Raw genomic sequence first — 288,358 nt, forward strand, 5'->3', positions numbered from 1 at the left:
AAAGTGCAATATTTAAGCGTGTTCCCTGTCGAAGACGTGTCACTCACTTTGAAAATCAACAACACGTCATTTAACCAGCAGTCTTCAAACCACTTTTACATTTTTTATGTTCTTATAATCCTGAAAAACACTCTTTCTATTAACTTTTACAATCTTTCTACTCAGTGTCACTGCTGTGCTGAGAATGGACCACCAGCCAAATAATATCTGGACAACATCAGTTCTGTGGTCAGAAACTGACCATTGATGAATGGAGTAGAGGGCTGATAAACTGTACAGAAACAGATGAACTACAGTCTGTAACTGAACACCTACATAGTGGAGATATGAGACAGGTGTTTCTGATAAATTGGCCAGTGAGTGGAAGTAGAAGGTGTTTCCTATAAAGTGGCCAGTGAGTGGAAGCACAAGGTGGTTGTTTCTAATAAAGTGGCCAGTAGTGGAGATACAAGGTCAGTATTTCTAATAAAGTGGCCAGTGAGTGGACAAACAAGGTGAGTGTTTCTAATAAAGTGGCCAGTAGTGGAAGTAGAAGGTCAGTGTTTCTAATAAAGTGACCAGTGAGTGGAAGCACAAGGTCAGTTTTTCCTATAAAGTGGCCAGTGAGTGGATGTATAAGGTCAATGTTTCTAATAAAGTGACCAGTAAATGGAAGTACAAGGTAGGTGTTTCTGATAAAGTGGCCAGTGAGTGGAAGTATAAGGTAGGTATTTCTAATAAAGTGGCCAGTGAGTGGAAGTAGAAGGTCAGTGTTTCTAATAAAGTGTCTAGTGAGTGGATGTACAAGGTGAGTGTTTCTAATAAAGTGGCCAGAGAGTGGACATACAAGGTCAGTGTTTCTAATAAAGTGGCCAGAGAGTGGACGTACAAGGTCAGTGTTTCTAATAAAGTGGCCAGTAAGTGTGTCAACTGATAATTTAAAGTCAAAACAAAACAAAAAAGTGAAGTGAGCAAAAAGTACGCTCAGCGACCCTGTGTGACCTTAAAAACAGTGAGTTAACCACTGATAAGAGGGGAAAAGGACTGCACGATGTGACCCCACAACAGAAAATAAACACTAAAGAAAACAGATCAAGGCCTATGAACTGATTTCTCCATCACAAAACGTCTCTCAAGGGCCTGTGGTGTAGAACTCTTCAGGTTTCCTATTTATTATGACTAATGTATTCCTTTGACTGGGGCTTTCATTCTAATTGTGCGGGATTTTAAAGGCGCTGGCCCAATTTTGCCTTTCTTTTTTGCTCCAACATGAAGAAGTCCTGCTCAGGTAATTCAGTGGGGGTGTCTCCTTTGGCTCGGGCCTGGAGATTTCTTTTTTTGTCAATTCCAACTCTGAATTCTGAATGAATGCCTCGTCTCAGTCAGCATGTTCGTCTGTCCGATTATATTCCGGCGGAGAATTACTTCATACAAACCAAATTTCTGCTCTGAAAGGAGCCCCAGGTTTTTTTTCCCATCATAAAGTAGGAGAGAGAGAAGGGACGAGTAATTCCCTCGCTCGGAATCTGCCACTTCATCAAACGCACTCATGTCTGTCCTGTGCCATAAGCCATTACCAAGAGCTATTCAAGGACTATAGAAGTCCTTCAGGACCAGTACTGCGGCCTGCATTGGCCTGCTGGAGAGAAGGGCACTTCTACGCTCATCTCGTATGAGAAAACAACTTGTTGAGGAAGCTGTAGCTATGTGGCGGTTGTTGGTGGACGGGGGTCAATGCCGAGACAAACGTAAAGGATGTTTAGTGAAATGACTAGTGTTAACAAGCTGGATGAGTCTGAGTGGCCAAAAGAGGTTAAAACATGATGCATTTGCAACATTCCCGCTTCTGCTTTCCAAAGCAGGCGGGCTGGAGCCGTGAGCCACATGAGCAGGACTGATGTGATGTGCTGAAAAGCCCTGTTTTGTATGTGCGCTTTTCTCTTCCAGGGATGAATTCCAATTCAGTGCCATGTATGCACACAGCTCCTGCGGCTAAAGTGGCCCTGGAGAGAGATGCTTTTACCTCACGGCCTCGGAGCCGCCGAACAATGACATGCTACGGTGAAATTATGTTTTAATTTGTGCCAGTGCCATCGTCTGGAACAGCCCTGTGCATGCGTGACCCCTGCGGCTGCACAGCTGGAAGCAAACGCCTGCCTTTGTGAACCAGAACCACAATAAAAACAGATGTGTCCTTCATTCTCCCGCCAACACACAATTATTCTCATATGCTTATAAAAATATATATCCTGACCAGTGCAATTCTGAGCCTCATGCAGGCTTGGTATTAGTATTTACCAAAGAATACTTGAATAACTTGTGCAAAACACATCTGATATTTGCATTATTCAGTGTGTGAGATGTAATCAGAGAGATTCAGAGTGGTTTGGTGTGAAATGGTTCAGATCTCTTTACAGTGGTGGTGATAGGAACCAGGGGTCGCCATGACTACAACACAAATATAGACATTTTATTTACTATCCAGAACCACCAGTGGACCTACACGAGTCTTCTGAGTTTATATGGAATGTTGATGATGGAAAATAGTGGAAAATCTGAAATGATAAGTTTTCTTTGGGGACTATTTTGCCTCATAACACCCTGCATATAATGTATCCCTCCACCCACCATGAAAGGATTTTAAGATTAAAACCTTCACAAAACTATCATAAAACAGTGTCTCAGTCATCAGGCAGTGAATTCATAACCATTTCATGTAGTAACTTTCTGTGAGGGAGCTTTTAGAGGTGGACGTCTGATTCCTATCACCACCACTGTGAACAATTCTGACTCAGCAAGTTTCTCTAGAGCCGAGTGTTTCACACCAAACCACTCTGTTTACATCTGAACCATTTAATTATGCAGAGGTTTCCAAGAATTGGTGGAATTCCTCTTTAAATTACTATCAGAACTTAAAATTTAAGGCATTTTTTCACTTTAAATTAAAATGACAAATCTGTGAAATGTTTTTAATGCACCAGGCACATTAGAACAGATCTTGTGACTTACATAAGATTAATTATACATCCAGCTTCATAATCAGGTTTAAATAAAAGGAAAAAGACAAAAGAAACTGTATTTAAGTGGTCTTAGTACTACATGGTAACACAGTAAGCCTGTAAGTTTTTTCTAAGTGTAATGTTTCAGGATGTGAAACGGTGTTGCACTGCCCTCTACTGGACAATATTGCTGTTACCATTTTAATGGGCCTTTCTCCTCTTTGTTTCCTGTTTGATTTGAGGTTCATAGTTGCTGAAAAAAGCAACTATGTTCTGAACTTCATGTCGTGTTTTTCAGACAACCTGTAAAAAACAATCATTTATGCTCTTTAAATTATTATGAAAATCAAACTTGTCATTGAATATTGGCCATTGGTTTGTACTGACTGCCACATATCAATCACCAATGTTCCACAACTGGATATACCGGTTAACCAACACACATCACAGGTGTTTCTAAAGACATTTCAGGTATTATCTGACCTTGTTCTATTGCCAAATTTACTAAGCCAGAGAAACACAATCATGCAGCTGACTCACGAGCTGCATTACTGTATAAATAAACAAAATTTCTCACAGATTAAGCCTCGTCTTAGACCAGGGGTGTCAAATTCACCAGTAAAAGGGCCATTTTACAAAATCTCATCAAAAAGTTTTTTTGTCATTTTTAATTAATGTTGTGCTGTAACCTGAACTGACCACTGTTTATCCAAAATACACAAAAACTTGGGCAGTAAAATATAGGCACTTACAATAGACCTTGAAATATTACATGAATGCTTTAAATATCCAAAATTTAAACGTCCCCAGGAGCTCAGTCTTTTAAACCTACCTGATTGAACTAGACACCCGACATCCTTTCTTTACTGCAAGTTCATTAATACTTGGGCTCAGTTTCTGAGCTGCTGAGCTGACGTTAAATGTTTATGTTGGTTAAACTGCAGCTGTAATGCATTTGGTGACGACTGGGTAGAATTGTGTAGAATTGAGGCGTAACCGCTGTCCCATTGATTGTTGTTGGGGTAGGAGAGTCAGAGGACACATTATGTTGCAGTGCATGCTGGGGACTGTAGTGTAGCACATTGTGAAATGGGTTAATATCAATAGAAAATTAAAATACTTTTGCGGGCCGGATAGGATTGTGATCTGATCCGGCCTACGGGCCTTGTGTCTGACACATGGGTCTTAGACTAAACTGCAGCACTAATGCTGAATCACTATTGGAACTTCCTTCTAGTCTAGTCTTAGGCTTAATCTGGGTCTGGGAAACTGGCCTAGTGTTTAAACTGAGCTGTAGCTCCTTTGAGAAACTAGTTAAAGCTCAATGACGAGTTTTATAGTCCACGTTATCAGTTAAAGTGAACTTACCTCTAAATACGCTCCAGCTGCACAACTACAGCAAGTACTGAAATCATATCCAGTGACTGCTCTCTGTTGTAAACTCAATACTCATTCACTCAGTACTCAGAATGCCATTAATTTAATTTCTGTGCAGCTGCACAGTGAACATGAATTTACCCACTGGCACACAGCTAGACCAGTCAGAAGATCTGTTCTTTAGTGTTTATGGCAAAGCTGATATTATTACAAGACTGCTGCACTAACATTCACCATCAAATTTAAAGGGCCCATATCATGAAAAACCAAAATTACCTTGATTTGAGTTTGAAATAAAATGTAAACACTGTTTCAAATCCCCAGTCCTTAAGGTCAATATATGGAATCTAAACTACAAAAGCAGCCTGTGACGTCACAAAAACACATGCATATCTCAATCTGTTGAGCCTACAGCAGTTTGGCCCCGCCTACATGCGCTTAAGTTATAAAGAGTGTTGCAGCATAGACTGCTTTTTGAATGAGGCACAGCCAATGAGAACAGGGCTCATTTACATTTATCAGCCTTAAAGGCACAGTAACAAAAAAACAGCCTGTTTAATTGTAAGGGATGCAGATAGGCTGGAAAACGGCCATGTAAAATGAATAAGGGCTATTTTTGGTACATCAAACACCACTAACGCTTTGGTTGGAGCTTAGAAGAAAAATGTAAGACATGAGCTCTTTAAGTCATTTTAACAGGGCTGGGCAATATGACAAAGATATATAACATATCGCTGCTGTCGGAACAAAACCTCGCATCTCCATTTTTATCATTTTTCAGTTTTTGACATAATTTGTTCCTGTTGCTCTTTACACTGTTTGTAAATTGCATGATGAATGAACCAAAATGACTTGAAAGAGAGTCTGGTTCCATTGACTTACATTAAAAGTAAAGTAGGTTTTTTCCTTCTCCTGTAAAGTTACCATTTTGGAGATAGGAGGTTTTGATACAACAGCAGTGATAAAATATATAATACTTGAAGATGTTCACAATGCACCACACACATCACGGCTTTTAGCTTCTCTGAGGCCTGATGAGGAAAAAAAGGCCCAGCAGTGCCAAACTTCAAATAAAAACTATGAATACAATGATTTATCATTTATTCTTTATTTTACTGCACGGAATTACTAATTCTGCTCTCTGTGTAATGAAACCTGCAGATGGATCAGCGTTTAAACGCTGATCATCTCCACAATATGCTCAGAAAACCATACCGTGATGTAATAAATCAGATAAATATCATCATACTGCCCAGCACTACGTTTTAAGGACCTGCAGGAACTATTAAATTATATTTTTGGCCTCTTTATGATCACTTGACCAAGTGAAAACAAACACAATGAGACTTCTTAATTAGCTTGAACTGAAAAGGCATAAACTTCAGTTTATTAGGATATGCACATAGTCTGAATATTCTGCATTCCAAAAACAGGCCAGTCGCACAGAGGACGCGTGTCAGTTAAAAAATCAGCAGACATATCTAATCTACCATGAGAAAGCTACAATCAGTACATTTTCAGAGCCGGTGTAAACGCAAAGCAATTATTCATCTGCACAGTTTACAACTAATTAGAAAAACAGCTGTGCAGAGGACAGAAAAAAACAAAAATCAATGTACGAAAAATAAAAACGTACTGATTGTAGCTTTAAACCTCAAAGTTCTCCCTTTATCTTTCAGTTTAAAGACACAAAGATCTGACCTGAAACCTTCTGAACCAGAAATACAAGGTTTGATGGTATGAATAAACAATAGCAGTCACTGTATAACCACAAGGAAGCATCTCTGAGCACAAGGAAGAGAAAATAAAAGGAGTGAGAAATGTTAATATAATATCGTGGTATGCGGTTATCAGGTTTCAGCCAAGGACTCACCAATTTTCATTCATTTCATTTCTTCAAATACTGAATACAGTCTTCAGTTCATTTCTTCTTCCTCTCTTTCTCAAACTCAGCGATCTGGTTGAAAATGTCTTGTAAACTAGTAGGTAGGTCCTTTTTGTGGTCTCCCACTGAGGCCCTGCTTCCATCTCCACTGCTCAGTCTGCGCTCGTTCCCTTCACTTCTCCTACGGTCAGTATTATCGGCTCTGTCCCTGCGGTCATATCCGCTGACCTCTGACCTCCCCTGGCCCCTGGCCTGTGTGGATTCGTCCCTCGGGGGCCGGTCAGATTTGCGGGAGTGCTCCGAATAAGCCGAGGAAGAAGAATCCTTCCTGCTTCTGGAGAAGTCGTGAGAACTCTCCTTACGGCTGCTGCGGCTGTCGTCGGATTTGTGGCGATGTTTGTGGCCGTTCACTCCGGGACCATCGTGCTGACCTCTGGCCTTGCTGCTCTGCGGACTGTGGCCAAACGGATCGTCGTCACACCTACCTCTGCTTTCGCCGTGAGACTTCCTCCTGTCTTCAGTTCCAGCTTCCTCAGCGAGGAGCTTGGCTAGGGCTTGTTTCTGGTCCATGAAGGAGGCCGAGGTGTTGGCGGGAAGCGGATACTCCTCCTCTTCTTCAGGCGTTCGGTTATCTCGAGACGAAATTCTCCGTTTGCGTTTCTTACTGCCGTGCGAGGAGCGCCGTCGCTTGTGCTTCCGTTTTTTGGACTTTTTACGGCTGGATGAGGGCGAGGAGCTCTCGCTGGAGGACTCGGAGCTGGAGGACGTTACAGAGGAGGAGTCCGACCTCCTCCTTTTCTTCTTCATTCTGGATCGAAGCAAAGTGCACACACTGAATCTGAACAAGCATCTTATGTTCCTCACAAACACTGTCAGCAATGTTTAACCCTTTAAACTCCAGACTTGTTAGTTATTAATAATAAATTATTTATTATCTACTATGAAACTAATATAAGGTATGTATGGCTACAACTAGTGATTATTTCTATAATCTGTTATCTACCATTAGCTGATTAATCAAACAACTGCACTTTCCTCAAAGTGAAAGAAGTTTCAAAACTTCCACATAATTTAATTATTGAGAACAAAGTCATTCAGAGTGGTTTGGTGTGAAATGGTTGATTGTAGAAACTCGGATTTCTTTACAGTGGTGGTGATAGGAACCAGGGGTCTTGTGTTATGCCCATATTAGGAACTCTGTGTCTAAGCTTGATTGAGCAGAATGAATGGGGTTTACATAAAATCGCCTCTGTCGCCCCCTGTGTTGAATAAAAATGTTCAGAACCCGATACGTTTTGTCTTGTGTACATTTTTCCCCTGAACACCACTGGATCCTCTGAATTACGAGGTCGTTAAAAAGCCTCAATACTCATATTGCTACATGTAAGCTAAAGCTACTGTGCATCAATTTGATGGCGGGCTGTGGTGGTGTTCTGATGAGTTGTGCTACATTAGCGAAATGTTCTACCATAGCACATATTTACAGATATACCCATAAATAAACCTCTAGGTGGGATATTTTGTTAGTCTAAAACTCCTTATCAAAATTACTACCCATGTTAAAACTAAGAAGCTGAATTTAGCCTCTTTTTTGACAGCAGCTTATTTGAATGTTCCCGTTTCACTTTAACAGGTGCTGCAGTTGTGATTAGCTGCAACAAACACAGGCAAACAGGGCCTGCTGGTTCTGTGAAACAGCAAAAGTAAGTTTGTTACTCAGCTGTTAAGCAGAAATAGAGAAACCTGCTCATATGATGCCTTTCAGCTCTCCATGAAGCTTCTTTTTCGCCGGCCACTTGTTCGAATTTTCCTGTTCCACCTTAAATGGCGCAGCAGTTCATAGTGTAACACTGATTGTTTTTTTACATTTAAATATGATGGTAAAATTCATTAACGTTTCATGTAATATCTTTCTGTGAGGGAGCTTTTAGAGGTGGACGTCTGGTTCCTATCAGCACCACTGAACAATTCTGACTCTGTAAGTTTCTCTAGAACAGAGCGTTTCACACCAAACCACTCTGAACCACTCTGTTTATATCTTAACCCTTTAATAATGCAGAAATTATGAAAAAGCGGTGGAATTCCCCTTTAATGCTGCAACATAACTCCCTCTATGCTTCCTGTAGTGGACTGCAGAATGACTGTGTGGAACATATAAACATTACAGAGCACTTTTAAAAGTAAGCTTTTTTCCATAATCAAGATTAATGACTAATCAACCTTGGTGGCTAATTGCTGCTGTTGAAGGTGTTGAGTCATGAGGGTGAGGACAGGAGGCCTGGACTTGTGAGAGGTCCTTAGAGTTTAAGGGATTAAAGACTAAAAATGCACATTGATTTCAAACCTGCACCCCTCAGAGTTTTTAGCTTTCACAGCAATAAATATAAAATATAATAAAATAAAAAAGATGAGTGCTGAGCCTGTCTTCTGTGTGTGTGTGCTCGTGCATCATTACCTTTTCTCTTCTTTTAAGATCTTACGCAACTTTTCTGCGCTCGTCTCCGCAGTCTGTTGCTTTTCCTTCTCCCTAGAAGCCTCCTCAGCTTTCAGTTTAAGAGTTTTCTTTATAAGCGGTCGATTGGCACAGTGAAAATCAAAACCATGTGAGCACAGAGATCAATCGGGCATGCAGGGACCCATCGGGGACAACAAACAAAGATTTTGCAAAGATTTTGCATAGCAATACCATCATAGAATACCATTGATACGAACAAAGAAGCCATTTCAGAAGATCAGTGGCCGTTCCAAGCATCAAGACAGGACATCAAGAATGTAAGGAAGCATTTTGCAATTTAACAATGGATGTAAAAGAAAGACAGTTACCAGTTAGTTCAAGCAGTGGAATACAAACCAGAGGAGTTTCAGTCCAAATGGGGTTTTCCAGAGATGGTGTTTATGCCCACCAGGCGCAATTAGGAAGGATTCAAGGTCCCACAGCAATCAGGGTTCAATGTCCCACATCAAAGAGACACATAAATAACAGAAATATTTCATCAGTATAACAAGATACAAACGCGCAGCCTGTCCACAGCCTGAAAATTAAAAAAGGCAGCAGGATACAAGTTTCTTGCCACAATGCATCAATGCATCTGTCTCTGAAGGTAACAATTTCGCCATGTTCTAATCAATTATACGCTACCGTTCAAAAGTTTGGAATCCGTTGTGCTATTAATGAATATTATTAAATAGTGCCTTATACAGTGAAACGTTACAGACGCCAAAACATAAACCAATATTGTTGCACATACATACATAAAATGATTCTAATATGCTGCTAATATTCTAGACCAGGGGTCGGCAACATGCAGCTCTTTTACTGTCCTGTTACAGTAAAATAAAGCTCTGCTGATCGTTCAACACAGTTTAACAATAAATGGTCTTAAACTCTGGAGTTAATGTAGAACTGCTAATTCACCCTTTAACCTAGAAGAGCAGCACAGACTGCTGGTCACCATAGCAACACAGACAACAAACTCACCTAGCTAGTATCTAACGAAACGGCAAAGAGAAAGATTTAAGATGAACATCGATAATTTGGAGACGAATGGACTTATTAGCATTTATAATCACTCCAGCTGGTTTCCTGATATGTTTAATCTGCAACGAGAAACTGAAACACTAAAAGAAGTGTTGAAGTCAGTTTCTCATTTGCCAGCTTCTTGTTCGAATTTTCCCGTTCCACCTTAAATGGTGCAGCAGTTACCTTCTTTTTAAGGTGGAAAATTCAAACAAGAAGCTGGTGAATGAGAAGCTCATAAAAAGTCAAATGTTGAGACATTTTACAAGAAACTATTGTACAGAAAAAGTTTCCAGCCAGAGATGTGAGAAAAGCATCTATAGCTGAGTTAAAGTTTAAAGCAGGGCAAAGTTAGTCTGCGTTTTCGTTTATATTTTTTAGTCTATACTAGCACATCAGCACATACTAACACATATTGACAGCCAAGACAGTAAAATGGACATAAAACGTTGTGGCTCCCAAGGTGGTTTGATTTTTACTGGCTCTTCTTAACAATTGGGTTGCCAACCGCTGTTCTAGAAGTTTAAAATAATTTGTAGGAAGCTGTGAAAATCAATTTGATGATAAACAGAGTCATGGATAATTTCCACAGTAATAAAAGCTTTATAGCATTGAGAATGAACTTTATATTATATCAGCATACCTTCAATTTCAAAAGTGGCAACCAAATCTTATTTCTTCAAGCAGCTATTCGCAAAAATTTTGTGAAGAGAAATTACTGTACACTCGTATGTAAACGTTAACACATCCTCTACAGAGAACACACTTTTGCGCATTTTAATGCACAATTATGGTTTATTTACTGAATTTAACACATTGGAGAAACGATTCAAATATAAAGCGTGGACTGTGCAAAAGTTACGACATTTTTTTTCATCATTCAGCAAATAAATACCATTTGCTAACCGGTTCATAACTTCTTGTTCCTAAAGTATTTTAAATTGTAAAGAAACTGAGTTTTATGTTACTGAAAACAGTGATTCCAAACTGTTGAACAATACTGTACATCAGTGCACAATAATTAGACAGAACTATAACAAAAACAACAGTAATCACATTTTCAGCTTAAAAAAACATATTTTTTGATGGTTTTGAATATAAAGAATAAAAAAAGCTCAATGTATTATTTTTATTGTATGTATTCCACTACTGTGCAAATACCTCCTTAAATTGGTTAACTGTGAAATTTGAGATTCATGACGCAATTAATTATTTCCTAAAGAACTGAAATCTAATCGTTCCCCTACTGGACGCAGTGCCTGGACATTTTTCAGCTCACCTGGATGCGCATCTGAAGCTTCTGCAGTGCTTCATCTGCCTCCTGAAATGTGTCGTCCAAGGCTATTGCTCTCTTATAAAGCCCTTCTGCTGTGACCAGCTTCTCCTCCTCCTCCAGCCTGATGAGGCAAAACACAACAGACATCACCGCCTGCAGTTAAACTATAGTTTATTAATCAACTAATCTAATTATTCTACCTTATGATAACTGTGTGGATCATATGAACATTATGGAGCTTTTTAAATGAAACAGTAGAAGCCATATCGCCCCCTACGCTTCCTGTAGTGTATTACAGTCTGTCAGAATGACTATGTGGATCATATGAACATTATAGAGCTTTTTAAATGAAACAGTAGAAGCCATATCGCCCCCTACGCTTCCTGTAGTGTATTACAGTCTGTCAGAGTGACTGTGTGGATCATATGAACATTACAGAGCTTTTTAAATGAAACAGTAGAAGCCATATCGCCCCCTACTCTTCCTGTAGTGTATTACAGTCTGTCAGAGTGACTGTGTGGATCAGATGAACATTATAGAGGCTTTATAAACGAAATAGTAGAAGCCATATCGCCCCTACACTTGTAGTGCATCATAAAAAGCATTATAGAGCGCTTTGTCAAAGTAAACAACACATTAACACACTGACAAAAAAAATCTAATCAATATCTTTGACCTTGTCAACTAAACATTTACTCATTCATCACATCAGACATGATGTAGATGGATTTTATTCCGGCAGAATGAGCCATCTGCATTGTTAAGATGATTGTTCTTAGTCCTTTTGTGTGTGATAAATGCAGGAAATATTACTGTTCTTGGATGACTTACTGGCCACCTCGTTCCACAAGGGTTTGGCAGAGATACTTCTTTGCATTCCTGTGTGTTGGGCAGCTCTCCAAGGCAAGCTCAAAGTCATCTATAGCCTTCATCAAGCTGCCTTTAGTTGCATACCTGCAGCAAAATCATTCTTTAGGCCAAAGCATTCATAAAGCCAGGTTAACTCCAAGCAATTAATTTCTCAGGTGGTCGAAACTCACAGAGCTCCGCGTGCGACGAGTGCTTCGACATTGTTGGTGTCGATCTCTAAGGCTTTGTTATATTCATTCATCGCTTCTACGTGCCGTCCAGATTTGAAGTGATCCACGCCAGCTTTCACACTGAAAGAGACAAACACAAGACGTTTGTTTTGATGTCATACGATCACAAATATTCTCAGGTCATTTTAGAGTGTTTGACAATTTTTTCTGCACAAACCATTTCAGAGCCCAGGATGCAGACTGCTTTTTCCGGATGGCAGTCGCAAAATCATCCTCCATAAAAAGTTTACTGTGTAAGAACAATAATTAGATTTAAAATTATTCAAGTATTAAAATGAAAGTAACTCTCTAACTTCAACAACTCAATTTGATTAGAATTATTATTGATTATGATTATAATTATTTAGGACACAGTTCAATGTGTCATGACATCTCAAATTTCACCACAATTCAATATGACTGATAATGAGCCATTTTTTAAAATGCTTCCAGTCAAAACAGCCATCAAGTACATGTTATCCATTTTTCAGGAGATATTTCTGAGGAGATATGCGATAATTCACTTAGTCAAAGAAAAATAAGAGAAAAAAACAAAACTGGAGTTAAAGCTACAGAGAAATGGGACTCCAAAACAACCACACGCACCTGGTAGACACCCAAACTGAGAAATGGAAACAGACAAATCAAACAAAGAAGCTGAACAACGGACTGACCACCCCAGAGTCCAGACCACAACATCACCAAATGTGTTTGATTACTTCAGAAAATGATCAACCAGCTTCTAAGACTGAACTTTGGAGGTGTGTCTGCAGTAGCGGTGCAACAATTATTCAATTTATTCGACTAAAAGTGTTGAATAGTGTGTAAAAATAGCGCATATACCATTAGAAGTGCACTCATTAGTGTAGTATGTGAAGTGCAGAAGTGTGTGGTTTGGGATGCGAGCTAGTCAGATAATATTAAAGCTAAATGCCGTCCTACTTCATGTTCTGAGCTGAACCGTAACATTTCGAAATGCAGGTTCTCTGGTATCGTTAATGGAGTTGGAACAGAGAAGCAAGTAACTATTATTCACAGCGACCCTGTTCACTTTCCAGATAATGTTTACACTTTTAAACACTGCATCGTCCTGTGATTGTAGAATTTAGTTTCAGCAGAGTGTAAACAAACAGCACTGTTTAAATTCAGATTGATTTTTTTTTTACTTGATTAAAGGAAAACTGACTTAGTTGTGTTATATTTTATCGCTGCTATTTTGCACATCCTTGGTTATAAATTTTGACAGGAAAAATAGGTTGGAGTTTTATTTATTTATCTTCTGTATTAGCAGGAAAGTTGACACTGTACGTCATCAGAATAGATGCAAATTAACATAAATGCAGTAAAAAGTAAAAAAAATATTTTTGATAACAAGTAGCTGTTATCAAAGCTGATAAAGTATGGTTCTATATTTCTCCTGGACGCCTCGAGCCATCGAACAAATTTACTAAACCTTATCAAAAGCACTCTGGATTTAACCTAATGAAGTATTGATTAGACACCAGGTATTGGGTGATAACTACAAGAAGAGGTTTGGAAAAAGCTAAACAAACACACTGACATACATAAAGTCACTGACTGTATTATCATCAATTAGATTTATTCTAATGTTTGTGGTTTAGTGAGCAAATGAACGTTTACTGACCAGACAAAGATTTAAAAATATAATTTTCTCATGTGCCTAAAATGTTTGGAGGTGGTTGCTAAGCAGTTGCTATGGCGTCCTATGTGGTTGCTAAGCAGTTGCTAGGCGGCTGCTAAGGAGTTGAAAGCAGTCGCTAGGCGGTTGCTATGGTGTTCTAGGTGGTTGCTAAGCAGTTGCTATGGTGTTCTAGGTGGTTACTAAGCAGTTGCTAGGCAGTTGCTATGGTGTTCTAGGTGGTTGCTGAGCAGTTGCTATGGTGTCCTAGGTGGTTGCTGAGCAGTTGCTAGGCAGTTGCTATAGTCTTCTGGGTGGTAGCTGAGCAGTTGCTAGGTGCCTAAAACCTTTGGAGAGTACTGCATGCTTTCCTCATGCTGAAAAATGAATAAGTTTTTAATAAATGCAATTTAATAAATAAATTTAATAAATTAAATAAATGAAAGGTGGTCTCTGACTTTTGCCCAGTGCCGTATTTTACTGAATATTATTATAATCAAGTCAACATCTCTACTGACAGCAAACACGTTAGGGACTGTACCTCTGTAATCCTCTCATTAACGAAGGAGACCGTGTGTCATTAATTCCCAGCTTTCCGAGCAGAACGTCCACGTTGGCTGGGTTGGAGAAGCCCGGTGAGCTGTCCAGTAGCCTCTCATACGCATCACTGCTGCCACTGCCCACTTTTTCTCCACGACTGAATCAGGGAAAACAATAAAAAACACTCACAGAATAAAGTTTCATTTACAGAAATATGTTTTTTGTGTGATCAGAGTTTACAACACTCAGCGAGGTTCACTTTGATATAACTTAAGTAGGTAATTGAGGTTACAACTGTACAAAACTGCTGTAGTGTAATTATACATGACTCATTGTGCCGAACAGCCAATCGCCTCTTACTTTCCATCAGCACTTCATTTGATTCAGGTTATTTAAATAAGCAACTGATTTTTTATTTCAGATTTAAAATCGCCAGTTTGGCCCATTAAAGAACCAACATTGTTATTTATATTGTGACTTTTGCTAACAAAGTTATGCAGATGTTAGGCGGTTGCTACGGTGTCCTAGGAGGTTGCTAAGCAGTTGTTACGCAGTTGCTATGGTGTCCTAGGTGGTTGCAAAGCAGTTGCTAGATGGTTGCTATGGTGTTCTAGGTGGTTGCTAAGCAGTTGCTAGATGGTTGCTATGGTGTTCTAGGTGGTTGCTAAGCAACTGCTATGGTGTCTCAGGTGGCTGCTAAGCAGTTGCTATGGCACTCCAGGTGGTTGCTAAGCAGTTGCTAGGCCATTGCTAAGCAGTTGCTAAGCAGTTGCTTTGGTGTTGTAGGTGGTTGCTGAGTAGTTGCTAGGTTGTTGCTATGGTGTTCTAGGTGGTTGCTAAGCAGTTGCTATGGTGTTCTAGATGGTTGCTAAGCAGTTGCTAGATGGTTGCTATGGTGTTCTAGGTGGTTGCTAAGCAGTTGCTATGGTGTTCTAGGTGGTGGCTAAGCAATTGCTAGGCGGTTGCTATTGTATCCTAGGTGGTTGCTAAGCAGTTGCTGGGCAGTTGCTATGGTGTTCTAGGTGGTTGCTAAGCTGTTCTCTGCTAGTGTGTTTCATGTGTTCATTTGCCCACACAGTGTGAGCTGCAGGTATTATAAACAAAAAATAATCCATTATTTAATTAATTAAATTGCCAATGTGTCAGAAAAGAAATCAGAAACATCCATAAAAAATCTGTGAACTTCTAATTTTTAGAAAGGAAAACAGAGTAAAACATGTCAGAGATGGGTTTTATAAAAATGACCTCTTTTTAAATATGAATGATGTATCTTACATGTAGTGAAGCGGTAGATCCTCTTTGCTTATTACACCCAGTTTGATGCGGTCCAGGTTTGGAGCCAGTGAGGAGGAATACAGCGAGATGGTCAGCTTCTCGTGATAACGGTCTATGTCCTTCACACCGGCTACGCCAAAGGAAATATGTGAGAGATTAGCAGGGTGACCTCAAAAACCTCCAGATTTTTAGTAGTTTGTTTACAAATACACAGGGGTTTGAAACATGCTGAAAAGTGTCTTAAGGACACAGAACTTCTAAATCCAGGGTTGATGCAAAATTTTTAATATCAAATTCAACATTTATAAATATTGACAACATAGCAAAAATAATACCATTTCTGGTTAAATATAGAATTTGCAATACCTCTAATCAAATCCCCAATCTGGTAATAAGACAAAGGATCATCGTGGTTTCCAGTTGATGGTACATCTCGTATGGGACACAGACCCTGAGGGGGTGGGGGTGGGGGGTGAAAACCATAATTAGGGTTGTCACTATCAGTTACATTAGTCCAAAAAGTAATGTACCAACTGATGATCGAGAAACCAAAGTTAAAAAAGAAAAGCATGCATAGATTTTAAATGACTTCAAAATACTTTTTACTGAAAAGATAAACAAGGATATAATGAATGAATAAATTAATAATTCATTTAATGAATAAATAAATATGTCACTAGTGTCACTTACATTCGGTATTACTTTCACTTACATTCACTTATGTGAACAAATCAATGCTCATTTAATTTAATCAGGGATTTTTTAAATCAAGTAATCAAGCTTGAGCAAGTAATCTTGACAGCCCTACTTCCAATCCTAAATGCCACCCCAAAAATTCCATACCGTGATCTCCAGGTCCTCAATGTCCCTCTCAAAGTCTCCAGCAGTGCAGAGAAGATTCACAAAGAAGCCAAAGTCTCGGATCGACGTTATCCTCCCTATAACTAAATCCCCTCGTTCCACGTCTCTGTAGAAAAGTTCTCTCCTCTCTTCATAAGAAACTTCCATGAACTGCTCCAGTGGCGGCATGATGGCGTACGGTTCTGCAACACAACATCAATTATTACACTGCATATATAACAGGATTGTAAGTGAGTGGAAGTAGAAGATGGGTGTTTCCAATAAAGTTCGCAAGCTCAAGGTAGGTATTTCTAATAAAGTGGCCAGTGAGTGCAAGCAAAATGTAGGTGTTTCCAATAAAGAGGCCAGCGAGTGGAAGCTCAAGGTTGGTGTTTATAATAAAGTGGCCAGTGAGTGGAACCACAAGGCAGGTGTTTCTAATAAAGTGGCCCGTGAGTGGAAGCACAAGGTAGGTGTTTCTAATAAAGTGGCGGTGAGTGGAAGCACAAGGTAGGTGTTTCTTATAAAGTGGCCAGTGAGTGGAACCACAAGGCAGGTGTTTCTAATAAAGTGGCCAGTGAGTGGAAGCACAAGGTAGGTGTTTCTGATAAAGTGGCCAGTGAGTGGAACCACAAGGCAGGTGTTTCTAATAAAGTGGCCAGTGAGTGGAAGCACAAGGCAGGTGTTTCTAATAAAGTGGCCAGTGAGTGGACACACAAGGTTGGTGTTTCTAATAAAGTGGCCAGTGAGTGGAAGCACAAGGCAGGTGTTTCTAATAAAGTGGCCAGTGAGTGGAAGCACAAGGTAGGTGTTTCTAATAAAGTGGCCAGTGAGTGGAAGCACAAGCTGTTTAAGAAGTTCTTAAACAGCTTTGGTCAAGTATGTGAACTATGTGTAAGGAACCTCTTAAGTCTTCTTGCCACTCCTCCTCCACCGGTGTAGTGGACTTCCATGAAGGAGCAAACAGAAGATCAGCCTTTCTGGCAATGAACTGCTCCACAACTGGACTGTCATCATCCTTATCCCTGCATTAAGATACATAACATAGATTAAAAGCAATCAGTAGAAATCTAGATTCACCAGAAGAGGCCCAAAACTCTTTCAAGACAGAACATCATCATATAGATGCATCTACAGAAACTGGATAAAAAGGGTACATGTAAAACGTAAACATGGTGATTACAGAGAAAAATCTGAGATGTCATGCAATAACATTGTCACTACCTATGTGAAAAGGAATATTTTTTATTATTTAAGTGGAATATTTTGATAGATGAGCATACCCTGCTACATTAAATGCCAACTAGCTACAGCTTGCTTTCTCAATATAAAGATATGACTGTGGGTCACATGATTCCTTGGACAAGGACCATTTAGCCATTTAGGAACGAGGAGCAGGGTGTTAGCTGTTGTCTCTATTTTCAAAGAGCAAATAAAAAATAAAAAATTTCCATAAGTTGTTTGTTAGGATGCATTTTCAACACAAAATGAGATCTATTATGACTATTGTACTACTAATGATGCTACTATATTCTAGTGACCTGTCTGAATAGGTGGTCAGGAGTGTGCAGCACCCTCTCGATCTGAGACATACAGTCATATGCCAAAGTTTGGGCAGCCCGGTCAAATTTCTAAGTGAAAATAAGTGAACACATTCTCTAGAGAGAACACCAGTCTGCATTTTATAATGCACATTTACTGTTTATTTGTTAAATTTAACATGTAGGAAAAAAAATGTGGTCTGTACAAAAGTTATGGCACATTTTACATTTTATTAGTAAATAAATAGACACTGCGTACTAAAATTTGCTGAAAAAAATATTATATTTACGTGTTCCCTGTAGAGAATGGTAAATTATTTCCACTTTAATGCCTTTAATGCTCTGCCTGCCATCTCAGTGGAGTGCCCGATGCATTCTGAACGTTATCTAATACTGTTGTCCAGTTTAGGTTTGTCAGAAGCTGCTAATTTACAGAATTGTAATTTATTTTTTGAAGATCTTGATAAATTTGAGAGTGTGCGTTCACACACACACACTAGATCAAGTACTGACAAATAAACAGTAATAAAATTATTGTTTACTTTTTGTCTACATGTTGTATGTTAGGAACTGTTAAGCGGTTGGATAGAAAGTGCTACTATGCAAACGAGGTAGGATTAATTAACAAAGAAAAGTCACATAGAAACAGCAGCATTGGTTTAAGCAGTGATGTCAGCCTCTTTGCAAGAAGACCAGGACATTTTTAATATCACTACCACTTCTTGGAGAAGAGAACTTTCACCCTTGTTTTCCATTATATTAAAAAGATTCATGTTCCATAAGAACCACTGAAAACCGAACTCCTACCTTTGGTTCACCGATTTGGCGAGATCCACTACAACGTGTTTAAAGTCAGGATTTTCGCTTTGCTCACATTTTAAAAGAGAAAACAGACTTGGTCCATGATACAACACGGACTGCCTGAGTAAATCTCTATCCATGGTCAGTAACTGGCTCCCCTCGCTCTGCTATGGACATACCACCCTGAGAAAAAAAAGAAAACACTCACATTATACAACAACGCAACCTTTAAATATTAACCATGAAAAGTGTCTCTCCAGCATTTTTACAGATTATTAAATGTTGCTGCGATAAAAACATGAATAAGCAACAAAGATGAATTACGATCTAGAGTTCTAATAAATCTGACGTCTGCATATAACGCACAACCATGATTTTGATTCACATAGTGTTGACTGAAAGACCACAAATTAGACATCAGAAGGTATTTAACATATTTCAAGATGTTTTAGTTTTGTTTTGTTTTTTTGGGGGGGGGTGGGGGGGGCAAAAACCATTAAATTATAAATAATATGCTGCAATTATTTATTTACAATAACTTCTTGAGACATTATATGCATGACTTTTCAAATATGAGGCATTCTGGATTTTAATTTTATTTAACTAACTTTAAAATGACTGTTTTACAAACATCTTCAGCTCTGTTCATCATTCTGGACACACTGGAAAAGGTGTTCTACTTTTAAAGCTTACTACTCATCAAAAAAATTAAAAATTATACATTTCTCTCTACGATGTTAATTTATTGAAAACGGTGATTGAAATCTGTAGATAGATAGACAAATGTGTAAATTTATAAATAAATAAATAAATAATAAATAAATTACATATAATATGCTGCAATTATTTATTTACAGTAACTTCCTGAGACATTACATGCATGACTTTTCAAATGTGAGGCATTCTGGGTTTTAATTTTATTTAAGTGACTTTAAAATGACTATTTTAAAGCTTACTAATTAAGAATTTTAAAAATTATACATTTTTCTGCAGGATGTTTCTTTAATTTATTGAAAACAGTGATTGAAATCAGTAGATAGATATGTAAGTTAGACAAGTAAATATATTAAAGTTATAAGCCATATCAACAGTCAGACTATAAATAAAAGACTTACCAAATCCAGCTCATAGTAAGCTGTACAATAGCATGAGGTTGGCTTCCTATTCGAATTTTTCCGTTCCACCTTAAACGCTGCAGCAGTTACGTTACGCTACGCTACATTATGAGGCGCCAGTACGTAACTGCTGTGCCATTTAAGGTGGAACGGAAAAATTAGGACAAGAGGCGAATAGGAAACTGACCAGCTTCGTCAGCTGTGGCGCCCTTAGCTAAACTGGCATAAAGAGATTAATAACTCTGGGTAATGAGCTCTAATATGTGCTCGGTTATGCTTTTTAATAACCCAATGTTTTCTGACCATTATAAACGCGTAACAGACACTAATATTACCCGACAGGCTGAGCTAAAATTGAAGCAAACTCGATGTGTTTTTCTCCTGACTAGCACTGCAGCACAAACACACATGAGCTAACCGTTCAAACACAACATCTAAACTCCGAATAAATCACAGGAAAATCTCAGGAAAATACAAACCGTCACATGTTTCATTTGTAGTTTTTTTTCAGCATCGCAACCTGAAATTTACTGCCTTTATCGCGAAATAGCCGCTGGATACGTGTTCACATGTCAGACGTGAAGCTAAGTTGCTAAGTTCTTCTGCTGTCTTTTCAGAATAAAAGTCCCAAGCGAGGCTTCTGGGGAGCGCTATTTTAGTCTACATGCCTGTGTCTCCACACAGATAAACATCTTACACTGAATTATAAGGTGCTGGGGAACTTGTTGGGGGGAATTCTATGGAAGCCCGTTTCCGCCACTGGAGAAAATATATAGCGATTTAGTAAGTCATAATAATGAGAAAGTTTTGACTTAGTATCTCGTAATTAAAACATAGCATCTCATAATTATGACTTTCCTTCTCATAATTATCACTTAGCATCTCATAATTATGACTTACCTTCTAATAATTATGACTTAGCATTTCATAATTGTAACTTAGTATTTCAGAATTGACTTACTTTCTCATAATTATGACTTAGTATCTCAAAATGGACTTACTTTCTCATAATTATAACTTAGTATCTCATAACTGACTTTCTCATAATTATGACTTAGCATATCACAATGGGCCCTTTTCACAAAGAGTCACAATTACTTCCGGTTTAAGCATTAGCAGGGTAAAACTAATGCTCCATACAACTACTGCAGAAGTGATTACAAAACTCGTGACTTAGTATTTCATAATTATGACTTAGCATCTCATGATTATGACTTACTTTCTCAGAAAATTTTCTATCATTATGAGATGGTAGGTAATTATTATGACTTTTTAAGTCATACTTATGAGATACGAAGTTATAATTATGGAAAATGCTCATGCTCATATATATATATATATTTATATATATATATATGTATATATATATAAAAATACACCAGAGCAAAAATAGCTCTTGTAAAAATTAAAAATGAACTGTGATGATTTTGGAACATAAAACAGCACAAAATGTAATTAGTTGACAAGAAAAAAAATAGAATATAGGCTCTTTAAGACTGATATATGTAAATGAGCTCTGTTCTGATTGGCTGACTTGTATTGTGCCTGATTCCAAAAGTAGTCTGAGCTGAAACGTGCATAAATGGGCGGGGCTAAACTGCTTTAGGCTGAGATACATGTGAATGTTTTGGTTTTTGTGATGTCACAAAAACAAAAATTCAAAAGAGGCTGTTTTTGCAGTTTAGTATCCATATATGGACTTTATGAACCTGGTAGTGAACAGTATGTTTAGAAACTTCAACAAAATTTTAAATTTTATTTCAAAATAGTGAGGAAAAGTCTGTTTTCCATGATATGAGTCCTTTAAAAGTGCAATTTCAATAACAAACAATTCGTCCTTCAGCTCTAGCAGAATGACAATCGGCCGCTGAACTTCCGCGCCTTTGATAAACATTTACTGGAATTAAAGATTGAGAATTCTTTTGTAAAAACATGAGGGCATCGTTATCACTGTCATACTTACCATATTTTTCAATTTTTTTTCCACAGAAAGAACCAGCATAAAAGAAAAGGAAAGTAAAAAGCTCTGCAAGTCTTCCATAGTTATAGAACTGCATTAAAACAAACAAAGAAGCAAAGAAATAAAAGATTACACTCAATTCAATATTTAAAATTCTTTGCTATAACAAATTCTCACTTTGACTGTCATTAATTTAGCTCTGATAAGAGCCGCAATCCATGAAAAAGATGATGCAGAACTGCATTGACCACAACTTAAAACCATTTTCAAGTGTGCAAACATTGGAGGCATAACTAAATAAATAAATAAATAAATAAATCACTGCTGTCGGAAGAAAACCTATCATCTCCAAAATGGTAGCTTTACAGGAGAAGGAAAAAACCTGCTTTACTTTTAATGTAAGTCAATGGAACCAGACCTTTTTTACAAGTCATTTTGGGCCGTTTATTTTAGTCCATTCGTCATGAAAAATTTACATACAATGTAAAGGAAAACAAGTATTTTCAAATTATGTCAAAAACTCAAAAATGGAGATTTGAGGTTTTCTTCCGACAACAGTGAAATGCTTGTGCAATGCTTGAATGTAAACAGTACGTTTCTTTCAGTTCATTTACTTCCTTGCAGAGTTCATGAACTGTTTGGTATGAATTCCGTTTAATCAGAGGAAATCTGATGCTGCCTGATGAAGAAATACACGCCACAGAACAGAGATCAATGTCGAAGATTTCTTGTAAACGCAGGTAGATAATAATCTCATCAACATTTTGCTGCTGCTCGCAAGCTACTGGTTATGGGACAAGAAATTTTATTTCTTCATCAGAAATCACAAAACAACAGAACCAACAGAATTTGGTTAAAGGGGAACTCCATCATTTTTTCAAAATTTCTGCGTTAAATGGTTAAGCTGTAATCAGAGTGGTTCAGAGTGGTTTGGTGTGAAACGCTCTGTTCTAGAGAAACTTACTAAGTCAGAACTGTTCACAGTGGTGGTGATAGGAACCAGACGTCCACCTCTAAAAGCTCCCGCACAGGAAGTTACTACATGAAATAGTTATGAATAGTGTTTCATGTTTGAGACATTGTTTTATGAGAGTTTTGAGATTAGATTAGAATTAGAATTCAGCCTAAGCTGTATATTTTTTATCCATTTATGATGGAGGGATACATGCAGGGCATTTTCCACTACATTCTATATAATCTCAGAAGACTCGTGTAGGTTCACTGGTGGTTTTGGATAATAAATAAAATGGCTATATTTGTGTCGTAGGCTGCAGAGTGGAGGTGAAATGTAATGATAAATCAGTAAACGAATTAATTACTTAATTAAGATAATTCACAGGCCTAATGCACAGGTCCTCATTTGACTTCTTTAAATAAGTAAACACACTTAACAGTGGAATAAACAGCAGTTAGCTCACAGTTAATGAATAATTAAGGTATGAAATAATGGACAGTTAACACAGTACTCAGTTACTAATTGCTAAGTACTTAAAAACTAATGCATAATGAATACTGAAATAATACATTGATAATGGGCTCTTACTGACTTATTAACGTGTCGTCCTACTGAAAAAATCATCTAATGCATTTTTCTATGATTGTCTTTTTTTGCATTTTTCTACATTACATCAGAACGCAATATGATTAATGTAATACACAATACACTACATTACAGAGTAAAGCAGTGAATATAATACAAAATACATTACACTACAACACAGTACGGTTAATGTAACGCATAATAAATGAAATTGAAACACAACACACCTAATGTAATACACAATACATTACATTAGAACACAATGCAGTTAATGTAACACATAATAAATGATATTACAACACGATACGGTCAGTGTAATACAGAATAAATGAAACTGAAACACATTGCACGCAATGCAATACAAAATACATTACTTCGTAACACAATACAATTAAAGCGATACACAGTACATTACATTACAATACAAGGAATGTAACATAACTGTGTAATGTAATACACAATAAATGAAATTACAACACAATACGGTTAATGTAACACACAATACAATACATCGCAACAGAAAATGGTTCATGTAACACAATAAATGAAATTACAATAGGTTTGATGTAATACACAATATGATTAGTGTTCTGTTAACATACTACTAAAGGTTTAAACAATAAGATAAATTGAAAGATTTAAACTTAAAATTTTATAGTAAGAATTCTGAGATAATAAACAAACAAATCCACCTCTTTTCTTTACCGTACAGGTGACATACTGGAATAGCATATTTTACATATTTAAGCTGAAGGCTGGCAATCCCATAAGAACCAGTTTTTCCTCTGATGAGAAGTGGGCGGAGCCTGGAGCATTTCAGCCTGCAGAGCTGTCAATCTGCCCTCATTATTTCCGCATGAACTCAATTCCATATCAGCAAGTCGCTCTTGCTGATGAAGCTTCAGCTCCTGAAAGCTCCAGTTTTACGCTGTTGATCCTCAGCTGAGTCAGATCTGCTGATCTGATGACAAATTAGAATAAAATGCTTCTCTTTCTTCTGCTTCTGGGATGTTTAGTGACAGTTAAAGGTCAAAATCCAACTACAGAAGGTAAGACTGCATCTTTATTCCATAGAGTTTAAGATGGCATTGATGCTAATGTCGGTTTGGGACAATAAATTAAGGTGAAAAGACTATAATTAAGTATGTGATTAAGTATGATAGTTAAATTATGATGCAAAAAACAGCTGTTGGAAATATCCAATAGACAACTGTGCTACTTATCTGACAATATTATCTGAAAATATCTGAGTGTTCACATTTGTGTTGGTAAATATGGTAAGTGGTTTTATTTTACTTGTTTTATTCATGCCTTCTTTAGTCGTTCTCTGTCTTATTGCCCTTAATGACAGTATTAGGAGAGCGATTTCCAGTTGTTAAGATACAGTAAAAGCAAAAAACAGTTCCTTATTTTTGTATAAACGTCTAATGTGGAAATTCTGACAGTCATCATGAGCGTCACATGCTGGTAGTGTTGAATGTTTAAACATGGGCTTCCAATCACGCACTTATATGATGGCATCAACAAATGCAGACAGACTGAATAAATTATGTAACAGGAGAGGACACTTTCTTCATTTTGTCACATGGTCACACAAATGGTAACTTTACAGGAAAAGCAAAAAACCTACTTAATGTAAGTTAATTTAAAAACATTTATCCCAAGTACATTTGGACCATTTCTATTTGTCTATTCACTGAAACATTTTGACACAAGCTGGTGTTTTCAAATAATGTTAAAAAGCAAAAGCGTGCAATGTTTTGCCCTGACAGGAATGATTTAGATAAGCAGATTAGATGCTGGATTGAGGCGCAAAAAATTTTTCATTGAAATCATTAAGATGTAAACTGAGTCATTCAGAGTGGTTTGGTGTGAAACGCTCTGTTCTAGAGAAACTTACTGAGTCAGAATTGTTCACAGTGGTGGTGATAGGAACCAGACGTCCACCTCTAAAAGCTCCCTCACAGAAATTTACTACATTAAATGGTTATGAATTCACCGCCTGATGTCTGAGACACTGTTTTACGGTAGTTATTTGCCTCAATAAAAGTTTTAAAAAATGCAAAAACAGCTCTTACCAGGTTAAAGCAAGATATTTTTAAAAATTCATTAATGGCGGAGATGTGCATGGAGGACATCACATAATAAGGCAAAGTGGTCCCCAGAGAGCTTATTCTTTCAGATTTATCAGGATTTTATCATCAACATTGCAGTCAGGTTGTTTGATCTTAAGTCTACTCTCCCACCAAAATTTAGCCCAAGATTTATCTTGTTTGTTCTCAGACATTCTCATTATGAGAGCACATCTGGCGTCGGCATCATGAGACTACAAGATGAAGCAGATTAGTTTGGATTGATTGGTTAATTACGCAAATGTTAGCCATGAAAAATCACAATAAAAGTTTCAAAAATTGTAAAAAAGGCTTTAATCAGGTTAAAGCACTACTGAGACTGGACTGGTTTTAGAGTGGGAGGCTGAGTAAAGTAACATTAGATAAAATCTCAGTGATCTTGGTCTCATCTGAATGTGCCGCGCCATTGTTACAGATTGCGGACTCTAATGACAGTAAAGACTCTGGCACCTTTTACCTTCTACAAAATGAGTTGAACAATAAAAGCAATTCAACAGGCCAGTAAAAATGGAAAAGGAGTTTCTTAAGTGTGGAGGCTCAAAGAAGCGATTACTTGTGTTCTCTGTGGCTAAAATAAAGCCAGTCTGTACTGTCCTACTTCAAGTATTCAAGTTAGAATATTAATACATAAGAATTACAGAACAAAGTTTGGATTATGCTTTGAGGTTTGTCTCCTGGCTGTGAATTCCCAAGCTAATGCTAATGCTAATGATAGCAAGACAGATAAAAACAGCTAAGTTAAATGTTTTGAGGTGTTTTCTGCTCTTTTCTGTAGTAAAGACAGGATGTAAACTGAGCAGCCGCGTCCATCCCTGTTTTATACTGATATTTCTTATCTTGTGCAAATCGGTCATAAACACCCAGATAGCGAGCATATATCGGTCAGCTGGGTTGATAATGTCGGCACCCCACTGACTGTTTGCCACTGCAGGTCCTCCCTCGGACCACCCAGATTACTGTCCTGCATACAAGCTCTAACTAGATTTTAATCTCCTCAAATAGATTTTAAATGCACAGAGACTTTTATTTTAGAAAATAAACTAAAACAAATATGACAAAAAACTAAGAAGAAAAATAATGACTAGGCCTAAAATAAAATTATTTTATAGAAATGTTGTTGCTGACACTGTACTAGATTAAAATGAACAAATTAACTAATACATTAAAATAAATAAATTGAAATGTAAACTAATTAAACAAATGTACAAAGTATAACTAAAGAAAGGAAGTAAATTAGACTGTGAGTGGAAAATGAGTGATGATAAGTGAAATTTTGTCTAATACTCTGCTTAACCACTGGTGGGCCACCCTGAAAATGCTGAGTAAAACGCCAGTGGACCACCAGCTTTTCCATCAGCGGGCCAACATTGGCCGCCTGTCCTCTTGCTATCAGGGACATTACAGACGTCCTGTGGTAAACTGGCGTTACCCACCTACACATGGAAAACTAATCCTGTCTGAATAGGGCTTAAATCAAAAACATCTTGTTTGTTTCACCACCTAAATCTACTCTTGACTTGTTTCATTACCTAAATCTACTCTGGACTTATTTCACCACCTAAATCTGCTCTGGACTTATTTCACCACCTAAATCTACTCTGGACTTGTTTCATTACCTAAATCTACTCTGGACTTATTTCATTACCTAAATCTACTCTGGACTTATTTCATTACCTAAATCTACTCTTGACTTATTTCACCACCTAAATCTACTCTGGACTTGTTTCATTACCTAAATCTACTCTGGACTTATTTCATTACCTAAATCTACTCTGGACTCATTTCATTACCTAAATCTACTCTGGACTCATTTCATTACCTAAATCTACTTTGCACTCATTTCACCACCTAAATCTACTCTGGACTTATTTCATTACCTAAATCTGGTGTAACTAGCAGGTTGTCATTTCTGTTAAAATATCTCAAAATAACAACTTATAAATTGCTCATCCTCTCTATTAGCTGCACTGCTGTTAACTGATCTTAGAATTTTCTGTGATTTTGCTGTTTTGGTGATTTTAAGGCCTCGTGTCCACAGTGTAGGATACGTGGCTCAGAGCAATGCTAGTTTTGCAGTAGCATACCTAGCAACCCACACAGAAACAAATCTCAGGTGTCAGAGTGTCAGATGAGTTCATGAAGTCTCAAGGAAACAATCTGGCAATAATTTGGTGGTGATAAACTGCAACCACAGCATCACCATTTTATTAGCGTGCAACAGAATTAGCATGCTAGCACTTTTTTTCTTACTTTGAATGTCAGGAACCTGCTCATATTTCTGTCTATTTGTAAATTCTACACTCTTAAAAAAGATTGTTCTTCAAAACCTTCAAAAGAAGGTTCTTCAAGAGTTCTTCAGTATAGACAATGGTTCTATACAGTGTGCAAAATACCCCGTGTATTTGGGGGGTCCCATGTTAGCTGGTTACTCAAGCGTTAGCAACCTACTAACTTACTCACCATAGCTGCGCAGATGCCAGCTTTAATGACAGCAAAATCTTTGTTCTTCTTCTGTAAAGTCTCTGTTCTAGTGTGGTTCTGCGCTCTTCCTCACATTAACTGAGATCTTCCTCGTCTCCTCTTCTGTCTTCAGTGTGAGAAATGAGGAACAGTCACTCTTCACTCCAAACTCTTGTTAGTTAGTTAAGAACACCAAAGACAGAAGCTGATTGTGGGTGAAGCAGACAAACAATCAGCTTCACTGAATCTGGATTTGAGTGTCTGTTTTTCTCTAACAGACAGCAAAACGTCATAAGAAGTTAATTTTCAGGGAGCCCCAGAATTTTGATTTTGAGACATTGTAGAGGGTCCAATAGGTTAATTAAGGGGTCCCAGATCCCCCAGGACCCCTTGTATTTCGCACCTTGGTTCTGCATAAAACCATGAACATTCAAAGAGCCATTTGCATTTTTAAATGGTTCTCTGCATGGTGAAATGGTTCTTCAGATTGATGGAGAATGTGTTGTATATGGAATATATAGAACCTTTTTGAAAATGTCAAGCTTGTAACAATAGAAGAACCCTTTTTGGTGCTATATAGAACCCTTTACAAAAAGGTTCTATATAGAATCAGGTAAGCATGCAAATTCTTCTTGAAGTGTTCATGGTTCTAAATAGAACCATTTAAAGAACTCTTGAAGAACCATCTTTTGAAGGGTGTAGTCTACAAGAAAAAAATGTATTATGCAATGCTATCTGGAGCAATTGAGCCTTCATTGTTGACCTATTTAGAGATGACCTGATGGAACTGAGCTTCTTGTTTAACATGAAGAAGCTGTTCAGAGCTTCAGGTGTGACCGGTTGACTGAGTGTTCAAGTGTATTTGTGATTCACTTGTTGCTTTTGTTTGTTGTTATTCTTTACATTCAAGAGTATAATTTCTATTTATGTAGTTTAACATTTTGAGAAAATATACAATATAAAATGTGCCATAACTTTTGTACAGACCAAATTTTGTGTTTTATTTTTCCCCAACATGTTAAACTTAGCAAATAAACAGTTATTGTGCATTTTAATGTGCACCTATTTACACTTAGAAAAACAACAAAACATGGAATTTAACCAGGGGCACCGAAATGTTTGCATATGACTGTATATGTATTTAGTTAAAACAAAACCCCAGGACATTTCCTCGCGGCCAAATTGTGATATTAACAGGGCAAGTGATCATTTATTGAGGTCAGGTTGAGTTACTGTGCAGTCAAGTTCAAGTTCAATGTTTGTTGCAACAATTATCTATACATGCTTAAAAAAGATGATTCTTCAAGGGTTCTTGAGTAAAGGGAGTGGTTCTGTTTAGAACCATGAAACACTTCATGCTTAAATGGTTCTTTGTATGGTGAAATTGTTGTATGGTGAATGTGTTGTATATGGTTTTATATAGAACCAAAAAGAGTTCTGTTATTGTTACCATGTTAAGCTCGTAACAGTTCAAAAACTCTTTTTGGTCATATATTGAATCCTTTTTAAAAAGGTTCTGTATAGAACCATATTCAATTCACTCTCCATCAATCTGAACCATTTCACCATGCAAAGAACCATTTAAGTATGAAATGGTTCTATATACAGCTCTGGGGGAAAAGCTGTTACACTCTCAGAAAGGCAGTAAACTGTCACTGGGTCAGTGCCCCCTCTTGTCACTGGGGTGGTCCCCTCAAGGCTCCATCTCAGTACCTTTAGTCAGGGAACATAACTGAACCATAATCCATTGAAATGATATGTTCTAAGCTGTACTGACTCCACACACCCCGTCTCATCTCCAGGCTTTTATTTTACTGTTCTGTTTAAAACATTCGGTTATGAAAAGGTACAAATACGAACTTTTCACCTGGAAAAACTTATTTAAGGTTCACAATCAGACCTTAAAACCACTGTTGAACCCTGATGAATGAAAAATGTACCTGAACAGAACCTTTATTTCTAACAGTGTAGCATGTCTGGCTGTGCTGGTTTTGATGGCACTGAATGAGAGGGATAAGCTGTTATTTTGCTGGTGCACTTCATCACCCTGCAGTTGTAGATGTCCTGAAGAATTGGCAGATACATCTGAACTCATTTTGTGAATGGTTTTGGTTTTTTCAGAGTTCCAGGTGTTTTTGCATTGTTTAATACTTTAGTTTACTCTGACTGGTGCTTGGGAAGCAGTGCTGCTCGGACAGGTTAGGTTGTTGGGAGTCGGTTAGGTGGTCAGTCTCTGTAAGTGTAGTGCTTATAACACTTGTATTGCATGACGTTAAACCCACCACTTGCCTTTTTCAGTTATATTTCAAGGCTTTTGGATTTCAGCCTAAGAGAAACGTCACCTACACACGGCTAAACATTTCTGCACAGATTTTTAAAATTCCTGCATAATATCTGTGTGTGAGATGTAAACAGAGTGATTCAGAGTGGTTTGGTGTGAAATGGTTCAGATGTCTTTACAGTGGTGGTGATAGGAACCAGGGGTCGCCATGACTACAACACAAATATAGACATTTTATTTACTAACCAGAACCACCAGTGAACCTACACGAGTCTTCTGAGTTTATATGGAATGTTGATGATGGAAAATAGTGGAAAATCTAAAATAATAAGTCTTCTTTTGTGACTATTTTGCCTCACAGCACCCTGCATGTATCATTCCACCATGAATGGATAAAAAAAAAACATTTTAGCCCCAAATCTTCAAAAAACTATCATAAAACAGCGTCTCAGTCATCAGGCAGTGAATTCATAACCATTTCATATAGTAACTTTCTGTGAGGGAGCTTTTAGAGGTGGACGTCTGGTTCCTATCACCACCACTGTGAACTATTCTGACTCTGTAAGTTTCTCTAGAACAGAGCGTTTCACACCAAACCACTCTGAATGACTCTGTTTACATCTCAACCACTTAACTATGTGGAGGTAAATTGTGGCGTAATTTATCATGACAAAGATAAATATCACTATAATGCCCACCCTTAATTGGTTAACATTATTTTTCCCTCCTGCCCACTGGTGCACGGTGATGTAATCAAAAACAATCATTAATTAATCATGCAGAAATTTTGAATGATGGGTGGAATTCCTCCTCCTGTTTAGTGCGCAGTGAGGAAGACGAGATTGGGAGCGCGACTTCAAAGGATGGCTAGGCTTTCTGGGGTCCATTCAAGAGTAATTGCAAAATCCTCTACTATAAACAAAAACAAAAACAGAACAACCAAACAACAAATGAAACGGTAAATGGTAAACCTAAACAAGAATGTCCCAAAAAACAATTAAAAACAGCAATATTACAATAACATCTATTTAAGGTTCATCAAATTATGTTTAAATGGCTTTTTGAAAGAAAATCTACTTATGATCAGTTTGATGTTAATAGGGATCATATTCCAACCCGTCTTATAGAGAACAGTTCTCTTCATACAACTTGATCATGGACTTGGCACCAACAACTGACCAGTACTCACTTGACGTGTGTTATGCCCATGAACAAAGCCTCCACAGTTAGCCATTAAAATCATTTATGCATTTCAAGCAAAGAACAATGAAGAGCTAATCTGACTGCTCTGTTCTGTTCTATGATGTTACTTTAGATGTTTCCCAGTAGCCTTTGACCAAACCACTGGGCAGTATCCCAGATGTGACAAAATAAGTGACCGAGCTATAGTGAAGAACACTTCCTAGAGACTGCAGAGCCAAATGTGATCGATTTGATCAGACCAAGATAATAAATGATCTAATTTGACACCCAGTAATTTGGTCTTAAGTAGGGTTAAATGTTCTTAAGCATGTCTGAGGAAGTTGCGCTGCTATTATCTTCAGATAGATTCACACAAACTCATACGTGTGATTAATAGATAAAACCTGAGGGCTTCTCAGCTGTACCAGCCCTGAAAAGAGTCTTTTTTCCAAAACAGCTGAGTTCCTCCACACAGGTGACGTCCTTGGGTTCCTCTGTTCTTGTTGTTCTAAAAACATATGGGCAGTGTTGGTGATGAAGTGATGATGGCAAGAGAAACTATGATTCATCCCTCAGTTAGAGAGAGTGTAGTGGGCAGCAGAGGGGGACTTTATACTGCCTTGGTAATCCTGTTATTAAGCCTTATCAAGATTCAGCAGGTTTATCTAAATGGATAATTTTCCACTCTACTGATATACATTTAGTTAAATAAAACTTGGTAGATTTGGTGTCAGTTTACTGCCTCTTCACAAACTCTGTTTTCAAGCTGGCCGATATGAGGTGAAAAAAGACTAGCGTAGTATCGTTAGCTGAGAGAACAGAGAGAGACTCATGAATCTCTGACATGAAATACGACACCATTCCTTAAAGCAGTTCAGCGTAAATTCTTCAGAAACCCTGATGACTTTAGTCTGTTTCTCTGCCATTGTTCTGTCATTGTGTTGAAGCTGTTGCTCAGTGATTGTGATTGGGGAGCAGAAATAACAGTCACTTATTTCCGCTTGCTGTAAATGCCAACACAGCTGCTGCTGTTTAAAGTTTCTGTTATCTCCTTGCCAAGCAGACTTACCTCGACACTGAATATGGCCCGCTGTGACTGGGTCTGGCTAGTTTGTGCATTCCAACCTGTCACCACAGCTTTGAAAAACCCGTTAGGGCACCTTCAAGTTTACACTACAATCAGGAATTCGCAGAACAGGCTTTAACAGAGAGTAATTTCCCATTATGTGTTTCAGCTGATACAGTCTTGTTGTTTACTTATCCGCAAGCCTGTTTTTCTCCAGCAGTTGTGGTAGCCACTCATAATAGAAAGGTGATATAATGAGTGAAGTCGAAAATGTAATAAATTTAAATTTGGTACCCTGACATTAGAATAAATATTAGAGATTAAACATTTGGGACACACCAGCCAGCGGATTTCAACATCATTCAATCTGGAAAGGACAAAAACTGCACCTTCAATCCAGAGAAGTTCAAGAGAAAAACATGGCTAACTGTGAATGTAGCTAAAAACACTTCTGCTTTCCTCACCAGCTCTTGCTATGATATCACTTGAATTCATTCATGGAATGGTGAACTTTGAGAGAAAAGTTTTAAACAAGTTTGCTCAGATGAAAGATCGTCCTGCATCTTTTCTTTCTGAGCAGTCAGAGCAACATCACTGGTGAGTCATTATTACAGGGCATGTTATTCCTAAAGCCCTGAAAGCGTGTTTCCCTGCTCTGAAATGTTGTTTGGATGTGTAGTTGCAGACCACAGTGATCGTTACTGCTTGATAATGTTGGATTTGTAATGCGATGCTGTATAACCAGGTTTTGTGAGATCTAATATCATTATCATATCACTCATATTATCCTGCACCACGTTACATTAATTTGTGAATTGTGGGTTTGGATCAGGTTTATGTGTAGTTTCATTGACGAGTCGCTGCTGCCCCTACGGTTCATTGTGCCCCACCAGGTTTTCTGTGTCGGAGACGACACTGATCTCCAGTTATTTCATCCCTGAACTTCAAAAGAAAATGTGTTTCTTTGCTCTTTTTAATACTGTGTGAAAGCCTACTCAGAAGAAGTATGCAGGTTTTCTGATGATTATTCTAACAGATGTCAACTAACTGTAAATATAATTCTTTACATTTAAATATAATTATTTATGCAAAGCCCTGTGATGGACTGGCGACCTGTCCAGGGTGTATCCTGGCTTCCGCCCAATGACCGCTGGGTTCAAGATGTAACCCAATGTGCAACTGGAATGCAATTTTTCAAATAAAACAAAAAGAACAGCTTAATGTTTCTACATTCATGAGTCAGCCTGTATTGAAGTGCATAACTAAAATGAATAGTGTCAGTCATACAATGAATATGCATGGCAATTCATTCCCATACAGTGGCACATTAGTGTGCATTAATGGGCCCATATGATGGAAAATTGAATTTCTTTCTGAATTTCTGAAATTTTTAAAACTCGAATTCTTTGTTCTTGTAAGGTCATGAAAACCCACACATTTTCCTAATATATTCACTTTTTCAGCCTACAGCAGTTTAGCTAAGCACACTGGAGTGCTTCAGCTCAGACTTCTATTTAAATGATACACAATACAGGGTAGCCAATCAGAGCAGAGGTCATTTGCATATGTCAGTTTTAAAGGCACAGTAACAAAAGCAGCCTGTTTAATTCTAAGAAATAAAGATAAGTGGGAAGATTAACTTGTTAAAATGAATTGTCACTGTTTTGGTACAGGCATTGAATTGTGATGCTAATTAACGAAATCTCATCATTCTGATTAATTAAATTGTCTGTTTGTTTTTGATTCAACTCCAGCCAGCGATATGACAGCATGGACACCAACAGAGCAAACCGCACCTCCAACACCTACAGGTGTCACTGATACAATCAATAACTAAAGAACAATTATCAATAACTACAGAAAGAGAATCATTAACTATAGAACCATTATCAATAACTACAGACGGACAATCAATAAATACAGAACAACTATCAATAACTACAGAAAGAGAATCAATAACTATAGAACCATTATCAATAACTACAGAAAAACAATCAATAACTACAGAACCATTAAGAATAATGGTCAATAACTACAGACACACAATCAATAACTACAGAAACATTATCAATAGTTCTCAATAACTATAGATATACAATCAGTAACTACTGAACCATTATCACTTACTATAAAATATTTATCAATAACTACAGAAACATTAATAATAACTGCAGATATCATATCAATATCTAGCTAACTGTAATTAAACCACACAGTCATTATCTGTAAATACAGACACAATAATTACAGATTTGTTATTGGAAATCACAGATATTTCATCAATAATTATGAAATTCTCCAGTAACTACAGGTGCCACATTAATATCAAGTGTTATGATCAATAACTACAGATTAATCAGTAGCTGCAGTGTCCTCAGTAACTTCAGAAATGCCATCTATAACTACCAAATCATTATCAATAATTACTGAGTTGTCATCATCAACAATAAGTGTGGATCTATCATCAATAATTACAGATTCAACATCTACAGCTGAAACATCTACAGATCCATCTTCAACAACTGCAGCTACACCATCAGTGACTACAGACACATCATCAATATCCACAGAGACTCCATCAATAACTGCAGGTATGTCATCTATTATTACTGGGTCTTTATCTATTACTACAGCTACACCTTCAGCAAGTGCTATTTCACCAATGGCTGTGGATTATTCAATAACGCATTTATCATTAATTACTACTAATTATTGATCAATAATTACAGAATCCCGTACAGCTGAAACACTTAAAGATCGATCATCAGAAACTACAGCTACACCAACAATAACTACTGATTCATCATCAGAAAATACAGATACATCTAAAATTACTACCGATAAGCCATTCACGTGTACAGAATGATTGTTAATAACTACTGAACTGTCATCACCTGCTATAGGCACAGTTTCACCACTGGCAAATTCACTTACAGATCTGTTATTGTCTACAGCTTCAACGACAACAGATGCTGCAGTGCAAACCACTGTACATCCAGCAACCACCTCTCCAACAGTGCCACTTGCAACAACTGACACCACAACCATACCTTCAACATCAGTCACCCCGACAGTAATAACAACAGATACAACAACCATCCCTCCAACATCAACTGAACCGACAGGAACAACTGACACCACAACTCCACCTTCAACATCAGTCACCCCCACAGTACCAACAACCGATACCACAACCAGCCCTCCAACATCAACTGAACCGACAGGAACAACTGACACCACAACTCCACCTTCAACATCAGTCACCTCAACAGTCATAACAACAGATACCACAACCATCCCTCCAACATCAACTGAACCGACAGGAACAACTGACACAGATACAACAACTCCACCTTCAACATCAGTCACCCAGACAGTCATAACAACCGACACCACAAACACCGCTCCAACTTCAACTGATCCAACAGGAACAACTGACACCACAACTCCACCTTCAACACCAGTCACATCAACAGTCATAACAACCAATACCACAACCATCCCTCCAACATCAACTGAACCGACAGGAACAACTGACACAGATACAACAACTCCACTTTCAACATCAGTCACCCCGACAGTAATAACAACCGTTACCACAAACACCGCTCCAACATCAACTGAACCGACAGGAACAACTGACACCACAACTCTACCCTCAACATCAGTCACCTCGACAGTAATAACAACCGATACCACAAACACCGCTCCAACATCAACTGAACCAACAGGAACAACTGACACCACAACTCCACCTTCAACATCAGTCTCCCCGACAGTAATAACAACAGATACCACAACCAGTCCTCCAACATCAACTGAACCGACAGGAACAACTGACACCACAACTCCACCTTCAACACCAGTCACCTCAACAGTAATAACAACCGTTACCACAAACACCCCTCCAACATCAGTCGAACCGACAGGAACAACTGACACCACAACTCCACTTTCAACATCAGTCACCTCAACAGTCATAACAACCGATACCACAACCATCCCTCCAACATCAACTGAACCGACAGGAACAACTGACACCACAACTCTACCTTCAACATCAGTCACCCCGACAGTAATAACAACCGTTACCACAAACACCCCTCCAACATCAACCGAACCGACAGGAACAACTGACACCACAACTCCACTTTCAACATCAGTCACCTCAACAGTCATAACAACCAATACCACAACCATCCCTCCAACATCAACTGAACCGACAGGAACAACTGACACAGATACAACAACTCCACCTTCAACACCAGTCACCTCAACAGTCATAACAACCGATACCACAACCATCCCTCCAACATCAACTGAACCGACAGGAACAACTGACACCACAACTCCACCTTCAACACCAGTCACCTCAACAGTCATAACAACCGATACCACAACCATCCCTCCAACATCAACTGAACCAACAGGAACAACTGACACCACAACTCTACCTTCAACATCAGTCACCCCGACAGTAATAACAACCGTTACCACAAACACCCCTCCAACATCAACCGAACCGACAGGAACAACTGACACCACAACTCCACTTTCAACATCAGTCACCTCAACAGTCATAACAACCAATACCACAACCATCCCTCCAACATCAACTGAACCGACAGGAACAACTGACACCACAACTCTACCTTCAACATCAGTCACCCCCGACAGTATAACAACTGTTACCACAAACACCCCTCCAACATCAACCGAACCGACAGGAACAACTGACACCACAACTCCACTTTCAACATCAGTCACCTCAACAGTCATAACAACCAATACCACAACCATCCCTCCAACATCAACTGAACCGACAGGAACAACTGACACAGATACAACAACTCCACCTTCAACATCAGTCACCCCGACAGTGATAACAACCGATACCACAAACACCCCTCCAACATCAACTGAACCGACAGGAACAACTGACACCACAACTCCACCTTCAACACCAGTCACCTCAACAGTCATAACAACCAATACCACAACCATCCCTCCAACATCAACTGAACTGACAGGAACAACTGACACCACAACTCCACCTTCAACATCAGTCACCTCAACAGTCATAACAACAGATACCACAACCATCCCTCCAACATCAACTGAACCGACAGTAACAACTGACACAGATACAACAACTCCACCTTCAACATCAGTCACCCTGACAGTAATAAAAACCGACACCACAAACACCCCTCCAACATCAACTGATCCAACAGGAACAACTGACACCACAACTCCACCTTCAACACCAGTCACCTCAACAGTCATAACAACAGATACCACAACCATCCCTCCAACATCAACTGAACCGACAGGAACAACTGACACAGATACAACAACTCCACTTTCAACATCAGTCACCCCGACAGTAATAACAACCGTTACCACAAACACCCCTCCAACATCAACTGAACCGACAGGAACAACTGACACCACAATTTCACCTTCAACATCAGTCACCTCAACAGTCATAACAACAGATACAACAACCATCCCTCCAACATCAACTGAACCGACAGGAACAACTGACACCACAACTCCACCTTCAACATTAGTCGCCTCAACAGTCATAACAACCGATACCACAACCATCCATCCAACATCAACTGAACCGACAGGAACAAATGACACCACAACTCTACCCTCAACATCAGTCACCTCGACAGTCATAACAACCGATACCACAAACACCGCTCCAACATCAACTGAACCGACAGGAACAACTGACACCACAACTCCACCTTCAACATCAGTCACCCCGACAGTAATAACAACAGATACCACAACCAGTCCTCCAACATCAACTGAACCGACAGGAACAACTGACACCACAACTCCACCTTCAACACCAGTCACCTCAACAGTCATAACAACCGGTACAACAACCATCCCTCCAACATCAACTGAACCGACAGGAACAACTGACGCCACAACTCCACCTTCAACATCAGTCACCTCGACAGTCATAACAACCGATACCACAACCATCCCTCCAACATCAACTGAACCGACAGAAACAACTGACACCACAACTCTACCTTCAACATCAGTCACCCCGACAGTAATAACAACCGTTACCACAACCATCCCTCCAACATCAACTGAACCAACAGGAACAACTGACACAGATACAGCAACTCCACCTTCAACACCAGTCACCTCAACAGTCATAACAACCGATACCACAACCATCCCTCCAACATCAACTGAACCGACAGGAACAACTGACACCACAACTCTACCTTCAACATCAGTCACCCCGACAGTAATAACAACCGTTACCACAAACACCCCTCCAACATCAACCGAACCGACAGGAACAACTGACACCACAACTCCACTTTCAACATCAGTCACCTCAACAGTCATAACAACCAATACCACAACCATCCCTCCAACATCAACTGAACCGACAGGAACAACTGACACCACAAGTCTACCTTCAACATCAGTCACCCCGACAGTAATAACAACCGTTACCACAAACACCCCTCCAACATCAACCGAACCGACAGGAACAACTGACACCACAACTCCACCTTCAACATCAGTCACCTCGACAGTCATAACAACCGATACCACAAACACCCCTCCAACATCAACTGAACTGACAGGAACAACTGACACCACAACTCCACCTTCAACATCAGTCACCTCAACAGTCATAACAACCGATACCACAACCATCCCTCCAACATCAACTGAACCGACAGGAACAACTGACACAGATACAACAACTCCACCTTCAACATCAGTCACCCCGACAGTAATAACAACCGATACCACAAACACCCCTCCAACATCAACTGAACCGACAGGAACAACTGACACCACAACTCCACCTTCAACACCAGTCACCTCAACAGTCATAACAACCGATACCACAACCATCCCTCCAACATCAACTGAACCAACAGGAACAACTGACACCACAACTCCACCTTCAACATCAGTCACCTCGACAGTCATAACAACCGATACCACAACCATCCCTCCAACATCAACTGAACCGACAGGAACAACTGACACCACAACTCCACCTTCAACACCAGTCACCTCGACAGTAATAACAACCGATACCACAAACACCCCTCCAACATCAACTGAACCGACAGGAACAACTGACACCACAACTCTACCCTCAACATCAGTCACCTCGACAGTCATAACAACCAATACCACAACCATCCCTCCAACATCAACTGAACCGACAGGAACAACTGACACCACAACTCCACCTTCAACACCAGTCACCTCAACAGTAATAACAACCGATACCACAAACACCCCTCCAACATCAACTGAACCGACAGGAACAACTGACACAGATACAACAACTCCACCTTCAACATTAGTCACTCCGACAGTAATAACAACTGTTACCACAAACACCCCTCCAACATCAACTGAACCGACAGGAACAACTGACACCACAACTCCACCTTCAACACCAGTCACCTCAACAGTCATAACAACCAATACCACAACCAGCCCTCCAACATCAACTGAACTGACAGGAACAACTGACACCACAACTCCACCTTCAACATCAGTCACCTCAACAGTCATAACAACCGATACCACAACCATCCCTCCAACATCAACTGAACCGACAGGAACAACTGACACAGATACAACAACTCCACCTTCAACATCAGTCACCCCGACAGTAATAACAACCGATACCACAAACACCCCTCCAACATCAACTGAACCGACAGGAACAACTGACACCACAACTCCACCTTCAACACCAGTCACCTCAACAGTCAAAACAACCGATACCACAAACACCCCTCCAACATCAACTGAACCGACAGGAACAACTGACACCACAACTCTACCCTCAACATCAGTCACCTCGACAGTCATAACAACAGATACAACAACCATCCCTCCAACATCAACTGAACCGACAGGAACAACTGACACCACAACTCCACCTTCAACATCAGTCACCTCGACAGTCATAACAACAGATACAACAACCATCCCTCCAACATCAACTGAACCGACAGGAACAACTGACACCACAACTCCACCTTCAACATCAGTCACCTCGACAGTCATAACAACAGATACAACAACCATCCCTCCAACATCAACTGAACCGACAGGAACAACTGACACCACAACTACACCTTCAACATCAGACACCCCGACAGTAATAACAACAGATACAAGTACTACATCTTCAACATCATCGACAACTACAGTTACGTCTCCATCCACATTGATATCAACAGCTCAACCGCCATCAACAGTGGTTCAACCATCAACACCTGCAGCTCAGCTGGTGTCAACTTCTCTGCCTACAAGTATTGTTTGTCTTATCTTGTCTGTTTCATAGAGGCATTCAGTAAATGATCCCAAGCCTTTGTACATTGTACATTTTGTCTTTACTAACTTGATATCTGTGTGCTTCGATTCTCCAGACTTTACAGCAGTTGCAGCGGCAAGAGTTAAGATGAGATCATTTACTGAACTGAGCAATGATGCAATCATAGTCTTCATAGAAGAGGTAAGGCCATGTTTTTAGGATGCACCTTCTTAGATACTGCATCTATATGTGTTTGTGATAAACATTACATGCGTAGACTTACAGGCAAAATATAAAAGTATGAAGCAACACATACAACCCCATTTCTAAAAAGTTCAGACACTGCAAAATATGAATGAAAACAGAATGAAATGGCATTTAGACCCCATATTTAACGGAAAATAGTGCAAAGACAGCCTATCAAATGCTAAAACTGAGAAATGTTATTGTTATTGGGACAGTGAAAACAAAAGACTGGTGAGGTTGTGTAATGCTAAAAAAACATGTGGTGGAACATCTCACAACTAATTAAGTTAATTGGCAGCAGGTCAGTAACATGACTGGGTATAAAAAGAGCATTCCAGAGAGGCTGAGTCTTTCAAAAGTAAAGATGGGGAAGAGTTCACCACTCTGTCAAAGACTGCACAGGCAAATTTTATCATCGACACTACAAAATATCATTAAAAGATTCAGAGAATCCTAAGAAATCTCTGTATGTAAGGGACAAGGCCGAAAACCAATACTGACTGGCCGTGATCTTCCCCTACCTCAGGCAGCACTGCATTAAAAACAGACATAATTCTGTAGTAGAAATCACTGCATGGGCTCAGAAACACTTCTGAAAACCACTGTCTGTGAAAACAGTTCATCACTGCATCCACAAATGCCGGTTAAAACTCTATCATGCAACGAAGAAACCATATATAGCCAGGATCCAGAAACACCGCTGCCTTCTCTGGGCCAGAACTCAAGATGGACTAAGGTAAAATGGAAAAGTGTCCTGAGGTCTGACAAATCTATATTTTAAATTCTTTTTGGAAATCATAGACACTAAGTCCTCTGGGCTAAAGACCATCTGGCTTGTTATCAGTGCACAGTTCAAAAGCCAGTATTCATGATGGTATAGAGAGTATTAGTGCACATAGCATGAGTGACTTGCACATTTGTGAAGGCACCATTAATGCTGAATGATATATACATGTTTTGGAGCAACATATGCTGCCACAGATTGCCTACCTGCAATCCAGACCTGTCACCCACTGAAAACATTTGGCACATTATCAAACAAAGTATACGACAACGGAGACCCCAAACTGTTGAGCAGCTGAAATTCTATATCAAGGAAAAACGGGAAAACATTTCACATTTAGAATTACCGCAATTATTCTCCTTTGTTCCCAAACACGTAGAGAATGTCGTCAAAAGAAGAGGTGATGTAACACGGCGGTAAACATGCCCCTGTCCCAACTTTTTTTGAAACATGTTGCTGGCATCAAATTCAAAATTGGCATATATTTTTCAAAAAACAACAAACAGTCAATTTCATTAGCTGGAATGTATTCCCAATGAAATATATGGTCTAAATGATTTAGACATTGTTGCATTCTGTTTTTATTTACATTTTGCACAGCGTCCCAACTTTTCTGGAAACGAGGTTGTATCTGCTTATCACCTGTGTATGAACAGAAATTGTTTTTATTTCGTTTTTCATGTTTTGCATCTGTAAAGAAAGAAAATAAGCCCTGCACATAATAGCCACCTTTGTTTTTTCATTGCAGTTTTCCAGACAGATTCAGGCTCGGATTAATGGAACCATTAAGATTACTGTGAAGAAGATAACGAAAGTGACACCCTGACGATCATCTTTGTGGCAACCCCAGTGTCCAACAGTGCTCATCTGCACATATAACAGAGAAAAGCGTGAAAAATAGGTACCATCATTGCACTAAGGGTGGTGTTTGAGACTGATTTTGGAGAATGCCATCTAGTTCATCAGTCATAAGTGAGCAGAAAGAGAGGTCTATTCTTTGCTGTCTGTTTCCTTGAACTCGATTACAATCAAACAGGACGGTTTACCAAGAAAGCTGTAAGAGAGGAGTTCAACTCCCAGTGCAAGTACACATAGCCGTGTGGAAGTGCATCATTCCAACAAAGGTTTGACCCAAATCTGTACACTTTCAGAAATAAAGGTACTAAACTATCTCTGGGTCAGTTCCCCTCTTGTCACTGGGGTGGAACCCTCAAGGGTCCATCTCAGTACCTTTAGTCAGGGAACATAACTGAACCATAATCCACTGAAATGATATGTTCTAAGCTGTACTGACTCCACACACCCCGTCTCGTCTCCAGGCTTTTATTTTACTGTTCTGTTTAAAACATTCGGTTATGAAAAGGTACAAATACGAACTTTTCACCTGGAAACACTTATTTAAGGTTCACAATCAGACCTTAAAACCACTGTCGGAGCTTCGAGGGGACATTTACACTGTTTGTACCTTGATGAACGAAGAAAATACCTTTATTTCTAACAGGTACCATGTACTGAAGAAAATTTCTTGTGCAATGTATGTCTGATGAATGGCTTCAATATATTTTATTTCGATTTAAATTCTACAAGAGGTTCCTCAGATCCAGCTTTCCTTCTCAAACACTAGATTCAGTTTACCAAGGGATTAATAATGAGCCCCGGTAACTATGAAAATATACACTGGAATGTACAAGTACCTCAGATCATAATTTTAAATTTGATTTAATTTAATTTCATTTTACTTTTTGTTGGGAACTGGTGTACACGTGTGCAATCTTGCTGAAAGTTTCTGCTTGTCTCAGACAGAGAATCTTAGGCAAATAAATAAAATATTAAAAACCTCAGCTGCTGAGTTCTATAGTGTCCTGTCATGTCTGAATATGTAACTTGGAGAGATGTAAATGATCGTAACTTAAGAATGTTTGTAACATGAGAATGATTTTTTACCATTTTAAAAGTAAAATGTCTGTTGTGGTGATGATCAAACAGATTTTGGTACCACTTTAAAACGAGACTACCTTTAAGAAGGGTTTATAAATTGTTTCTAAATAGTTTGTCAATGGTCATAAACACTGAATTAATCATTAACAAGCAGTTATTACACATTAATAAAAAGGGGAAAAGTGAGCTATTATATCTGATGAATATGAATATGTGATTAAGCTAACAGATTTAATGCTAACTGATGAAAAACAAAGTAAGATTAGTAAACAATCAATCAGAATATGAGGTTTGACAGTGTAAATGAATGTGAGTCCACTGGTAGGCACACAACAGGCCACTGTGCCCTTTTTATTTGTGTATTGTAAATGCTTATTAATTATTGTGAGGTTGTTAAGACCTTATTTACTATTTATAAGGATGGTCTTATTTTAAAGCGATACCCAAATATCTACTAAAATCTTACTTTATGCTCTATGATATTTGTGTAAGGTGTAAACAATAGTACTGTAATAGTGACTGACAGTGACTGTAACAATGTAGAATGTCATTAAATGAAATCACAGAAAATCAGCTTCTTGTTTTGGTTTATTTTGTTATTTTACATACATTTAGTATGAAGTTGTTGCCACTAAGTTACATTCTGTGCAGTGCACCACATAGAACATACACAAGGGTATTAATAGTGAGTTTGCCCCCCTTTGCTGCAGTAACAGCCTCTACTCTTCTGGGAAGGCTTTACACTAAATGTTGAACATTGCTGTGAGGATTCGTTTGAGCATTAGTGAGGTCAGGTACTGATGTTGGATGGTCAGTTCTGGATCACTACAACTCATCCCAAAGGTATTGGATGGAGCTCCAGCACTCCAGAGAAGGCAGTTCCACTGCTCCACAGCCCAATGCTGGGGGGCTTTACAGAATACTGCAAAAGTCAGAGACCACCCTTCATTTATTTCACATCCAGTCTAAATGGCCTTTAAGCACAACTTATTCACTTTTTAAGCAGAACATTACACAGAAGCCTCGGCAGCTAAATTTATCAGCTGTGTGAGTCAGTGAGTCACTCTTTACCTCTATTCCAGCTTCCATTCTTTTCAAGAGACTCACTTTCAGTTCCTCAAAGAATCTGCAGACACACCTCCAAAGTTCAGTCTTAGAAGCTGGTTGATCATTTTCTGAAGTAATCAAACATATTCAGTGGTGTTGAGGTCTGGACTCTGGGGTGGTCAGTCCATCATTCAGCTTCTTTGTTTGATGTGTCCGTCTCCTTTTCTCTGTGAGGTTCTTCTTGATCAGCTACACATCCTTTCAGACCCACAGCGCTGAGTCGTCTTCTCACAGTGGAAGGATGGACAGAAACACCTGTGGATGTTTTCAGATCTGAAGCAGCTTGATTTTCTCCTCTCTCTCAGAGATGAAAGCTTTAAGTGCTGTTTATCTGATGGGGGCAGTTTGGGGGGTCTACCAGCTCTTCCAGGTGGTTGTTAGAAGCCACATTTTCTCTGTAGCTTTTAATCAGTTTTTGAACTCTTGCTTTTCACTTACTTTTCTTTGACTTTATTCCTCATTATGCAAGCAGATTATTTTTTATCTAATCTCAGAAATATCTCCTTTAAGGTGGGTTGCACCAACAAGGATTAATCTTAAACTTAGATTAAATCAAGGTTTATCTATGAATCATGTTGCACCAAACTTTAAACCTAGTTTTAAAATAATCAGGATTACATTTAAGCCATCATTATCCCTCCAACATGAATAGATAAAAATTAGGTCAGAATCTTCTAAAAACTATCATAAAACAGTGTCTCAGTCATCAGGCAGTGAATTCATAACCATTTCATGTAGTAACTTTCTGTGAGGGAGCTTTTAGAGGTGGACGTCTGGTTCCTATCACCACCACTGTGAACAATTCTGACTCGGTAAGTTTCTCTAGAACGGAGCGTTTCACACCAAACCACTCTGAAGGAATTATGCAGAAAGAAATCCAGCTCTTTTTAAAGCTTGGTAGTTTTCTAAGGAATCAGTCTTGGTCAACACTCAAGATTTCAATATCAGTATCAGAAAAGAACAAGTGCCTCGGTGCCATCAATAACACTGGATTGACTGTTTGTGCTTTTCCTGAAATTTCAGCACCGCACTTTTTAGATATATTGTGCACCATATTATTTCTAAATGCATGTTTTTCATGTAGTTTTTAAATGTTGCTCTAGATTTTATGTGTTGTTTGTGCCTACAATACATCACCATCTGTATTTCTCACAAATGTTACACTTACTCATGAAGGTCATCACTTTACTTGAGATCCAAAGACTGTGTTCCATACAAGGCAGCACAGTGGAGGTGACATGTAACGTTAAATCAGTAGATTAATAAATTAATTAATTAAGACAATTCACAGTTTTGTTTTTGCGATTTTTTATTTTTCTGCATTTTCTACATTACATTACAACCCAATATGGTCAATGTAATACACAATACACTACATCACAACACAATGCACAACAAAAAAGCAGTACACAGTATGTTACATTACAGCACAACACAAGTAATATAATACAAAATATGATTATTGTTCTGTTAACATACTATTATAAGTTCAAAATATAAAATAAAAAGATTTATAGTAAGAATTCTGAGCTAATAAACAGACATGATGCCAATGCTAAGCATTAACTGTTTAATTACTTTGACGTAAACCAATGCCTAATTTTATATAAGAGGTCAGTTTATTAGTATGTAAAACTACACCAATAAGCATATACGGTTAACCACTATTTGCTCAAAGTACCTAAAAACTTGAGATCTCAATCATTTTTCTCACCTTCGTACTGAAGCGTTTTACACTTTTCACAGTCCAGACACACTGATGAGGTTTTTTAAGCCAGCATTTGGCTCCAGTCTTGCCTCACACTTGGAATGACTTCGCTTACAAATCCCTCTAAGCAGAGATTCCCCCCCCCCTCACAGGGGGAAACGGCGACCGCTGGGGTAAAAACATAACAGGGTGTGAGCAGGAAGACCAGAGGCTCTGAGTGAGTGAATGGGAGTAAACAGGAGAAACGCCTGAGTCTTAATATTCAACATGTTTTTTATCACATGTCCATTTTTCTAATTAGCCACGATGTGTCTAATATGAAAAAATAAAGGTTCCGAGACGAGTAACAACAAGATGGAGTTGGAGTTACGGTATATTTACGGTATTGTGCCAGCATCTCTGAAGACTCGATATGACCAACAAAAGATTACATTTTGTGGAAAAGTATGTGGTAAATGACTGGTACATACCTCTTTCTTAGACATTGTCCCATCAAAAATACTTCAGTGACTATCTGAACAAAGCATGAATCTCAAAGATTTAACTTGCCAAAGCCAAAGTGGGCTTACTCAGGTCAAATCGGCTTTACTGATGGCAGTTTCATTGTTTTACACCAGACAAATGAGCTGAAGCAGGACAAAGTAGCACACATTTAACTAACTGGCAAGCAAGCAAACATCTAAACTGTCCTTTTTCCCATTAATTTAGTTTAATCCCTTAAATTCTCAGGCTTATTACATACTAAGGCTTATTATTCAGTAACTACAGGGACTTCAATGCAAACTGGCAGAGCTATTGGTTCTATGGTTATAGAAGTTTGTAATAAAACTTTAGGCCTGTCAGCGGGCCCTGGACATTTAAGGGGTTATTTTCAAAATCTTCAGATGATAAATGTCAATATTAAGTTTAGATACAGCCGCAGTACAAACACTCTGTTGCAGTGCAAGTAAATGAAGGACTAAACAGCTGTAGTTTATAAGCATCAGTGTTTCAGAGAATAATAGAGAGAGATCAGTAATTATTTATTCCAAACTAACTTTTGTGAAGTTTGCAAAGGTTGTAAATGGTGCTGCCATTGCTGGAGAGGACTGTCGTAACTCTTGGAAGAGCCTTGATGACATCAAGGACTAATGTGATTAGCCTACAACTTACAAGGTCTGATTTGATTGGCCAAGCCAGCCATTGCACTTTTCCCCCCAGTGCCAAACAGCAGAGGATTGCCATCTCCTCTTATACTAGAGAATCTGCTCGAAGCCTTGCAAAGTCTATCTTGCTCGATTGTCAGTGATAGACAGACGCTGCTCTTCCAGAACTAAGCATAAACCAATGAAAACATAAAAGCTAGTTCTGGATTCACTGTAAGAGTCCTTCAAGAAATAAACCCAGAAAATAACGCTGGGTTACAGGAACCCAAATAAACATGTACCCTATTTTCTGAACTCACGACAATACTTTTTTCTGGTGTAAAATGTGACATGATAATAAATGTGTCCTTTTTTACTGTACATGTTACTTACAGGCATAGCATATTTTACATATTTAAGCTGAAGGTTTTAATTCCATTACAGGAACTTTTTCTGATGCACACACAGCAGAGCAGCAGCTTCTCTGGCTCCCAGTTATGGAGTAAAGTTTAGTGTAAGTCTGTAGACAACGCAACTAATGCAACAAGGAACATTCCAACCGAACTTTTGTACATTCATATCTCACCAGCCTCACTTTCAATGCTCAGCAGACTACAAGTCCTGGGGGCACAATGCCTTGCAACAGTGGACTACAACTTGAGTGGACCTTGCAACTTGAGCAGGCCAGTTATTCTGACACTCTTTCTGATCAGTGCTGGCTCCCTGGATAACAAATCTGATCAAACTGAGACTAAGCGTTTATCTGGAGGTTAAGAACTGTTGTCTTTTTCTCCTGATGGACACCTGGCTGAATAGCAGCTTGCTGGACTTGGTTTTTCAACCTGACGGGTTGCTTCTCTTCTGAGCACTTCTGAACCGACCTGCTCATTGAAGCAGTAGAACACTAAACAATAAACTGCTGGCCGCATTATTTGCTACAGGAGTTAACAGCGGTGTTTATCATCGCTGTTTACGTAACCCAAGTGTGAATGCTCTCAATGTGCTGAGAGCTTCACGATAACATCTGTTCACTTTGAAACAAGCACCCGGACGCACTCTACGTGATTGCAGGTGACTTCAGTCACGCTAACCTGACAGGCATTTTACACCACCACATCACCACTGGAACGCATTAGAGCGTGTGTACACAAACAGACGGGAACATACAGCGCCATCCCCCGCCCCCACCTCAGTCTCATCAACTACATCTCCATCATGCTCGTCCCTGCCTACCACTCTTTGCTAAAGTCCAGTAAACCAACAACAAAGACCATCGCTATGTGGCCCAGTGATGCCCCGTTCATGCTCCAGGACTGTTTTGAATGTGCTGACTGGGAGTTCTTTAGAGAAGCACTGGAGAGGTGGACCTGAAGGAGTATGCATCTGTAATCAGCTCCATCCAAGTGTGTGGATGACATTACCACCACCAGAACAATCACCATTCACCCCAACCAGAAACCCTGAGGTCCGTTCTCTGCTGAAACCCGCAACTGGTGTCAGGTCTGGTGACGCATCTGCACTCAGAGCAGCAAGGAGAAACCTCACTGCGGGTATAAAGAGGGTCAAAGCTACCTTTTCTTAGAAAACCCAGAGCCATTTCTCCACCAACATCGCCCAAGCATGTGAAGAGCCATCAAGAGCATCACAGACTACACCCGAATAGACACAGAATGCCCGAGGGACTGTCTCTTCCTAATGTCCTTAATACCTTTTTCCCATTTTGAGAATCCCAACATCTCTACTGGCTCCAGGCTCACTCCCCACCCACCAGGTGAGCTGCCCCTCCGAGTCAAGTCAAGTCAAAGTTTGTTTATATAGCACTTTTTACAACAGGTATTGTCGCAAAGTAGCTTTATGGAAAAATCTGGGTCTAAACGCACATGAGCGTCGCCAATGGCGACAGTGGCAAGGAAATACTCCCTAAGGGCAAAAGGAAGAAACCTTGAGAGGAACCAAGACTCAAAAGGGGAACCCATCCTCCTCTGGTTGACACTGAAGAGCAAACAATAACAGCAAAGAATAAGGTTTGACCATCAGTTAAGATACGGAAAAGGGGAAAAGTAAGAGAAGCAATGCCTATGATCAAATTCGAGTCTGTGCATGCAGCAGAATCATCAGGAGGGTCAGTGGTATGCAGGAGAGGTTTGCACAACATTGCACAGTGTTGTAGAGCGACTGCAGTAAATGTGAGGAGGTCTCTGCACAGTCACCTCCCCGCAAGGCTCCAGGCCTGGACAACATCCCAGGCTGGGTCTCTAGGGACTGTGCATACTAGGCATACTCAGATGTGCTGACGGACACCTCACAGGCGATTGTCCCAACATGCCTTAAGACTACTAGTATTATTCCTGTCTCAAAGAGCTGAACAGTGTCATACCTGAATGACCATTGTGCAGTAGCACTCACCCCCATTAATCGTGAAGTGCTTCATCCACCTGTGACCATCCACCAGCCAACAATCCAGCTCCAAAATCACCCAAACCCACTCACTAATATTATATTACATCTCTGCTTTTAGCCTTCATATTATAAACAAGTGTCAAAAATAGTGACATGATTCAAACACCAGAACACTTAGAGGAACCTGCCATCACTAGCCAGAGTGAGAGAAACCAACTCTAACATCCCACAACCCAGAAATACAACACAAACACACAGCCAGATCACTGTCAGACCTGCCATTAGCTCTCTGCGTTAGCCTTCAACAAAAGGGTTAACAAATAGGCTCCAGACTGTCCGAATCCACAGCGTCTCATCCTCCCCTATTATCATCAATACCGGCTCCACCAGGGATGCATCCTGAGCCCCCTACAATACACATTGCTGACCTATGACTGCTCGGCCAAGCATCTGAGCAATCACATTGTGTGGTTTGCAGTGGTGGGACTCATCACTCACAGCAATGAGTCCAGAGTACAGGCAGGAAGTGGAAAGACTGGAGCAAAGTAAACAACATCTCCATCAATGTAAAGATGATTGTGGACTTTAGGAGGACTCACAGCACTCCCCCTCCCCTCCATATCAGGGGAGCAGCTCTTGAGGTGGTCTCCTGCTTGAAATACTTGGGGGTACACATATTTGATAACCTCACCTGTAACATCAACACATCCAGCATAGTGAAGAAGGCCCACCAACACATCTCAGTCCTCGTCCACCAACACATCTCAGACTCACACTGCAGCCAGTAGTAAAGACTGCACAGAGGATCATTAGCAGCAGCCTGTCCTGCATGATGAGAGACTCTACCCACCCTGCTAAAGGACTCCCCTTTAGGAAGGAGGCTACATAGCATTAAGGCCAGAACTAACAGGTAGAGGAACAGCTTCTCCCTGGAGGCTGTGAAACCAACAAATTCTGCCTCTCACTGAAGAATTGCTGCCGTTATTATTATTGCTGTAATTTGAATCTGATGATTTGCACTTTAACCCTTGTGTGGTGTTGATGTTTTTGTTGTAGTGCTCTGGTGGACCCACTGTATTAATGTTTTTTTACAACCCCATTTCCAAAAAAAGTTGGGAAGCTGTGCAGAATGTAAATAAAAGCAGAATGCAATGATATGCAAATCATGGAAACCATATTTTAAAGGAAAATAGTAAAAAGACAACATATTAAATGTTCAAACTTAGAAATTTTATTGTTTTTTGAAAAATATATGTCGATGTTGAATTTAATGCCAACAACACATTCCAAAAAAGTTGGGACAGGGGCCTGTTTACCACTGTGTTTCATCACCTCTTCTTTTAACAACACACTGTAAGTGTTTGGGAACTGAGGAGACACTTCTGTAGTTTTGAAAGTGAAATGTTTTCCTGTTCTTGTTTGATATAGGATTTCGGCTGCTCATCAGTTCAGGGTCTCCTTTGTCATATTTTTCATTTAATAATACACCAAATGCCTTCAGTGGTGACAGGTCTGGACTGCAGGCAGGCCAGGTTAGCACCTGGACTCTTTTAATGTGGAGCAAAGTTGTTGTTATACATGCAGAATGTGGTTTGACATCGTCTTGCTGAAATAATCAAGACCTTCCCTGAAAAAGACGCCGTCTGGATGGCAGCATATGTTGCCAAAACATGTATATATCATTCAGCATTAATGGTGCCTTCACAGATGTGAACGTCACCCATTCCATGTGCACTAATGCCCCCCTACACCATCATGAATACTGGCTTTTGAGCTGTGCACTGATAACAAGCTGAGTGGTCTTTAGCCTGGAGGACACAGTGTCCATGATTTCCAAAAAGAATTTCAAATATGTTGATTCGTCGGACCACAGGACACTTTTCCACTTCCCCTCAGTCCATTTTAAATGAGCTCAGGCCCAGAGAAGGTGGCAGCATTTCTGGATCCTGTTCATATGTGGTTTCTTCTTTCCCCAAGTTCTTTGCTATTTTATGTTGCGAAACGTTATTCTTCAATTGTTGCACTATTTGATCGTGCAGTCTTTCACAGAGTGGTGAACCCTCCTCATCTTTACTTCTGAAAGACTCCGCCTCTCTGAGATGCTTTTTTTAAACCCAATTATGTTACTGACCTGTTGCCAATCAACCACCAGGTTTTTTTAACATTACACAACTTTATCAGCCCTTTGTTGCCCCGTCCAAACTTTTTTGGAACTTGTTGTTGGCATCAAATTCAAAATTGGCATATATTTTTCAAAAAAACAATAAAATTTCTCAGTTTAAACATTTTATGAGGAGAACAGAGTGAAGGGACACAGCACCTCCACACTTTTATTCCCCACGGGAATAGTGTGAAGGCACTGAAAATGGGTTATTTCATATGTTCTTCGCAGAAAATGAGCAGGACAAGGAATTTGGGGTTGAAATAAAAATAAATTGCATTATTCTTTTCTCTTGGTAAACACTGAAAATGGGTCCCACAGACCCCAACACACAGGGTTAAGACTGAAAAATACAATGTTTAAAGCACAACTGCTGCCTTCAATGGCCAATGCTCTATTACTGTAGAACGTGCTGTTATTATTACTGTTTCATCAACTCACTGCTGCAATTTTGGGCCTACTTGGCCACTTTGTTTACATTTAGATTCTCATAGTCTTATTTTTATCCACTCCCTGCTCACTTTACACACATTTGCTTACCTATTTTATTTGAATGGTGTTTATTGTGTGTTTTGTTTTTATTATTGCTGCTGGGACCTGAGCACCTCATTTCATTCGCTTTCATGTACAGCATGTTTAGAATCACTAGAAAGGAATCTGAATCTGATGAGAAGTGGGTGGAGTCTGGCGCAGTTCAACAGCAGAGCTGTCCATTTGTCCACTCTCATTATCTCTACTCCATATCAGCAAGTCACTCTCAGTGATAAAACTTCAGCTCCTGAAAACTCCAGTTTTAGGCGGTTTATCCTCAGCTGAGTCAGATCTGCTGATCTCCTGATCATTTAGAACAAAATGCTTCACTTTCTTCTGCTTCTGGGATGTTTAGTGACACTTAAAGGTCAAAGTGCAACTGCAGGAGGTAAGATTGTATTTTTATTCCATAGACTTTTAGATAGCACTGATGCTAATGTAGGTTTGGGACATTTAATTAAGATGAAAAGACTATAATTAAGTATGTGATTAAGTACAACAGGTGAATTATGATAAAAACCCAACAGCTGTTGGAAATATCCAATAGCGATACTGATCTGACAGTATTATCTGGAAGTGTTCACATTTGTGTTGTGATTGGTTTTGTTTTATTTTATTTTATTCATCCTTTTTTTGTCGTTCTCTGTCTTATTGCCCTCAATGGCAGTATTAGGAGAGTGATATCTAATTGTTAAGTTACTGTAAAAGCAAAAACTTCCTTATTTTTGAATAAAGGTCAAATGAGGAAATTCTGACACTCAAAGTCCTTGGAATTGGTTTCATTTTTCCTTTATAGACAGTAATCATGAGGGTCACATGCTGGTAGTGTTGAACATACAAACATGGGCTTCCAATCACGCACTTAAATGATGGCACCAACAAATGCAGACAGACAGGATAAATTAAATAACAGGAGAGGACACTTTCTTCATTTTGTCACTGTAGAGAACAAAAGCTTATATTTCCAAAAAGGTAACTTTACAGGAAAAACAAAATCACACTTAACCTTTAATGTAAGTTAATGTAAATTAATTTTATTTCGACACTATAAGAAAAGACACATGTAGGTTCACTGGTCATTTTGGATAGTAAATAAAATGACTATAGTTGCATTATATCTTTAATAGACATTACCAGCCCTGGCTCCTATCACCACTCCTCACCACGTCACATCAAATGTCTATTAATTGCTATATTTACATCTCGATGATTAAACTACGCAGAAATTTAAAAAAAATAGGTGGAACTATGTGTGCGATGTTTATCCTCAAGCTTGATTGGAGGTTTTTGGTGGGTCTTCTCAGCCATGCTTACAAACGTTATGTTTATTCAATGTATTGTACAAATATTAACCACCAAAAATCATAATAAAAGATTTTAAAAATGAGTAAAACGCCTTTATCAGGCATAAACATCTTACTTAATTCAGCACAACTGGCTACATCAAACTTGATGTACCTAGCCAGTACTCTTTTCTGCTAAAATAACTGCTAATGACTATACAATGCTCTCCGTTAGCTTCACTGTTGCTTTAGTTATTTATACCTTTTTTAGTAATTTTGTTGTTTTCATTAATCTAATGTGAGCTCCAGTGTCTCCAGAATATATGTAAGCCCTTATAATCATAGTATTTGTAGTGTATGTACCTCAGAGCAATGCTAGTTTGACAATAGCACAACTAGCAACCCGCACAGAAACAAACCTCAGATGTCACTCGGTGTCAGATAACAGCGCAGCATTAGCATGTGCTTTTATTTATGAGAAGTAAACAGAATTAGCATGCTAGCACTTTTTCTTACTGTTCTCAGAAATCTGCTGATATTTCTCTTCTTGGCCTTTTTAGCCTGAAAGAAAAAGTTATTTTTACTCTTAAACACAAAGAAGAAACCGTATATTAACAGGACCCAGAAACGCCACCGCCTTCTCTGGGCCTGAGCTCATTTAAAATAGACTGAGATGAAGTGGAAAAGTGTCCTGTGGTCCGACTAATCAACATTTGAAATTCCTTTATTTTAGAAGAAGGAAATGGTTGGTTATCCAGCTTTTGATATTTTTAACACATTCTTCAAGATTGTTTAGATTCAGAGCCTCATTTTGTTTAGCAGATATGTAGATCTGCCTGTCGTCCGCATAGCAGTGAAAACTAACGCCAAACCTGCAAATTATGTTACCAAGAGGTTGCATGTACAGAGAGAAAATCAGCGGCCCGAGCACGGATCCTTGAGGGACACCATGTTTTACTAGCGTGCGATCAGAGTGTTTATTGTTAACACTGACAAATTGATACCGGTCATAAGATCGGAACCAGGACAAAGCCTGTCCTTTGATGCCAATCAGGTTTTCCAGCCTATCAGGGAGGATCTTGTGGTCAATAGCATAGAAAATTCGAACAAGAATCTGCAAATAGGAAGGTGGTGAAAATCAGTTGAGTAATAAGGAAGTTGTGGCTGATTAAATCCTGAGACTCTTGATCTCTCAATACAGGTGAATTTGATCACAAGCGGATCTTGGCCGCTCCAACATGCCAGACGCACAGACATATTGCCTCGCATAGAGAACAACATGCAATGCGGCATCTAGGTATGTAAATCTATGGTCGAGAGACACATGCAGGACGGAGAGTCACTCACATAGTACCTGATGATGTATGTCTCCATACGTATCCTCACTCCTTCTTATCACAGTTAAAGTCATTAAATACATTTACATTTACAGCATTTAGCAGGCGCTCTTATCCAGAGCGACTTACAAAAAGTGCTTTGTCTATCCAGAGAAAGTAAATAAACAGTAAATAAACAAGTAAATAAACAGTAATTGTGTATTAGAAGTGTGTTCTCTATAAAGAATGTTAAGTGAGTTAAGTGATCCTTTTTAGTCCCACAACGGGGAAATTTCACCTCCACATTTTAACCCATCCGTGCAATAAAACACCACATACACACTCGTGAACACACACACTAGGGGGCAGTGAGCACACTTGCCCCGAGCAGTGGCCAGCCCTATCTTTGGAGCAGTTGGGGGTTAGATGCCTTGCTCAAGGGCACTTCAGTCACGTACTGTCGGCTCATGGGGTCAAACTGGCGACCTTCTGGTCACAGGACTGGTTTCCTAACCTCCAGCCAATGACTGCCCCCAAAAAATGTGTTAACTTGTTCACACTTGTACGTGTGTAATTTGAGTCAGGGCCTGCAACTGTATTCACAGTAATATATACTGAAATCTGTGGTGTGCCGACTAAATCAGACAGCAAGTGTGAGTAATAAATGAGATCTGAGGGCTTCTCAGCTGTACCAGCCCTGAAAAGAGGAGTTCCTCCACACACGTGACGTCCTTGGGTTCCTCTGCTCTTGTTGTTCTTAAAACATACGGGCAGTGTTGGTGATGAGGTGGTGATGGCAGGAGAAACTGTGATTCATCCCTCAGTTAGAGCAAGCGTAGTGGGCAGCAGAGAGGGACATTATACTGCCCTTGTAATCCTGTTATTAAGTCTGTAGTCCATCTGTTTCTTTGTACCTTGTCACCCTGTTCTTCAGTGGTCAGGACCCCCACAGAGCAGGTACTATTTGGGTGGTGGATCATTCTCAGCACTGCAGTGACACTGATGTGGTGGTGGCAGGTCCATTTAATCTGTTTGAGGCCATCTGTTTTTGATAGTCCAAAAGGTGAGCAAAGACTGACAAATGCTCCATCATCATGTTATCATTAGTGCTTAGTGATTTTAGTTGGGGAGCAGAGTTAGCATGGACTTATTTCCGGTTGCAGTAACTGCCTCTGTAGCTGTTGATACTTAAAGTTCCTGTTATCTCCTCCCTGTGCATGTTTAGCTCAACACTGAATGTGGCCTGCTGTCAATGTGGGTCTGACTAGCATGTGCTTCCTCGTCTGACCCACTGTCAGCACGGCTTTGCGAAACCTGTCAGGACACTTTCGAGTTCAGGCCACACTCAGGAATTTCCAGAACAGACTGTAATTTCCTACTGTATATTTTAGCTGATATGATGTAAGTTCAGTAGCTACAGACTCTTTAGGAATTACTACAGATTTATGAAAAACCCCAGATATAACAAATTACAGATACCTGCAGATTCAACAATAACTACAGTTTTTTTAATAACTCCAGAAATGGCATCTATAACTCCTTATCATCAGTAACTACTGATTTATCATTAGAAAGGAGTCATCAACAGAAATGACAGAAATACCAACAATACCTACAGAATGAGTATCAATCACTACAGATACACCACAGATATGTCATTAATAACTACAGAATCACCAACAATAACTATTTATTCCTCATGAGAAAATATATACATTACTAATAACTACAGATCCACAATCATTGCCAAACTGTTATCAATAACTACAAATACATCAACAAACAGTACACATTCATCATCAATACCTATAGACTGTTTATCAGTAACTACAGATTTATTAATAACTCCATAAACACCATCAACATCTACAGAGTTGTCATCAACAACTGCAGAAATGGCTTATATAACAATAGAGTTGTTATCTAGAACTACAGACACAATAGGTACATATTCATCATCAGATATGACAGAGATATGATAATTAGGAATTCTCCAAAAACTATAGATACATCAATAACTACAGGTGCAACATCAATATGAACAATATCAATATTGGTTGCCATTGATACTTACAGAATCATCAATAGCTGCAGATTCAGTTCAATCAAGAACTTCAGATTTGTGATCTATAACTACCTTGTCACTATCAATAACTACTGAGTTATCATCATCAACAATAAGTTCAGATCTATTACCAGCAACTACAGATTCCTCATCAATAATTACATTCATACGTAACCATACAGTGGCATGCAAAAGTCTGGGCCCCCCTGGTCAAAATGTCTCTTACTGTGAACAGCAGGATGGGGGAACAAGTGAGTAAAAGATACCTGAACCAGAAAAGAACCTGACTTCCAAAAGGCAAAAAGTCAAGAATGACACATTGCTTTAATGTGTCAATTACTTTTTTATTTCCATCTTTTACAGTTTAAAAATAATAATAAAGGAAAAAGGTTAGTCAGTACTTAGTAACCCCCCCTTTTGTCAATTATCACAGCTTGTAAACGTTTTTTGTAGCCAAATAAAAGTCTTTTAATTGTTCTTTGAGGTTTTTTTTTTGCGCCCATTCTTCCCTGCAAACGGTTTTAAATTCTCTGAGATTTTTGTGCCATCTTGCATGCTCTGCTATTTTTAAGGTATATCCACAGATTTTCAATGAGGTTTAGGTCGAGGGATGCGATGGCCATGGCAAAACCTTCAGCTTTAGCCTTTTGGGATAGTCTGTCGTGGATTTTGTTATGTGTTTAGGATCATTGTCCTGTTGTAGAAGCCATCTTCTTTTCATCTTCAGCTTTTTTATATATGGTGTGATGTTTCCAAAATGCATCAGGCTTGTTTAGATCTTCTTTTCCAAACATCTGATGTTCAATTTTGTGGTGAGAATGCAGGAAAAGCTTTCTCCTAATGACTCTTGTATGAAGGTTATGGTTGTGCAGGTGTCACTGCACAGTAGATCACTGCACCACCACTTCAGAGTTCAAGGGGTTCAATCCTACAAGCAGCTCTCTTGGAAAGTTTTCTCGGTCTTCCAGACCTCATCTTGACTTCCACCATTCCTGTTAGCTGTGATTTCTTAATTACATTACAAACTGAGGAAAGGGTGTCACCATATCATCTATAACTACTAAGTCTTAATCAGTAAATACAGATACACCTTCAATTCATACAATTTAATAAATTATTAATGATTATTCATCAATGCAATCAGATTCCAGTATATATGAAATATCTGCTGAAACACCTGCAGATCCATCGGCAAAAGAACCATCAATAACTACAAGTACATCATCAAAATATACTGAGATGACATCACCTGAACCATTACAAACATCAACCACTACCAGCGTCACAGCCACTCTTCTTACAGCAGCAACTAAACAACCACAAGCAGCAACCACTTCCTCAGCCAAACTTCTGACAGCAACAGCTGAACCACCACAAACAGCAACCACTGCCTCAGCCATCCTTCCAACAGTAACAGCTGAATCGCCACATGCAGCAACCAGCATCACAACCACTCCTCCAATGACAGCAACTAAACCACCACAAACAGCAACCACTGCCTCAGCCACCCTTCCGACAGCAACAGCCGAGCCACCACAAACAGCAACCACTGCCTTAGCCACCCTTCTGACAGCAATAGCTGAACGGCCACAAACAGCAACTAAACCACCACATGCAACAACCACTGCCTCAGCCACCCTTTCAACAGCAGCAACTAATCCATGGCACACAACCGCTGCCTCAGCCATGCTTTCAAAAGCAGCAACTAAACCATGGCACACAACCGCTGCCTCAGCCACCCTTTCAAAAGCAGCATCTAAACCACGACACACAACCGCTGCCTCAGCCACCCTTTCAAAAGCAGCATCTAAACCACGACACACAACCGCTGCCTCAGCCACCCTTTCAAAAGCAGCATCTAAACCACGACACACAACCGCTGCCTCAGACACCCTTTCAAAAGTAGCATCTAAACCACGACACACAACTGCTGCCTCAGCCATCCTTTCAACAACAGCAACTAAACCAACACAGTCAGCAACCACTGCCTCAGCCACCCTTCTGACAGCAACAGTTGAACTGCCACAAACAACAACTGCCAACACAGCCACCCTTCCAACAGCAGCAACTAAACCACCATACACAACAGCCACCCTTCCAATAGCAACAGTTGAACCTCCACAAACAGCAACCACTGCCTCAGCTACCCTTCCAACAGCAGCAACTAAACCACCACACACAACAACCACTGCCTCAGGCACTCTTCCAGTAGCAACAGTTGAACCTCCACAAACAGCAACCACCAACACAGCCACCTTTCCAACAGCAGCAACTAAAACACCACACACAACAACCACTGCCTCAGGCACTCTTCCTATAGCAACAGTTGAACCTCCACAAACAGCAACCACTGCCTCAGCTACCCCTCCAACAGCAGCAACTAAACCACCACACACAACAACCACTGCCTCAGGCACCCTTCCAACAGCAACAGTTGAACCTCCACAAACAGCAACCACTGCCTCAGCTACCCCTCCAACAGCAGCAACTAAACCACCACACACAACATCCACTGCCTCAGGCACCCTTCCAACAGCAACAGTTGAACCTCCACAAACAGCAACTGCTGCCTCAGCTACCCCTCTAACAGCAGCAATTGAACCACCACACACAAAATCCATTGCCTCAGGCACCCTTCCAACAGCAGCAGTTGAACTGCCACAAACAGCAACCACCAACACAGCCACACTTCTAACAGCAACCACTACCTCAGGCACCCTTCTGACAGCAACCGTTGAACCTCCACACACAGCAACTGCTGCCTCAGCCACTGTTTCAACTGCAGCAACTAAACCACCACACACAACAACCACTGCCTCAGGCACCCTTCCGACAGCAACAGTTGAACCTCCACAAACAGCAAACACCAACATAGCCACCTTTCCAACAGCAACCACTACCTCGGGCACCTTTCTGACAGCAACAGTTGAACCTCCACACACAGCAACTGCTGCCTCAGCCACTGTTTCAACTGCAGCAACTAAACCACCACACACAACAACCACTGCCTCAGGCACTCTTCCAATAGCAACAGTTGAACCTCCACAAACAGCAAACACCAACACAGCCACGCTTCCAACAGCAGCAACTAAAACACTACACACAACATCCACTGCCTCAGGCACCCTTCCAACAGCAACAGTTGAACTTCCACAAACAGCAACTGCTGCCTCAGCTACCCCTCCAACAGCAGCAACTGAACCACCACACACAAAATCCATTGCCTCAGGCACCCTTCCAACAGCAGCAGTTGAACTGCCACAAACAGCAAACACCAACACAGCCACACTTCCAACAGCAGCAACTAAACCACCACAAACAACAGCCACCCTTCCAACAGCAACAGTTGAACATCCACACACGGCAACTGCTGCCTCAGCTACCCTTTCAACTGCAGCAACTAAACCACCACACACAACAACCAGTGCCTCAGGCACCCTTCCGACAGCAACAGTTGAACCTCCACAAACAGCAACCACCAACACAGCCACCTTTCCAACAGCAACCACTACCTCAGGCACCCTTCGGACAGCAACAGTTGAACTTCCACAAACAGCAACTGCTGCCTCAGCCATGCTTTCAACTGCAGCAACTAAACCACCACACACAACAACCACTGCCACAGGCACCCTTCCGACAGAAACAGTTGAACCTCCACAAACAGCAACCACCAACACAGCCACCTTTCCAACAGCAACCACTACCTCAGGCACCCTTCTGACAGCAACAGTTGAACCTCCACACACAGCAACTGCTGCTTCAGCCACACTTCCAACAGCAGCAGCTAAACCACCACAAACAACAGCCACCCTTCCAACAGCAACAGTTGAACCTCCACAAACAGCAAACACCAACATAGCCACCTTTCCAACAGCAACCACTACCTCAGGCACCCTTCTGACAGCAACAGTTGAACCTCCACACACAGCAACTGCTGCCTCAGCCACACTTCCAACAGCAGCAGCTAAACCACCACAAACAACAGCCACCCTTCCAACAGCAACAGTTGAACCTCCACAAACAGCAACCACCAATACAGTAAACTTTCCAACAGCAACCACTACCTCAGGCGCCCTTCTGACAGCAACCGTTGAACCTCCACACACAGCAACTGCTGCCTCAGCCACCTTTTCAACTGCAGCAATTAAACTACCACAAACAACAGCCACCCTTCCGACAGCAACAGTTGAACCTCCACAAACAGCAAACACCAACATAGCCACACTTCCAACAGCAACCACTACCTCAGGCACCCTTCTGACAGCAACCGTTGAATCTCCACACACAGCAACTGCTGCCTCAGCCACCCTTTCAACTGCAGCAACTAAACCACCACACACAACAACCACTGCCACAGGCACCCTTCCGTCAGCAACAGTTGAACCTCCACAAACAGCAAACACCAACATAGCCACCTTTCCAACAGCAACCACTACCTCGGGCACCTTTCTGACAGCAACAGTTGAACCTCCACAAACAGCAACCGCTGCCTCAGCTACCCCTCCAACAGCAGCAACTAAACCACCACACACAGCAACCACTGCCTCAGGCACTCTTCCAATAGCAACAGTTGAACCTCCACAAACAGCAACCACTGCCTCAGCTACCCCTCCAACAGCAGCAACTAAACCACCACACACAACAACCACTGCCTCAGGCACTCTTCCAATAGCAACAGTTGAACCTCCACAAACAGCAAACACCAACACAGCCACGCTTCCAACAGCAGCAACTAAACCACCACACACAACATCCACTGCCTCAGGCACCCTTCCAACAGCAACAGTTGAACCTCTACAAACAGCAACTGCTGCCTCAGCTACCCCTCCAACAGCAGCAACTGAACCACCACACACAAAATCCATTGCCTCAGGCACCCTTCCAACAGCAGCAGTTGAACTGCCACAAACAGCAACCACCAACACAGCCACACTTCCAACAGCAGCAACTAAACCACCACACACAACAGCCACCCTTCCAACAGCAACAGTTGAACATCCACACACGGCAACTGCTGCCTCAGCTACCCTTTCAACAGCAGCAACTAAACCACCACACACAACAACCACTGCCACAGGCACCCTTCCGACAGCAACAGTTGAACCTCCACAAACAGCAACCACCAACACAGCCACGCTTCCAACAGCAACCACTACCTCAGGCACCCTTCTGACAGCAACAGTTGAACCTCCACACACGGCAACTGCTGCCTCAGCCACACTTTCAACTGCAGCAACTAAACCACCACACACAACAACCACTGCCACAGGCACCCTTCCGACAGCAACAGTTGAACCTCCACAAACAGCAAACACCAACATAGCCACCTTTCCAACAGCAACCACTACCTCAGGCACCCTTCTGACAGCAACAGTTGAACCTCCACACACAGCAACTGCTGCCTCAGCCACACTTCCAACAGCAGCAGCTAAACCACCACAAACAACAGCCACCCTTCCAACAGCAACAGCTGAACCTCCACAAACAGCAACCACCAATACAGTAAACTTTCCAACAGCAACCACTACCTCAGGCACCCTTCTGACAGCAACAGTTGAACCTCCACACACAGCAACTGCTGCCTCAGCCACCTTTTCAACAGCAGCAATTAAACTACCACAAACAACAGCCACCCTTCCAACAGAAACAGTTGAACCTCCACAAACAGCAACCACCAACACAGCCACCTTTCCAACAGCAACCACTACCTCAGGCACCCTTCTGACAGCAACAATTGAACCTCCACACACAGCAACTGCTGCCTCAGCCACCCTTTCAATAGCAGCAACTAAACCACCACACACAACAACCACTGCCTCAGGCACCCTTCCGGCAGCAACAGTTGAACCTCCACAAACAGCAAACACCAACACAGACACCATTCCAACAGCAACCACTACCTCAGGCACCCTTCTGACAGCAACCGTTGAACCACCACACACAACAACCACTGCCTCAACCGTCGACACAGCCACCCTTCCAACAGCAGTAACTAAACCACCACAAACAGCAACCACTGCCTCAGCCACCCTTCTGACAGCAACAGCTAAACCACCACAAACAGCATTAACAGCCACCCTTCCTATAGCAACAGCTGAACTACCACAAACAACTGCCACCACATCCACCATTCTGACAACAGTTGAACCACTGCAAAAAACAACCACAACCACAACTACCTCACCAACAACAACCACATCTCCAACAACCACTTCTCCAAAAACCACAACCACTTCTCCAACAACTCCCACAACCACTTCTCCAACATCTACAGCTCAGCTGCTTACAACACCTGCAGCTCAACTGACGCCAACTTCACTGCCAAGAAGTACTGCTTATCTTGTCTATTACCTAGAACCATTCAATTAATCATGTTCTCTATTCCAAGCCTTTTTAAACTGTGCATTTGTGTCTTAAACAATTTGATGTCTATATGTTTTGATTCTCTAGACTCTACAGCAGTTGCAGCAGCAATGTTTAAGATGAGATCATTCACTGAACTGAGCAATGATGCAATCATAACCTTCATAGACGAGGTAAGGTCACGTTTTTTTGAATGCACCTTCCTAGAAAGTGCAATTATACACTCACAAAGCACTTTATTAGGAACACTATACAAATACTAGTTAGGACCTCCTTTTGCTCTCAAAACAGCCTCAGTTCTTTGTAGCATGGATTCCACAAGATATTGGAAACATTTCTTTGTGGCTCATGTTGATATGATTGCATCATGCAATCCCTGCAGATTCTCCTGGTGCATTTTTATGCTGGAATCTCCTTTTTTTAACCACATCCCAGTTTGAGATTTTGTGACATTTTGCATTATCATAGTGGAAGTAGACATTAGAAGATGCTAAATTGTTGCCATGAAAGAATGCACATGGTCAGCCACAATGCCCAAATAAGATGTGGCATTCAAGCAATGATTGATTGGTATTAGTGGGCTAAAGTGTGCCAAGAAAACATTCCCCACACCATTACACCACCTCCACCAGCCTGAACTGTTGACACAAGGAGGATTGGGTCCATAGACTCATTCTGTTGGTACAAAATCCTGATCCTACCATCTGTGTACCTCAGCAGAAATCAAGAATCATCAGACCAGGCTATGATTTTACAGTCTTTAACTGTCCAGCTTTGGTGAGCCTGTTCCCACTGTAACCTTAGATTTCTGTTCGTGGCTGACAGGAGTTGAACCCAACATGGTCTTCTGCTGTTGTAGCCCATCCGCCTCAAGGTTTAATGTGTTGTGTATTCTAAACTGCTTTTCTGCTCAAAAGATTTGTACAGAATGGTTAACTCAGGTACTGTAGACTTCCTGTCAGCTTGAGTCAGACTGGCAATTCTCCATTGACTTCTGTCATCAGCAAGGCATCTCTGTCCTCAGAAGTCCTGCTGACTGGATGTTTTCTCTTTATTGCACCATTCTGAAACTCTAGAGACTGTTGCGCATGAAAATACCAGGAAATCAGCAGTCATAGAAATACTTAAACCAGCCCATCTGGCACCAAGATTCATGCCATGGCCAAAATCACTGAGATCACATTTTGCCCATTCTGATGGTTTATGTTATAACATTGAAGACATTTAGGTTGGTTGCAAGTGCAAAATGGCTTTATTTGGGGCAGTCCAATTCTCGTTGTCACAACAGGTCAGAACACAGACAGGTATCAGAGCCAGATCTATATATTTGAAGACCAGAAAGCCAAAGCAAGGTCAAAATTTAGGCTCAGAATTTAGAGACCTCACAAAAACTAAACCAAAGAAAGAGAGTTATGAAAGGCAGTAATGAGTCCTGGAATCACATTAAGGTGTGAGTGGGCAGAGCCAGGGAGAGTGCAAGTGTAGTGTCCCGAGAAGGGGGAGACAACATGACACAATCCCACCCCCTTAAGATGTGGCTCTCAAAGGGTGGGCCCAAACCATGACGAGCCACGGCCACAACCAAAAGAAAGTACAGAGGGTAGGGCGGCTCATCAACCAGGTCAACAGAGAGGACAGGGGTGGGACTAGCAATGTGTGCCAGTTGAGTGTGACACTGGGAACCCAGCTGTGGAGCCAACCATTGGCCTGGCACAGAAGGAGCAGCTCTGGGGGCTGGCACAGGAGTAGCAGTCCTAAAGGGCAGCTGGAGCCAGAGCGGTCTAGGGAGCAGGAATATGAGTGGCCTGTCAGGAGCTAGAGCCATCAGGTGTGCAGGAACAGATGTTGTAGCCCTAGGTGGCATGATGAGGGCAGGTGTCGACAGGCCAGTGCTCTCCATAGCACTTGTCAGAGCCTTGAGGGCAGGAATTGACGAGCCAGTGCTCTTCATAGCACTGGGAGGAGGCATGGAACCCTGTGCTGTCTCACTAGCATTCTCTAGAGATCTAACTAGTGCTGTGGAACTCAGCGCTGGCTTGCACATACTTTCCAGAGATCTAGGTGGCGCTGTGGGATCCTTCTCTGTCATTAAGGATACAATGGGGTCCCCATTGACTAATGACAGCAACAGTACTAGACCACTTTAGCCTCCTCAGACTGCAATGACTCATTAAAGTGGGCTACCCATAGAAAAAGTTGGTGGTGTGGAGGCTGGTTGGTGGTCAGGAGTTTGAAGACACTTACTGCAGAGGCATGTAGTTCAGTTGCAAGTGTGAAATGGCTTTCTTTGAGTCCAATTCTCATAGTTACAACAGGCCGGGGTCAAAAAACAGGTAAGCATCATAAAAGGCAGATCCATATTCAAAAAACCAAATCTGAGTGGGCGGAGCCATGAAGAGTCTCCCCTGATGAAAGAGACAATATGACAGATATGAGCAATACCTGAAGCCGCTGGCCCATATCTGCATGATTTTATGCACTGCCCTGCAGCCACATGATTGGCTGATTAGATAATTGCATAAATGAGCAGATGTACAGGAGTTCCTAGTAAAGCACTCAGTAAGTGAATAATTATATGATGAAACATTATATCAGTAGTCATACAGGGAAAATACAACACTATATAACAGCATATAACTGCTTATAACCATTGCTGGATATGAATTCCCACAAAAGGCACTGTATTTTTCCATTTTGACCTGTGAACATTTACCTGCACATAAAATGGGTTAATAGCTACCTTTTTTATTCCAGTTTGCCAGACAGATTCAGGCCCGGGTTAACGAAACCGTTAAGATGACTGTGAAGAAGATAACGAGAGTGACACCCTGAGGATCTTTTGTGGCTCATCTGCATGTATAACTGAGAAAAGCTTGAATAATTAATGATAAGGCACCACAATTGCACTATGGAAGGGGCTTGGGGCTGATTTTGGGTTTCTGAGAACACCAGCAGCTTCTTTGTTTGATGTGTCCGTCTCCTTTTCTCAGTGAGGTTCTTCTTGACAGCTACACATCCTTTCAGACCCAGAGCGCTGAGTCGTCTTCTCACAGTGGAAGGATGGACAGAAACACCTGTGGATGTTTTCAGATCTGAAGCAGCTTGATTTTCTCCTTTCTCTCAGAGATGAAAGCTTTAAGTGCTGTTTATCTGATGGGGGCAGTTTTGGGTGTCTACCAGGTCTTCCAGGTGGTTGTTAGGAGTCTCATTTTCTCTGTAGCTTTTAATCATTTTTTGAGCTCCAGTTTTGGAAACTCCTGTTTTCTCTTTTATTTATTTGATTTTTCTTTTACTTTCCTTAAGCAAATGGATTATCTTATATCGTATCTCCTCAGAAATGTCTCCTTTAGTCCTGTTACAAACTCTTTGAAGGGAAACAGAATGTCAGTGACTTATTTTGGAGCAGATTTTGTTGGGTCGACACAGCTGTAACTTGCTGGTGTTAAGATTGGAAGGAAGTAGGAGCGCAGGATATGAGCCCTTCAAAGAGTGGACAAATGAAATAATAATAGATTTGACATTATATTTATTGTGTTGGAGGTTTTTGTATTTTCTGTTAAATATATTTTCTTCTTTTTTATAACATTCAAAGGGTCTCTAACCTTACACTCTCAGAAATAAAGGTAGTAAACTGTCACTGGGGTGGTTCCCTCAAGGCTTCATCTCAGAACCTTTAGTCAGGGAACATAACTGAACCATAATCCACTGAAATGATATGTTCTAAGCTGTACTGACTCCACACACCCCGTCTCGTCTCCAGGCTTTTATTTTACTGTTCTGTTTAAAACATTCGGTTATGAAAAGGTACAAATACGAACTTTTCACCTGGGAAAACTTATTTAAGGTTCACAATCAGACCTTAAAACCACTGTTGTACCTTTGAGGGAACATTTACACTGTTTGTACCTTGATGAACGAAAAATGTACCTGAACAGAACCTTTATTTCTAACAGTGTACTGTTAGTATTGAGCCATTTGAAACTGACTCACTAAGTGTCAGGAGATGGCGCTGTCACCCTTTATGTAGGTATTTATCTCCATTGCATACCCACTATTATATATAAGCACTTATTTCACAAAAAACATAATTCATACATATATCAACTTATACATCTATAGATTTAATCTAATCTAATAGAAATCTCTATTTTTGCACTACTCAGAATATTCACCACCATCTGTTGTCATTCCTGATTGGGGCTTTTATGCTTTATGCAGCTTTTTTCTGCTTCACCTAATATCAACATAACAGAAGGAACATTGATGGACGTTTATTTCTTAATGTAAGAAATAAAATCTTATTCATACTCCAAAGGAAACCTGAGTGAGAATCATTGCGTACTTAAAAATGGGAGGAAACCAGATCAGAATAAACCGCTGTGTGTTTAAAGGTCAAGGGTACGTTTGTTCAGGCTGCGGTCAGTTTATCATTAGCTTCGTGCTCTTCTGCACTTATATTAGGAGTGATAAGCAGGAGCTTTTTAAAGGACAGACTCCAAATGATATTTGACATTTCAACTTTTTAGAAGGACTAAATTTTACAGATTGTAAAAACAAAAACAGAGAACATGAATTAAAGCAAATTAATGGTCACTTAATGCAACAAAATGTGTGCTTTTATTGCTTCACAAACCTATAACACATTTAAGCACACTTTATTTTCATTTTTTTTAATGCTCAACTTGCTATAACTCCTCTGTTAACTTTATTTCTTCTACTTTTAAGTACAATTTACTGCTAGTACTTTAATATTTAAGCAGATTTTCAGCTGCTAGACTTTGACTTTGACCAAATTATAACAAATGAATACTTTGGTGATTTTTAACTTTTTTTTTAGCACAATTTAATATACCATTTATATGCTTAACTAGCTGGAATTCCACTTTTAACATATAATACCTCTGCTAAAAAGGACTATTAGGAACTATTAGGATTAAAACCTGATGGTTTTGCTTTCTAATGGGAATTGGCTTAATGGTTTTCAACTAGAACGCCTTTAGAATCCATTTGGAAACCATCAAATGCATTTAGAATCAGCCGGTGGTCCCCTGATAAACCATTAGGATCTTTAACATTGTGATACCAACCCATCAAAAAGCCAAAACACGTTACAAAACCATCCGGAACCAACAGAAACACTTAATGGTTTTATGGGTTTATTAGCAAGGAGGCCTACCACATCAGAATACGTGTACCAGATAGAGCGTTCGCGTATTTCTGCTGCTTTATGGCTTTTAAGTACATTTTAGTACATGTGCTTTAATATTTCGGTCGATTTTATACTGCTTGTCGGACGTTTAACCGCATAATAACAAAATAATTCGGTCTGTATTCGCGAATCGGTACATTTCTTACCCCACCGCATATAAGGCTTCATTTAACACCCGTTTTCGGGAAAGTCCCGCCCTCCGTGCGCTCTGATTGGCTAGAGCTGCGGTTAAACAAGCAGCAATCGTATTGGCAGACTGCTTGGGAGTACTTTCCACTAGCCATTCAGAGCGTAGGAGTGGGCGTGGCTACTCCAGCTAATCGTGAGTCAGTCTGGATTAGTTTCTGTGAGATTTATCGCGTAGAAATTACGTTTTGTGGTGTTGGAAGAGGAGGAAAGCGGCCCGTTATGAACCATGGCCTCGGATCTGCAGCTGAACAGGGTCCCAGTTCCACCCGAGGAGGAGGAATTCCATCAAATCCTGAAGCAGATCGGTGGGAAAGGGAATGTGTACTTGGTGGGCGACGTGGACAGAAAGGATGATGAATGTAAGTGCAGCTTGATGAAGGAGTTCGTTGCGGATGTGCTGGCTGTGGACGGCATGCATGGAGAAATGAACAAAAACGGGGAGATCGGGTCAGAATGCTGTTCAGGGTCAAAGGGTCAAAGCCCCGGCAAGCCCGAGGTGGGTGCAAGAATGAGGGCTACGTCTGATAAAGGAAGGGCTATGCACTGTGCCATAGTCGTGTTCCTGTTCAGACATGCTTATGTCCGTGATAAAGCCAACCATGTGAGTGTGAGGGAAGTGCTGAAGGATGTTAGGACCAGGACAGAAGGCCACGGAGTCCGGCCTGCCCTGCTTGGGCTGGTTCATGACCACTGTGAAAGTGCAGAAACCGCTGAATCTGTGGAGCTTTTGGAGCAGATGCTGAGGTCAGTGTTCTGTAAACATCCACACGACTCCATCTGGGCTGGACATTTCGTTCCTAAAGCGCCGGACGGAGTGCAGGCGATCAGGAGGCACATCTGCAGATCTGTGCTTTCGGCCCAGGCTGCCCAGTCCACAGGTGAAGTGGGATATACTTTTGTGTTTTTATTCCCCCCACCAGTTTGTGACCATCTTGCAAATTGATTTTGATCTCAGTGGGGCTAACCTGGGGATATTTTACAAAGCAGGAACTCTCAGAAAGCCGAATTGTCTTTTAGATCTATTAGGCCTAAAGGGGTATTCCACCAATTTTTCAAAATCCTAATTTAGATTAGAGAGAGATGTCTTTACAGTGGTGGTGATAGGAACCAGGGGTCGCCATGACTACAACACAAATATAGACATTTTATTTACTATCCAGAACCACCAGTGAACCTACACGTGAAAATCTAGGGGGAAAAAACTTTTGTTCGGGGACTATTGTGCTTTAGAACCCCCTTGATACTATGTATCCCTCCACCATGAATGAATTTAAAAGTATGTTTTAGGCCAAAATCTTTCTCAAAACTGCTTTCTGTAGAAGTAATAACTTTCTATGAGGAAACTTTTAGGGGCAGATGTCAGGGGCCGGATTCACAAAGGCTTTCTTAAAATAAAACATGCGACGGTTCTTAAGGCAAACACTAAGAAGTTCGTAAGAATGTTCTTTAATGCAATTCTTGAAAAAAAAAAAACTTAAGAAGTTCTCAAATATTCTTAAGAAAACCTTCATTGTTTTCTTATGTAGGCTATTTTACCATGTACCATAATGACGCAAGATACAGTTTGAATTTGTATTAACTGTTATTTTCGTTATTTAGTTTAATCTGCTCAGAGGAGCAAAATGGAGGAAAAACATCAAACCAGGCTTTAAAAAAAATAGCAAACAAGTACTAAGGTGATGGTGGAAGAAACAGCCAACAGGGAAAAATCCTCCTTGGAAAATATGATAATTGTGGGGTGACGGACGAGGATGAGGAGCAGCAGAGGCAGCGTCCATGATAAATTTAGATGCTTGCCTTGTCAGCTCTCACAGCCTGAGACGAGTGTGAGTCTGTCGTAAGGTTAGGAAAACATTCAAGGACATAATATTTTCAAGAATACCACTAGTTCTTAGAAATATTCTTAAGAAAATAGTAATTCTTAAGAATTTATTTGAAAAATAATAATTCCTTGCGGCTTTTTTTTCTTAAAAATGCAGTTAAGAAAAAACACACGTTATTTAAGAAGATTTGCTTTCTTAAGACACTTTTTGTGAATCCGGCTCCAGGTCCCTATCACCTCCACTGTAAACAATTTGACTCAAGTTACTCTAAAACCGAGCGTCTCGTGTTAAACCACTCTGATTGTCTTTGTTTACACGCTGAAAGTTTGAGAACATGTTGGAATTCCTCTTTCAATTTTCCAGCTTTGTGAAATGATACATAAAGTAAAAATAAAATGGAAAAATACCAACTTAACTTTGTGTAATAGTGACTTTCAGTGCAGTACTGATGTGTCTGTGTGTAGTTCATGTCTGTTGGGTCCAGTTTGCACGTCCATTTTTAGTCACAAGATTTGGAGCGTTTCCTCAGGCATGGAAAAGCTGGAAGGGAAAATCAATTTTTACACACAAGATTTCTTTCATAAAACAAACAATTTGCTCTTTGTTGATTGTTTTGCTGTTTGTCGTTATGGCCGCAGACACCAGCCCGGGCAGAAACAGCCATTTTTTCTGGCCACTACGACAGTGTTTTAGGAGAGGGCGGAGAGACCGGCATGACACAGCGTCGGATGACCAGGTTCAGAAAGGTGAGCCGGAGAGAACCCTGTTTATCCACATTCATATTAAATCAGATTGCTTTCAGCCTTACTTAAAAGAGGTGTTTAATCTCTGTAGGAAGTGCAGAAAGCAAAGAAGAAGAGATCCCCCTGCAGACGAGAGCCGAGCCATGCTTATGAGGACGCGGGTACCAAGGCACAAAATGACCACTGGACCCGTAAAATGTATGCACAGTTCAAACCTACAGATTTCTTAGATGACAATGTTAAAGGACCAGATCAGCAGATGAAGTTTACTTAATGTTGCTGCTCCCAGCATCTGTTTGATGCTTATGATTTTGGCTGGATCTCTGACTTGATTGCACCTTTTTGGCTGTCCTTAACACTGTTTACACCTTTTACATATTACAAATGCAGATGTAATATTTGTTAGTCCTTTATATATCAAGCTGTCGCATTGCTGACTGACTGAGTCAGTGATTTGCTCTCAGGCGAAGCCTTCACTGAAAATGTTAAAACAGTTTTCTTTGTAAACTGATTTATCACTGTGTCTGATTAAAAAAAAAAATGCTAGTTTTTTTTTTGCACTTTTCTAAGCAATGTGCAAACTGCAAGTAAAGTATTGTTACTTGATTGTGCTGTTCTAGTATATGAATTACTGCTGATTATTTATTTCTAAAAATCAGATTTAGTAGACTTGATTAAAGGGCTCATATCATTCAAAACCTTTTCCTATTTTTTTTTAAATAAGACTTTGATGTAGTGTGTAACTAAATGCACTCAATAATCCGATCATAATTTAAATTCAATTAAAAATGTAATTGAATTCAATTAAAAATAAAAAATAAAATTAAAATTAAAAGTAAAATTAAGTATCCCACAATGGGGAAATTTCACCTCCGCTTTTTGACCCATCTGTGCAGTGAAACACCACATACACGCTAGTGGGCAGTGAGCACACTTGCCCGGAGTTGGGGGTTAGGTTTCTTGCTCAAGGGCACTTCAGTCATGTACTGTCAGCTCAGGGGATCGAACCAGCGACCTTCTAGTCACAAGGCTGGTTCCCTAACCTCCAGCCAGTGACTGTCCCCATAAGTGGATTTCTGCAGTTATCTGATTATTCAAATGGTCATGCAAACACCACACTCCGATCTAGAAATCTGATTAAGAAATCTGATAAAGAGGCTGGATTTTAGCTCAGCAATCAGATTTCTCAGTGCATATAAACACTCTGATTTCTTTCGGATTTCTCAGTCTGTGCATGTGCGGAACAGACTGCTGTTCTGGAAATAAGCGAGCAGCGCCGCCGCGAGACACAGCAAAACACTTTTGGAGCGACGCTGAAGCCAAATTCATCCTTGACGAAATGAAGGATTTAAATATTCTTCATTTTCTAGATGATGTATGAAGTTTGAGTTTAACGTGTTGATCAGATTACTGACAAAATCTGATTTTCTGCAGTTATTGGATTATTAAGTGCATGTAAACACACTCAGTGTTAGAGTTTTAAAATGCGCCACTCATTTCCCATCCAAACATGGAAACTAAGCCAATTTTTGTGATTGTGACAAAAAACGCCGTACTGTGCAAAACCACCTACGCAAATTGTTTAAAACATTTATCTGGGCATTAAGTGTGTTTTTGTTTGTTTCACACAGTGAAAAGTAACAAGAATGTCTTGTCTTCAAAAAGTGGTTAATATTTTTTTGAGCTTGTTCATAGAACAAAGTTTTGGTTCCTGACTTCCTGCTGCCCTCCAGCCGAGCCTAATCCATGTCTGAGAAACTGGTCTATGAAGTTCTTACACTTTAGTTCAGATCTTTTGGTTCCCTCTGTGTTTTAAAACAGCGCTATGTACCTGATTTAATTTTGAGCTTATTGATTAAATAAGCTATGTATTGGATGGTAACTGTGAATAATCTGGGCTGCTGTGAGGAGAGTTTATTAAACAGATAAACATATTAAGGTTTGTAAAATCAGAACTTGTTTAGTTAGTTATTTGTAATTGTTCTGATGTTGGTGTTTTAGCTCTTATACCCAGATAAATGGCTTCTTAGGTTTCAGGTGTCTAAAGCTTTTGCACAGTACAGTTCAGTTTAAACTGTTTAGCCCCACCCATTCAGCCTACAGCAGTTTAGCCCCACCCATTCAGCCTACAGCAGTTTGGCTCCACCCATTCAGCCTACAGCAGTTTGGCTCCACCCATTCAGCCTATAGCAATTTAGCTCCACCCATTTAGCCTACAGCAGTTTGGCTCCACCCATTCAGCCTACAGCAGTTTGGCTCCACCCATTCAGCCTATAGCTGTTCAGCTCTACCCATTCAGCCTGAATTTATAAAGGGTGTTACAGCCCAGATTGCTTTTTGAATGAGGCAAATTGTAGTGCAGCCAATCAGAACAGAGCTCATTAACATACATCAGTCATAGAGGTACAGTAATAAAAGCGGCCTGTTTAATGGTCTTGGTAAATAAACTCACACAAACATTGTAAGTGAACCTCAGTTAAAAAATAAATTACAAAAAATGGATATGGGCCCTTTAAATAAGTGTTCTACCCCAAATCTAGAATTTAATGAGCTTGGAAAGTTCACAGATAAACAAGCTGGACATGACATGCTAATCAAAAAGTCACTTTTGTTCTGATCATTTGGTTCTATTTGTATTTTAAAGCTGCACTATATAAGATTGTTTTGTTAAAGTCAGAGGCATTGAATTTTTCACACCATGTTGTCTGTCTTTACACATCAATGCCACACAAACAGGGTCAGAAAGAAGGTCTGGCTCGATGTTTCGGCCTCAAATGTTCTCAAAATCAACATTGTACCGATGAAGATGTGATGGCAATAGTAGATAATTCATTCACATCCTCTGTAGAGGCGTCCTGCACCGAGTTCTGACTGAGTTCTCTTTAAATTCTCTTTCAATCATCTGATTCGTCCGCTCTGAAAACCCATGCTACCAAATATTCTTCCGCACACTGCGTGCTGTTACACATTTCCACCAGAGAGGGCTCCAAATCCCCAAAACTTAGATAGTGTGGCTTTAACCAAGGCAACCTTTCACAAAGTTTCAAAATCATCAACTCCAGCTTAATTACACAGTATGTGGGTAGTATTCTCTAATTGAACTTTACTTAATAATTAATTACTTAAATTACAATTAATCTTCACTATTTTAATCATAGAAATGATATATTTTATGCTTAATGCTGTATTACGACAGACTGTTAGTGTAATAATGTACTGTATAATGTTGATTTTATTGCCCTTTGTCTACTGTGTCAGTATTTTTGTAATGAGCCTGGACATTTTTATAGTTGTTTTTATAATTCTTATAGTTTTTTATAATTCTTACATTTGTTTTTTATCATTCTTATAGTTGTTTTTATAATTCTTTTTTAATTCTTGACGTTTGAATTTAGTTTTCATTTATTTTCATTGTGAAGAAAATGAGTTTTAGAAGATTCAATAAATTATTTATTAATCATAATGCTGTGTGTTTGAATAGTCTGATTATGTGTATTCTTTAGTCCGCAAGTTTTGACTTGAAGACCACCTCCCCTAATCTAATCCTGACATAATAAGGCTTACGCGTTCCACGGCCTGCTGTAACTCAGGAGCTGCCAGGTTTCCTCAGCCTCCATGATCCGCTGCAGGTGGCACCAATAACAGCGGACAAAAGAGCTGGAATTCCATAAACTCCACAAGGAAATTAAAAAGACTGACAGGCGCACAATATTGCCTACAATAGCGCGGTAAAAACACTGGAGCTGAAGAGTGAAATCTCATTCACTCTGTAGAATCAGAGAGGATTAACTTTCTTACATTAACGCCAGTTAGAGGAGAAAGAAGTCGCCTGTTTTTTTCTCCTTCTCTGTTTAATGTGTCAAAATTTTAACTTAAATTATAAATAACGATCACTTGGCTTGACTTGTCTTGGATTAATAATGACTTAATTATTCATATCTCAAAACAATAACTTACTATGTCTAAATAATGATATACTTTCTGTAAGTTTTCCCTTACACTTACTTTCAGTATTTTAAAACTGTGACTTATTTTCTTGAAATTTATTTTCTCACATTTTTGCAATAATGGCTTACTATGTTGTTCTAATGACATTTTCCTCATAATGTGGCTTTTAGTATATTTAAATAACTTATTTTATTAGGTTTGTCTTAGTATCTCACAATATTGCCCTACATTGTTGAAATAATGACTTATTTTCTTAAAATTTGGCCTCAGTATCTCAAAATAATTACTTGAACAAAATAATGAGTTGTACTACGGACTTAACATCTCAAAATAATGACTTGTTTTCTCAAAGATTTGACTTAGTACCTTGACACAATGACAGATTATGTTAACTTATATTCTCAAAAATTTTAATTAATATCCCAAAATAACATCTCGATGAATTCCTTTCTTGAAATGGAATTAGTCATTATTTTGAGATACTATATTAAAACTTTGAGCAAGTCATTGCTTTGAGAAAGTGTGGCATTTTTTCAACATAGTAATTATTTTGAGATACTTAGTCAAGATCATTTGCCCTGACGTTAGAACAGTTCTAGCAGTGCTTCACGTGAAAGGGCAGTTCCACTGATTTTTCTAAATGTCAGCAAACAGAGTCGTTCAGAGTGGTTTGGTGTGAAACGCTCTGTTCTAGATAAACTTACTGAGTCAGAACTGTTCACAGTGGTGGTGATAGGAACCAGACGTCCACCTCTAAAAGCTCCCTCACAGAAAGTTACTACATTAAATGATTATGAATTCACTGCCTGATGTCTGAGACACTGTTTTGTGATAAAGTTTTGATCCTAAACATAAACATATTTTAAGTCAATTTACTTTAATCCATACACGGCGGAGGGATACGTGCAGGGTGTTGTGAGACAAAACGTTCCCCAGAGAAAACTAGTTTTTTTTCAGTATTTATGACTACTTAACCATCATCAACATTCCATATAAAAACTCAAAAGAAACGTGTAGGTTCACTGGTGGTTTTGGATAGTAGGCAAAATATAGTATATAGATTTGTGACCCCTGGTTCCTATCACCACCACTGCGAAGAAATCAGAGTCAGTACGTTTCTCTATAAAGAACTTCACACCAAACCGCTCTGAATGGCTTTTTGTAAATATCTCAACCACTGAATTGCGCAGAAATGTTAAAAAACGGTGGAATTCCAATTTAAGTACAGAAATTTTGAAACTTGGATGGAATTCCCCTTTTAGTCCCGGCTGTGGTGGCTTGAACTGACCGCTACGTGGCGCTGTTTATTCATTCATACCGCGGCCTCAAGGGGTTTCCACGCTGATTGCCCTAATGAAAATGCACAAAATTAACGAAATTGCAGAAAAAAGCTATAAAGCCTATTTATTTCCCACCTTCGTTTACACATAAGTTCAAATTTGCATATGATTATAATAAATGCATAAACATAAACAGGTGTGAGAGAGGTGTGGGCAGCCTTGCTGAGGACCCGAGTTCACCGTGGACAGTAAAGCCGAGGCGCCGCTGGAGAGAAGCGCGTTCAGCGGATTTGCTCTTTGAGGATTCGCCGGTTTATCGTTCCGTGTTTTTTGTGATTTGTTTATTGGTTTTAATCAGCGCGGCTCCGCTAATCGCACACGGGGATCTGCTTCACTCAGAAGTGGTTTGACGCTCGGACAGCAGGATGATCACTTCGGCCGGTGAGCGGTTTGAGAAACGGGGCTCATTTAGCTGAGTCACACGGACTAGGCTAACTTAGCTTAGCACGCTAAGCTAAACGAGCAAAATCAGGCGACACCGGCGTCAGTTTTACACTCTGCCTTCGCAAAACAGGCTACAGTAACCCAGACTAACGTCAGCTTTGTTTTAAAATGGTTATTTTAGCGTGGACTTTGTGCCGCGTCTTGATTTAAATTTTCCGTTCCACCTTAAATTGTCTGGCAGAACGTAGCTGCCGTCCTGCTGCACCGCACGAAGCCGCGGCAGCATTTAAGGTGGACCGGAAAATTCGAGCGAGAAGCCAAGTTCAGAATCGTTTTAGAACCGCGTGCTCTGTTTAATATGAATTTGTTTTGTTGGAGAGAGACAGAAACAGCTACTTAGCTCGGTAACACAGGAGAGGACGGATGAAATAAAGAGGTTTATTTCCAAAAACAGAGCAAAATCGCTCAAATGAAGGAGGTGGCGTTAGCATTAGTTAGCCAACGTAAGCTAACTAATTTGACTTATGTTGGTCGCAACTTTATTTGGCTGCTGTGTAACGTTAGTGAGACATTTTAAGGTATTTCAACAACTGATATAATGTTTATGTGCCTTATAATTGTAGACATTTTTATGTTGTCTTTGAAACCATGACCACTTTTTGATCTGGAGTCCAGAAGTGACATGTTTTGGTCCGTTAGCTACCGTTTAGCATCGGCTAATACTTGATTCCCGTTGTTGTTGTGGAATGTTTGAGTCGGTATGTGGACCAAACATGCAACGTTAGTTGTTTATTTTCTCTCTATTCTCTTTCAAAGGAACCAAATCAGCAGGAATAAACTCAAACTTAATGAAAGGAACTCGAGCTGAACTTAGCTTGGTTAGCCAGCTTAAACGAGCTTAGTCAACATGACTCAAACTGGCTAACTAGCTTAGCTTGTTGACAGAACTTGTCACTTGTATTCTGACAACTTCTGTAAACGCAGGTCTCTTAAATGCTGGATCTAAATAAGAGATCTGCAGTTAAATATTTGAGCTGATCATCTAACTTTATCAAATTAAAGCGCTCAGCTTGTGTTAAGATAATGGTAATGTTATAGTCGGTCTGCTTGACATGTTGGTCAGCAGCTGGTAGTTTCCTCGGATGTAATCGTGGTGTTTTGAGATGTAGCTGCCTTTGACAGCTTCTTATTTGAATATTCTTAGTAAATTAAGTTATTAGAATTATTAAACAAAGTGGATATATACCTTCAGCCCACTTCCACTGACTGGTCAAGTTCAATGTTAGCCTTTGTTCCAAGACACTTGACATCTGAGTGAAGTTTCTCACAACCCTGAATTAACAGTCAAACTTTTATCCTACCAGAGTCGCCTTGTCTACAGAACAAGAGATGGACAGTAGATTTAAAGTTGAATTCCACTGATTGTTTGAAAATTTTGTACATAATTCAGCAATTGAGATGTAAACAGAGCGATTCAGAGTGGTTTGGTGTGAAATGGTTCAGATGTCTTTACAGTGGTGGTGATAGGAACCAGGGGTCGCCATGACTACAACACAAATATAGACATTTTATTTACTATCCAGAACCACCAGTGAACCTACACGAGTCTTCTGAGTTTATATGGAATGTTGATGATGGGAAAATAGTAATAAATCTTAAAATAATAAGTTTTCTGTTGGAGATTAATTTTATTTTGCCATGCTTGGATTTTAAAAGAGAGATTTCAGGCCAAAACCTGACCTCAGGAATGTTGTAAAACAGTAATATAGGCATTATTAGCCATTTCATATAACAGCGTTCTTTGTGGGGGGGCTTTTAGAGATATTAAGTGTTTCATACGTCTGGTTCCTATCACCACCACTGTGAACAGTTCTGACTCGGTAAGTTTCTCTAGAACGAGTGTTTTACACCAAACCACTCTGAACGCCTCTGTGTACATCTTAACGATTTAATTATGCAGAATTTTTGAAAAATGCCCTTTACGATAACCCTTGAATTTGAACATTTAATGTTGGAGGCAGATTACAGTGCATAAGCAGTTTGGGTGGTTGTCAGTCCATGATTAAGCAGTAACAGTTAGAACAGGGTTCTAGACAAAAACAAACAGTAACAGTTTGTGTGGGATTTCTGCACAGGAGCAGACGGAGGCTGTGATGCTTAGCGCAGCCTTTCTCCAGGCAGTTTGCTCCAAATATACACCGATCAGGCATAACATTATGACCACCTCCTTGTTTCTACACTCATTGTCCATTTTATCAGCTCCACTTACTATATAGGTGCACTTTGTAGTTCTACAGTTACAGACTGTAGTCCATCTGTTTCTCTGCATACTTTGTTAGCCCCCTTTTACCCTGTTCTTCAGTGGTCAGGACCCCCATGGACCCTCGCAGAGCAGGTACTATTTGGGTGGTGGATCATTCTCAGCACTGCAGTAACACTGATGTGGTGGTGGTGTGTTAGTGTGTGTTGTGCTGGTCTAAGTGGATCAGACACAGCAGTGCTGCTGGAGTTTTTAAACACCTCAGTGTCACTGCTGGACTGAGAATAGTCCACCAACCCAAAATATCCAGCCAACAGCGTCCTGTGGGCAGCGTCCTGTGACCACTGATGAAGGACTAGAGGATGACCAACACAAACTGTGCAGCAGCAGATGAGCTATCGTCTCTGACTTTACATCTACAAGGTGGACTGACAAGGTAGGAGTGTCTAATAGAGTGGACAGTGAGTGGACACAGTGTTTAAAAACTCCAGCAGCACTGCTGTGTCTGATCCACTCAGACCAGCGCACCCACTCGTAAGCTGATAAAATGGACAATGAGCGTAGAAACAAGGAGGTGGTCATAATGTTATGTCTGATCTGTGTATTATTCTCTAGTAGCTGTTATTGTTGTTAACTGTTCTTGCAAATGTGTGTTAAAACTCATAACCTGTTGTCGTTTATGCAGCTGGTATCATTTCCCTCCTGGATGAGGATGAACCTCAGCTGAAGGTAACAGCATTGCACAAACCTGTTTACACTCAGTATTAGAGATGAAACGATATTAAAATTTCATATCACGATTATCGGTATTATTGCGATATTGTTCAAATGTTTTGAAAAGTAAAATAAATAAAAAAATAAATACTGATACACAAACTGAAACTCGTTTCACCAAATTTTATTTTAATAAGGTCAATACATTTTTAGTATTACTTTTGTATTACTTACAATACTTGTAATACTCTGTAAACAAAAGAATAGCAAATGTATTATTATTACAGTTATTATTATTATTATTATTATTATTATTACTACTGTTATTATTCTTTTTCTTCTTTTCTTCTTCTTCTTCTTCTTCTTCTTATTATTATTATTATTATTATTATTATTATTATTAATTACAATAACTAGGGATTTCCCTGCATAGAGAATTAAATCTCGACTCACTCTGAGGTGGGTCTTAATGGAAAATTACTACTTCTAAGAAGTGCTGCACTCGGGGGATTTCTGTCCGAACTGCAACTGCAGCATTGTTGTGCCCTTGTGGCGCTGAACCCCTAATCAATACAGTGCACCAGGAAAAACAGCCACAATCACAGAGGAACTGCGTGACCGCGCTGTGAGCTCCAGACAGTGTAGAACTCACACAGTGTGTCTCCACCTGTTGAGCTGCTTCTCTAAAAGCATTAAAAACTAAATCATAACTTAAAATTAATGCGCATCTGAGCTGCGGCAGAAACACTCCTACAGTTTAATCTCCGAAACTTTTCCTAAAATCAGCACACAGCGTTTACTCGCGCGAGCTCCCGTCTCAAAGCACACTATCTTCCCTATCTAGTGCACTTCGTGGATCATGAAGTAGCAAATCCTTCACCCAAAGAGTGCAGGAAACGTTCGACTAAGTCATCTATAATCAACTTTAACAACAGGTTACAAATTCCCTATTTAAAACTCACCTGCTTGTTAATGATGATCGTATTTGTTTGAACAGTAGCGCCCTCTGTAGGGGACACTGAGTGATTTGAGACGGTGTTATTCTCAGACAGTAAACACTGCAAGCGAGACGAGAAAGGGGAGCTGTGCAGATTGAACCTCTGCAGCGTCTCGTTCCAGAGCTCGTGTGACTGTTAACTCAGAGCTCGTTTTGGAGACTCTGCTCCACAGAAATGTGTTAAAAGCTTTAGTTTCGATTCACAGTTGATTCACCGATTGTTTTTCTTTTTTTTGACGCTAAAAGCTTCATTTTATATGATTAACGAACCATAAGCATAAGTTAAACCACACAAACCGTGACATTTCTTCTATTTCGAAGTCCCCACAGACTTCTACGTTGAAGGTAACCTTGCATTCTCTAAAATGTAGCGGGTGGTGGTCGCGAGATGACTCGTAAAGTTTGATTTGTTGCCCCCTTTCGCCGCTGTTTTCTTTCGGCCTGTTCTGCAGACAGGGTGGTCATCTGCAGACAGGGTGGTCATCTTCAATTAACTTTCCTTCTGCATCCTTATAAAACCCAAAATATGACCAAACGTCAGACTTGGTCTTCTTAGAAGGCTGAAATATCTCCGAATCTCCGAGTTTTCACACCGCGGTAATCGACCGCGGTTTTAACGATACTTTAAAGTTCAAACGGTACTACTAACCGTCATTAATTTTACCGTGAAACCGGTAACCATTTCATCTCTACTCAGTATTACTTTGCAGGAGTGAATAAAAATCATATAATTGCACACCTGCTGTAATTCTGTTAGTCCTCTAATGCAAAATGAATGTGTTGTTATCAGCAAAGTTCTGGCAGTGCGTACTTGGCAGCTTTTATGTTTCAGATAATGAGTTTTGCATTGTCTGGTGGGAAAAATGGGCCATTTGGCCACTCTAAAGTTAGATATTTTCATTTTCCTAAGAGTGCCTAATGGTTTGGTAGATTGCTTATTCTTTGCTTCTATTTTTGAGTTAATGTCTAACAGTGTTCTTTGTTTATAGGAGTTTGCACTCCACAAGCTGAACTCCATCGTCAATGACTTCTGGGCTGAGATTTCAGAGTCTGTGGATAAAATGTAAGTAAGCTTTGGATAAGAGAGTTATTTTTAACCAATATATGGATATAGTGAATAATGATTTTAGGAGGTTCTTCCTCTTATTAACGTGCACTATATATGTGAAAGTATCCAGACAGCCCTTGTAATGAGTGTATTTAGCTACTTTGAAGTGCACAGCTTGTATAATCTCCACAGAAAAGGAATGACTAATATAATAAGACGCCCTGGAGGAGCTGTACATGAGCCTAAGGTCACAATGCCCAAAGCCAAGTGTGAGGGGTATAAAGCCTCCCAACATTGGGCTGTGGAGCTGTGTTCTCTGGAGTGATGGAGGTCCCTCCAATACCTTTGGGAGTGCTAGTTTTCACCTTCCTAGCATTGGTGGTATCTTGTGATTGGGGTCCAAAACTAGTATCCAATTCCATCCACACGAAAATTGTAATCAGTCAAAATTGAGCTGTTGTCCTTCATGTTATGTTCCTGACTGCTGGAAGATATGGATAGTTGTTTCTGTATTCAAACATCAGCGCATGGAACGGTTAATCTAGTACTCGAGAACCTGTGCACACACCTGTAAAAACAGTTCTACGTGTGAATGCTTCTCTGGTTGTTCAATGCTAATTTGCTTCTTTCTTTCAGTGAGGTCCTGTATGAAGATGAGACATTCCGTAGCAGAGAGTTCGCCGCCCTGGTGGCCTCAAAAGTGTTTTATCACCTTGGCGCTTTTGAAGAGTCCCTGAACTACGCTCTCGGTGCCGGCGATCTTTTCAATGTCACTGATGATTCTGAATATGTGGAGACGATTATTGGTGAGTTTTCTTCATGCAGGCAGTTTGGGTTTACCTTTTAGTCTAAGGTCGCGGTCACAGTGTACTGTCACCTCGCTGTTTTCTTCACTAGGGTGGGGCAAAAAATCAGATATGGGGGGTCCAGATGCGATGTGGTTTTAGAGTGGGGCATGGAAGTGAACAGCTAGTGTTCTTTCCCATGCAAGTGAAAATGCTTTTCCATCAGACGGTTTTTTCTTGTGTTTGGTGTAGGGGTGGGCAATATGTCAAAAAATAATATATCGTTCTAACAATGCACGATACGCATCGCAGTATTTTTATTTTTTTTTCCTGAGATTTCCTGAGGAGTTGGAATAGACAAAATAGAAAATGTAGTGCCACATCTGAAGGACTATAATAACAACCATAGTAATAGTAAAGTGCTTTAATAGCTTTAATGATAATGATGATAATAATAGTAATTATGTAGTGTGTTCCATTCTGAAGGCAGCTCTCTTGTTGGGCAGCATTTTAACTGAAAAGGAACCTTAGTAGGCATCACATTCGGGACAGTGCTTCAGAGCCGTCATACGTCATAACTTTCAGAGTCAACTTTCACTGCACTGTGCACGTTTTCTCTGTTTACTCGAAGTCGCTGATTAGCTTACACTCACCTCTGACTGTAAAGGACGGCTCTTGCATCTACGGCAGCTGTTTTCCTGCATTGGCACTGTTGTGGAAATGCGTATATGAAGAACAAGCTGAAAGAGTCATATCTGTCATGATATACTCGACTCAGATAATTGTGACTTCTGGTTTGTAAATCATTTCAATTCATTCACTGTCCTCATCCACCTTAATGAACCTGCTTTATTTCTAACACACAAAGGATAAAAACTGCTTATAACTTTGTACAAAATGCTCTCAAAAAATGATCGCACACAGTCTGTTAAGCTGCTAATGTGCATTTTATTTCATGCACTCTCATCTTATATATGAGCTCCTAGTCTGAAATTTAGCTGTCAACGTTCGCCTAACACTGGTGTGGCTGTGATAAACACAGCAATACGAGACAAGCAGAGCAGGCAAAAACAAGCATTTGTGGTATTTATTTTTTAAAACATTTATTTTCTGAAGTTCTACATCGTCCAGTGTTAAAGTATTTTCTCATTGTTCAGGGAGAGTTTCAGTCTACAACACTGGTTCCGCTGTGTTTTTCCCCGTATACTGCAAAAGTGAGCTGCTTTCAGTCGTTCAGTGCAATTTTTTCCCTGTAACAGGGGAGCAGGTGAACAGTATTGTGGGATTGCCTTTGCTGAGAAGGATATGTGCGATGTTGTTTTCAGATTTGGTCAAAATAAGGCACCGTAGAAGGCAGCTGCCTTATGCTGGCTTCCGAAATGGGACAGTCTTCGTCTCAGGAGCGCGCAAATGCTGCCTTAGAATGCTGCCTACTCAGACAGCTGCGTCCCGATTGGAACGCACCGATAGTAGTATGTTTACGACTGCAATGATTTTTATTCAGCTCTTTGCAAACTGTATCCAACTGAACAAGCCTAATTATGCTCTAATTGTGCTCTTTAAGTACTGATGATACTCATGCCCAGAAAGCATAATGTGGCACAGTGTATCACGATGACGATATAATATTGTCGTATTGCTCACCCCTGATTTAGTGTGACCATGGCTGAACGCAGGAGTGCTCAGACTTTGTATCTCAGGGAAGCCAGCTAAAAGTATATAGTGGACCAAAGGTCAAAAAGAAACTAAGATTATACAAATAACGAAGGTTGAGGTCTGAAGTTCTTCAAAATAGGTTGTAAAGAAATTCATTCATTCTCTCATTCGACGAGGGGGTGGGGAGTTTAGGTCAGCTCACTGGTGGGCGACCCTGGTTCATTGTCAGCCTGCCTTTCTGTTCCCCAACAGCCAAATGTATTGATCATTACACCAAGCTGCGAGTGGAGAATGCCGAGCTGCCGGAGGACGAGGAGAAAAAGAGCATCGATCCTCGTCTGGAGGGCATCGTTAACAAGATGTTCCAGCGGTGCCTGGATGACCACAAATACAAGCAGGCCATCGGAATAGCTCTGGAGACGAGGCGCTTGGACGTCTTTGAGAAGACCATCCTTGAGTCGGTATGTTACTCCTTACTCTTTATTTATTTACTTATTTATTTGTTTATTTACTTATTGTTTTACTTTTGGGCTCATAGTGATATATTATTTGGTCGACATTGAAGTTTCACAGATTTATCATTGTTGTTTAAAATCTCACCAAGACTTTTGTAAGTTTGTGCTGCTTATTAAAATGAGCAGTTAAGATATTTGACTGTTCACAGTTGACAATGTTTAGTCTGTAAAGCACAGCTGAATGGTTGGAATTTTAGTTTTTGACCGTATGAAATTTTATGAACCCGTATTATGTACCTTTAACCAGGTGCTGAATAAGTAAAGATGTACTTTTATTTAATTCTTCTTCTTCTTCTTCTTCTTCTTCTTCTTCTTCTTCTTCTTCTTCTTCCTCCTGCCCTGTTCGTACTTTCTGGTTGTTAGTGTCAATGCAAAGATATACTGAAATGGCTCACCTGGTCTTTATTTAGCTTAATTATATTTATTTGCATTCTTGTTTTGTGACAATTTGTATAATGAAGTTGATGTTTTCCGAGCACAGCGGCAACGAATCACGTCAGCTCTTTCTTTCTTTATTTTTTAATTTTTTTTTTTCTACACAGAACGATGTCAGTGGGCTGCTGGCCTACAGCCTGAAGATCTGCATGACGCTAATGCAGAATAAAAAGTTCCGTAACGAGGTTCTCCGAGTCCTCGTCAAGCTGTACATGAACCTGGAGAAGCCTGACTTCATCAACGTTTGCCAGGTGAGAAATCTCGACGTTGACATTAAAGGAGTCGTCTGAGGTAGTTGAAGCTTATTAAGCTGTGTGGAGTTCAGTATCTCTAATAGGCTTGATTGTGTCTTCTGACACTGTATAACACACTGTTATCTGTAAATGGACAAAAGCATGCTGCCTGTCAAAAAGCGAAAAACTTGAATTTTATTTGAAATCGCTTTGATTGTTCACTGTTCCTTTACTATTCAGACGTTTTCCTTGATCATTTTAAACTATACTGGCAAATAATATATACCTCCTAGCTTAAGATAGTGAATAGAAGGTGACCCCCCCCCTTCTGTCTTGTAGTGCCTGATCTTCCTGGATGATCCCCAAGCAGTGAGTGATATCCTGGAGAAGCTGGTGAAGGAGGATAACCTCCTGATGGCATATCAGATTTGCTTCGACCTGTACGAAAGCGCTAGCCAACAGTTCCTGTCCTCAGTCATCCAGAACCTGCGCACCGTCGGCACTCCGATCCCTGCCGTCCCAGGGTCCACCAACACCGGCACTGTGCCAACTCAGGACAAAGACAGGTGGGCACAGGACGGGAAACTGCTGTCAGTGATTGAAACTAGTCTTCTGTCGGAGTTGTGGGAGGGGAATGCCACACACACACTCGCGCACACACACTCTAATCACTGTGCCTATTTCTGAAAAGCTTTTAAATTCTAAGGGTTGTTGTTGTTGTTGTTGTTGTTGTTGTTGTTGTTGTTTATTTTTATAAGAGGGCAGCGTGGCAGGTGCTGAAGTTCTGATGGAGACCCTTTTTTTTTATCTGAGCCAAATCAAAGTGTGTAGAATATATTTGCAGCGCTGTAGAATATGAAAAATAATATTGCAAGTTTCTTTTTTTTTTCTAGTAATGATTTTATTATAGCCTAGAAACAGTTTTGAATTGTTTACTTCTTAAATAAGCTTTAGTGTAGATGAATTTTAGGCATAACTAACTATTGGAAAGAGGTTGTGATTGGCTGATTCATCAAGTATTTACTCATCAGGGCAACAGTTTGTTTGAACAATATTACAATAAAATAATTGCAACAAAATTTTACCGTTAAGATACTTGCACCTTTCTTCTACATATGAACTGCTAACGCTGTTGCACAATGCAAGCAGCAAAAATTGGCTTGTGTTTGGGCCACATTAATCCAGGATGTGTGAATTCTGGTAAGGGCAGTACACCACCTTTCACTTGTTGAAGACTTGTGGCTGGGCAGCATGGGTAAATCTTTAACTTTGGCCAAGCAGTTTCTTGCATATTATGTAAGGACTTCTGCTCAGGTTCTGGAACTACATCCCCTGGTTGTCAGTCTAGCTTTGGCAGCTTATTTGAACACCATTATTTGTTTTATATGACTGGCACATCTATAGCGTTGGCACTCTCTTTATTTCTTGATTACTGTGTCTCATGTTGCTAATTGACAATTGAAGCATGGTTAGATGTGTTTTTAAAGCCCTATTGCAGGTGTTTGGCAGTATTAGTAATGTTAACAAATGTGTAGATTCCTTTCTGATTAGGATCGACTCACTTTAGAGAACGGCAGCAGCGTTTTCTCCTGTTTGCTCACCCTGTGGATGCTGTGTTTTAGTGATACCATGGAGACAGATGACAAGGCTGGCAGTTCCCCCGCTGGAAAAGCGGCAGATGGGGTAATTATGTCTGGAACACATTATACTTTTGCTTTCAAGGCTCGTGACACAGCTGACGCTGTTGATTACAGTTTAAAAATGTATGTAGAACTGTGACAGTTGAATGTTTTCACGATCAGGTTCTAGCTATTATCCATTCTAATGTTGCCTGTGTGTCCTGTTTCAAAAGAAGGACGAGCCAAAGGACCAGAACTCAAAAATGATCAAGATTCTCAGCGGTGAAATGGCCATCGAGTTACATCTCCAGTTCCTCATTCGAAACAACAACACAGACCTAATGATCCTCAAAAACACAAAGGTGAAAGATTAATTTCTTTGTAACTGATTGCAGTTGATATTCTCTGATGTAATAACTAGTCTAGCTAACTAGTGCTCAATCATCAAAAATGCTCTGTTTGTAGCATGAGTGAGTGAATCTAAATAGGAATGCACAATATATCATTTGTTAACATATCAATTCTGTTTACATGCAAAGATTTTTGCCGATCCCATTGAAAACATTCCGATTATAGATTAAGACTGAGGTGTTTATTCTCATTCCACTCAACAATCTGATGGAAATCTGTTTACATGCTCACTACAAGTAATCCGATCTAAAATTGTGCATGCGTAGAGAACCACTTAGTGTAGACGTTACCATGACAACGAGCATCACATGAGTCCAGTCAGAGTGAGATGAGCAGCAGTGAGCAGTGCTTGTGTTTTTAATTGCTTTAAAATGATGTCAGACTCAGGAAAACGTCCTTCACATGTCCTCATTAAAGAAGGCTGAGAGGAAGACGTCGTGTTCTGAGACACATAAGCTGGACGTCCGTCCCACCGCCGTCTTTTAAAGATCAGACCATAAACTTCGTCTCCTCTGCAGACCAGTTTCTGCTCCGCCATGTTGAACGGTATAAACTTTCACTATGACGTGACGAACATGATCAGAACGGACTTAAACTTTCCGATAGGGAATGTAATCAGATACAGGCGTACACGGATATTATTCTTCTATTTAACAGATTATTTACAGGATTACCCACCTCGATCAATCAAAGAAACTATTCCGATTGGCCTCAGTCAGACTAGTGTTAGACTAGTGTGTATTCAGATTGAGGTGTTTACATGGACGTCTTCTATTCCAATTGAGCTATTAGTCAGATTATTAGGCTGCATGTAAACATGGCAACTGTCAAAATATTGGCAAATATAACACAATTGATGTGAATAAGCCTCTAATCGCTCACTTTTGCTGTATACAGGGAGTGTTATTAGCCGAAGGAACAGTGCTAACGTTTTCAGTGTTTTGTGTTTTTAGGACGCAGTACGAAATTCGGTATGCCACACAGCAACGGTCATAGCAAACTCTTTCATGCACACGGGAACCACAAGTGACCAGTTTCTCAGGTAACACTACCTTTTAACAGTAGTTTTAGTTTCTGCAGGACTCTTTTTAATTTGTTTTATGTGACGATCATGTTTGAGTAAACCCTCATCCCAAAGGCAGCCAAATAAAAATAAAAACGTTTTCATTTCCTTACAGAGAAAACCTGGAATGGCTTGCGAGAGCCACAAACTGGGCAAAGTTCACAGCAACAGCGAGTCTTGGTGTCATTCATAAGGTAAGCATTTTTTTTTAGTTTAATTGCTGTTTGTTTTACGCCAAAATGATTTACATGAGGCACCCGTACAAATTTAAGAGCAGTGCTGCATTTACCTTTTATTTTATGCTCTTTCTAGGGTCATGAAAAAGAAGCCCTGCAGTTGATGGCCACTTACCTGCCCAAAGACACCTCACCTGGCTCAGCCTACCAGGAAGGAGGTGGTCTTTATGCTCTTGGGCTGATCCATGCCAACCATGGAGGGGACATCATTGATTACCTTCTCAGTCAACTGAAAAACGCGAGCAATGACGTAAGTGTCCAGTCTGCTTTCACAATAACTACATTTACATTCACATAGTGGTCCAGGTTTTTGCTTAATCTATGAAACTAGATTAAACCAAGACTTTTACAAAAGTTGTGAAGAATTTGTTTATAAACGTGTTTATATGCACGTCTTCATCACACTGTGATCATCTACGTATGAGGTTTTTCGGCCATTTTTCCTTCCGTTTAAATATCCCCTGATGTCCATCTCTGACAAAAGGGGGCCTGTCTTCCTTTCCATAATAGTGCAAACCCTTTTATTGGCTCTGAAATTATGAATCATTAATATATTGAGCAAAATGACAGATCTGTTCTCTGAGGTCAGATTATTAAACGCGGTGCAGAAATCTGCACATGGGTCAAATTTCGGTTTCACTCGCAGTCATTCTGTTTAAACTGCATTATTAATATTTTAATAAACTTTTTTGCTCTCAGAACATCTGTCTATATGTTAAATTAGTGTTGGGTTACTGATGAACTTCAATAACACGGTATCATGGATTTTCAGACGTATCACAGTATCATATTCAGGTGAATTTAAAGTTTAACATTAATAAAGTTAATGAACTCGTGCATCTTAAGTTTCCATTTTTATGGATTTTAAGCAAATTAGTTAAATGTAAACCATCAAGGATTGCATAATATGAGAAAAGTGCACAAATTTAAATGGTACTTATCTATCAAATATATTGCTGAGCATATCACTATAACAGAGATGCATGTAAGTAATATCATGGTATACTGGCATAGGTGAGATATTGCCCAGCACTATATTTGGCATGGAAATTTTGTTTTATGTCATGGAAAAGCCGTGGAATTCCCCTTTTTAAAAAGTCAACGAACAGTAATTATGTGTGGAGGCCAACGTTCAAACCAGAAACCATGTGCAGAAAATGAAGAGGAATGTTTTGGATTTTTCCTCTTTCTCTTCAAAAAGAATACTTACACCGATCAGCCATAGCATTATGACCACCTCCTTGTTTCTACGCTCATTGTCCATTTTATCAGCTCCACTTACTATATAGGTGCACTTTGTACTTTGATCACACACAGAAGTGCTCCTGGAGTTTTTAAACACTGTGTCCACTCACTGTCCACTCTGACACCCAATACCTTGTCAGTCCACCTTGTAGATGTAAAGTCAGAGACGATAGCTCATCTGCTGCTGCACAGTTTGTGTTGGTCATCCTCTAGTCCTTCATCAGTGGTCACAGGACGCTGCCCACAGGACACTGTTGGCTGGATATTTTTGGTTGGTGGACTATTCTCAGTCCAGCAGTGACACTGAGATGTATAAAACCTCCAGCAGCACTGCTGTGTCTGATCCACTCAGACCAGCACAACACACACTAACACACCACCACCATGTCAGTGTCCCTGCAGTGCTGAGAATGATCCACCACCCAAATAGTAGCTGCTCTGTGAGGGTCCATGGGGGTCCTGACCACTGAAGAACAGGATAAAAGGGGGCTAACAAAGTATGCAGAGAAACAGATGGACTACAGTCTGTAACTGTAGAACTACAAAGTGCACCTATATAGTAAGTGGAGCTGATAAAATGGACAATGAGTGTAGAAACAAGGTGGTCATAATGTTATGCCTGATCGGTGTGTGTCTGTTATGGTTTTGTAGTATTTTAAAGTCGGGTCCTGTAAATGTTTGTAACATCGCTTATTTTTCCTGCCATCTGATCCTCAGACTGCTCTAGTTGTAGTTTGTATTGATTTGTTGTTGGCGACTCATGGCGCCCCCAACGCTATCGGAGAGCCAATCAGCATTCGCTTGAGGCACAACTTGACAAACTCTCATGACACAGATTGAGGTTTTGGAGGTGTGCGTTGTGGCATAGATGCGTTTGCGTGCATCTTTGCTGAAGCACATATTAGCCTGTATTAGCCCGTGACACTCACATGATTGTTTGTGATCATATCATGGTTGTATATCAGTGTGAGTGTAAACAAAGTTATTATTGTTTGAAGTAAATGAAGTCCTTTTGCTTCCTGTTGCAGATTGTCCGTCACGGTGGTGCACTTGGTCTTGGACTAGCTGCCCTTGGCACTGCCCGACAAGATGTGTATGATCTGCTCAAATCAAACCTCTACCAAGATGATGCAGTTACAGGTAGGGCTGAGAGATGGAATTGTTTTATATCAAATTGCAATTTTTATTATATAATACATCAACAATGTTGTCTTAAGTTTGAATGGGGGGAAAAAAATTAATAACACAGAGGTTGTGAATTGCCTGTAGGTAAATTGGACCAATCAGAAGCTACAAAACACCCGTGTTCTGTATGTGTGACATCACATCCATCACAACTAACTGGTAGTCTGACATGCTCAGTGTCAAGCTTCGTGCCAGAAAAAGTGGATATTCTGGTTTTCTTGCCCAAAAAAAACAGGCCTTGAAATTAATTTATATAAAATTATTGAATTTAAATCGCAGTATCGGTCAGAAAAATCACAATTAGAAATGTTCCCAAAATCGTTCAGTACTGGTTATGGGCGAGTGATGTTACAACCTTTTAATCTCTGCTAGGTTTCCCATAACTTGTGAGCAGTGAACACCTCCTCTTACGCTTCATTTAACTATTTCTGACTTGTAGCTCTTTGAAAGAAGAGAAATTCTGTCAAAAGTCTGGAAAGTTTGAACTGTCAATCAGTACTGTGTTTTGTGTTTGCACTTAGAAGAGGAGATACTGAATACTGAAGTGTATACTGAACGATTCGCTTTTTTTAGTTGTTGTGGTGTTATTTTTATAATTTTCTGAACAAGTGGAAAGATGGAACAAAGGGAAAAGCAGAAAAGTGTGAGGTGCGCTCTCGAATTTCAGTATAAAATGTGAGTGAATGAGCATAATTGTTATTAAATGGTATAACAAAGTGACAGTAGTGCCTCTAGCGCTCTAAAGGGTTAATCCCCACTCGGAGCTCATTTAGATACTGATCAGTCGGTGTGTTTTGTTGTATTTTGATCACGTTATATTGGTTTGTGTGTACAGGAGAGGCTGCCGGACTGGCTCTTGGTCTGGTCATGCTGGGCTCCAAGTCAGCTCAGGCTATCGAGGACATGGTGGGTTACGCCCAGGAGACCCAACATGAGAAGATCCTGCGTGGGCTGGCAGTGGGCATCGCGCTGGTCATGTATGGCAGGATGGAGGAGGCAGATGCTCTGATTGAGAGTCTGTGCAGGGATAAAGTGAGCACTTTTTATTTATTTATTTATTTATTTATTTAAAACTGTTTATCTGTGTAATGGACCTATAATCCCACATTTTTCTTGCGTTTTATTGTTCTGAGTTCTACTGCTAATATGTATGTAGTGTATTTATAAAATCATAAATCAAAAAAGTCAAATTTTTACATGACCATTTTCCAGCCTTTTTATCTCTTAAAGTCTGTTACTGTGTTGTTATAACTGGTTTATTTAAATGATCTCTGTTGTGATTAGCTGCTATGTATTGTGCCTCATTCAAACGCAGTCTAGGGGGGAACAGCACTCTTTATAACTTCAGTGTTAAAGGGAAGGGCTAAACTGTTGTAGACAGAAACGGCGGAGATATGTAAATGCGTCATTTTTCGTGACAGTACAGAAGCAGTGATTTTAAAACTGGGCTGTTTCTGCAGCTTAGTTTCCATGTAGAATGTATTGACTGGGGAGTGAATGGCATGTTTTGAAATGGTGTTGCACGCTACATCAGACTCTTATTTCCAAAAGAGCAAGAAATTTTTTCCATGATATACGCCCTTTAACACTAATCCCTGTTTTAGAGTGAATTCTTATGTGATTTTAGTGTTTTATTTCCTGGTAGTTCTGTAAAAGTAAGGCTTTATTTTGTCTTCCATGCTGTCAAACTCCAGGTGAAACTTTAATCCCTTTTACCTCAGACACAATTTTAGCATTCAGTAAAATAGAATGTATATGATCACTGTCGGGACAAAACCTCATATCTCCACTTTGTGTGGATGGATCATTCTCAGCACTGCAGTAACACTGTGGTGGTGGTGGTGTGTTAGTGTGTGTTGCGCTGATGTGAGTGAATCAGACACAGCAGAGCTGCTGGAGTAAACATCTCGGTGTCACTGCTGGACTGAGAACCAAAAATATCCAGCCAACAGTGTCCTGTGGGCAGCGTCCTGTGACCACTGATGAAGGACTAGAGGATGACCAACACAAACTGTGCAGCAGCAGATGAGCTATCGTCTCTGACTTTACATCTACAAGGTGGACTGACAAGGTAGGAGTGTCTAATAGAGTGGACAGTGAGTGGACACAGTGTTTAAAAACTCCAGCAGCACTGCTGTGTCTGATCCGCTCGTACCAGCACAACACACACTAACACACCACCACCACGTCAGTGTTACTGCAGTGCTGAGAATGATCCACCACCCAAATAGTACATGCTCTGTGAGGGTCCATGGGGGTCCTAACCACTGAAGAACAGGGTAAAAGGGGGCTAACAAAGTATGCAGAGAAACAGATGGACTACAGTCTGTAACTGTAGAACTACAAAGTAGAGCTGATGAAATGGACAGTGAGTGTAGATACAAGGTTGTTGCACGCAAGTGGCCAGTCGGTGTATAGATGCCCTAGGTCGTTTGCATTAGCCCAGTCCTCTGTTACCCGTTGTGGTTGTTGTAGTGATTAACGCTACCTGCTTGAACTATTCCTGTACTGTTAAGTGTTTATTGTTAAGTACAGATGTTTCCAGCTCTTGCCTTGACTGGCGCTCTCACTGTGTCATACTGTTCATTCCTTGGTATCTTGACTTGACTTGACTGCTGAGAATTCATCAGGCTCTGCTTCCCCTTAGTGGCACTGATTATGTAGCCTGTGCTTGGCATTGTCTGTACACTGAAGCTCTGTTTTGTTTCACTGCCCTTCAGGATCCTATTCTCCGTCGCTCAGGAATGTACACAGTGGGCATGGCGTACTGCGGCTCCGGGAACAACAAGGCCATCCGACGCCTGCTACATGTGGCCGTAAGTCTTCCCCTCACATTCTCACGCTAGCCAGACACATACTTAAGTGTTAACAGAATCCCCTTTAACGAGAGTCAGGGGTCGTGTCCTTCCTATTGATTAGTTTCCGTTTTGATAACATTTTTGTATGAGTAATGTAATAGTTATTAAGAAGAAAAATCAGGTTTTGTAGAATTCGGATAAAATTCGGATAAAATTGATGAACAAATCAGTTCTTGTTTATTGTGCTAAAAATCTACATCTAAGCTGCTCAAAGACCAGTGAGAGGAGATAAACTTTAGAGGAATACATCTGAACCTGCAGGTGGCAGGCTTTTCATGCTCATCATTCAGATGTTTGTAGAGAGATCCCCTGTGTTGGCTGATGGGGTGTGTGTGTGTGTGTGTGTGTGTGTGTGTGTGTGTGTGTGTGGGGTGGGTGGGTGGGTGGGTGGGTGTGTGTGTGTGTGTGTGTGTATATATATATATATATATATATATATATATATATATATATATATATATATATATATATATATATATATAAATAAAATACACATCTCAGAATGCTTGTTATCCAACAAAAATAAAAAAAATTTATTTATTTTATATATATATATATTTCTTTTTGTTGGATAACAAGCATTCTGATTCACCACAAACACCCACAGAAACTCATCTGGAACTGTAATTGGTTGGGATGCTCACTGCACACAGTTAGACAGCTCATTTGCATAAATTTGCAACAAATGGTATATTGTGCAGCTCTTACTTTTACATTTATGAAATTTGACAGACACTCTTATCCAGAGCGACTTACAGTCAGAGCATTTTACACAGGTAGGTGAAGGTAGTGTTAGGAGTCTTGCCCAAGGACTCTTATTGGTATAGTGTAGGGTGTTTATCCAGGCGGGGATTGAACCCCAGTCTACAGCGTAGAAGGGAGGTGTGACCCACTACACTACACCAACCACAACTTTTAGTATTCCAGTGGGTTTTATCAGTGACTGACTTTGCTTTCTGTCTTTTAACAGGTGAGCGATGTGAATGATGATGTGCGTAGAGCCGCTGTCGAGTCCATCGGCTTCATCATGTTCAGGTATGTGTTCACCTATGTCTCCTCACTGTTTCCTGTCTAATAAATGCTCATTTATATGTTGTAACAACTTCAGAAAGCGTATGGCCGATGCACCTCTCGTTTACTGTCTTTTGTGAACACCGCTGTCGGTGATCAAAGCTGCATCTGGTTGCAGCCTATTGGAGTATAGTCGGTGGGGCTTAAGCTACGCTCGTGCTAATGACTGGGCTTTTTTCTCAAGTCACTTAAATTGTAGGCATTTGTGATTTTTAGGGTTTATTTTGTTATCAATAATCAAATCATGACATCAGACTTGATAAATGCATCGTCTTTGTGTATCGTCATTTCTCATTTTATTTGATGAATCTTCTGAAAAGGTTCCTGGAACTGAAGTTCTGAGCTTCGAGCCAACAGTAATCCAAATCTGAATGGCGTGCAGCTTTGAACTTTTCCAAAATATGTTAGCAACCAAGACAGGAACCTTTCTTGTTATGCTGCTTCTGTTCTCTAATTCCTTCCACTGTTGTGTTTGATGGTTAAAATGTCCTTTGAAGTTGCTGCAATAGTACGTGGGATTTAGTGGCCCCTTCAGGCCAAAATAGTACGAATTCTTATTTTAGACAAGTTCTGATTGTGTTTGGCTTCTTTTTGGACAACCCCTGTCTGTCAGCGTTGTCCCGGAATCTTTTCCCAGCTAAGCTTGATTAATCTGCCTGCACATGTATACACAAAGGCGAGATTCCATCCATTCTTCTGGAATATTTTCCAAATGTGTTTGGAGTATCTTTTCAAATGGATGTTGCTGGTGGTTGACTTCACCCGCCCTCCCTCACATTAATACCTCCAAAAGAAACACTGGGATTGATCCCTTCCGCCCAGACTTTTAATGAAGATGGCTTTTCCATGCTTTATTGTTGGTGGGTCTGCGCCCACCATCGTTTGCTTTGCAGCCTCTAACCAGCATGTCAGTATTTTTGAGACTCAATGTCTTTTTTTTTTTTCCCCTTACAAGTCAAGTTGGTGGAAACTTCAGCCGTCTTTTCTGAAGGGTAGCAGTGAACGGATTGAGGTCCATGCTGGCTTTCCTTAACACATGATCTGATTGATTCCAAAGCTGATTCCAAGCCTTGGGGTATTTCTGCTGTGACTGTATGGGTTGGACTGAATGGTTTACTGTTTTAGATTCAGATTGCCACGCTATCAAAGCGCTTGTAGTTTAGATGTAGAACCAGCTTGTACTGGGCAGTGTATCATCTATACTGGTATACACTAAGGCCCAATCCCATTTCACCCCTCGCCACTACCAATTAGCCCTTATCCCTCCGTTTTGCGTGTTCATGTCTAGGGGTAGGGTGTCCCAATTCTTGTTGAGATAGAGGGGTAGGGCGAAGTGTTGGGGCTACATGCCCCTTCAGGTTTTTGAGAGGCACTTATGAGGGTGGAAAAAAGAAAAACCGGCAAGATGGCTGAGCAAGAGACCAAAGAAACAAATGAGTATTTTCTGTGTTAAAAATGATGGTAACCACTGTATTATCTTAGTTTAATGTCGTTTCGATGTATTGTGGTCCTTTTCTTCATAACAAGCATAAAAAATCGCCAGTAGTTTGCTAATGTTTCGGTAGCTAGCTAGCTAAATTTCCCGTTCCACCTTTAATGGTGCAGCAGTTACATTCTGGTGCCTTAGGCTTCAGAACAGCTGGACAAATAAGGTGGAAAATTCTAACAAGAATCTGGTGAATATCTGACTTCAGCTTCATATCACTGAAGAATTAGAGAGGTGATAATAAATAATTGCCCCCCCTCTTTGAAGGCATGTGATGCCCTAAATGTAACTAAAGCCCAGCAGTGAGGAGCTGAACTTTACCCTCCTCTGCTGTCACTGCAGACTGGCAGGGTCGCCTACAGAGCAGCGCTAGTAGCTGTTAATGAAGTGATGCTCTTTTTATTTGAGGGTCCCATTTCAGAGGGAAGATTTCAACCACTACCCCCAACCACTACTCAAGTCCCAAGGGGCAAGGTGACCCTTGAAAACAAGGGGTAGGGGTAAAAATAAGACATGGGATTGGGCCTGTATGTCTAAAGGTTTGTGAACACCTGCTCATTCTGAAGTTAAGGGTGTTAGTAGGGAGTTTGTCCCACTTTGCTGCAGTATCAGCCTCTACTCTTCTGGTAGCTCCTTTGAGGAGTTGACTGCTTTATCCAGAGAGCTGTAGTCTTACTGATGAGCCTAAGGTCATACCCAATGCCAAGCATGGGTATAAAGCCCCCCAGCGTTGACCTGTTGGGCAGTAGAACTGTGTTCTCAGGAGTGATGGAGCTTTAATACCTTTGGGATGAGTTGGAGTGATCCAAAACTGACCATCCAACATTTCAGAAAAAGTGCTGATGTATGCAGACTTTTGGACATATGTATACTGTGGTATTTACATTGAGTGATGACAGTTTTTGCAATATTTTTAGTGAGATATGCTCTAAAACGTTAAATAACACACTTGTGTTACCTCTTTTAACACTTTTTGTGTCATGGTTTTCTGAATTAATGTATTCTGTGTTAAAAGTAACCCAAAAGGTGTTATTTGTAAGTGGGCACAGAAATATTTCAACACATTTTGTGTTTAAAAATAACTCAGAACTCCAACTGAGCACAGTGATGTGTCTACTTAGAGACAGAATGTGTTGTTTTTTAACACATCTGTTTTCAGAGAGACGTGATAGACGATGATGAGCGTTATATATCTGTAGTAGTCATTAAATACTGGTGTGTCTGTTGTCTTGAGGTTTGTTTTTAGTTTTACTTTATGCACTTTACTCACGACATCCAGGACCTGGTGGACATCTAAATGAAATCAAACATAGGGTTGTGCTGTCTGTCTGGTTATACTTCACAGTGCTGTATAAGGTTCCCTTCGGAGGAATTTTAAGAGAAAAAAACAATACAGCTCAGTTAAAACAGGCTGTATGAGGTTTGTAAGACATTCTTTTGCGTGGACGAGCAGCGCTCACGTTTTATCAATATAGCACTATGAACAGCCGTCCAGCGAAGACCTTTGTCGGTTTTGGTAGAAAAGAATATGTTTAATTTCATAACATTTTTGCCAACTGTCAAATTTGAACCATGTTTTTTTTGTGTGTTTATATGCCAGAAAACGTTTGGTAGCATTTTATTAAAGGCATCTACATCAGGACTTCATATCACGTAAGCATTTGAGGCATAACCATTGAACGTCATGTTTGAAAAGCAACTTCTAAGTATTGTTCTCAACAGCTTATGATAGTATTAGGAAAATGAGAAGATATTTTAGGGAATAAATGATGTATTGACACCAGATCAGTTCTGTGAAGGTGCCCTCAAAGTAAAGCGATACGGGAAAATATGTACGAAACTGATCACTTTAGGTTCAGGACGTTCTTAAGCAGACCTCAGGTTCCATTAAATGGCACCGGTGCTTATAAATGGGGAGACAAGTCTTTCACGTTACTTAAAGGGCTCCTGTGTTAATACAATAGCATTTTACTTCATTAAATGTCTTTGAGGTTCTGCAGGGCACTTTTTCCCCAAGTAGTACTGGTCCATCTGACTTAAAATTCAACAGGAACACACAGAAAAATCTGTGAGCACTCACTTAATGTGAACATATGCTGTCTTTTTCCTTTGTTTCTCCCATCTCTTAGAGAGGATGTTTAATCAGATTGTTCCTTCTCTGTCCAGGCCCTTAAGGATTACCTGAACAAGATTAAGAACTAATCATTTTCAGCCATTCAGTATTTATTGCATTCTTCTCTTGCAGCTTTTTTCAGTTCTTGTCTTTTGTCTACTTAACAAAAAGTGTTTTTGTACCAGCAGTTTTTAGAAGTTTGGCCTGGCCATTCATTTCTAACTGTAATGTGATGATAGTTTCAAATTTATTGAAATTGTGTTTTATAATATAATTTTTTTTTTGTCAGTTAGAATTTCAGCTGACTGTACAAAGAAATTCATTCCCAGAATTCATTTTAACTTCTCAATGCAGTCAAACTAAACCCTCAGGTAGGGAGACTTTTCTTTTGCGTAAGAGGGTCCTTTTAACGGCTGGTTGCTTTGTTCAACGTCAGCTGTGGCAGCCTTTTAAATGCCAATGTGAAATCCACACTTTTGGCTTTAATTTGGTGGTGCTGTATTGGCTAATAACACTGGGCAGTGCACTGGTAGTATGTCACGTAGTCCGTCTTTGGTTAAAACAAACTCTCTAACCCATGAGATTTGCACGGCAATGAGAACGCAGCAAAAGTGAGTCGTACGCAACACCAGCAGGTCTTAACTAAACAGTGTGACGTCCATGTGTGTTAGTTATTTAGCAGTTGAGTTAGGCTTCCGGAGACATGCACGGTGAGCCAGAAGGCTTATTTAATAGACATGCCATGTGAATAGAGTAGCATTTGAGGCCAGTGGCGTGCATCATTAGTTTGGGCAAAATCTGTTCTTGCGTGGGTTCTCCTAACTCACAGTTCTGTTCACGTTTAAAAAAGAAAAAAAATGCATTTTGCTTGCACTGTAGAACTCTGATCATGGGAAAACTGATATAAGCTGGTCATAAATATTCAAGCATTGCTTTTTAAATACACCGATCAGGCATAACATTATGACCACCTCCTTGTTTCTACACTCATTGTCCATTTTATCAGCTCCACTTACTATATAGGTGCACTTTGTAGTTCTACAGTTACAGACTGTAGTCCATCTGTTTCTCTGATACTTTGTTAGCCCCCTTTTACCCTGTTCTTCAGTGGTCAGGACCCCCATGGACCCTCACAGAGCAGGTACTATTTGGGTGGTGGATCATTCTCAGCACTGCAGTAACGCTGACGTGGTGGTGGTGTGTTAGTGTGTGTTGTGCTGGTCTGAGTGGATCAGACACAGCAGTGCTGCTGGAGTTTTTAAACACCTCAGTGTCACTGCTGGACTGAGAATAGTCCAGCAACCAAAAATATCCAGCCAACAGCTTCCTGTGACCACTGATGAAGGCCTAGAGGATGACCAACACAAACTGCAGCAGCAGATGAGCTATCGTCTCTGACTTTACACCTACAAGGTGGACTGACGAGCTAGGAGTGTCTAGTAGAGTGGACAGTGAGTGGACACAGTGTTTAAAAACTCCAGCAGCACTGCTGTGTCTGATCCACTCGCACCAGCACAACACACACTAACACACCACCACCACGTCAGTGTCACTGCAGTGCTGAGAATAACCCGCCACCCAAATAGTACCTGGGGTCCTGACCACTGAAGAACAGGGTAAAAGGGGGCTAACAAGGTATGCAGAGAAACAGATGGACAGTGAGCGTAGAAACAAGGTCATAATGTTATGCCTGATCGATGTACGTTATTCAGTGCTTATGTCCTTTTGTACCGGGCCTTAAGCTTATTGACTGGAACGTTTTGTTATGAACCGAATTCTCTTCTGGATCTTTTTCTCTGCCACATGACTCTTACATTTACATAGCAGCCTTTAGCAGATACTCTTATCCAGAGCTACTTACAGAAGTGCTTTGTACATACACAGTACACAAAGACTAAAAGAGGGTTTTTTCAGTGCATAGTTGGTGTTATTTTATTTTAAAGTGCATGTCTATAGAACTTTAACCTAGAGATGCACTAGAACTGTCAGAGCAGTTACTAAATCAACTTATCAGCTTAAGAACATCAACAAGAGATGTTCTGACTAAAGCAGACCTGGAGAAACTCATCCACACCTTTTATTTCTAGCAGGATTGATCACTGTAATGGCCCTTTAGATACTATGCTGCGCTTTAATGGATCCAGTGGACATGGAGCGTTAGAAGAGCCCCCACACTGGACACTCTAAATCAGCCTGAAAACGTTCCTGTTTGAGCAGCTTTCAGCTCAGTTTAAAACACTGTTAGTGTTTCTAGACCCCTTTCCTCTGTAGAGGCACATTTTTATTCTAATTTAACTTTTAATTTTTAATTTGATTTTTAATTATCCTAATTTGAGTTTAATTTAATGATTTTTGTCTTTTAAATCTGTTGATTTAATCACGTTTTTAATTTCTGTCCTCCTTTTTCAAATGACTAGTTTCTCATTTGGAAAGCACTTTAAATGACAGCAGTGTATGAAAGGTGCTATATGTTTTGGACGGTGCTGATATCTGATATTTTATATCTGTTGAAGTTGAGACTTCAGCTGTCTGGATTAGCAACTCATCACTCATTACCTCAGCCACTTATCCTCCTGGGTCGTGGGGTGTGGTGGAGCCTATCCCAGCGCTCACTGGGCGGAAGTCAGGAAACACCCTGGACAGGTCACTAGTCCATCACAGAGCCAATGGATTGGCATTGTGGGATAATATTTTAAACTTTGTTAATGGTTACAAATTAATAGATTATATTTTAGTATGGTAACCCAGCGTCGCTCAAACGTTCTGGTCTTCTGGAATATAATAAACATCATTAAACAGTTTGAAATATTGGTCAGATGCACCATTATGATTCCGATATCATCGATTAGCTCTGCTTCAGCACTGATTGTAGCTTTGAAGTCGAATACATCTTCAAATTGTTGTGGACACTTTTGTTTGTAGGATCTCGCTACCAGATTTTATTTATTCCATTTAAATTAATACTTAAGTGGTATAAGTCTAACTATGGAATTAGCTTTTTTGCATTGACGAGAGGCAGTATATGTGCTGCTCTTCTCCAGGAGTGAATTTACCCTTCAGGTATCCATGAAGTGTTCTGGGCCAAGTGCAGGAACTGGGCGAACTATTTAAAGCCCTAAAAAGGCCATACGATATTCACATGATCAATTGGCTGTGAGCTAAAGCCCGTGTAAATCCTTCCTGTGTTTAGAGAGCCTCCAGAGCTGTAACAATTCACTGGTGTCTTGTTCTTTTAGTCCTGTAGCTTGCCTGCACTTGGGACGTTATAGATATACAGCATGGCAGTATTCCACCGTCGGGCCTCTGTTTAGGGAAGACAGCAAGACTCAGTCTGTAGTTGCAGAAAGATTAGAATTCATAATGCACATGTGATGACCTCCTGTAACATCCTTTTTTGTGTGCTTGCTGATGTTAAGGCTGACGTTTTTAATGTGCCAAGTGTACAACCCCCATTTCCAAAAAAATTGGCATGCTGTGCAGAATGTAAATAAGAATAGAATGCAATGATATGCAAATCGTGTAAACCATGTTTTTAAAGGAAAATACTACAAAGACAACACAGCAAATGTTGAAACTGAGAAATTTTATTGTTTTTTTGAAAAATATATGCAAATTTTGAATTTTATGCCAACAACACGTTCCAAAAAAGTTGGGACAGGGGCCTGTTTACCACAGAGTTTCATCACCTCTTCTTTTAACAACACTAACTGTTTGGGAACTGAGGAGACACTGCTGTAGTTTAAAAAGTGAAATGTTTTCCTGTTCTTGTTTGATATAAGATTTCAGCTGCTCATCAGTTCAGGGTCTCCTTTGTCGTATTTTTCATTTCATAATGCGCCAAATGTTTTCAGTGGTGACAGGTCTGGACTGCAGGCAGGCCAGTTCAGCACCCGGACTCTTTTAATACGGAGCAATGCTGTTGTAATACATGCAGAATGTGGTTTGACATTGTCTTGCTGAAATAATCAAGGCCTTCCCTGAAAAAGACGTCATCTGGATGGCAGCATATGTTGCCAAAGCATGTATATATCATTCAGCATTAATGGTGCCTTCACAGATGTGAACGTCACCCATGCCATGTGCACTAATGCCCCCTATACCATCATGAATACTGGCTTTCGAACTGTGCACTGATAACAAGCTGAGTGGTCTTTAGCCCAGAGGACACAGTGTCCATGATTTCCAAAAAGAATTTCAAATGTTGATTCGTCGGACCACAGGACACTTTTCCACTTCCTCTGAGTCCATTTTAAATGAGCTCAGACCCAGAGAAAGTGTCAGCGTTTCTGGGTCCTGTTCATATATGATTTCTTCTTCGTGTTTTAGAGTTTTAGCTGCATCCACAAATGCAAGTTATAAAGTTTTCACAGACAGTGTTTTTCAGAAGTGTTTTTGAGCCCATGCAGTGATTTCCACTACAGAATCATGTCCGTTTTTAATGCAGTGCCGCCTGAGGGCCCAAAGATCATGGCCAGCATATGTGTTGTTGGTGTCAAATTCAAAATGGGCATATATTTTTCAATAAACAATAAAATTTCTGTTTGATTTGTTGTCTTTATACTATTTTCAATAAAATATAGGGTTTAAATGATCTGCACATCATTGCATTTTGTTTTATTTTCATTTTGCATCCCAACTTTTTTGGAAATGGGGTTGTACATTTTGTTTCGTTGAATTAATTGCATGAAAACAATGTTTATCTGAAACATTTTATTTGACAAGAAGAGTTTGTGTGGACTTCTCATCTCGATTATTATCTACAAATAGCTTTGCATATTTATAACATTTGAGAAGGCGAGTTATGATGAAGCACAAATGCTCTTTTAAATACACACTGTGTTCCCTTTGAATCCTCTGTACAGTTCAATAGAATTGTTGATCTTTCTCTTAGTGAAGGTATAGCTTCGGATTTTGTAGTTCATCAGGCATAAGAAGGCCTCAGTTTTAGGCTTCTTATAGCAGACCCTGTTGACCAGCAGTGATGTGAATAACATACATAGGCCATTCATTTGGTCATTTTTGAGAATGCACAGTTCTGTCATTCATTCTGTCCATTCCAGGTTGGTGACATTGGTTTCCTTTGCCTTGTTTTAATTTCCATGGCTTATGGTCCCATATAAAATTCACTACAAGGCAATAAATATGGGTTATTCCATTTGCTGTTACACTGCCAAACCCCATGATCCTCATATTACCTTCATTGCTCTGGTTGACCTTATAAGGTGGCACAACTTTCTCTCTGCTCTCAAAGATTCTCTACTGATATCTTTTTCCAAGTTTATACGTAGCTGACGCTCTCATCAGGTTTGCAATCCTCGTTCTCCGTAAGAAGAAGGGTATCCAGCATGACGCTAGGAGAAGGCTGTAAATGTGTTGGCCGGCGCCGCAAGGGACTCTGGTAGCTTACGGGGCTAATGCCGTTCTTCATCCCATTCTTCATAAACATTTTGGAATTCTCTGCCATAGAAGATTGGAAGGAGATCCTGCTTAAGTTCCTACATTGTATTTTGGGAGATTTCTTACTGCCGAAGTTACACATGATGTAGCGTGTAAAAGCCTCCCGGAAAGTCTTGTTGAAAAGCGTGTAGACAAGAGGGTTGACTCCTGATGAGACGTAACCCACCCATACAAAGATGTCCAGGAGCCTCTCCACTAGCTCGATGTCACAACTCTGGCAGAGCACCGAGGTGACATTGGTAATGAAGAACGGACACCACATGACCACAAACAACATGAATACAATCCCTAGGACCTTTGATGCCCGCTGTTCGTTGCTCAGGTTTTGCATGGATCTCTTTCCTATGGTGGACATTCTCCGAATCGGGATCTCATCACCCGTGGTGGGGTTCCCAGAGTTCAATATTTGGTCCCTTTTAATTCCATCCAGCATGGTGAGTTTCTCCGGCGGAGAAGGAACCGGCTGCTCTCTTTGGAAGACTGTAGATACGGTGGGTCTGTTAAAGCGCTGAGAGACCCTCGACCTGAGGAGATAGGCTTTCTTGCGCAGCACTTGGATTGTCAGCAAGTAGATGATCATCATTATCATGAGGGGTATGAAGAAGGCAGCCAGAGAGCCAAATACTTTAAATTCTCCAAAGCTCTCTGGCGTCAACAAGCAGGTGTGGTTGCAGCTGAAAGTTATATTGTTGGGATGATCAGAGCTTTTTAGTCCTTTGATGGGTATGGGTATGGCGATACCTGTTACAGGAGAGAAGAATATTAAGTTAATATCATTAAGAGACAATCAAGACAGTCGTAACGATGACAAATGTGGCGCCATAGCTTGCTTATTTTCAGCAGGTGAAACTGCAAGTTCTGCATTGTATAGCTCTGTAAAATGAAACACTTACAGTGAGTAAACGAACCATTTGTCGCTGAAAAAGCAGTTATGACAGTGACCGTAGATCTTAAGCTAGCGGACTCTTCCACTAACCTTGGCTTGAGGAGCTTCCATAACTTTAGCTACTGTTGTCTGGTTTTGCTCAGTAATACTGCTTTGTCAAAAGAGGGAATACGTGATTTCATGCCTGCGGAGTAAGCAGGGACACAGTGTGCTGGGTCAGAATTGAAGTATCGGTGCGCAGGGCCTGCCTTTCATGGCTCTAAAGCACAGCTAAGGTTCCACTTATAGTGCTGGATGCTGCAGATCTCAAAACGACACGCTCTGAAAGATTACTTGAATTCTGTTAATGAGCAGAACTGCTAGGTGACTAGTTTTGTTCCCAGGCAAGCGAATTCATAACTGAAACCAGACACCGGTCTCACGGAGGAGGATTTGTTGCTTAGCCAGTTAACTTTTAAACTTAGTTTAATCTATCCTTGAATTTTCGGTTTCACTACAGTGGATCACTTTTTTACCAGGTTACATCACTATAGTGCTTGTGCTGCATGCCTAACCCGCTCCAGGGCAGGTTAACTTTGGGAAATTGGATCAGAAACTACTCTAAGACCGATAAAGTAGGCCCCTCTGGGCATTTACAGGTCACGGGCAATTATTTCTTCATTAAGCACTAACACAGTGGCAGTTATGTGGTTATCAATGCCTAACTCATCTTTATATTCGCTTAGTATATTTTCTTTTATGGTCTGTGAGACACTCATCTCGTCCATGTTTCTAGTCCATGGGGATTAATCATAGCTTGAGTATATAAACCTAGCTGTGTTTGTGAAGCTAAAGCTTTGTCAGGAACCCAGTCAAAGTTGAACATGCTTCGTGAGAAAGGCCCCAGGATCATTAACGGTCAATCGTTTTGTTTATGTCAGCTTGCCAGTCCATATCCATAGAGATCCATGGAGGAGGGCAAGAAGTGACTGGGGAAAGCCCCAGTCAGGAAATGATGTACCATGCCTGCCCTGGCACTTGGCTTTAAGTTTATTAACAAGGAGTTTATTTGAAGACAAAGATAGTAAAGTAACTTATCTCCTTGGCAGGTGTAGTATTCACAGTGGCAGAAAAAATAAACAACTGCTTGTTCATTACTACTCGCTGTCAGTTACTTGAAAGTGGCACAAACAGTTATCGTCTCAGAAGCAAGATTACTATCAGATAAGTGCAAGGAAACTGACCAGTTGTTACTCAGAGTAAACATTTCTTCCTTGCTGGCCAGCTGGAGAGAATAGAGGAAGCAGAGAGGTTGTTGAAGACTGACAAACAGGGAAATTGCTTATCCGCATGGCTACATTACACCCCAGCAACATTGCTGTTTGCTCTTGTTGTTGCCTTCCAGTTGCAGTGTTAGCTGATTAGCGCAGTTCAAGGGGCGTTCTCGCCAAAAGTGTAACCATTACTACATCTGTTGTAAATATTACTTTCCACCTAGAGTGGTGCAACATGAGGCTCCAGTTTCCAGACCAGGAAACCCTGCTTCTGATGATGTATCTTGGAGGTGGGAGAAACTTTTGAAAAACTACCCGGGCATTGTGGGAGAGGCTCAAGGGGAGGATGTTTTTGAAATGTTTAGCCTTCCCGCTGGCTGATGAATGCAAAAGGAAGCCAGATAGCTAATGTCGAATATCACACGTCTATTTATTAGCCTGGCTATGCTAGCAGGGTGATTCAAAAAGATTAATCCGATTTCAAAGCATCATATTTTTACATCCGTGAGGCGACTAGGAACCAATCACAATCCAATTGGAAGAGGGGGTCATAGAGTCTCTGACTGTCAGTATGGCACTGAACCTCCAACAGCTCAGAGCACTCGTCATTGGTACCAGCAGTTCCAAGAAAAAGGTCACCAGCATCACCAGATGTCCGTACAGCTGGAGGAGGTCAGGAGGTTCATATTGAGCACTTGTAAAGTTACAGAATAAACTTTATGCTCACTTAATACCATTTACAACTTACTGCATTGTTCTGTAATGATTTCCAAGTGAAAAATCTTTTTGAAATCAGATGAATCTTTTTGAATCGCCCTGTATTTACATAATACATGCTAGGTATTATGTATTCATCATTCTGCACTACAGAACATTTATATATCATGACAAATAAGATAGTAAATGCTAGTCTTAGGCCGGAATGCACCTTTAACATTAAAGAGCTTACCTATAGATATCAACCAGACCAGTGCAATTTTGGCCATCGCTTTGGCTCGGGATTTGTACTGGCTGTGCTGAATAGGTTTCTTGATGGCTATGTAGCGGTCAAGAGAGATGGCACACAGGTGCATGATGGAGGCTGTGGAGAACAAGACGTCCAGGAAGAGCCAGATGGGGCACAGGAAGTCGGGCAGGGGCCACTCTGCGTCTGAAACATGGAGAACTGATCAGTTCCGCTTAAAGTCGTGTAGAAAAGGCACAAAAGGTAAACAGGCTTTGTTTTTCTCTTCGGGGTATAGCAGAACCTGAATGACTTGTATTTATATTTAAGCCTTCTTTATTGCAGGCGAAGACATTATTAATGTCTGGATGACCGTTTATTAATGGCAGGTGGGGAATTCAGGTGTTAACAGTGGCATAACATGCTTTGTAGACAATGTAAGTAAATAATATTGACACAAGTAATTCTAGAGGTATATTATGACTGCAGAAAATATAGACTAAAGAGTCTTTGCAGGAATTAGGATTCGATTCATGAGTTCCTAGGTTTTTCTGTTCTTAAAGACCTCACAAAACTGCTTTTAAATGTTCCAAAATGATCCAAGCTTCTATAAAGTAATAACTTTTAAATTTAGTAAATTCATTTTAGTGCTTCTATATGTCTATTATTTGCTTCATTTCTTGTAAATCGTCTTTTATGGCATTATTTACCTTGGACATGAGATGAATAACAGCATATAATTTAGTTGGAATTCATCCCAGTGCAAATAATTGCATTTAAACTTGTTTTTTCTTTTGATGCTGTTTGTCTTTCAGATGAGTTTTAAGAAAATAAACAGTACAGGATTGTTTTTTGTTCTCATAACCGCTTCCAGTTGTCATCTAAGAGAAACAAGACATGCTTCAAATATTCTTTGCTGCTCTCTGTCCTGATTAGGTACATCTTAAATCAAAAACTGTTGCGCAGAATGCTGTGATCTTTGGTTGAACTGAAAGTTGTGTTTAGCAGTTGTGACTAGTTTGTGTGACGCTTAAACAGACTAATGCGATTGTGTCAGTGCAGGTACTTTTCTGGAAAAAGAGCTGAAACTAAGGATCTGTGCTGATAAGATCTCTCTTGAAAAGTACTCTTTATCAAAGGCGATCCTGGGACAAAACAGCTTTACTGATGTTCCCACACACCGCAGACAGTGTATACGCACGTCGTGCCGGTTGGCTGAAGGGAATAAAGCAGCCAACATGCTTTTGGCTGAACTGGACAGCCAGCTCTGGAGACGTGCATTTTCAATTGATACACCAGTTCTTTTTGTGCCCACACGTTGTCGTAAGAATATTTAGCTTGTTTCCAGTTTTACTTGTTTTAAGGTGTTTTATAGTGAAATTGTGTAGAACAACATATCGCTGCTGTTGGAACAAAATCATTTTTCAGTTTTTGACAGAACTTGAAAATTTCATGATGAACAAACCAAAAGAAACAGCCTGAAATGATGTGGAGAAATGTCTGGTTCCATTGACTTACATTATAAATAAAGCAGGTTTTTGCTTTCTCTTGTACAGTTACTTTATGGAGATATGAGGTTTTGATCTGACAACAGTGATTCTATTGCCAGATAATTTTCAAGCAATTTGTGTTGTGAAATAAGCTAAAATATCTCCCAGTTCAGTAAGAGAGATGTAATTACTTCCTAAAAATATGGTAAAATCTAGAAATAAATTGAGATCTCATTATATTCTCACAATTGTAAACTGAAAAAATATTAAAAACATTTTAAGATGACTTCTCTTGCCAAGATATAACGTTTTACAGTGCAAGCAAACGTTTCATTAAGAAATCAACAGATCGTGCAGTGCAAAGATCCATCTACAGATGCCTTTATGCATGTCTTCCTTATTAATGTAGTCTAAAATGATCTGTACTGCTTTAATTACTGATTACAGGTTAATATAATGTATTCTGAATCAGTTCCACCTTTGTTATTGTTATGTTGTCAATCCCTGCTTTTGTTAAGTTTGCCAAATCTGTAACCTTCAACTGTACCATCGTAGTATCTACAAAGAGGTTAAACATGTCCTGGAGCTCATCACCTCCTCAATTACAGTAGCGGTGAAAGCTGTAACTGTAAAGCCCAGCATAACGGAAGGCTTTTAAAATAATCCCTGTTAAGGTGAAGGTGATTTTTGGTGAAGGGTGGAGGATCTTTACCTCTTGTTGGACTTGATCACTGACAGCAAGCAGGTTTTCTACAGTAGATGTAGCTTAATACTTTGTACGTTCACTGCTGGTTTTAATAAGGGCTTTGTAGAAGATGGACCTGGCAGATTTAAGCCCTTTCTTTATTTCCTATCCTTTGTGATGCTTCCTTAGCGATGTAACTTTCATAACGTGACTTTTTGAAGTCCTTAACATGTTTCTGATTTTAAAAAATCCAGTATGTGTTATGCAAGTTAAAGCCTTTTCTTCTTCAGATGCTTGCGACAATGTAAATCAGTGAACCAGAGTGCCTCCCTTATTTTCTTTCTTGGGATTTTCTCTCATTTTGAGGATCATGCTCTCATGCCACCAGCATTCAGGATGTTTTGTCGTCACTGGAGCAGAAGTCCTGCGTCTTTTGTGATGAAATCAGATTTGTAGTTCTTTGTTCTCTGGTATGTGACCATAAGAACGACCGCTCGTTCTCACTGATGTTTCTTCTGTAACTCTTAACAGACTAACAGGTAAGATTCACTACCCTGTAATCTCCCTTTTCCTGAGAACAGTATAAAAGGATGATCTGCTCTGCCAGACTTTTGGTGCTGCACTGCCAAGTCTGAAATTTCCCATGTAAATATTTCTCTCCATCCTTGATGAGTACGTTCGTAATTCTTTTTTTGAGAGGGTGTTCTTGTCTTTTTAGCCCTGGTGCTGTCCTTTTGCAGCAAACTAAGCTCTGTCTGATTTGATCGGTGGTCAGACAGCATTTTACCCTGACATTGAACCATTTAATTTTTCAAGGTGTTGACAGTAAATCCTGCGCTCACCTGCCGAGCAGATGTGGACACGTTAGCGATTTTACTCTGTAGACGGCAAGACCAGCAAGTCAGTTTCTCATTTAGCTGTTTGCCTGAAGAGGCAATACACCTGAATGTAAAAGTGAAACTCCAATAAAGCCATTAAACTTTGCAGAGGTTCTCCAGATGGGCAGTTCTCTTCAAAACAATGAGAAGGAGGAGAAAAAACATGCACCTCATAGCACAGAGGCGCTAGGTTTGGTATCGCAGCTATCCCCAAAAAAAAATCTTGTCCAAAACTGTACTGGATGTAAAGTAATGTAAAGAAATTTAATTCCAAACGTTTTCATTGTTTCCTTCATCATAAATAATTTTTATAAAAAGTTAAAAATAAATTAAAAATTAAGAAAAGTTTTTTTTAAGTATTTTTTTCATGAATATTTATTTATTTATTTATTTATTTTCTCAAAAATCAAAAGGCCAGTGACAAATTTTTGGCCGCAAATTGTGCTCAAATAACTATTCCCAAAGTCCCAGACGGATATAAACACTACACAAGCAGCTCTACAGTATCCTCTCATGATAAATGACCGGTCATTGCACTCCAAATCCATCCATTATCCTTCCTTCTCCGTCCCAGTAATATGATTTAATTAGCCGTGAGAGTTCCTGTCTTCTGGTAAATTTCGAGCTCAGTTTGGCCGTTTGCACCAAACCCCCTTTGACTACTGAGAGCACTTGACGTGTTCTCAGAGCGCCTGCGGTTCTCTCTCAACAAAGGCTTTTCGGGCCTTGTGTAAAGCTCTAAACTTTAGTTTATATTGGTCACTACTCCGTTAACCCCTGTGGGTCCCTCTTCAGTGCTCAGATCACTTTGAGGTCTCATTTTGATCAATACTGAGAGTTTCTTCCCACCATTTTATGCTTTATTGTCATTCTTTGACGGAAACTGATTAGAATGCATGTGTTTGATGGTGCAGATTGAAGAGCAATTAGTATGCGACTCTTGTTATTGCTGTTTTATCTGATCTGATGGACATTTTAAAGTTTGACTGACCAGATCTTTCGCCCGCTTAAAGCAGAACTGCCCATATAGTTCCTGTACAAATAAAAGGCTTATTTTGGGAAGCCTGGTCTAAGCGCTAAATCCTACCGTGCGCAAACGAGTCGAGGCTCATGTTGTGTCACTGAACCCTGTGTAATCTAATTAATGAGAAGTAATGGACTGGCTGGAGATCGGTGGCGCTGGGACTGAACGCCAAGTTGGCAGAGAGAGCAGGATTAGCTCTGAGCACAGCTGCATAGGCACAGCGCTGGGTAGGACGAGGAAATGTTTTGCGTAGGTGCGTTATCGTCAATTCTGAAGAAAGCCATCAAACCATGGTGCAAGGGAGGTTCAGGTTAAGACCTCTCTCTTAAATTTCATGTCCATTAATTCATGGGAGAGTAGATGGAAATATTTTGTTTTTCTTCCCCACCAATTAATCTGTCCACAAAATGATTAATGAACCTAACTTTGTTTTGCCATGCTCCAAATAGCATCACCGAAAAAGTGCCGTAACGAACTTTGCGTAATATTTATAACTTAGACAGACAACCAGGACAAAGTGAGCCATGAACAGTCTGTACAAGTGCATCTGCTTTTTAATGAAGTTCGTGTACCAAACCTGAAAGCGAATGTAAACAAGCTGAAGTGAAGAAGAAAAGAGGGTCACTCACTGAAGAGCACGGTCACCAGCGCAATGGGCATCACCAGCAGACCCACCAGCAGGTCCGCCACAGCAAGCGACATGAGGAAGTAGTTGGTGGCGTTCTGAAGCTTGCGCTCCAGCGAGACGGCCAGGATGACCAGGATGTTGCCTCCGATGGTGGGGATGATGACTATGATGATGAGCAGCGAGGCCCAGTGGAGTTCCTCTAATTTAAAGACCGAAGCGCTGCAGTTTTGTTCCGGACTCGGTGCATCGCTCTGGGACATGCTGCCGTGGATGGCCGGGCTGTGGGAAGTATTGCTTTGGCTTTTTTCCTGGGGCTTCGCCAGCATTGTCACATTGGGGCGGGCGTTGAGGGAAGCTGGACTGGGGGCAGATTCAGCTCAGGAGTGACACGGTTCCCATTTGAATAAGAGTCAACAACAAAGAACACGACGAATACTCCAAACAGAAGTCTGGTATGTGCCTCAAGTTGCCTGTGCTTGATCCTCAGGGTAATCCGTCAAGAGAGGATACTTCCGACCGAGTGGTCAGTGCCTTGAGCGCGAGAGCTTTTGACGTTACGTTCAGCATGTTCTTCACTTCTTCTCGTGCAGCTCTACGAGACACAGCTGTAAACACAAAACAAAACGCATGCTTCCATCAGCCGTCTCTATCTTGGTTTGAGCTGACGTTTATCGTTACAAATGACATCAGATTTCCCTCTGCTGTCATTAGTGCCATTAGTTCTAGACAGCAGAGGAGTAATTAAGCAAGGAAGTGGCTATCTGCCGTAATCACTGTTTGCTCATAAACTCAGCCATTTCACGTTTTAATGAAATTTAATAAATCAGAACAGATGGCGCATTTTTTTTTTTTTCCCCCTCTCAATCAGGTTTCCAAGTTACAATTTGGCTGGTTCATGGGAATATTATTACAGTGTTTACAAAAGTTTATGGTTTTGATTTAATATATTCTGCGTTTCATCTGTTTGCGTAGTTCACATAAATTAACAGCAATTGGAAATGATGCAAGGGCGCTAATGTGAATGAATTCGCATATTGCGGATTCCACTTGGTAACCTGACGGTCTAAATTGCTAAGTTGCTTGGTGCTTGGCTATTCAAACAAGCCTGATACTGGTTTATTTGGAAGTGATTCCATGAAAGCCCCCAGTAAAGTACTTGAAATGCTTTTTGAAATGATATTTACTATTAAACTGTGGGTGCAATTCATGTACTTGTCTTTTAAACGCTTTAAATGCACCTCTGTTCAGTGTTTGTCAGTTTCAAATCTTCCATTGGTTTCAAAAGGAACAGATGTCTGTTCTGTTAAATACTGCTTGAAGCCTGGCTGACGGTGAGCAGTGTTTTTTGAGCTTACCTTAAACTGAAACCCGGCGGAGTCCTTTGTTAGAGTTGTGCCTTTTTCTGCCCTTTGCAGCGTCGTCCTCTGTCATTCTTTGCTTCTTTTCTTTTTACAAATTGTGAAGGCAAGAAGTGTCTCTCAGTTCGTTGCTTCACACATTTTATAAGTGCTCACAAAAAAGGAATTAAAAACAAAAAACAATTCTGGTGAGAAAAGATCCAAGTATTATCTCACTTCTGCTTTTTTTTATGTTGAAGTGTTTCCTTTGGTCCTGGCGGTCTGGAAGAATCCCCAGTCCTGCTTCGCATCACCTACCGCGACGCTGTTCTTCTCATTCTGTCTCTGTCTGTCTCTCTCTCTCGTTCCGTACTTGTCCGCTTGCCGCCTCACTCTGAGACACACACACACTCTCTCTCTCTCTCTCTCTCTCTCTCTCTCTCTCTCTCTTTGCTGTATGGTGAGTCAGGGTGGGAGAAAACGTGTGAGTGTGTCGTTGCTGGATTGGTTCCAGCAGTTCTGGGAGGTAATTTCCTTCAGCACAGCGAACCTACTGTTTATGTTTGTCACTCCGAGCTCGCGCCTCAGCCCGGGGCAGTCGCAGAAATGGATGAGTTATTAACGGAGTCGGGCTGTTTGCTTTATGTGCTTCTACGCAAACCCCAGGGTGTCGCCTTCATAAACGGAGGGTTTGGTGCCTCATCTTTCTCCCGCTCGTCCTTAATGAATGAATTCATTTTTCCCACCTTGTTTCTTCTGGTAATTGAAACGACGATGGAAAAATCACCTTTATTTCCTCTCATCAACCTAAACTTTATTTCCTTCTTCCCCACATACCAAATTTTGTGTGAGATTTAAGTATTAATTGCATTTTATCAGGTAATGCCTAGAGAAGCACAGTATGGGAATTCAGGGCCAGTGGCGATGGGAACTACATTTACATGGATTAGCATTAAGGAAAACCAGTTTAAAAAAAAAAAAATACATATATATAAAATTGCTGTTGTCTCAAACCTCCAAAATGGTAACTTTACAGGAGAAAGAAAAAACCTACTTTTAATGTAAGTCAATGGAACCAGGCTATATATTCTATATTCTTTTAGTCCGTTCATCATGCAGTTTACACACAATGTGAAGGATAACGTTTTTTCTAATTATGTCAAAAACTGAAAAACGTCAAAAGTGTGTGTGTGTATATATATATACACACACACACACACACACACACACACACACACACACACACACACACACACACACACACACACACACACACACAATGGAACCAGACTCATTTTATATATATATATATATATATATATATATATATATATATATATATATATATATATATATAAATATAAATATATATATATATATATATATATGTATATATATATATAAAAATAAATAAATAAATATGAGTCTGGTTCCATTGAATTACTGTGTATGTATATGTGTTTATAAGTGTGTGTGTACGTTATATATGCACCTACATTTATATACAGTTCCTTAAAAGGACTCGAGCGTCATAAAGAGGCGTCCCATCTTCATGCTGGCAGGTGGTTATTTCTATGCAGGTGGCGTCTGCCTCTAATTATAACAAAGGTCATTGTTCTTACGTCTTCCATACAGTTCAAACACCCAGCACGCAAACACACACACACACTCAGCACACTGTGTTCTATCTTCTGAGGCTAGGGCACATCTGTTACCCACCTTGCCATGCAGCATGTGACTTTAAAAGGTTTATGTTCCGGTTCAAAATCAGGGCTGACTGAGCTGCAGCTTTGGTACCTTTAGTGTTTTACAGCCAGAAACAGGGACCGTTTTTTTTCCACCCATGGTCTTGGTCGTGTTTGTGTTCAGCTTGATCTCCCATGTATATGCATGAGTAAATGAGGCCCTAGATGCTTCTCTCAGCTCGTTTCCAGTCACAAAAAGCTTTATTAGCAGAACCATATTAAGTTGAACAGGTTTAGTCCTGCATCTCGTCGCTGTCGGAACAAAACCAACAGAAGTAACTTTACAGGAGAAGGAAAAACTCTTAACTTTCGATGCAAGTTAATGTAACACGATTTTATTTGAGGTCATGGATCATTTCTGCTGATTGTTTTGTCATGAAATTTAGACTCTGTGTAAACCGCAGCTGGCATTTTCAAATTATGTGACTATAAACATTCTTAAAGGTGCCACAGAGGGTAGAAGAACCACTTGTAGTTCCCTAGAGAACATTTCAGTGGCTGGCTCTCTAAAGAGATGGAAAAGGCAAAGGGACCTCTGTCTTTAAATTTTTAAACATTGTGTATTTTTGACAGTATATTAATCTTATATATTAACTACATGTCATGCTTTTAAAATATAAATTATTTGCCTATGTGCTACCTGTGACAGCTGATCACACTAATACAAAACTGATGTATGAAGATCCCTGTGCTGAACAGAGATAACCAACCTGACTTAAAGCTGCAGTATAACCTGTATAAAAATAACTTCTCGTCATGTTGGCTAAAGCTGTCACTCTGTCCTGACAGTAGTACATTAAACGGCTAATCTGTTTAATTATATATATCTATCAGGCTCCTCTGGCTCCAGCGAGTGCTCAAAATGCCTAATGCACCCGCATCAAAATGACCAATCAGAGCCAGGAGGCTCTGACTCGATCAGGCTCAGTATTTTCAGCAGACTTGCCGACCTGTGTGCGTTTTATGTAGCAGGTACACATTTTTACAACAGAGTTTGCTGGTACGATTTGGTATTCTATGCAAAATGCTGGTGATGCCTGTGAGCTTCATTTTGCACATGCAGTACTCAAATCTACCAACAGGATGGAAAAAAGCGAGTGCATATGCCGCAGAAATAACGTTACCTGGAAGATGAGGAGGACACTGACAGGGAGAGAGAGAGGGAGAGAGAGGGAGCAGCAGACCCAAAGTTGGCTGGGCTGCTTTAGTGAGTGGCTTCAGGAAATGCTGACGCATTAAGTGACCCTTATTAACCCCACAATGGCAAAATTTCACCTCCGCATTTAACTGTGCAGTGAAACGCCACATACACACTAGTGAATGCGCACACACACTAGGGGGCTGTGAGCACACTTGCCCAGAGCAGTGGCCAGTCCTATCCATGGCACCCGGGGAGCAGCTGGGGGTTAGGCGTCTTGCTCAAGGGCACTTCAGTCATGTCCAGTCGGCTCAGGGGATCAAACCGGCGGTTCCCTAACCTCCAGCCCTTGACTGCCCCAGACCAGATTCACAATCCAGAGTGGTGACCATTACACCATGGAACCATTATATGTAACTGTGTGGAGTTTAGTTTGTATTCTTAATGGTTTGTGCTCCGTACTGTTTACCTGGCCTCTTCAGTGGCTGTGGTTGCTATCCTGTGCGGGCTTTGGAGGCAGGGCTGGGATGAGGGAGGGGGCGGGACCAGGGCGTTGTACTCGTTTAATTTAAAAGTCCGCTCTCTTCTCCATCCTACCAACTGCTGCTTTAAACATACCAAAATCGAAAATTCAGAACAGCTGTATAAGCTTTACAGTTTAATCACTAAGGACTGATTTTGAAGCAGATGTTTTTGAGCTGTTTTTACCGGCTGGTTTTTAGGTTTTCAAACAGCATCAGTTCATAATGTTGGTAAAACGTATCTGTGTCTCTTGTTTACAGGTAGCGAAATCGTTAGTGGCGTTCACTGTGATTGGCTATTTCTCTGTAAATAAAGTATTAATGAGGCTGTTGGCTTTTCAGTTTGTAAAGATGTGTTTGGGTTTTAGAGAGTAACATACAGTCTTAGGATTGTTCTCCAAGGTCTCTTTAGTAAGGGCATTGTATAGAACAATTTCATGCTTAAAAAAAAAAAGGTAAAAAAGTCATTTAGCTCACATGCTGTCGCATCACTTCGCTTAGGACACGGTCATGTCCCCACTCGCTGCCATATCAAGTTTAGTAATTCAACAGAGTTCTTTGCATGGTGAAAAGGTTCTTCAGATTGATGGAGAATGCGTTGTATAGACTCTTAGAAGTGTTCTTAAACAAAACGGTGAACACTTAAAGAACGCTTTGCATGAATAAAGCGTTCTTTGCATCATGAAAGTGTTCTTCAAATTGATGGAAAAGGAAAATTAAAAAAAAGGGTTCTATATAGCAGCAAAAAGGGTTCTTCTATTGTTATGATGTCAAGCTTGTAACAATAGGAGAGCCCTTTTGAGTGCTATATAGAACCCTTTTCAAAAATATACAGTGCATTCTCCATCAATCTGAAGACCCATTTCATCATGCAAATGAACATTTAAGCATGAAATGTGCTATATAGAATTCAAAGTTGTAAACAGAACTGTTCCCTTTGCTGAAGAACCCTGGCAGAACCATCTTTTTTAAGAGTGCAGAAGTAATAAGTAGTGAGTAATCCCATTAGAAGTAATTTGTAATGAATTGCTTTTTTCAGTTTGTACCCCAACACTGATTTTAACTGTGAACTGTTAGTAGTAAAAATCTGTGCTATTACTGGAACTGTGTTATTATAGATGTGCCAGCTCTGTTTCCTTCCAAGCTCCAGCGTTCTTGCACGGTTGTATATCTCTCATGTTAATATCTTATTTCTCCACTTTCTCCAAATGGGGGAAAATAAGTCACGGAGCGGAGACTTCCTTTTGTTTGTTCATTTTTGCCGTTGCGTCGACTCCGTCTGGTGAAAGGAGCTTTGAGCTTTGTGCTGCGACTCCTGGAGTGTGTCAGCCTCCCTCTTTTGTTTATGAACGTTGAGAAGAGGGGGGGGAAAAAAGTCAAAGCAGACCAAAACGGCCTTATGAACAGGAGGAAGAATTTTTTTTTTTCTTCTTCTTCTTCTTTCTTGAAATGTTCCAGATCTGAATCCGAGGAGCTCTGGAGTATGGCATTGTTTGCAGAGTAACATGAGAAAGCTCTTCTGAAACGTCCTGGTTATCTTGACGACTGCTTAAGGTAGCACCTCTGAATAAGCGTCGTTGAGATGGAGCAGATGATGTGGCCGTTGAAGGAGTTTATCCTGCAGCTTCATCCTTTTTTGCCTTTTGGACAACTTAATCTCTCTCTGTAAATGTCCTCATCAGTTAGATGAATGCACCTACTTTCTTCCGTGCCCTCGTCATCCTTACAAATTTAGATGTAGGGGTCCTGGGCTCGGACTCTCTCAGGCTGACACATTAAAGGAAAAAGCTGATGTAATAGTCTAGGGCTCTCGGAGTCGAATACCTTTGAGGAGAAAGGTTCTCTAAGTCCAAACATTTTAAATATTATCTGGCCTTAAGGAGTGTTCTTGGAGCTGGCTTGATGTTATGGAAAATTAATTATTTTTCAGTTAATTTTTAATAATACTCATTTTAATTCTAGATACAGAGAGATTCACTCGAAAGAGGCCCCGAATATTCTGTAATAACTCTCTCTAGGACTAGGCAATCTGAACCAAACAACGTGCAATGAGCTCCTCAGTATATGGAGCTTCGAACAAGCCGGGATGCCCCTGCGTCGGAGTGATGAGGTAGGCGCTAGACAGCCGTCTCAGTGTTTAAGCTTTGTTTGCAACTTCCGGGTGCATATTCCCGTACCCCCTCATGTGTCTGGCAGAGAACGGAGATCACTTCCAGCATCGCATGTAATGCAATCGATTACACACACGTCAAGGTATGTAGCGTATTTTTTGGTTCAGATTGCTTCATCCTAATGGAAGTTACAACAGAGTATTCGGGGCCTCTTTCGAGTGAATCTCCCTGTAGTTATTCAGTTGTTTATTCATTTACTTAATGTGTTGTGTTTAGACCCAAATCCTGGCCCTTTTAACTCTCATTATTTAATGAAAAACCAAATAACCCTGGAGAGTACGGGCTCTTAAAAGGTAAACACGATTTTAGAGTGGTGGTCTTGGCCCACGGTTAAGCCAAATGACTGGTCAGTGTAAGCCAGAATGAAAATAGCCCTAGATATGATCTGTTATAAGAGCCAGAAAAGATTTTATCCGCACAAAGTTCTTGCCGGTATTGCAAGTACCTGAACTTGCTGTAGAGCCCTTAATTTAATGAAACAGTGAAGAGGTTTAAGGTTGTTCTTTTCAAAGAAAAGCCCTGTGTGACCTGTCACCCTCCATCTTCTGGGTTATATATAATACAAATTATAATACAAATTTTCATGTTTTATCAGTGTTCAATTCTGAGATCAAGAGCGAAGCTCTGTTTACAGATTGGTTTGGCTGTGCCAGCCTTGTGACAACAAAAACCTCAAATATCTAGAATTTATAGCGACTTCAGGGGGAAAAAAGCTGTCGCTGGAGTGTGGGTGTGTCCATAGCATAAGCCCTGCCCACTTAACTCTGATATGTTGATTCATTTGGTGGTGGATCTCACAAAAGACAGTAAGTAAGAGATGCTTGGAAAAGAGCAATACAGTTTTACATTTCATCGCAGTTTTCAACATTAACTGGGCCCCATTCACCAATATCTTCATAAGTGTTTTCTTAAATGTGTTCTTGAGAAAGATCCTGAGAAAGTGTACATCCGATCTTAAACCGCAGAACTGTTCTCCCCTTTGTGCCTTAGTTCGCTAAAAACAAATCCCAAATAAGAGAACACTGGTGAACGTCAGAATCTTCGTGAAAACTGCATAAGTGGGTTTTCAGAAGAAATTTCTTAGTGATTGAGGCAAATGTTCTGATTTTTAAGTACTGTTTTTAAATAGTTAGAGGTGGCAATATAAACCTGTACTTAAGTGTTAATACTTGGCTGAAATAATAACTAGCGTAAAAATACCTTCCCAAAAAACAACTTAGACGTACAAAGGTAATGGGTCAAAAACTCAAACTACTTAGAAACATCCAGCATTTATCAACATAAGGACTACAGTCTGTTAGGCTCTGTTCTCTTTTTGGGATTATTTTGGTCCAAAATGCTAAAGTTCCAACGTCAAAGATCACAAAACAGTACAGATGTCACCAAAAAACAGACTGAAATTAAACACACAAAAGAAATTAGTAGCTAAATACGAAAGGCTCACATGTAACTGAGAGTAGTGAAGTAGATTCCTTTATCCTCTAATACAGTTAAGTAGAAGTGAAAGAATTGATTTCTCAGGTTTTTTTAAGTACTTGAGTAAATCTATCTAGTAACTCAGGGGTGTCGAACTCAACCATCAAAGGGCCATATTAAAAAATCTCAGCAAATCCGTGGGCCAGCTGTGTTTTTATTTTATTATGATTGCTTAATTATGGTTGTTCTTTGTTTTTATATTCTTCTTCTTCTCTTTCATTAATTTTCTGCCGGATTTTTGCCACATAACTCATCCCGCCTTTTTCAAGACATCAACACCATTCCAACTCTTGTCCGATTGTGAGATTCGGGCTTGTATACAGCTTTTTGACTGGATGCACGGTTTCCATGTAGCAATGGAATTTTGCGGAATTTTTTGTTTTCGTTCCATAGGAATAGGCATTGGATTTAAGGTGGTAGTGGACGTAAGGCGGAAGTGGATTTAGGGTAGCAATGTTTTAAGATAGCACTGAAGTTAAGGTAGCAAGACATTTAAGGTGGTAGTGGACTACCATAGCAACCACCAACTTAGCAACATAAAAGCAACCACATAGGAACACCATAGCAATCCCTGGGGAAACGGTGTGAAACAGGCTAATATTAAAAGAAAATTAAAATAATTTTGCGGGCTGAATAGGACTGGGTCACGGGGCCTGACTTGGCCCACGGGCCTGGTGTTTGACCCATGGGTAGTAAATAGTCACTCTGGAAATGGTTACACCTTCACCACCATCACATTGAAGCTGATGAAGCTTTATCTTGCCTTTTCTAGCTGAAGGCTTTGCTTTGACAGTTTATTTCTGCTGAATGGGGACCCTGTGCTGTCTGTGGTTTTACAGTTTGGCATTTTTGGAGCTTGAGTTGGGGCTAAAGCCTCTGTTCCCCTTGTTACTGAGACAGAAACTTGTACTTTCCAGATTTATAAGGTTGGATTTATAAGGTTTTTCCTCTGGCTTGGCTACTTCCACTGTTTGTGTGATGGAGACGGCTGCCGTGTTCTCTTCTGCACAAGAAACGTTAAAATCTGAGTTTATACAACATTTTCATCATATGGGCCCCAACTTTTCACTGCTGCCAAAATACATTGTAGACTTTGGGTTTGGCTGGAAAAGAGAAGAACGAACAACATTTAGTACATCAGTCAGTAGTTTATATTCGAAGTACATATTCTCCCTTGGTCAGAACTCTACTGGGGTCGCCCAGGTTAGTCCAGTCGTAACAGTGGCAGTTGAGTGGTCTCAGACGTTTAATTGCACCGCATTGTGGTCCTGTATGTGGTGTGCAGACTCTTCAGTTAGAGGCAAAGCTTTAGGTTTGATTTTCAATTTTCAATTTTTTTTTTTGTTTGTTTTTTTTTAATGTCTTGATTGTACAGAGGTCTAATTGTGACCCGTAGGACCTTGTCACTCCATCGTCCTGGGTCACAATAACACATAATTTTCAGATTTTATTCTGTGTTCAATTCTGAGATCAAGTTTAATATTTTGCATGCTCGGTTCTGCAAAGCTCTGTTTACAGATTGGTTTAGTAACAAAATAAACCTCAAACAATAGAATTTATAGGACTTCAGGACAAAAAAAAGCTGTCATTGAAGTGTGGGCGTGTCCATATCATAAGCCCCGCCCACGGTAGGCAAAGCTTTATTCGAATTTCAGTGTTTTTTGTTAAATGTCTTGATTGTACAGCGGTCTAATTGTGCTCTACCCAGGTTGGTTTGGCTTAGAAAAATAAGTTCTCTAGTAGAACTTTTTTAATGCTTGCCAACCTCTAAAATAAACCCCAAGAATCACAAATAGTGCTGGACATGTTATCTATATTGGTATACTGTGATGCATGTAATGATTTTTTTTGTGAAATTAGATGGAAATTGAGCGTTGTATCTGCAATATGCCCATAACATGGCAGTCTCTCTGTTTGCATTTTAGTTGTTTTTTCACCATTTTTTCATGTGAAATGGTTCATTACAGAAAATCTTACAGACTCAGATTTCCTTTACAGTGGTGCTGATAGGAACCAGGGGTCGCCATGACTACAACACGAATATAGCCTTTTTATTTACTATCCAGAACCACCAGTGAACCAACCTGAGTCTTCAAAGTTTATATATGTGATGTTGATGGTAAAATAGTGGTGAATGTACCTATTTCAAACATATTTTAGGCCAAGGTTTTGTCAGTATTACACACTTTAAAAAGATGGTTCTTAAGTGGTTCTTTAGGAAAGAAAATGGTTATATAGAACAGTGAACACTCAAAGAACCCTTGGTATTTCTAAAGGGTTCTTTGCGTCATGAAATGGTTTTACAAGTTGATGGAGAATGTGCTGTAGATCTGTTTATCATAGAGCCTTTTTGAAAAGGGTTCTATACAGCACCGAAAAGGGTTCTTCAATGGTTACAAGCTTGATATCATAACAGAAGAGTGTACTGCGTGGTAAGAGTGTTTCATAAAAGGTGTCTCAGTCATCAGGCAGTGAGTTCATAACCATTTCATGCAATAGCTTTTTGTGAGGGAGCTTTTAGAGGTGGACGTCTGGTTCCTATCACCACCACTGTGAACAATTCTGACCCTAGTTTCTCTAGAACTGACCGTGGTTTCCATGGAAGACAGTAAGTGAGACACACTAGGAACAGAGCGAGATACGCATCAGCTGTATGGTAATTTCTGATGCTATGATGAGAGAGTCACGTCTCTAATGTTTGGCACTCTTAGTTGTCTGTCCAGAGGAGTTTGAGGTGGCAGAGAGGGTTTGGCAGCCAAGCTAAGTCTCACCTGTCACTGCACCGACTCATCACTGTATGCAAATGATGCATACTTTTGTATGCATCGTTTGAACGTATTTTGGCTCCTAAATCTTACCTCTAAAAAGTGTTCTTTCAAGTGTGCTTTAACTGCCATTCTCTGTAGAAGGGAGAGTGGCTTTATAGCTCTGAGCTGGCAGGGAGTCTGTTGCAGTTTCTCTTCGGTGTCAAATCAATTCGAGCGACCAACTGTCTTTAAAAACAAAAGAGAGCCCCTTAACTTCCACTGAGCCATTTCTCTTTAGGGGAATTTGATTAATGTGACGTTTTTGTGAGATGGCGTGAAGGAGGAGCTGTGAGGAGGCTGTGTTTTGGATTTAGTTTTATGAGATATGGGTTCTTCGCCTGCCATTCCGTCGGTGGATGGTCATTGAAAGTGCTCTGGTTATTCTAAATTACCCTCGCAGCAAAACGGAGACTTAAAAGGAAAACAAGCAGAATGTGGTCGTCTTTTTAGAGCAAGGTCCAGGCATTCGGGCAGTGTGTGTTATTTGGAGTGGTCCTTTGTAGAAGTAGCAGTAGTGAAGCATCTGAATACTCTGAAGTAAATATCTTGTGGATGTTCTGTTGATTCATTACTTACATTAAGTAGCTGTACTGTTGATATGTTAGTTCCGTTACGCAAAACTTAACCTTACCAACCTTAACCTAACCCTCACCCTGGGCCTAATCCTAACCCTGACCTTAACCTAAACCCAAAACCTAATCCTAACCCTAATTTAACCTCAACCCAAAACCTAATCCTAACCCTGACCTTAACCTAAACCCAAAACCTAATCCTAACCCTAATTTAATCTCAACCCAAAACCTAATTCTAAACCTAACCTCAACCCAAAACCTAATTCTAAAACTAACCCTGGCCCTAATCCTAAACCTATCCCTGGCCCTAATCCTAAACCTATCCCTGGCCCTAATCCTAAACCTATCCCTGGCCCTAATCCTAAACCTAACCCTGGCCCTAATCCTAACCTCAACCCAGAACCTAATCCTAACCTTAACCTCAGCCCAAAACCTAACCCTGGCCCTAATCCTAACCCTGACCTTAACCTCAACCCAAAAGCTAATCTTAACCCTCACCCTGGCCCTAATCCTAACCTTAACCTCAGCCCAAAACCTAACCCTGGCCCTAATCCTAACCCTGACCTTAACCTCAACCCAAAAGCTAATCTTAACCCTCACCCTGGCCCTAATCCTAACCTTAACCTCAGCCCAAAACCTAACCCTGGCCCTAATCCTAACCCTGACCTTAACCTCAACCCAAAAGCTAATCTTAACCCTCACCCTGGCCCTAATCCTAGCCCTCATATGTTGTTGACCATGCTACTGAGAGTCTATTGAGTTTCATTTACAAAGGACCCCTCAAAATTGTCACCAAAGTATCTGAGTAGTATTCCCGTTTAAAGACCCCTCATCATGGAGAGTTTCCCGTTCAGTCCATACATGGAAACTGAACTGCATTCATTGTTCATTGTTTTTGTTTAGTCACAGAAACGCATTTACATATCAGCCTGTTCAGCCTACAGCAGTTTAGCTCCACCCATTCACGCTGACAGCATACTTCTGTGTTTTTAATGCACAATAACTGTTTATTGAACATAGAATGTGGCCTGTAAAGGTAGTAAAATGTCACTGGGTCAGTTCCCCTCTTGTCACTGGGGTGGTTCCCTCAAGGGTCCATCTCAGTACCTTTAGTCAGGGAACATAACTGAACCATAATCCACTGAAATGATATGTTCTAAGCTGTACTGACTCCACACACCCCGTCTCGTCTCCAGGCTTTTATTTTACTGTTCTGTTTTAAAACATTCAGTTATGAAAAGGTACAAATACGAACTTTTCACCTGGAAAAACTTATTTAAGCTTCACAATCAGACCTTAAAACCACTGTTGTACCTTTGAGGGAACATTTATACTGTTTGTACCTTGATGAACAAAAATGTACCTGAACAGAACCTTTATTTCTAACAGTGCGTAAAATTTATGGCACGTTTTATGTATTTTTTATCACCTAGTATATTAAACTCAAATAAATAAAAATTGTGCACTGAAATGTAACTTAATTTTACTTTATTAAATAAATTCAGCATTTGACTGCTTTTTGAATAAGGGGCAATAAGGAGCAGCCAGTCAGTCATTTTAACACAACAGTCTTAAAGGCAGAGTAACAAACAGCCTGTTTAATTCTAAGGGATTAACGCAGGTTGGAAATTGTCATGTAAAAATGAATTATGACTCTCCTTGGTACATAAAACCACACAAGCATTATAAGTGGACCTCAGGGGGGAAAGTTTAATACAAGAAAAATGTAATATATGAGCCCTTAAAAGGGTTTATTGAGTGTCTAATGAAGATAGGTCACAGGACGCTGCCCACAGGACGCTGTTGGCTGGATATTTTTGGTTCTCAGTCCAGCAGCAACACTAAGGTGTTTAAAAACTCCAGCAGCACTGCTGTGTCTGATCCACTCGTACCAGCACAACACACACTAACACACATCCACCACCCAAATAGTACCTGCTCTGTGAGGGTCCATGGGGGTCCTGACCACTATACATATGATATGATATTTTGACACAGACTTGGTAGAAAACTGCCATCAAAAAATTCCCCTGTTCACATACGATACTGCACTAAATCCAGTTAAATAGGACTAACTATGCTTTCCTCTTTTAATGAAACATAGTTGGTCAATATTCTTTAAGTACTGATGATATACTCAGAGAAGATATTCGTTATAGCAGTAAAAAATTTTGCACAATAACGAGAAGTATCGCCACATCGCACAGACTGCTTTTTGAATAAGGGGCAATAAGGAGCAGCCAGTCAGTCATTTTAACACAACAGTCTTAAAGGCAGAGTAACAAACAGCCTGTTTAATTCTAAGGGATTAATGCAGGTTGGAAATTGTCATGTAAAAATGAATTAAGAATGAATTATGACTCTCTTTGGTACATAAAACCACACAAGCATTATAAGTGGACCTCAGGGGGGAAAGTTTAATACAAGAATAATGTAATATATGAGCCCTTAAAAGGGTTTATTGAGTGTCTGATGAAGATATTAGATGCGGAGCGGCTTAAAGATAGAGAAATATATTATAACATCTCAGTGGTTCTCTTCTAGAACTTAACCCAGCATTTAAGATAAAAGCCAATAAAGGATTTTTTTTTCTTCTAGAAGTGTTTCATTGATTGAAATTACTGTATTATATTTATCTTTGGGCTAGAAAAGCATAAGTAATGTTTTCCTGTTTTATTGTCTAATAGGGCTTCTGTGTTATGAGGCTCGAGGCTCCCTGGTGCTTTAGTAAATTGTGGGCCCGTAATAGACCGCGTTCAATCCTGTTAATCCTCGTCTCGGGCCGTTCCTCCTCCTCTCCGCAGCGCAGGGAGGGCCGCGGAACCATAATCACCTTGTGTAAATTGTTTAAAGAAACTTTCTTGACACATCTGCCTCGACTTAGGAGAGTTGGTAAAAGGTATTCGAGTTGAGTTTCAAAAAAACTTGTGAAGAGGCTCTTTCTTATTTCAAACGCTGGCTTTGACGAGAGCCAGGAAAATGTGATGAGGAAACGAAGCCATGGAAGCTTTTTTTCTTCTTTTTTTTTTTATTTTATTTTTTTTTTGTTTAATAAAGTGTTTGGTTACTGTGCAAACAGTGCTTACAGTTAACTTAGTACCATTTAAGAATTTGAGTCCAGACTGAAAGACAACATGTTTAATATACACCGATCAGGCGTAACATTATGACCACCTCCTTGTTTCTACGCTCATTGTCCATTTTATCAGCTCCACTTACTATATAGGTGCACTTTGTAGTTCTACAGTTACAGACTGTAGTCCATCTGTTTCTCTGATACTTTGTTAGCCCCCTTTTACCCTGTTCTTCAGTGGTCAGGACCCCCATGGACCCTCACAGAGCAGGTACTATTTGGGTGGTGGATCATTCTCAGCACTGCAGTAACACTGACGTGGTGGTGGTGTGTTAGTGTGTGTTGCGCTGGTCTGAGTGGATCAGACACAGCAGTGCTGCTGGAGTTTTTAAACACTGTGTCCACTCACTGTCCACTCTATTAGACACTCCTACCTTGTCAGTCCACCTTGTAGATGTAAAGTCAGAGACGATAGCTCATCTGCTGCTGCACAGTTTGTGTTGGTCATCCTCTAGTCCTTCATCAGTGGTCACAGGACGCTGCCCACAGGACGCTGCTGGCTGGATATTTTTGGTTGGTGGACTATTCTCAGTCCAGCAGCGACACTGAGGTGTTCAAAAACTCCAGCAGCACTGCTGTGTCTGATCCACTCGTACCAGCACAACACACACTAACACACCACCACCACCACGTCAGTGTTACTGCAGTGCTGAGAATGATGCACCACCCAAATAGTACCTGCTCTGTGAGGGTCCATGGGGGTCCTGACCACTATACATGATATGATATTTTGACGCAGACTTGGTAAAAAACTGACTTTTATTCTCCTGTTCACATACGATACTGCACTAAATCCAGTTAAATAGGACTAACTACGCTTTCCTCTTTTAATGAAACATAGCTGGTCAGTGTTCTTTAAGTACTGATGATATACTCGGAGAAGATATTCGTTATAAGTATCGCCACGTTGTTGGTCCTCTGTTGTAATAAAATACATTTTTAAAACACAATTTGAAATCTGCCTACTTTCTTTGTAGATTGTTTTGCCCTCTTGGTTGTATGTGATTTCACTTTGGCCCCTCAAGACAAAAAGTTTGGGCACCATTTCTTTGTGTTTTTGTGACCCTTTGTAGCTTTAACCCTTGTGTGGTTTTGGTCGGTGGGACCCATTTTCAGTGTTTACCAAACGAAAAAATGATGATTTTATTATTATTTCAACCTCAGATTTCTTGCCTTTTGCTTTTTTTCTGTGAGGAACATAAAATAACCCATTTTCAGAGCCTTCACTCTGTTCAACCCCCACACATTTTATACTACACACGTGGTGTTGGGCTGAACCTGCGGGGAGTAAAAGTGTGGAGGTGCTGGGTCCTTCACTCTTCTCCTGCTACATGGCCTGCCGTTAGTGTGTGTGTGTGTGTGTGTGTGTGTGTGTGTGTGAGGGTGGACAACATGGACAGGCTGCTGACTGGCTACAGCTGCTAAAGGAGAACCCTACACTGACCACTTGTGATATTTTAAACATCTGGTATTTTTGCATAAACTGTTATGGCTGTATTGTTTTAAAACACCAGTAATGTGGTGGGTCCATCAGACCACTGAGTAACAAACACATCAACACCACACAAGGGCTAAACAGATGTCTAAATCTGCTATTATTGTGTGACCAGTGGAGTTTTCTACTACATTAATGCTGTTTTGCCTGTATTTGTTGTGCAGGACTCCAGAGCAGTGTCCGAGTGTGGTCTCCCTCCTTTCTGAAAGCTACAACCCTCACGTCCGCTACGGGGCAGCCATGGCTCTGGGCATCTGCTGCGCTGGCACCGGCTACAAGGTGAGTTAAACTGTTCCGCAGCCATTCAGTAGCACAGAAAGAATGTTCCTGCAGAACTGTTACGAAGGAAAGTGTGTAAACACTGCCAAATAACGTCTGCCTCTGTTTTTGACCATTCGGCTGCTGTCCCGCTGCTTAATAATATAGTGGAGCTGATCTGATCAGCGATCGATCTGTGAGACTGTTTTTGTGCTTAATGGAAGGGAAAAAAAACAATACAGTTGATGGTCATTATAAGTGGTGCAGTATGATGCTTTGATTTTTCAGTGTGGAATTATTGCAAATTTATGATAATGATTAGTTTGCACTAATGTTTTTTTGTCATACATTATTCTGGCTATTTTCAAACATAAAATAACAGCAATAATTTAGTAGTTTTTTTTGTCTTCCTCTCCAGTTTGATAGATTCTCCAGACACATTTATGCATGTGGGTCACTCTACAGAAACATCCACTTCTCTATCTCTCTATAGGAGTCACTGGTGTTACTGATCCTCATTGGTGTTACACATAATAAAGGAACACCAGAGACATTTTTAATGAACAATGCATTTTACAAAATGGCTGCTACAGAGCATCAAACCACATGTTGTCAATCATGGAATATCCACTAAAATATGGAATTTAATCCATTTGTATTCTATTTTTTTTACAATAACCTCAGAATAAAGTCGGTCACACCAGTGACTTCAGCTAAAAGCTTCCTATGAAATCATGAGCTAAATGAGAAAATCTCTGATAACTGAAAGACACAGTGGACTCACCATGTGCTTTTCTTCATAGATCCTCAGAAAACAGGTAAAAGGAAGTCGAGTGATGTCATCAGTGTGACTTTTAATTTAAAATAAGAGATTTTTTCTTACATGGTAACACCAGTGACACGACTTCTGGGGACAACAACTTTCATTATATATTTTATAATATTCTTTGTATTATAAATTTAAATATTTATAGTCATGTATAGATTTTTGTAGTTAAAATTGCAGAAAAATGTTTTTGTTTTTCTTCTTCAAAATATGGCTCTAACAATATTGCTAAATTGATGGCTGAAGGTGTAATTGTAAAAATAACTTTGTTTTATTTTAAAATATAAATAAATTGTAACCCTAACTTGTAGTGTAATATATCTGTAAACACTAGGGACACAAAAATGGATGTTTCTGTAGAATGACCCATGTATGTATGTTTTTAAAAATTATTCTAAATCATACCAAAATAATGAAATGATCCTGAAATTTGAGATTTCATGATGCATTCACAGTCAAATCGTTTGTTATTCGTAAGGTGTTAGCAGGCGAGCGGATTCTTTTGGCCTTGTGTGAATCTGTTTGGTGTTTCTCAGGGTTTTAAGGCACTAAGGCAGAAACATTAGTTTGGCTGCGAAAACGGTTGTTTGACAAAGCTGGAAATGTTCTAGCCTTTTGCCATTCGTCTCCCTCATGTTTTAGAACAGGAACAGAACGGCATTGAGCCTGTAATGTGGGTCACACTTTAGAAAAAGCCCACAGCCCATAATTTATACACCTGGGGTTTGGTTATTTTTATTTTAGTATTATTTCTGTTCACGCTGTGCTGACAAAAAGTGCTCAGGAAAGCTGTTTACAGCCTTTTACTCTCCCATCCTTCAAGCACGAACAAGCGTTGTGCTCAAGCTGTTTAAGCAAAGCACAATTTGCGTCTGATAAATGAGTTCAGAAGCCGTTTGAAAGCAACTGCTGACTTTCTTGCTTCTACATTTGGTTTTGGCTGCCATACTCGAGGCCTGCCTGCTCGCTGCTGTTATGTGCAGCGTGTCAGGTTGCACTGGGCAAGACTTAAACCAATATATTCAAATCTCAGGACAAGACTTGAGTCGATTTTTAATATTTCAGATGTTGAATGTCTCGATTCTGCAGAGTCATTGTGTGTGATGACAGTATTTATCATTGTGATAAATTATGTCACTATATAGTTTTTAGAGCGTATTGTGGATATTGTCAGTACTAATCAAGTGCATGTTTCATTACAAAGAGAGCAAAATTAGTCCTGTTAATTGGAAACAGTGCAGTGTAGTGTATGAAATGCTGAATTAAAATCATGTAGTAACTATCATGGTGTTCTAACATAATCATGTATTAATAGCTTTTAATAATAATTAATAGCCACTGCTGGTTCTTGTTTATATAGTCTAACTTATCAAGCTTTAGAACTTCAGAAAAGCTAAATATCAGGATTTTATTTATTTAATTTTTTTTTTCTATTTATTTTTTAATACAACAGTTAGTTCCGGCCACGCAAGCTGATTGGTTGAGTTCTAACTGTGCTGTTATTTCACCATAATATTACGGGTTTTTCACAAACACTGTATCACTCCGCTGAGACGCCGTTACTAAGCAACGACTTTGACAGTTGTAGGAGATGCTCAAGACATTTTTTTACACAGAAAATGGACACTTTTAAGATCACATTTGACCGACAGCCGATTTGGTCAGACTCTGAAGATGAGACGACACTAAATTCCCAAACTGTCATCACCACTGAGCAGCTTTTCAGTCGGCAGCTGTGACAGAAGAACAGCTAAACAACCTGGAATCAGCCAGAAATGAACCCAACACCATTCGCCAAACTAAACGGGCTGTAAGATGCTTTACAGACTGGCTGGAACAAAACAACATTAATACTGATCTGGCAAAAACTGACAAAACTGAGCTGAACTTGATATTGCGGCAGTTTTATGGCTCAGTCTGTACTTCGAAAGGCGAGGCTTACAGCAGACTGAGCAGCGAGTGGGCGGAGCTCGTTACTCTGACGTAGCAACAAGCTGCTTGTTAAGGAACTATAATTTGGCGGAAGGAACTGCGAACATTAAAACATTAAATCCCGCATTTAACTGTTGTATAAAAGCAATAGAACACTCGAGGTGGTGTTATTTTGCCTAGATGCACCTCTCCACCATGAGTGGCTTTTAAAACTGCGTTTTTAGGCCATTGTTAAACAATGCCTCAGACATCAGTTATTTCATGCTCGTGCCTGTGACCAAATCACAGCCGTGATGTTATTTCGCGATAACACACTCCCTCTCATGTTTTATTGCTTAAGCATATCATGTGTCGAGAAAATGTCTTGATGTATCATGACGATATTTCCTTATCGCCCACCCCTACTGCAGGACTCTAATTATATGTTCAAACAGATTGGTTTGGCTAAATAAAGGCACATTATATTTCTCCAGTAGACATTCTGTGCCACCATCTCACAGAATAAACCCCAAATATCACAAAATTTGAGCTTGCATAGCATAAGCCCCGCCCCCTCCCCACCTATTTTACTGGCATGCTGCACCCAGATGCCTAGTTCTAATCATCAATGGTACATTTCTATACTTCTAAATATTATTTTTTTTATTTTTCAGTGCTGTTTTGAAATCAATGCATGATGTAAAGTCATTCAGAGTGGTTTAGTGTGAAATGCTCCATTTTAGAGAAGCTTACAGAGTCAGAATTGTTCACAGTGGTAGTGATGGGAACCAGATGTCCACCTCTAAAAGCTCCCTCACAGAAAGTTATTACAGGAAATAACTGATGTCTGTGACATTGTTTTACGATAGTTTTGGATGGGTTTTGGCCTAAAAATGCAGTTTTAAAAGCCATTCATGGTGGAGAGGTACATACAGGCAAAATAGAACAGAAAAAAAAAACATTTTTTAAGTTTTAAGATTTACCACTATTACATATTTACATTTAAAAAGTCACACATGTAGGTCTGTTGGGCATGAATTTTCTCTACAGCAAGCCCTTTCACATCAAACCATCCTTAATGGCTGTTTACATCAATTGAGTTGTGCAGGAAAGTTGAAAATTTGGTGAAATTCCCCTCTAAAACAATCTTTGCTCATATGGCTTTCTGTGTAGCTTTTTTAATATATCTGCTCTATATCACTGGATCCCGAAGATCAGATTTGACAGTAAATATCTCCAATTAAGCACAACTGCCCAATCAGGGAGTACATGTGGTCAGGGTTTCTGCCCCGTGGGGTGAGTTTTGGGGCGAGTGCTCATTTTCTAGACACAAGAGAACCATTTGTTTACGTTCCCCCGCATCTCTTTGTTTTTCCTTGTAAGGCCCTGTTGCGCTGGAGCTCCAGATCTGTTTTTTTTCCGGCTGAGTGGGGAAAGCTGATCTGTTTAAAAGGCTAAGAAACTGGAAGCTCATTCATTCAGCCTTGGATCTTCTCACTTTGCTGAGAAACAAACGGAGGAGAGTGAAGTGGGGTGGGAGTGTATTGTTTTGTGGCTTTTTGTGTTGTGTCTGTGTCTGGAGACCATTTTAAGTGTGCAGTGCTGGCGTGGGCCGCTGCCAGGAGGTTGGCTCCAGCCACAGATTTGCTCTGATGCAGCAGAATCTGGGAGATCCCTCAGATCAGCGCCTTTAACCCGTTTTCTCTGAAAACACTGCAGCTTTATTCGGGCAAGGAAAGCTGCTGCACCTGCGCAGACGAGCTGCCCTTTCCAATATTGTTTTAACAAGTCCTCATCAGCTTCGCCTCACTAATTAATCTCAGTGGAATCTCTAATATCATCTTAAAGGGGAATTCTACATTTTTCAAAAATGTGTGCGAGTCGGTCTTTAAAAAGTAAACTAAGGCCCAATCACATTTCACCCCTCGCCCCTACCGCTTAGCCCTCTGTTTTGCATGTTCACGTCTAGGGTTAAGGTGTCCCAATTCTTGTTGAGATAGAGGGGTAGGGCAAAATGTTGGGGCTGCATGGCCCTCCAAACAGAGGTTCTTCAGGGATTCACTCCAAACAGAGTGATATGAGAAAAAAAGAAAAGAAAAACCTGTAAGATGGCTGAACAAGCGACCAAAGAAACCCACAAATGTGAGAATTTTATCCGTTAAAAATTACGATAATCACTGTATTATCTTAATGTATAATGTCGTTTCGATGTATTGTGGTTGTTTTCTTCATAACAAGCATAAAAAATCACTATTAGTATGCTGATGTCTCTGTAGCTAGCTAGCTAACTTTCCTGTTCCACCTTAAATAGTCCAGCAGTTCTGACGCCTGAAGCACCAGAATGTGACTGCTGCACTATTTAAGGTGGGACGGGAAAATTCGAACAAGAAGCTGGTGAATATCTGACTTCAGCTTCATATCACTGAAGAATTAGGGGTGGGCGATAATAAAGAATTGTCTTATACCCCCCTTTGAAGGCATATGATGCCCTAAATGTAACTAAAGCCCAGCAGTGAGGAGCTGAACTTTACCCTCTTCTGCCATCACTGAAGACTGGCAGGGTCGCCTACAGAGCAGCGCTGGTAGCTGTTAATGAAGTGATGCTCTTTTTTTAATGTGAGGCTCCCATTTCGTAGGGCAAGATTTCAACCACTACCCCTTGTAACTCAGTTCCAAGGGGTTAGGGTGACACTCGAAAACAAGGGGTAGGGGTAAAAAGAAGAAATGGGATTGGGCCTAAGTCATTCAGAGTGGTATGATTATAAAATTATCCGTTCTAGAGAAAACTTCATTTCAAATTTGTTAACAACAGTGCTAATAGGAACCTGGGGCTGTATTACTGAAACGTCCTCTCTTTTGGACTAAACTGACGGGTCAAGATAAGATTTTTCACATTCGTATTACAGAAGCAAATCTGGTCTTAATTTAGGAATTTTATCTTATATAACAGCCACTTATCTCCAGTTAGGAAAGCTTAACTTACTCGATTGAAGTTTACAATCAACTGTCATGTCTGTTGCCTAGCAATCACTAAATCATGTGTAAACAATATAAAGTCATAACAGGAAAACAAATGCATTAAGTCATTCTAAAGAGTTGCGATGCAGGTGATCATGTGAACAACACGCAAATTCTTGTAGCTTACAGAGACGGCGGAGCCTTCAGTCCATCAGCAGGATGAAATCTTGCGGGAACGGGACTGAAAAACAGTCACAAAAATTAATTAAAGTGTATTTTGCATGATTATCATTGACACCCAAAATGTACCTGTTTGAACAGGAAGCGATAAACCTGTTGGAGCCCATGACCAACGACCCGGTGAACTACGTCAGGCAGGGAGCCCTCATCGCCTCAGCACTCATCATGATCCAGCAGTCAGAGGTCACCTGCCCAAAGGTAAGAGTGTAAAACAGAATTGACCGTGTACCACAGGTCAGCAACATGAAGCTCTCTTACTGCCCTGTTTCGGATCCACAGCAGAATCAGATTCGTAGGTAAAAATAAAATAATCCTGCTTTACAGTAAAATAAAGCTCTGCTGATCGTTCAACACAGTTTAACAATAAATGGTCTTAAACTCTGGAGTTAATGTAGAACTGCTAATTTACCCTTTAACCTAGAAGGTTGGCATGCAGACTGCTGGTCACCATAGCAACGTATACAACAGTCTTGCCTAGTTGGTAGCTAACGAAACGGCAAAGAGAAAGATTTAAGATGAATATTGATCATTTGGAGATAAATGGACTTATTTGTATTTATAATCACTCCAGCTGGTTTCCTGATACGTTTAATTTGCTTCTATTTAAAACTTTCCCGTTCCACCTTAAATGGTGCAGTATTTACGTTCTCGCGTCTCAGGCACCATTTAAGGTGGAACGGGAAAATTCGAACAAGAAGCTGAGAATGAGAAGCGACTTCAGCCTCATAAAAAGTCGTAGCTGAAAGACATTTTACAAGAAACTATTCTACGTTTCCTGCCGGAGATGAGAGAAAAGCGGCTGTAGCTGAGCTAAAGCTTAAAGCAGAGCAAAGTAAGTCTGTGTTTTGGTTGATATTTAATTTTTTTTGCCTATACTAGTACATACTGGCACAGATTTACAGCAAAGATGGTAAAATGGACATAATATAATAATGCGTACTGTGTAATTATAATAACATATAATGTGGCTCCCAAGGTGGGTTGATTTTGTTGAAGCGGTTCTTCTTAACATTTGGCTTCCAACCCCTGTTGTGAACCGTCTCTGGGTCAGTGTTAGTTTATTTGATCAAATTGAGCCGTTCCTGATTAATTAAGTGTTCAGACGCATGATATCGGAATCGTAGCAGTATCAGCAGGTGACTGTTGAAACTGGGACCAGATCATCAGCAGCAGATACATTGGAAAGGAAGAATACCAAGTATCTGCCCAGTTCACATATTACTGCATCCCTAATTCAAAGTTTTAAAACCTTCCATTTTTCCTTTAAGAATTTTTAAGTGGCTCAGAATTTGTTCTGAACTTGAGCTTCACATGTTTTTAGGCCCGTGTTACTGATTTTATGAAACCAGAACCTTCTTTCCCACATTTTCCATAAATGTTCGTGGTCACATGTGGTTTTGTGGCCAGTTTCTAGCTGCAGCTTTTCAATAAAAAACCCTCCACTGAAATCTCTCTTTTATGTCTAGTATTGATTAAGTTATTCAGACTCTCTTTTGCGCTGGCAAGTGCAATGAAAGCCCTCAGATCTGTCAGCTAGAACTTGATGAAATGTATTAGTCCTTCGATTGCTTCTGAAATTGCCCCTCTTCAGTTTCACTAGAACAGTATGAACTGCTTGCAGATGCAGTTTTGATACGTTAAATGATTCAAAAACACAAAAGGCCTCAGTCTTGTGCTGCACGGTTTACTGTGTCCTGATCCATTGGGTTTTTTGTTCTACAGTTTTAATCTGATCTTAATATTGAGTATTGGCTGATACAGAGCTTTTACTTCTGAAAACACACTTCTCTGTTGGAGGTTATGAACAATGTCTTTTTTATGGCACATCTAAGATAGTGGTGTGAATAGAATGCCAAAGAAACAGTGCAGTAAACCCAGGTCGACTCCAGGCTCAGGCTTGTGGATTGGCTCAGACATTCCCAATATTTACCCTTAGATGAGTGCAGTTTAGTGAGCTGTGCTTGACCGAGGTGAGTCCATCTAGTTCTGCTTTGTAGATCGTCCAGTTCTGGTCTGTGGTAAATGTAAAATTTGCACCAGACATGCCTCTCAATCATGAAATTTTAGCTGATGATTGTGATTTATAAAATGGATTGTACCGGTCCTAAAACCTGATTGGCTGAGCTGCGTTCCAAGCCATTGTAAAATCCATATATATATATATATATATATATATATATATATATATATATATGGAAACCTCTCCGTTCTATATTTCAGACGAATATACCCTTTGACATATATATATATATATATATATATATATATATATATATATATATATATATATATATATATATATATATATATATATAAAATATAATATAATATTGTGTGTGTGTGTATATGTATGTCAAAGGGTTTATTCGTCTGAAATATAGCACAGAGAGCCTGATGGAGAGCCTGATGGATAGCTTTCCAATACCCAGACAGAACCGTACCTTCCCAAACGATATGGAAATGATTTGCACTGGCTGAATTACACATTCTCCAGCAGTTGGATCCTGAACCTTGGTGTCGTTTCTGCACAGGTGTACTAAAGAATCGAAGGACGTTTGTCCAGCAAAATTCTCTCCAGGTTAAGGCACTTGTTGACCCCCGAGCCTGACACATTTTTTCCCCAGTTATCCTCTGAGAATGATATTTCCCCCTCCTTCTCCCACTTTTCTTTAATAGAAATGTTTGTTTTTCTAAACCCTATTATCTCTTAATGAATGCATTTACTTCTTTCTTTTATTTATTTGCCTCACTCACCTAAATGATTTTTCTTTGCACCATAGAATGACTGGGGAATCGAACACCTGTGGAAAATGATTGCAGTCACCTCAAATAATTGCGTTTAGGCAATCATGTAATAATTGCGTTAGGCTCAGAGCCAGAGGAGGATATTTTAAATAAGTGGGATGACAAAATGAAAACGGACTGTCTTTGCGCTCCTGTTTGCCATATTAGCACTCCAGGTGATGCGTATTCATTCGGGACATGTGCTCACTTGCAGTTTATCTCTGCAGCCTTAAATGGCATTCATGGCCCACTCATTTGCTGCACTCTCTGGGGCGTTTTCTTCACATTTATATAGCATATTTATCATAAGGATGCTGCAAATTTTATAGAGGTATGAAAATGGTCCCTGGATTTGACTTTTTATGGAGCGTTTAAGAGATTGAAATCTAGTCTAAAGGGTGCAATTCATGCAAATCTGTGATCCATTGTAATTCACTGTTTGTGGTCAAGCAAAGGAAATTTCAAGGCTTGGCAAAGTTCCATGACAACTTGCAAAAACGTTATAATGCGTCATTCTCTTGGAAATTATCTAAATTCCTAGTCTGTGTTAACTGACCGGGCTACTATCACCATCGTCCATTTAATTTTATTGATGATGAAATTGTAGCTGAGATTTACTGATGCTCGTTAAGTGGGTTGTGTCATAAATACACACTTAAAAAATTATGGTTTTCAGGGGTTCTTTAGTAAAGAAAATGGTTCCATATAGAACCATGAACACTCAAAGAACCCTTTGCATGATTAAAATGTTCTTTGCATGGTGAGAGTTCTTCAGATTGATGGAGAATGTGTTTTATGTGGTTCTTTATAGAACCTTTTTGAAAAGACTTCTATATACCTCCAAAAAGGGTTCTTCTATTGTTACAGGCTTGACATCGTAATAGAAGAACCATTTTTTTGGTGCTATATAGAACCCTTTTCAAAAAGGTTCTATATAGAACCATCTAAAGCACATTCACAATCAATCTGAAGAACTGTTTAATGAAAAAAAAAAAAAAACCTTTATCATGCAAAGAGTTCTTTGTGTGTTCGTGGTTCTATATAGAACTGTTTTCTTTATTAAAGAACCCTTAAAGAACCATCAATTTAAGAGTGTAGGGATGACTAACTTTGGTACAAAAATTTTGTTCCAGTGTGGACAGGTAACTGCAAAAAATTGGGCTGCCAAAAATAAATAAATAAATAAATGTGGGCGTGACCAAATGTTGGAGATCAAATCGTCCAATTAGAACTGAAATATTTCCATATTGATCCTTATTAATAAACATTCTCAGTAGACTGAGCTATTTAAACCTAACTGACCTATCCATGGTCCATGTACAAATGCATTCTTTCATAGCAACTCAGGTTTTGTCATAATACATATTGTTCATATTGGACTGCTACAGCATTACAGTTGCTATTGGTCACAAGTTTGGAAACAATCTGTGCCATCATAATGTTACTGTTCCTCACTGACCAGTGTTCAATCTCCCTGTAGGTCAACCAGTTCAGACAGCTGTATGCCAAGGTGATCAACGATAAACATGATGACGTGATGGCCAAGTTTGGAGCCATCCTGGCTCAGGGCATCTTGGACGCAGGTTAGTACTACAGTTGCAGTAGCCTGAACCCCCCCACACACATAGAAACACCCCACCCCACTCTAGTCAGTCGCGCCAGCTGTTTGTCTAACATCTAAACTGACGCTGTTATTGTGCTGCTGACACCACTGTTTAAAAACGCTGCACATTCAGGTGAGAAAATAACAAAGAATAAACAAACAAGGAATGTCTGTTGGTATTGTTTTGTTTATTTCAACTGGAAAGGCAAACTTGTGAACCTACACACATCGTTCTCTACTATATTAAGCGGCGTTCACATTACAAGCCTCATTTCTCAAATCCGATTTTTTGCTTAAACATTACAAAATAGTGTAATTACAATCAATGAAACAAGTCATACAAAACACGAATAAAAATAAAAGAAACAAAAAGAAACTGAGAGAAAACAAAGTGAAAAATAACATAGTAGGACCATTTAAAACATAAAATAACAGTAGAAAGACGATTTAAAAACTGAAAAATCCTACTGAAATTTTATAACTGACATCACAAGCTATAGAATTTTAAATTGTACATATGCAGTGTTCGTGGTCCAACACTTGCTGCGAAATGTAATTGTAGATGTATGTAAATGTAATTTCACATCTCACAGGCTATGTTCACACAACAGGTTAAAGTGGCACAAGTCAGATTTTTTGCCCTAATGTGACTCAGATCTGATGCTTTCTGGGCTGTATGGACACGCAAATCTAAATCCGACCTGAGCCACGTTAATATGTGGTACTAGATTGGATATGTATCCGATTAGTGGCCATGCGACCTTAATATGATGCTCAGATCGAAAAAAAATTTTCCCCACTGTGTGCGCGCCGTCATTCAGCATTACTATGGCAGCAGCACCGAACAGACATTAAAGCCTGTTAAAGTTGGAAAAGCTGTTCATCTCACCTTTTTCTCCTTCGTCTCGCTCTAATAATGAAGCTGAGAGCTGATCAGAGTTAATTATCTTCTCAGCGAAGCTCGTTCTGCTCGTTAGTTTGTTTCCTGATGACTCATGTGATTCATTCACGTGACGTTACTGAGTAGGATGAGCTCATGAGGGTCATTTCAGGACGCCGGTTCGTCACATTAATGACAGATTTGAATCACTTACCTAAACGAGTGTGAACCATCATGTCAGAGAGATCGGATTTGAGGAGTGAGGTTTGTAATGTGAACATAGCTGTAGTGATGCATAACAACGTAGATGGGAGCAGTGTGACTCTTTTGTAAGAACATTAAAATACATTTATGACATAATTATGACAGTTTTGTTCCAGGTCATAATAATGTACCAATGTACCAGTAGGACAATTTAAAACATAAAAAAACAGCCCATGTACTCCTGATTTAAGGGGCAGAAGTGTTGAATAGTCGAATATGGGGACATTTTTGAGCTTTTTCTCTGATTATCTCTGATGCTGGAATCCTTTTTCACACTAACCTGAGACCACTGCCCCCCTCACTAGCAGCCCTGACTTGTGTTTGAAGCATGCTCCCCCTTTCCTCGAATTCCATTACCGTGTTGCTTTATGTCCAGGTGATGCGGTTGCCTGGAAGCCAACACTATTTGTGACGGGCAGTGGTTTCCAAAGCCGCTGCTGTCTGGAACAGATCAATATTCATGTGTATTAGTGCCCTTCTGATCTTACTCAGGAACAACCATGTGGCTCTGTCTCCAGCAGGCCCGGGCTTGCTTTGCATTCCTTCGCATTTATGTGTTCCTGAAGCGCCATGTGTGAAGGAGATCTGAGGGAACTGCATAGCGTCACCCCAGAAGCTTTGACAAACATGCACCTTAGAGTGTAGAATGCACGTGTATTGCAAACATTTGCATGATCCCTCATGTTTCTTTGCTCTCCAGTGTTTAGTGTTGAGTGATTCGTGCTGAATTTTCCCTACATGCAGCTTTTTAGATCCCCAGAAGGCTGAAAAGAGCCCACTATAAACCCCCTGTGTGATAAGTTTACTGGCTGATGCACTGGACAAGATGATGCCAGTAAAATGCTGACTAAATTCTCTGACTCTGTTTGTTTGGTTGGTTGGTTGTGTGTGTTTGTTTGTTTAAAGCAGCACACTCAGTGTTCGGATGAGCAACTATAAAATAAATAAATACATTTTTTCATAGAAAACTGTGTCCTACGAATATGGTTCTTACAGCCTACAAAAATATTAAATGTCACATTTCTACTATATGCCCAAAAGTGATGTGTTAAATCACAACACACGAGCTTGTGTTACCCATTTTAACACTTTTTCTGTCATTGTTTTCTGATTTACCAAATTTTGTGTTAAAATTTAAAGTAAAAAAGTTCAACAAAATGTCATCTCAAACTGAACATGCTCGTGTCTAGGTAGAGACAGAATGTGTAGTTTTCTAACACATCTGTTTTAAGAGTGGAGGAATGCACTGCTTGCAGTCACAGTGTTTATATGAAGTACAGAGCTTGAAGCTATACCACACATCTCACGTAAGCACGCAGCTTTGTTTAGCAACCAGTTAGACAGACAGCTAACAGGCTACTTCTGTAGTTTTTACGCAAAAGTTGAGAAATTTACTGATTTACTAAAAAATGTGATACACAAAGTAAAGAGCATTGAATTCTTTAACAAAAATGGTTATCACAGTCTGAAGGAGAATGGTTATCACAGTCTGAAGGAGAATGGTTATCACAGTCTGAAGGAGAATGGTTATCACAGTCCGAAGCGATTTTTTTAGGTCGGGAGCTCAATCAGAATCGACTGACTGCACGGATGATCTGTTAGTGTGAGAGGAGAAACGAGTGAATCTTTAGCCCCCCAATCGAGCTCTGAAGCGATCAGAGACCCTCAGATATTACCAAACGTTTGATATTTACAACTCGAAACGTTCACGAGTCCTGCAGTCTGAGACATTCAAGAGATTTACTCAAAAAGTGATTCAAACAGCCAGTCAGAGAGCTAGAAGAGCAGAGAAACGGGCAGAGACATGCATGAACAGCAGAGCCGAGACAGAGGAGCTGCGTGTAAAACACGGGCAGATAAGAGCCGATATCATGATTTATATGGTCATGTTTGGATCCAGACCTCAGGGCACTCTCTTTACAGTTTCAGCTCAGCTGCTAGTTTGTGGTGAAATATTTCCCCAGCTCTCACTTTGATATCAGCGTTTCTCACCACATATTAATCCCCAGTTTGCACATAAAAACACTAACAGGTCCAGTCCAGTACGTTTAGCTTTGTTTGTGTTGTGATCTCTGAGGAAATCTGGGATTTTGAGTTCTTATTTGTAGCCCAAGCTCGTTGTATTATACTCTCTCTTTGCCTTGTCATCTAGTGTGAGCGCCCTCACGACAAAAAGACAAGACATTCTGTGACAAACTGACGTTAAGTTTGTGATTCTGTTTTAGAAATCTATTAAGATTTTAAAAGTTGTGTAGGGAACACCCGGCTTAAAATGCCCATCACTGATTTCTAGTACTTTTTATTAGCTAAAATAGCAACAACCAGCACGTGTGCTTGAATGTCTCAAACCATAAAATTGCAACACCAAAAAAAAAAAAAGAAATCTGCCAAAATAATAAAACCTGATTCAAAATTAGCCAGGATTGAAATCGGAGATGGTAGGGCTGCAGTAAATATTTGTTAATATTCGCTAAATTTGATGTCTGAAGTATTTGCACATTAAAAAGCCATTTAAATATCCAACACGCTTAGTAATTTAATGAACCCAGGGACTTTTGTGGGGAACCGAGTGTTTGCAAAGGCAAAGTCTAGCTTGTCACCAGTATCATGCAGCTGCCAGCTCTGCACGCAAGACTCACTGGAGATTGCGAATTGGCACAGCTGCAAGACACATTGTGGATTTAACTCCAGGTCCAGTCCAAATAAGTTGCCTTCAGCTCTGGATTGCTGTCTAGTTAGCATGTTCTCAACTGTATTTACTGCAGAGAATGAATGAGAGCTAACTAACTGTCCAGAGCTGTAGGAAACTTATTCAGACTGAGTTATTCTGACCACTGGCCTGCCTACCGTGCAGGAAAATGGTTGTAGCAGATAATTGGCAGCCTAACATATCATCGCTGTCGCAGAAAAACTTTACAGGACAGTCTTAACGTTCAATTTAAATGAATGCAACAAGGTTTTATTTTGTCATTTTGGGCCACATATGTTGGACCATTCTTTATACAGTTTTGACAATGTAAAAAGCAGCTGGCAATTAAGGAAAGAAAGAAAGAAAAACAATGGAGGTATGAGGTTTTGTTCTGTTGATATCTTAATTTTGCTATCAGTGTTATTGTCTTTTATTCAGAATCCGTGCATAATTCAGTTTGCGTTAACAGGATTATCTTGGCATAAATCATATAATTATGTGCCACAGAGCTGAGAGGTCCTGAACACGTCTGGATCTCAGCACCTGCATGCTCGTTGTAAGGCGGAGTGATAAGATCTTTTACGTTCGATCAGTAAGCAGATAGCAGCCTGTCCTACGCCTGCCACAACAGACAAACATCACCCCCCCCTCCCCCTCAACACCTACACATTAGTATGAACAGAGTGCGTTGACCTTCAAAGTAAAGCAAGTCTTCTCCTTTCCCGTAATTCCCTCTCTGCTCCCCTTAAACCCTCCTCTCCAGGTAGGAGTGAAATATACATGAACCTTATGAATACTTCAGTGTGTCACTGAGCGCATGTTTGCTTTTCCCTCTCTGTAATTGTGTTTAATGTCAAATGCGGATGGCGTTCAGTCTCAGTCTAATGACCTCTGTTCCAGATGGAGCTTCGCGCTCTCATTAATGGGGATTTAGCAGCACCAGGCCATGTGTGCCAAACGTCTAATCTATATACATGAGCCCCAGTGCTGCATAGGAAGCCTTCGTGATGCACATTAGGGTTTGCTTTGTGTCTGTTGCCTTGAAAAGCACAGTCAAATATCCCAGCTCCAGCTGTAGACTTAGTTTTTGGGCCTACCTTGTTTGATGCGGACCAATTGAAGCTCTTTAGTTCAGTACTTTTTGACTAAAGAAGTGAACTCTGCTCCACTTTGTCCAGTTTGCAGCTGGTGGGAAGGGGTTTTATGGTGGTCTACAGTAAACAAGAGAATTAAACTTTAAAGCATGCCGATGGAAGGATTACATGTGATTGACAGATCTGAATACTATGTAGTGATATTGTAATGAAAGTTAAATATTAATTGTTATTATTTGTTATTATTAATTGATCTGTTTTTTGGCTCGAATGGGAAAGGAACAGATTGCTTGTATCCCCACCAAATTTCTGACCAATCAGCGAACACATACTTTTGGTGCACTTTAGCCATTGCAATGTATAACGAACCTAACCGAATGGAAAAGATAGTGTCACAAACACCCAAACTCTGGTTTGGATTTTAAGACAAACTTGCTGTGTAAACAGACTAAGAAAGCCTTCTCAGTGTGGCAGTTCACTTGGTGCAGGGGTCAGCAACATGCAGCACCAGAGTCACATGCGGCTCTTTTACTGCCCTGTTGTTTCTCCACAGCAGAATCAGATTTGTAGGTGAAAATAAAATAATCCTCCTTTACAGTAAAATAAAGCTCTGCTGATCGTTCGACACAGTTTAACAATAAATGGTCTTAAACGCTGGAGTTAATGTAGAACTGCTAATTCATCCTTTAACCATGAAGATCAGCGCTCAGACTGCGGGTCACCATAGCAACGCAGTCAACAATCTCGCCTAGCTAGTAGCTAACGAAACGCCAAAGACGAATGGACTCCAGCTGGCTTCCTGATACGATTAATTTGCAGCAAGAAACTGTCAAACACTAAAGTCACAAAGCTGAAGTTAGCTTCATGTTCGAATTCTCCCGTTCCACTTTAAATGGTGCAGTAGTTACATTCTGGTGCCTCAGGCTGAGATTTAAGGTGGAACAGGAAAATTCAAACAAGAAGCTGGCGAATGAGAAGCGCCTTCAGCCTCATAGAAGATAGAATGTAGAGAGACATTTTACAAGAAACTCTTCTACTTTTGTGGAAAAGTTTCCTGCCGGAGATGTGAGAAAAGTGGCTATAGCTGAGCTAAAGCTTAAAGCAGAGCAAAGAAAGTCTGAGTTTTCGTTTATATTTTTTAGTCTATACTAGGACATCAGCACATACTGAGACGTATTTACAGCCAAGATGGTAAAACATAAAACATTGTGGCTCCCAAGGTGGTTTGATGTTTTGGTGAAAGGACAAAATGGCTTTTCTTAACATTTGGGTTGCCGACCCCTGACCTGGTGAAATACCTGAACTGGAAGAAGTGACGACTTGGGATTTTCACTTTCCAAAGTGACCTGACAAACAGCAACTCGTCGAGGGATCTAGAGAACAGCGTCCAGTGTTGGACATGTTCTGACTTGCTGTAACTGTGTGAAACTTTGTTAGTTTAGCCTGTCGAAGTTGTCTCTTGGATCCAGCCTAAGGTCCTGGATCAGACTGCTCATAATCCATCTGTACAGTTTCCTCTGAGAACACGTGGCGAGTAGGAAACTGGAGATTCTGTGCCAGTCATGACAGTGAAAAAATGGGAAATGCAACTCATAAATGACATTACTTATCATTAGCGAGGAGCTGAAAAGGAGCCAAACTGAAAAGCAAATCTTCGTTCCAATTTTCTGACATCGCTTGATTACCTTACTTGATTAGCCGGAATTTAATTTTTGGGAATGAAATGCTGAGTCGGTGTCAGAAGTGGATGTAATCCACCTTCAGCAGTCCAATGCAGAGGTTTTCAGCTCCAGTTTCCAGTCCTGTGTTTTGTAATCGCTGCTAGTTGACGTAACTGATTATGCACTGGATGCCATACCTACCAGTAATTACAAAGTCCTGAACAGAAAGTTGTGTTCAAGATCAGATTTGGTTAATGAAAGCAGTTCACAGCACAGTGCTTTTAATTAGTCAAAACTAAATGCTAAATAAGTGTCTTTACAGGTCACTGTATTTCGTATTACATCCACAGTCTTCATTGCCTGTTATGACTGGCTAAATTGCTTCAATACCACCAAATATTGAAACATTCAGTGTAAAATTCAACACCAGGGTTCAACACCTTCATTGAGCCACTAAGTATATTTATTCCAAAACCTAGAACAGTGACTGGCTGTCTGATTTACGTGCCATAAGCACATTTTATTAACATAAGCAGTTTAATAAATAACACAGGTTATAACATAGTAATATAATCTCTGCAAATTCTGTGATTGCTGTGACGTTGTGAACTTTCTGAATAGTTTTTCATGAAATGTTCAAGTTACAAAAAGCTTAAAGTAGAATTAATGCTTAAAGAGGATGTACAGAAGAGTGCATGTATGTAATGTGATGAGTAGATGTCACATTTTTTTGTTTATTTATATATATATATATATATATATATATATATATATATATATACATAGATAGATATAGATAGATAGATAGATAGATAGTTCAAGCTTTATCAGATACACAAGCTTCAGCCATACACCTAAAGCTAAGACACACTGTTTTAAACAAAAGTATTGGGACCCCTGCTTATTATTGAGTTCAGGTGTTTCAGCCACATCTGTTGCTAACAGGTGTATAAAATGAAACACACAGCCTTGCAGTGAAGACTAACACTGGCAGTAGAGGGTCGTCCTGATGAGCTCAGTGACTTTAAACTTGGCACTGTCATAGGATGCCACCTCTGCCACGAGTTAGTCTGTGAAATTTCTGTCCTACTAGATCTGCCCCTGTCAACTGTGCTATAATTGTTTAATGGAAGCGTTTATGAGCAACAACAGCTCAGCCACGAAGCGGTAGACCATGCAACCTCGGAGTGGGGCAGCCGAATGCTGAAGTGTACGGTGCTTATCCTCTGTTGAATCACTCATTAACGAGTTTCAAGTTGCCTCTGGAAGCAACATCAGCAAAAGAACTGCACATCAGGAGCTTCGTGAAATGGGTTTCCATGGCTGGACACAAGCCTAAGATCACTATGCGCAGTGCCAAGCGTCGGATGGAGTGGAGTAAAGCGCCGCCACTGGACTCTGGAGCAGTGGAAACGTATTCTGTGGAGTGATGAATCGGCTTCTCTATCAGTCAGTCTGATGGACGAGTCTGGGTTTGGCGAATGCCAGGAGAACGTTGCCTGCCTGACTGCACTGTGCCAGCTGTAGAGTTTGGTGGAGGAGGGATGATGATATGGGGCTGTTTTTCAGGGGTTGGTCTAGAACCCTCAGTTCCAGTGAAGGGAAATCTTAATGCCTCAGCAGACCAAGATATTTTTGACAATTGTATGCTTCCAATTTTTTATTATTATTATTATTTTTTAAGAAAGTATCAAAAAAAAGATATTGTCAAAATTAGAGTGATACCCCTCTCTCGTTGTAGCTGGTTTTGGCAGCTCTTGGGTCTGACGTTTTGAAACTGACCCAAGATCACATTTGTGACTGATCAGGAGCTTCCAAGACCAATTACAGCCGCACCCCCGAGCCAAATTACTTTAAAATCTGGCCCTGAATTCTCTCCAGCGGAAACATTCAGATGATTTATAATGTTGTGTCAGAGTTGCGCTATTGTCTGTGTCGACTGATCTTTGATTTCAGAAAGATTGATAGGCTGAAGATCTTTTTTCCCCCCTCCTCTCTTTGTACTCTGATAATTAACAGGTCCACGCCTCTTTCCTTCCCTCGTTCCTTCTGTCCCTGACAAGGGAGGGAGGCTGTTTCTGTTATTTTGTCCCCCCTCCCCACAGCTTCAGCCTTGACCTTCAGATCGTCCCTCATTAACAGCCCAGCTCAGTATCAGCTCCTCAGCGCTGAACCCAGACAGGAAAAGACGCAGGAAAGCAGCGTTCTCTGGCCCGATCACTCCACCCCATTGTTCTAATAAACCCCCTCAAATCTGATCTGCTGCCTGATGAACAATAGTAACGTCTGATAGACATGAATGATGTCTTTGGGGTGCAGTTATACACACACACACACACACACACACATGCGCACACACCACACACACACCACACACACACACACACCCCACACACACACCACACACACACGCAGCAGAGATTTGTTTCTTTTTATTAATGAGATTGAAAGTTCAGCTTCAGTTCTTCACATAAATCTTTTAACTTTGTTTCCCTCTTCTTTTCTGTCTCACTCTCAGCTTTGCTGTCTCACTCTTTTCTTCCCTTGTGATGTTTCTCTCTCTTCCGTTTGTCTCTTGCTCTCTCTTCCTGTCTTTCTTGATTTTATTTTTGCTCTTTCTCCTCTTTCTTTCTCTCATCTTTCTCGTTTCGATTTTTTTGCTTTTTCTCACTCCATCTTTTGCTCTTTCCCTCTTTCTTGTTCTTTCTCCCTCGATCTTCTTTCCATCTTTTTGTGTCGCTTTCTCACTCTTTCGTTGTTTTTTTTTTTCTCTCCCTCACTTTTTCCTTTTTTCCTCTCCTCTCTCACTGTCTTGCTCTCTCAACCTCTCTTACTCCTTATTTTCTTTCTCTCACTTTCTTTTTCTTTCTTTTTTTCTTTCTTACTTTCTTTCTCACTCTTACTTTCTCTGTCTCCCTCACTCCCCCATCATGTTCCCTCTTTCTTTTCTCTCTCTCTGTCCCTCTCTCTCGCGCGCTCGCTCTCTCTCTCTCTCTCTCTCTCTCTCTCTCTCTCTCTCTCTCTCTCTCTCTCTCCCAGTCATACTTTGTTTCTGCTTCTTGTCGTCTCGCACTCATTCTCTATTTCTTTCTTTTGTGGTTGGTGTGGCAAAAATATAAATGTAAAATTTAATCTTTTATCTTTGTTTCCTCTCTTGCTCTAATTCGCTCTCCAGGTGGCCGTAACGTGACCATCTCCCTGCAGTCCCGTACTGGACACACCCACATGCCGTCCGTGGTGGGTTTGCTGGTCTTCACTCAGTTCTGGTTCTGGTTCCCGCTCTCACACTTCCTGTCTCTGGCCTTCACACCTACAGCCATCATTGGCCTCAACAAGGACCTGAAGGTAACCACGCAACGCCACAACTTGTTTTCTCATCCCAACAAATAAGGACGGTGGATGAAGTGCAGCTTATCGCTAATTGTGTTGTGTGCGCTGCCCCTGTCGGATATATAAATGAATATTTGCTTTATTAAGTTTCGGTGTTTATGATTACAGACAGTACCGGTTAAAGGTTTGGACAGACCCATTCATAGGAGGGTTTTGCTCGTTCTGGACAGTGAAGGCCTTAAAACTATAAAATAATACCCTGTGGGGAAAAAAACTAATGTATTTTATCATTTATTTTACATTCTTTTAGAAAATAGCCCTCCTTCATTAGGAACCACCTGAGATACTTTTCCAACATTTTTGTCAGATATGACCAAATAAGTAATAGGCTTTGGTCTAGTCAAACATACAGTGTGAGTCACGAAAGGACAAGATTTCTAAAATCACACACTGTGCATCTGGCTTTAGAGGACATTCAACTACAGCTCAACCAGACAAACAAAACAAGACGTAAAACTCCTCAGGGAGCTCCCCGGATGCGTTAGCCTCACATGTGACTCCTGCTGTCGCTGTGCTTCAGAGACCGTTGTTGAAAAAGAGATGAGGATCAAAACTATGAAACCTACAGCTGTGCGGGAGTGATTTGTTGTGTTGCCCGTGTACTTTATTTTAAAGAGACAGTTTTTGCAAAGCACATAGTCTTTGTCTTTCTTTTGTCCCGAAAAGCCGAAGTGGCCCAGACCTTCAACTTGAAAGAGAACGGTGTCTGTCTGATTTGTTCCCCCCCCGTTGTTTTTTTCACCACAGGTTTACCCTATTCATTTGATTAGCGCCATCATGTGGAGTCATGAAGTAATGAATCTGGTAAATCAAATTGGAGGGGGAGTCTGTTTAGAGCGTTTACAGCGCATGATGTTTCAATAAATAAATCAATATTTGACGCCAGTGTATCGATAACGTATCCCTGTTTAACTGTATTGATTTCAAACCTTTTGAAAGGTGTGTTCGCAGCTCCTGAAGCCAACAAAAGCAATCTTTTGTCTTTTCTCATGTTTTGACAGCTTTATTTCATTGTGATAATCGTGTTACAGTGCATGGTTTTTGTAGTGACCTCCCTTTGGTATGAGTGGTGGTCAAACTGTTTGAGAAGGTTCAGTGTTTCTGCATCCAACCAGAAGCTCCTTCACTGATTTTTTTTTTTCTGCTAAACTCTTAATCAGAGCTTTGCTTCACTGTACTGTCGCTATCTGCCAAATGGAGTTTTTGGGAACACTCTGATTCCTAGCAGTCAACAGGGGAAACCAGAAAGCCCATAGATGCTTATTCAGCATCGGCTCTGGCTGATTGTGTTGTACAACATTTTATGCTTCAGCGGTAGGATGGGATTCTTTCTCCACACCTGCTCCCTCCGTGCCCACGCCAGCTGGCCCTCTGCGTTCTCTCTGTTTTCTTTCTAAAAGAGTGTTTACTTACAGTGCCCTTGTCCTGTATGCCAGCCTTTTCTGTTTGAAGAGCATCCACAGCAGCCAGAGTAGCGCTGGCACGATGAGTGCTCCAAATGGACCCACAGTAGACGTATAAATAGGTGGTAGAATAATGATTTATCAAAATCATGGTAAATATTAGGGATGTGTGTATGGGCTAATTCTGATATTCGAATATCCATAAGAGTTCATGAGCAGATTGATTTAACTGCAGGGAAGAAAAAAAAAAAAAACAACAAGAAGAGAAAAATCAGACTTCAACAAAAGTTAGCAAAGTTGGGTAGACAGGCCCAGTCCCATTTCTTACTTTTACCCCTACCGTTTGTTTTCGAGTCACCCTAACCCCTTGGAACTGAGTTACAGGGTAGTGGTTGAGATCTTCCTCTGAAATGGGACCCTCAAATAAAAAGAGCATCACTTCATTAACAGCTACCAGCGCTGCTCTGTAGGCGACCCTGCCAGTCTGCAGTGACAGCAGAGGAGGGTGAAGTTCAGCTCCTCACTGCTGGGCTTTAGTTACATTTAGGGCATCATATGCCTTCAAAGAGGGGGGGCAATTATTTATTATCACCCACCCCTAATTCTTCAGGGATATGAAGCTGAAGTCAGATATTCGCTAACTTTTTGTTTGAGTTTTCCCGTTCCACCTTAAATGGAGCAGCAGCTCTGATGCCTGAGGTGCCAGAATGTAACTACTACACCATTTAAGGTGGAACGGGAAATTTAGCTAGTTAGCTACCAAAATATCAGCATACTACTAGCTTTTTTTATGCTTATGTAGAAAAGGACCATAATACATTGAAATGACATTAAACAGAGATAATACAATGGTTATTTTAATTTTTTAATGCAGAAAATCCTTTTCACTGGACATAGGTAACATTGGCTAGAGTAGTTAGCCTTCTCAGTCATGTCCTTAACAGTGCATCCTTGGCTACACGCTCACATCCAGGCACTCGTGTTTAATACGCTCCCTCAGAAAACGATCACGCTTTACAGTCATGTTAAAACATCTGTGTTTCTCTGAATTGTTGACCTGTTTATTTACTCCATTTTACGGCGGTTAAGCGTAACAAATACCCGAATAGTGTTTTCAGTATTCAATGCTGGACCTCAGACTGTTGAGTTCTCGTGATCGTGGTAAAATAGGCTCAGTCTGGTTTAGGCATCATCTGCTTAAAGCAGTAACTACGTCAATGTACAACGTGTACTCGCTAAATGGAAAAAGAGAAGTCTAGCCATTCACTTAGTTTCGTATACACAGAATAATTTGGTGTTTCAAAAATGTGTTTCTGCCCTTTGCGGAGTGGAGTTGGTTTAGATTTCTTGAATCACATTTTTTTCCCTTTCTTAAAATCAGACTTTTTCTTTACTTTAAATTTAAAAGTACAATTCAGACTTAGTGAGCATTAGGAAATTAATCTAATAGTTAACAGTAATGGCATGTTTTTTTTTGTTTTTTTTTTAAAGTGGACTTACACATGCAGGAAGCTGTATCTATAATACAGTACAGCTGTGTGCATAAATCAGAGCACTCTGGTCAAAGTATGTTTTGCTGAAGTGAAAATCACAGTTCATCAGTGAACAGTGAACATGGTTCTGCACACCTTTAATACACAATTACGGTTTATTTGAATTTAACAGACTGAGGAAAAATCATAAAATGTGGCCTGGCGAACGTTATGGCACATTTCACATTTTATATTTTAATATTTTTTCAGTTTGTTAAACTCATTCGTTTGCGGCAGTTTTAGTGCGCACAATAAAACTGTGGTTATTGAATGAAATGGAAAACCTGTAATAAGTCTCCCAGCCGTAACCCAGGGGCTTTACAGTCATAGTCTGTTTTCTGTGTGTTGTCCAGATGCCCAAGGTTCAGTATCGATCCAACTGTAAACCCTCCACCTTCGCCTATCCTCCAGCGCTGGAGGTGCCCAAGGAGAAAGAGAAGGAGAAGGTAAGTGTTTCAGCTCAGAACTTTCCAACCCCACAGCCTTCACGCTCTGTTTTTCCTCCTCCAGCACTTCTTACAGCTGAAAGATTAAACGTTTCTATATCGAAATCGCAATTTTTTATCTGAAGTCTACATTATCAACAACGTTGTCTTAGGTGGGGAAATTTGACCCAATAAAAGAGCTTGTGAACTGCCTGTAGAGTTAGCCAATCAGAGGCACCCAAACCTCCATGTGTTGTGACATCACAACCACAATTTACTGGCAGTCTGGCACACAACACTCAGGGCTCAACCCTTAAGCCAGAAAAGTGGAAAAAGTGATCTTATTGGCAAAAAAAAACAAGAAGGGTCTGTACGCAGATCTCATTCCGGAGGCTTACCTCTCCTGTGGTACCTATCTGAGAGAAGGTGGCGCTGTTGCCATTATTGCCATCTAGTGTCGTGGGGTGGTATTGCCAATAGGGCCTGAGATTTTTCATTCTGCAGTTTTTTTAATTAAAAAACTAAATGCTTGCTTGAATTATATTTTACCCTGTTGTTTATTGTGTAGTTAAGTAAATGAGCGATTTTATAGTGTTGTTATTAAAACACTTAGGCCAGCATGTAGGGCTGAACGATTTGGCTAAAATATCTAATTGCGATTTTTCCTCCTAGGCATTTTTTTTTTGTTTCACAGTACCAGAATATATTAACCATTATTAGCTTGAGGCTCGACCCCTTAATGTAGTGAGCCAGACTGCCAGTAAGTTGTGGTTGTGATATCATAAAACATGGAGGTTCGGTTCCCTCTGATTGGTCTACCTTACGAAGACAGTTCTGAAATTCTACGTTGTTTGGTTAAACTTTCCCTCTTACAACTTAAAACACCGTTTTTGAGGATGTAGGCTATAATTTTTTCAAAAATTGCAATTTTTGCAACTCTTGCGATTTGAAAATTGCACTCCCTTAGATTTTCGGCTACCAGCATGTTATTATTGAATATAGTAAGAAAACAATCATGTGATTTTGTTGACAAAAGAGATGCCTTGGAAGTAAACGACTGAGAAAATGTAACGCAAAGTTGCTCGCAATTAAAACAGCTAGCTGGTTTTCTTAGTCACTCAATGTTTATAATAACATAAACATTGCCTAAACCCAGTCAAGCCTGATGGAGGTTCTGAGAATGATCTCGGTAATATTAGCCGGGCAGCCAGTTCGCTAATCAATATTAAAATTCCATGAATATGTATTTTGTTTTGCAAAAATACTAAGAGTTTATTTACTTTACGACTATTTTCGCCTGCTGTATAGTTTCGTACCCTGTGCAGTCCGTCATGTTGAATTTCATTTTTAATCATGTGACATTTCCCGGATTCAGGGATGAGAGAGGTCTCGGAGGAGGTGGACTGACATGAGATTTACGACCTGACGCTGTAGAAAAAACAGGCTTGAAAATAATCTTACGTAATAGAAAATAATCCCAATTGAAACCGCGCTTGAAATGTTCCTCAAAAAACTCGCAATCAGACATTTTTCCCAAATCTTTCAGCTCTACTTCTGATCCAGATTGTGAACTCGCTGACACGTTGAATCAGATGTTCTGAGAGTAGAGAACACAAATTTGCGGAGCCTGTTGTGTCTTAGTCTAGCATTAGGAACCAGCTAATATCTCGCCTGGTTTACCGCTCTGTTTAGTCCTGCACTCCCCAGAGACTTCATTTTAGAATCAGTCGAGATTCTGCGCTTAATGTTTTGCATTCACTGTGTTCCACTGCTTAGGTTTCCACCGCTGTGCTCTCCATCACTGCCAAAGCCAAGAAGAAGGAGAAAGAAAAAGAGAAGAAAGAGAAGGAGGAGGAGAAGATGGAAGTGGTATGTTTATTTAGTATGTTTTTGGTTTTTTCAAGCCATAAGCAGAAAGTTTATTCAGTGTGGGTCTGGAGCTGTTGCTCAGTGTGATTTCATGATGATACTTAAGATGGATCCAGAGAGGTTCCCAGTGTTCCTTACTGCTGGGTTTATTCTGTATGGACCTAGAACCGTTTTATTTGTTTTGTTCTGTGCCTCAGTCAGACGTTTCGTCAGTGTAGATCTACAGCTGTGGCGTACTGTAGGTCAGTGATAAGTAGACTGTACAGTGGTGCCTGCAAGTTTGTGAACCCTTTGAATTTTCTGTATTTCTGCATAGATTTGACCTAAAACTTCATCAGATTCTCACACTAGTCCTAATAGTAGATAAGGAGAATTAGATTAAACAAATGAGACAAAAATGTATGACTTGGTCATTAATTTATTGAGGAAAATGATCCAATATTAAATGTGATTGACTTTCAAGCCCCACTGTATAGAGCTCCTGAGCCTTTTCCCCCCTGTACCTCACTGGTATGTTTATTCAGTATGGCTCTAGAGTAATTCTGCACCGTAATTGAAAGTCCTGGCCAATTTAAGATCCGTCTGTCTGAAAACCTGAAAAGTTTTTTGAACAAATGTATTAAACAAACACCAACCTAGTACGGACATACACTACATTATCGTTGATAATCTGCTTTCAGCAGGACAAAACGGAGATGACCATGAATAAAAACAGTTTGGTTACAGTGAAATAATAAAGTTTAAACATTATTACAGTGTGCTGACTGCAGTATTTGCCACAAAATCCTTCGTCCTCAATAAAAGAGGTCGGTTTGTTGTCCAAGGCAATGAATTCCATCACTTTGTAGTTATGTTTGCACTTTGGCCATCTGGCTCGCAGAGACTTTCTTTTCTGCTTCTTTTGTTTTGCTGTGTTCTGAGTATTGAGTGGGATGTCATATTTTCAGGTGGTATGAAGTTCAGTTCTTGAGTGCCATAGCTTCTCTTTATGAGCCGATTGCAAATTGTCTCTTGTAGAAAACTGAGAAAAAGTTCTGTGCAGCTGACTTTTTTCCCCACTGTTTATCTGCTGCAGCTCAGACTGTTTGAATGAGTGTTTAATCACTATTTCTCATTTTCAGTGTCATTCAAATGTTTTAAGTGTTTGATTTTTACACTTCGTTTTAGACTTGCTTAAAATTTTCAGCCTTTTTTTTTCCTCTTTTGGATAAAAACCGAAAATGCCATGTTTGACCATTTTCAGCCAAAATATTTTGATGGCTAAAATCTTGCTACATCCCTAGTTTAGAGCCTCTTCTCAGAGAACCCCAGTAGCATGTTTACTCTGTCATTCTCAAGCTGTTTTATTTTACTCATTTTTTGGACTGGAATATTTATTCAGTGTGAATCTGGAATGGTGTGCTTATTTAGAATACCTTACTAAGTTCTCAGTTTCCTTTTCAAATATAATGTAATGATATATAAAATACATATTTAAACACTTGATTTGAAATGTACTTCGCTTCTTTGTACACTGTTCTGACTTTTTGGCTCTCGACCCGCCACAAACATTGAACTTCAGAGCAGCCCAGACAAAAAGTCCTCTTCTGGTCTAGACCTGTTTCTCACTGCTCGCTGAAAAGACTTTCGCTGGTGTGTTTTTTTTTGTTCGCAGCTTATCTGTTTTTGCATCTCCATGCGTTTTGAAAGTTCTGTGAAGCAGAAAGGACACTGCACCTCAAACGCCTCTTCTCATGAAACGGAAAAGTGGCGGAGGCCCCGCAGGTTTTGTTTCTGCTGGTGAAGAATGGCCCTCTCGATTGGGTTTGATTTGCTAATGGTTTGCAGAGCCGGCTACTGCTGCTGAAGTGTAGAGTTTAAAGAGAGGGCAGAGGGCATGTTGAGTTTTCTGGCCTTGCCTGTGATGCTGTCAGTTCACCCATGAATCGCACCGCTGGATTAGGGTGTATTAGCTGGATTTGCTGTCGTCTCTGTCGCGGCTTACTGTCGGCGCGGCCTTCCTTCGATCGCTGATGAGTGAAAATGAACACGCACCTGAATCTCGTCCTGCCGGTTTTCAGCGCTCTGGCCGAGAGACTTCGTGAGCTCGGCTGAAAGGATTTGGCCGAGTTGTGTTGCCGAGCGAATTAAGCCTCTGGACCTTTTGTAATGTTTTTGTTGGGTGTCTCTAATTTGAATGGTCCAGTTTCTTAATTGCCTGTACTGGTCCTTCATCACATTTCACCGTCCTCGCGTTCACATTGGCAGAGTTCATTCTTCACACATGCTGTCTTTCATTTTCACAATACGTAGCACAATATTTCATTTTTCTGGGGTTTGACAAGTTTGAACGGACACTCTGCACCATTATGACTATGAAGTTCTCATGCTGTGTCTCTACTGCGTCCAGTTATGCAAGACCAATTACGCGCTCATGCACTCCTGGCATCGTTCAGATCAAACTCGATTACCTGACAGCACAGGGAAAATCTTAGACAGCTTCTGGGGGCATCTTTCAACCCCCTTTATGATGCATGCTGTTGTTTAATGTTCTAGAAGTACTGATGATATATGATTAGAAAAGAATATCATTATTCACTTTATCACAATGACAGTAACATATTGATTACCCCATAGTCCTCTGACGCTGTTCTGTAGATGGCGTCATTCCCATAAGCTGGTTTTCTTGATGGGGGCACAAAGTATTCTGTTTTCATTATGGTGAACGAGTTTTTCTAAAGCTAAATGTTTTGCTGTATGTACATTTTCCCTCTGAATTGACCAGATCCACTGAATCCCATGTGTCAAACACAAGGCCTGTTTGCACTACAGTCCCCAGCATGCACTGCAGCGTAATACATGCTCTGTTTCTGTTAATTATCTTTTACTTTTCTTATTTTACCTTTGTAGAAAAGTTTTGTTTAGTTTGCTATAAACTGTTATTTTCATGCTAAAGATCAGCTTTTAAAACATTTTACATACATATTTAAATAATGGTAGTGTTTTGTGTTCAGACTCACCACTTCAGCCTGTAAACGAGGGCTGATGCTACTGATACTGATATCACCATAAAAATCAGCCACCTGACATTTCGGCCAGGCTCTAGTTTTAGTGTGTAAGCCTGTCGTGTTGTTTGACGCAGGAGACACAGGAGGCTGAGAAAGAGAAGAAAGATGAAGAGAAGGAGAAAGAGAAGAAGAAAGAGCAGGAGCCCAACTTCCAGATGCTGGAGAACCCGGCCAGAGCGATGCCCGCACAGCTCCGAGTGCTGACCATGCCTGAGAACTGTCGCTACCAGCCATTCAAACCGGTGAGTATCTTCTCTCAGTCTGACCAGCTCACACCAGGGCTGGGTGATGCGATTAGTTGTTTTAGATGTTTTACAAGATGCTGATCTTTGAAAGGCAATTTTAAGAAAGAGAACTGATAGATATTTCACAGCTTTCCAAATATTAACCTGTTCATTCACTAAATAAGCTTCAAATGGAAGCCAGAACTCGTTTTGATCGGTCTATCAGATCACACCATCAGATGTGCCCCAGCTTGTTTGGAGTGAAAACTTGCAGCCACACAAGCCCTTTGCAGATAAGACTGGACACGCTTGGTCTAAGAATGAAAGTTATTAACTTCTAGTTCATCTTAGTTGGTACACCGATCAGACATAACATTATGACCACCTGCTTGTTTCTACTCTCATTGTCCATTTTATCAGCTCCACTTACTATATAGGTGCACTTTGTAGTTCTACAGTTAAGTTGAGTTTATAAACACTGTGTCCACTCACTGTCCACTCTATTAGACTCTCCTATCTTGTCAGTCCACCTTGTCGATGTAAAGTCAGAGACGATAGCTCATCTGCTGCTGCACAGTTTGTGTTGGTCATCCTCTAGTCCTTCATCAGTGGTCACAGGACGCTGCCCACAAGACTCTGTTGGCTGGATATTTTTGTTTGGTGGACTATTCTCAGTCCAGCAGTGACACTGAGGTGTTTAAAAACTCCAGCAGCACTGCTGTGGCTGATCCACTCAGACCAGCGCAACACACACTAACACACCACTACCACGTCAGTGTTACTGCAGTGCTAAAAATGATGCACCACCCAAATAGTACCTGCTCTGTGAGGGTCCAGGGTAAAAGGGGGCTAAAGTATCAGAGAAACAGATGGACTACAGTCTGTAACTGTAGAACTACAAAGTGCACCTATATAGTAAGCGGAGCTGATAAAATGGACAATGAGCGCAGAAACAAGGAGGTGGTCATAATGTTACGCCTGATTGGTATATAGTGCTCATTTAAATTCTTTAAATACATGCACTTTTTTAAAACTCTAATCGGGTTTGAATTTTCTGTTTTGTTTAAAATTAGTTCCAAGTGAGCAAAAGACAAAATTTAATATGATGATTATTAAATATCAATGAATGAAATCACTTTTACATGTAATATTTGGATCTTTTACTGTTATAGTAATTTCCCCAGCGACATACTGACTGAAAAGAATTCTAGGGTGCTTGTGGGTAAGGCCGGTTCCTGGGGTGGCACGTAATCATCGTAAAGGCTTTTTTAAAAAAAAAAAGAACTATCATCATTTTTAAAAATATCGCCCAGCTTGCTCTGGGTCCAGCTCACACAGCCAGATAGACTTAATTTTTACTAAATGGGCAAAAATGCATCAGACTCTTCATACAGCTGGCCCATAAAGCCCTGCACTGCAGCCTGCGGTAAATGTTTGACAGTTTTCCACTGTAAATAATGAGATCAGCAGTCCCCACACGCAACCCGACTCCTCTGAAGAAGACGACGACACTCCGTTAATGGCTCCAAATAAACAGAGCTGAGAGCAGAGCAGAGATTCAGCCTGCGAGGTCAGACGTCTGACACAGATAAACGCTGGACTCACTCCGCTCTTTCGTTAGAAGTTTTTTTTTTTTGTCCCATCTGTTGTTTTTGGAAATGCAGTGTAGATGAATAGAAACATGTCAGAAGAAATCAGAGTTTGGGCCCCTGGTAGTGACCTGACTCTCTGTCGACTCCAAGTGGCCCAAAAATCTGCAGACTAGAGCCAACCAGGACAAACTGGTGGCATAAAGGTTGCGTAGTGTAATCCGGCTTAAGGGTTTTTTTTCTTGTCACTGTCGCCGTGGACTTGCTCATGAACCTGGATTTTTTTCTGCAAAGCTGCTTTGGGTCCCACTTTATATTTAGTGTCTCTAATAACTGTGTAGTTGCATGTGAAAAACACTAACTACTAATGATTCAGTCACTGTTACAGACGGATTGCAGAAGTACACCTTGTGTAATTACACAAGTGTATCTTAATAGTTGCAACAGCCTATTCTCTCTCATGTAATTACACAAGGGTAATAACATAAATGTAATTACATTGTAATCACCGGAACAGCAGCTTTTCTCAATTTTTTTCCAGCAGTAAAAGGAAGTATGTAATAACTTACATTAAGACATTACTAACACTGTATCTGCCAGCTTTCCTAAAATTTAGCTAGCGTTTATGTTGCTAATGCTGACACTGACCAGTTTCAGCTTTAAACCATTCTGTAATGTGACAGAACAGCAGACGACCCCTTATCTTAATCTTCCCCCAATGTCTGTATTACTACTCCATTATTACACAGTAACTACATAACTTTCTACACAGGAACTGTCCACTTATTTTACAGTGTAACTTTAACACAGCACTACAGGAAAGTTCCTGTGTAGAAGATACACTTGTGTAATTACATGAGGCAAAACTGAAGTTGATACACGTGTAACTACATAGGCTTACTTCTGTAATCCATCTGCAACGTTGACTAAATCATCGGTACTTAGTGTGTTGTTGCATATGTTGTTCATGTGTAACTACACAGTTATTAGATGCTTAATAATATAAAGTGGGACCCTGCTTTATGATGCCTGTTGCAAAAAGTGCTATATAAATAAACTTTGACCTGACTTGACTTAACCTTATAGCTCCACTGCAAAGCTATAGAAGCAAACTTCAGACACCAAACACATCTCGGCTGATGCACATTTGGGGTGAGGAGGGAAGATTGTGCAGATCTGAGATTTTGCCAAACTATTCCTTTAAGTGGAAAGTTCTAGGGGTAAACACTACGTAGTGGACGTGGGGTACCATCCATTTTCTTTGGAGAGTGTCTGCAATTATCTCCATGGTAATAACACAGCTCAGTGTCTGCCGAGGGGAAAAGAATGGAAGAGGCGATGTGAGGATACATTCTCCTTCACTCGCTCACTCTCAGTCTCTCTTTCTCACTCTAAAGTCTGGCACCAGTCTGCAGGTCAGTCTCGGGCCAGTGGAACTGGCTCTTACCTTTCTGTACACAGTGAAAAGCCTCAGTCTGATCTGATCCTTTCCTCCCACTCAGTTACACACAGGTGGCATCATTATCCTAAAGGACACCAGCGAAGAGGAGGAGGAGCTTGTGGAGCCAGTCTCCGCCCACGGCCCCAAGATCGAAGAAGAGGAACAGGAGCCAGAGGCCCCGGAGCCATTTGAGTACATAGACGAGTGAATGTCCCCATATAGGTACGCATACATCCTCACAGGCATCACAGCAGAGCTAATAATAAATCTGTTATCATCCTGTAGTCGGTGTAGTTAATGTTTCTACATGCAAACTAACACTGCAGAGCTGACATCATATGACTGACCTCACCAAAATTCCCCCGCAAACTTTGTCAAAGTGTTAGTTTAGTCACTGTGGCAGTTTGAGTAGCAGCTGTTGTTGCTCTAAAGCAGTGAAGTTTAATAGTAGACTTATTTCATGGGATGTCATTTGTGTGCATTAGCTTGACCTCATGATTCAGAGGATCCAGTGACATTTGGGGAAAATGTACACAGGACAGAGCTTATCAGGCCTGGAACATTTTAGTTTACCAGACAATGCAAATCGGAAATTTCAATTAATTTTTCCCATAGAGAAAACCAGCTTAAATCCAGAATTCCTTATATGGGCATGATGCCAACTTCAGAAGTCAGTATCCTCAGATACTCCGGTCCGTGTTGTCCAGGTTGTCATCTCTGTTATTAGCAAAACCGGTGGTCTGCAAATAAATGTAGATATTTTTGGTACCTGCGACATAAGCTGATGATGCTCACAGAATCAAAAAAAATAATTGACCCCTTTTTTTATCACATTTTTATAAATTTTTTACAGTAATAATTCTATTTTATTTTTTATTCTTTCCCCTCTTTGGTCGCTTGTCTGAAACAGCTGCTCTCAGTATAGTTCTGTAAAGCTCCAGAGATAAACAGACAAATCCCTGAAAGTGATTTTGAAACGTTATTTAATATTTTTACCCTAACAGAAAAAAATACAGCAAACTATTCTGGTTCACTTATTGGTGGTTATAATAGTGCTTTGTGATGTTATCCTCACATGAACAGTAAAAATTGTGACAGTTTAGCTGTGCTTAACAGCAGAGCTTATAAAAACCCCTGAATTTATTCTGTAGTCAGTGTCCTGCCCTTCTTAGGATCTAATATCAGCGTCTACATACATCAGCATTTACACACTGGTGTTTACTTATTTGCACACCACTGTAAACCAGTGAATCTAGTGCACATTGGTATATTGGTACCTGCAACACAGAATCACAAAAGAATTCACTCATTTTTATTAAAGTACTTTTTAATAAACTTAGTTACTCAGTATTTTTTTTTTTTCCAAATAAAAAGAAAAATTAGACCAAAAAACTTGAAGATGGTGCTCCTGTATATACAGTGTCCTTCAGAGCCACAGACTACAGGTTTAGCTGGAAAACAGTCACAAAGTAACTTAGTTTGCTGTAGGAGCCTTAATCACCAGCTAACATGAGCAGAGTAGGCTCATAAAAATGCTTCAGCAGTTATCTCTGAAAACACCTGGCAAATACTCAGGACAGACTACTACAAACAGTGCACATGTGGTGTTGGATAAAACAAACAGATTATAAGCTCTCAAACATCAATACATGATAAAAAGGAGCCTGAGGTTGGGCCAGTTATAAATATGTCCCATACTTGCCCTAAAGTCACTCAGGAAACAGCGGCAGGTTCACCGTCGTTTTCACGGTCGTAACTTGCAGTTAGCCGGGTGCCTCTGTCCTCAGATCGTGTGCAGATAGCTGTAACGGGTGGTGCGGGAGGTTCTTCTGGCACAGACTCATCACTGCCTATGGAATGTAAGCAGTGGCTGCCGCTCTGAGTCACTGCCACTGAGGCTGAACGTGAGGCTCTCGACTCACAGGACAACAGCAGTTCTTAATGCAGTGCAGATCAGTGTAGTCATGTTACGATATGACACAAGTTCAGGAGTTCATTTGTCTCACAGTAGCATTTGACAAAAAGAAAACAAATAAAGAACTTTTTTAGGCACCCCTGTTTGGGACAAATAGAAACAGCCCAAAACTGTTAGGAATAAAATCTTTCAGATTAAATTATGTTCAAAGTACATGTTCGGGCTCCCGAGTGGCGCAACCGTCTAAGCGTTGGCCCTCTCATCAGGAGATCGCAAGTTCAATCCCTGGTGATGCTGCAGCCGTCCGTAGCCGGGAGTCCGAGAGAGCACAACTGGCCTCGCTCTCTCTGGGTGGGTAGGATGGCCCCTCCTTCTCCCCCCATCACCCAACGCGATGCTAGTCAGCGCAGGCGTCTGTTAGCTGACGTAACAGATCTGGCGGTTGGCGCTTTCCTCCGAGCGCGTTCGGCTGTCCAGTGACGTTGCGTGAGCGGCAGCTCGAAAAGAAGCGGTGGACCTACACAGGTCTCGGAGGAAGCCTGTGTTAGCCTTCGCCCACTTTTGTTTCCCTGTATTTTGCAGTGGATATTTTGTAAATCCTCCACATTATGTGAAGGTTCTTTAGCCCTTGAGGTTCTAAAAGGCATAGATTTATTTTTTTACAAAAGCTACTGAACAACAATAAAACATCTTTTGCTTGACTTTATGCAAAAGTAATCATGTCGAAGTGTGAATAAGTTAAACATCCTCTACAGAGACGCACTTCTGCACATCTTAATGCACAATTACTGTTTACTTGGCAAATTTAACACACTGGGGGAAAATAAAACACAGAATATGCCAGAACTTTTGCACATGCCATATTTTATGTTGTATTTTTTTAATATATGAAACTCAGCAAATACACAGAATTTGTGCCCCAAATAAAAATATGCGTATAGAGGATTTTATTTTCACTTACAAAATCAAGAAAATCATTTCACTGGTTGTGCTCAGACTTTTGTACACTGTAAAAAGTGTCTCATCAGATCAACATAAAAAAATTACTTTGTGGTAAGAAGTAAATTAACTAGTTTTACTCAACCTGAATAAATACTTTGAATAAACGATTCTTTCAGTGTAATTTTGAGTTGAATAAATCTAGTTCCGTTGCTTGTTTACCACATGAAATAATATTTTTAGGTTGATCTGAGGAGCCACTTTACAGTGTGTGCGTCTGCATAAACTGCGTTTAACTGTGTCTGAGGAAAGCAAGACTGTCTACAGTGAATCTGCCTCATTAACCAGTGCCCCCTCTTTCTTTTAACAGGTGGTGAATCCATTAGAATCCCAGCATGCACCTCTCCGTGTCCTGCCCTCCACCCGACCTATTCTTATTTTACACGTTCCTTCCTCTTCCTGACCTCGTTGCCATACGGCGAATGTTTTACATTATCATTTTCTGTCCTTACAATAAAAAAAGAGATCTATTGGACATGGTTGGCTGAGTGTGTGCTTATTTCTCCACACTGGCATTTACATTTACTCTAGATTTATCCTAGAACAAAAAAAAAATGTATTATGTATTATTTTGTTAAATTTTATTTGAAATATGTTGCTTAAAATGTTTATTTAATTGAGTTAATTGATCTTCAAATAATAAGTTAACAGAACAAAAAAAAAAGTTACTTATTTCAAGTTAAAACAGCATTTTTTTTTCTTGGTCTATGAAACCTTTATGGACACAGGATTTTAAGTAACTAGAGGAGCTCCCAAGTGGTGCAACTGTTTAAGCCAAGGGTGCCAAAACTTTTTGCCAACGTTAAGTCTTTGATGTCCATGGGCTAGAAAGACCATTTTCAATGTATTGAGAACATCATACATACATTACTAAAACACAATGAAGATTTAAAAGGAAAATAATAATGTATGTAGTTATTAATACATTATTAATATGTATATTAATACATACCCTTGGTAATATATTACTCGGGTAATAGTTGAAATGCTTGAGTTAAACTACAAAAGTACTTGCTTTTAAATGTAACTATCAAACAATCCAAAATTTCTTGTGTGTCATCAGTTTAGGAAATGGTGAAATGTCGCCCCACCAAAAAATAAATTAGGTATATAATATAATCTTCACGCAACTTTAGTTCAGTTGCATTTAATAGACATTTATTTGAATGTTAAAGACAGACTGAGCATCTACAAAGCATCTATAGTGGACCATCCAAAAAAAGTGTTACCCCTTTTTCAATTTTAACAAACAATCTTACATAGTGCAGCTTTAAAGCAGGTGTGATGGAGCAGAAAAGCACTGAAATGTGCCGGGAACTCCAGGATCAGGCTTGAGAAACACGGCTGTAAGCTGTAAAGTTACTGTCTGTCAGTGGCTTCCAGGCCTCGTATCAGGACAAATAAGTGTTGAAGCTTAAGTAGTTCACTTTGAAATGTAGTGGAGTGAAAGCAAAAGTCTCAAAGATGAAAATGCTTGAAAGTACAGATACAAGTACAGTAATGAAGTACATGCCCTGTGTTGCTGTCCACCACTGACGACTGGACAGTCAGTCAAAGTTTATTTATGTAGCGCTTTTTACAACAGGTGCTGTCACAAAGCAGGTTTACAGAAAAATCCGGGTCCGAGCCCCCATGAGCGTCGCCAGTGGCGACAGTGACAAGAAAAACCCCCTAAGAGAAACAGGAAGAAACCTTGAGAGGAACCAAGACTCAAAAGGGGAACCCATCCTCCTCTGGTCGACACCGGATAGCAAACCGTTAGAATACAATATTAGAATACAAAACGGGGAAAAACAGGCGGAGCAGCGGTTAATTAGATAGTCTGAGTTCATGCAGCAGCAGGAGGGTCAGTTCATGAGGGTGGGGTTTGCACAGCGTTGTACAGCGTAAAGCTCAATGGTGGTCAAAACGGTCCAGAAGGCTGGCAAGTTCAGTATCACCCCACAAGTCCAGTTCAAAGTTGCCTAAAGCAAAGATTATTGTTGAGTATTTTTGTTCGTCTTGTTGTACACTTCTTAAAAAATAAAGTTCTTCAAGGGTTCTTTAGCAAAGAAAATCATTCTATATAGAACCATGAACACTGAAAGAACCCTTTGCATGATTAAAGGGTTCTTTGCATCATGAAATGGTTCTTGAGATTGATGGAGAATGTGCTGTAGATGTTTCTATATAGAACCTTTTTAAATTTTTCTATATAGCACCCTAAAGGTTCTACTATTGTTCCGATGTCAAGAAGAACCCTTTTGGGTGCTATATAGAAAGGGTCATAATAATAGCACCCTTTTGAAAAAGGTTCTATATAGAACCATCTACAGCACATTCTCTATCAATCTCAAGAACCCCTTTAATCATGCAAAGGGCACTTTGAGTATTCATGGTTCTATAAGGGGTTCTTCAGTAAATGGTTCTATATAGAAGCATAAATACTCAAAGAACCCTTTGCATGATTAAAGTGATCTTCAGATTGATGGAGAATGTGCTGTAGATGGTTCTACGTAGAACCATTTTGAAAATGGTTCCATATAGCACCTTAAAGGCTTCTGCTATTGTTATGATGTCAAGAAGAATCCTTTTTGGGTGCTATATAGAAAGGTTCTATACAGAACCGTTTATAGCACATTCATGCACATTCTCCATCAGTCTGAAGAACACTTTTATGATGCAAAGAACCCTTTAATCATGCAGAGGGTTCTTTGAGCATCCATGGATCTATAAGCGGTTCTTTAGCAAAAATGGTTCTATATAGCACCATGAATACTCAAACAACCCTTTGCATGATTAAAGCGTTCTTCAGATTGACGGAGAATGTGCTGTAGATGGCTCTATATAGAACCTTCTTGAAAATGATTCTGTATAGTACCCTAAAGGGTTCTGCTATTGTTACAATGTCAAGAAGAACCCTTTTGGGTGCTATATAGAAAGGTTCTACATAGAACCCTTTTAGAACCATCTTTTTTTTTTAAGAATGTGGTGCTTTCAAGAACCAGGTACACCACAGCTGCACCACTGTTTGCTGTTAAACCTCCTTATCATGAAATAAACCTGCACAATCAGTTCAGTATCCCGAAGGCAGGTCAGTGACGTGGTGTGAAACATTCCTGTCAGAACAGACATTGTTTAGTCAAAGAACCCTGAAAAGGCTCCACATGTAGCGCTTTAAGCCGCATACTTGAGCGCTGAGGATAAACTCATTCTTCAGAGTGCCTTGAATGGAGAACGTAGGTGTTCTAGACGGTGACGTGTGGTGTTTTATGCCTTTAGATGGTTGAGGTGTTCCTGTACCACCCTGCATTCTTCAGGCTGACAGGAGGAAGCGTTTAGTCACACTCTGACCGCACACCCTGTTTCCCGTAAAAGGCAAAGATACTAATGCATTAATTTCCCAGACGTCTTTACACGGTGGGTGGGAATCTTCAATCCATCCGTCTTCGGAAAAGCTGTCAATTCTCACTTCTTTACAGCTTTGATGATGCTGCTTTCTTATTCTTTCCAACTTGCAGCTGCCAAAGCTTAGCGAACACAACCGGTCGGTCCGAGGCATCCGCCGTCTCATTAAAAACCTTTTTCAACACCGTGCTGTTCTGGCCAGATCATAAAGCCTGCTGAAGGAAGGCTGACCAGTGCCCTTGTGTCAATGCTGAAACAGGAAAGACTGGGTTCTGGCTTTTTAGGAGGCCTTGGCCATCTTCGAAACTCCTTCGTTGTCCCTCTGTGGAGATAAGGCCATAGATGGCAGTGAGTCTGTGGCCAGGCAGAGACCATGACCTCAAAGTAGCGCTGAGGTCAGTCGCTGTCAGGCGGCTTCTGTATCTATCAACGCTCCGGCGAACGCACATACCGGCCTCGCGCTCTCCCATGGAGTCACAGTCTGCTGGAGCTTCAGAGAGGAACCTGCGATGACTGAAAGCACGAAACCTTTCATTTGGTCATCCAGCAGACTGGTCAGAGTGTTATGGGCCAAAGCAAGGGTGTCCAGGCCATGGTGATGGTCAGGAGGCTTCTGTTTGTTGTGCTTTGTCGGGTGCAATGACTGAGAAACATTTGATGGGGAGAACTTTTTATGACCCCCCAGCATCTTAGAGGAAGGGTTGTTTGTCTGTGTTGGCTGGAGTACGTCATGAATATCATGGAATATGTGTGGTCAAGCACAGTCCTCCCTGATGCCGGCCTAACACCAAACGACTTTTTAAGCGATTACACTGTCGCAGACAAATTTCCAATGTCGGAATAAAATCATGAGAGTCTTGCTGGAGTTGCGTCGCGCTCGGGTCATCTCAATCGTTTACTGTGAGGTGGTCAGGGAGGCCGTCTTAAGTCAGTCTTTTTCTCGTCTCGACGCTGCGATCAAATCAACCGTGTTTAATATTATCGTCAGTTTTAAGTCTTGACTTAAATATGGAAACTTAACGTGCCAGAGCCGAGCGGGAGAGAGACACAGAGAGAGAGAGAGAATGCCTGCGTGAGAGCCTGAAATCTCTGTAAAAAAGGCAAATCTGCTCATCTTTAAAATTTAAGCTACCCATTTTAATATTTCAGGTTCACTGAGCCTAACAGTGATGTAAGGAAACGTGCAGAGGGCCTCTTATTCACCAGGGTATATTTAGTTTTTTCCATCTGAATTTACATGACCAAATCATAAGGCAAATTATTCAGTAACTGCATTAAATAAATGTAATTTTTTTAAATTTTATTTATTTATTTATTTCTTGTAAAAGTTCCCCTCAAATTAACAGAACATGTGTTTTATGATACACATATTGCTATATGCTTACAATTTACTGCTGAAAGCCAAAAATCTTGGACGCTCTTTGTATTATTTTATAAAAATAGTTTGTACAGAGCAGATCACTGAAGAGACGCCATCTGTTTATAGTTTATAGCCCAGATTTGTGGAAAAATGGGTCGACTTTCAGTAGTAAAGTTCAGCTTCTTTTATTATAAGGGTTTAAAACTACATCACCCATCTATTTGACTGGAAAGAAGACAGTTACAGCTCTCATACGACCCCCACCTTTAGAATGTAGCTTATGAAATATGAAAGTTATGAAGAATATGACGAAGTGTGTTTTGGAACCACTGGTGGTCTCAAGGAGTTGAAGAGGTTAAGAATGGCATTACTGAAAAAGCATTAATGTTTTTTTTTTTTTCTTCATTTTTTTGGGTCTCTGTTACAGAGATTTCTTACTTTGTTAGTTTTTTATGGTTTAGATCATAATATATAGTAAACGATGCTGATTAAAAAAGTAGCTGCACATTTTACAGGTTAATTAAAACAATCCTGGGTGATGATCTGCCAGAGTATACAGCTCTACAGTGAACTGGGCTGAGCCTCAGATCTTTACACGCTCAGCCAACATATCTTTCCATTTGTACCACTATAGAGTGAAGAAGGAAAAGCGTTCCTCTGCTTGTAAATTTCCACCAGGTGCATGATGGGAAATACTCTCAAAAATCTAGTTACAGTCTTGCAAATAGAGACAATGCAAGATCCCCAGTCTGCAAAATCATAGTCTGTGACTAAAAACTCTGTGACTGTCTTCAGATGTGAGAGGGAGTCAGACTTCAGTCTTTTAAAGTCTAGCATAAGGGAGATGCATCGCCCTGCAAACGTGACACCATCGTGTGAGAACATCGGGCCACATTCGCCAGTATCTTCATGTTTTTACTTAAATGTGTTCTTGAGAAACACCTTAAGAAAAAGTCTACGTCAGATTCATGACGTGTTCTTAAAGCGCAGAACAGTTCTCACCTTTGTGCTCTTGAGCGTGTGTAGATTCTGTTCATACCTAAGAACGAATCGCAAATAAGAGAACATCAGAACCTTCGTCAGAACTGCGTAAATGGGTTTTAAGAAAAAAATTTCTTCTTAAGAACGGTTGGAGAACGAGCCCCAGTGATTCTATAATGAACCATGAACACTCAAAGAACCGTTAGCATGTTTAAAGAATTCTTTGCATTCTAAAACGGTTCTTCAGTTTAATGCATAATGTGTTGTACATTGTTATACATAGAACATTTTTAAAAATGGTTCTAGATAGCACCAAAAGGGGTTTTTCTATTGTTACAAGATTGACTTTGTAACAATAGCAGAACCTTTTTTTGGTGTTGAACCATATACAACAGATTCCCCATCAATCTGAAGAACCATTTCACTGTGCAAAGAACTCTTTAAGCATGCAAATGGTTCTTTGAGCGTTCATGGTTCTATGTAGAAAAAAACTTCCTAAGCTCGTTCTTAAGTGTGTTCTTGAGAAAGGTCCTAAGAAAAAGTCTACGTCAGATTCATGACGTGTTCTTAAAGCGCAGAACTGTTCTCACCTTTGTGCTCTTGACTGTGTAGATTCTGTTCTTACCTAAGAACAAATCCCAGATAAGAGAACACTGGTGAATGTCAGAACCTTCATCAGAACTGCGTAAGTGGGTTTTAAGAAGAAATTTCTTCTTAAGAACGGTTGGTGAACGAGGCCCCAGTGGTTCTATATTGAACCATGAACACTCAAAGAACCGTTTGCATTCCGAAATGGCTCGTCAGTTTGATGCATAATGTGTTGCGCATGGTTATATGTAGAACCTTTTTGAAAATGGTTCTAGATAGCACCAAACAGGGTTTTTTTATTGTTGCAAGCTTGACTTCGTAACAGTGGCAGAAACTTTTTTGGTTTTGAAGAACCATTTCACCATGCATGCAAATGGTCCTGTGAGCGTTCATGGTTCTATGTAGAAGAAAACTTCCTAAGTTTGTTCTTAAGTGGGTTCTTGAGAAAGGTCCTAAGAAAAAGTCTACGTCAGATTCATGACGTGTTCTTAAAGCGCAGAACCGTTCTCCCCTTTGTGCCCTTGACTGTGTAGATCCTGTTCTTACCTAAGAACGAATCCCAGATAAGAGAACACTGGTGAATGTCTCTGAAAACTGCGTAAGTGGGTTTTAAGAAGAAATTTCTTCTTAAGAACGGTTGGTGAACGGGGCCCCTTGATATCTGCACTTTCTCTTGGGGTCATTCATTTTAGACCACCCTGATTTCCGACACTTTTTGAAGCTGCGTTGTGTGTTTGGACCAAATATTATGATAACCATGTTGCTCTTGATGCTATCATGTAGATTTTTTCAATGGCCGATAGTGGACTATGGAGTTCAGTCAAGGCCTCAGCGTCCAGTCTCGAGCGAGAGTTGCGTAAGTGGTGTGGTGAAAGCCGGGGGAATGTTCCGAGTTTATCTAAAGGATTAGCCGTGTTGATAGGACTCTGAGTGCCCACAGAGTAGTGCGCACTCTGTTTTTACAGGTGGGTGAAATCTATTCAGAACAGTCGATGATGGACCCAGTCATACATCAAGCTACAGTGGAGGCTTTCCACACACCACGCTAACTCATTTCACCACACTGCTTTTACAAGGAGAACATCATTGGAAATGATTGTTTGGAAGGGTATAACAGTTCATTGCAATATTATGGAAAGTGGCAGATTGAGGGATTTTCAGTCCGTAAAATAAATATTTAACCTTGAAAACAGGATTTTTACCGTTATCTTCAATTATGACATTATTTTAATAACAATTAAAGATGATACACTCAACAATATTAATGATGAAATACTGAATTTGTTTATTAGAGCTTATCAGCCTCAGCCTGAGAAGGGTTCTGGCTGTAGACATGCACTCTCAGCCTGACATGCACCGCCAGCCTATTGATGACGTCAGTGCTGCTCTGCCACCACAGTGTTTTTGTCGGTTTTATGAGGAAAAACAGTGAAACATGAACTGCTGGGCAACAAGAGCTACACTGAACACACATTAATGTTGCCGTACTGGTAATAAGGTAATTAAATATGGAAACTTTCACAGTAAAACCTCGACGATAAACATGAATGTCGGGTTTATTCACAGAAAAAACAAAAAGGCTACTGAAACTCATGAAGCCATGAAAGATGAGTAGAACCGGTTATCAAAAACTGTAATATTGATTAAAATAGAACTCATTAAGGATTCTAGGAGGCTGTGATATCGTACGGTCAACGTGGTACCGATTACTTTTGCGGTCTCGTAAACGTTGTTACAACGTCGTAGAAAGTTGTCAGACAGCGGTGTCACAACTTTCTGAGGAATTACATCTCAACGTTGTAGAGAGCACCAAGCAGACGACGCTGTGGGCACCGAAACAGTACGATGTCACAACTGTGTTAGGAATTATTGCTTAACTGGTTTGATGGTTGCCGTTAGAGGCCATTAGGAAACGATCAAATGTATCTGGAATCAGTCCCAGAAGACCTGATTAAACCATCAGAATCCTTTACACTATGACATCAAACCATCAGGAAAACATAGAAAACCATTAGCGACTACAGAAAACCACCAGGAACCAGACACTTTTAATGGGTTCTATGCTTTTTTAAGCAGGGAGGTACATTAAATGTAACTCTCTCGCTGCGTTATGGACGAAAAATAGACTAAGTGATGATGTCGCTAAGCAGCAGCGGCCAAATGTTACCGTGCCGTTGGGCCACTTCTGCCATGGTGGCAGTGAGTGCATGTGCAGGTGACGTCACTGGGGCTGAGAGTGCAGGTCTGCAGCCAGACTCTACTGGGCTCAGCCTCACAAAGGAATCATGTCTAAAATGTACAGAGACTGAATGGTAAAGAAAGGAAGATCGACAGAATATACAGAACTATAATGGGAAAAAGAGAGTAGTATTACCATTTTAAGTGAAATATGGCTTAAGATGTGTGAATTTCAGTGGAAATGTACTAATTTACATGTCTGGAGAGAATTTGGGTGAAAGTGTGTTACTCTATATATCACTCCAAAGCAGAAACCTGCAGAAAATCAGGGATGTTGGAGGATGTGTGGGGAGCGGGAAGCTGGTCACTGGCATGTATTTTGGCATGTATACACTCAATATTAAGACATTTTTGGACAGAGCTGCACAAAGTACTGAACATATATTTAGTTCAGAATGTCCCTGTCACTTTGACACTTTTCCTAGGGGTGCTAAATTTTGATGTAACAAGATCGGACAAACATTTATGGGCCATTCTATTAATTCCAAGTAAAAAAGTCGTAACAAGGAATGTCTCCTGACAATGAAATGCATGTAATGGAAAAAAAATACTTTTTCTATTAGACTGAATGTGACAAAATTTGTAAAATTATTGTTAAAATAGGTCAACTATATGACGTCTGTAAGACCAGAGTTTGTAGAGATACAATGTGAGTACTCCCTTTTACATTTATTTATTTTTATTATTTTTTTCCCAGTTATTTGTTTTTTTCCACCTTTTTTTATTTATTTTTTATCCCTAGTCATCTTCTCAGTTTTTAATGTATATAGTTATTTGTTATATTAAAAAAAAAAAAAGAAAGAAAACGATTGTTTGGTCCGATTACATTCTGTAGGCCACTGGTTCCCTATTTTGCTCCTGTACAGTTTAGTTTTCCTGTTCTAATGGTTCTAATAATTCACATTCGGGTGGTCATTATGTGGTCAATTTTGTTATGTGTCCAATGCAAATATACTATATATACACAAAAGTATCCAGACAGCCCTTCTAATTAGTGATTTTAGCTTCTGTTTTCAAAGACCAGTAGAATGAGACGCTCTGGAGCAGCTGCGCTTGAGCTTGAGGTCACAATGCCCAGTGCCAAGTGTGGGCTAGAGGGGTATAAAGCCCCCCAGCATTGGGCTGTGGAGCTGCGTTCTCTGGACTGATGGAGCTCCATCCAATACCTTTGGGAAGAGTTGGAGTGATCCAGAACTGACCATCCAACATCAGTACCTGACCTCACTAATGCTCAATCAAATCCTCACAGCAATGTTCAACATCTAGAAGCCTTCCCAGAAGAGTAGAGGCTGTTACTGCAGCACAAACTCACTATTTACACCCTTCATTTCCGAAGAAACTGATGTCATAACGTTCTAACTGGTAAAACTTTGGATACTTGGAAAACATGGAACTTAGTCGAGCTTACCACTTATATTTATCACTGTCACAACACATCATAACACACATCGGGCTTAGTAATTGGCTGATTAGAACTGGTGTAATGGAGCAGAAAAAACACTGAAATGTGCTGGACTCCAAGACGGGGCTTCGGAGAACCGGCTATTTCCTTATTTTAAATTTGCTCCGTGTCTCACAGTGGCTTTCCAGACCATGTGTCAGGATTAGTAGGTGTTAAGCCTTGTTCTTAGAACTATTGCTCTTTCTTAGAGAGTGACAAATGGAGTGAAATGGAGTGAGAAAAGAGACAGAGCCTGATACCACAGCAGAATTTAGACCAGTCGCTGAATCGCTTATGTAACGCAGTTCAGGTCCAGCTTATGCACGCAGTGGAACAAACAGCCGGAGTGGAACATGCCAAGGTGGACATCAGAGCTGTGTGTTGATGCCATTTCTGGCAGTATAAGGTAAGAACACACTGACACAACAGACCAAACCATTTGTGGCAGTAGGACCACCGGTGAGCAGATATTATGTAGTGGACCGTTCACTAATATCTGGTCAGTGGTGGTCCTGTGGTGGTCCTGTGGTGGTCCCTTTCAATTAATGAATGGTGTAACAAGGGGCTGATAAACTGGACAGCAACTGATGAGCTACAGTCTGTAACTGTAAACCTACACTCGTAAAAAGGATGGTTCTTTGAGGGTTCTATAGTAAAGAAAAAGGTTCTATAAAGAACCATGAACCCTCAAAGAACCCTTTGCATGATTAAAAGGTTCTCTGCATCATGAAAGGGTTCTGGACAATGTGCAGTAGATGGTTCTATATAGAACCTTTTTGAAAAGGGTTTTTCTATTGTTACAAGCTTGACATCATAATAGAAAACCGCTTTTGGGTGCTATATAGAACCCTTTTCAACACGGTTCTAAATAGAACCATCTACAGCACATTTTGAAGAACACTTTCATGATGGAAAGAACCCTTTAATCATGCAAAGGGTTCTATACAGCACCCAAAAGGGTTCTTCTATTGTTATGATGTCAAGCTTGTAACAGAAGAACCCTTTTCAAAAAGGTTCTATATGGAACCATCTACCGCACATTCTCCATACAACCTGAAGAACCCTTTCATGATGCACAGAACCCTTTAATCATGCAAAGGGTTCTATACAGCACCCAAAAGGGTTCTTCTATTGTTATGATGTCAAGCTTCTAACAACACATGAACCCTTTTCAAAAAGGTTCTATACAGAACCATCTACAGCACATTCTCCATCAATCTGAAGAACGCTTTCATGATGCAAAGAACCCTTTAATCATGCAAAGGGTTTGAGGATTCATGGTTCTTTATAGAACCATTCTCTTTACTAAAGAACCCTTGAAGAACCAGCTTTTTTAAGAGAGTGCAAAGTCCACCTGTATGATCAAAAGGCCTGGATGGATAGAAGCCCCCAAAACTGTGATGGAGCACCACTGGATTAGAGCCACAGATCATTTGCTCTGTCGTCTGAGTTTGACCTTTTCATTGAACTGAATCACCACATAATGACCAACTGGACCAACTTCTAATGCTACTAAATAGTTTATAATGATAATTACATTCTGCACAGTCAACGTTCATTACTGTTAACACCTATCAGTTCTCTGCATTCGTTCTGTTGGAAAGCAAAATATTGTTTATGATTAATCTGCATATTCCCCAGACTGAAAATCTGTTATATTCTTTGGTGTTCAAAGTATGTATGCATTGTTAATCAGCTGATGGCTGTATAGCCTATAATTTAATGTATTCTCTTCTATAATAATCTGTAATCTGTTCTATAAGATTTTGGACTAAACATAGATTATAATGATTGTACAGGGGATAAATAAGGATAAATAAAGGCACAGCAATAATCGGTGGGGTATAAGCTTTCATTGCCCATTAGCTACATCAGCTTTGTCTTCAGCTAATCAACTACATTTGGGATAAAGTGTATTATTGAATATTTTTATTTTTTCTAAACTACTGTCCGAGTTCAGTCAGGTGACTTTGAGAAGGAACACTGCAGCAATATTATTCAATTATTATTTCATATTATTATATATTAAGACGTATTATTCAGTATCTGCTGTGAATTATTCAGTATCTACTATTTGGACTAAACATCAGTTGAAGGCAAAATAGTCCCCTTATATAAGAAAACTTATTATTTCAGATTTTCCACTATTTCCCATCATCAACATTCCATATAAACCCAGAAGACTCGTGTAGGTTCACTGGTGGTTCTGGATAGTAAATAAAATGTCTATATTTGTGTTGTAGTCATGGCGACCCCTGGTTCCTATCACCACCACTGTAAAGACATCTGAACCATTTCACACCAAACCACTCTGAATCACTCTGTTTACATCTCAATGATGCAATTAAGCAAAACAGTGGAATTTCCATTTTAAAGGTGGTCATTTAAAGGTGTTTCTGATAAAATGGCCAGTGGAGGTACAGTGTGTATTTAACAAACAGGCAGCTCTGTTTGCTCTGGATTGTCTGAGCTCAGTGAAGTTTAACAGTGGCCATCCTCCGTCTGGACCTGCATTGGCCATCCTGCTCACAGCTGGAGGCCAGACTTGCGGTCAGCTCCAGCAGTTCAGAGTGCGGTGGATTTTCCAGCCGTGGCGTCCGGGGTCCCTGAGGACCCGACTTTTAAAAGTGCTTGGAGAGATTGGACACTGAGGCCAAGGCATTCTGGGAAATGAGAGTTAGAGAAATAAACAGCTGGCATGGATTAGGACACGGAACAAGGACTAGAAGAAGGGCAGTGGAGAGGTGGGAGGACGGATGGTACGGAGTGATACAAGTCCAGCAGGTCGGAGAGACGGAGGACTGCGGTGCGAAGGAACGCAGCAGACTCACAGCGCCTATTCATGCCACCTTCATTCATCATCATTTAGTAAATACAGCGAGCACTGTTTGGATTCCCTGCGGCTGACGCCTCCAAAATATGGAACGCTAATCATTCCTTTACAGTGAACTCATGAGCGCTGAGCCAATCTGAACGGTCAGCTGTTGGAACAGACGCAGACGTTTTAGTAGAGGGCAGGAAACGCTGCACTTTGGTCCACTGCAGAGAGCCCTCATTATGCAGAGTGGTGGAGGAAAGACAGGACATAAATATGTTTTATAGGTGGTCAGAGTCACCGTCCAATTTTTTTTTAATTTTCAGCCGTCAAGAGTGGCCAAAAAAGTGAAATGTTGGCACATTTTAATCATTATGTTCAAGTTTTCCTTACTTGCCTGGTTCACCAGCTGTTTACAATAACTACTACATACTCAGGGGAACAAATACAGCTAATAAAGCGAGCAACGTCTAATTCAGGCTAAAGTACTGGCAGCGTATAACTGCATGTCTGATTCATCACTTGTCTCAACCCATATTAAGTAATCTCACATAGACTTAAACATAAACATGGTACGTAGTACACTCTTAAAAATTAAGGTTATTCAAGGGTTCTTTAGTGAAGGCAATAAAGAACCATGTGTTTGTAGGCTTAAATGGTTCTTTGCATGGTGAAGTGGTTCGTCAGATTGATAGCAAATGTGTTGTATATGGTTTTATACCAAATCTTTTTGAAAAGGGTTCTTCTGTTGTTACAAGCTTGACATTATAACAGTAGCAGAACCCTCTTTGGTGCTGTGTAGAACCATATATAACACATTAATCTGAAGAACCATTTCACCATGCAAAGAACCATTTAAGCATACAAAAACACATGGTTCTATATAGAACCACTGTCTTTAGTACAGAACCCTTGAAGAACCGTCTTTTTAAGACTGTATAGCTAAGTGGTTTTAGCTATGCTACGTACTTTTGTCCACTTTAGGCACACAGTTTATACGATGCTAATTGGTGGGGTATAAGCTTCTATTGCTTATATTAGCTTTGTAGCTCCAGTGCTAATCTTCAGCTAATCAACTACATTTGGGATAAAGGGAATTTTTTTATTTTTGTCAAACTACCGTTTTCGAGTAGAGGTCCAGTCCAGGGCAGTTCAGTGATTTTCATGCACAATCACACCAACCAAATCTCACAAACCAGGTCAGTCAGCTGAGTTTAAGAATGAAAACTGCAGCCTGGAGCCACATTATTCATCATTATTCCATATTATTATATCTAAGACTTATTATTCAGTAACTACTGTGGATTATTCAGTACTTAATATGAACTATTCAGTATCTACTATGAATTATTCAGTATCTGCTATGAATTATTCAGTATCTGCTATGACTTATTCAGTATTTACTATGAATTATTCAGTATTTACTATGAATTATTGAGTATCTACTATGAATTATTCAGTATCTGCTATGAGTTATTCAGTAATTACTATGAATTATTCAGTATCTGCTATGACTTATTCAGTATTTACTATGAATTATTCAGTATCTACTATGAATTATTGAGTATCTACTATGAATTATTCAGTATCTGCTATGACTTATTCAGTATTTACTATGAATTATTCAGTATCTGCTATGACTTATTCAGTATTTACTATGAATTATTCAGTATCTACTGTGAATTGTCATATTTACTATAGATTATTCAATATCTACTATGAATTGTTCTGTACCTACTATAAATTATTCAGTATATACAATGAATCATGTAGTATTTGTTATAAATTATTCAGGATCTGACATTAATTATTCAGTTACTACCATGATTCTTTCAGCAATCTGTATGAACGATTCATTAAATACTATAAATTGATCATTAATTATGAATTTTTCTGCATCTAATGTCATTTAGTGGCTACTTTAAATGATTAAGTATATACTATAAACTACTCAGTATCTACTATAGATTTTTTCCTTGTTGGCCCAAATCCAGTTGATCGGACATGTTTGGTGTCTGAAATGATTCTTCAGATTAAACACGCTGGACTGTACGGTTGTGCTCCCCTTCAGCTGCGGCGCAGTGTTTCTGGCCATTTCAGCTGAATGATGGCTTTAATGGAGCTTGGCCTTTTTTGCTCTTGTTCACATTCTGTTTTACGGAGGGGAAAGAGGTCCAGCAGTGGCTCTCCGCTGCTCTGCGGGAATCTGACCACAGACTTCCCTCCATCAGCCTCCAGGACACACGACTGGCTGCAGAAACAGAGCACCAGGAAAATATGACACACGGACACAGCGGTGAGAGACGGTGAGTAATCAGAGCAGTAATGGACTGTAAGGCTGTTATTTGTAGATCTGGGATCACTGACCACCAACATATTACAACCACTGAACTCAGTGTTTACATTAATGGCCACCAACGTTCATCCTGGACATCTGGCTTCACCTCCCAACCCGAATCCTGCTTGAGGTCCATGTACCTTTTTATTAATCAGTCGTTTTGATTCTCTTTATTGGGTTTAATTTCATTCATTTTTGCTGGTTCTGATCCTGTTCTCACTTTGGAGCTTTAGCATTTTATTTTAGACCAAAGGGAACCAAAAAGAGAAGAACGGAGTCATACAAACTTCGGTTCCTCTGCTGATAGAACCTGAATGTACTGAGATGTTCCACTGAAGGTCTACAGAGGAACTCAGTACTCCAGGAGTTTTTGACCTGAGATTTTTGTTTGTTATTATCTTCAGTCATTGTTTCTTTGAAATAACTATTTTCAGCCTGCTTGTCACTCTGGACTCTTTCTGCCTTATCTGAAGGATTCAGCTCCATCTCTAATCCAACTCTAATCTACCCCTGAAACGCCATCTTCAGATTAGCTCGTAAGCAGGGCCGTAACTAGGACCAGAATTTTTGTGAGGTCCATTTTGCAATAATGTGACCTACATATCATAGTGAATAATATAACTGCCACATATGAGTGTTAGACCAACTGTACCCATCCATAACTGCAGAGGTGGACAGTAACGAAGTAAATGCAATTCATTTCTGTACTTAAGTAGTTTTTTCCTGTATCTGTACTTTACTGAAGTTTTTCCATTTTGGGTGACTTTTTACTTTCACTCCACTACATTTCAAACTCAGATATCTCACTTTTTACTCCACTACATTATGAGAAATCTGTCGTTCCTTTTGGTTTATGTGTGTATAAAAACATAACATCAAAACAAAAGAAGAGCAAAGCAAGAACACCAATCAGGGCACAGCGCACTTTGTTTTGAGCTTGTTTTGACCTGTTGGTCATACCGACCCAGTGCAGCACACGGTTCAACTTCAGGGCAGCAGCGTAAAATTTTGGGAGAGTCTATTCAACATAAATGATGAACTAACCTAACTTTGTGTAAATAAACCACAATATAGAAATATGTACACAGATGCAGTTGTGACTGACGTGTCTTTTTTCTGAATTTATACAAACACTTTTGCAAAACTCACTTTTTAAAGCAAGTTTTTATTAAACTTAAACTGTAACTAAGTTGCAAATAAATCTTAAACTGAAACTTTGCTTGTTTGTAAAAAGTGATTTCAGAGTCACTCAGTTCTACCTGATGGAAACTGTTCGCCTTCAGTGTTTTGTGCTTATGATAATTTTAATAAACATCAGCGTCACTAATTAATGACATTCTATTAAAAGACTGGTTTACCAAGAGAGACACTGGAGTATTTTCACCTAAATCGAGTTAATGAAGCAGAGTCTTGTTATAAAAATGATAATAGGACATCAGAGCCATAATTAATCTTTTAGTACTTTCACTTTTGATACTTAAGTACATTTGAAGGAAATACTTTAGTACTTTTACTCAAGTGGAGGTCTGAAGGGAGGAACTTCTACTTTTACTGGAGTAATATTTTACATTGGGTGTCTCTACTTTAACTCAAGTACATGGTTTGTGTACTTCGTCCACCACTGCATAACTGTTACGCACCTTCACCTATTACTGCTCCATAAACTGATTTGACTCCTACCCTGTTCAAGTTTATTTAATTAATAGTTTAACTACTTCTGTATGTTTGTTTTCAGCTGAAAATACATATTGAAACCTACACTTAATCAAATCATGGTCTCAAATTGAGTTTATTTAATTTACCTCTCTCTCTCTCGCTCTGCTTGTCTCTGTTGCATCTCTGTCCTCACTGATTACTGAAAAAGCACACGAGACATACGTTATAAAAGGCTGTCTGTACTAAACCTCAGCTAACAAGAAAGGCAGCTACTCACACAGTAAATGAGATTGAGAGTAAACTGATATACCTGCTGAATTCTTAATAACGTTAGCTACATGATGCTATACCATCACTATGCTGGTTAAAAGTGAACTTTCTCATGCTGGTTAAGAGCACGGTATTTCATACATACATCATCTAAACCACTTATCCTTCTGGGTCGCGGTGGGGAGCTGGAGCCTATCCCAGCTGTCATTGGGCAGAAGGCAGGATACACCCTGGACAGGTCGCCAGTCCATCGCAGGGCAGACAGACAGACATACACAGTCACACACATTCACACCTAGGGGCAATTTAGCATGTCCAATCAGCCTGACTGCATGTTTTTGGACTGTGGGAGGAAACCGGAGTACCCGGAGGAAACCCACGCAGACACGGGGAGAACAGGCAAACTCCACACAGAAATGACCCTGGTCACCTGGCCGGGAATCGAACCCAGGCCATTCTCGCTGTGAGGCGACAGCGCTACCCACTGCGCCACCGTGCCACCCTACAGTATTTCATACACTTCAGTATTCCGTACACTTGCAACTTTTCCTGTTTGTGTAATAAAAACCACTTTCTTGACCTCTGTCAATGATACATCTGAGACATTGTCATATATCCTTTTTTCCATCAAATCAGTTGGCGAGACCATCGAAGCTGGGTTTGGACATCAAATATGTGCAAATAGTGACCGACCCCTCAACGCTACACGAACATGGCAGGTGGGGAAACTTTCACAGCCAGTTAAAATGCATTTTAGCACGTTTAAACATCATATTTAAAACTAAAACGAATATTAAACAGTGGATCATCACCACGAAACACAGTATGTTTAGTACTGAGCTGTTAATCTGAGTTCACACCGTCAGATAATTTACCTCAGCAGACTCCTTTCAGCTGCGCAGCTTCACAGCACTGACTCATTTTACTGGGCTTCTTTCCATGGTAGCCTCATTCACTGCACATATTGTTTATAATAATTCAATTTCATAATCAGTATAATCAGTTAATGTCTATTTTTATGCGATTAGATTTCATAAAACTTCAAATAAAATGCAGGGAAAACACTGTACGGAAAACCGCTCCCTCTGTGGAAGCTGGTGTACGGAATACTGACGGTACAAACCGTTGACACCGATGACGTTTTTTTCTTATTTCTTTAAAAGTATTGGCCCAAATGTGACCAATCAAAATGCATCTTGGTTGCTAGGCAGATTTTGCAGAGTCCAACTAATCATTACATCACGTGTGACTTTGGGTACTTCCGCAATAACTACTGAAACACGGAAAGTGCTGAAGTACTGTACGGAATACAGCACTCTTACGTTAACAAAGTACAGCTTTAATTTCTCACCTAATCGCTAATACAGCCAACTACGGAGCCTGTAGCCTAAACTGAGCAGCTATGTTAGTGCAGGGGTCGGCAACACGCGGCTCCGGGGCCGTGTGCGGCTCTTTTACTGCCCTGTTGTGGCTCCACAGCTGAATTAGATTAGTAGGTGAAAATAAAATAATCCTCCTTTACAGTAAAATAAAGCTCTGCTGATCGTTCAACACAGTTTAACAATAAATGGTCTTAAACTCTGGAGTTAATGTAGAACTGCTGATTCACCCTTTAACGCTGAGGATCAGCGCAGACTGCTGGTCACCATAGCAACACAGACAACAGTCTCGCCTAGCTAGTAGCTAACGAAACGGAAAGAGAGAGATTTAAGATGGACATCAATAATTTGGAGGCGAATGGACTTATTTGTGTTTATAGTCACTCCAGCTGGTTTCCTGATACGTTTAATCTGCAACGAGAAACTAACAAACACTAAAAAGTCGCAAGGCTGAAGTCGCTTCTCGCTCGCCAGCTTCTTTTTTCCCGTTCCACCTTAAATGGTGCAACAGTTAGCCACATAGTTAGCTACATTCTGGCGCCTCAGGCACCATTTAAGGTGGAACGGGACAATTAGAACAAGAAGCTGGCGAATGAGAAGCGACTTCAGCATCGTAAAAAGTTGAACACTGAGAGACATTTTACAAGAAACTGTTCTACTTTTGTGGAAAGTTTCCTGTGGAAGACTCGAGAAAAGCGGCTAAAGCTGAGCTGAAGCTTAAAGCAGAGCAAAGTACGTCCGCGTTTTCGTTTATATATTGTAATTTAAGCCTACACTAGTACATCAGCACATACTGGGACATATTTACAGCCAAGAAGGTGAAACTTTACTTCAGTAAAATGGACATGAAATGTTGAGGCTCCCAAGGTGGTTAGATTTTTGCTGAAACTTGACAAAATGGCTCTTCTTAACATTTGAGACCCCTGAGGTAGCGGAACTAAACCAAAGCTGCTGGTTTAGCTAGCAACGCTGTGAGTGCTCAAAATAACGGAGTTTGCATTTTATAAGCATAATATGCAAATTATGCTTATAAAATCTTATATTTTTAGCATAGCAATGTTATATGTTAGCTTATAGCATGTGTGCCACATACCTGAACATCTCAAGAGGTCAAAGTTACTCTGGTACTCAGGGCTGTAGCGTCTCGTACAGAGAGAAACAGAGCCGGCAGTTTAGTCTAGAACCGAGCCACAGCTGTTCTGAGGTCAGCTGAGAACCTCTCACTGCTCACCGTGTAGTTTAATCGCTTTTCCTTCACTGAATCTCATAAAACCCTTCAGGAACTCCCGAGCGCCTCGGTGTCCTAATGCTAATCACGAACACGACTAAAGCCACTGCGGATAGCAACAATGACAAAGCAGAGACAGGTGGGTTTAGAAAATAACGCGATACTGGGCAGATTTTGATCGGCTATAACACAATATCAGCTTTATATATGTATATATATATATAAATGTATACACACACACACACACACACACACACACACACACACACACACACACATATATATATATATATATATATATATATATATATATATATATTTAAAGAATATACGAAATATACAACCAACGTCAGACCGATACATCATCAGACACCATATAAGAATGTCAACAGTACTCTCAGCAATATCATCATACCATCCAAGCACATCATGACGTCAGAGAGTAAGGATGCAACCCAACAACCTGCATATAAAGAACCTATATGTCTAAAGGGAATGCATACATACACATATACATATACACACACTCACTCTCTCTCTCTCTCTCTCTCTCACACACACACACACACACACACACACACACACACACACGGAGCCAGTTAATCAAGTGTCTCTCCATAAAGCTGGTTATAGAAATTCAAAAATCTATTACTTTTCTTAGCTTCTACAAGATCTCAGGACTGGAGTAGTGATTTAAATTCCACTGAAAGAGGGACGGGGTTGGCTGAGAATTTCAAAACTTCTGTTTATAAATAAAGAATTTAGCATGTAGAATGAAAAAAATAACAATACACTCAAGAGGCTTGTTAGTGAAGTTATTGTAGTAACAAATAATATCTGAGATTAAAGGAATAAGTCATTCTGACAGGGTTAAAAATGTGAGCGCGTAAGTTGGACCAGAAGTCGTACGTTCTCTCACACTGAAAGAATAGGTGAGTCAAAGTTTCATCAGCAGATCCACAGAAGGAGCAAAAGCTATTATAATACAGTTCACAGGGTGTATTTTATGTTTTATTTTATGTAAATTTTTAAAGTGAACTTCTTTGATCTAATTGGACGTACAGTGTTTATGAGGCAAAAGCCACTAATACAATGACAGCGCTCACAGAAAACAAGTCAAATTTCATCATCCTAAAAACGCAGCATAACAGAGAACTTACAGAGAGGAGAATTAGCACCGTGCTCAAATTGAAGGTATTGATCTTTTATTATCAAAACTGCAACAATAAGCCTATCAGAAAGGCACTAATTGTTAATCAGAGCTCTCCTCCTAATGGAGGCAAGCTGCTGAAAGATGTTTTGTACATGAGGTTAAAGAGATCCATCTCAAGATACTGTACTGAATTTACCCATCCAATGCAGAAATTTCATATTAATGTAACATCACAATGCACTGTAATACAGAACTGGAAACACTGTACATTTGTTTTTTTCTTGTGTTTATTCAGAAAACTTTTGGAATGAGGCGTCATTGCTGATTTTTAAAGCTTATCGCAAGTTAATTCAAATTACTGAGACAATGGTGTTATTTCTTTTAGTTATTACAGGTCATTCCTTCATTGATGATGCTATCAGGCTTATGGTCCTGCTTGGAAAATTCCATCTACCCAAAGCCAGAATGACCTCAGATCAACCCAATTTTAGATTGTTCATCATAGATTTAAGATCGCTGAGTGATTCCCTGCTTAACATTCTCTATAACAAGAAAGCCACCAAAACATTTTTTCTCCTGGAAAAGATCATGAGGGCTGCTGATAGGTGATCTGTGGGTGTATATATGCATGTGTATGCATATGTATGTATTTTTTATTTGTATACGTATAAATATATACACACACACACACACACACACACACACACACACACATATATATATATATATATATATATATATATATATATAAACATAAACATATACATATATATAAACATATACATATATATAAACAAACATAAATATATATATATACACATTGTTTTAAACTCATCTTGTTCTTTTTGTTGGTGTTTGTTGGTGTTTGTTGATGTCTTCAGGGTTTCTCAAACGCTAGAGGGCGCTCCCGAGCGAGTCCAAAATGAATGGGTTAATATGGAGGATCTGAGCAAAATCATAGTTTATAAATGCTTAAACATTTTTAATGTAAAATAATATGACAACTTCCTGAGCACTGAATAGCATAAAACATTTTAACACCACTGTTATATTTTTAAGAGTGAGTTATAGGAGCCTCACATACATCCATGACGTCAGTGAGCATGAACAGCCAATAAGCTGCTCCGCTCGCCAACCAATCAGCACTCAGTAGCAGTAATGTTAGCGTCCAGCTGCCCAAAACCCGTTTGCTGAAGAAAAAGGAAACATACAGGTGAGATTTCTTTGCTTTTTAGTGTAAACACAAAATTATACTTTCTAAAATTAAAGGAAAGTTCAGGGCGAGAGATTAGAAACTATTTAAACTTTTCGTTTCTAGCCGTTGAGCTCCATTTACTCCCATTAATAGAGGACTCGCACACGGGCGTTGTGCTGATACGAGTGAATCAGACACAGATTAGACACAGCAGCACTGCTGGAGTCCACTCACTGTCCACTCTATTAGACACTCCTACCTTGTCAGTCCACCTTGTAGATGTAAAGTCAGAGACGATAGCTCATCTGCTGCTGCACAGTTTGTGTTGGTCATCCTCTAGTCCTTCATCAGTGGTCACAGGACGCTGCCCACAGGACGCTGTTGGCTGGATATTTTTGGTTGGTGGACTATTCTCAGTCCAGCAGAGACACTGAGGTGTTTAAAAACTCCAGCAGCACTGCTGTGTCTGATCCACTCAGACCAGCGCAACACACACTAACACACCACCACCACGTCAGTGTTACTGCAGTGCTGAGAATGATCCACCACCCAAATAGTACCTGCTCTGTGAGGGTCCATGGGGGTCCTGACCACTGAAGAACAGGGTAAAAGGGGGCTTTAAAATGCAGCAGGTTAAGCAATAGAATGACAAATCTGACCTTTAGACCTAAAAATGGTGAATGTTTGACATTTTGGCTGGACGTCTTTGAGGAAAACGCTTCTACAGAGTCAGATGGCAGCGCCATACTTGGATGTTCCACTAGTGGAAATAATGCGAACTGCTAGACAGTGTCAACCACTAGCCAATCCCAGTGCAGGAGGCAGGGCTTATTCGAGCAGCTGAGCAGCTTCACTGCTGTTTATGTAACAGCCTCAGCTGAGGATCTGTGCATATGGTCTACATTACACGCACAAATCCCCTCCGAGCACTAATGAACGAATGATGGACGATCTGACTGATTCGATAACGCTCGCACTGAGGAGGCGGATCAGCGCAGCGCGCTTGGAGAACGTGATTCAATTAGACTAAATCGTTAGACTAAAGAGGCTTTAGACACAAGAATGAACACGCATAAAAAAGACTTCGGATCAGTAATGCCAACAGAATAAAATGCTTTATAAAAATCATACAGAAAATACAGCTTCATCAGTCAAACTCAACATCTGCAGTGAATATAATCATCTCCTTATAAATCTCCAGGAACATATACATATGATTGAGTACAGAGTTTTCAATAAAAACAAGCTCAAAACATAAAAATCAAACAAAAAAGACAAACAAGCTTATTAATATATATATTTATATATATATTTCAAGTACCTCTATTTCTTACTGAAGAAATACCCAAAGCAAATAAAACCTAAGCACATGTATGTACAAATGTACACAATTTACATCACACAGGCCACAGAGAGAATTATGACGCAGACTGATTCACATCTGCGCTGTACTGTACGCAGCCGTTATAAGGCAGAGACTACAATACTGCTTAATTCATTCTATCTTTACAATGGAAGACAGCTCATTTTGCTGTAACTCAGCTTTCACCTGCATAAATCACAGTGACCAAAAGCCTAAAGCCCGAAGCCCAAAGCCTAAAGCCCAAAGCCTAAAGCCCAAAGCCTAAAGCCCAAAGCCCAAAGCCTAAGGCCCAGAGCCTAAGGCCCAGAGCCCATAGCCTAAAGCCTAAAGCCTAAAGCCCAAAGCCCAAAGCCCAAAGCCCAGCTCCTCTTGACTCCAAATCAGCAACCTACTCTTATGAATAAAACCCCATTTAAGAGCCACAAACTGATCTACACAGAGCTGTTAATACAGTTGTATGGAAAAGTCTGAACAACTTGATCAAATTACTTGGTTTTCTAAGTGAAAATAAGTTAACAGAGAACAAACTGCTCGTTTTAGTGCACAAATTCTTGGTTTAACATAGTAGAAAAAATAAAAAATAAAAAACTTTTGCACAGGCCACATTTTGTCCCCCCCCAGTGTGTTAAATTCAGCAAGTAAACAGTAATTGTGTATTAAACTGTGCAGAAGTCTGTTCTCTGTAAATCCTGTGTAACTTATTTACACTTAGAAAGCGTTATTTGACTGGGGGTGCCCAAATCTTTGCACACAACTACATATATAGTATGAACATCATTAAGGTAGCTAAGAAGTGATGGAAGCTCACCGAGGTGGAAAATACTTAATATTCTGTACTTTGTTATTGTACTTTACTCAAGCATTACTGAAACTGAGTACTTTTACTCAATTATATTTCCAACAGAAAAAAAAACTTTGTATTCCTTATTTTTTCCATTTGTTACAAATCTAAAAGACCATTTTTTGTTTTTATCAACTATCAGACGAGTTCCAGTGCAACTTAATTCAGTGTTTCCAAATTAAAACAAACCAAATTCATATCAGCGTAAAATGAAACTGCACACAGCTATGATAATTTATCTGAGTTTGGCTAAATCTTCTAAGTCTGCCCAGTAGAACACTTTTAATTTTAGCTGCTAAAACTTTTACTTTCTACTTTTACACTTTACTAGCATATCACTGTTGTCGAAAGAAAACCTCGCATCTCCAAAATGTTAACTTTACAGGAGAAGGAAAAAACCTACTTTTCTTTTAATGTAAGTCAATGGAACCAGAGTTTTTTCCAAGTCATTTTATGCCATTTCATTTAGTTCAATCATCATGAAATTTACACACAACGTAAAGGGTAACAGATATTTTCAAATTCTGTCAAAAACTGAAAAACGTCCAAAATGGAGATACGAGGTTTTCTTCGGACAACAGCCATATTTTTGAGTGTGTGTAAATGTAGATACGTCCACTCGAGTACGTTTTTGGCTCTCAGCACTCACCAAAGCACAGTGTCTCAGTTTTCTTTCCACCCCTGGAGCTTAAACACCACCGATCAGCACAGAGCTGTCTGAACCAGTGATCTCTTATAGTCTTGATTATGTGGTTTCTTCACTGTATGACTCACTTTTGTCTATAAACCTTGAATAAAGCACATTAAACTGTGGCTGCTACTACACAGTGTTTTTCTGAGTGGATATTGGGGGAGAAGGAGGAAAATTAGGGTTGCTGAGGTATCGCTTTAAGAATGAGTTGCTTTCCCATTACTACTGCCAAAAGTCGCATTAATGTGTTTTCGGTGATCGGATCACGTTCAGATTGGAACGGATGAAAAGCCAGATGTAAACACCTCCAGGATGCACTGTGTTCTGATTACAACGTACTTAAAGCACGTTAATGCAAGGTGTAAACAGGCTCATAGGCTACGTTCACACAGCAGGTAAAAGTGGCCCAAATTTTCTCACCAAATCCGATTTTTTGTTTGGCTGTTCACATTGTCTTTTAAGTGTGATCTGTATGCGACATCAGTCTGAACAGATCAGCTCCTAAACTGACCCACATGTGCAAAAGAGCAGAGCGTCACGCTGCCTCACGGCTCATCCAGAGGTAAACAATCACGACTGCCAACGAACGCCAGTCGCTCCCGGAGGATCAGCTTCATCTTCACCAGCATCACAGGAGCCATCATGAAGCTTCACTGACTGACAGCTGGGCTCATCACCCAGAAAGTGTTCGAGCTCGCCGTAAAAAGGGCGCGGTCACTTCTTTGGTTTGCGTCCTCGGATTCTTTAAACTTTGCTTTCAGACTTTTCACTGTTCTTTATCGCTGCAGCCTCGTTCTCCTGCGGCCGCGTTCGGACATTTCTTTAGAAATCTTTTCAAACACGGAGGGTTTTGGATAATTTTCTTCTAATTTTTTGGTACAGAAACATCAGCCTAAATGTTTATGAGTCTCAGCAGCGCGAAATTATGACGAATGTCGAGTTGGACGGACGTAAAAGTCGCATGAATTCCGATCTGGCTGTTCAGACTGAGTGACATTGCCACACATCGGATACGTATCGGATTTCAGTACCACATATGAAAGCGTCTCAAACCGGAATTGAAAATGTCAGATTCAGTGTGTTTATCTGTTCACACTGACACACAGACACACATCTGTGTCACATACGGAGAAAAAGATTTGGATTTGGGCCACTTTTTTTCTTTGTCGGTTTGTAGTAACTGAGCATATTAATGTGTGTGGTCATTGTGTTACAGTGCAGCAGAGCACAGGATGACTTATTAATCTTATTCACGCTGAAAGACGGTCACTAAATCATGTACGTGTTCCAGCCAATCATGTCACCACACAGCAATGTTTAATGCAGAAACCTTTTAGCTCTGAAAGTAGTTTTTTTGTGTTTGCCACTGCTGAGATGCTAATTTCTGCTAGCACCCTTGTTTGTGTTAGGTTAGCACCGAGCTAACAGTGGGGAAAATGTCCAGTATTTCAAATATGACCGAACATTAAAGCCCATAACAGACATTCAACTAACATTTTGCTGCTGTTGGAACAAAATCTCCAAAGTGATGACCTTACAGGAGAAGGAAAAGTCAATGGAACCAGAGTTTTTGGGCCGTTTCTTTTGGTCCATTCATCATCACATTTACACACAATGTAAAAAGCAACAGGCATTGTCAAATTAGATCAAAAACAGAAAAAGTGAGATATGAGGTTTCGTTCTGACAGCAGTGATGTTCTCGACTTTGGAAGTTGGAGTTTGGATAACAGTAAAGATTCACTGGAGTCAACAAATACGAACAGCCTGTAAAATCAAATGAGTCTACATGTATCTACATGTGTGACACTGTTTTCCTCTACATTTCAATGTTTGGAATTTTCTGCATAACTGAGTGTGTGAGATGTAAACAGAGAGATTCAGAGTGGTTTGGTTTGAAATGGTTCAGATGTCTTTACAGTGGTGGTGATAGGAACCAGGGGTCGCCATGACTACAACACAAATATAGACATTTTATTCACTATCCAGAACCACCAGTGGACCTACACGAGTCTTCTGAGTTTATATGGAATGTTGATGATGGGAAAATTGTGGAAAATCTGAAATAATAAGTTTTTTGGAGACTATCTGGCCTCACAACACCCTGCATATTATGTATCCCTCCACCATGAATGGAGTTTAAGGTCAAAATCTTCTCAAAACCTTTGTAAATCAGCGTCTCAGACATCAGGCAGTGAATTCATAACCATTTCATGTAGTAACTTTCTGTGAGGGAGCTTTTAGAGGTGGACGTCTGGTTCCTATCACCACCACTGTGAACAATTCTGACTCAGTAAGTTTCTCTAGAACAGAGCGTTTCACACCAAACCACTCTGAACGACTCTGTTAACATCTTAACCGTTTATTCATGCAGGTTTTTTTGAAAAACTTGAGGGATTCCCTTTTTGGTAACTTACTGCAAACCGACAAAGAGAATGCTCATTTTGCATTAAAACATTTTAATAGGCGAAGTGTCCCCAAACTTTTGACAGACAGTGTACTCCCACTGTGCAGGCCTCAGTCTCAATCTCCATTAAAAACACCTGCAGATCACAAACACACAGCTACTACACAGCTGCAGATCATCTTAGACTCATCACTGCAGAAGACATGAAAACAAGCACAACATGAAAACAAGCACAACATGACACGTCACGATAAGTCATGATAAAAAAAAATAACATGATAATGAAAATAAAGTCAATAAAAACAGCAAAATTAAAAATGCACCAAAGTAAAATTTGCCTCTATAACATTAAGGCACCGTAATGACGATTCTGAAACCCCTGCATGTCGAGTGCTGGAAAACGTTGAGTGAGATGAGCGTCTGTGACCTCCCAGAACTTATATAACACAAATCTACCAAACATGCAATACAACAAACATACACATGCGTTTTCTTACACTTCGGAGTAAAATATGATTATGCTTTGTGGAGGAACTTGTTTACATACGGAACGTGACGAGAACGTTCAGCAGTAAACGTGTGATTTTTTTTTAATTTAGTGGTTTTAAAAAACAAAGATGCATCATTAACCTTCCACTCATGATACATTTGACATTCACATCATATCTGACTTCCTGTCGATCACTGCTGGGTTAGATTAACAACTGGCAAATAATTCAGGATGAAACACAGAAAACAGTATTAATAAAGTCGCCAACTGACAAATGAATGTTACGCTTTATCTTCAGTATAAGATCCTGTTTGAGTATTTTGGGAAATGTATAATACATTAATATAATCCGCTTGTAACTAAACACAGTCCTGAAATTACCCCTGTGTGCTGAATACGAACAGGACAGCTGAGCTGCTGCTTCCTGGAAGGTTCTGCGTTGGTGGAGCTTTGAGCCACTTCTGCTCAGAAACGGTTAAGTTTATCTGGATCGTCTGAAGCCATCTGAGAAAAATCCTGGAAAATGTCCTGATATGTTTCATCTCCTGAGAAGAAAAAGAAAAATAAGGAAAAGAGAGAAGAAGAAGAAGAAGAAGAAGAAGAAGAAAGAAGGAGGGGGACAAAAACAAAGAAGAAAGAAGGTGGAAGAGGAGGAAGAAAAGAAGAAAGTGGAGGAGAAGGAGGATAGAAGGAATATGAGAAGAAGAAAAGGAGGAGAAGAGGGAGGAGAAGAGAAAGTAGCAGGTGGGGAAGGAGCAGTAGGAGAATAAGAATAAAGGGGAGGAGGGGAAAAAAGGAGAGGAAGAAAATGTAAAAGGAGAAGAAGAAGAAGGTGAAAGGAGAGGAGAAGATGGAGAAAACAACACAGTTAACGATCACAGCTGAAACAGTCCACAGAGCAAATGTGTAAAGCTCCTCTAACGGCTGTTTGTCTGCAGGTGTTTTGGGGTCCAGGCTTTCATCCTGAGCGTGTGGAGCAGAACCTCCCAGAGTGAAGAGGTGAAAGGGTGAAAGAAGGTGAGGACACAGCCGTACCTGCGCTAGCGGCCGAGCAGCAGCGAGAGGAGAGAAAAGAGAAGCTCTTTGTAGAGAAGAGAGGAGCACAAAGCCGAGTCCAGAAATAAACAGATTTATTCATGTTAAATCGCTCTCACCTTCATCACTTCAACAGAGTGAAGGACTCTTACATTCTCCATCAGCGCTGCCACAAACTCTCAGACGAGGAAGATCAAAACAGAGTCACAATGAAATCAGCAGAGTTACAGAAGTACAGCAGCCGTTAGTATCAGCACAGAGTGACGGAGCGGAGGTGAAGGAAAACCACAGTCTCTGTAATGAGGAGCCTACAGTACGTACAGTACATAACGCAGCAAATACACTGTCTGCAATCAGAATTAAGGTATTTAATAAAGTAAAACCGATTTGGTTGGAGATAAGTTCATAAATTGACTCTAATATGATGCTACAGCTCTACAACTTCACCCTTTTAACTAATTACTAGAAAGTTGTGAAAGTTGAGAATTTTTTCAGATTTTTCCTTAGTTTTCTTTCCAATTTAGTCGTCTTCAATCCCACCCACTAGTCAGGACTCCCCCAGTCACACGATACCACCAGCGCTAGGAGGGCGAAGGCTAACACAGGCTTCCTCCGAGACCTGTGAAGCACCACCGCATCTTTTCAAACTGCCACTCACGCAACGTCATCGGACAGCCGAACGCGCTCGGAGGAAAGTGCCAAACGCCAGATCTGTTACGTCAGCTAACAGACGCCTGCACTGACTAGCATCACGCTGAGTGATGGGGGAGAGGCGGGACCATCCTACCCACCCAGCTGCAGAAGATAAAAGCTGAAAAACATCAAGAATGAAGCTCTAATAAAATTTATATGCAGAATTTAAACCTGGAGATCAAATCTCAAAGCAGATATTAATGTAAACAGATAATTACAGTATATTATTTATTATGTAATAACTTCTTGTTGACAGAATTCTAGAAATTTTAAACAAAACATATAAAAATACTTCTCGGCGAATAGTCTGTAATATTTAAATCCGCTCTGTGCAATTATTATTATATATAAAAAAACAAAAACTGTTAATACGGCAAGTGATCGCAAACTTTTGAACTTTTTAGTGTTTAATTTTGCTCCAAAAGCATAAAATACAGACAGCGCCAAAAGCAGAGCTGGGCGATACTGATAAAAATCAATATTGTGATATTTTCCAAATGTGTTATGAGGCGTTATTTAAGTTTGCATTAATAAAGTTAATGAGTCCATTCTCACGCTGCTGCTGCTCCACTTACAAACCTGATAGGGCAGGGGTGCTCAACTCCGGTCCTGGAGGGTCGGTGTCCAGCACAGTTTGGTGATTTACCTGTTCCAACACACCTGATTACACTTCTCTGTTAATTGCCAGGTTAAGTGGGTGTCTTTCAGGGGGGAAACCTCCAAACTGTGCTGGACGCCGGCCCTCCAGGACCAGAGTTGTGCATCTCTGTGATAGAGCTAGTTTTTTTGTCAACCTTCAATCAAAATTGACTTTTTTTATTAATTCATGTTTCTAGCCATATAAAGCCAGATTCATCTAAATTGTTGTTTTTCAAAAATGTCTTCAGAGAAAAAATATCATATATAATACATTTTTTTGTTTTATTTTTCTTCCTGAGGTCAACTTATTACATTTGTGTGGATTTAAGGACCAAAAACAACGATAAGTGTAACTTCAGTGTGAGTGGGCGGGGCTAAACGGCTGCAGGCTGAATAGGACGATACATGTATGTGCGTTGGTTTTTGTGACATCACAAAAACAAATCAAATTGGGCTGTTTTTGCAGCTTAGTTTCTACATATGGACTGTATGGACTGGGGAGTGAAACTGAAACTTTAACAAGGTTTATTTAGTTTTCATGGGATTTTAATTGCTCTTTCTAAACGTCAAGTCCTGAGGTCCGTCTTACGAAGCTTGTATCACGACAGTGGATCACTTTTTACTGGGCTACATCGCCATGGCAACCTATGCTGCTCACCTAACCTGCTCCAGGGCCGGTTAAGTTCAGGATTATGGATAGTAGCCAGCTCTTGGACCAATCAGAGCTGAGTTTCTGACCAATCAGGGACAGCCTTCAACAGCTCTATGTTGTTGTTGATTTTCTTAGCTTAAATACAGAGAACACACTTCTGCACATTTTAATGCAAAGTTACTGTTTATGTGCTGCTTTTAACATATTTTGGGAAATGTGGCCTGTGCGAAAGTTATGGCACATTTTATATTTTACATTTTTTTTCCAATATGTTAAAGCAAATAAACAGTAACTGTGCACTAGAAATACCATAGTTAAGTGTGTTCCCTGAGGATGTGTTACCTTTTACATTTAGAAAATCAACAAAACGTGCACACAGCTGTAGATATTAAGAATATAAAGCTATATAAGAATATAAAATTACTTCAATAAGCTGCTAAATGTTTTATGCAACTGGCTGTTCCGTAAAGCCGGGCATACACTGTGCGATTTTAGAAATTTTGTTATTTGGTGACTCACACTGTACGTTTGAATGCCCCTTGTGTTCGGCCAAAGCCTGTGATTTATATGCTCACACTGTACGAAAGCACTTGGTCCGACTGACCTGACATGACACGGTCGTGAAACGCAGCCCCTACAGACCCACTGTGTACAATAAACCTGTTTCATTCAAAACAACATGCTGCGCCTCCGATGTCCTGATCAAGAAACTGGCTGAATCCCAAATGGCTCCCTGCTCCCTACACAGTCCACCACATATTAAAATAGTTGCTCCTGCACCCAGAAATTGCATCACATGTCTAATAAATAGCCTTCTGAGATTCGGCCATGTGTGCACAGTTCCATACTGGACAAGCAGAGGATTGTTTTGGTGTAGAAGCCAGAACTTGTGCACTACATAGGAAGTAGGGGGCAGTTTGAGATTCAGCCATTGACGAACACTGCATTTATTTATACCTCGCAATTCAAAGTAGTCATATATGGATACTGGTGCCGCAAATGTGGGCTTTTTGGCCTTCGTATAGGAGCGGTGGTTGTGATTGGGTGTGGTTTTGGGTGCAACTTTGAGAAATCGGTTTGTGAGGCTGCTCAATCGGAGCTCATTTGGGCAGCGAATCAGGCATCGTTTCCCCTTCACACTGCGCGGTAAACAACGGCCGACGAAGCTGAAATTTGGCCCGATCATGAAATTCAGACGGCTCCGACCAAATCGGGCTTAAAACTGGGCTAAAATCGCACAGTGTATGCCTGGCTTAAGAGAACTGATCACAGCCTGACTGAGCATCATGTCATGAATATACTGTTAAAAATATCAGTAAACACTGAAAAGCATGATGGTATACTGGTATAGACAGTATCGCCCAGCCCTAAACAAAAGCCTAATATGTACTATTCTGATTGCTATAGTGACAGATGAGCAGAGTAAAATATTTGACCTCTCTACTTTGCTCCAAGCTGAGACTGTGGTTTTATGACATTCAGGAAAGGCGACATCACATTTAGGCCAGTGTGTCAGAATCCAGGCGAACAGCGTTAAAGAAAACAGCAGTGAAGTTGTCAGGAAAAGCACAGCAACCCCTTAAACATAAGAGGTTCAGAAAAAAAGAAACAGAAAGAGGCAAAAGAACAGCTGCTCCAAATATTCCCAGTGTTTAACATCACAGAACTTCGCTCTAGTTCGCCCTCTTGTGGTTAAAACCAGCACTACAACTTAATCATCTGGTTCCTTCAGTCAGAAACACTACAATCTGTTTGGCACTTGCTTTCTTGTGCAAAGTGAACTGACAAGACATTTGTTTATATCGGTATGATGCGTATACATTTAACTGTCATTTAAATAGTCTCTGATACATAAATATACTCATATATATACACATTTTTCACAAAATGCAAAGTATACCTTTATATATATTTCATCACTTAAAAAATAAATTTAAAAAAATAAGTAACTTTCAAATAACAATATCTGAGGTGTGCAAGACACCATTTGTAATGGTCAAATTAGTAAAATCTTGTAAAAAAAATGAATTTTAAAATGTTTACATGGGTTAAAAATTCAGTCAAATGGCAATTAAAGGTAGTACAAATAATAAAATGCATATTTTTTATGGTGCTAAAACCATAGAAATAGAGAACTACAGCTACGAGGAAATAAGAACTTCTTAAGATGTTTCAAATATATAAAATAACTACATTTCAAATGTAGATGTGCCTCCATCCAAGTACACGACTTTAAATTACAATGCATATAAGGAATGTATACCGGCACCGATGATTATATTGATACTACTGACCTACTGATGTGACTCAGCTACGATAAACAGCTTCTGCATCAAAAACCAAGTAAGAAACACAGTCCTACACTGTAACTAAAGTGCTACTCTGTCCTCCTGCATTGGGCTATTCTCGCCCATGTGTTCCCATCAGACTGAATTATTACTGTCAGTGAATGATAATCAATAAACTTACAGAGAAGAAATTAAAAAGACATGTATTTGATCATGCAACAGCATCCATTTATCCGGTTACTGGACAATCCTAAAGCAATACTACAGTAACTTTCTGTTTTAGAGTTATTTTTATGTTTATGTGAGGTTTTTTATGCCCTCCTGTCCTTCAGGCAGCCAGCGATGTAGCTAAAAGTCAGACTGAATAGAAAATATAACTACAAGCGGTGTAACTATGCATATCACTGCTGTCGGAAAAAAAACCTCATATCTCCATTTTTGTTGTTTTTCAGTTTTTGACATTATTTAAAAATGCCTGTTGCTGTTTACATTGTGTGTACATTTCATTATGAATGGACCAAAAGAAACGGCCCAAAATGACTTGGAAGAAATTCTGGTTCCATTGACTTACATTAAAAGTAAAGTATGTTTTTTCCTTCTCCTGTAAAGTTACCATTTTGGAGATACGAGGTTTTCTTCCGACAACAGCGATTTACTTTCAGGTTCGATGCAATTTTCAGCCCTGAGATCGAGACTCAAGTTTATTTTGACACGTAAAGAATGATTCTTTTTATTAGTTTGTCTTGCAAACTCTATTTTTAAGCAAAAAAAAAAAAATCATGAACAGACTGTAACTCGATGGAACCAGTTCACATTAGAAGAGCCTCGATACTGGACATTTAAATCTGGCTTGAAAACGTTCCTGTTTGAGCTGCTTCAGCTCAGTTTAAACACTGTTAGCGTTTATAGACCCTTTTCCACCGTAACGGGACTTTTTATCCTAATTTACCTTTTAATTTTTAATTACCCCAATTAATTTCTCATTTGATTTTTAATTTGATGATTTTCTCTTTTAAATCTATTGTTTTTATCATGTAAACGACTGTATTTTCTCATTTGTAAAGCACTTTGAATGACAGCAACGTATGAAAGGTGCTCTATAAACTTGCCTTGCCTATAATCCACTATCAGTCGTGCTTTATCATTATTCTGATTAATAATATCATTATTTTGAGTTTTAAGTGATGACCGATCTGAATGAGCTCACTCACGATGCATCCAACATTAAAGCCCCATGCTTCTTTTATACAGTGATAGGAAACACAGTAGCTCACAGAGAGCTGGATCTACACACTGAACTTTAGGAAATGATGCTACTGCTGCCGCGGGGATGTGCACGTGATCTGGGGGGAGGATCTGTCTTTCTTTCTTTCGGGCTGGAACCGGGCTCGTCAGGTTCATGAGGTTTACTAATAGAGGCGCTAATTACCGACAATCTAGAGACACTTTGAGTCAGTGGTGGCGGCCAATTTAGCAGGTTATCAACTAAGAACTTCCCCGCAAATGAACATGGACCTGGGAACGCCTTTAGAATTAACATAGGATCAGCAAATATAAAATCCTGTTTAGCTCATGTTTCCACCAAATAGGAGGTAAAAGGGTCCTTATCCTTCTGTTTCAGGCTCAAACTGTGACTCATTAGTTAGAAATAATGACTTTCTCAAAAATTTCTCAATATTTTCTCAAACTAAGTCCAAAAAATTCTTACTTGCCGAGAAAGTTTGTAATTACTTCAGCATGATAAGCAAACATTTTGCTTGTTGCATATTAAATATGTAATTATTTTGACTCAATACATCAGAAATTCAAGAAAATAAGACCTTAATTTTAGTTCACGTGTTAATTATTCGGCTGGAGGGATGAGCTGAACTTGAGTTCTGTGCTGAGTGTGTTTGGAAACTGATTTTGTAAAATCCCTGTTGTTTCACTGTGGGCATCCTACTTGTTTGGGAACGGTATGATTTTCATCTCGGGGTGAAAACAAGTTGAAATGTGTCTCTTTGATATGTGCAGCATTAAAGACTGACAATCCAGCTTTAGTGATGCTGGAATTATACAGACAAACAGGTTTAAATATATGCTTTTAACAACAGTTTGGAAAATTAAAGCATCAAATCATCATTTAGATAAAACCTGCTGTTAAGACACTCGATGACATTAAAATAAAACATTATATTATATAAAAATATTAGGTTTAATAAAGCAGTTCGTTTTTGTTTCCTTGATAAAATGAATAATAAATAAATTTGTTTGAAAACAATATCAGCACCAAAAATAAGCTGATCTCTTCATAGGGTTAAACAGCGCAGTCAGTATTCACTACCTCGTCTTGGTAAACAATATTTTTATAATAATCTCCCCCCAGTATTCTGCACTGTAAGAAGGAAGCTACTATAAATGCGGATGCAATGAGGCAAAAGAGCAATGATCGCCATTTTAATATTATTATAGGCACTAATGGGCGGCCACTTTCGGCCGAGCAAAGCAGTAATAATAATAATAATAATAATAATAATAATAATAATGATTATTATTGTAATGTAGTAATCAATTATAATATTTTTTTAAGCATGCACCTTTTGGGACAAAATAAAATTTGACTTTTTTCACATGTAAAAATGAAAGTGAATGAATGAATGAATAAATAAATAAACAAATAAATAAATAAATAAATAAATCTTAGTGTACTGTGTAAAGAGTTCCTCCATTCACACTTGTTTACATGTATTTTTAAAGATAATCCTGAATCTTACCAAAATAACTCAATTGGAGTGAAAATTTGACCACAATTTGTCTGCAGCCTCCAATTTCACTGTGATGTCAGGTTATTTTGCTAAGATTCAGACTGAACTGATTCATAGTGAAATCTGAAAATCTGATGCACTGAATCATTTGCTAATGACTCCAAATCCATTTCAAACTGAATCAAACCTACCTTGCTGGCTGCATGAAGGAGGACAGAACTACGAATAACCTCACTGAGTGTTTAACAGGCATTGGTGAGTAAGAAAGGACCATAATTCACTGTAATTAAATTGACGCGCTGCTTCATCACCAGCAGGGCACCTCCTTTAACACCTAACGCCAAAACTGACCGTGCAGATTCTCACTGTAAGTCTTTGTGAACGTGTTAAAAGGCTTTGGTGAAGGTGAGCTGCGCAGGCTGAATGCTAGGACTCCCCAAGCTGTATGCTAATAAACTCCTCTATGCACTTCCTGTACTGCATCTCAGTAGGGCTGTTAGAGGAGTATTGACCTGTCGGGTTATACGGCCCCTCCAGCTCCCGCATCTCTTCGTTCATCTTCGCCAGTCGCAGCCTGTAAACAGAGAAGAGATAAAGGAGGTTTATTTACACGTACATTCACATAAACTCTGCAGAAACGCCCGAGAGCGAACGAATGAATCGTTACCTTGTTTTTTGTAGCTGCTATTCACAAAAACATGCTATAACCTGAGATTAATTATAGTAGCTTATTAAAACAAGTGGAGAAATTATATGGAAAGTGCAGATTCTGAACTTTCAACCCACGTGTTTGTAAGTAGAAGAGGAGATATTTTATTATGATTTGAATTTGATGTAAAATATGCCATGTTGGTTGTTTGACCAGTTGATACAATAAATGAATGTATGTACTGTATGTACAGTGCTGTGAAAAAATATTTGCCCCCTTCCCAAATTCTTCTATTGTTTGCATGTTCATCACACTTGAATGTTTCAGATCATCAAACTCCTTTTAATATTAGACAAAGACAACACAAAGTAAACACAAAACGCTGTTTTTAAATGATGATTTTATGTATTGAAGTGAAAGTTAACCAAATTCAATTGACTATTGGGTTCAGTTTCACTGCTATCCCCAGGCATGATTACTGCCAGACCTGCTGACATCACTTAAATAGAACCTGTCTGGCAATGTAAAGCAGGCTAGACGGTCTCAAACCGCAGCTCATGATGCCACGCGCTAAAGAGATTTGAATACAGATGCCAAACAAAGTCACTGAAATCTACCAGCCTGGAAAGGGTTACAAAGCCATTGCTGAGGCTCTGGGACTCCAGCGAACCACAGTGAGAGCCATTATCCACAAATGGGGAAAACCTGGAACAGTGGTGAACCTTCCCAGGAGTGGCCGGCCTACCAAAATTTCACCAAGAGCGCATCAAGGACTCATTCAGTAGGTCACAGAAGAACCCAGACAAACATCTCAAAAGAAACAAAATAGAGGTTTTGGAGCGGCCGAGTCAAAGCCCTGACTTGAATCCCATCTCAAGACCTTAAACGGGCAGTTCATGCTCAAAAACCCTTCAATGTAGCCAAATTAAAACAAAACAAGGAGAGTAGGCTACAATGCCTCCACAATGACGTAAAAGACTCATCGCTAGTTTGATTGCAGGTGTCACTGCCGAGGGTGGCACAACCAGTTACTAGGTTTAGGGGGCAATTACTTTTTCACACAGGTGATACAGGTTTTGAATAAATCTGTATCTTCAATTAATGGAATGATCATTTAAAAGCTGCATTTCGTGTTTACTTGCATTGACTTTGTGTTGATAATAAAATTTGTTGGATGATCTTAAACATTTAAGTGTGAGTGGTAAGGTGAGGGGCAAATACTTTTTCACAGCATTGTAACTAAGCAATGTTTGCAAAGCAACTCTACACTTCTAAGGGTTATAAGGAAGCAGGGCTGTTGCGCTAACAGTCACAAATATCAGACTGGTCTATCTGATTAAACCACAGACCCCTGCTTTAGAGTGAACTAAAGCAGATTACTGATATAAAGTGTGGAATCTTGATTTCGTGTAATACCAAAAATATTTAGACGTGACAAAACTGCAGTGAAACTCACAGCGTTACGATGTCCGCGTTAGCCGCCTCTACGGCGATCGACAGCGGCGTTTTGTCCTCGATGTCCGACACGTTCTGATTGGCTCCGCGCTTCAGGAATAAACACACTTGCCTGCAGCAGAAGAGCAGAGAGAAGAATTATTTTCCATACAAGGTCAGACAACCTTCTGCACAACCAGACATCAACTACAGTTCATCATTCAGGGTTTCTGAACAGGACTGAGCACAATGAGACTCGCTAGCATTAACAAATTCCACTCTGTTTTCTTTTAGTGTCTTTTATTTATCGTTTCTTAATTGGTTTGTTTGAATCTTCCTGTAAAGCACTGTTAAAATGTACTATATATATATATTTATTATACAGAGTGACTCAAAAAGATTCATCAAAATGATTTATTTCACTTGTAAATCATTACAGATCAATGCAGTAAACTGGAAATGGTTTAATGAGCGTAAAGTTTATGATGTAATTATAAAAGGTCTCAGTCTGAACCTCCTCCAGCTGTGCGGACAACATCAACGCCATAGTCAAACTCATCCCATACTGGATTGAGCGTGTCGGGTGTTGCTGCACTCACAGCTCTTTCAGTGCGATTTCGGAGATCATCCAGTGTTGTGGAACCAACGCCGAACGCTCTGAGCTGCTGGAGCTTCACTGCCCACGAAAATCACACTGCACAGTTATGACGGATTCACTCTTATTGAAGTGGAGAACGCAGAACGCTTTCTGCTCAGGGGTCTCATCTCCTCTCAGACTGAAGGGAGCATCTTCCACTGACAGTCAGAAACTCTATGATCCCCTCTTTCAATTGGATTGTGATTGGTTCCTAGGCGCCCCACGGTTGTAAAAATACGGCGCTTTGAAATCAGATTAATCTTTTTGAATCACCCTGTATTATTATTATAATAATAAGAGCCTCATAAATAAGCTACGATTTTATATCAGAGAATTACTCAGTACAGGGTGGGAAACGTTTCTGCAGTTTGCTAATCCAAAGCATTAGCACATCTCTTGTTGCACTCCTAAAAGAAAGAGTCCTTATTTGAATAACTATCCATCCTAACAAACCTCTATGATTTAGTTGGTGGCAGTAACAAAGATCACAAAGTCACGACAGATTCAGATATTCTGAACACTAAACACAGCTAAAAACTTGACCAACAGGAAACTGGCACAGCTAAAAATGAACAACAGCTTCAAATGTTTAGACACAGTATGTCACATCCAGTGTGCGGTACACTCTTAAAGAAGATGGTTCTTCAAAGGTTCTTTAGTAAAGAAAATGGTTCTATAGAACAATGAACACTCAAAGAACCCTTTGCATGTTTTTTTTTTTTTTAACACTGAAGTGTTTACTGAGTTTTTTTACAAGTAGACACAGACGCGCACAATAAAGGAATGTCACAATCAGAACGCCACCAAGAAAAAGAAAAAAATGTGTCTGTGGTCACAAAACTCTTATCAAATGAGTGTATTTAAAGGTGTAGTATCCTTGCATTTCCGTCCATTTATCCATTTATCCCTATGTATTTCTCTGGTGTCATATGCTGTCCATTTTCGCCACTTATTAACAAATACATTTTCTCTCATTCAAACTTTTTCCAGTGTATAAATCTGTCGTACAATTTCCACCCACTGTTCTATAGATGGAGGTTCAATCTTATACCAATTTCGTGTTATTGTTTTTTTTTTTTGACAGCTATCAGAAGTATTTTTGTTTAATATTTGTCATAATCCATAACATGAACATTTATATCTCAGAGGTACATAACTTTGCATTCTTTGGGAACTGAATAACCCAAAATGTCTTTATCCACACCATAAACGTTTTCCCAAAAAGAGTACAGTTCCTTACATTTCCAAAAGATGTGTGTATGATTGGCCTCCTTACTCCAACACATCCTCCAACACGGCTGCTGATGACTAATTTGTTTACTCCGCATTTCAGGAGTTATAAAATAAGAGGTCAAATTCTTCCATTCAAATACTTTCCATATCCTTGAATTAGTGGTGATGTGTTGTGTAAAACACATTTTAGCTCACTCTTCCTCTGTAATATCAATGCCTAACTCTCTCCCCAGTTAGCTTTTACGCTTTGCATGCGTTCTTTACATCATAAAAGAGTTCTTCAGATTGCTGGAGAACGTGTTGTATATGGTTCTATATAGAACCTTTTTTAAAACAGTTCTATATAGCACCAAGTTGTTACAATGTCAAGCTTCTTACAGCAGAATAACCCTTTTTGGTGCTGTATAGAACCATCTATGACACATTCTCCATCGATATAAAGAACACTTTGGCAATGCAAAGAATCCTTTAATCATGCAAACGGTTCTTTGGAGTGCTCATGGTTCTATACAGAACAATTTTCTACACTAAAGAATCCTTGAAGAACCATCTTTACTAGATGTGTAGGCTAAGGTGTGGAGGAAACTGACCCCGTGTGGCCGAGGATGGTGGCGTGGTGTAGTGGTCCTCTGCCTTGGCTGTCCTGCTGGTTTACGTTCGCTGAATTCTGGAGCAAAAACTCACAGGTGACCAGAGAGCCCTGGAACAGAGACAGGCCAGTGAGGGATGAAATACAGAACCGGGGTGCTACATTCAGCACGAAACAGCAGCACACGAGGATGAGGAGACAAACTTATCCAGCAGAAATCAGTACAGACGATAAATAGACAATAAACTATACAATACACAATCTATAACGGACCAGTGTGCCCAGCCCTGATCCTGAAGTCCCCCTGCTTTATATTTTAGTGTTTTCCTGCTCTAAAACACACAATCCAAGCAATACTAATTAATAAACCATCTGGAGTTGAAGTGTGTGTGTTCACCCCTTCTATGATAGTTTGTCACTATTTGGAGAGAGCTTACTGATTGGTTCAAATCAACACAGAATTAAACCAACCAATCATAAATAAGCAGAGGTCAGGTAAAGCTGGTTGTGATGCAGGTAGATCCAGCAGACCCGTAGGTGATTAGGATTTCTTCTGTTGTGAATCTGGTGGTAATTTTTAATTAGATCTTGCTCCGTGCACAAAGTTTGATCATTTGTATGCCAAAATTAGTGAATGGGACACAAATACTGACACCAATTAATACTGCCATGATTACTTGATTGAAAAACCGATTAAAATATATGTTCCTGATTAATCGACCACATTCAGCAGCCTGATTCTCCACAAGGGGGAGCTCAAATCGCTTTTGTGTGCATCGCTAAAGAAGAGGAAACCCACACCAGCAGGATCTCACACATGCACGAATGTTTGTAGCTACCAATTTCATGTATATGAATTAGAATGAAACGTTTGTTGTTATAAATGTGTTTGATTAACTAAATGTCTGAATAGTTGTATACTAATATATTAATCACTGGAAGCTCTAGCATTAAAAAAAACAAGCCCCTCCACTCACCCCGTGCACAGCCATGATTAGTGGTGTCCTCTTCTCCTCTTCCGTGTTGATCCAGTTGACCTCCGCTCCGTGGGCCAAAGCTTCAGCCATGTTGGGCAGGCTGCGGGTGAAAGCTGCCCAGTACAGCTGCAGGCCGGGCGAGTATTCCTTCGGCTCACAGAACACCACCAGCTCCTTACTGCTGCACGGAGGCGACTGCGGCTCTGCTACTTCTGCAGAAAACACGATGAGAGGCTTTATTCACTCTGAGAAATACACAACACTTCTGAAGACACAGTACCAGTGATTTTTCCTCATTTATACTATTTTCCAGTTTGTTTGTTTTTTTTTTTAAGAATGACAAAAGATTTTTGCCAATCTGATTGAATACATTCCGCTTATAGATTAAGACTGAGGTGTTTATTCTCACTCTACTCAACAATCTGATGAAAATCTCCATTTACATGCTCACTACAAGTAATCAGATCCAAAATTATGCACACACGTAGAGAAACACTTAGTGTACGTGTTGCCATGACAGCGATCATCACGTGAGTCCAGTCAGAGTGAGATGAGCAGCAGTGAGCAGCGCTTGTGTTTTTAATTACTTTAAATGATGTCAGACTCAGGAAAACGTCCTTCACATGTCCTTATTAAAGAAGGCCGAGAGGAAGACGTCGTGTTCTGAGACACATAAGCTGGACGTCCGTCCCACCGCCGTCTTTTAAAGATCAGAGCATAAACTTCGTCTCCTCTGCAGACCAGTTTCTGCTCCGCCATGTTGAACGGTATAAACTTTCACTATGACGCGACAAACACGATCAGAACAGACTTAAACTTTCCGATAGGGAATGTAATCAGATACAGGCGATTACACGGATATACTATTCCGATTGCGGTGTTTACATGGACGTATTGTATTCTGATTGAGCTATCAGTCAGATTATTAACGGATTGTCAGGCTGCATGTAAACATGGCTAGTGATTAATTCAGCTGTAATAGGATTAAAGATAAGGGCTATTACAGACTGATGGAAATGTAACTCTCTTCGGTCCAGTAATAAGTGGTATGATCACTGATGACAGAGGATTCAGGTGGCTGACCTGCATCATTTAGACTGTTGGTGGACGGACTAGTGGCCAGTATCTCTCGGCTGCCCTCGGTGCTGTTCGGGATGCCGCTGTCTGCACTCTTTACTGTTGAAAACAAACGAGATCATCTTATTGACAGTCTAACAATAATGACGAACACGAACAATTAATGCTGACCAAGTGGCAAAAGAATGACCATGAATGAGCATTTCACTACAGTTCAACAGGATGTTTTATGACAAATGAAAACTGTAGAAGAAACACCACAGAAATAAGTTACAGGTTAATATCATCACTGTCTTACGAAAATCTCTAACCCCCCCCTCAAAACACCTCTTCCCTTTTTTTCCCCTCTTTTTAATGCCATTTGAAAAAGGAAGCCCATTCCCACAAAGCATAAAAGAAAAAATGCCTATACTCCTTCTCTGATGTAATGCCATTTTGGCTATGTTCACATTACAATCCTCATTGCTCAAATCCGATTTTTCACTCAAATCCGATCTCTCTGACACGATATTTCACACTCGTTTAGGTAAGTGAATCAAATCTGTCATTAATGTGACGAACCGGCGTCCTGAAATGACCCTCATGAGCTCATCCTACTCAGTAACGTCATGTGAATGAATCACGTGAATCATCAGCAACAAACTAACGAGCAGAACGAGCTTCGCTGAGAAGATCATTAACTCTGATCAGCTCTCAGCTTCATTATTAGAGCGAGACGAAGGAGAAAAAGGTGAGATGAGCTGCTTTTCCACCGTTTACAGGCTTTAACTTCTGTTCGGCGCTGCTGCCATGGTAACGCTGAATGATGGCGCAGCGCAGTGGAAAAAAGCACATGAATTCCGATCTGAGTGTCACATTAAGGTCACATGGCCACGAATCGGATACGTATCCAATCTAGGACCACATATGGAAGTCGGATTTGAAAAGATCAGATTTCTGTCCACACAGCCCTGAAAACATCAGATCTGAGTCACATTAGGGCAAAATATCAGATTTGTGTCACTTCAACCTGGCAATGTGAACGTAGCCTCTCTTAAAATACTGATGTAGTATCATGAAAAACAACTTATTTTCTCCAAATATTGACTGACCATCTTGAAATAATGCAGCATTTATTAAGATTTTTATTTATTTAGATTCTGATTTGAAGTTCTGACATACTATGTAATACATGTGATAATACTGTAATAATAAGCTATTCAATTTCAACAAAGTGACAATTATCAACATAAGTCATTACATGAGCAAATCAGTAACTACGTTGAAAATAAAAGTCATTAACGTGAAGTAAGTCACAATTTAGATTAAATAAGTCATCATTTTGAGATATAAAGTCATACTAAGTCATAATTTTGACATAAGGAAATACAGTAAGTGAAAAAATCATGATTATTTCTCCTCTACTTGGTGAGAGTGAGCTTCCACAGAAAACAGCATTTCGCCTTTATAGTGTGTGCATATTTTGTGACAAGTGGACCAGCAGCAACTTTGAAAAGCTTTTTTTTTAAACTTATATTAGCAGATGCTAACTTTAGCATCAGTATAAACAACTTAAGCTACTATTATTGCACAATCAGCTTCCATCACTGGTTAGCTACATTAGCCTTGCAGCTCTAGTGTAAAACTCAAGGGGAAACCTTCAGACATCAAGCTTGTCTTGGTTGATTATATCTGAGGTGAAACTGGGTAAATTAGATATTTTTTGCCAAACTATTCCTTTAAGAACTATTTTTCTCGTAAAGTTACCATTTAAACATGAGATTTTCTTATTACAGTGATGAAAAAAGGCACCAGCACCTAAAAAGTGAAGCCCGCTGAGAATGAGTCGAGTTAGACAGATGACTGGGTGACGAAGCTCAGCTGAAAGAAAGCAGGAGGAGCAGGAAGAGCGCCGGGGTGATGAGTTCAGGAGGGAAACACATACAGCTGTACTTACGACTGCGCCTGGCTGAGGTGTCAAAGTAGGAGAAGAGAGAGTCTAACTCATCAGCACAGAAGAGCGACTCGCGGCGGGCTTCTTCGAGACCACTCGCAGCTACGCAAAGGCCAGGGGTCAGAGGTCAAGGAGAAAAGGGCAGACATTGGAGGGCAGAAGGTTGGAGCAGGAGGGGATTGTTAGTCACGAAGCAGAGAGCAGGACAGAGACAGAGCAAATACAGCCAGAGGACAAAGAACGTCAGACTGACCATCAAAAGTTTGGGGACACCTCGCTTTTCAAAATTACTGTAATACAAATGTTTGTTTTCTTTGTTAGTTTGTAATAAAGTACAACACTAAAGCCTAAGCAGGTTCACTTAGAGGTAAACAATATCACACATTTATGGGTCATTCTACAGAAATGTCCATTTTTGTGTCCCCAGCATTTACAGATATATTACACTTAAAAAACATGTTAGAGTTACAATTTATTTATATTTTAAAATAAAACAATAAGTTATTTTAACAATTACACCTTCTTGAGCCTCAATTTAGCAGTATTGGTTTTTAAATCAATCATACAGAATTCCAAGCACCACAGAAGAGCTCGTCCCCACAGTCATGTGTGAAGGCTGAGGCCATATTTTGAAGAAAAAACACGTTTTCTGTAATTGTAACTGCTTTAATCTATATATGACTATGAAATATATTAATTAAATGGCAAAGAAAAAAAAAGCCAAATAAATATTATAAAATATATAATGAAAGCTGTTGTCCCCAGGAGTTGTGTCACTGGTGTTACTGCGTAACAAAAAATCTCGTATTTTGAAATAAAAGTCACACTGATGACATCACTTGACTTCCTTCTACCTGTTTTCTGAGGATGTATGAAGAAAAGCACATGGTGAGTCCACTGTGTCTTTCAGTTATCAGAGATTTTCTCATTTAGCTCATGATTTCATATGAAGCTTTTAGCTGAAGTCACTGGTGTGACCGACTTTATTCTGAGGTAAATGGTGAAAATATGGAATACAAATGGATTAAATTCCATATTTTAGTGGATATTCCATGATTGACAACATGTGGTTTGATGCTCTGTAGCAGCCATTTTGTAAAATGCATTGTTCATTAAAAATGTCTCTGGTGTTCCTTTATTATGTGTAACACCAGTGAGGATCAGTAACACCAGTGACTCCTATGGAGAGATAAAACAGTGGACGTTTCTGCAGAGTGACCCATGTACTTGTGCTAATATTAGTGACAGTGCTAGCTTGGGAATAAAGTCTAAGGCCACACCCACTTTCTCCCCTTGTTGTGATGTCAGCACTAATCAGCATTCAAACCTTTCAGGGGTTTGAAGCACCTCTGCACTACAGGAGTTTCAGTGTGAGATGCCCTAATGTAAGCACAGCATGATGAAGTTAAGGACCTGTGGGTTTTATCTTACTGAAAAAGTAACAATGAAGGAGTCCTCAAACTTTATACAGTGTAAAAGCCAGAGTTACACCAGAGCGACAGTTCAGAGAGGACAGAATCCAGCAGACAGAGCAGAAAAGTGGCCAAAGCTGTGGTGCAGTTTCAAACAGTATTTCAGTTCGGTTATTTAAAACGTCCCCAGCACCTGACCCACCTGATGCACCAGACTCTGGGCGGGCTTTGGGCGTTGAGGGCGGAGCTCTGGGTGGTTCGGAGCAGTCGCTGAGGCGTTTCTCCTGTTTACTCAAACTCACCACCTTCAGCCTCAACTCTTCATCTGACGGCCTTCTGACGAACCGCCGGTCAACGTACTTCGCCTTAATGTACGACTCGACTTCCTGCCTGCAGCACAGAAAGAAACAGAGCTGGTTTGCGTAACATATTAAAGTCTAAGAGGAAAACGACATCACTCGTGTAAATATTTGTGTCAGTATGTGAACAGCAGGTATGTTGGGTTTTCATACACATATCATATGGCAGGTATTAGAACATATACATATCGCTGCTGTCAGACAAAAACGTTGTATCTCCATTTTTGTCATTTTCTGTTTTTGGCATAATTTGAAAATGGCTGCTACCCTTTACATTGAGTGTATACTTCATGATGAATGGACCAACAGAAACAGCCCAAAATGACTTGGAAAAAATTCTGGTTCCATTGACTTACATTAAAAGTAAAGTAAGTTTTTTCCTTCTCCTGTAAAGTTACCATTTTGGAGATACGAGGTTTTTTTCCAACAACAGCGATATAATAATAACACAAGTCTCGATTTTATGCATGTCATTTCCATATCCTGGAGCAAGCCCAGTATTATTTGCAGTTATTATCCAGCACCTAGTTTGTCTAATAAATTCTTCACTAAATTAAAGCAGGTGCTGCTGATGAAACCGAACAAATGTGATGGCTTTAGGGCAGAAGTCCCAATATGCGTTCTAACTGGGTTCTTCTAACCTACATATTCATAACGTTGCTGATAAATAGTACATTCTTGTTACGTTTTACTGTTTTTATGTTTATTTGCATTTACTTTAATGCTATGTAGTGATTTTACTGCCAAAAACACATTTACTGCCCAGATAAACGGTTTCAAACCATTTTAATGCCTGCTTTTGCTGGAGGCATCAAGGAGGAATCTGGAACCGAACCTGTGTTCTCCTAACTAGCTCATAAGATTTTGTTCCAAGTCATTTTTAATGTGTGCTTAATTGTTGTACAGTATAGGTTGTATGGTTATTGTGGTTGGTGTAGTGTAGTGGGTCACACCTCTGCCTTCTACACTGTAGACTGGGGTTCAATCCCCACCTGGGTCAGCACCCTAAACTGTATCAATAAGAGTCCTTGGGCAAGACTCCTAACACTACCTTCACCTACCTGTGTGAAAAATGATCAAACTGCAAGTCGCTCTGGATAAGAGTGTCTGCCAAGTGCCATAAATGTATTGTATATTATACAGAAGAATTTTTGTACAGTGTTGTTACAGTTTGCCTGTATTTACTGAATTTATCTGCACCGTCGTCTGCAGCTGTTTTATGTTAAATGTAGCAAATGTAGCACCATGTCCTTTGAAGAAGCTGACTTTGACTTCTTTTTTATTGGTCCATTCATGATAAAAAAAACAATATAAAGGATATTTTCAAATGATGTAAAATATAAAATAAAGAACAAAAATGTATTGTATACCTGGGGTCTCCTGGTTGTGGTTTTTTAGCTCCTAGCTCCACCCTTCGAGCCTCATAGATCTGATTAATGACTCCGTTTCCCAGCTCACACATCAACTGCACACAGACAAAAACACACAGCACAGAAAACTACACATTAGATCTATAATAAAACTAATATCTAAACTAAGAATGCCTTGCATTTTAACGGTGGTGATGTCTGACGGCAGATAACATGACAAATTACTATAAACAGATAATTACAGTGTGTTACTGATCATTTAATAACTTCCTGTTGTTTCCAAAAATGGAAAAGGTATTAGTTTATAATAGCTTCTATAATTACTGGCCTATAGCATTTAAATCTACACTGTATTAAAACAAGTTATTATTAACCAGATAAAAAAAAAAAATCGCTGCTGTCAGAACAAAACCTCGTAATTCCAAAAAAGTAACTTTACAGGAGAAGGAAAAACCATTTCTGTCGGTCCATTCATCCTGAGATTTTAACACAACATTAAGGGCAGCTGCCTTTTTCAAATTATGTCAAAAAATGAAAAACGGAAAAAATGGAGATATGTGGTTTTGTTCCAACAGCAGCGAAATGTTGATATTAATCATGCACTAAAATGCAAATTCCAAATTTAAGGACACCTTGGGTCATAATTCGACAACCAAAAAAAGCTAACAGCAAAAACACACACACACATTATCTAAGCTGCTTATCCTTCTGGGTCAGGTGGGTGCTGGAGCCTATCACATAAAATAAACTTACTAAAATAATTACAGTGTGCAGCTACAGAATGTGCCACGAAATCAAACATCCTCAACAACAGAGAACAGCTGGTAATTAAAAGGTAGTGAATTCTATTATTGTTAGTAATTCTTTGCTCTGTCTGTGGTTTGTGGATGTTTAGATAATTTGATAAGCTGAGTGTACAGACGTCGTCGGCGCTGCGGGGCTTTCCTTTCTGCTTCTGTTGTTTTGCGTATCGAGACGTGCTTTCAGGTTCTATGAAACCTGTGATGGAGACGTTCTTTGAACAGAGACTACAAATATCACGCCTAACGTTCCTTGTAGAAACCGTGAAACAGTTACGTATCGCTGTTGTCCGAACAAAACCTTGTGTCTCCGAAATGGTAACTTAACAGGAGAAGGAAAAAACCTACTTCACTTTTAATGGAAGTCAATGGAACCAGAATTTTTTCCAAGTAATTTTGGGTCATTTCTTTTAGTTCATTTATCATGAAATTTACAGACAATGTAAAGTGCAATAGGTATTTTCAAATTATGTCAAAAACTGAAATACAACAAAAATGGAGATATAAGGCTTTCTTCTGACAACAGCGACATATTTTACATATATTGATATTTTCACTGCTGATCTGCTGCTATTCCTCATTTTTATTACTATTATTACTATTATTATTATTTCAGGAGTTTTCTGGTCAAAACATTGTCCTTTATTCTCTTTTAGCTGAAAACCTGAATTTTTTTTTTTACCATTTTCTGCCCAAAATTTTTAATGGCCAAAATTTCAGTGCATCCCCGGTTAATATGACAAGCTGTGACATGAGCACAGTGGGAAGAGACAAGCTGAACGCTGGCGCATCCAAATGCCCATCTGTCAGCACAGAATCTCTCTCTCCTCTCCTCTCCTCTCACCTTCAGCAGCTCCGGCTCCCACGTGTCCAGCGTCAGTGACCTCACCTTGGAGAAGTGAACTCCCAAACTCCTAAAGAGAAACACAAACATATTCAACGTTAACAGCAGCTGAAACAGCTGAAACAGCAGGTTATGGGACAGTTTCAAAACAGCTAATCAGGACGATCCTGACGCTGACCACCTAAAAAACAGCAGGGGTTACAATCACATACATTATAACAGCACGCAAACAACAGACCTGCTCCGTGAGGGTCCATGGGGGGTCCTGTCCATTTAATCAGGTCCACTGACCATATAGAAGCACTGTGTTACAGACTGTAGTCCATCTGTTTCTCTGTGTACTTTGTTAGCCCCCTTTTACCCTGTTCTTCAGTGGTCAGGACCCCCACAGGACCCCCACAGGACCCCCACAGAGCAGGTACTATTTGGGTGGTGGATCATTCTCAGCACTGCAGTAACACTGACGTGGTGGTTGTGTGTTAGTGTGTGTTGCGCTGGTCTGAGTGGATCAGACACAGGAGTTTTTAAACACCTCAGTGACACTGCTGGACTGAGAATAGTCCACCAACCAAAATTATCCAGCCAACAGCGTCCTGTGGGCAGCGTCCTGTGACCACTGATGAAGGACTAGAGGATGACCAACACAAACTGTGCAGCAGCAGATGAGCTATCGCCTCTGACTTTACATCTACAAGGTGGACTGACAAGGTAGGAGTGTCTAATAGAGTGGACAGTGAGTGGACAGTGAGTGGACACAGTGTTTAAAAACTTACTAAACAGTTTTCTGTGCTTTTGCGCGGTGCTGTATAAATTCCTTAAAGAAGTAGATTCAGCTTCCGCGCTGCTGTACCTGTGTATGCCGGAGCACTGGATGCAGAGAGTGATGCCCAGGTTGATGCTGGCCCATTTGGGGTCCGGCTGGCCGCAGTCACAGCAGGTGCTGTTTCCAGGGATGGCCATCACCCTCTGTAAGGCGCTCTCTCCTTTCAGACTCTTCTCTCTGGACTCAGAGCCTGAGTCGAGACTTCCTGTGGACGGTGAGGATTTCCTGTCCAGCTTCTGTCAAACACATTAGGCTTATGTCAGACGGATGCCTCTGTGACCTCATTAAGACGGTTTGTCTTTGAAGGATGTCATTAATGGCTATTAAAAGAAAAGTCAAAATCCCCCAGATTTTCCCTTTAGCGCACATTTAGTTGATTAGTCAAGTCCGGTTTGGTGTCTAAAGTTTGCTTCTTTAGTTTTAGCACTGGAGCTAGAAGACTAATGTAGCTAGCAAGTAATTGAAGTTCAGACCCTACAAAATAGCAAGTTGTACAGTATTTAAAACTGAGATAACCATCTTATATACATAAAAATGAATAGAAATAGACTACATAGCTAAAATTAGTATTAGCAGCCATCTAGAAGCATGAAATTCAATATCTGGCTGAGCTTTTTCATCTATATGTCCCATCCTGTCCTTTAAGGTCACAAAATTTAGGCCTTATTCATGTTCCAAAGTTTAAATGTACTTCTATGGGTGGTCAGTCTAGCAGCTTCTGAATTATGGAACGCGGCTTACTTGTTTTACTTGTGTTGTTGTTGTTCTGTTTATATTTTAATGTTTATCTGTGTTGTTCCTTTGTTGTTAGTTGTTTAAAGTGTTCATGTTTTTTGATTGTAAAGCATCCTTGAGCATGGGAACGGCAACAACTGATGATGATGATGATATTGATACATTTTGTTCATACCGTCTATGTCAGGGGTCGGCAACACATGGCTCCAGAGCTGCATGCGGCTCTTTTACTGCCCTTTTTTAGATTTTTAGGTACAAATAAAAGAATCCTCTTAAATAAACAAACCTTTGCTGGTCAGTTTCATCAATAAATGGTCTTAAATGCTGGAGTTAATGTAGAACTGCTAATTCATGCTTTAAACCTGAAGGTTGGCGCGCAGACTGCTGGTCACCATAGTAACGCAGACAACAATCTTCCCTAGCTAGCAGCTAACGAAACGAGAAAGAAGTAAGACGAATGTAATTTAGAGATGAATGGACTTATTTGCATCTATAAACACACAACTTTTCACGTTCCACCTTAAATGGTGCAGCATCACATCGCAATCTGGTGTTATATTACATTACAGCCTCACATTCTGGCACCTCAGGCACCATTTAAGGTGGAACGGGAGAATCAGAACCAGAAGCTGGTGAATAAGAAGCGACTTCAGCCTCGTAAAAAGTCGAACGTTGAGGGACATTTTACAAGAAGCTGTTCCACTTTTGTGGAAAAGTTTCCTGCCAGAGATGAGAGAAAAGCAGCTATAGCTGAGCTACAGATTAAAGCAGAGCAAAGTAAGTCTGTTCTTGTTTATATTATATTTTTAGTCTATACTAGCACATCAGGACATACTGAGACATATTTACAGCCAAGATGGTAAGATGGATATAAAACGTTGTGACTCCCAAAGTCGTTTGATTTTTATTGAAGGGACAAAACGGCTCTTCTTAACATTCGGGTTGCCAACCCGTCTTACGTTTATAGATAACAGTGTATTATACAATGTCAGAAATCACATAATCAACTAGACAGTTTGAGGCAGGTTTGTGGTAAACGGTGGAATGTAAACATTAATTACTTGTTAGCTACACTGGCACAGCAGTCCTAGAAGATGTCTTTATTGATCGACTAAATTTGAGGAGGAAATTGTGCCCATTAGAATTTCTTTATTACAGTTGTTTCCCCCAGTTGAGGTAAAATCGGGTCATATTGAGCGTCAGTTCAGTATATCTTTGGAATAATACACTGAAAATTACGCTCAGCCAAATATCTGTCTTTTGTTGGTTGCTGGCAAAGACCACCACTATGCTTAAACTATAACCACTGAGGGCTAAAATCAATAGTAGCAATTTGAAGTCTGAATCTGCATCTGATGTTTTTTCCATGTGTCAGAAACCACATAATTGAGTCTATTAGAGTTACTGAACAAGACCACATGGTTTGAGATGAGTGTGTAATGAATTACACATGCAGTTAGCCGAATGCTAATTGGTGGGGTTTAAGTTTCCATCACTTTTACCTCGTACATCGTTAGGTGTGAGGGAAAATTGTGTAAATTTGATTTTTTGCCAAACTGTTCCTTTAGCTGGCAGCTATAGGTGTAGTGGCCATAGGGATAATGGCAATGGCTGAATTAAACTGAATGGAAGTTTACATTGCTTGTGATTGTAAATCACCTCAGAGTCTTCTGCTCGGTCTCTGAACGCTGTAGCTATGCTGTTCTGCACCGCTCTGATCCACGCCTGCCTCAGCTTCTCTGAATCAGCCTGCATCATACAGCTCCTGCAGAAAAAACACCACAGGCCCCTCAATAAGCTGCTTCAGATGCATATATTTCTGTACACTGTTGGAAATAAAGGTTCTGTTCAGGTACATTTTTCATCCATCGAGGTACAAACAGTGTAAATGTTCCCTCAAAGCCCCAACAGTGGTTTTAAGGTCTGATTGTGAACCTTAAATAAGTTTCTCCAGGTGAAAAGTTCGTATTTGTACCTTTTCATAACCGAATGTTTTAAACAGAACAGTAAAATAAAAGCCTGGAGTCGAGACGGGGTGTGTGGAGTCAGTACAGCTTAGAACATATCATTTCAGTGGATTATGGTTCAGTTATATTCCCTGACTAAAGGTACTGAGATGGACCCTTGGGGGTTCCACCCCAGTGACAAGAGGGGAACTGACCCAGAGACAGTTTAGAACCTTTATTTCTAAAAGTGTATGAGTGTTACCTAGAGCTCCATGGAGCATGTTCCCAAGAGGTTCTCATGGTCCACTAGACAGTCCACAGCAAAACCTGAACCACTAAACTAGCCTCTTGTCCACTGCAGGGCCAGATGGTTGTGAGCAGGGAGAGTAACTGTTTTGAAGCCATTGGCAACTGGACATGGCCATACTAACCAGCATGGTTTCTTAGGAAAGGTTAGAAAACCATTTGGATGAGTTGATTTAATGACGTAGGAATTCTCTGACTGGTTTTATGTGACTTTTGTGTGCCTCATCCAGTATCTTTCAGAAAAAGCCTGAGGCGTTGTCATTGTCAGTGGATGATGTACTTGCACATAGACTGTATGTCTACAGATGTGTAGATGTGGATCTACAAATACTTAAACAATTTAAGAACACTTATATTAACTTTTATTCACTCATATTAACTTTATGTTATAAACTCATACAACATGAATATAAACACTACCAAGTATTCACCAAAATGTATGTACAAGAATTTCAAGAATTCTAGTTTTAAATTACTGAAAAAAGCTGATGCCAAACTTTTGCATTGCATATCCAGACCTTTCTAATGAGTGAATTCAGCTACTTTAAGGTCACCCACTCTTGACAGTCACAGCTTATATAATCTCCGTAAAAAGCAATGACCAATCCTGCTCTGGACATACCTACGCTCATCATGCCCAATGCCATGATGATAAGTAATAAGCAAGAGACTTCATTCAGCTGCAGTCAGACAAAAAAAGACCCTACAGTTTAGCTAACACAGTGTGGTGAATCACGTTGTGTATTTACAGCATTACAGTAACTATTAGGATAAAAAATGCAGTTATTGCTGGTCTGTAGGCCACCTCTAACGCATTTTAAAGAAGAAGCAACCCACAGGCCAGTTAAAATCTGTCCGTGAGCCACATCTGGACTTTGGACATGCCTTTTTTTAAGGTTATACTGTGGCTATAGTGTTGGGAAGGCTGGACTCACTTTGTAGGGGAAACAACCTCGAAGCAGAAGCGGCGCTCAATGTCCTCGCAGTGTTTCACTGTACACAGCCGCAGGTCTTCCACCACCACTGTGGGGTTATCCTGAAGGCCAAAACACAGTCAGATCCACACATACATTACACTGTATCTGTGAATATAAAGCTTAGATCTTGACTCTGAAAGCCAAATGAAAGCCAGTTTTAATCTACGTACTATTATCGGTCGTTAACTATGCATGTTGTGGTGTTTTTATAGCTTCCCCTGCCTAATTTAAACACACAGCAGCTACAAAACTCCCCCTGAGTATCTTGTACCATTAAAGATGTTCTAACCAGGACACGTTCAGCATGAATATTTCATTTCAGGAGGGAACAGACAAGATACTAACCTTAAACTTCTTCTGGTAGACTAGCTGATTGTTCTGAATCGAGAACCAACGCCTGGAAAGAAAAACACAAAAATGCAGTCAGGAAAAGAACAAAACTTCAAGCTACTGAAGTGCTACTGCATGTTATGATGGAGTGGCACCTGCCTATTGATTGTTTTGACAAATAACAAAGAATTTAACCTGAATGAACTAGTAAAGAACTGGAATTGAACAAATTCATACAATTGCTGGAGCTGCGCTTTTTGGTTTAGCTTTGGTTTTATGAACCAAAAAACAGCCAATTTTCCAACCTCCCTTTATTCCTTAGGACTTCACTGCTGTTTTCTTAGTTTGCCTTTAAAACTGCTGTAGGTAAATTATCTCTGTTCTGATTGGCTGCCTGTACCCTGTATTGTGCCTTATTCAAAAAGCAGTCCAACATGAAACAGCCCCTATAACTTCAGAGTGAATGGGCGGAGCTAAACTGCTGTAGGCTGAATAGGTGGATGTAGACAAATCCATTGATTTTCGTCAACAGTGAATTCAAAACAGGCTGTTTTTGAAGATGTTTATTATACGGACTTTAGGGACTGGATCAAATGGTATGTTTAGATACTTTCACAATGAGTGTGTTTACATGCACTAAATAATCCAATCATAATTGGATTTCAGCAATTATTTGATTATTCAAATGGTCACCATACAAATTTAAACACCATACTCTGATTTCTTAGATCGGAGTAAGGTCTAGAAATCTGATTAAGAAATCTGATAAAGAGGCTGGATTTTACCTCCGTAATCAGATTTCTCAGTGCATGTAGACTCTTACTCAGATTTCTTTCGTTTTCTCAGTCATGTGCGAAAACAGACGGCAGTACCGGAAATAAACGAGCAGCGTTGCCGCGAGACGCAGCAAAACACTTTTGGAGCGACACTGAAACCAAATCCATTAAATCTTTTTCATCTTCTAGATCAGAGGTCACTAATAGGCGGACCGCGGTCCGAGTCTGGACCCAGACGCTGTCCAATGCAGACCTGGACCTATAACCAATAAACTAAGGAGAATTATTTAATGTCGACGGGGTGGTCCTAGTTTAATCGGCGTAACATTTCTAGCCTTTACGGTAGCTTTAGCGGCCCGGGAGACTCACAGACCAATCACATGCGTCGTAAATATCACATGTGACGCTACTCAGCCAATCAGATCTGTGCATTACGATGAGCACTGAGACTCGAGTGAGTGACGCACACAAAAGGCGAGGGACGAGGCGAGAAACAGCAGTCAGAGAAGAAAGTGAGTCAGAGGGAAGTTATTTCACATGACGTTCTCTAAAAAGAGAAAACTGACAATAAATTTTACTGAATTGTACTTTATTTGATTTGACATTCAGTTGTTGACTGTATAAGATGTTGATATACCTACTAGGCTACTTCAGTAAACAGTATATGGCACTGAATCATGATGCAAGTTAGACATTATGATGTTCTGGACCTTCGCTTGAGGATATTTTCTTTAACTGGACCTTACTGAATTTCAATTAAAGACCTCTGTTCTAGATGATGGTTGCAAAGCAGAAATCTGATTACTGTCTGACTCATCTAAATCCGGAGTTTCCCCATTATCAGATTACTCAAGTGCACGGCAACACGTTGATCAGATTACTCACAAAATCTGATTTTCTGCAGTTATCAGATTATTAAATCCACGTAAACACACTCACTGTTTACATACTACATCAAACTCTTACTAAAAAAAGCAATAAAGTCAGTTTTCCATGTTATGAGCCCTTTGAACATTTTTCATGGCACAGCAGTGTAAACACAAATAAATAAAGTTATTGATCAACATCACTTATCTGAGCTTTTCTCTTTCAGTACTGCTCTCCACTGACCTGTTCCATGTTTTGAAGGCATTACTGGCCCTCTTGAACAGGTAGCCCTCCATGACGATCCCGTTCTCGGCGTCCACATTGTACTCCAGCTTGGTGTCGTCATTCGAATAGTCCTGAAAGCACAGCAGAGGACAAACACTCCATAATCCAGCCAAAGCAGACACTTTGTGGTACTTTGGGAAGCAGGACTGTTCTCACTAACAGGCATGATGAGAATTCGTCATACGGAAAGCAGCTCTTACATTCCATGGCAGGGAGACCGATGAGTGTAGAGCCACCATGGAACTCAGTATTATTCTGACGGTACTACACTCACACTTCAAGTTTTGAAAAGTGACTGAAATGAATCCAGTTTGTCAAAGATTAATGTGTAAAATGATCCTAATATGATGCTACACCTCTATAACTTCACAGGTTTCAACTAACTAGTACGACAGTAAAAAAATGAAGCAATGCTAGATGTCGATTCTAAAATATGAATGTCGATTCTCTGGAATATGAATTTCTACTTAATGGCTGTTTAGACTGAAAATTAAGTAAACGAAGGGCGGCCTCTGACTTTCAGGTGTCTGTCCAGTCCAGGCATTTTCATTACAGACCTTACAATCGATGGGCCTCATCCACCAGTGAGAAAGGTCCTAAGAAAGACTCACGACGTGTTCTTAAAGCACAGAACTGTTCTCACCTTTGTGTTCTTGAGTATGTGTAGATCCTGTTCTTACCTAAGAACAAACCCCACATTACATCATAATCTTTGTCAGTGGGTTTTAAGACATTTCCTCTCAAGAATGGCTGGTAAATGAGGCCCAATGTTAAGAATTCAGCCAAGCAAAACAATTTAATTGCAACTTAAGCCTCAGTCTTTATTTATTTATCCTAAACAGAGACGGTACCGTCTATATCAGGGGTGTCAAACTCAACCAGTGAGAGCGCCATATTAAAAAATCTCATCAAGTCTGTGGGCCAGAGAAAAAAATGTTTTGCGCTATAACAAGAACTGGCCAATGTTTATTCAAAATACGCAAAAACTTCAACAGTAAAATACAGACACTTGTTGTAGACCCTGAAATATTACATGGACAATTGAGATATTTAAAATTTACACGTCCCCAGGTGCTCGGTCTTTTAAACCTACCTTTTTGCTTGAATTAGACACCTGACATCTTTTCTTAGCTGCAAGTTCATTAAGACTTGGGCTCAGTTTCTGAGCTGCTGAGCTGACATTCAGTGTTTATATAGGTTGAACTGCAGCTGAAATGCATTTTGGTGATATGACTGGGGTGGAATTGTGTAGAACTGAGGTGTAACTGCTGTCCCATAGATTGTTAATGGGATAGGAGAGTTGAAGGGCCCATTACATTGCAGTGCATGCTGGGGACTGTAGTGCAGCACATTATGAAAGGGGCTATTATTAATAGAAAATTAAAATTCTTTTGCAGGCCGGACAGGATTGTGTGGCGGGCCTGCTCTTGTGTTTGACACATGGGGTCTATCCGTAGAGCAGGAGTGGAGGACTTCTTCACAACACAGAATGTATGATACAGTCTTGCCCTTAATAGACTAATGACTATGACTAATATGGCCTTGGCTCGGACAATCATGGCACAGGAAAGTTTAACTGTAGTCTGGAAAAGGGAAGAAAACTGGTTATGTAGTATCCATTATATTGCTGATGTCACCCCACTTCCTGTGGAGGTTATCTGAGAATAGCACAGCTAAGCAGAGGTGTCCTTCTCACCGTATCCCTCTGTAACACGACCTCCGTCATTAGATCCTGTGCTTTTGTTTGTTTTATTTTCCTTCGCTGATGAGTAGAAGCCTCACTTTCCTGATGGTCATGGAGGAGACACAAGATAGTGCTGGAGGAGAAGGGTCAGCTTACAGCCTGCCTGCTGCTGGAGCCCTATTGGTCATCCTGAGGCTACTTACCGTACCGCTTCTACACTACACTGCTCATGTGAGACATGTTTATGTGCTACAGACGGTAAACACAGCACTGGAGGGGAATGATGAGTCCGATTCACTGAGGAGAATTAAAAAAACTCAGGGGATAAAACTGCAACACATCGGCTGATAATATTGGCCAATGATCCGCTGTTTTATCACTATCAGAGGAAATACTGACGATCATATGGCGATAATTTGGTTGATCATCACTGGGATTTGAACTCACAACCTTCTGACAATGAGATGGTGAACCCAATATGACTCAACCCCTGTTTAAATATACAGCAACAACACAGACCGTATTGAAGCATAAGATCACAAAACACCATCAGGGTTAAACCTACAATATCCAAACCTGTGCAACATTATCATAAACTTTTTATGAAGATAGATAATGATATATAATAAATATAAGAGATAATTAACTGAAAACAAAGCTACTAAGTATTAGCCTAACCTCCTGCACTACAATATTCAAATTATTTAAGACAGAGTTTCTGCTTTTTATTCAGGTTTGACAGTTAAGGACTGACAGACGTATCAGTCAGTAAGGTACTGTGTAACTAAAACTACTGGAGTATAAGACTAAAATATAATACGTATCAATATAATTACATTGGCCGATATTTCCGGTTCTGTATTAATGCACCAAGTTATTAAAAACCATGAACATTATGTTGTTTGGCAACCATAGCTGACAGCTAATGCTTGGTGGAAGAATTTAGGTTTCACTCCAAAGTGCTGTACATCCATTTTGAACTATTTTCTATATTAAGAGTTTTTAAACAGAGCTGGCGAATCACAGAAAACATTATTTCTCTAATAAAGGTTGTATTAAACATAACACAGCATTTTTATTTTCTGCATGTGGAAAGCCCATATATCTCCCAATATCATAAAAAGTCGTGAAAGTTGTCTGTAATGTGTTTTGGAACAAAACTCCTCATTGAACGTTGATTTAATTATCACACTGTGTTTTGCTTTTGTCTTATAAATAAATAATAATCAATAACAGCCCTTCATCATGGTAAAACCTCTAACACAGGGCCTCTCGTGGCTTTAGTTTACAGCTGGCACTGCAGAGTTTAGCGCTCCTCAGGGGCGCAGCGGAGTTGAGGGTGCTGAAATTTTAAGCGGTACATACATGACGTGAATGGTGACGTCATGCAAAATGATTTATTTGAATTATTTTGAGAATTTACATCAAACAGAGCATCATTCATGATGTGCCACAACATGGTGACAGATGACAACATACCCACAGAACGGACATATTGATGCACACCCTGATTTCTCTGCTAAATCCTTCTGAACAAACTTGATGCAAATCATTTCCTCTCTAAAACAAGCAGGTATAAGACTTTACTATGTTTAAATTAGGTTTAAGATCATTTTTTATTACCCCCACTTCCTGCGTCTAAAACGAACCTGATTCAACTCATCAGTTAATTATCCAGGCCTTCGTGAGCTGAACTCTGATTCACATTAGAAGAGGGAAAACAATAAAACTGCTGAGCTGTGTCCCAGAAGAAACCCAGGCTGACATCCCTGGTTTACAGTAACTGCAGTGTAAAAGCAGTGAAGTCATTTGGGGGCTGCGAGGTGTTAATGAGTGCGTTTACATGCATTCATTAATCCAATCATAATCAGATTTCTACAGTTATCTGATTATTCAAATAGTCATGCAAACAGCAAGTACATGTAAAAGAAATTCGGTAAAGAGGCTGGATTTTAGCTCAGTAATCAGATTTCTCAGTGCATGTAAACTCTTACTCTGATTTCTTTCGGATTTCTCAGTCTGCACATGCGTGAAAACAGACGCTGTGAAACGCTTTTGGAGCGACGCTAAAACCGACTACATCTAGATGATGTTTGTTCATATTTGCAGGTAAAGTGACTCTGTGTTTAAAAAAAAATGCCACAGCATAAAGTTTGAGTTTTATGTTACGCTTCCGTCACGTCTTCTTCTGTGAGTCCATTGGCTGATTGTAAAGCAGAAATCTGATTACTGTCTGACTCATGTAGACCTGGAGTTTCCCCATTACCTGATCACCCAAGTGCATGTAAACGTATTGATCAGATTACTGACAAAATCAGATTTTCTGCTGTTATCGGATTATTAAGTGCCTGTAAACACACTCACTGTAACAGGCTTAGGAGGACCAGTCAAAGTGAGGGTTCCAGCTTAATTAACCATCAGCTGGTCAGTGTTTTAACACAAATAACACCAATTAATCTAAAAGATTTAACACACCTCCTATTCTTCAAGCTCTTCCTCAGCTGACATGAAACACTAAATCCGCAGCTCTACAGCCCTAATTTTAGGTCAGATATGGTTTCCTGGATTTACACGGTCATCAGTGAGTCAGGTCAGTATTATTACCACATTTTCCAGCTAAGCCTCCAGATTAGATGAGGAACCTGTTCACTGTCTGTGACGCAAGATCAAAAAGTTACCAAATACAAAATCCTGAAACTAACAGTACAGGAATTTCTAAGAGGAGACGAGACACATTCACTGTTAAATTCTTACGTTATTCTCATATTAGATGTTAAAATTATTAACTAGTATTGCATCCTTTTCACAGTGTCCACAAAATGCAGTTTTAGATCTTCCATTTTTGAAGTATTTTTAAAATGTTTCAATTACATTTTAATAATTTTTCATATATCAGTTCAAATGTTTTGATTATATTACTGGATCAATTGGGAGACCTGCAGAAAGGGACTAATACAGTGCTACTGAATGGACTTTCGCTGGGACAGTGATATGTCACACAGCAGAATAGCTGACAGGAGGATGAGGCAGCTCTGGCCATTACGTGTGTCCAGATTGAGTTTCTCTCTCAGTAACCGGAGCGGTCAAGCCAAAGCTAAAGCTAAGCGGCTGCCAGCTCCCTCACTGGGCTTTTTCACCATGGCATTTCTCAAAGCCCTGGGTATTTTTGGGGTGACAGAATGTGGGCATGGCCATGGCGAGAAAGAACGAGACCGCTTTCCCCAGTAGAAACATCTCCAGTGCAGCCTTAGTGTGACTGTAAATGGACTAGGAGGGCTTTGCTAAGAGTCTTAAAGGGACAGTTTAATGATTTTATTTATGTGTCTTCAGTTTATAACAGTACTGAAGTACAGCTGGAGTTGGAGGAAGCTGCATTCTCAAACACGTCTGACCTGCTTTTTAAAAGAAACACTTCGGCAAAAAAAATGTATTTAAACAATTTTCCCCTTACCCCAAACACAGTCAATCAGGCAAAGCATGTCTAATAAAGGCTAATGGAGCTAACAACAATAATAATAATAATAATAATAATTAAAAACAAGAATAATTTTTATTAATGTAGCACTTTTCATGCCGGTAGCAGCTCAAAAGTGCTTTCCAGACAGGTGATAAAGCTTAACAGTAATACAAGATACTATAAGTATTAATTTAGAATCATATAAGAAAATGACACGGATCAAATAAAAAGATAAAAACCACGAAATGTAGAGTTTTAATTAAATGCAAAGTTAAAGAGATTCGTTTTTAGATGCTTCTTAAAAGTGAGCTCTGAGCTTGACCGTCTAATAAAAGGTGAACTGAGCTCCACGTTTTCTGTATTTTACAGAAGGTGTTTGTAGAAGGTCAGAATCTGCAGATCTAAGATCATAACCAGACAGACACTCTGTGATGTAAGTGGAGCTTTACGGTCATTTAGCGCCTTAAAAACTAGTAGCAGAAGTTTAGAATCTATCGTGAATGATACAGACAACCAGTGCAGCTCTTTTAAAACAGGAGTGATGTGATCTGTTGTGTTTTCGTTAGGATGCTGCTGCGCTCTGTACGGGTTGTAGAGGATGGATTGTTTTCTTAAGAAGTCCAGTAAGGAGAGCATTACAGTGATCAACTCTGCTTGTTAAAAATGCATGAACAAGTTTCTCTGCGAGAGAAAAGGCCGGACATTAGTGATATTTCTCAAATGACTGGATAACAAGGAATAACTGTATGAAGTTATGCTGCTTATAAAAAATGTAAAATAGTACATTTTTAAAAAAAATATTGTAGGAGCCAGAATTTTGTCGGTACTTTAGTCCATACAGTGTCAGAATCCACATAATCAAGTCTATTAGAGATACTGAGCGACTCCACATGCTTTGATTTGTTAATTGCTGGGGTATAAACTTCTATTACCTGTTAATTACATCGGCCTCTGAGCTCCAGTGTAGAACTTCAGACACAAAACATCACCTACGTTTCAGGCGGTATTTGAAATGTACAAGGCCTCAAAGATTCACAGAAACAAGACTGAGAAAGACGCTTGATGTATGTTACTCAGTACTTGTGCTTAAATTAGCCACCAGTCCAGAACATCTGGATCAAAGATCTAATTTAAAATTCAGAGACAAACTCTATGAACCATTCAGCACGTCTGGGAAACACAACGGAGACGATTTCAAAATAGACGGTCTGATTCACTGTCACCAACAGCAGAGTCGGACAGGGAGGACAGAGCAGGACACTTACGCGGAGAGGAAGTACATACGGAAGATCAAAGAGGATGGAAAGCTCAGAAGTGGACCTTCACATACAAAAGCATCTGACATCTACATCAGGGAAGGAGCCACACTTAACGCCTTCAGTCGCCAATCCATGTTCTAACATGTTTATACACCACCGGTGGTTCCAAAACGCACTTCGTCATATTCTTTACTTCATAACTTTCATATTTCACAAACTTCATTCAAAAGGTGGGGGTCATATGAGAGCTTTATACAACAGCTAGTTCCGGCTACGCGAGCTGATTGGTCGAGAAGCGTTCTAACTGTGCTGTTATTTCACCATAACATCACAGGTTTTTCACAAACACTGTATCACTCCACTGAGATGCCGTTGCTAAGCAATGACTGTGACAGCTGTAGGAGACGCTCAAGACATTTGAACGTTTTTACTTCTTACTTTGCCACAAACAGAAAATGGACACTTTTAAGATCACATTTGACCGACAGCCGATTTGGTCAGACTCTGAAGATGAGACGACACTAAATTCCCAAACTGTCGTCACCACTGAGCAGCTTTTCAGTCGGCAGCTGAGACAGAAGAACAGCTAAACAACCTGGAATCAGCCAGAAATGAACCCAACACCATTCGTTTTGTTCCACTTACATCAAGTGCAGTTCAAAATATTTTTGAAAGATAAACAGAAAATGTGGCTCCTAACAACCACCTGGAAGACCTGGTCGACCCCAAAACTGCCCCCATCAGATAAACAGCACTTAAAGCTTTCATCTCTGAGAGAGAGGAGAAAATCAAGCTGCTTCAGATCTGAAAACATCCACAGGTGTTTCTGTCCATCCTTCCACTGTGAGAAGACGACTCAGCGCTGTGGGTCTGAAAGGATGTGTAGCTGATCAAGAAGAACCTCACTGAGAAAAGGAGACGGACACATCAAACAAAGAAGCTGAACGATGGACTGACCACCCCAGAGTCCAGACCTCAACACCACTGAATGTGTTTGATTACTTCAGAAAATGATCAACCAGCTTCTAAGACTGAACTTTGGAGGTGTGTCTGCAGATTCTTTGAGGAACTGAAAGTGAGTCTCCTGAGAAGAATGGAAGCTGGAATAAAGGTGAAGAGTGACTCACTGACACTCAGACAGCTGAGATTAGATTTAGTTACTGAAGCTTCTGTAACTTCATGTTAATATATACCTTTTTCTCTTTTTTTCCATTTTGACTGTAAATCAAATAAATGAAAGGTGGTCTCGTACACAGTTACTAGTCATGAGCTGATGACAGAGATGGACAATGGTCACAACATGCAGGGGGTCACAGACAAGTAGAGATGTAGGGACCACCAGAGTGAAGAACACATTTTAAAGACAAAACAGTCTATTTCCTATGGAAGGAGACCATCACAGAATAAAAAAATTCAAAATTCATCAACATGAAAAGCACACAATGTCCACATACTGACCACATGTGAAAACATCAGGCTAACAAGCTAGCTGTTTTGACCACCACAAACATTACACAAGACAAAAGTCTGTGCACCCCCAGCACAGAGGAAGTGAAGCAGCTTTCAAAACAGTTCCAGTTACTCAGTCTAATACAGTAAAATACAGATTAGAGCTTCTATTTAACTCACCAGATACCACACATAGTGGAACCTGCTGAAGATCTTCATGCCTGACCGATGGAGCGTGAGTGCGAGTGGTCAGCAGTGACGCTGTATACAACCTCCGAGCATCTTAACAACAGCCCTGTCGCTCCTTCTCCGAGCATCAGCCGCTCTCCTGACCGCGAGTATGTGTCTAACTGACTGCTGCCATCCCTGCTGGCCCCACCCCCTCCAGCAAGCTGTAATGCTGTACAAAGGTCACCGGAGGTCACCTGCATCTGTGCTAGCTGTAGCCGGCAGGCTAAAATAACCACACTCTGAGGAACAGCCCCGCTGCATTAAATATTTACAGTGTGCACTCAAGAAGAATCCACCACTGAAGAACCTACAGGACTTTCTACGCTTCTCTGCGCTGTACATGCCTCAAAACGCCTCTTCTTACATTTCACTGAATTATTTCTAATCTGTAACTCTGAAGAAACAAGAGGAGAAACTGTGTGGAAAGAGCAGATTCTACACTTTCAATCCATAACAAATGTGTGTTTGTAAGTAGAACAGGAGTTTCATTCTGATTTAAATAAATATGTTTTTTGACATCAAAACAAACAGAAAGGAGTCAGAAGTGCAGAAACTGTCCATACAGAATGTAAATCAAATTAAAATGTAATTCATTATATGAACCATTCCCTTATATTAGTCCCACAGCAAAAAACAACTTTAAACTATTTCAAAAACAATAAATTACTCAGATCTCAGATGTTTACAAGGATTATGTTCTGATCGATTTAAACCCAAGACATTAATAGAGACAGTAATAAACTAAATATACACCGATCAGGCATAACATTATGACCACCTCCTTGTTTCTACACTCATTGTCCATTTTATCAGCTCCACTTACTATATAGGTGCACTTTGTAGTTCTACAGTTACAGACTGTAGTCCATCTGTTTCTCTGATACTTTGTTAGCCCCCTTTTACCCTGTTCTTCAGTGGTCAGGACCCCCATGGACTCTCATAGAGCAGGTACTATTTGGGTGGTGGGTCATTCTCAGCACTGCAGTAACACTGACGTGGTGGTGGTGTGTTAGTGTGTGTTGTGCTGGTCTGAGTGGATCAGACACAGCAGTGCTTCTGGAGTTTTTAAACACAGGTAGCATCCTGTGACCACTGATGAAGGACTAGAGGATGACCAACACAAACTGTGCAGCAGCAGATGAGCTATCGTCTCTGACTTTACATCTACAAGGTGGACTGACAAGGCAGGAGTGTCTAATAGAGTGGACAGTGAGTGGACACAGTGTTTAAAATATATAGATTGGGCTCAATGTTTATAAAGGAGAAAACAAGGTCACTGTGTGAGTAAAGCTAAAATGTAGTGAAAATCACAGGCCAAGGCTGCATTTTTGCAGCATACACACAATTTATTTTATCACTAATCTTCACAGAAGTCCAGACCTCAACACCACTGAATGTGTTTGATTACTTCAGAAAATGATCAACCAGCTTCTAAGACTGAACTTTGGAGGTGTGTCTGCAGATTCTTTGAGGAGCTGAAAGTGAGTCTCCTGAACAGAATGGAAGCTGGAATGAAGGTAAAGAGAGACACACTGAACACGGAAAATGTATATTTAGTTATTGAGGTTTCTGTGTAACTTCATGTTAAATATATACCTTTTCTGTTTTTTTCCATTTTGACTGAAAATTAAATAAATGAAAGGTGGTCTCAGCATCGTACGCAGTCACTAGTCATGAGCTGATGACATGGTCACAACATGCAGGGGGTCACAGACAAGTAAAGATGTAGGGACCACCAGAGTGAAGAATACATTTTAAAGACAAAACAGTCTGTTTCATATGGAAGGAGACCATCACAGAATCAAAAAACTCAAAATTCATCAACATAAAAAGCACACAATGTCCACATACTGACCACATGTGAAAACATCAGGCTAACAAGCTAGCTGTTTTGCCCTTTTAGCCCTCGGACCACCACAAACATTACACAAGACAAAAGTCTGTGCACCCCCAGCACAGAGGAAGTGAAGCAGCTTTCAAAACAGTTCCAGTTACTCAATCTAATACAGTATAATACAGATTAGAGCTTCTATTTAACTCACCAGATACCAAAAAAAAGTGTAAACAGACAATTACAGTATAACAATTATCATTTAATAACTTCTTGTTGTTCCCAATTTAAAAATATTGAATTAAATCTCTAAAAATGCATGTTGGAATCTAGTTTATGATAATTAAATCTACACTGTATGAGTTATTATTGCATACACAATTACAGTTACTGTTAATATGTCACTCTCAAACTATTGAACAGTAGCGTAACTTAGTACGTATTCAACTGTTCTACAATAATTGCGTAATTTGAACCGAATATACAGCAAAACAACAAAAACTGTAGACTTTTAACGGTTAAACGTCACCTGCAACATCACACACTCCAACTATTAGTCAGCAAATTTAACAACTCACAAAGCTACCCAGCATTTTGGGGAAAATAAGGAGCCCAAAATAAACAGAACAGGCAAAGAAACATCTAACAGACTGTCACACTGTGCAAACACACCATAATACTCTTTCAATAATAGTACTAACGGAGCGCGGTGTGAATCAGTGAAGCGTATCCAGTTTCACTGATTCAGGGCATCAAACAAAAGCCGGCGTAACCGGACGCCATGCGCGTCTGGACTGGAGTTCCAGTAAACATCAGCGCTTCGCAGTCATGACCTCAAAGACAATTACACAAGCACGCGACGGCACGACCTTACGCACTGCTACGGTCACTTACAGAGACGCAGAAAAGTGCCCACACACACTCGGCAGGACGGCACGGGGAGGAAAACTCACCTGCAGAGCAGCCTTGGAGCGAGCGGAGAGAAAGAAAGACAGCAGGTTAGAAATGCTGATACATAACGGCGGGAGAGGGAGAGAGAGAGAGAGAGAGAGAAAGAGAGAGAGAGAGAGTGAGAGAGTGAGGGAGGGAGGGTGAAAGAAAACAAAAATAGCACGCTGCTGAAAGCCGGGTCGGCGAAACAGAAGCGTCCCAACATCAGCACTTAAGGACGAGTCAGACTGGCGCTAATGGACGAAGACACGTTTACCCCGTTTTAACCCTTTTAACCGTCTCACTGGAGAGACATTTGCATTGTTTTCCCTCTTTAACTGATTAAAGTCTGTCCAAAGAGAAGCTGGTGAGCAGCATGTCCATGTTTTTCATATTACAATGGATCAGTATGTGGAATCTGAGCTCTCTACACTGTTAGAAATAAAGATTCTGTTCAGGTCCATTTTTCATTCATCAAGGTACAAACAATGTAAATGTTCCCTCAAAGCTCCAACAGTGGTTTTAAGGTCTGACTGTGATCCTTAAATAAGTTTTTCCAGGTGAAAAGTTCGTATTTGTACCTTTTCATAACCGAATGTTTTAAACAGAACAGTAAAATAAAAGCCTGGAGACGAGACGGGGTGTGTGGAGTCAGTACAGCTTAGAACATATCATTTCAGTGGATTATGGTTCAGTTATGTTCCCTGACTAAAGGTACTGAGATGGACCACTGAGGGTTCCACCCCAGTGACAAGAGGGGAACTGACCCAGTCACAGTTTACCACCTTTTTTTCTGAGGGTGTATCTAAAAACTGTATCGAAAAGGTTCTATAGCTTATAACAATAGCAGAATCTTTGTTGGTGTTATAGTTGGTGTTGAGCTGAGATGTTCTTGAAAGAACCAAGCACATCAACATACCATCCTAGTTTAGTTTCTGGTGCATTTACTGGTGGTGTAATTAATAGCATTTGGTAACTTCATCTTCATCTGGTAGAGTAAAAACTTCACTACATTGGCGTTAGCTTCAGCTGCTAGTGCTACCAAAGAGGATACTTCACTGGGGTTAATACTACTTATAGCAGCTCTACCTGCTTTTGAAAGCTATAAAATGGAAAAATGACTACATCTGATAATACAGCCTCAAACACAAGAAGATTACTGTCATTGCCAATGTTTTATCTGTTTGTTTTGTTTGTATTTATTGTAAATTGTACTGTAAACTGAGCTGAATGGATGAGAGTTATTCACCCTAAAGTATATCCAACCTTTACGTTTATAAAACCGGTTGAAATTTCTCCTCAGGTAGGAGTTTTGTCTGACTGGTACACTCAACCTTTGGGATGAGTTGGAGTGGTCCAGAACTGATCACCTGACCTCACCAATGCTCAATCAAATCCTCACAGCAATGTTCCAACATCTAGTGTAAAGAGTAGGGGGTGTCACTGCAGCAAAGGGGGACAAACTCACTATGAATGCCCTTCATTTCAGAAGAAACACTGGTGTCTACGAACCTGTGGACGTATACTGAGGGTAATTACGTGTACACAGGAACTCACTGACATCCAAACAGGCCGCTAAACTGAGGTCACTGCTCTGCTCTCCTCAGTTACTGAGCTTGTGCTTCCGACCCCAAACTGAATAATGAATGACAGTGACGGCATTGCACACCTGCGGAGATCCGCTTACAGCATCCCTCTCCTCCCTCACTGTAACCATTAACAACACTGAACCGTACGCACAAGCCGAAAGAACAAAAACAAAAAAAAACAAAAGAGAACAAACAAACATCAGCAACGTCATAAACATGACCCGAGACGTCAAACCAGGACGATTAAGCACACACTTAACTTTCAATGAGATATTATGAAATCTCTTATTTCCAAAGTTAAATAAATGAATTCTGTGTGACCTGGAAACCCTCTGAATAACTTTGAATTTAATCAATAATCTGAAACTGCAGCCTATTATTCAGCTAGCAATTAATCATTTAGTAATTACTATGAATTACACAGTAACTACTATGTATTATGCAGTAACTACCATGAAATACCCAGTAACTACAATCAATTATTCAGTAACTACAATGAATTATTCAGTAACTACTATTAATTGTTCAGTAACTATGATTAATTATTCAGTAACTACTATGAATTATTCAGTAACTACTATTAATTGTTCAATAACTATGATTAATTGTTCAATAACTATGATTAATTATTCAGTAACTACTATTAATTGTTCAATAACTATGATTAATTATTCAGTAACTACTATGAATTATTCAGTAACTACTATTAATTGTTCAATAACTATGATTAATTGTTCAATAACTATGATTAATTATTCAATAACTACTATTAATTGTTCAATAACTATGATTAATTATTCAGGAACTACTATGAATTATTCAGTAACTACTATTAATTGTTCAATAACTATGATTAATTGTTCAATAACTACTATGAATTATTCAGTAACTAGTATTAATTAATCAGTAACTAGTATTAATTGTTCAATAACTATGATTAATTATTCAATAACTACTATGAATTATTCAGTAACTAGTATTAATTAATCAGTAACTAGTCTTAATTGTTCAGTAACTATGATTAATTATTCAGTAACTACTATGAATTATTCAGTAACTACTATTAATTGTTCAATAACTATGATTAATTGTTCAATAACTATGATTAATTATTCAGTAACTACTATTAATTGTTCAATAACTATGATTAATTATTCAGTAACTACTATGAATTATTCAGTAACTACTATTAATTGTTCAATAACTATGATTAATTGTTCAATAACTATGATTAATTGTTCAATAACTACTATGAATTATTCAGTAACTAGTATTAATTAATCAGTAACTAGTATTAATTGTTCAATAACTATGATTAATTATTCAATAACTACTATGAATTATTCAGTAACTAGTATTAATTAATCAGTAACTAGTATTAATTGTTCAGTAACTATGATTAATTAATCAGTAACTAGTATTAATTAATCAGTAACTACTATGAGTTAAACTGGTGGGGTGTAAACCTAAAGAGGATCTCTGGAGTTTTTATGTAGCAGTCATGAGGTTAACTGGCTATTCGCCCATCAGAGCTCTGCGCCCTTTCAACATCACACTGTAGCAGCTACTTAAAGGAACAGAGATGGAGGGATGGATGGACAGACAGGGAGAGAGAGAGCAAGAGTAAAAGATAAAAGAACGAAGACTAAGGCAGCAGCACAGTCTTTTTTACCTTTTGCTGAATCGTGGAGTGCTTCATTTCCATATCCCTCTTCTCCTTCGCCGCATCCACCACCAGCTGATCTAACTGAAAGACAAACATCTTGGGTTAGAACTGTGAGAGAAAGAGCGAGAGATACAGAGAGAGAGGAAGAGAGAGAGACACAGACCTATATGCTGGGTATACAGTGAAATGGCCTTTAGCCTTTTCAGGCTTGAACACGTGGAAAGTTGCTCCAAATCATTATATACTATGAAACTGTGCTCAAATTCAGCTAAACTTCACACACCAACTCACACAAACTCACCAAAGACACATTTCACCCACTTTTTACAGTCTGTACGGAAAAACGTCCAGGTCAAACTTACGGCTGGGCTGCACGTTGGGCTGCATTCATATAATGATTAATAAGAACTATGGTAGTTACAGTTTAAGCCCTTCTACTCTACTCAGTAACGTAATGACCATATGATCACAGCAGCCATGTTTCCATACTTTTACAAAGAGATAATTAATTTTAACCTTCTCTTACAAACATATACTGACCCCAAAAGTATTTGGACACCTTAACTATTTAACCACTTTACTAAGTTCTTTAGGTTACTTCATAAAATGTTTAACAAAATGATATTTTTTCAAGGAAAAGCACTTTCAGCAAATCAAACTGATGGTGGAGAAGAGCTCTAACCGACTGTACTAAGGCTGCTGTAAAGCACAGTCAAAGTTTTTCTCACAACGCTGGTACTGAGTTTGTGTTCACAAAGACATTTTGGATGTAATGCGGAAAAGAAACTGCTAAAAAGATCATCCGCAACACAACGACAGTCTTGGAAAGAGCTGTTTTTATTCAGTAACTACTATGAATTCAATAAATTACTCAGTAACTACTACGAATGATTCAGTAACTATTATGAATTACTCAGTAATTATGATGAATAATTCATTAACTACTATACATTATACAGTAACTACTATAGATTACACAGTATCTACTATGAATGATTCAGTAACTGCTATAAATTACACAGTAACTACTATAAACTACACAGTAACTACTAAGAATAATTAAGCACCTACTATAAATTACACAGTAACTACTACAAATTACACAGTAACTACTATAAATTTTACAGTAACTACTTTAAATTACACAGTAACTACTTTAAATTACACAGTAACTACTTTAAATTACACAGTAACTACTATGAATAATTCAGTAATTACTATAAATTGAACAGTAACTACTATAAATAATTCAGTAACTACTGTGAAATACAGTAACGTCTATGAAAAATTCAGGAACTACTAAGAATTACACAGTAACTACTATAAACTACACAGTAACTACTACAAACTACACAGTAACTACTATAAAGTACATAGTAACTACTATAAATTAAACAGTAATTACTATGAATAATTCATTAACTACTATGAATTACGCAGTAACTACAGGCTGAAAATTGATGTAAATCAAACATACTTAAAAATGACGGTTCTTCTAGGGTTCTTTAGTGAAGAAAATGGTTTTATACAGAACCTTTCTGAAAAGGGCTCTGTATAGCACCAAAAAAGGGTTCCTATATAGTAACAAGTCTATGTAGAATCATTGCCTTTAATAAAAAAACCTCTGAAGAACCATAATTTTTAAGTGTGTTGTTACAACATAAGAACGTTTTTGGTGCTATATAGGACACTTTTCGAAAAGGTTCTATATAGAACAATCTACAGCACATTCTCCATCAATTTGAAGAACCATTTCACCATGCAAAGAACCTTTTAATTATGCAAAGTGTTCTTTGAGTGTCCATGGTTCTATACAGAACCATTTTCTTTACTAAAGAACTCTTGAAGAACCTTCTTTTAAGTGTGCGAGCTACAGAGACTTCACACAAATTGTTCTTCATAGTTTAGTTATTTGTTTTTGCTTTCTAGTAACCAAAGCAACCAAACCAAACGCGTGTTGTAAAAGCTGACTGCACATTACAGCAGCGGCAAATTCATCCCTTGATGAGCCGACGGACTCTTATAAAGCTCTAAAGGGACGTTTTGTTTTGCTGGATCGGGAAGCTGGCGATAAGATCATGGGAAACGTTTTCCCCTCCGCTCTGCAGCTGAATTCCCACTGCAGTTTGTGGAGTTTAGGGCTGAAACAGCAGCGACAGTGACGGAGACGGCCGTGTGAACGTTAATCACCACAGCTACTGACCACTACAGACGAGCCTCACACGGCACCAACAACATGATACTCATCAGCAGCACGGAGGGAAGCAAAACAGTCCTCACTGACAGAAAAAGGAAGGCAAAAGAATGAAAAATCACAAGTTAGCTTTAAAAATGTTCTTAATACATGAACATACTTTCATTGTTGGTCTTCTATAGCTGACCCCATTAAAGCCTTAAAGCCTAAAGAAAGCTTTTTGGTGCTACTTAGAACCCTTTTCAAAAAGGTTCTATATAGAAGCATCTACAGCACATACTCCACCAATCTGAGGAACCATTTTACCCTGCAAAGAACCCTTTAATCATGGAAAGGGTTCCTTGAGCATTCATGGTTCTATGTAGAACCATTACCTTTACTAAATAACCCTTGAAGAACCATCATTTTTAAGTGTGTTGTTACAATAGGTGAACTCTTTTTGGTGCTATATAGAACCCTTTTCAAAAAAGGTTCTATATAGAACAATCTGCAGTGCATCTGAAGAACGCTTTCACGATGCAAAGAACCCTTTAATCATGCAAAGGGTTCCTTGAGTGTTCATGGCTCTATACAGAACCATTTTCTTTACTAAAGAACTATTGAAGGAACATCATTTTTAAGTGTGTTGTTACAATATAAAAACCTTTTTTTAGTGCTACACAAAACCCTTTTCAAAAAGGTTCTATATAGAACAATCTACAGCACGTTAGAGCCTAAAGCAGGTTTATTTACAGGAAATCAATATCACGTAAATATTTGTCCCCATATTTGTGACAAAATTTAATTTCAAAAGAAATCAGTGAGAGTGTTTACATCCAGTTAATAATCCGATAACTGCACAGATTTTGTCAGTAATCCGATCAACACGTTTACATGCACTTGAATAATCAGATAATGGGGAAACTCCAGGTCAATATGCGTCTGACAGTAATCAGATTTCCAGATTTTCCAATAAACTCACAGAAGAAGACGCAACGTAAATATAATTTAAAACTCAAACTTCATACTGCGGCTAAGCATTTACCTTAAAATATGAACATCATTTAAAAGATGAAGAATATTTAAATCCTTCATTTCATCAAGCATGTAGTCGATGTCTGTTTTCGCGCATGCGCAGACTGAGAAATCCGAAAGAAATCAGAGTAAGAGTTTACACGCACTGAGAAATCTGATTACTGAGCTAATATCCAGCCTCTTTATTGGATTTGTCGATCTTACTCCAATCTAAGAAATCAGAGTCTGCTGTTTACATGACCATTTGAATAATCAGATGCAGAAATCCGATTATGATCGGATTATTGAGTGCATGTAAACACGCTCGGTGTGTCTTCAGATGCAGTGCATATGGTCTCTAAACTTGGAGCACAAGTATGAAGAAAATTCTCAAATTTGGAAAACATTCCACTGATTTTTCAACATTTCTGCATAATTCAGGGTGTGAGATGTAATCAGAGAGATTCAGAGAGGTTTGGTGTGAAACGGTTCAGATGTCTTTACAGTGGTGGTGATAGGAACCAGGGGTCGCCATGACTGCAACACAAATATAGACATTTTATTTACTATCCAGAACCACCAGTGAACCTACACGAGTCTTCTGAGTTTATATGGAATGTTGATGATGGAAAATAGTGGAAAATCTGAAATAATAAGTTTTGTTTTATTGACCCCTCTCCACCATGAACGGATAAAAAAATGTATGTTTTAGGCAAACACTATCGTAAAACCATCAGGCAGCGTATTAATAACCATTTCATGTAGTAACTTTCTGTGAGGGAGCTTTTAGAGGTGGACGCCTGGTTCCTATCACCACCACTGTGAACAGTTCTGACTCGGTAAGTCAAACCACTCTGAATAACTTTGTTTACATCTTAATGACTCAACTGTGCAGAAATTATGAAAAATTAGTGGAATTTCCCTTCAAGCAGCAGCTAATATTGGTGTATTTTTCTTAAAAATCCTACAAATTAGAATGAGTTTTTTTAATTTAATATTTCATGATTAGAGATGGCACAATACCACTCTGTACTCTGATGCCGATACTGATATTAAAAGCCTGAGTATCGACTGATACCGATATCAATCTGATATTTCTTCTTTATAAATGAGCACCTTTAAAAATCAGCTGTTATTAATCAAAACACTTCAGATTTCAGAGAGCACGGTACCACTTTTTCTTTTCCAATTAAACATCGATACTGAAACCTTGAATATCAGCTGATACCAAAACCAATCAGATACGTTTTATTTAAAAAAAACTACTAAGCTTAAAAATTACCTCCTTTAACTGAAGCCATTCACTTACAGTGATGATCTAAAAGTAGTTTATGATGCTGAAACTACTCAAACACTCTACTCCCCCACAGGAAGAACTACCCAGCTAAAAACATCACTGAGAGAGAGATATTTCAGGATACATTCGTTACCGCATTGGATCACTTTCCCTCTTTTTTCTCTCCGATCCGGCGTTTTCTGCTGACATCAGCCTCATAATGATCCCTGTTATTTCAAATGGATCAAACTTTACAGCTAAAAGGTGAGTTATTATTATTTATCATAAAGTCAGTCTTTTGGTCCCTGATTTTTAACAACAGCACAGAAAATCCATATTTAATTGTAGATAAAAAGGAAAAAAGTTTCATTAGATGTAATTAGATGTTAATCCAAGGTAGAACCTTACACAGATACATCACTTTAGACCAGGGCTGACCAAAGCAGGGCCCGCGGGCCAGTGTTGGCCCACAAGGACGTTTGATTTAGCCTGCCAGAAAGCGGCTAAATCCACCCCCCCCGACCCCCATCCCCCCTAACTCCCTCAGCCAATGGTAGAACTTCATAGGTTTTCTTTTCTTTTTATTTTTGAAGTACTTTCAGTAACAAAGCAGAGTGTGACTTCATATAAATGTCACTGACTGCAATTCAAATATAACAATACGTGTAATTACACTCGTGAAAGATGGTTCTTCAAGGGTTCTTTCTTCAAGAAAACTCAAAGAACCCGTTGTATGATCAAAGGGCTCTTTGCATCGTGAAAGCGTTCTTCAGATTGATGGAGAATGTGCAACAGATAGATATAGAACCAATTTGAAAAGGGTTCTATATAGCACCAAAAAAGGGCTCCACTCTTGTTACAAGCCAAAGAACCCTTTTTTGGTACTATATAGAACCATTTTTGCTAAGTGTAGCAGTTACAAGCTAATCTAGCAAAACAGGTGGTGGTACATTCTTAAAGATGGTTCTTCAAGGGTTCTTTTATCAAGAAAATGGTTCTATAAAGTACCATGAACACACTTGCATGATTAATGGGTTCTTCGCATCATAAAAGGGTTCTTCAGAATGTGCTGTAGATGGTTCTTTGTGGAACCTTTTTGGAAAGGGTTCTATACAGCACCCAAAAGGGTTCTACTATTGTTACAATGAACCTATTTTGGGTGCTATATAGACCCCTTTTCAAAAAGGTTCTATATAGCACCAAAAAGGGCTCCACTCTTGTTACAAGCCAAAGAACCCTTTTCTGGTACTATATAGAACCATTTTTGCTAAGTGTAGCAGTTACAAGCTAATCTAGCAAAACAGGTGGTGGTACAATCCTAAAGATGGTTCTACAAGGGTTCTTTATTAAAGAAAACAGTTCTATAAAGAACCCGTTGCATGATTAAAGGGCTCTTTGCATCGTGAAAGTGTTCCTTGGAATGTGCTTTAGAAAAGGGTTCTATACAGCACCCAAAAGGGTTCTTCTATTGTTACAATGAACCTATTTTGGGTGCTATTTTCAAAAAGGTACAGCACATTGTACATACATCCGAAGAAAGAAGAACCTTTCATGATGCAAAGATGCTTTAATCATAGAAAAGGTTCTATGAGTGTTTATGGTTCTTTACAGAACCATTTTCTTTAGTAAAGAACCCTTGAAAAAACATCTTTTCACTGAATTAAAAAGCAAAGCACTGTTCCACATACATAAGGAAACCACGTTCTCCAGATATGTATATATATATATATTTATTTCTGGCCGTCGACCCACCACAAACATTACATTCTGGCCCAGAAAACTGTTTTACACCATTAGTTCTGTGGCATTTTTCCTCATCCTGCTACATTTAGTTGTTGAACATGAATGGATTAATAATAACTCATTCATTTTGCACTGTTTTCCATTTAGGCACTGAATAATAAGCCTTATGAAGTGAACAAACACAGCAGCTTAAAAATTCAAACGCAGCACATCATTAGCAGCTGATTTACAAACTCAACAGACCTCCTGGCAGCTCCTCCACGCCCGCCTGCAAAGCCTCTCCAGCTTCTGCAGCTTCATGATTAAATCCCCAAAAGACCGAGTCCCGATCTGCGAGCGGCCGGACTCCCGCTGTACACACTCCTCACTCACTCAGCCTAACTCTCACACTGAGGCTCTGCCGTCCTCTAACCTCCTCCGGGAAAACCCTGCTGGTCCTCCACTTCCTCTTTCCATCATTGGCCAGATGCTAGCACGGCCTTTTTTTGTCTGGGCTCTGTCAGTTCCTACAGAGGGTTGGCACCCCAGCAATCCCCGGGGGGCCAAAATCCATCTCCTCGTGACCGGGACAGGATGAAAAAGGAAAGTAGAACAACAACACTGGACCACTGGCCTGAGTCCACCACACCCGCTCAATATAAACAAGTAAATAAGGAGCGTAAGGAGGGGTGCGGTGTGTAGCATTTATCTCCTTAGACTCCAAGGACCTGCTGGCATGTCCACACTCCAGTTCCTCACTCACAACTGCACAAGTTATGCATTCATATGCATGAATAGTTCATAGCAGTTACTGAATAATTCATAGTAGATACTGAATAATTCATAGTAGGTACTGAATAATTCATAGTAAATACTGAATAATTCATAGTAGGTACTGAATAATTCATAGTAGATACTGAATAATTCATAGTAGGTACTGAATAATTCATAGTAGATACTGAATAATTCACAGCAGTTACTGAATAATTCATAGTAGATACTGAATAATTCATAGTAGGTACTGAATAATTCATAGTAGATACTGAATACTTTATAGCAGATACTGAATACTTCATAGTAGATACTAAATAATTCCTGGTAGTTATTGAATGTGTTGCAGTTAATGGATGTTTTAAGGTACTGAATAATTTACAGTATTTACTGTATAATTAATAGTAGTTTATGATCATTTTTAATAGTTTTTCAAAAATTCATAGCAGTTTCTTATAATTATAGTAGTTAAATAATTAAGAAATTATAGTAGACACTGAGTAATTCAGCAGTTACTGATAAATTACACTACTTAGTGAATAAAGAAAGTTAGTTACTTGATAACTTATGGTAGCTTCTGGATGATCTATAAACTTTCTGATAATTGTATAGTAGTTACTGAATCATTCATAGTAGTTTCTGCATGTTTCATTGTAGATACTGATAACTTTACAGGAGTTAATTAATAGGTAATTAATAGACTGTATAAAAGTGACTGAATAATTCATAGCGCTTCATACATATTTCAGAGTAGTTACTGAGTTATACACCTACAGATTAATAACTGATTAATGCTGTACCACTGATGTAATTAAATGTCTATGCAAGCACAACAAACTTTATGAGACTAACAGTTTACAATGCCCTCTGGAATTATTGGCCCCCCGGTAAGGATGAGCCCTCAGTCTTTACCATGCAGGCCATTATTTCTGCACTGTAGTCATGCATCAAATCCAATGTAATTTCCTAGTAATAAAGACTAAATCTTACTTAATCACTTTAATATTACTTGTGTTACGTCTTTCAGCTTAAACTAGTGTCTTTTCTACAGTACCGGGAAATGAAGAGGGTTTGACCTACCTGCCCTCCGAGCAGCTTCATCAGCGGCTGGAGCTCACTGAACAGATCATAGCCTTGATGGAAGAACGTCAGGTGGGCGTACATGAAGGACAACATCTAGAGGGGCCATTATGGAAGGTTTATATGAGAATATGCCTTTATTAATCATCTCAACACAAAACAATAAGAGGTGTGGGAAAGATATACTTGCCGATTTCAGAATTTCTGACCGTCTCTTGGACTGAAGAACATTGATCTGTAGGGGAGGAGGAAGTGGGTTATAAGTGTGAAGACAGCGGCTACAGTGGAACTTTGCTAAGCAGAAACTGATCACAGATCACTGGAGCTTCAAAACTGAAAGCGTTTATGTCCGTCATGTGAGCGGAGGGGAAAACTCAAATTTGAAATAACGTGGTCAGACATGACGACATGCATCCAAGCTAGAAAAGGAAAGCGCCAGATTACAGGGGCAGAGGGATAAATCCACCTCAAATCAACTAAATGCTGACAACATAAGATTTGCTTAAAGGGCCAATGCCCCATATTTTTCTTCCATTTGTAGCATTTGTGTAGTTTATGTCTTAATTTTTACATTATAATTTTCCAACCTCTCTTCATCCTTTAGAACCCAACAGGCTGTTTTTGCTGCTTTGCCTTTGCATTGATACACTGATCAGGCACAACATTATAATCACATCCTTGTTTCTACGCTCATTGTCCATTTGATCAGCTCCACTGCTGGGGCTTTTAAACACCTCAGTGTCACTGCTGGACTGAGAATAGCCCACCAACCAAAAATATCCAGCCAACAGCGTCCTGTGGGCAGCATCCTGTGACCACTGATGAAGGACTAGAGGATGACCAACACAAACTGTGCAGCAGCAGATGAGCTATCGTCTCTGACTTTACATCGACAAGGTAGGAGTGTCTAATAGAGTGGACAGTGAGTGGACACAGTGTTTAAAAACTCCAGCAGCACTGCTGAGTCTGATCCACTCAGACCGACACAACACACACTAACACACCACCACCACGTCAGTGTCACTGCAGTGCTGAGAATGATCCACCACCCAAATAGTACCTGCTCTGTGAGGGTCCATGGGAGTCCTGACCACTGAAGAACAGGGTAAAAGGGGGCTAACAAAGTATCAGAGAAACAGATGGACTACAGTCTGTAACTGTAGAACTACAAAGTGCTCCTATATAGTAAGTGGAGCTGATAAAATGGACAATGAGCGCAGAAACAAGGAGATGGTCATAATGATCGGTGTGTATATGTTAACAAGCTCTGTTGTGATTGGCTGCCTAAATTGTGCCTAATTCTTAAAAGCAGACTGGGCTGAAACGCTCCTTATAACCTCAGCGTGAACGGGCAGAGTTAAAGTGCTGTACGCAGCTGTAGGTAAGTGTAAATGTGTGTTTTGTTTATGACATCACAAAAATGATGAATTCAATACAGGCTGTTTCACAGCAGAGTCTCCATATATGCACTGTATGGAGTGGAGAGTGAACAGTACATTTTGACTGTGATGATTGTAACAGTGTTTATATACTACACTAAACTCTTTCATTGACAAAAAGTAAGAAAAAATGTTTTTCTGTGAGATGAGCCCTTAAAACCTTTCAGGAAATAATGTCTTATAGCATGAAGTGTATCAATATTTTTTCATTTCCATTTTGACTATTTCATAAATATAGTTTGGCCCAAGACACAGACTTTTCAAAACATGTATTAATCAAAATGTGTTCACTTCAATGGTATAAATATTTTATGGTATACTTTGTCAGACATGCGTCTTTTAAAAAGCAATAAGACTTTATAACTTTAAGATTAATACCTGTTATATTACTCTTATATTACTATTATTATACTTTTTGGAATTACACTTTTATTCTGGATTTTAATATGCCAAACATGCATCTCTGTAATCGTAAATCAAAGAACATTCCATAAAAAACGCAGCTGCCATCAAAAACAAATACTAAATTAAATATAGCACTTATTTTATGGGGAATAAAAGGCCAAGCCTCATATTCTAAAAGCTTCTATATCTCCAAACTGTTCTATTTAGCAAGATAACTTCATTTCCTGAGAGTATTAATGGGCCCACAATCTGGAAAAACTATTTCCTCAGTTTTCCTCAGAAGCAGTATGTAAACACTGAGAACACATCATTCACTTTCATTCCATAGAGTCCATATATGGAAACCTCAGCTGTAAAACAGCCCCTTTTAAATACTTTGCTTTGGTGATGTCACAAAAACCCAATGCATGGACATATATCTGTCTATTCAGCCTACAGCATGCTGCTTATTAGCCCTGCCCACATTGAAGTTATAAGGAGCGTTTCAGCTTTTTCAATGAGCAAAATAACAAGCCAATCAAAACAGAGCTCATTTACATATATCTGTCTTAAAGGCATAGCAACCAAAAACAGGCTGTTTAATTCTATGGCATAAAGAAAGGTTGGAAAATGGCCATGTATAAATAACTAATGACTGATTTTAACACATGACAACATACAGATAGAAGCAGAACTCCTAATTAATAATTTAAAAAAATTGAAAATGTCGGATACGGGCCCTTTAACTAAACCTGAGCTGGTCAGTCAGGAGGCCTTCAGTGATTTCACATAGATAAACCCAGAAACCAGTCTGCACTGACCACATCATCAATACCCTTTTTCTAAACCACAACAGAAAGTTAAGTTTTCTGTTCGAAGTATATGTTGTTCTCTTGTGCAGCCACCAGGGGGAGTATGTCAGTCTAACTGCAGTACTGAAGCTGTGCACTCTCAGCAGCAGATGAGTGGAGATGAGCAGCTCTCCTGACAGAGCATCGCTAATTAACTCTGCAGGCTGTTCCACACCATTTGAGCGTCAGGTCAACACAAGGCAATTACATAAAATAGCCACGAGTTACAGATGATTATATAAAATGACCACTACATACTACACCACTGCCGTCAGAACAAACCGTTTAATTACATTTTTACAGTTTAATTTGAAAAAGCCAGCTGCCCTTTTGTACTGTGTTATCATTTTGTGATGAATCTACCCATAGAAATGATCCAAACGGACTTAAGCTTATTTAAAATAATTAACTTAATTAATTTAATCAAAATGAATTAAGTCTTAATCACATTATTGACAAAGTCTGGTTCCGGACGCCTCCAGACATCTCACAGATTTATAGAAGTCCATCAGCAGCATCTGATTTAACATAATGAACTACTGGTCAGTCACACCAGGTACTGGATGATAACTACAAACAGCACTGGGCTGCTGCGAGGAGCAGTTTGGAAATGGTTAAATGAAAACACTGACATACATGAAATCACTACTGACTGTATTAATGTTATTTGTAATACATTTTATTGTTATATCCAATACATATTGTAGTGTTTATCTGAGCAAATAAATGCTTAGTGCCAAGACAAACAGCTGGTTAACTGGAATTTTCTCACGTATATACAACATATACGATCACTAAAAGAGAAGTCGTGTACGCGTCGGAGATGATCATTGTGTAATATATAGCTGTTAACTCTTCTGAGTCAACCAGTCGTGATGCATTGCACAATACGGCGGAGCACATGGGTGGACACCGCAGACTGGAGTCTGTGAATACTGAATACTATGCACATCGCAGCAAAGCGAGTAATTATATCTGAAACTTTCTACTAAGGCAGGATGGAACAAGATGTTCATATTAGATCAACTGGGTTTTAGAAATGTTCAATATAATATTATATATTATATATATTAATATTATATATATATATATATATATATATATATATATATATATATATATATATATATATATATAAACTTTAGTTGCATATTAAAGTAATATAAATCCAATATTTTCTCCTTTATGGATTTAAAATGGCAATGACTTTGGCCAACAGAAAGGTGCTAGTATGGTTCGTGTGTTCGTTTAGCCCACTATGACTAATAAAGATCGAAAAATCGGCCAGTTGGGCTGCAAAGAATTCAAAATAATGAAGAGTATGAAAACTATGAAATGATACTCAAGGAATTATACAGTAACAAAAGTCCAAAACAGACAGAAACTGCATAAAACTTGGATTTTGTCCGTATTTCTGTCCATGTTTATAGATAACAGTGTGTTACAGTGTCAGAAAGTCTATTAGAGATTGCTGAAGCAAGTATGTGAGTGTGAAGTTTATGCATGCAGTTAGCACCATGCTAATTGGTGGGGTATAAGCTTCCGTTAGTTCGCTACAGTAGCCTTGTAGCTCGTGTGAAACCATAAAAGCCAACTTCAGACACCTCATCTTGGCTAATCGACTATTTTTGCTACAAAAAAAAGAATTCAAAATAATGAAGAGCATCAAAACTATGAAATGATACACAAGGAATTGTACAGTAACAACCATTCACCAATAGAAAGTGACTCTCTTGAGCAGCTGCACATGAGCCTAAGGTCACCATGCTCAAAGCCAAGAGTGGGAAAGAGGAGTATGAAGCCCCCCAGCATCGGGCTGTGGAGCAGTGGAGCTGTTTTCTCTGGAGTGATGGAGCTCCAATACCTTTGGGATGAGTTGGAGTGATCCAGAACTGACCATCCAACATCAATACCTGACCTCACTAGTGCTCAATCAAATCCTCACAGCAATGTTCAACATCTAGTGTAAAACCTTCCTAGAAGAGTAGAGGCTGTTACTGCAGCACAGACTCACTATTAACACCCTGCACTTCAGAAGAAACGCTGGACAGTCTACAAACCTCTGGATGTATACTGGTGTACATCACTGTAATGTTCAGTCCCAATGCAGCCCATCTCAAACATATCTGTCCGGCTAAATAAGCCAGGTTTGCTTCAGAGCGCTCACCTGGAGAACATAGTCCAGGACGATGTGACGGAAGCACTTGCGTGTTGCGGTGAGGATATAGGTGGCCTCCTCCACTTCGTGCTGCTTGTTCCGTGGTGCCTGAGCATTCCTGATCAGCGCAGCTTCCTTCTCCTCACTCACTTTATCAAACTGCTTCTTCGCCTCCTTAAACTTCCGCAGGTCCCTGTGGGTCACAGAAAACACCACAGCTGCTAAACAAAGCCTGCATCACTAAACCAAAGCAACACAAGCCACAGATGAAAAGGTCATGCAGCCCTGTATGCATAAATTAGCATAGCAAAACTTATATTACTGAATTAAAGTGATATTTTTGTAAAATATAGAAACTTTTTTCCACCCTTACCCCAGATGGAGCTGAGCTAGCAGAGTTGCATCAGCAGTCATAGTTTGTGACTTAAAGAATGTTATGGTTTTGAAATTTTAAGCATTTTAAAGTACTTTAAGTAGTTTGTGGGACTCCAAAATAGACAGAAACTGCATAAAACTGTTCGTTTAGCCCACTATGACTAATAAAGATTGAAAAATCGGCCAAAGTATTTAAAAATAATGAAGAGTATCAAAACTATGAAATGATACTCAAGGAATTATACAGCAACAAAAGTCCAAAACAGACAGAAACTGCATAAAACTTGGATTTTGTCTGTATTTTTGTCCATGTTTATAGATAACAGTGTGTAATAGTGTCAGAAAGTCTATTAGAGATTACTAAACATATCTACAGTTTGAAGCTAATGGCATATAATGCTATTTGTATTTGTGATTTTGACGAACAGAAATGTGCTAGTATGGTTCGTGTGTTCGTTTAGCCCACTAAGACTGATAAAGATCGAAAAATTGGCCAATTTGGCTGCAAAGTATTCAAAATTATGAAGAGTATCAAAATTATGAAATGATACTCAAGGAATTATACAGCAACAAAAGTATTAAACAGACAGAAACTGCATAAAACTTGGACTTTGTCTGTATTTCTGTCCGTGTTTATAGATAACAGTGTGTTACAGTGTCAGAAAGTCTATTAGAGATTGCTGAAGCAAGTATGTGACAGTTTATGCATGCAGTTAGCACCATGCTAATTGGTGGGGTATAAGCTTCCATTAGTTCGCTACAGTAGCCTTGTAGCTCCAGTGTGAAAACATGCCAACTTCAGACACCTCATCTTGGCTGAACGACCACATTTGGGGTAAGAGGGAGGCTTTAAATGTGACTTTTCCCTAAAATATTCCTTCAAGTTTTAATTACTGCGATATTTATTTCCATAATTTGCTAGGTGGAGTGCAAGTGCAACAACTCTCATGTTTCGGCTTACTTACTCTTTCACAAACGTCTGGAGCTGCGACTTTATTGACCGCTGTGCTTGGTCAAATAAAATCTGCAAATGGAAAGAATTAGGTCAGAGCAGCTGGCGCTTCTGTCCCACACGACAAGTAAACAACATTTACAACGACTGAATCAGTGCAAGAGGGTCATGTCCAGAGTTAATCTGGGAATAAGTGATGCCCGTGTTGGTCAAAGAACTATGTGAGGAATGTGTGTTTGTTCAGTGTTTTAACCCAATAAGAGAGTGTGTGTGTGTGTGTGTGTGTGTGTGTGTGTGTGTGTGTGTGTGTGTGTGTATGATATACCACACTCTGCACTTTAAGATCATGTGCTCTGCTCCACTCAATGAGGACTTTAACCGCAGGTCAGCTGATTCTACTGCAGATCTGAACTCTGACTCACTGCTTTCCAGAGCAAACTCTGCTCTCTGCACACGCACAGCTGCTCCTATAGCTCGTCAGGACGCGGGTGGCAAACATACGTCCCATATGTATTACATACATACAGTACAAGTACTTACGTGTACTGATATACTCCATGTGTATTATTTGTGTAATTATCTATAAGCAATAATAATATGTCTCATATGTATATATGTATATATATATCGCTGTTGTCGGAACAAAACCTTGTATCTCCAAAATGGTAACTTTACAGGAAAAGGAAAAAACCTGCTTTACTTTCAATGGAAGTCAATGGAACCAGAATTTTTTCCAAGTCATTTTGAGTCGCTTCTTTTAGTTCATTCATCAAGAAATTTACGAACAATGTAAAGGACAAGTATTTTTAAATTATGTCAAACTGAAAAACATCAAAAATGGAGATAAAAGGTTTTCTTCTGACAACAGCGACATACAAGTACTTATATGTAACCATATAGGTTATTTGTATTATTATATATGCAAGTAAATATACATACTGATATACCCTATATTTATTTTTATATGTGTAAGCATCTATACACAATAATATGTCCCATGTGTACTGTATATATGCAAAAACGTACATGTAACAATGTCCTATATGCATTATTATATGTCTATATATTATAATATGCCATATTCTATTACACATATATGTATGTGCATGTAATAATAATAGTAATAATAATAATAATATGTAATCATCTAAATGTACTAATAATGTCCCATGTGTGTTATATATTATGAAAGTCACATTTTATCTCTCTCACTCTCTCTCACTCTTTCAGTCTCACTCTCTCCCACCCTCTCTGTCTCACTCTCACTGTCTCACACTCTCTTTCTCTCATTCTCACTCTCATTCTATCTCTCACTCTCCCTCGTTCGCACTCTCACTCTATCTCACTCTCTCACCCTCTCTCACCCCCACTCTCTCACACTCTCTCACACTCTCTCACCCACTTTCACCCACTCTCACCCACTCTCACCCACTCTCTCACCCACTCTCTCACCCACTCTCACCCACTCTCACCCACTCAGTGTGGTTCTCTTACTGTATGGTAGTTGATCATTTCCTGTAGACTCTCTGCAAACTTGGTCAGACTGGACTGTAGAGAGACAAACACAAACACACACGCGTTAGGATCCACACAAACAGTGCTACAACACAATAAACACTGCCTGTCCAACATCTGGTGACACCCAGCTAAATGAAACACCTGACAAAGCCCTATCTTGAGATTTTTATCTCCTTTTTTAGGAAACTGCATCCCTTTGTTGTGATGTCAGCACTCTTCAGCACTCAAACCAAACACCAAATAAAACTATGTTTTGGTCAATCGAGTCGTGTATTCAGCGTTATTTGGCTGCTCAGCCTGCCCAAAACTGAATCCACCCAAAGGGTCAGCATATAAACAGCTGCATGCAGAGGTTTGAACACCCCCAGACAAAAGATATGTTTTGTTGAGTTTCTAAGTGAAAATATGTTAAAATATGTCTCTAAAGGGAGCAAACTGAAATACGGCAATTTATGAAGATTTTGTGCAATTTCTATTTATTTGCCTAGACAAACCTTTTATCTCCATTTTTGACCTTTTTCAGTTTTTGACATAATTTGAAAATGCATGTTGCCCTTTATATTGTGTGTGAATTTCATGATGAATGAACCAAAAGAAACGGCCCAAAATTACTCTGAAAAACGTCTGGTTCCATTGACTTACATTAAAAGTAGAGTAGGTTTTTTCCTTCTCCTGTAAAGTTATCATTTTGGAGGTTTTCTTCCAACTATATCTCACTTGTAGCTTATATAGTTCTAAGCTACCAATTTTATCTATATCACACTATAATAGCAAAAATAAAACATTACTGAGAACGTAGTAAGAACGTAAACAGAAGGTTAGCTGTCCCCAAACTTTTGACAGGCAGCGTATCACAGCCAGGAGTGACCTAACAGACCAGCAGACAGCAGCGGAAAACAGTACTGAATCATAAAGGCCTTGAATTCTTGTAGCAGACGTACAGGGAAAGGCTCTGCTGGTTTACATAGCTCACTTACAATGGATCACAGTCACAATGGAGCTTTCACAGCAAAGGCATTCTTTCTGAACGCAACATCTCAGGGGAGAAGCAGTCAAGGAAATACGCAGACGGGAATGCTGGAGGCAGCTGTGTGAGAATCTCAAATACAAACACCAAACATCTCCTCACAGCAGGAGGCTGGAACACAGAGCTGCACAGTACGGAGCAAATTCAACAGCAGATTGAGATGATACTGCTACAGACTGCTATTACAATAACTCATTAAAGAATCCTCGAGGAAGTTAAAGGCTGACCTACATTATTTTTGAACAAAATTATTTATGCTGATGGAGCAGGTGACTGCCCTGATTCATCAAAACACACAGTAAAACACTGTGACTGGTTAGATGGCTTATTTGTATACAGTGGTGGACAGTAACGAAGTAAATGTAATTCGTTTCTGTACTTTCTGTTTTTTCCTGTATCTGTACTTTACTGAAGTTTTTCCATTTTGGGTGACTTTTTACTTTTACTCCACTACATTTCAAACTCAGACATCTCACTTTTTACTCCACTACATTATGAGAAATCTGTCGCTCCTTTTGGTTTATGTGTGTATAAAAACGTAACATGTCAAAACAAAAGAAGAGCAAAGCAAGAACACCAATCAGGGCACAGCGGTCACTTTGTTTTGAGCTTGTTTTGACCTGTTGGTCATACCGACCCAGTGCAGCACACAGTTCAACATCAGTGCAGCAGAGTAAAATGTTGGGAGAGTCTATTCAACATAAATGATGAACTAACCTAACTTTGTGTAAACAGACCACAATATAGAAATATGTAGACATATGCAGTTGTGACTGACGTGTCTTTTTCTGAATTTATATAAACACAATTTCATTTTATAGTAAAAACGCACTTCGTCATATTCTTCATAACTTTCATATTACATAAGCTACATTCTAAAGGTGGGGGTCGTATGAGAGCTGTAACTGTCTTCTTTCCAGTCAAATAGATGGGTGATGTAATTTTAAACCCTTAAAAGAAGCTGAACTCTCAATTTTCTTTTTTCTACTGAAAGTCGACCCATTTTTCCACAAATCTGGGCTATAAACTATAAACAGATGGCGTCTCTTCAGTGACCTGCACTGTACAAATTATTTTTATAAAATAATACAAAGAGCGTCTAAGATTTTTGGCTTTCAGCAGTAAATTGTAAGCATATAGCAATATGTGTGATCATAAAACACGTTCTGTTAATTTGAGGGGAGCTTTTACAAAAAATAAATAAATACATAAAATAAAAAATTTACATTTATTTCACGCAGTAACTGATAAACCCTTTAAACAGCTTGCTAAAAATATTAAATATTAAAATGTATTTTAATATCCTTCAATAAACTTGGAAATATTATACACTTTTTTTTTTTTAATATGTAAAGCACATGAACATGGTGTTGGAGCTCCCATCTACTTTACTCCGATCTAAGAAATCAGAGTGTGCTGTTTACATGACCATTAGAATAATCACTGTATGATAATAACTATAGAAATCATATACTGATCAGATTACTGAGTGCATGTAAAAGCACTCAATGTCATAGCGATGTTGCTATTTTTCTTCAAAAAGTGTAAACTTTGTTTAACAGTTTTTGTGTTATTGTCTCAAAATCAAATAATATCAGTAATGAAACTGTGGTATAACCACAATATTAATCGGTAATAATAATTATCACATAATTGCAGCCTTCTGCTATACCAGCATTGCAGCGGCTAATACTGCACTAACACTTAACCTCTAATTGACCAGGGTATATTTTGGTTTTTCCATCTGAATTTACATGACCAAATCATAAGGCAAATTATTCAGTAACTTCATGAAATTAATGTAAATTTTTATTTTACTTATTTATTTTTTGTAAAAGCTCCCCTCAAATTAACAGAACATGTGTTTTATGATCACACATATCGCTATATACTTACAGTTCACTGCTGAAAGCCAAAAATCTTAGGTGCTCTTTGTATTATTTCATAAAAATAATTTTTACAGTACAGATCACTGAAGAGACGCCATCTGTTTATAGTTTATAGCCCAGATTTGTGGAAAAATGGGTCGACTTTCAGTAGAAAAAAAAACTGAGTTCAGCTTCTTTTATTATAAGGGTTTAAAGCTACATCACCCATCTATTTGACTGGAAAGAAGACAGTTACAGCTCTCACACGACCCCCACCTTTAGAATGTAGCTTATGAAATATGAAAGTTATGAAGAATATGACGAAGTGCGTTTTGGAACCACCGGTGGTCTCAAGCAGTTGAAGAGGTTAAAAAGCGATGTATTGTGCAGCACTGCTGGAAAACTCACTCCCCAGAAATGCCGCTGTGTCAGTGATAAGCAACATTCTTTATTCTGCACTCTTCATCATTATCACTTCTGCAAGGTCACTCACCTCAACGACCTCATCTTTGACCGACTGTTGCGCTAACTCCCGGATGCCGTTCACAAACTGCCTGTTTGCGGTGTTGTAGGCCTTTCCAGCGTCGATCATTCCAATGCACAGCTTCACCAGCTGCACCACACAAGAAGAGGATGAGTAACATGTAGTGCTGGACAATGTATTATCTACAAGGAACTGGCATCAAAAAACAACATTAAATTTTAGTTTTAGTGGTTTTGATAAACATAAAAACAAAATATAATACGCTTGTGGAGATTATGATGTGCTTTCTGTCTCGTTAATATTTATTATTATTTACTGTGTAAGGTTCCCTTTAGCGTTGTTTTAAGGGAAGAAAAAATAGTCCAGTTAAAACAAGTCTGTCAAGTTCGCAAGACATTTTTCCATGTACTCTCTTAAAGATGGTTCTTTAGTAAAGAAAACTGTTCTATATACAACCATAAACACCCAATGAAAAGGTTTAAAAGGTTTAAAGGTTCCCGAAAAGGTTCTTCAGAGAGACAGAGAATGTGCTATAGATGGTTCTACATAAAACCTTTTTGAAAATGGTTCAGTATAGCACCGAAACGGGTTATTTTATTGTTACCATGAGCAGAACGTTTTTTTTGGTGCTATATAGAACCATTTTGAAAAAGGTTTTATATAGAACCCTCGATAGCATAGTCGCTCTGGAGATGAAGATGGTTCTTCAAGGGTTCTTCTGTAAAGAAAATGGTCCTATAGGACCATTTACAACACATTCTCTATCAATCTGAAAAAACCTTTTAATCATTCAAGGGGTTCTTTAGTAAAGAAAATGGTTCTATATAGAACCATGAACCCTCAAAAAAACTTTAAGATTAAAGGGTTCTTTGCATCATGAAAAGGTGATTCAAAAAGGTTCCATACAGAACCATCTACAGCTCGGTCGCCATCCATCTGAAGAACATTTTCATGATGCAAAGAACCCTGAAAAAAACCTTTTGCATGATTAAAGGGTTCTTTGCATCATGAAAAGGTTCTTCAGATGGATGGCGACCGAGCTGTAGATGGTTCTATATGGAACCTTTTTGAAAAGGGTTCTTCTATTGTTACGATACAAGTTTGTTACAGTAGAAGAACCCTTTTTGGTGCTATATAGAACGCTTTCACGATGCAAAGAACCCTTTAATCATGCAAAAGGTATTTTGAGCGTTCATGGTTCTATATAGGACCATTATCTTTACAGAAGAACCCTTGAAGAACCATCTTTTTTAAGGGTGTAGTATATGAACTCAGCCTCTGACCAAACATGCTTTGAACTACTTGTTTTGTTATTAACGGTGGATTTTTGTGAATGTGTGAAAACCAGTCTGGGTCCAGTTTCTTAACTGGTAGAGAGAGTGTTCAGTGTGATGCTCGCTCTACCGTTTAAGAATCATCTTTGTGCTGAGATGCTTTTGGGGAAATCCAGCCCAAGTGGTTTGTTAAAATAGGAAAAAAATAAAGAAAAAACTTCAAGGCAAGTGGCCACTCGAGCCACAGGCTCTGTATTTTTAAAAATGCGAAGTTTTGTGGCCGGGGCGTCGGGCAGTAGGCGATGTCAACTCATGCTCGTAGCTCCAGCCCAAAAAACTAAAGAACCAAATTTCATACACCAAATCTGTCCTGGCTGACGCCTACATTTGGCTTAAGGGGGAAACTGTATATTTGTAAAATTTTATCAGTAAAAAATCAGCAGTCTTGTGTGATCAAACACTAAATTTAGAATAAGATACACTTTCAAACAACTGAAAGCTTCAGACACCAAACGACTGCCTACAATGACTGACTTACAATGACTACAGTCACTGCCACAATCACTGACTTACAATGACTACAGTCACTGCCCACAATCACTGCCTACAACGACTGCATACAGTCACTGCCCACAATCACTGCCTACAACGACTGACTTACAATGACTACAGTCACTGCCTACAATCACTGCCTACAACGACTGCATACAGTCACTGCCCACTATCACTGCCTACAACGACTGCATACAGTCACTGTCCACAATCACTGCCTACAACGACTGCATACAGTCACTGCCCACAATCACTGCCTACAACGACTGCATACAGTCACTGCCCACAATCACTGCCTACAACGACTGCATACAGTCACTGTCCACAATCACTGCCTACAACGACTGCATACAGTCACTGCCCACAATCACTGCCTACAACGACTGACTTACAATGACTACAGTCACCGCCTACAATCACTGCCTACAACGACTGCATACAGTCACTGCCCACTATCACTGCCTACAACGACTGCATACAGTCACTGTCCACAATCACTGCCTACAACGACTGCATACAGTCATTGCCCACAATCACTGCCTACAACGACTGCATACAGTCACTGCCACAATCACTGCCTACAGTCACTGCCCACAATCACTGCCTACAACGACTGCATACAGTCACTGCCCACAATCACTGCATACAGTCACTGCCCACAATCACTGCCTACAATGACTGCCTGCAGTCACTGCCCACAATCACTGCCTACAACGACTGCATACAGTCACTGCCCACAATCACTGCCTACAATGACTGCCTGCAGTCACTGCCCACAATCACTGCCTACAACGACTGCCTACAGTCACTGCCTACAACGACTGCCTACAATGACTGACTTACAATGACTACAGTCACTGCCCACAATCAATGCCTACAACAACTGCCTACAACGACTGCCCACAATGACTACAATCACTGCCTACAGTTACTGCCCACAGTCTCTGCCAACAATGACTGCCTACAATCACTGCCTACAATCACTGCCTTACAATGACTGCCTACAAAGACTGACTACAGTCACTGCCTACAATGACTGACTACAGTCACTGCCTAGTCACTGCCTACAAGGACTGACTAGTCACTGCCTACAATGACTGACTAGACACTGCCAACAGTCACTGCCTACAATGACTGTTTACAATGACTGACTACAGTCACTGCCTACAATGACTGACTACAGTCACTGCCTACAATGACTGATTACAGTCACTGCCTACAATGACTGATTACAGTCACTGCCTACAAGGACTGATTAGTCACAGACTAGTCACTGCTTACAATGACTGACTACAGTCACTGCCTACAATGACTGACTAGTCACAGACTAGTCACTGCTTACAATGACTGCTTACAATGACTGACTAGTCACAGACTAGTCACTGCTTACAATGACTGACTACAATCACTGCCTACAATGACTGCCAACAGTCACTGTCTACAATGACTGCCAACAGTCACTGTCTACAATGACTGACTAGTCACAGACTAGTCACTGCTTACAAAGACTGACTACAGTCACTGCCTACAATGACTGACTAGTCACAGACTAGTCACTGCCTACAACGACTGCATACAGTCACTGCCCACAATCACTGCCTACAACGACTGCCTACAGTCACTGCCCACAATCACTGCCTACAACGACTGCATACAGTCACTGCCCACAATCACTGCCTACAACGACTGCCTGCAGTCACTGCCCACAATCACTGCCTACAACGACTGCCTACAGTCACTGCCTACAACGACTGCCTACAATGACTGACTTACAATGACTACAGTCACTGCCTACAGTCACTGCCCACAATCACTGCCTACAACAACTGCCTACAACGACTGCCCACAATGACTACAGTCACTGCCTACAATCACTGACTACAATCACTACCTACAATGACTGACTAGTCACTGCCTACAATGACTGACTAGTCACTGCCTATAATGACTGACTAGTCACTGCCTATAATGACTGACTAGTCACTGCCTACAATGACTGACTACAGTCACTGCCTACAATGACTGACTAGACACTGCCAATAGTCACTGCCTACAATGACTGTTTACAATGACTGACTACAGTCACTGCCTACAATGACTGATTACAGTCACTGCCTACAAGGACTGATTACAGTCACTGCCTACAAGGACTGACTAGTCACAGACTAGTCACTGCTTACAATGACTGACTACAGTCACTGCCTACAATGACTGACTACAGTCACTGCCTACAAGGACTGATTACAGTCACTGCCTACAATGACTGACTACAGTGACTGCCTACAATGACTGACTACAGTCACTGCCTACAATGACTGACTAGTCACAGACTAGTCACTGCCTACAATGACTGACTAGTCACTGCCTAGTCACTGCCTACAATGACTGACTAGTCACTGCCTACAATGACTGACTACAGTCACTGCCTACAATGACTGACTAGTCACAGACTAGTCACTGCCTACAATGACTGACTAGTCACTGCCTACAATGACTGACTACAGTCACTGCCTACAATGACTGACTAGACACTGCCAACAGTCACTGCCTACAATGACTGTTTACAATGACTGACTACAGTCACTGCCTACAATGACTGATTACAGTCACTGCCTACAAGGACTGATTACAGTCACTGCCTACAAGGACTGACTAGTCACAGACTAGTCACTGCTTACAATGACTGACTACAGTCACTGCCTACAATGACTGACTACAGTCACTGCCTACAAGGACTGATTACAGTCACTGCCTACAATGACTGACTACAGTGACTGCCTACAATGACTGACTACAGTCACTGCCTACAATGACTGACTACAGTCACTGCCTACAATGACTGCCAACAGTCACTGCCTACAATGACTGCCAACAGTCACTGCCTACAATGACTGACAACAGTCACTGCCTACAATGACTGACTAGTCACAGACTAGTCACTGCCTACAATGACTGACTACAGTCACTGCCTACAATGGCTGACTACAGTCACTGCCTATAATGACTGACAACAGTCACTGCCTATAATGACTGACTAGTCACAGACTAGTCACTGCCTACAATGACTGACTACAGTCACTGCCTACAATGACTGATTACAGTCACTGCCAACAATGACTGACTAGTCACAGACAGTCACTGCCTACAATGACTGACTACAGTCACTGCCTACAATGACTGCCAACAGTCACTGCCTACAATGACTGATTAGTCACAGACTAGTCACTGCCTACAATGACTGACTACAGTCACTGCTTACAATGACTGATTACAGTCACTGCCAACAATGACTGACTAGTCACAGACAGTCACTGCCTACAATGACTGACTACAGTCACTGCCTACAATGACTGCCAACAGTCACTGCCTACAATGACTGACTAGTCACAGACTAGTCACTGCTTACAATGACTGACTACAGTCACTGCTTACAATGACTGACTACAGTCACTGCTTACAATGACTGACTACAGTCACTGCTTACAATGACTGACTACAGTCACTGCCTACAATGACTGACTACAATGACTGCTTACAATCACTGACTATGGTCAAGGTTAATGACTGACTACAACGGGTTAAAGGGGGAAAAGTGTCTAATTCTGCTACTCTAAGTCTTGAGTAGCTGTTGCTCTGAGAGGGTTTTATGTGGCTCCGCAGGGCTGGTGCTCTGTCTGCAGCAGTCTGTGTGGGGGATGAGTTGAACTTTCTGAGAGAAGTCGCTGCTGAACTCCTGAAGGCCAGAGAGAATATCCTTCCGTAGCGTGAGAGGGAAGTGACACCAGTGTGGCGTGAGTCACTCAGGGTGGGACTCAAAATACTCCAAACAATGCCCTGGAGTTTTTCATGAGGCAGGATTTCTCAGTAAAGCTGGTTAAATGCAGCCTAAAGTGCGGACTGTCCCATAAGAATCCCCCTTACCTCTTCTTCCTTGACCTCAGGCTTAGGTTTTCTAGCTAATTAAGGAAATCCTGCTTTACTCTCTCTCTCTCTCTCACTTCTTTCTCTGTCTCTCTCTCACTTTCTCCTATCTCCCTCTCTGCCTTGTAGCTGCACGTATTGGCCATTTTATCAGAAACTCCTACCATATAGGTGCTATTTGTACATTGACAGTTACAGACTGTAGCCCATCTGTTACTGCACAATTTAACAGCCCACCACTCCTTTCATCAACAAAAAGGGACCACCATAAGACCACCGCTGAGCAAATAAATATAACGAGTAAATGTGTGTAGGAAGAGGTCTATGAATGTGTGGAGCAGGTTTAGTGGAAAGTGCATGGTCACGTTCCAGAGCCTACCTTATCCAGCTTGGACTCCAACTCACAAACATCTCCTTCCACTTCCTCAATGGTGGCTCTGTTAAAGAGAGGAAACAACACCAGATATTATTATCAGACTTCTTTGGAAGTAAAACACATTGAGCACAATTTTAAACGTCCCCCAACTAAGGCAGCGCAGTGTGATTATATGTGTATGTTTTTCAGTCCTGGTGGAAAAGCGTAGCAGGTGTCTCCCCATGAAGCCCACAGGAACAATTTGTGTCTGATACAGATTCAAATTTAAAAGGAAATTTCACAGATTTCTGCATAACTCAGTGTGTGAGATGTAAACAAAGTGATTCAGAGTGGTTTGGTGTGAAATGGTTCAGATGTCTTTACAGTGGTGGTGATAGGAACCAGGGGTCGCCATGACTACAACACAAATATAGACATTTTATTTACTATCCAGAACCACCAGTGAACCTACACGAGTCTTCTGAGTTTATATGGAATGTTGATGATGGTGAAAAAGTAGCTTTTGATTGGGGACTATTTTGCCCTGCATGTATCACCATGAACCATGTGTGTGTGTGTGTGTGTGTGTGTGTGTGTGTGTGTGTGTGTGTATATATATTATATTATACACATTAGTGCTACAATTTCATGATGTAGGACTAATATAATAACTCCGAAATTACTTGAAAAAAGTTCTGGTTCTATTAACTTCAATTCAAAGTTAAGTAAGTTTTTTTCTCTTGTAAAGTTACTATTTTGGATGTGTATATATATATATATATATATATATATGTATACATGTGCATGTGTGTGTGTGTGTGTGTGTGTGTGTGTGTGTTTTAGCCAAAATCTTCTCAAAACTATCATTACACAGCATCACAGACAGTGTATTCATAACCACAATACATACTAATATTACTATTAATTACGCACAAATTTAGAATAAATCAGAGGTATTCCCCTTTAAGGGGTAAAAAATACCAAAAACCGATAATATTGGCCAATATTTATATTTCATATATTAATTTCATACCCCAGTATTTTTAGTTAAACACCTACTAGGAATACTCGAAAAGAAAAATAGAAAAATAGGAAATACATAAATGATAAAATGTAAAAAAAAAAAAGATTGGAACATAAACTACGATTAGCAATATTAGGAAAAATAACATTTATTTCTGAAAGGTTACCAAAGCAGTAAAACGAATGAAATGCACATCATGTCTTCCTAAATAAAACCGCAAGTCATCAATACTGGCTGATATTATCTGCTAACTGATATATCGGTCAGCCTCTGTCCAAACTGGTGCTGCAGATTCAGTGAGACTGAAGTGTCTCAGAGAGTCCTGGCATGTTTAGTCAAAGCCAAAAGACACTCAAAAGCCAACGTGAGTGAACACAGACTGGCTGCCCGAGGCAGCACAGTACACGACACAGGGAAGCAGGAACGAAGGCGCAGTTACAGCAGCACCGACTGCACGGCAACAAACCTCTCACTCACTCTCCAACACATCAAAGAGCGCGTCCTGCGAACATCCTGCCAAGAGCCGTTTGTTTATACCATCTCCTTCCAAAAATGTCTTAATTAGGAAGAGAAAGCTGAGCGTGTCTGGGACAGAACACACCCACAGCAGCTGATCAGCACAGATAAACAGGATAAATAACTACCTTGCACATTTCAAGATGACGTCTGGAGCCAAATTTAGATATTTCCGTATAAAAAACAAAGCTACATTTAGCTATTTTCCTGAACTACGGACCATTTTTAAAATATTTTTCTGAGGTATGGAGTAATATTTAGCAATTTATCACAACTAGGAAGTAAAACTGTGATATTTATCTGAAGTGTGGAACAATATTTTGATATTCTCCTTAAGTACAAAGCAATATTTTGCTATTTTGCTGACATATGGAACAATATTTCACTATTTTTATTTACTATGGAACAATATTTTGCTTTTTGCAGAAGTATGGAGCAATATTTTGACACCATAACTGAGAAGAGTGTGTATTTTGCACATTAGTCACAGGAAATGTTGGTTAGGTTTCACACATTTGATTGAGCTTGTTTAATAGACTGCACATCATTTCATGAAGCAGGTGCAAATGCCACATGGCTCACAGCTGGCTGAGCAACTACACTCAGAGGACGACGAGGCTTCAGGCTGAAATGACCTGGAAAACATGGCTGGACGAAATACCACCGAAAACTGTCCGGAAACAGAGAGTCAGTCCAGTCAAGCCAACGTTTACTTATGGGAATAAGCAATAAAACTCTTAAAGGGCCCATATGCCACATTTTAGTACTGTAGTTTTCCCCTGAGGTCCAGTTATAGCACTGGTTTATGTACCAAAAAGCCATCATTCATATTTATAACTTTATATATACATATATACACACACACACACACACACACACACACACACATTATATATATAAATATATGTGTGTGTGTGCGTGTATATATATATATATCTCTGACTTTTGCTCAGTCCTGCATGTACATGTGCTGATTCTGATTGGCTGCGCTGTATTGTGCCCCATTTAGAAAGCAGTCAGTCAGTCAGTCAGGATGAACGGGAGGGGCTAAACTCCCGCAGATTGAATATTTTGTGACATTATATAAACAGTGAATTCAAAATAGGCCGTTTTTGCAGACGTATGGACCCGAAGTGTGAACAGCACATTGTTTAACATCAAACCACTTTTTTTTTTTGTTTTCTCAAAAATAGTAAGCGAAATTTGATTTTCAGTGATACGGGCCCTTTTAACTACGGCCTTACACTTCAGACTGCTTTGCTGCCTCAATCCAGTTTGAGGTTTTAAAGGTTTATTATTGGTTATCTGAATCTTTTAGATCAGGGGTCTTCAATTAAAATTCAGTAAGGTCCAGTTAAAGAAAACTTCCTCAAGCGAAGGTCCAGAACATCATAATGTCTAACTTGCATCATGACTCAGTGCCATATACTGTTTACTGAAGTAGCCTAGTAGGTATATCAACATCTTATACAGTCAACAACTGAATGTCAAATCAAATAAAGTACAATTCAGTAACATTTCAACAACATTTATTGTCAGTTTTCTCTTTTTAGAGCACGACGTGTGAAATAACTTCCCTCTGACTCACTTTCTTCTCCGACTGCTGTGTCTCGCCTTGTCCCTCCCCTGTGTGTGCGTCACTCACTCGAGTCTCAGTGCTCATCGTAATGCACAGATCTGATTGGCTGAGTAGCGTCACGTGTGATATTTACAACTCATGCGATTGGTCTGTGAGTCTCCCGGGCCACTAAACCGGCACCGTAATGACTAGAAATGTTACGCCGATTAAAATAGGACCACCCCGTCAAATTAAATAATTCTCCATAGTTTACCGCTTATAGGTCCAGGTCTGCATTGGACAGCATCTGGGTCTGGTCTCGGACCGCGGTCCGCCTATTAGTGACCTCTGTTTAAGATGCTTAAAATTGGTATCGGTCACAAAGCGTTAACACTGGTGAAGGCCTACACAGGACCGGATTCAGCATTCTGCCACTGATTTATAAAGACACGATGCAGATGTTTTTACCATCCTTAACTGCTGGATAAACAAGGGCTTTGCCAAAGTGCTGCAGCAGGAATAATCAATTCACCGTCCTGCTGGGATAGACTGCAGCTGTTTACACAGTGGCCAGTCAGCCACACACATTCTTCACCTAAATACCAGCGATTAGATAAAAAAAATAGAGATTAGATTTGATTCCGAACAGGTTTGCATTCAGGGGTCAGATGTAAATCTCTGCACTGTGCTCCTCCCCAAACGTTTCAAATATTCTGTCAGCACAGGAGCGTCAAAAAACGCTTTGCTGAACTCCAAAAGTGAAAGCTTATCTCGTTTGTTACGCACACTGCAGCGCCGCGTCTGATTACAGCACTGAAAAAGATGACGAAATCAGAGGCAGAGAGAGACCGAGGCGACTGCAGGGACAGTTAACCAGTAACAATAATAATAATCACAATAATAATAATATATGACTAATAATAAACCATTTCATGTAATCATAATTCTCATAACTGTGTATGACTAACATATTTTCCATTAATGCAATTAGACAGAGTGGAAGTAGATAACCTGTTACAGCCTCTCCGCAAAGCACGCTACACCTTGATGGTTCTTCCAGGGTTCTTTAATAAAGATAATTGTTCTATATACAACCATGAACACTCAAAGAACCCTTTGCACGCTTAAATGACTCCTTGCATCATGAAAGCGTTCTTCAGATTGATGGAGAACGTGCTGTAGATGGATCCATATAAATGCTTTTTGAAAAGGGTTCTATATAGCAACAAAAAGGGTTCTTCTAGTGTAACAAGCCTGACACTGTAACAATAAAAGAACCCTTTTTGGTGCTCTATAGAACCCTTTTCAAAAAGGTTTTATATAGAACCATTTTCTTACTAAAGGGCACTTGAAGAACCATCATTTTTAAGTGTGTATATACACCAATCAGGCACGCACTTACTAAAAACTCCAGCAGCACTGCTGAGTCTGATCTACTCGTACCAGCACAACACACACTAACACACCACCACCACGTCAGTGTTACTGCAGTGCTGAGAATGATCCACCACCCAAATAGTACCTGCTCTGTGAGGGTCCATGGGGGTCCTGAACACTGAAGAACTGTATCTGTGACCTATATTTACCAATATATTTACATATTCTGCTCATTGATGTTTTGCTCCACCCATTGATGGTGCAGTTCAAAGGAATGTTTCAACCTGGACTGCTTTCTGAACAAGACACAATACAAGGCAAACCAATCAGCACAGAGCTCATTTACATATATCAGTCTTAAAGGTGCAGTAACAAACAGAAAATGGTCACGTAAAAAGTATTTAGGGGACAAAAAAAAGATAAAAAAGATTAAAAATCACCCTTTAAATTGCAGCTGATTTTCTGGGTGTTGTAAAGAACTACAACACGATCGATGGTGAACTAATTTCAGTGTAATAGTGTTTCAGTGCCCCTAAATAAACACTCAGAACAAAAATCATGACATTTATTACGGTTCTAGCGAAGAGGAACCGTCTTACTCCTGAACATACAAAGCACAATTCCTACATTTCCCAGATTTCCTCTTGGCTCTTTCAGCTGGTGGGGCTGTAGCTAAGTCTACTCCGCATAGACGTCACCACACCTCCACTAGACCCAAAACAGGATGCAGCACTGCTGCACTCAAATCTATCATGAGTCATTAGAAGGGGTGGGTGATATGATATTTTATTGTTAATGTGATAAATGATGTCATGTAGAAACTGTCAGAAAGTCGAAACTGAATCCGTTCCGTGGTGTTCGGGAATGCAGCGTTTAGCCTATGCTAATAACAGCTTAGTTAGCAGGCCAATAATGCCACACATCACAGTACAGCTAAGTGGTCCTAAAATGACTCTTTTAGAGGAAATCTGAGAGCGCAAAGCTGATGCTGTTGGAGTGAAAGCTGAAATCAACCGTGCGACTGTCATGCTTAGTTTTTCTGAGGTTTTTCCTGGCTCTGATTTTCCCTCTTTCTATCAGCGCCACCTATCGGTGAGCTCCCACAAACGTGTGTTTATTTAGCCATTCAGACGTGGAAGAGAAATTTGACACGTCATAATTCTGACATGCCACACTGCGGTATACTTTATTACCGCCAAAGTGACTGGAACTCATTCTTTCCGTGGACACTACGAACAACAACATCACCGTTGAAGAAGAAAATCTGAGGTAGAAGATCTAAACATGCTTTAGCAAAGAGTGTTCACTTGATAACATTACAAAAAAGCCAAACATGACCAAACATGACCATTCACCTTTAAATATTTTTAGTATATTTTAATAATCCTGTTATAATACAGAGGAAGGTTTTGCTCACTGAGTGTGTTTACATGCACTTACTAATCTGATAGCTGCAGAAAATCTGATTTTGTCACTAATCTGATCGTGTTTACATGCACTGTGGTAATCAGATAACGGGGAAACTCTGGATCTACATGAGTCAGACAGTAATCAGATTTCTAAAAAAGAAAATGAAGAAAATAAACTCACAGAAGACGACGTGACGTAAACATAACGTAAAACTCAAACTTCATGTCGCGAATTTTTTTTAAAATATCGCACCACTTTAGCTGAAAATATGAACATCCATCATCTAGAAGATGAAGAATATTTATATCCCTCGTTTCGTCAAGCATGTAGTCGGTTTCATCGTCGCTCCAAAAGTGTTTTGCTGCAAATGCTGCTTGCTCATTTCCGGTACCACAGTCTGCTCTGCACATGTGCAGGCTGAGAAATCCGAAAGAAATCAGAGTAAGAGTTTACATGCGCTGAGAAATCTGACTACCGAGTTCAAATCCAGCCTCTTTTTGTCAGATTTCTTAATCAGATTTTGTAGACTTTCTCTGATCTAAGAAATCAACGTATGCTGTTTACATAACCACTTGAATAATCATATAACCGCAGAAATCTGATTATGATTGGATTATTGGGTGCATGCAAACATACTCACTGATGCTATGATAGGACATTCTGGAAGTTTTGAGATTCCTTGGTTTGATTGGCGTCTGAAGTTTGATTCTTTAGATTTAGGAGCTGCGAGGCTAATGTAGCTAACAAGCAATGGAAGCCTGCAAGCCACATTCCTAAACCATCACTCACTGGTCATGAACCACGTTATTGAGGTCAGAACTGTACATCTGGCACCAGTAACAAAGGCCAAGACAGAAGACAGACACTGGCATCACCTCTGTAGGAGAAAGCTTGGAAAACTGCCCAAATACTAGGCATAGCTGACAGGGTGCTAAAACTTTAAAACCACAAAACGCTCTTGGCACGTTCATTAACAATGTTCAGAACTCACACAGCCAATTTAATGATTACTGGAATTTATATATCATGTTTTATATCATGTTTTAGACTCCAGTCCTGGTGGGTCACAGCACTGCAGACTCCTCAAACATACCTGATTCAGCTCATTAGTTAATTATCAAGGTCTCAGTGAACTGAATTTAACACATAAGACGAAGGAAAGAGCCGATCTCTGCTGAGCTGTGGAACCCAGTTTAACCTGCTTGCTTTATATGCAAGCACACTGCAGCACATCTATACACAAACAGATGCAAAGGATGAAGGAGTTCCCCAAGGCTCTATACTCGGCCCTCTTTATTTCACTAGATCACACTATTATAGCGTCGCTTTTTTAATTTTATTTCATGCAGTATGCAAACATTCTTAGTTTCAAAACACACTGATCACTTCCCAGTCCATACAATCCTGATTCAGAGAGTAATTCAACCTATTTTGAAGTCATTGTTTTGTGTAAGGCGTTTACATACATCTACTAATTGTAGCTATAGCAGTTTTGCTCTGCCCATTCGTGCTGAAGTTAGGACTGTTTTTACACTGCTTTTTGACCGTGGCAGCCAATCATAACAGAGGACACTTACATACACCGATCAGGCATAACATGATGACCACCTCCTTGTTTCTACGCTCATTGTCCATTTTATCAGCTCCACTTACTATATAGGTGCACTTTGTAGTTCTACAGTTACAGACTGTAGTCCATCTGTTTCTCTAATACTTTGTTAGCCCCCTTTTACCCTGTTCTTCAGTGGTCAGGACCCCCATGGACCCTCAGAGCAGGTACTATTTGGGTGGTGGATCATTCTCAGCACTGCAGTAACACTGACATGGTGGTGGTATTTTGTGGGTGTTGTGCTGGTGCGAGTGAATCAGACACAGGAGTGCTGCTGGAGTTTTAAACACTGTGTCCACTCACTGTCCACTCTATTAGACACTCCCACCTTGTCAGTCCACCTTGTAGATGTAAAGTCAGAGACGATAGCTCATCTGCTGCTGCAGTTTGTGTTGGTCATCCTCTAGTCCTTCATCAGTGGACACAGGACGCTGCCCACAGGACGCTGTTGGCTGGATATTTTTGGTTGGTGGACTATTCTCAGTCCAGCAGTGACACTGAGGTGTTTAAAAACTCCAGCAGCACTGCTGTGTCTGATCCACTCAGACCAGCACAACACACACCAACACACCACCACCACGTCAGTGTTACTGCAGTGCTGAGAATGACCCACCACCCAAATAGTACCTGCTCTGTGAGGGTCCATGGGGGTCCTGACCACTGAAGAACAGGGTAAAAGGGGGCTAACAAAGTATCAGAGAAACAGATGGACTACAGTCTGTAACTGTAGAACTACAAAGTGCACCTATATAGTAAGTGGAGCTGATAAAATGGACAATGAGTGTAGAAACAAGGAGGTGGTCATCATGTTATGCCTGATCGGCGTATATCAGTCTTAAAGACTGATGTTTAATTTTAGGGGGAGAAGTTTGTCATGTAAAGATGAATTATGACTGTTTTTAGTACACAAAACCACACAAACACTATAAGAGGATCTCCTGGGAAAACCTAAAGTACTTAAAGATAAATGTAGCATTTGGATAAAACAAGTCAAAGTAAACTAAGACCATCACTGAGTTTTATCATGCCTTATGCAAAGCTCACACTACTTCACTTTCTAAGATGAGGACCTGCAGCGAACCCGCAACTATTCTTCAGCTTAAGTTATTCCTGTTACTTTCACATCACATTTTCACATCTGTATTTTCGAGATACAAAGACATATTAGTGTAATACAGCGCAGTCCAGAAGTCTCAGAGCACGAGTACAAAATATATTATCAGCATAATTTGAGTGAACAGTAGAAATTTTAACATGAATCCCAGAATTTCTTAGTATTAGTCCCACTTTTTGCTTTAATGACAACTCACACTTGAGCTGGCGCACACTGTGACAAAGGCCTCCGATCAGTAAGCCAAATCCACCTAAGAGTCGTCTGAACACGAACTTGAGTAGAAGAGATAAGACTAAAAAAACTGACCTTTTTGTACAAAAAGGCCAATTTCACAAATTTGCTTAAATTCGAATATTGACCTAGAAACAGTGCAGAATCTTGAATACTTTTGCTTTTTTACATCATAATTTTTCTTCTTTTTGTCATAAATTTTCAAAATTCTAAAATTTCCAAAATTCTATTCTTTATTATTTGCAAAATAAAATGAAAACAATCCTACACCTTCAAAGTGGTCTCAGACTGCTGGGCCCCACTGTACATTAATAAGCATTTCAAGGGGGGCTCCCGAGTGGCGCAAGCGTCTAAGCGTTGGCCCTCTCATCAGGAGACCGCGAGTTCGATCCCTGGTGATGCTACAGCCGTCCGTAGCCAGGAGTCCGAGAGAGCACAACTGGCCTCGCTCTCTCTGGGTGGGTGGGATGGCTGCCTTTCTCCCCCCATCACTCACTCAGCGCAATGCTGGTCAGTGCAGGCGTCTGTTAGCTGACATAACAGATCTGGTGGTTGGCGCTTTCCTCCGAGCGCGTTCGGCTGTCCAGTGACGTTGCGTGAGCGGCAGCTCGAAAAGATGCGGTGGTTGGTTTCACAGGTCTCGGAGGAAGCCTGTGTTAGCCTCGCCCTCCTAGCGTTGATAGCATCGTGTGATTGGGGGAGTCCTAACTAGCGGGTGGAATTGGAGATGACTAAATTGGGGAGAAAATCGGGTAAAAAATAAATAAATAAATAAATAAATAAGCATTTCACAACTTCACAGAATCCGAAAAATCTGTAATATATCTAAAATATATCTAAAACTGTAGGCTTCATATAACCCGTCCTGCTGGTAAACCGATCATAAACACTGCAGTTCATTATGATTGTGTCCATGCCCTTTATATCACACTGTCTGTCCACCTGATGTTATTCTGTGTGCTCATTCAACCTTTATAACCTTATCAGGCTAATTAAGTCCGTGATAAAGTGCACTTAAAGGGGAATTCCAGCAATGTGTGCAAACTTCTGAATAATTAGGTCCTCGAGAAGTGAACAGAGTCATTCAGAGTGGGTTTGATGTGAAATGGTTCAGATCTCTTTACAGTGGTGGTGATAGGAACCAGGGGTCGCCATGACTACAACACAAATATAGACATTTTATTTACTATCCAGAACCACCAGTGAACCTACACGAGTCTTCTGAGTTTATATGGAATGTTGATGATGGAAAAAAAGCAAAAAATCTGAAAAAATATGTTTTCTTTGGGGACTATTTTGCCTCACAGCACCCTGCATGTATCCCTCCACCATGAATGGAATTTAAGGTCAAAATCTTCTCAAAACTATCATAAAACAGTGTCTCAGACATCAGGCAGTGAATTCATAACCATTTCATGTAGTAACTTTCTGTGAAGAGCTTTTAGAGGTGGACGTCTGGTTCCTATCACCACCACTGTGAACAATTCTGACTCAGTAAGTTTATCTAGAACAGAGCGTTTCACACCAAACCACTCTGAACAACTCTGTTTACATCTTAACCATTTAATTATACCTAAATTTTGAAAAATCGGCGGAGTTCTCTTTTAAGGGTTATGAAAGTGGAATATGGGTTAAATGCAGACTCCACATTTGTACATTAGCTCGGCTGCACTGAAGCAACATTTTTGTTCTGTTTTCCAGAGAAAAGGTTGACGGAGGGTTGTGAAAGTGCTGACGTGGAGTGTGTGGAGGAGAAAAGCTGGCCATTGCTTCACGGCTCAAATGCTGGAGCTAATCCAACACATGTCTGAGTAACGAGCAGAGTCAGAGAGAGAGAGAGAGAGAGAGAGAGGGAAGGAAGGAGAGGGAGGAAGTTTCACTAATGAAGGAACTTCAGCACCGTTCATTAACCCTCTAACACACATATCTGCTTCTCGAATCAGAAACAGATGAGAGAAAAACTATTCAAGGGTCAAGCGTAGCTGATCAGCCGAGGCGTGATTGATATCTGAAGTTTGCTTCATTAGTTTTAGCACTGGAGCCAAAGGCTATGCAGCTGACGCGTAATGGAAACTTGTATACTACAAGCAGTTCTGTAAACATAAACAGACTTGCATATGTGGTTTCTGACCCTGCTGACATACTGTTTTCTGTAAACAAGGACAAAATAATTCGCTAAAAACTACTCTTTTCAAACTGCTGCTACCAAAACGTCGGTGGACAGTTCAACACGCTTTGAGGAGAACACTAAACACCAACTCTACCAAGTCATTCTTATGAAACTGCCTCAGAACCAGGGTTATTAGAGTTTGGAAAGTTTCATTAGTTTTATTTAGTTTGTTTTAAGGGTGAATTACTAGTTTCAGTTTCATTTATTATTATTTGGTTTATTATTATTATGATGATGATGAACGCTGTGACAGCAGATGAAATCAATTTACACAGCAGGCTGAGCTCAGTTCAGACCAAACGCAGAACAGATTCTCTTCTAAACCCTCATTCACACACTGAGGAAACTAAAACTAAAGCTTTTTCTCAGTTTTACTTCGTGTTAGTAATTTTTGCAGGGCATAGTTTTAATGTAATGTTTGTTTACATTTTTTTTACTGCTAGTTTTAGCTTTTGCAATAGTTTTATAGTATAATTTAAGTATAAACTATACTATACAGTTTAAGTATAATACCTCTGCTCAGAACATTTTCATAAATATTTGAGTATCATAAGCATCTTGCAAGAAAAAAAAATCATTTAATAAATTTAGTATTTAGTAGATCAAGGAGCTCTATATGATATGGCAAAAAAAATTCTATTTTAAAGTTTTTTGGCAGTGTGTTTCTCAGTACCAACATTTTTATCATGTTTTAATAGAAAAGAATGAGTTTGTATTACTATTAACTGTTTGACCTCTTTACTTTGATGTTTTCCTTGTAAACTGTAAGGATGCAAACCAAATCACCAAAACGTTCTGTGGACAGTTAATGAGGGTTATATAGTAAAAAATATAATATATAAAATATTGTTTACAGATTCAAACCTTCAAACTGTGTTGCGGTGATGAGAATTTAGAAAACTGTTACTAAAAATCAATTTAATATCAATGAAATTACTCAGGTTTATTCTTAATTATTCAACCTGGCATCACTGTTTGCATATCTTATAAAAAAAAAAAACATAAAACGCAAAAATTATGGAAAAAAGTTTGATTGTATGCAGTGAAGTTGATGAAGCCAATGAAAATGCTAATGACACACTGCTCTTTCCACTTGCTCTGGACCACGGAGCGCTGTGGAGACACCATCACGTCTTGGCTGATGGACTTCATTAAGGGAAAACTGCACAGATCTGATTTCTCTGATTACCAAACTCTCTCTTTAACTCTCTGACTTAAAAGCAGGCTAATAGTCCAATGTAGGCTAGATCAGTAAAACCCAAAGCTCAATGGAAGATTTAGAAAAGTGAGCCAGCTGTGAGACCACATCACACTGAGAAGTCAGAATCAGAATCCAACTGTGTCAGATCCAAACCCTGCAGGCTTGACCTAAGGGATTTTAGGAATAACAACATTTTCCCAGTTGGGATCCCTCACCACCACCGCCCCCCCAATATCGTATCTTAACATATTTCTCAAGCATATTCAAACAAAAACATCCTGAAGAGCAAAACATATGCTGCTCAAAAACAGAAGGGAATGCCAGAGTGTGCATTTCTCCTGCTAGAAGAAACAAACAAGGCTGTAGTGCACTGGAACGAACCTCCTACATTCCTCATGCGCTGCATGTTTGGTGGAGGGTGGAGCTAAAATTATACCCCAAAAAAATGCAGGAACAGGAAGGTGTGACTTGTGCTTGGCTCACAGTTTCACATTGTTTCCCTGATCTAGCGGGCGGCGCTAATCTGACAGAAATACCCTGAACGCGGGGTCGGCGTCAGCTCTGGATCCAGTTTAAACTGACAGTAATTCTATTAAGACTGCAAAAAAACATTAAAATGTGACATGATCTGAACTGAAATGAACCAAATTCGAAATAAAACCCTTCCCCTCCAGACATGTCGCCCTGAAAAGGGGGCAAAAGGAGATCAGTGTCCAGCTGAAATGATAAATAAATAGTGTCCACATCACTCATTCACTGAGATGGCATTTGGAGTGGTCTGATGAATTGCTTTGTGGCAGAAAACTTACAGAGTCAGGTGTCTTTACAGTGGTGGTGATAGGAACCAGGGGTCGCCATGACTACAACACAAATATAGACACTTTATTTACATTTTCATTTTTACATTTTCGGCATTTGGCAGACGCTCGTATCCAGAGCAACTTAGTTTGATCATTTTATACAGGTAGGCGAAGGTAGTGTTAGGAATCTTGCCCAAGGACTCTTATTGGTATAGTATAGGGGGCTTGAATCCCGGCCTACAGCATAGAAGGCAGAGGCGTTACCCACTATACTATACCAACCACTACCCACTATACTATACCAACCACTACCCACTATACTATACCAATCACCGGTATAGTACAGCGGTATTTACTATCCGAAACCACCAGTGAACCTACACGAGTCTTCTGAGTTTATATGGGATGTTGATGATGGTGAAATCTGGAAAATCTGAAATAATAAGTTTTCTTTTGGGGACTATTTTGCCTCACAGCGCCCTGCATGTATCTACTATGAATGGAATTTAAGGTCAAAATCTTCTCAAAACTATCAGAAAACAGTGTCTCAGGCAGTGAATTCATAAACATTTCATGTAATAACATTCTTTGAGGGAGCTTCTAGAGGTGGACGTCTGGTTCCTATCACCACCACTGTGAACAGTTCTGACTCGGTAAGTTTCTTTAGAACAAAGCATTTCACAACAAACCACTCGGAACGACTTTTTACACCTAAACAAATTAATTATGCAGAAATTTTGAAAAATACATAGAATTTCTATTACTTGATTTCAAACTGCAGTCAAACTCTTTACTGGCAATGACAGCAATGCTGGTAACAGCATCATTTTAGCTTTGTATTATCCTACAGCTTTCTTGTTATGAAAATAAATCGCTTTGTGAGGTCACAAAAAACACATTTCCGCCTTACAGCAGTTCAGCCCCGCCCACTCACACAGAACTTATAAGGAGGGTTTCAGGCTAGACTGCTTTCTGAATGAGGCACAATCCAGAGCAGCCAATTAGAACAAGGGCTTATTTATACATTTCAGCCTTAAACAAACAGCCTGTTGAATTCTAGAGGATGAAGAGATGTTCATCCCCTAAAGTGGGGATGGCCATGTGAAAAAACCACACAAACATCATGAGGAACCCACAGGGAAAAAAAAATAACCTACAAAAAAATGCAGTGTATGGGCCCTTTAATCACCTTGTGTTTGCACTTCAAATGTCCCTGATAAAATGGAACAAACAGGTCAGATTAAGAGCAGAGTGGGCTGGTCATTGCCGTTAGAACAAGAATAGACCCACACATTGGTCACTACAGTTTAAACAAGGCAAAGAAAGAGCTACCGGTGCAAAAAGAGGAAAGATATCTTTCACGGTGTGGTTAGGCTCATGTGGGCAACCATAACAAACCAGTCTGAGTAGCCACATCAATATTGGTGAGATCTTCAAAGAAAGGGAGAAAAATACAACCACTTCAAACTCAGGCATGCAAATACATTTGTGACAAAGGTCTGTCTCATTCAAAGCGCTCCGACACACGGGTGGGTATGTTTGCATATCAGAACTACGGTGGGGGGGAGAATACAGCACATCATCCAACAACCCATTCAAAGGATAAAGTTTTAATGCAACTTATACTGCCTTGAATTGTAATAATCACACACACACAGCATAAGACCATCCCTCTTCTGGAAATATCACTATCATTTAATAATAATAATAATAATAATAATAATAATAAAACCTTTACTCATATAGCACTTTCATATATTAAAACTCAAATGGCTTCACAATATATTTAAATAAAGCAGTAAAACAGTGCAAATAAGACAGTAAACAGTAAAAAAAATTAAAATATATATGTTTAATAAAAGTAAAAAGGTGAAACAATATATTCGCTTGTATGTATTAGCAATATTAATATATTAGCTCAGGGCTAATACTGCTATTTTTTTTATAATAAAACTGAGAAATTCAAAAGCAATATAACATATTAGCGTGTGGCTAGCAGATTAGCTCACAGCTGCAGTGGCTGAGACCATGTTATCTGATTTTGTACAATAATGTTTTGGCTTAAAACTTTACATCTGTGGTGGAAAAGTAATTATGGGGCATTATAAGGCAAAATAGTCCCTAAAGAAAACTTATTATTTCAGATTTTCCACTATTTTCCATCATCAACATTCCATATAAGCTCAGAAGACTCGTGTAGGTTCACTGGTGGTTTTGGATAGTAAATAAAATGTCTATATTTGTGTTGTAGTCATGGCGACCCCTGGTTCCTATCACCACCACTGTAAAGACATCTGAACCATTTCACACCTAAATCACTCGGTTTACATATCAATGATTAAATGCAGAAATTTCGAAAAAGCAATGGAATTCCCCTTTGAGCTGAGTGCACAGGGCATCAGTCTGAGTCAGGCTTAACTGCTCAAATACTGCACTTCTATAATACAGAATGCTCTAATAACTGTAAATCTAATAAAACAAAAACGAAACCAAATTATGTGATTTTTGCGAATCGTTACACCCTAATGGTGACCAAACCCACCTCACCTTCTAAACACAGCACCACTCTGACTCAATCACTCCTCTACAAGGCTGATTCACATGATTCACACTAAAACCATGTTGTGAAAGCGAGGCTCTGGATCCGCTCTCTGGTTTTCTGGCTGTTGCCCAAGAGGGAGCATGTGTAAGAGAGAGGCAGTTAAACAGACTCATCATTGCAAAACAGCCCCCCGAGCCGGCCCTCCGCGCTCCATCTCAGGCGCCGATCTCAGAGGACCACTACAGACAACCAATCTCCACAATCACGGCATATCAGTGATTTCACAGCCAGATCCAGCACCGCAGTCGCTCATCGAGATGCGTGAAACGGGCTGAGGTTCCCTCTCCAACACTGTGACACAGGAATTGTTTGGAAAAAGTAATCACATTCCAACAGACCCCCCATACCCCCCCCCCACCCCACCCCAAATACAGCTGATCCGCCAAGACACGTTTAATGTTTGAAGTTTGCATCCTCAGACTTCACTGGAGCTACTAGGCTAATGCAGTGACATCAACTTACACCGATCAGGCGTAACATTACGACCACCTCCTTGTTTCTACACTCATTGTCCATTTTATCAGCTCCACTTACTATATAGGTGCACTTTGTAGTTCTACAGTTACAGACTGTAGTCCATCTGTTTCTCTGCATACTTTGTTAACCTGTTCTTCAGTGGTCAGGACCCCCATGGACCCTCACAGAGCAGGTACTATTTGGGTGGTGGGTCATTCTCAGCACTGCAGTAACACTGACGTGGTGGTGGTGTGTTAGTGTGTGTTGTGCTGGTCTGAGTGGATCAGACACAGCAGTGCTGCTGGAGTTTTTAAACCCCTCAGTGTCACTGCTGGACTGAGAATAGTCCACCAACCAAAAATATCCAGCCAACAGTGTCCTGTGGGCAGCGTCCTGTGACCACTGATGAAGGACTAGAGGATGACCAGCACAAACTGTGCAGCAGCAGATGAGCTATCGTCTCTGACTTTACATCTACAAGGTGGACCGACAAGGTAGGAGTGTCTAATAGAGTGGACAGTGAGTGGACACAGTGTTTAAAAACTCCAGCAGCACTGCTGTGTCTGATCCACTCAGACCGACACAACACACACTAACACACTACCACCACGTCGGTGTTACTGCAGTGCTGAGAATGATCCACCACCCAAATAGTACCTGCTCTGTGAGGGTCCATGGGGGTCCTGACCACTGAAGAACAGGGTAAAAGGGGGCTAACAAAGTATCAGAGAAACAGATGGACTACAGTCTGTAACTGTAGAACTACAAAGTGCACCTATATAGTAAGTGGAGCTGATAAAATGGACAATGAGTGTAGAAACAAGGAGGTGGTCATAATGTTATGCCTGATCGGTGTAGGTGTACCAATTAGCACCAACCCATGTCGAGTTTTTAAAGAGGAAATGCACTGACTTTTCAAAATTTCTGCATATTTAAATGGTTAAGATGTAAACAGAGTCGTTCAGAGCGGTTTGGTGTGAAACGCTCTGTTCTAGAGAAACTTAGTCAGAATTGTTCACAGTGGTGGTGATGGGAACCAGACGTCCACCTCTAAAAGCTCCCTCACAAAGTTATTACATGACATGGTTATGAATACACAGTCTGAGACATCCAAGCCTTTTATTTTGGTCAAAAACACCACTTTTTGTGGCTTGAGGCTGAATGTAGTGAGCCAGACTGCCAGTTAGTCGTGGTTGTGATGTCACAGCACATGGCTGCTTTTGATTGGTCTGACTCATCTACAGGCAGTTGAGTGTTATTTTAAATTCACCCATTTGAAAGCCGTTAAGGCTCTTTATAAACTAGGCTATAACTAAACCTGCAGCTATTGTGTTTTGAAAATTGCATTCAAATTGCGATTTTAACATGAAAACGATTAATTTTTCAGCCTTAAATCTAACACTAATCTAAGTGAGCAGCTGTGGACTTGCTTGACCCAAAACTGGGCAGCTCTCTCAAAGCACCCTTTGCCTACTCTCTTGTTTTCCATTTACAAACCACTTCCTGTGTGGTGACGGTCAATACAAGTCAGAACTGTTCACGGGGGTGCTGATGGGAACCAGACGTCCACCTCTAAAAACTCCCTCACAGAAAGTTACTACATGAAATAGTTATGAATTCACTGCCTGATGACTGAGACACTGTTTTATGATAGTTTTGAGAAGATTTTGGCCTTAAAATCCATTCATGGTGGAGGGATACATGCAGGGAGTTGTGAGGCAAAATAGTCCCAAAAGAAAACTTATTTTTCCAGATTTACCACTATTTTATCATCAATATTCCATATAAACTCAGAAGACTCGTGTAGGTTCACTGGTGGTTCTGGATAGTAAATAAAATGTCTATATTTGTGTTGTAGTCATGGCGACCCCTGGTTCCTATCACCACCACTGTGAAGACATCTGAACCATTTCACACCAAACCACTCTGAATGCCTTTATTTACCTCGTAATGCCTGAAATTATGTGGAAATTTTGAACAGTCAGTGGCATCCCCCTTTAGTACACTTGATTGATTTATAAACATGGAGAATGTACAACAGCACAGCTATAAACAGTGCAGCCATCCTGAAGCCTGATCTCTCTCTGGACTTTGTCCATTGCTTTATATATTTGTGTGAATTAGATTTTCCCCCAATCAGTCTCCTTTATCAGTGGGGTCTTGTGCACATTTGCATAAAGGCAAACTTTTCATCAAGCTGCTTCTCTGACGCTGGGGTCGGCCCCTCTGCTGTCATACTCTTCCTGCCATTGTTGGACCACTAGTGGAACTGGTGTGGGGGGGTTCCCAGTGAAGTAAAGCTCTGATTACTGCACTGATGTTGAGGAAATGAGCATCAGGCTGTGAGGTGAGATCACGGAGGGATTTTGGTGGAGAAGATAGTTTCCATATTTCTAAACATAGCATGGACTTCACAAAAAACATCAGGGAATTTCTGGAAAAACTCCGCAAGTGATTCAACTGGATAAGTGAAAGGTATCAGTGGCAAACTAGGGCTGAACAGCTTGCAGGAAAATATCTAATTCTGATATTTTCTGATCAATATTCCACTCATTTTTCAGAAATGCTCATTTGAAGTCATTCAGAGTGGTTTGGTGTGAAATGGTTCAGATCTCTTCACAATGGTGGTGATAGGAACCAGGGGTCGCCATGACTACAACACAAATATAGACATTTTATTTACTATCCAGAACCACCAGTGAACCTACACGAGTCTTCTGAGATGTTGATGATGGGAAAATAGTGGAAAGTCGGAAAAAAATATGTTTTCTTTTGGGACTATTTTGCCTCACAGAATCCTGCATGTATCCCTCCAGATTTAAAAAATATGTTTTAGGCCAAAATCTTTCAAAACTAACATAAACCAATGTCACAGATAATCAGTTTGTTTGTAACCATTTCATGTAGTAACTTTCTGTGAGGGAGCTTTTAGAGGTGGATGTCTGGTTCCTATCACCACCACTGTGAACAATTCTGACTCGGTAAGTTTCTCTAGAACAGAGCGTTTCACACCAAACCACTCTGAACGACTCTGTTTACATCTTAACTATTTAATTATACTGAAATATATTTTAAAAAGTTGGAATTCCCCTTTAAGTCCCGGGATATTTATTTTGGCCGAGAAGACCAGAACATCCACTTTTTGTGGCTTGAGGCTGAATCTAGTGAGCCAGACTGCCAGTTAGTTGTGGTTGTGATGTCACAGTGCATGGCTGCTTTTGATTGGTCTGACTCATCTACAGTCAGTTGAGTGCTATTTTAAATTTACCCACTTCATGCTGTTCATAAACTAGCCTATAATTAAAACTGCAGCCCTTGTGTTTTGAAAATTGCACTCAAATTGCGATTCTCTTATGAAAATGATTAATCTGTCAGCTCTAAATCTAACACAGTGAGTAATGGTGAGACTTGCTTGACCTAAAAACTGGACTGCGCTCTCACAGCACCCTTGGCTCAGTCCTTTGTCTTCTGTTTATCAACCATTTCCTGTGTGGCCGCGGCCAATACAGGCAACAGAACGCCACAGGGAATAGAATATAATGAGTGAGGAACCATGGGAGGAATTATAATAGTTTCACATGAGTTTAAATGACGCCGCTCAGAACCACAGAGACGCTCACTGCGCACAACATTTCAAATACAATCCTGTATTAAAGGAAGGTCCACGTTTATAGACAACAGTCAGTCACACAGTGTCAGAAAGCACATTATTAACTCTATTAGAGATCAGAGAGGCAGGTGTGTGATGGTTTAGTCATGCAGTTAGCAGAGCTGAACGATTTGGGAAAAAAAAAACATATCAATTGTGATTTTTCTGACCAATATTGTGATTTAAAAGCAGTAATTTTCTATAAATGATCTGTTTTTTGGCCAAAAAGAGCAGAATATCCACTTTTTCTTTAATGCAGCGTGAATGCTGAGTGTGTCAGTTAGTTGTGATGGTTGTGATGTCACACATACAGAACATGGGTGTTTTGTAGCTTCTGATTGGTCCAGCTCACCTACAGGCAGCTTACAAGCTCTGTGTTATTTGCTTATTTTTCCATTTGAAAATTGAGACACTGTTGATGTTGGATTATGAAGAAGAAACTGCAGCTCTTGTAATTTGATAACTGCACTCTTTCAAATTACGCTTTTGATATAAAAACAATTAATTTTTCAGTCTTAGCTGTTAGCACCATGCTAACAGGTGGGGTATAAGCAGAGCTGGTTTATGAGGAGCCTGGCCACTCCCTATTTCCCCCGTTATATCAAAAAACAGGGCTGCAAAACGCCAAAGGGGCGAGTCCTCAATGAACAGGGGTGAATGGAGCTCAACAGCTAAAAACGAAAAGTTAAAATAGTTTCTAATCAGTCGCCCTTTAATTTCAGAAAGTAGGAGAATGTATTTCACTAAAAAAACAAAGAAAACTCACCTGTATGTTTACTTTTTTCTACAGCAAACGGGTTTTGGGCAGCAGGACGCCAACATTATTTCTACTGAGCGCTGGTTGGTCAGCATTGCTGCTACTGAGTGCTGATTGGTTAGCATTGCTGCTACTGAGTGCTGATTGGTTAGAATTGCTGCTACTGAGCGCTGACTGGTTAGCATTACTGCTCCTGAGTGCTGAATGGTTAGCATTGCTGCTACTGAGTGCTGGTTGGTTAGCATTGCTGCTCCTGAGTGCTGAATGGTTAGCATTGCTGCTACTGAGTGCTGATTGGTTAGAACTGCTGCTACTGAGTGCTGATTGGTTAGAACTGCTGCTACTGAGTGCTGATTGGTTAGAATTGCTGCTACAGAGTGCTGGTTGGTTAGCTTTACTGCTACTAAGTGCTGATTGGTTAGCATTGCTGCTACTGAGTGCTGATTGATTAGCTTTACTGCTACTGAATGCTGATTGATTAGCTTTACTGCTACTGAGTGCTGATTGATTAGCTTTACTGCTACTGAGTGCTGACTGGTTAGCCTTGCTGCTCATTGGCTGTTCACACTCACTGACGTCATGAACGTAAACAAGGTGCCGTATTAAACTCCTATAACTCGAGTTCAAAAGCGTTTAAAAATATAACAGCAGTGATAAAATGTTTTATCGTTCTGTGTTCAGGATATGAAAACATTCTTTTATCTTAAAAATGTTTAAGCATTTATAAACTATGACTTTACTCACTCAGAAGCGCCCTCTAGTGTTTGAGAAACCCAGAAGACATTACAGAGCGGGAATTCTCCTCTCTGGAATAACCTTCCTTACTCATTACCTACATTAGCCTCATAGCTACAGTGCTAAAACTAAAGAAGCAAACTTCAGATAATGAACACATCTTGGCTGATAAACTACATTTGGGCTAAAAGTAAATGTAGTATTTCATCAGCAACAAGCATAACATTCACTGCCTCATGGTCATTTTCTGCAAAGTCAACAAAAACGCAGCTTATCTGGGAGTAAATTACTACAATCAGAGATAATCTGGCAAAGACAACAATGACATCATATGAAGAGCTACATCCCAGCAGAGCAGCCAATTACACTGACCTGTAAACACAGCTGGGAAATGAAGAGTGGTGGAAACTAGGGGGGGCGCAATCGGGAATTTCTTTCACCAGTTCTGACTTATTTGCAGCCCAACTGAATATTTTGGCCTGTTTAATTAGTCTTTTTTAACTACCAGCCCATTTCTAAAACTTTCAATCAGCCAAAGTTGCAGTATAAATAAAATTATTCACTCTTTAATGAGCCAAAGTGCCATTTTAAATGCATAAATGAAAAATGAGTTGCCTATTTGAACAACATGAGTCAAATAAAGTGAAAGTGAGTGGCTGTTTAGCGCAGTGAGTCACGCATAATTACTCGGTGACATTTCGGTTGAGGTGTAGCAGCAGCATTCAAATGCAGCGCGACGCTCAGACCTGCCTCACAACATTCACCTCGTAAAACTGCAACACAGATCAGCCAAAATCAAAGTAATAAACTGGCCGATTGCCTGTCTGGAGCCGAAATCTGATCCGATCTCAGCTGATAATGATGCCTACTGGAAAGACCACCATCATCAAGCTCTGTGTCGGAGTCGAAGATTTTAAAACGGTTCTCCTTTAATTAGTGATTGAGAGCAAAACAATTTCAACACAGCATCAAAAAATCTAAAGCAGGGCTTCCCAAAGTCGGCTGTGACGATATTTCATTCGGCCCAACGACAAACATAGTTCTATACTATACTGACACAGAATGCAATGTAATGCTATAAAACACTTTTCTTTTAAAAAACTCGGCCCACCACAAACATTCTGGCCCCCCCAAACCGCTGGTCTTACGTTACGTATTTTTGAGACGGTGTATGTAAATGTAAAACAGTCCGGCCGATACTTTCCTCGCTCTCCTCTGCGCGTCTTTCATTTACCATCTTTCATGGAAACTACTGTCAATAATCAAAAATAGGCATCTGTGTGCAGCCTATCAGTGTAAAGTAAGCAGGGAGGGGCGGGGCTTATGCTGTGGACACACCCACACTCAAATGACCGATTTTTTTCTGAAGAGCTTATAAAATCTAGAGGTTGTGATTTTTGGGGTGTATTTTTAATAGAATGGTGCTAAAAAGTTTTGCGTTTTAGGGCCACTGTTAATAAAAATAAAAACAGTAGACTTTGAGAACAAATTCGTACCATTTTGAGAAAAAAAAGTCGTAATATTCCGAGAAAAAAGTCGTAATATTTGAAGGCTAAAGTGGGCTAACTGTAGGGGGGCTGCTATAACTGTTGCTGTTCTGGCGCCGGAGCTCCACTCACTCCCGACTCTCTGTGGATCATTTTGATCATCATTCTCACTGTCTGTGAAACTTCATGCCCTCTTTGAATGGGGGAGATGGAGCCCCGATAGCCGTGTAGACGACCCTGCCTGAGATTCTCCTTCAACAACACAGACAGACAGTTTCCTCCGAGTCCGTCTGGCTCTTTATTCTAGATAAACACGGTTTCCTGCTCAGCCGTTTCAGCCGGTTCTTATACTAATAACAGGCTGGTGCTGATGTGCAGGAGAGACAGGGAGGCTGAGTGTTTCTTTATGGATGAATCGATATGAAAGTATAACTCCACCAACTCACCGCCCCTCATTTAACACGAGGAGGTGCTGCCTTCACTTCACAAAGCCTTTAGCCACAATATTGCGATCTTTCCTGGTATTAATGCCACTTTAATGCCGTAATTCTACAACTTTTTTTTCGAAATAGTACGACTTTATTCTCAAAATATCACACCGTACAACTTTTTTCTCAAAATATTATGACTTTTTCCTCGAAGTCTACTATTTTTATTTTTATTAACAGTGGCCCTAAAATGCCGTCGTATATATTGAAGAATTATTTTTTTATTTTTTATTTTTCTGAGATAAACTAATCAAGACTTTTTAACACATAAAATAATATAAATCATATCAACCCTGAATCGTTAGCCCTTATTAGTTACTAAAAACTCACTTGAGACAAAAAGTCCATCAGCTCAGAAGCGCTGAGTCCAGCTATAAATGTTCTCATCAGAGAAATACTCTCAAGTGGGATGTAAAACATTCACCAGCAGGAAGTTCGAATGGAACGTGCACAGTTATTTTATTCCACACTGACTGCAAAGCCTGCATTTGAGCATTTGCTCTCACTAGCCCACTGACCTACGCCAAATCATGCTTTTGCACAGCATAAGAGGAAACGGCTGAACTGCTCTGGCTGATTGTGCAATTAAAAAGGTTCACAGAGAGTGGAAACATTAAGGGTACATTCACAGTGACCATCAGTTCATCCTGTGGTCAAAACTGTCTCACCACTCAGAAAACATTCCACTGCAACAAAAGCTATGAGAAAATATTAATGATTATATTGCTGTGGTCAGAAGAAAACCTCGTATCTCCAAAATGGTAACTTTACAGGAGAAGGAAAAAACCTTCTTTACTTTTAATGTAAGTCAATGGAACCAGAATTTCTTCCAAATAATTTCAGGCCGTTTCTTTTGGTCCATTCATCACGAAATTTGCACACAACGTAAAGAGCAACAGGCATTTTCAAATTATGACAAAAACTGAAAAATGATAAAAATGGAGATACGAGGTTTTCTTCCCACAATAGCCATATATCATAAATCCGCCATATCAGTATTGGATGTATAGTGTAGCGGTTTTGGTGTTACACCACAAAACAACTGATAATAAGAAAAAAACAAGTATTACATCCATGCCTGCTACACCCTTGGATGTAGAGCTTGTAAAGATGGTTCTTCAAGCCTTCTTTAGTCAAGAAAATGGTTCTATACAGAACCATGGACACTCAAAGGACACTTTGCATGATTAAAGGGTTCTTTGCATCATGAAAGGGCACTTCAGATTAATGAAGAGTGTGTTGAAGATGGTTCCCTTTCCAAAAAGGGTTCCACTATTGTCACCTTTTTTTGGTACTATATAGAACCCTTTTTGGTAAAAGTGTACTAAATTCAGTTACTGGACATGAATGGGTTAAGCCAGGCCCTCATCGTACTCTGAAAAGATTCTCACTTGCAGCTTGAAAATGATTGAACCGGTATTATTAGTTCCAGCTAAGCTGAGTCTGAGTCATCGGCTGACTTGGAGACGTTCTCAGTTCAGCCCATCGCCGATCCTTGAGGAAAAAAGGGGGGAAAAAAAAGAACCCGCCTCTTTCCATTTCTCCCGCAAACAACTTTCTAACATCTGCTCCTCATTTTGTTGGAGAGGATGTTGCTGCGCACTCGAGAGCGGACAGGGAAAGGGGGAAAGAGGGAAAGAGGGAAAGAGGGAGGGGCGGCTATTTCTTTCACAAAGCCTGGAAAGCCCGAGCTTACGGTTGACCAACACTTCCTCTGTGTGCAATCCAGGGCATAAAGCAGTGAAGAAATACGTTATATGTCCAAAAGTATCTGGACAGCCCTTGTAGTGAGTGCATTCAGGAACCTTAAGGCTCCCAGCTTGCATAATCTCCAGAGAAAAGCATTGACAAACAGAATGAGACACCCTAGAGAAGCCAAAGGCCTAAGGTCTCCATGCCCAGTGCCAAGTGTGCCACCACTGGGCTGTGGAGCAGCAGAGCTGCGTTCTCTGGAGTGATGGAGCTCCAAATACGTTTGGGATGAGTCGGAGTGATCCAGAACTGACCATCCAACATCAGTACCTGACCTCACTAATGCTCAATCAAATCCTCACAGCAATGTTCCAACATCTAGAGCCTTCCCAGAAGAGTAGAGGCTGTTACTACAGCTCAAACTCACTATTAATACCCTTCATTTCAGAAGAAACACTGGAGTCTGTAGACTTTTGGACATATAGTGAACACTGTTATTTCATCAGCCAGCCTGAAAATTTTCCAGTTATCTGTGATACATTCACCACAACGTCCGATAAAAGGAACGAGCCTGTTTCTCATCTAGGCTACTTTATATTCAGGCCTGGCTTTGGATCAGTTTCCTACCCTCCACCATCTGGCTTCAAGTAGACTAAATCCAGCAGGGGGGTGAAGAGCTCTCAGCCCACATTTTCACTCTCCTTCCCCACAAATATACAGCTCAATCCCATTTGGATCACTGTGTTGACAACAAAACAAGGGTCTGAGCGATATATCGGTTGGCTGATAATACAGGCCGATACTGAGGCCTGGCAGACTTACTGATATTGGCAAAATTCATACTGAAGCATCAACAATTCATAGCTTGTTTTATTCTGTAAAAAACTGCTTGTGACGATTATGACCATATTAATTTGTCACAATAGATTAATTTGTTGCCTCAATATAGTAATTTGAGTATTCAATATACTAATTTGTGGCCTCAATACAGTCATTGTTGCCTCAATATAGTAATTCAAGGACTCAATATATTAATTTGTGGCTTCAATACAGTAATTTGTGGTCTCAATACAGTAATTTGTGGCCTCAATATGGTAATTTGTGGCCTCAATATAGTGATTTGTGACCCCACAAATATACAGCTCAATCCCATTTGGATCACTGTGCTGGCAATAAAACTAGGGTCTGAGCGATACATCGGTTGGCTGATAATACAGGCCGATACTGAGGCCTGGCAGACTTACTGATATTGGCAAAGTTCTTGCTGAAGCATCAACAATTCATCAACAATTGGTGGCTGTAAAACCTGCTTATGACCATCAGAAAACAGCCGCTGGCTCACAAGCAAATACTTATAAAGACGGCCGGAGTAACAGACACCATCAGCTCACTTCTATCACAGCAATGGAAGCTGAACATGAAACAAGATCATGACAAAACCATGCATGTATAACAGTGAACTGTATCCAAACCTAGCTTTTAGCATGACGATAACAATTTACAACACAAATAAACTTTTCCTGTAAAGAGAATGTTGTAAGTACTGTAACACACTGTACTGTATTTAAGCAGTAGAACACGGAGGGAGTGTGTTATCATGAAATAACATCACGGCTGTGATTTGGTCGCCGTAGATCATCACAGCCGTGATGTTATTGGCGATAACACACTCCTCGAGTGTTCTATTGCTTTAATACAACAGTTAAATAAATAAAGTAATAAATTAATAAACTGGGCCGTGAACGCGGCGTTTAATATGTTTTAATGTTCGCAGTTCCTTCACCAAATTATAGTTCCTTAACGAGCAGCTTGTTGCTACGTGAGAGTAACGAACTCCGCCCACTCGCTGCACAGCCTGCTGTAAGCCCCGCCTTTTGAAGTACAGACTGAGCCATAAAACTGCCGCAATATCAAGTTCAGCTCAGTTTTGTCAGTTTTTGCCAGATCAGTATTAATGTTGTTTTGTTCCAGCCAGTCTGTAAAGCATCTTACAGCCCATTTAGTTTGGCGAATGGTGTTGGGTTCATTTCTGGCTGATTCCAGGTTGTACAGCTGTTCTTCTGTCACAGCTGCCGACTGAAAAGCTGCTCAGTGGTGATGACAGTTTGGGAATTTAGTGTCGTCTCATCTTCAGAGTCTGACCAAATCGGCTGTCGGTCAAATGTGATCTTAAAAGTGTCCATTTTCTGTTTGCGGCAAAGTAAGAAGTAAAAACGTTCAAATGTCTTGAGCGCCTCCTACAGCTGTCAAAGTCGTTGCTTAGCAACGGCGTCTCAGCGGAGTGATACGGTGTTTGTGAAAAAAACGTGATGTTATTTCACCATTAGAACGCTTCTCAACCAATCAGCTTGTGTGGCCGGAACTAACTGTTGTATAATGTATTATGTTTATTCTACAGTGCCGTAACATACTGTACTCTGTCATACCAGATCGTAGTGTATTGTATTGTATTGTACCGTAACGTGTCGTATTTGGGTCAAAACACATTGTACTGCCAGTAATGTTTCATATTGTCTTGCAACATATTGTACAGTATCGTAATGTATAGTACTGTAACGTATCGTACCGTGTCATACTTTGTTATGCACTGTTCTGTATCATAATGTACCACGATGAATAATAATGTATTGTATTTATCATAACACACTGTGCTGTACTGTAACATACTGTACTGTATGGTACTTAAAGCACTGTATCATACTGTATCGTAACATACTGTACTGTATCATATCTAGTGTATTAACTCCAGGTTAACATATTAGATTGTGATTCTACTGACATTTTTGTAGTGTGTCTATTGTAAAGCCTCTAATATTGTTCTTTTATTATGTTAGAAGCTCTAATAACCTGTACATGAAAATATTAGCTACATTTTTCACTGTATTATTTTCCACAGATTTGTACATTGAGGCCACAAGTTAAGCTTATCATAATTCATGGCTTCAGTATATTAATTTGTGGCCTCAATATAGTAATTCATTGATTCAATATAGTAATTCATGGGTTCAATATAGTAATTTGTGGCCTCAATATATTTTGACCTCAATATATTAAAGTGTGGACTCAATGTAGTAATTTGTGGCCTCAATACAGTAATTCATGCACTCAAGATATTACTTTGTGACCATGCCTTATCAAAAAAGAATCACTTTGGGGCTCCGCAGAATCGAGACACCACAGTATCGAACCGAATCATGAATCTGGTGAATCGTTACACCCCTATGACCAGACATAACGCCAACAAACCAACCCAAAGCTGCTGTCCTGTCCATGTCCACGCCTTATAATCAGATGGCATCGCCCTGAAAGTGAGATTTCAACTTTTTTAAACTATGACCGCCAGTTTTCCGCGCAGCGTTTGTAGTTTATATTTAACCGAACCGAATCAAAGTTAACCAACACACCTCTGGATGAAGGTGCAGGTCAAGCCAGCCCCTTCTCAAGTTTCTCACCACTTTCAGTGCCAGAAATAGCCAAATGAGCTGCGGCCGTGCCGCACAAAGCCCTGGACATTACCTGAACCTCGGGGAGTCTTTGAGACACTCCTCAAAATCCACCGTGATCTTCATCTCCTCCGTCGGAGTCGCGGCTCTCAGCTAAAGACGGCTTTAAAAACAGAGATCAGCGGCGCTGTTAGCGAGCTAGCTTAGCCAGTGGAAACGACACCGACCAGCTAAACTAACCAGCAAACCAGCAACGGGAAACCCGGCGAGCCCTCCGCTGGCTGTCGGACTGAGGCACAGTTATGCCCCGGGGTCATATATTTACACACAAACGCGGGTCAGACTGGAGTTGCAGAATAGCCTTGAATTTTCTGAGCACTGAAACTGCCCAGTTCTCTCCGACCAGTGGACGGGGCGGCTCCAGTTCACTCGCGACCAATAGGGTGCAGCCGTAGAATGAGTGGCG

At 39.9% G+C, this 288,358-nt stretch overlaps 5 protein-coding genes, 1 long non-coding RNA gene and 1 pseudogene across 11 annotated transcripts; 4 read left to right on the forward strand and 3 right to left on the reverse strand.

The window, feature by feature from the left end:
* Positions 1-5,709: 5,709 nt before the first annotated feature.
* ttc14 (tetratricopeptide repeat domain 14) lies at positions 5,710-20,467 on the reverse strand. Of its 4 annotated transcripts, XM_036586270.1 has the most exons (13): positions 20,343-20,467; positions 18,755-18,931; positions 17,310-17,431; positions 16,410-16,609; positions 15,933-16,017; positions 15,567-15,696; positions 14,293-14,448; positions 12,291-12,362; positions 12,074-12,193; positions 11,865-11,987; positions 11,037-11,154; positions 8,696-8,802; positions 5,710-7,048 (listed from the first exon to the last, which is right to left on the reverse strand). In XM_036586270.1, the coding sequence occupies exons 2-13, from the start codon at positions 18,886-18,888 to the stop codon at positions 6,277-6,279; spliced, it is 2,139 nt and encodes a 712-aa protein (XP_036442163.1). In that variant the 5' UTR covers positions 18,889-18,931; positions 20,343-20,467; the 3' UTR covers positions 5,710-6,276. The 4 variants fall into 4 exon arrangements, with proteins under 4 accessions (XP_036442163.1, XP_036442164.1, XP_036442166.1 ...); XM_036586271.1 differs by lacking the exon at positions 20,343-20,467 and having other exon boundaries at positions 18,822-18,932; XM_036586273.1 differs by lacking the exon at positions 5,710-7,048 and having other exon boundaries at positions 8,217-9,201.
* A 3,763-nt stretch (positions 20,468-24,230) lies between these two features.
* LOC118818964 lies at positions 24,231-35,548 on the forward strand. The gene is made up of 4 exons (XR_005008126.1): positions 24,231-24,412; positions 34,239-34,295; positions 34,962-35,075; positions 35,439-35,548. It is a non-coding gene; the product is annotated as an uncharacterized LOC118818964 (long non-coding RNA).
* A 15,083-nt stretch (positions 35,549-50,631) lies between these two features.
* On the forward strand, positions 50,632-66,799 carry LOC118819256 (annotated as a pseudogene).
* A 2,561-nt stretch (positions 66,800-69,360) lies between these two features.
* LOC118819489 lies at positions 69,361-72,572 on the forward strand. Its single transcript, XM_036587313.1, has 3 exons — positions 69,361-70,124; positions 71,708-71,815; positions 71,904-72,572. The coding sequence occupies exons 1-3, from the start codon at positions 69,473-69,475 to the stop codon at positions 71,963-71,965; spliced, it is 822 nt and encodes a 273-aa protein (XP_036443206.1). The 5' UTR covers positions 69,361-69,472; the 3' UTR covers positions 71,966-72,572.
* A 4,676-nt stretch (positions 72,573-77,248) lies between these two features.
* Positions 77,249-164,530, forward strand: psmd1 (proteasome 26S subunit, non-ATPase 1). 2 transcript variants are annotated; one of them, XM_036585828.1, is made up of 25 exons: positions 77,249-77,481; positions 80,430-80,473; positions 82,445-82,518; positions 83,140-83,309; positions 85,197-85,405; positions 86,002-86,145; positions 86,467-86,693; positions 87,750-87,810; positions 87,983-88,108; positions 89,111-89,199; positions 89,336-89,414; positions 89,533-89,706; positions 91,730-91,841; positions 92,722-92,918; positions 94,607-94,702; positions 95,715-95,779; positions 129,218-129,332; positions 135,328-135,444; positions 139,511-139,613; positions 149,397-149,566; positions 152,900-152,992; positions 154,748-154,840; positions 157,962-158,129; positions 161,203-161,363; positions 164,366-164,530. In XM_036585828.1, exons 1-24 carry the CDS (start codon positions 77,466-77,468, stop codon positions 161,347-161,349), a joined length of 2,889 nt encoding a protein of 962 aa, XP_036441721.1. In that variant the 5' UTR covers positions 77,249-77,465; the 3' UTR covers positions 161,350-161,363; positions 164,366-164,530. The 2 variants fall into 2 exon arrangements, with proteins under 2 accessions (XP_036441721.1, XP_036441720.1); XM_036585827.1 differs by having other exon boundaries at positions 77,250-77,481; positions 87,980-88,108.
* On the reverse strand, positions 104,671-114,403 carry htr2b (5-hydroxytryptamine (serotonin) receptor 2B, G protein-coupled). The gene is made up of 4 exons (XM_036585829.1): positions 114,014-114,403; positions 112,660-113,263; positions 107,960-108,160; positions 104,671-105,612 (listed from the first exon to the last, which is right to left on the reverse strand). The coding sequence occupies exons 2-4, from the start codon at positions 112,982-112,984 to the stop codon at positions 104,693-104,695; spliced, it is 1,446 nt and encodes a 481-aa protein (XP_036441722.1). The 5' UTR covers positions 112,985-113,263; positions 114,014-114,403; the 3' UTR covers positions 104,671-104,692.
* Positions 164,531-191,415: 26,885 nt separating the features above from the next.
* Positions 191,416-288,309, reverse strand: LOC118819560 (arf-GAP with coiled-coil, ANK repeat and PH domain-containing protein 2-like). Of its 2 annotated transcripts, XM_036587416.1 has the most exons (23): positions 287,966-288,309; positions 259,598-259,655; positions 253,481-253,600; positions 250,069-250,122; positions 248,588-248,646; positions 247,257-247,440; positions 242,606-242,650; positions 242,416-242,511; positions 234,386-234,460; positions 220,242-220,354; positions 218,371-218,422; positions 217,984-218,084; positions 216,456-216,561; positions 214,089-214,297; positions 213,239-213,308; positions 211,595-211,689; positions 210,068-210,255; positions 206,527-206,619; positions 205,444-205,655; positions 204,468-204,577; positions 202,030-202,140; positions 200,437-200,498; positions 191,416-192,418 (listed from the first exon to the last, which is right to left on the reverse strand). In XM_036587416.1, the coding sequence occupies exons 1-23, from the start codon at positions 288,016-288,018 to the stop codon at positions 192,339-192,341; spliced, it is 2,346 nt and encodes a 781-aa protein (XP_036443309.1). In that variant the 5' UTR covers positions 288,019-288,309; the 3' UTR covers positions 191,416-192,338. The 2 variants fall into 2 exon arrangements, with proteins under 2 accessions (XP_036443309.1, XP_036443308.1); XM_036587415.1 differs by lacking the exon at positions 191,416-192,418 and having other exon boundaries at positions 199,870-200,498.
* Positions 288,310-288,358: the final 49 nt, after the last annotated feature.

Source organism: Colossoma macropomum, unplaced genomic scaffold, assembly GCF_904425465.1.
Source record: "Colossoma macropomum unplaced genomic scaffold, Colossoma_macropomum, whole genome shotgun sequence".
In the NCBI taxonomy this organism is placed as follows: Eukaryota; Metazoa; Chordata; class Actinopteri; order Characiformes; family Serrasalmidae; genus Colossoma; species Colossoma macropomum.

Excerpts from the sequence above, each read along its gene's own strand:
- LOC118819560 (XM_036587415.1), bottom strand. The coding sequence starts at position 288,018 with ATGAAGATCACGGTGGATTTTGAGGAGTGTCTCAAAGACTCCCCGAGG. Across the intron at positions 218,423-220,241 it reads GCCTTCAAAACATGGAACAG|GCGTTGGTTCTCGATTCAGA; the intron begins GTCAGTGGAGAG and ends TTTTCTTTCCAG. Across the intron at positions 200,499-202,029 it reads AACGCGGACATCGTAACGCT|GCTGCGACTGGCGAAGATGA; the intron begins GTGAGTTTCACT and ends CTCTGTTTACAG.
- htr2b (XM_036585829.1), bottom strand. The coding sequence starts at position 112,984 with ATGCTGGCGAAGCCCCAGGAAAAAAGCCAAAGCAATACTTCCCACAGC. Across the intron at positions 108,161-112,659 it reads GCTGGTGACCGTGCTCTTCA|ACGCAGAGTGGCCCCTGCCC; the intron begins GTGAGTGACCCT and ends TCCATGTTTCAG. Across the intron at positions 105,613-107,959 it reads GGTCTGGTTGATATCTATAG|GTATCGCCATACCCATACCC; the intron begins GTAAGCTCTTTA and ends CTCCTGTAACAG.
- psmd1 (XM_036585827.1), top strand. Across the intron at positions 91,842-92,721 it reads CCAAGATGATGCAGTTACAG|GAGAGGCTGCCGGACTGGCT; the intron begins GTAGGGCTGAGA and ends TTGTGTGTACAG. Across the intron at positions 92,919-94,606 it reads AGAGTCTGTGCAGGGATAAA|GATCCTATTCTCCGTCGCTC; the intron begins GTGAGCACTTTT and ends ACTGCCCTTCAG.
- ttc14 (XM_036586270.1), bottom strand. The coding sequence starts at position 18,888 with ATGGATAGAGATTTACTCAGGCAGTCCGTGTTGTATCATGGACCAAGT. Across the intron at positions 16,018-16,409 it reads TTGAGGACCTGGAGATCACG|GGTCTGTGTCCCATACGAGA; the intron begins GTATGGAATTTT and ends CCACCCCCTCAG. Across the intron at positions 11,988-12,073 it reads CTCGTCGCACGCGGAGCTCT|GTATGCAACTAAAGGCAGCT; the intron begins GTGAGTTTCGAC and ends ATTTTGCTGCAG.
- LOC118819489 (XM_036587313.1), top strand. The coding sequence starts at position 69,473 with ATGGCCTCGGATCTGCAGCTGAACAGGGTCCCAGTTCCACCCGAGGAG. Across the intron at positions 70,125-71,707 it reads CCAGGCTGCCCAGTCCACAG|ACACCAGCCCGGGCAGAAAC; the intron begins GTGAAGTGGGAT and ends TTATGGCCGCAG. Across the intron at positions 71,816-71,903 it reads GGATGACCAGGTTCAGAAAG|GAAGTGCAGAAAGCAAAGAA; the intron begins GTGAGCCGGAGA and ends TAATCTCTGTAG.